The sequence below is a fragment of the Brienomyrus brachyistius genome, unplaced genomic scaffold, assembly GCF_023856365.1.
Source record: "Brienomyrus brachyistius isolate T26 unplaced genomic scaffold, BBRACH_0.4 scaffold68, whole genome shotgun sequence".
Lineage (NCBI taxonomy): Eukaryota > Metazoa > Chordata > Actinopteri > Osteoglossiformes > Mormyridae > Brienomyrus > Brienomyrus brachyistius.
The window spans coordinates 1,099,129-1,366,118 of record NW_026042343.1 but is presented as its reverse complement, the minus strand read 5'-3'; the positions used below and the strand labels follow the sequence as shown (position 1 = coordinate 1,366,118).

Here is a 266,990-nt window from a genome sequence, read left to right as displayed (position 1 = left end):
GCATAATAGAGTCATTCTTGCCTCAGCATAATTACTTACACATGGAGACTTATTTCACCCTGGTAATTTAATCTTCTCTCTAAAAAAAGGGACAGTCACTGGCAAAGATACAGAGGCAGAGATGACAGAGAGAGATGCTAGAATGAGAAATGGGGGGGGGGGGTACAGGACATAACTTACTTTGGTCAAACATTTTTCAGAATCTTGAAATTTCAGGAACCAAGTAAATAAATATACTGGAAAATGGCAAATAAAACAGGGTAAAATTTATACTGGAATAATGATCTAAATTCATCCCAAGGTACTGAACTCCATAATTCAGCATGGATGGTGGGTGGGTGGGGGCTGTCTATGAGGCAGTATTTTAACAGCTTTGGGGAAGCACCCAAAGGAATCTGAGTGTGAGGAGTTCCATAAACGGCAACCCGCAAAGACAGAGCGCAGCGATCTGCGGCCCTGACATATTTTTACATCCTTCAGTAACTCTACCTCAGGGTAAAAAGCCAAGCTTTTGAAAAATGTATATATTGCTGCTCCCTATTCCACCATGTGACCTGACATAAAAACGTCACAAATTTGATTTCACCTGAGCTGTAAAACACATTATTAAATGTAAAAAAATATCTAGCCTGTAGTGGATTGGCGGGGGCGGCATGGTGGTGCAGTGGTTAGCACTGCTGCCTCACACCTCTGGGACCCGGGTTCGAGTCTCCGCCTGGGTCACATGTGTGTGGAGTTTGCATGTTCTCCCCATGTTGTCGTGGGGTTTCCTCCGGGTACTCCGGTTTCCCCCCACAGTCCAAAAACATGCTGAGGCTAATTGGCGTCGCTGAATTGCCCATAGGTGTGCATGTGTGAGTGACTGGTGTGTGAGTGTGCCCTGCGTTGGGCTGGCCCCCCATCCTGGGTTGTTCCCTGCCTTGTGCCCATTGCTTCCGGGATAGGCTCCGGACCCCCCGCGACCCAATAGGATAAGCGGTTTGGAAAATGGATGGATGGATAGTGGATTGGCATCCCATCCAGGGTGTCCCTTCCCTGCTGCCCAGTGCTTCGTTGGATAGGCTGCAGGAAATCCTGTATTGGATAAGAGTTTAGAAGACGGATGGATGGCCGTAGCGAAATAACACCAACACTATGATTACCGCGCGAATCAGATTCAGATTCAGTTGAATCTGTTTAACCTTTAGCGCTCATCTTGTAACTTCATTCACTGTTCTGTACTATAGAGCAGCCTCTCAGCCATTTTGCATAAGGGTGGAGCACAGAGACGTCACATGGTCGTGAACGTCAGTGCGCCAGGCAGTACAGACTGGACAGGGAGGCCCAACCAAAATATTCCAGCTGATAGATCCATGGAGAAACGCAGTCCTGCTGGGAAAGAGCTACTAAACGTGGCAGAAAGGAACGTAACTTATAATCAATGAAGGTACACAAGACATATACCTCTGTAAGCTCAGTTCTGTCTGCACATATTTGCAACAACTCTGGTTGCCGTAATTTTCAAGTTTCTACATTAAATTTCAAATATAAATGCAAAAAAACAATAAACACACGGAGAAGCTCAGTTTGTTATTAAGCTCAACAACACTGTAGGTTCGATTGGGACCCTTGTAGTCCAGATCTGTTCATGATGGATGACAGGGTGCAAATTGACAAGGAGTCTGGTGGCAAGAATAGCACCCTGTCACATGCAACGCCGGTTATTTATTGCAAAAAGGAAAAAGTGTTACAATGCAAAATACTCAGAACTCCACACACAGCACATAAGTGTTGTTTTTCAAAGGCTTGTGAACCACCTGGGTGTCGTTTGGTTTTATCTAAACGTATGCGATAGCTATCTGTTCACATAAATCCATAGTTGTCTTTGTCACTGGTAGTTCAGTCATTGTGTTGGACTAGGCAGAGTAATCCACACAAACACACATTTCCTTTAAACATAACAGAGTGTCTTTCCTCAGCTGGTCTGACAATAAGATCGTAAGGGGCTTGTAAAAATTTTCACTTGCAAGGAAACGTTTCTCGAGGTATGTTCATAATTAGTATCAGTTCCTGAACTGTGGTGTGTGATTGGGTAATTTCTAAATTTAATTACCTTCAGTTCTCCCAACCTAAAAGTAAGAGGAGGGGGTCAAGCATTGGTGTCAAGGCTGAACATGCTCCTCTAATTTGGGAGCGGACACAGCCTGGAGTGACCAGTGCATCACAATACTGGGAACTGTCCAGCTTCCTGACCGCCCCCCAATTCGTTGCTTCTGACCTTCACACATATACACATGTAAACAGAAAACATAATGCTTGGTCTCTCCAGGAGAAGGGAAATCTGGACACAGTTAAGAAGCCAACTCTTTTCACACAACAGAGATGGATGATTATTGCTGAGGAATCATAAGCCACTTGAGGTCAGATTTTCATAAATACTGTAAGTGATACAGCAACATGGACCTGATCAGGTGGGCTCACTCATCACTGAGCAGAAATATCACCCCCGCTTCTATCCTTTGTCCTGCAAACCTCATAAAGTCATAAAGCCTGAGTCACAACCGACATCCCCCCCCTCCACACCACATCTTACGATGGCTGTGTATGTTAAGGCTATGTTGATGTGGATGGGTCGATGACCCAAGCCTTCCTGTACCTTCTGCAAAGCCTGAGACTATAGATCTTGACACACTCCCTTTGCAAGGGTCTGCATGCGCTCTGACGAGGACACATTAAACCTCTTGATATCCTTTATATAAGTACTCATTTAGTCATTAATTATGACTTATTACTTATGAATGTATGTGTGTGTGTAGGCTGTTGGACTAGGGGGTGGGTTTGGGATTTGGGTCTTATCTGTATGTTGCCTACTTGTGTTTTCTTCCTTTAAAAATGAATAAAAGTTTGTTCACAAAACGATTTCTTGATGTTCGCCCTGTGCTGCTGTAGCTGGTGTGTCTCACATTGTGCCGAACTGAAGGCTCCGCCTGGCGAGCACAGGCCCCCAATTCAGGGAGGTGCATTTCAGGCCTTCATTTGAATGAAAACAACCAAAGGTTTAGGGAACTTGCCAGCCTGGCCACCATTGAGAGATGTGATCCTTCTGCAAAATGTCACCTCTGGCCACGTGCAGAAGGAAACCTCGTGGGGGGACATGTGGACGGCCGTCCTTTTAGGCGCTGGTGCTGAAAGTCCTCTTTGTCTCCCAGTCAGAACATCTACGCTTATTTAATGCTGCTTTTGCTGCAGATTGTGACAAATGCACAACAGGGGGGGTGAAATTACAAAGGCCTCTCTGGCAGGGAGTGTGGACAGTCTGCATGTTCATGAGGACACGCGGCACGGTGACAGTGGGTTCAATTTTATGCTGAGTGCTGTAGTGCGCTGCTTTTCTCGGTTAATTTTCCAGCGATGAAACCATCAAAGCCAGTCTTTCGGCCTCCGCAGTATAAGCAGTACCTGTTTACAGCATCTTACAGTGCCCTCCTCCCGCCCCCCACCCTCCCAAAAAAAGCCCGAAAACCTTGCAGGAGACTCAATGTTGCGCAGACGCTTGGAAGGCCACAAGGCTAATATTGCTAATCCACATTGCTAATATTAAGCTGACAGAGGCAGGGGTATACTAATCCGTCCTCCACTCTAGCTGCAGTCAGTTTGCTATCTGATATACCGCAACATCTGGTGAACTTCCTGATGGCGCTTGTGTAAATACACAGGCACGCAAATACACCGTAATGCTAACAACATTAGCGGTGTTTTGGATTCATATGCATTTCTTGCCTATGTTCCGGTATTTTGTTTGTACATAATCTGGTACTTCCTTCATACTCTACTCACAGAAAGGCCTGAACAACCCCATGGGGGAGGGGTAGAGCAGAAGGTTTGGGGGGGGCAGCGAATGAGGGGGGGGGGGGGTTGTGCCCTGGCACCCGAGCTGCCTAGTTAGTCAGGCCATGTTGCCACACACCCTGGTGTTCATGAGCTTTGTTAGTAAGATGTGCCCAGTGGTACAAACAAATAATCTAAAGTTCCATGAGCTACCCTGCCGGCTCTCTCGGTAACGCTAAATTAGACACGGGTTCGAGGTTTTCGATAACAGCTAGGGTGGCACGAAATCGTGCACCGAATGCCAAGTCGCCAGCTGACAGAAGTGCCCGGGAACAGCAGAGTGTTAAAGGAGCAGCTGGAGTAGGCCGAGCGCCCCGGACTTACCGGGATTCATGCCACCACAGGAGTGTGGCAGAAATTTAAAACAAGCAGTTAGAAGCCGAAGCAAGAACAGAGTAATGTTTTACGCTGATGTTGCAGCACCTGGGTTTAAACACATGACAGCTGCAAAGGCCTTCATGAATATGTTCGACATTCAGCCAAGGGGTCACACTGAGAATTACGAACGTAGCTGCTAGAGCACGACGACTTCTCAGTGTCAGCCCATGCTAGTTCTGCACATCGGACCTCGAAGCTCTCCGGGATAAGAGCTGGTTAGACTGGACACAAATACTTAGTAATAACTCAGTTACTACTCAAGTAAAAATCATGGACAGATATGGTTACTACGAGATGGATAGGACATCTCATTAACATGAGATCATTATGTAACTATCATTATGTGACTTAGTTTGTGGTTAATTAATACATAAGTAACGGTATAATAATACATTATTTGTGCCCCGTCAAGTAAAGTGTTATCATTAACTTAATTAGTCCCTCAATGGGAAATTGTGGTACAAATAGGATCAGACAATATACACAACATAAGAGCACAGTATGAAGAGACATAAATATATAACAATGTACTGTATGCAAACAACTAAACTGGAGTCAGGGACCATGTGACCACGATTGTACTGTGCAAACACAGGTGAGGTTACTGTAGGTAGTTCAATGTGAGGAGATGACATGGAGCAGTAACAGTAATGACATCAACAACAAGAACAACAATGACAATAATAATAATTTAATATAAGTAAAGCAGCGGCCTGTACTACCAAGCAGGGCTACTGGCTTATCGGGGTAACTTGTCGGATTTAAGGTAGTCTGGGCAAAATGCAGGTGAACAAATATGAAGTCCAATTAAACTGCGGTACCTTAAATCCGACAAGCTACCCCGATAAGCCAGTAACCCTGCTTCGTAGTACATGCCACAGGTGAAGACTGAATCAGTTTTAGACCCATAATATCAGTGTTAAAGAAAATAACAGCCATACTCAAAATGTCTCAGAGACTGAGAAATTTCGATGAGCCGGCTGCTGTTGGGCAAACCTCCGCAGGAGAATACGCGAGGCAGCGGTCATGCAGCATTCTGCCCGCAGGGCATGCACCTGGTGCAGTGTCGCATGCTTGCTCCAGCCCTGCGTGGCAGAGCACTCCCAAAAACAACCCAGGAGCTGACAGTGCGAATCACTGGGTCTGCCGAACTGCCTGCTCACACTCACACACAGACGCGTGACAATTAGATACACATTTGTTCGTTTACCCGGTGTATGCACGAAGCAGGAATTGGCTAGAAAAATGGTTTGCATCCATTCTGAAATGTTCTTCTTGGCCCAGGAATTAAGAGGAGAACTCAAACATTTTAACAGAATAAAGAAGAGCTTTGCAGGAACAGATTTTTTTCTTCCGGTAAGTAGAACCAAAAGCAGCGCTCTCTACGAGAACCTCGTAACTCCGGAGGACCTGGGTCCTGCTTGTTTTATAGGTTGCCATGACGTCACTGTAATTGGGGAAAAAGGACTCACACCCAAGTGCATTTCACACTGACCCACTTTAGCAAAAAGCCAAAAGGCCTGTTAAGTCCAGACTTATCGGTGTGTCCTCGTCTGATTATAAACAAATCACATGTGAATTAATTTGTACCCCCCCCTTAAATGTTACACATATGAGTGACATAAATGTATGTCCGTGACTTTAAGGTCACTGTGATGCTCTACGCAGGAACAGCCCCTGAGGAGACCCCCAGCTGAGGATCCCTCCTGAAAGTCTTCTAATCCCAGCCCCCCCCTTTCCCATTATCTTCTGCCATTCCGCAGAGAGGAAAACCATGTGTGAAAAATAGCAACTTGGGAGAATAAAAAATATCTTTTTGTTTAGTAAAAGAACAGAGATTACTTAACAGCAAAAAAAAAAAAACACCGGGGCTGATACGAAACAGGCCGCGAGGATATGGAGGAACACAACATTATCTGCGATCCTCTGGAAAGTGAGACGTCAAGGCGGGGGGAGAGGGGGTGTTAATGCATACACACGCAGTGAATGACAGAGATATCTGTGCACTGAAAAGCGTGCAGTGAAAAACCAACTGGAGGGCTGCAGCCTGTTTCTCTGTAAGACAGACCTTTGAAAAAGGGGGGTGGTCATTGAGTTCAGTTGGCCCCCGGTGGGCACTGGAGATCAGAGCAGTGGCTGGCGGTGGACTGTTCCCTTGGCGGCCAATCAGAGTGGCTGAGGCCCGTGCAGAAGGCCTGCTGTAATGCATGGCTGTTAGCGTGTTTTACGTGCCCATATCCCCCTGGCCGTGGCTGTGCTTGGGCCGGCAGCAGAAGCTGTAAAGCGTGGACCTGCTTATACAGGCTTTCTGTGTCTCTGTCCAATCGACCCACTTACCTCTCAGACTGGCTTCCATCCCGGTGATTCGGGGGAGCTGCTAGACCAAAAGCCCCTTATCTGCTCATTACAGAAACTTAGCAGACGCTTAGGGTTATGAAATTGCCGTGCTCAGCTTAGACATTATAAACTGTACTCGTGTTTATGGAAATTCTCAGGAGATATGATGCTCTGCTGCACCTCGTAGAGGTCGTCCTGAAGTGGGGGCTGTGTTTGGAAGCTGCAGCTCTCTCCCTGTGTCTTTATGAGGTTGGTCCCAGAATAATGGGGGTCTGAAAAGGAGGGAAAGTGGTGAATTCTGGCTATTAGTCTCCTCGCTCTCTGTTCTGTCTGGACACAGATATAAATAGACCTGTGGGGGGGGGGGGGGGGGGCGTTAGAGGAGCAATAGGGGGGATGTAGTAATTGGGCCGAGACAAACAGCTGGGGGAGCGCAGCGAGGGTGTGTGGTGATTTTGTCGTCTCTGCAGCTGTGGTCTGTCTGTCAGGGACTTTGGACCTCCGAGGCGACGGAGAGACGCACAGACAATGAGCCGCACCGGCAGCCGGATGGCCGGACGGACGGGCAGCGGTGGGTGAATGTGTGCATCACGACCCGTTACCCCATGCGCCTGGGCGACTCGGGAACCTTGTGCACACACTCAAATACGCACATCCACACGAACTATAAAAACGTGCCCCCCTCCATTTTCCCCAGAATGTGAAACATGAGGAAAAGTAACAGCTGTGTGGATGGAGAGAGCGAGGAAAGAGGGAAAGCAGGGCAGGGAAAGAGAATAACGTGGGAGGGGTGTCCTTGGGGAGCACTGAATCTAAATATACAGGATGTGATGTTGAGCAGCAGTCCGGAGGAACTGGCTGGGGGCCAGGGGTGTTGCTGTATGCCCCCCCCCTCCCCCACCCCAAATGCATGGAGAGGTGGAGGTCCTGCCTCTGTGGAGCGAGCTGGCTTTCGGGTAACGGGCCAGCACACGCAAAAACAAATGAGCGAATGCAAGAATAATCAGCAAACAGAGGAAGGTGCAGGGGAACAGGGTGGGGGCACCATGGAAAGGCAGCCGTGGCACAGTAGGGCGTGGGATGTGTACGCGCACTGTAGGCCGGGGGATGTGTACACGCACTGTAGGCCGGGGGATGTGTACGCGCACTGTAGGCCGGGGTATGTTTATGCGCACGGTAGGCCGTGGGATGTGTACATGCACTGTAGGCCGGGGTATGTGTACGCGCACGGTAGGCTGTGGGATGTGTACGCGCACGGTAGGCCGGGGTATGTGTACACGCACGGTAGGGCGTGGGATGTGTACACACAGAGTAGGGCGTGGGATGTGTACGTGCACGGTAGGGCGTGGGATGTGTACGCGCACTGTAGGCCGGGGTATGTTTATGCGCACGGTAGGCCGTGGGATGTGTACGTGCACTGTAGGCCGGGGTATGTGTACGCGCATGGTAGGCTGTGGGATGTGTACACGCACGGTAGGCCGGGGTATGTGTACACGCACGGTAGGGCGTGGGATGTGTACGCACAGAATAGGGCGTGGGATGTGTATGGGCACAGTAGGGTGTGGGATGTGTACGCGCAGAGTAGGGCATGGGATGTGTACGCGCACGGTAGGGTGTGTGATGTGTACACGCAGAGTAGGGCGTGGGATGTGTACGCGCACGGTAGGGCGTGGGATGTGTACACGCAGAGTAGGGCGTGGGATGTGTACACGCACGGTAGGGCGTGGGATGTGTACGCGCAGAGTAGGGCGTGGGATGTGTACGCGCACGGTAGAGCGTGGCCCCGCGCTCACAAACACATTCAACAGAAGGGGCAGTCATGGCTACAAAATATTTTTCAAAAATTCTTATTTCAGTATATCATTCATTTAAAGAATGTGCTACCGGGAAGAAGGAGAGTCTCTAAAAGGACGGTGCTTGTCCTGAATGAAACCCACGCCTGGAACCCTGTCCTGCCAAATGACATACTGCATTCTCTCGTCTTTTTCTTCCAATTATTGTGTGGCATGCGACATGTTGCACATGTAACAGTTTGAAGAACCGCAGGTTTGACTGCGATTGCATCATGGCTTTTACTGCAGCAGAACATTAAAACCACGCAGCTTAGAGTTGCAGTAGGTTTTAAAGCCACACTGTAAATATATGCTGATGATGTCATCATGTTGCCATGGATATATGCCCATCAATCCATTTCCCATACTGCTTATCCATTTTAGAGTCATGGTGAGGCTGAAGCCTATCCCAGGCAGCATGGGGCACAAGGCAGGGGACGCCCTGGCCGGGATGCAAGTGCATCACAGGAGACACACAGAATCGCCACCCTGCTTGAGAGCTGGGAGGAAAGTGGAGTACCTGGAAATAATCCATGCAAACACGGGGAGAATATGCACGTTAACCCTAACTGTTCACATCCCCATTTATTTGTCGCGACCTGAAAAAAATGTTGGTAATTATGTTGTATCGGTTTTCGGCCCCAGAACTGACATCTTTGTCTTTTGTTTCGCGATTCTGGCAGCAAAGAGCTGTGACACGTTTCCTGGAGACAGCAGTGATACGCTGAGGGCACTAACGCGGTGTCACGTCACTCTGCTGGGCCTGGAGTGAGAGGGAAAATCATTTTACTGGCACCTTAATGAAAGTGCTACGATAATGAGCAAGCTAGCATTCTGAAGCCCCCCCACTCCCCCAACACACACTGGATAAGCTTACACCATCCTGGGAAACACATACAGACACACACAGACACACATGTTCCAACCACACTAACAGTGGGGGAGGGGTATAGTACTGACATCATCTTTACACCCCTGCACCGCCATGTGAGTGACCACAGTCACAGATAAGGGCGATAAAAAGCACCTGTATGTTTCAGTTACAGTTTCTTCAGCTCGACGGCACTCAGTCGTAAATGCTGGTGCGTGTTCGACAGAAGAAATAGCAAAACATAAATACTTAACTTAGTCTTGCTACATTACTATTTACGAAATTGGCGTCATGAAGTAGTACTTGTAAAGAACTTACACACCCATGAACGAAACCTTCATGAACAGTGAATCATCTCTTTCAAGAGCCACATAAATGTTTATACATGATGTAAAGACATGCAAAGTGTTAAAATGTGATGTTGTATGCAATGTTCTGACCATCTGCCCTGGGCTGCAGCATGGTGGTGATCCTGACTGGACGCACTGGGTTCTCCAGGATCACAGTCCTAGTGCAGCAGGCTTTGTGGGCCCTGTGTCGACATCTACACATGGTAGGTGAGCAAACAATCCCCGTTTTTCAATAACTGCTGTCCCATGTAGACACTTGCGACATACCCCCCCCCCCCCACTCCAGTCTGTGAGCTGGGGGGGTGTTATCTCGCCATCTCTCTGCGGTGACTGAGGTCAGGAGGGCCGATGGGCTCCGCTTCGGTGCACACCTGCGCACTCCGGAAACACGCGCTGCCTCGCCGGCTTTGCCCCCGCCTCGCTCTCCCCACCTCGCTCGCCGACGGTGAAGTTTGCTCGCAGTGTGGCGTCTCACGGCCTTTTCATCTCCCTCTGCTTCTCCCTCTCGCCTGGCCGCCGATGCATGTGCCGTACCTCACTTCGTATCACCTTTCCCCCGCCTACAGGTGCAGCCAGTTATCCTTTTCCACTCCTCGAACTCGATTTCAGGAAGGCGTAAGGGAGGCCGGCAGTATGTGCGCACTGTCAGGCTGCACTTTTGTAAATTCTAACGTCTAAGTGACAAGATGGGCTTTCTGTAATTTCTTTAATGCATTTCGTCTAACGCAGTGACTTTCTGACACGCGACACCAAGCAATGACAGCTGAGATCCTGAATGTGCTAAGGGAGGGAGGCCTTTCAGCTGGGGGGGGACTCCCTGAGAATCAGCACGCGCATTTCACAAGTCTCAGGGTACCATCACAACAGGAAACAACAAAATAATCAAAAGAGCCCTTGATTCTCATGAAAATGTACCAGCCACTAACTTGCGGCAGCTTTAAAGAAGCGTGATATTTGACTGAACAGGGTGGGACGCAGGAGGTAAAACTCCCTACACAAGACCCTGTGGATTTCACTGCTTAATGCATATTACACACACAGAATTAGTTTGTTTTTCTTCCTGTCACTCAAACAGGACACAGCCAGCCCAAACCTTAAAGTCCTTTTGGCAGTCCATTAAGTTTGTGTAGGGGGATTGAAAAGAATGTTTTTTTTCACTATTTGAAACAGGTGTCAAAGCAGGTCCTCGCATAACCACACTGTCTTCCACTATATTGTTCAGGGGGAAAAAAAATGTAGTTAGGTCTAGTTCAATGCCGTGAAAGGGTTTCATAACTGTGGGTCTATTGAGGCACCAGAGGAGCAGAAGGCCTGGATTTCAGCATCATTCTCTCAGAAACAGCTGATCGCCAGAGATGTTTTTCAGGAAAATCTGAAGCTTTGCAAAACTGAATTTAAAAATAAGATTTTTTTTTAAATTATAAGCAGTCATCACTATACAGACTGACACAGTTGCCGTCCTCAGATCATTTTGAGCCCCCCTCCTGGATCCTATGATACAGCCCTGTGCCTTATTGGTGACCCCCATGACACTCACGGCCCCCGAAAGAGAGTGAGCCTGCGGGTCTTGGCGGTGGACGCTGAGGGGCGTTTCATCCACCACGTTTCGACGACCTGAAGAGCCTGAACCAAACCAGCTCATTTCCCTGTGTCACTGTTTGCTTTTTCCAGCTGAGCCCATGGAGAGCTTAATCGAGTCCATATGTAAACATATTATCCTCTTATTTTTGGTTTTAGATATTTCACATTGAAGTCAGGGCTCCGCTGAAAGGCGAAAGAGTTTCTGGACCCAATTTATCGACTTATTACTCGCCGGTCGTGGTATGGGGCATTCTTGCAAAATGCCAGACTGCTCCTCCATTGAACTGGATCACAAAGCGCTGTGGGGGGGTGACGGTGACCTGGCTAATATAACACTATGAAATTATATCTCGCCATCATCCTCCAGCAGAGCTTTGTGACACGCCATCTGCCAGCATCTTGAGCTGCTTCGAAAAACGGCTGACACTCCACAATCTGCTGTTCTCCTGCATCTTCTAATTACATCACTCCTCTGCCGTAATAATAATAATTAACAAATATCACAAATCCCAGCGAAACACCAAATGCCAGCTCACATTTTCAAACTCAAACGCAAATATGTATCCATTATAAGCCTATAATTTGTTGCATCGAAAGTGTCAGGGCAGTTTGCAAACCCTACAGATTATTAACAAGGTAATAAAACTGTCACATACATGTAATTGCATGTGTATGCATGCGCAGGCTTGTCTCATATCGAGAATCTCACAGCAGCCTGCTGACCAGAGATGCCAACAATGTGAGTATTGGCTGTTTGGGATGTTGGCATTGTAGGTAGCTATGAGAATTTAGCACGGAATTATGGGATACGTACAGGATATGGTCTTTGCGCAGCTCACTTTTTATTGGCAGCTGCCTGTCATCATTGGGTGTGTGCGAGTGTGTGTTTGTCTGGGTATATATGGGGGGGCAGCAGCAGTCAAAGCTGGAGAAGGGTTAGGTACTTATCGTAAAGACTGCGAGATTGCTACCCACCCCAAACACAAGCACACTTCCTCCAAACTCCCTGCACCGGTTTGCCCTCCCTCTGGGTGATCAGGTGATCAGGGACGACATAGAAATCCATGGATTAGATAATTGATTAACGATTTCACACGATGGCTGACCTTGGTCAATATAGAGGAGAGTAACCATTGCACCAATTAATGTGCATTGTGGTAATGTGGCATATGGTGCAGTTGTGTGGAATGGGATGGGATGAAGGGTAGGCGGCAATCGGAGACCTTCACAGAAAGAGTTCACAGCCATAAAGACAAACACTTTATCTGGACTCCCGGATACTGATTCCCGGCTTGAGAAAGGAGACTTACTCTCAGCCACCACTTGACCCCAAAATGAGAACATATCCAGTCTATTTTAGGACTAGATCGTCGTCCTTCCAGCTATAAAAATAAACAAACACATAAAGACCACAAGTTTAAATTTAGAATGTTTTTTAGGGTTACTCCTCAATGACAGAGTGTGCAGGAGCAACAAAGGGCCAGACAGAAAAATAAGATGATAAAGAACAAGGGAAGAAAAGGAAGGAAAAGAAGAGGGATAATAAGAAAGGAGGGAGAGGGCCGCAAGAAAGAAAACATCGAGTAAGAAACGTTTAAGAGCGGAGGTGAGTGACAATAAAGAAATAAGAAAGTGAGGTTTTTAAGGCGGGAAATTTGAGGGCAAAGACTAAACAGTCCATTTCTCAAAGTAAACAAATAAGTGTCACACGAAATTCTCAGATAGAATGCCAACCAATAGCGGAGCCTCCGCTACAAAAACAAACAACGATCGTAAAAAGGGCAAGAGCGAGAAAAGCATTAGAGCCGCCGGGGCCGAAGGCAGCCCCTCCCACCCCCCCAGCTGCGGGCTGCAGTCTTGGGTTTCGCCGCACAGTCAGAGTGAATTTCTTATGGCAGTCAGTCAGACTTTATCCCTGCATCATCCACACTCTTTCAAAGACCTTACTGAGACTCAATATGCAAAGTTTGTTTCTCCAAGTCCTTGGTCAGATATCTCACTTTTTTTTTTTTTTTGCAGGTTACCTGTCCATGCAACACTCCAAGAACTTCATCATAGTCCCATGAATTATGATCGAGGAGAGGCCCAAGCTCTGGGGAACACACCAAACCCATGGTATTAGCTCACTGCCCCCACCCTCCTCCTTTTTATCTATCGATTTGACTCTACATCAAGGGGCTTATTAATTTTGCATGCAGGACCCAGAGGTATTCAATATGGAGTCCAAACACAACTTCAGGCAACCCTCTAACCACCACATTAGGGTGGAGAGTGTCAGCAAATTCCCCCACGGCCCCTTTTCTTGCATAGATTGACTCTCGAACGCGTCAAAAAGGCAAACTTGAGTATATCGTTTATTTTCCAATCTTGAGCTTTCCAGGGATAAGGTTGGGCTGTTTTCTGTCACCGCATGAGGCAACCGGACATTACCAGACATATTTAATATGTGCATATTTTGGTCGGCGATGCTATTAGGATGTTTTGGAGAAAGAATGGAAATTACCTGAAACTCTTTGTATGAATGTGCACGAGTAAAGAGCCAGACGACGCGGAGAAAAACATTCTGTAAATGACAGATAACAAGGTGATGCTGCTTCTGGTTCCATCAGAGTCCCAGGATCTCCAGCCAATCAGCCTGTCAGTACCATCCCAACCGAGCATCCAGAAAGCGCATGCAGAAAGCTACATATTAGCCAAGGTCAAGGTGGGTGAAAGATGGGGGGTGGGGGGGGGGGTACTGCTTTTAAAGGTTTACCCGCACGTGGGCATTGCATCTAATGCCCTTTGACAGAGCATTCCGGTAGATGCAGATCCGGACCTTGTTATTATATTGAGCTCTGATGGTGAGGATCAGCACAGTGGCCACAGTTACAAACAGCGGACAAACAGCAGATTAAAAAGAGAAACACTGAAAGAGACTTTGACTATGTAGTTTAAAAGTAGGTCAGTGAAAGAGCAGGCTTCCCCCCGCCGCACTTACAGGTGTCACGGTCCACAGCTGTGATCTCAGGAAGGCGTATGTGGCTTTTACATAGAAAATTACCTCATGCCGGGGGCTGCCAGCGGTTCAGCTTCTCGGTAGCAGCAGTGCCCAGTGAGCCTCAGCCCAATAATGCAGCCTGGTTACAGTGTCACGCAATTCCTCTAATTCATCTGTTATGGTGGGCAGGGTATTGCTCCAGCCTGTGCCCCCTTCCCCGAGCTGTTTGTATATCTCCGAGAACTGGAGATGCTTCAGAAGTCATCTGACCCTGGTAGGGGCATCCACACTGTTCTGACAACATGGTACCGTTTCCATAAACTGCACCAGGGACCCTAAAATCCCCCCCCCCCAATAGACAGACCTTTGCATTGAAATGTTCAAGCTGCCTCTCCCCCATATCATTTTGTATGGCATTGCACTTTATACCAACAGAACATAGATGCAGTGACACTGAACATTTTATCTAACAGTCACGATATATTGAGTAGACATACAAACTGTTTTAACATACTACTCTAAATAGAAAAAAACGAATGTTCCAAAAGTTTGATTTTTGAAAATCCTCCCTAAATTGTCTTTTTCCCCCGTAACTCCCTGCCACCAATACCACCACGCTTTCTGGCCTCCTAGGACACTTCAATAGACTTCCTTCCCAGATTTAATGGCTTGTTCATGTCTCGCCCCCCCCCTCCCCCCCCCCGTCAACATGCCTGGCAAAGCTGGCCAGAGACTATTTGCTGAATGTGGCTGCGATTGGTGAATGTGGTTTCAAAGGGATGTGGAAATGTTTGAGGACCACCGCAGTGAGACCGGAGAGGCCCTTTGCCGACGGTGGAAAGTGGGGTTGAGTTCCTGTGTGACACCAGGATGTTTTCCTGTGGTTATTATTTCAGGAGTCCTCCTTTCGCCGAATGGCACCACGTCAAGCTCATAAACATCAGGTCATCAGGGTCAGGCTTCATACGCAAAAGAAAAAAACTCATTGTGAAATCTGGGTTCGCGTCCTGTGTTCGCTTTGCAGTGGTACCGTTTGGGGTGAAGCTGGTTCTGGCAGCCCGGCGGAAAGAGACGGACCCTTGGGAGCACAGAGATAACGGCAAGAAGTACACAGGGACCACATTAATAAAAGCCAAGCTAGGTCCATTAATTTTACATCAGCTATTATATTAAATAGCCCAGTTTCATAAGACATGTTATCCATCCATCCATCCATCCATCCATCCATCCATCCATCCATCCATCCATCCATCCATCCATCCATCCACCATGGCTATATAGGGTGGCAGAGAGAGTATCTCAGGGAGCAAAGCAGGATGGAAAGGATGCCAATCCAACACATGGCACCTACAAACATGCGCAGGACACGAGTAGAAGCTCTGCACACTGAGATTCCAAAGCTTAACCCTGGAGCTGGGAGGCTAAAGAGCTGCACTCTGAGCCAGTGATACAGTTATTTTAACTGAAAGAACTGCAAATGTCTTGGTAAGAAAGCATCCTTATGGGGGGGGGGGGGTCTCACAGGCCTGGAGTGAGTGAGAGGGTCCCTCCAAATGGTGCCACAGCCTGGTGGGGGGGCAAGGGGTGGGACAGTTCAGGTTCTGAAATGGCCAAGTGGCATAAGCAAACAGGTCTATCTGCAGAATAATCGTGTGAACCTATGATTAGTGACATGGAGGCAGAATTCAGTCTCCCTGTTTCCGTGAACTTTTTAGATGGTAAACAATATTTGTGTCTTACTCCTTTTATTTCCGCTCTGACCTATAATTGGAATCAGCTGCCATGTTTCGGTCAGAGAAGAAGGGCAAACAGGTGAGTCAGTAGTAATCAGACACAGTATTAAAAGACAATTCAAAAAACGATGCAACAAATATCACTCGAATCTCGATTTTGAAAATTTGATCTCTGTTTTATCTGAAAAGCTGTAGTGGGGTAATTAATGTTGACTGTGATGTATCTGTGACTTTAAATAAGCAAATACTAGAACCAAAAACAGAAACGCAGTCCGGCAGAATTCAGGGAATGTTAACAAGAGCGTACTGTGCTTTGACCTAACCTAAGAAACACTCAATACTCTTCTTAATGGATTCATATGAGCAACGTAACTTCGCTAATTCTGCACATTTTTTTGGTCACTTGTTTACCATCTTCCCATTCACGAAGCCGTGCACCAATGAGCGAAAGGTTTTATCGTTACCTGGGTTAAGCAAGCGTTACTCAGTCCTAATGACCAGGCCATGTAAGTTCCACGGACACAGATACCTTCAGTGTGACCTGTTGCATGTTCATTGTGTGTTCGGGGCATGTTCAGAAGGTCCTCAACATTGCAGCTGGAGAAAGATTGTTCTACCCTGAATGCTGATTGCAAAGAAAGGCTGAGTTTGGCTCTGGTAATGATTACAGTTATTGGGATTCAAAGTCATTCTTGCTTATTAATGGCAATTTACAGCTTCATTCATGGGATTACAATCCATGACCCCACGCCACAACAGCAGCTAAGTAACTAAGTATGACAGATTCTTTGGAAGTTTGTGTGGAGATTTGCATTAGGAACAGCGGGGGGGCGGGTGGGGGGGTGGTTAAAAAGGGGCTGAGTGCACATTGCGAAGAGCCCTGTTGGACATGCCCAAAGGATCAGAAATTACCCTTCTACACAGAAACATATTTTTTGTTGGTATACGTATTTCAGGACTAGCAAGAAGACAAATAATGTTTAAAATAACTCTAACCAGTGGCAACTGTCTTCATTGTTTCACAGATTTTAAATATTATGGGGCTTTCAGTTCTGTATAACTGAAGCCATGTACAGATAAGCATGGATCTGTGTTTAAAACCCAGGCAAAGCTACGGGATGCAGTCCAGGGCCAAAAAGCACAGACGAACTGAAAAAAGGGAGTTAGCCTCATTGTACAGCATCCCGCCCTGCAGACACATGTGCGGCCAATGGCATGAGCGCTGTGTCCTTCTCCCGTACGTTTGCCTGTTCACTGCGGCAGTGAGGGATGCCGGATGTTCACCAGCAGCTGTCCAGCCTCCCCACTTGCTCCCTCAGTAACACAAGCAAACACTGTTAATAGATTCTGTGGCAATTTCTTCCCCTGACAAAAGACAATGTTTTAAAAGGGGGGTGGGCAGGATAGGCACAGTGGAGGAAAGGTGGCGAGCTGGGTTTCGGATGGCTTGGATACAGTCCCGTATGGGAAGATTTAATAACAAACATGAAAAATAATAGTGAAATCCCTTAGCACATTCTCACGGCCTCACTGTGGCCTATTTGACAGCAAGGTTATAAATACCAGCTTGTGGAACATACCCAACATGAATACAAAGACACACGCATTCACACACACGCACACGCAGCAAAAGGGAGATTGTCTGAGTTCCCTGCTCTACAGGCGCACAGATCCAGCGGGCGCAGACACACACCCAGGGCGCAGACACACACCCAGGGCGCAGACACACACCCAGGGCGCAGATACACACCCAGGGCGCAGACACACACCCAGGGCGCAGACACACACCCAGGGCGCAGATACACACCCAGGGCGCAGACACACACCCAGGGCGCAGATACACACCCAGGGCGCAGACACACACCCAGGGCGCAGATACACACCCAGGGCGCAGACACACACCCAGGGCGCAGACACACACCCAGGGCGCAGACACACACCCAGGGCACACGCACACATCCAGTGCATATCCAGGTACACACACACGGCAGCAGGACAGGAAAATCTGCCGTGTTCCATGTGACCCACACACACATATGAAAACGGTGGCAAACATGTGTCACAAGTCTGCGAACACAGGCACACGCATTTACATGCATGTAACAGTTTTATTACCTTATAAATAGTCTGCAGGGTTTGCAAGCTACACCAACACATTTGATGTGGCTAATTTTAGTGCCAAAATGGAATGATATACATTTGCTATAAGATGTTTTTGTGCAAGCTTGGGAGTCAGAAAGCGAGAGTGTCACGCCAGACGTGTACAAGTTGGCAACCCTAACCCTGGTGCACAAATACACAGTTCATGAGGAGATACACGACCACAGGAGAGCGTTAAGATGGAAGGGATCCCCCCCCCCCCCCGGCCCCTTGAATGTGGCTAGACCTACACATCGGTGGTCCAGCATATGTGTGAGAGGGCAGGATTCCCGTTCGTACTGCGCAGGCCGTGGAAAGCGAGGAGCTCCGCCAGGTCTCACAACCACCCTCAAGGGGAACCGGCCCATTCAATGAACCAGCAGCTTCCAACTTAAACACTATCTCCTGCATGCTAAACGAACAGGGGATTCAAAACAGCGCACACCCGTCTTTGTCCTCTATCACGCTCTCTCTCCCTCACCCGCTCTCAACACACACGACGCAGCACATGGACTGTTTAGGTCCCACCAACGATTAGCCCAGGTATCTGTAACCAGCAAAGAGCACCAGCAGCAGCTAGTTAAGCTAGTTAAGCTAACCTTAGCTCACTCTCAAACCTCCAAAACCAGCAGAGTGAACTAATCCATCATTAACCTGTTTTGTGGATTTTGGGAGCAACATGGGGGGCGGCATGGTGGTGCAGTGGTTAGCACTGTTGCCTCACACCTCTGGGACCCGGGTTCAAGTCTCTGCCTGGGTCACATGTGTGTGGAGTTTGCATGTTCTCCCCACGTCGTCGTGGGGTTTCCTCCAGGTACTCCGGTTTCCCCCCACAGTCCAAAAACCTGCTGAGGCTAATTGGAGTTGCTAAATTGCCCATAGGAGTGCATGCGTGAGTGAATGGTGTGTGAGTGTGCCCTGCGATGGGCTGGCCCCCCATCCTGGGTTGTTCCCTGCCTCGTGCCCGTTGCTTCCGGGATAGACTCCGGACCCCCCGCGACCCAGTAGGATAAGCGGTTTGGAAAATGGATGGATGGGAGCAACATGACAACACCATTACACCAAAGTCAGCAGTTAAGTCTACTATGCAGGCAAAATATTCCACTACATTTAGATACATTCTGTGGCAGGTCCCACATACTGTAGCGTCGTCACATTTTAATAACATACCTGTGTGCCCAGGCAATTGCTAACAGAAAATAAGATTTTTCTTTTTATTTGTTCTGCAGCTAGATACATTGTATAAAATATACAATATACATTAAACAAGCATTGTATTATTAGCTACAGGGCCGCAAATACATACTTATCATGGTAAAGTAGGCCTGACTGGAAGATTAGAATAACAGTGCTTATCTCACTGCAGCTGTGGATTGGTCCAAAAGCTGAAGCGTAGGATGCAAACAGCAGAAAGGGAGAGAGTGATGAGATTACAGGTTAAAGACATAGTGATATTCACAAGGGGTTTACGAGATGGAGGCTGGAGCTGAACAAAGGCAACATCCTGCCTGATTGTGCAAGCCAGGGCACAGCTTTGCTGCCCCACGCCGCTCACATTCTGGCCCACAGGAACCGGCAGCAGGGGCCTTTTCGAGGCTCCAAACCCAGGGGGTGGCTTGTCACTCTGAGAATTACCCAGCACCAGAGTCATCTCTCTCCCCTGGCCAGGCCAAGGCACTTGGAGCTTTTATCCAGGCTGGTTTCTCAATGGTGAGAAGTCACCCGTGCAACACACACACACACACACACACACACACACACACACACACACACAAACGTTTGTATTCATATCTTCATGGGTACCAGTCATTCATTTGGGCATAACCTTAATCCCGACAATGACAACCTTAACCATAAGTAACCAAACAGAATACAAGTCTTTTGGCATTTTTTGTTTTTGTTTTTTTTTGATAAAACTGAGTTTTCCCTTGTGGGGACTGAAAAGGTTGGTCCCCCACAATGTCAAAATAACAGGTTTATCACAAACTGCCGCTTGCTGTATTGTAGATTAAGACAAAGTTGTTGCTCTTTGGACTGAAGCTTTGCTCCTGAAGCCAAATACAGGTCAATGGGTGGAGTATGGAGTGGGTCGAGGGGGGGGGGGGGGGGGGGCGTGCATGGGTGTCCTCGGTCAGGGCAAAATCAGGTGACCAGCCCATTAATCCATACGTGCATGACTACCAAAAATATAACAGTCATCCATTCTTTCGCTTGCTGACACCACATAGCTGCCCGAGGCCTGTACCTCGCTCTGGGTTCCTGATGGTACGTCCAATAAGACTGAAAGGCGGGGCAGGTCGGCTAAGCAAGATTTCATATCAAATATACAAGACCAATGGTTTCCTTGTCATAATTGAATTGTGACAAAAATGTTTTCATTTCTGTTTTCTTGCCCCCCCCACACACACACACACCCCCCACCCCACACACACACCCCCCCCACCCCACACACACACTTCCAGCTCTTGCTATCCACTCCTTCTTTGCATGGAAAGTAACCAGGCAGGAAATAGGAAACCAAGTTGTTTTTCTTTCCTTTCTTTCAAACAATATGCAGGAAAGAGTCTGGTAAGCTGGACACTTTCATGTTTTTAATATTTTCCATCCATCTATCCATCCATCCATCCATCCATCAAGAAAACACCAATCTGCTGCCTTTGCTTTTAAAATATAAAAACATGCTTATTCATAGAGAATTTATGACTAATCGTGTTCATAATGTTACCGCAGTGAAAGTGTACGCTTCAGGATGCTCTCGGAACACACATCGCACCATGGGGGATTGCCGATTCCCTGCTACTCCACTTCTGAAAAGGTCATGATTAAAGGTTTATGAGTAATTGCTGCTTTTGGTATGACTGATTTGTGTCATGAAATAGAGGACAGATTTATTTTTCTCTCTTTCCTTGTTCTGTTTTCCTGCTGCGGCCGTACGCCCAGCGAGCCACCCCAGCTGGGCCACAAGTACCTCCAGATATAGCCGTGCTGTACCTACATAACTGAAACAGGTGGCCACTGGCGCACGGCGCTCTGAGTCCACACACCAAGCTGCTATCTAAAACATCAGGTTCAAGGGCTGCCAGCATTAGAGACAAACCGCACTCACAGCCACCTGCTTGCCCGTGTCACTTCAAAACAGGAAGTGAGGTAATCGAAGCAATAGCTGACATGGGGGAGAGACAGCCATACTTTTCATTTAGACAGCATCCAGTAAAAAGGGTCTATCTATGATCAACTATTCTCAGTCCCATTACAAGCAAGCTGTTTCATCTTATGAGTACTGATGCAGGGAATTACACATTTAGAAAGACAAATGTGAGATAAGGAGTATGCACTGATTACAAATGTGAAATTGCTAACAATTAATCTGCTGGAACTGGTATCCTTGCAAACCACTGGTTAATAAACAGAAGGAGAACACTACATATTTAATTATACTTTAGTAAACCTATGCCTTGGTGTGTGTGTACGTTAAACATTTTACATATGCCTGATATAACTACAAAAGGAGAAAAATTACAGATGCAGATTTTCTGTGATTCCCTTGACTAGGCTATGATTCTAACTTCAGTTTTTTTTCCATGTAATGCCAGCCCATAATACACTCGAGAAATTCTTTGAATCACATGGTGGGGTTGCAATAATGACTTATGGATGACTTGCATCAAAGGCGCCAAACATTCCCCTCAGCGTTGCTTCCTTGAGAACTTTGGCTGAACCGTTGTGAAACCCCAGATTAAATTTGCAAGGCAGGACGAGAGAAACAGATTGATGATAAACAGGAGATGTGAGCATGCACACACAAACACGTGGATAGGGAGGACACTGCGCACTCGAGTCTCCATGACAGTGCTGTTTAACCCGTAACCTGGTCCAAGTGCACCACACAAATATTTAAAGCATATGACATATGGCCATCGGCATGGTGGTGCAGTGGTTGCACTGTTGCCTCACACCTCTGGGACCCAGGTTCGAGTCTCTGCCTGGGTCACATGTGTGTTGAGTTTGCATGTTCTCCCCATGTCATCGTGGGGTTTCCTCCGGGTACTCCGGTTTCCCCCCACAGTCCAAAAACATGCCGAGACTAATTGGAGTTGCTAAATTGCCCGTAGGTGTGCATGTGTGAGTGAATGGTGTGTGAGTGTGCCCTGCGATGGGCTGGCCCCCCATCCTGGGTTGTTCCCTGCCTCGTGCCCATTGCTTCCGGGATAGGCTCCGGCCGCCCCGCGACCCAGTAGGATAAGCGGTTTGGAAAATGGATGGATGGATGGACATATAACCATGTATACACACATACACACCACTGCAGGCTTCACACTGTATTGCTTGCAGTTCATGTAAGATACCTTTTAAATGTTTTCACATTCCTTCTGTCCTCAACTTAAAATAAGCACATCACATTCCCCCCACCAGCCGAATCTTCGCTTGCTTATTCAGAATGAAAACTGAACCATAGTTTACTGTAACACATTACTGAATGTGTGTGTGTGTGTGTTGGGGGGGGGGGGGGGGGGCGACGGACTGTAAAATACAGAGAGACACACCAAAACAATACACATGACTTCAATGTGCAAAAGCAGAGTGTAAATTTAGCATGAGACAGATAGAGGGATTTGATGTGACCACTTTCAACTGGGACACCAGGACTGTGACAGTTTGCACGACGCCCCCCTGGTTCCTAGAAAAATGTATGCCTACGTTTCAATTACAAAAACTCAGACATATGGAGGAAGATAAGCTGTCTGCATCAGTCAGCTGCATATGCAACACAGATGTGGCCCATCCTACTCCTATACTATTAATACAACAGGACAGAAATAAACTGCTACGTCTGCTTACCACTTGATATAAAACATGCTTATATAACTTCCCTTTTATTTGTCGCTAAAACGCATGAATACAGCACTGGACTGGCCCGAGGTCAAACGTGCGAAGGTGAAGCCAGATGCATTGAGTGGCAGGGCTGCCGCTGCCTTTGAGGGCGTCAGGCTAGGGGCCAAGCAAGCTGCAGAGTACCACGAGAACTTACAGCCAGCAGTTATACAGTGGCGTTGCAGAAATGCGGAGCACATCGCCTGCGTTTCCTCGATACATGACACAGGCCTGGGTGACACCTCAGCGTGGCAGGATACCAGGCAGGAGCTGCCATGGGGACGGACAGCAGACATTCAATAAGCTTGCAGGACATGAGAAGAACATAAACTGGGGTTGAGGCCTTTTAACAGCCGCAAACCGAAACACGCTAAACACACCGTAAGTGTCACGGGATACGGTCGGGCAGAGCGAGCAAGGAGCAGGCAGGCAAGCAGGATACGGGAAAACGGGGGCTTATTAGGAGCAATCCGGGGCAGGGAATACAGGACGGCAACAGACATCAGGAAACACCAATGACGGACAACGCTAACAGGTAAGACCAGGACTTAAAACCAGACAAGACTAATCAAAGTAATCAGATACAGCGGGGTACAATCAGGGAAATACACGTGGGAAGGCAGGGGGCGTGGCACACACGAGGAGCGGACGAGCCGGGCATGACAGAGCCCCCCCCCAAAGGCGCGCTTCACCGGGCGCGCCCAGGAGGAGGCGACGAACGGGACGAGGGGACCAAGACCTGAAAAAACAAAACCCAAAACCAAGAACAAGAGACCGGGAATTAAACAGAGAGACAGAACAAGCACAAAGACAGGACCAGGGACAAAACCTGACAGAGGACGGGGAACACGGACCGACAGAGAAAGAGAGGGGACACAGAAGGAACCGGCGGGACACAAGGGCCAGGAGTGAACAGAGGGCACAGAGGAGGACGGGTAGCAAAGACAGGAGGAATACGAGGAGCAGAGACGGGCGGAACGAAGGGACGAGCAGAAAACGAAGGGACAGAGACAGGCGGGACAAAGGCAGGGGCACAGGGAGACAAGGAGGGGGAACAAAGGGGAGCCCGAGGGAGACCCAGCGGGCGACGGGCGGCAGCCGGAGGGGCCGCAGGCGGCCGGGAGGCCGGAGCCGGAGGGGACCTCGGAGGGGCCGAGGAGGCAGGGCGAGGGACCCGCGGAGGGGCCAGGGAGGGAGCAGGAGGGAGCACCGGGGAAGGGGACGAGGGAGCAGGAGGGGCCCACGGCGAAGGCCCGGAGGAGGGGGGAGCTGCAGCAGGCGACGACGTCCGGGGGAGGGCCGGAGGTAGGGGCCCCGCAGGCAACCGAGGACCCGCCGTCGGGGAGCCCGCAGGCGATCGACCAGGCTCTGGAGAGGGGAGCGAGGCAGGGCGACGAGGCCTCGGAGGGGGACCCGCAGGCGACGTCCGACCCGGAGGGCCAGGACCCGCAGGCGCCAACCGAACCAGAGCGCAGGCGAGGGAGGGCGAGCCAGGGAGCAGGGCGGGCGGGACCCCAGCCCTGCGTCTGTGTCCCCTTCCCCTGCGGGACACAGACAGGCCGACCCTAGGTCGGGGTCGATGTCGCCGGGGCGAGGGACAAGGGGTTACAAGTTCTGTCCCCGAGGGGTCCCATTCCAGCTCCTCCACCTCTGAAGAGGGAGGAGCCAAGATGGAGTTGTCCGGGACCACCTCGGGGACTAGGACAGGGACTGGAGCTGCTGCAGGTGGAGGGGGGCGCCTCTGGAGCTGCTGCAGGCGGAGGGGGTGCCTCTGGAGCTGCTGCAGGCGGAGGGGGCGCCTCTGGAGCGGCTGCAGGCGGAGGGGGCGCCGGGACAAGAACACGGTCAGGCTGCGGGGGCGCCGGGACAGGAACACGGTCAGGCTGCGGGGGCGCCGGGACAGGAACACAGTCAGGCTGCGGAGGCATCAGCCCGGAAACTGCAGGACGCTGCAGTGGGGACCTCGGCCCAGGTGCTGCAAGCCGCTGCCGTGGGGGCGCCCGCCCGGGAACTGCAGGACGCTGCAGAGGGGGTACCGGCACGGGCGTTGCAAGCCGCTGTCGTGGGGGCGCCCGCCCGGGAACTGCAGGACGCTGCAGTGGGGGCGCCGGCCCAGGCGCTACAAGCCGCCGTCGTGGGGGCGCTCGCCCTGGAACTGCAGGACACTGCAGTGGGGGCGCCGGCCCAGGCGCTGCAAGCCGCCGTCGTGGGGGCGCTCGCCCTGGAACTGCAAGACACTGCAGTGGGGGCGCCAGCCCAGGCGCTGCAAGCCGCCGTCGTGGGGGCGCTCGCCCTGGAACTGCAGGTGACTGCAGTGGGGGCGCCTCGGAAGCGGCTGTAGCAGGCGGGGACAGGAGCGTCTCGGAAGCGGCTGCGGCGAGATCAGGAACTGGGGCGAGATCAGGAACTGGGGCGAGATCAGGAACTGGGGCGAGATCAGGAACTGGGGCTGCAGGCAATTGCTGTGGGGGCGCTCGCCCGGGAACTGCAGGGGACTGCAGCGGGGGCACCTCAGGAGCGGCTGCAGCAGGGCGGTCAGGGACAGGAGCGCAGTCAGGGACAGGAGCGCAGTCAGGGACAGGAGCGCAGTCAGGGACAGGAGCTGCAGGTGGCTGCAGTGGGGGCGCCTGCCCGGGAGCTGCAGGTGGCTGCAGTGGGGGCGCCTGCCCGGGAGCTGCAGCAGGCGGCTGCAGTGGGGGCGCCTGCCCGGGAGCTGCAGCAGGCGGCTGCAGAGGGGGCGCCTGCCCGGGAGCTGCAGCAGGCGGCTGCAGAGGGGGCGCCTGCCCGGGAGCTGCAGCAGGCGGCTGCAGAGGGGGCGCCTGCCCGGGAGCTGCAGCAGGCGGCTGCAGAGGGGGCGCCTGCCCGGGAGCTGCAGCAGGCGGCTGCAGAGGGGGTGCCTCTGCAGGAACTGGAGCGCGGTCAGGAACAGGAGCTGGCTGCAGTGGGGGCGCCTGCCCGGGAGCTGCAGGTTGCTGCAGTGGGGGCGCCTGCCCGGGAGCTGCAGGTTGCTGCAGTGGGGGCGCCGGCCCGGGAGCTGCAGCAGGCGAAGGGGCCAGCGAAGGCGGCTGCGCAGGCGGCGGCGGCTGCACGGGAGCGGGGTCCGCCGGCAATGGCGGCTGCACGGGAGCGGGGTCCGCCGGCAATGGCGGCTGCACGGGAGCGGGGTCCGCCGGCAATGGCGGCTGCACGGGAGCGGGGTCCGCCGGCAATGGCGGCAACGAAGGCGGCTGCACAGGCAGCGGCGGCCGCACGGGAGCGGGGTCCGCCGGCAGCAACGGAGGGAGGTCCTCCGTACTGGCGATCGCCGGTTTCCTTCTCCTTCGCTGGCGCCTAGCGGTGGCGGGAGGCGGCGCGACGTCCGTAAAAACGGACGGCGGAAGAAAGGCCTCCGGCTCCGGGTAAGGGTAGAGGAAGGGCTCCTCGTCCTCGTCCTCACTGGAGAACCAGTACTTCCACACGGGATCGGGGTCGCGTGTGGTCAGCCTCCGGGCTGGAGGTAGGGCGGGTACTTCCCTCTCGTCCCCTGTCGGGAGCCAAAGCCTGGAGAGCGAGCAGGCGCCGAGACGGATCGTCTCCTGCGGGACTCTCTTCCTCCCTCTCCGCTTCTTTTTGGGGTCCGTCATTCTGTCACGGGATACGGTCGGGCAGAGCGAGCAAGGAGCAGGCAGGCAAGCAGGATACGGGAAAACGGGGGCTTATTAGGAGCAATCCGGGGCAGGGAATACAGGACGGCAACAGACATCAGGAAACACCAATGACGGACAACGCTAACAGGTAAGACCAGGACTTAAAACCAGACAAGACTAATCAAAGTAATCAGATACAGCGGGGTACAATCAGGGAAATACACGTGGGAAGGCAGGGGGCGTGGCACACACGAGGAGCGGACGAGCCGGGCATGACAGTAAGCTCCTAAAACAACGACTTGGGCCAAACCCCAGGCCCTTCTCCTGGCTTCCCCATGCTTTCCTTAAACTGTCCTCCTGTATCCACGCAGCTTATCATTTATATTAGGGCTTCCCAACCCCTGGTCTTGGCCAGTAGTTAAAAACAAACATGCTTAATTTGCCATTTGCACGTAAAAAGTACAGGTGCATTGGAACGCTTCATTTTACCAACCCCATCTTGCTCTCCGAAACTTCACGGTCAGAGCACAGGGGCAGCTAACATGCAGTGCCCCTGGAGCTGGGGGGGTCACCAGCCTTGCTCAAGGGCCCACAGACATGGGCGACTGTTCTGTCTGTGCTGGGGCATGAAGTGGTGACCCTCCAATCACAGGTAGAGGCTACCGAGCCACAGAACACTGAGAGCAGGTTACCATCCTTCCTGTATGTCTGTGGGCATTTTGATGGATGACTGAACGTGTTACTCCTGTGTGCCAACTCAAAAAGCTAGTGTTTCTTAGCAGGCAATTTTACTACTGATTTGCACATGTTGGATATTAAATGAATTACGGTTTGCAGCGAAGCTGGGTGTTTGTTTACATGACTATGGAAAGTCTGTACATGAGCTTAGAACAACCACAATATCGAAAAATTAAGCACTGAGAAATTCCACCAGTGAAACTTTAGCCAAAAAAAAACATTAGAGCTTGAACTAAAATCAATCAATAACCTTGGAATGGACAGTGAGTCGAAAAACATACTCAAAAGCACAGCGGACACACCCAGAGGTGTTGGGGGGGGGGGGCATGGATACCCTGACAGATTAAGCGGGCCCAGCACTTTTTAGGGGCCCTTGGATACATAAAATTATATAGTGTAATGGGGGCGGGGGGCCCTAAGGTGACATTTTGTCAGAGAGCCCAGAATGTGCAGCTACTGCACCAGACACGCCTCAGCCAAACCTTCGGGTTGGGATGACATGGACGCTACACTATCTACTAAAATCCAGAGAGTCATCTAAACACACTGGATTTTTTCAGTAACTCGAACACTGCAGTGACACACCCTTTTAGACAGTTAGCTGCACTGGGCCGTTTAACGGCAGTTTCCCTGATGGCAGTAGAGGGTGGTTCAAGCCCGAAGCCTCCTCTCTCGCTCCAGTCCCCCTTCTCCCCATCTTCACCTTGCAGGGTAACGACCTCTCAGAAAGCCAGCAGAGACGAGCTCTTATCTGCATACACAAGTGTCTCTCCTGTGGATGAACACTGACAATTAACTGTCTCCGAGTGACTGGATGCACTGATAAATCTTTTTTTTTTTTTTTTCCATCTTCATGCCTGCGGACCTGACGAAAGAAATTCAAATCTTCAAGAAGTTCATACCAAGATAACATAATGTCAGTGAGAGGCTTTTTCGGTGTTGTGAAATATTTTCCCTGAAGACGTCAACAAAGTAACATTCAGGCTTTCCTTGTTTCTGTAATAAATATTTGAGCCATATTTTGAATCATTCGCAGAATTCTACGCTTTGAATTGTTCTTGACCGGATTTCTCAGAAGGTTGCTTTTAAGAATAATCATGTGTAGCTATTTATTAATGTAGCTTTTCTAACACAGGCACTCATGCAGGTAAATTAAGATCAAATCTTGGCTATTTTTTCCCACCCTTATTATGTATATGCTTTTATTGAAAGTGAAGGTCTTTTGGGGTAATTTTTGTTAATTCAATAAAATTAATTGAAATTAATGTGAATCCAGTAATAATGATGATGATGATGATGACGACATGGCCTCCTGTTCCATCACCACTCTCGCTTTTACGGTTTCCTTTACATTCCCCCAAAGGGAATGTTTGTTATCCCGTCACATCTGAATGTTACTCATACAACTAACAATAGCAACCTTAATTCACGGGTGTTATTTTGTCAGACTTAAATTTCCTCATATTTTGCATATTAAAGACATGTTCTCTTCTATTCCAATGAATAAACATTGGTTTTGAGGTCTAATTAAATAGGTAACTGAAGGACAAATAATATTAAACTGCTGACATCAGACTTTGAGCTATAATAATATAATTATAATAGCATGCATACCAATTTGGTTTAAATAGGGCCGAGTATTATATAGTACTTGGGCCAACTGACTTTTAACAATGCAAACAAGCATTAATGGAGGAGAGAAGTCTACGGCAGGAAGTAGAAGCAGCGAGTTTTAAGCAAGGCTTTGGATGGCACTAAGAGGCAAAATTTTGACTGTGCATTTGTACAGCCCACGTTGAATCCTACGCAGAAATGGCAACTTCAGGTGGCTTGGTGAAATACGCCAAGGAGAAACGGTTCACATTTGCAGCAGGGCCAGCGAACACAGTCGTCACAGATCAACCCAAAGGACGACAGATGCTGTCAAAGGTGTTTCTATCCAGAATTGAGTTCAGGGGAAGTATTCAGTCCAAGTATTCAGCTTCTGTGTAAAATACGTCATGCATGCACCATACATGTTGGTGATGTCACACATCCTGTAGATTCAGAAACTGGGACACCGCAGGAAAAATTCAAATGCTCATGTACTCCTGGTACATGCTGCAGGCATGAGATGTATACAGCGACACACAATTTCATAAGACACTCCAAAAACACAATTAAACGCAATTTAACGCAATCAAAACTTTGCAAAAATGTATCGCCATCCTGTGGCAGCTTAGCAAACAGCAATAAAAATCCATCAAACCTCACAACTGTTTTTCTTGGTCTCCAAGAGGTCTAGAGCCTATCCCAGGTAGCAAGGGGTAGAAGAGCGGCCTACACCATAGACAGGATGCCAGCCCACAAAGAGACCAACTGAGACAGACCACTAGCCTAACTGGATATCTTTGGACTGCAAGAGGAAATCTGCACAAATAAGAGAAAACATGCAAACTTTATCATCATCATCATCGTCATCATCATCATGGAATTATTATTCCAGAGCAACTTGTACCGAAATCAACAGAATTTTTGCCATGAACCTAACATGACTGATGTGTTTTTTCACATCCATCGAACACATATACTGATGGAAGGGATGCACAACAGCAGGAAGAGGTGGAACTTTTTTTTCTTTTTTTTTTTTACAGGGGATGAACAATGGGACAGAGTTCAAAACCTTTTATATAACAATACAATCAGCTGGAATGAACTGAAAGCCACGTCCTTCTTCCTCGTGATCCAAGATACAGGACAGCAGGTTCTGTTGAGAGTCACAAACCAACATAGAAAGCGTTTATCTCTGAGGTTCTGTCTATCTCTGTATGCAGAGAAGCCCAACAAACAAAAACAAAGAAACAAACATAAACATAAACAAAAACAGCCAAACAACATCTGCAGCACCATAGTCAGGTACTTTATTTGATTTTCCAAACATACGTGAATTATATATATACACATTACATGATGAACTAACATTAAAAGAGAGACCGTAATAACACAAAGGACAGAGGAAACTGAGGCACTGCTAACAGAACATGAGATGTAATAAGAGCAACAACGAAGCTGGGTTCATAACGCCATACGACTAAAGCCCAAGCAAACTACCTGCAGGGTCCACAGAACTTGCTCATATGAGTAATTTATCACTAAACGCTTCCGCGTGGGAGACGTTCAGCCTCATGAAAAGGACTGTTCACCCTGCAACGCCATGGACAACATCGTCTGGGACATGCACACACGCGCTAGACAAAACAAAAAAAAACACATTATTTACTGAGAAGGCAAAATATAGATCAGGAGGTACTGTGTGCCCACAGCGAGCAGTACAGTGCACCTCCAGCCCAGATGATAAAAGAATCACTTTTACTTAAGGCATTCGCATCTTTGATTTCGCTAATTTTGCCCGCATTTGTTACATGCAGTACATTTAAGCGTGTTACAATGGTCTGCTGCACACACGCTGAAGGGGGACTCAAATAACGTGCCCCACTGACTTCAAAGGCCGATAGTAAAAAGCCTGTGAATGAATAACTTATGTTGCTATGGGTAACCAGCTGGCTAGATTCTCTTGGTTATAAGGCAGTTATAGGCACAGAGATGTATCCATGTATACTTACTAAAGAATTTTTAACTCCTATTTATGAATTATTAAGCAAAGACAACATCCAGGTTATTTTATATATCTACTGTGGACATGCATCTACTAGACTTTTATGTTCAGGTTATGTACATTTCTTGCACTGCACATAATACATTTCATGCAGCCTACCGAAAGAGCTTTAGTGAGCAGTTATAGTTTCATAATTTTTTTGCCTATAAAATTGATTACTAGTCTCTCGTATCATTGCTGATCTGCCCTAAAATGTTCCTCAGCAGCAATCTGGGCCTGTCTCGTACTACTAATGGTGTAACGGTATAAGGTTCACAGTGTACGAGAAAAAGTCACACTGAAGCGGACGGCAGAACGACAGTTTGGAAAACGAACAGAATCTGTTTGGTGTGCAGAAGGCCCGGCCTGCTGGGCGGTGGGACACGGTACACCCCCGCCGCACCTTGTCAACATTCGGAAAGAAGACAGACCGTGTGTTGCCATAATAACGATGGGGACCGCGAGATGACGATGGGGACCGCGAGATGACGATGGGGACCGCGAGATGACGATGGGGACCGCGAGATGACGATGGGGACCGCGAGATGTCGATGGGGACCGCGACACAGGCGCTCATCGGACAGCAGCAATAGCAGCATATCTAATTCTCATTTTTGCTTTCACCAGATACTCCGTCGTGCAAGTTGTTGAGGGCAGGGTCGTCCAGGCTCATATACGGCATCTCGCTCCTCACGATCTCGCTCCTCACGCCCTTACACAGTACAGTTTCAACCATATGACCGTTACAAGACTGAGGCCACACAAACGATGAGGCCACAAAAACAAGTAGACCGCTCCGATAAGTCACACATAACAATTAAAAGACACCATTCGAATGTAGCTTATACTCAGACTGAAAGCCTTTGACTGTGTCAGAAAGAAAATCTTTATTTTTAATACATGTAGGAAGGAGGATCAACTTCTTTTTTTTAATTTTTTTACACGTGCAGATCTGTATGTAATCACACGTATAACCAAACACGGAGCATAACGTCAGCTGTGGGGATAACCAACACTGTCAGCAAAAGAAGGAACAGGGAACCGGGGAGGGTCACGTTGTTCTGCGGATATAGGTGAGGTGACGAAAACTGTAGGAAAGAAGCTTTCGCCAGTGGTCAAACAGGCAAAGTGGGTGCTATGTACTGTAACAACTAGCTGATGCGATGTACTGAGGTAATTGTCCAAAAACTGGATAGTAATAAATACAAATAAGACTACAAGGAAAAAAAATCCTGTAAAAAAAAATTGTAGTGAGTGGAGAGGTAGTTTAATTTGGTTCCACATACCCTGTCGAGAACTAGGAGAGAACGTGCAGCTAACTACTTAGACCTATTATGGAGCTCAAGAATAAAAAGCAACGCTAAGAAAGGAAATACGAAGGGAAAAGCGGAAAGTCAGGAATCGGATCGTGCCGCGATGCCGTACCCTCCAGAATCCTCCGCCACAGCCGCCGATACAGACACTTAGAAATGACCGTTTAAACAATCCAGATCGTCACTTCCTGATCGTCAGAAGGCATGCATTAATCAGAATCTCATTCAGTCAGGGAGAAAGCGGCTCTCTCAGCTGACCACAACCTCTCCTCTGTCATCGTATCCCAGCATGCGGCAGATGAGGGTGACCTGTCCAGTTCTATACCATAACTGCCTGGTACTTCAGACCAGGAGGCCAGTTCTTGAAAAAGTCTTGTCATAGTAACTGGCACTTATGGTAAAGGAGCCCTATGAAGCCATCAAAATCAAATCATAAAAACAATAAGAAAAAAACGCTTTCCTACAGAAGGCAGAACTGACCAACAAACATATTTTACTCTAGCTAGTCCTTGTATAAGTAACCCTCTGTACTCATGCCAGGTCTATGGGGACCATCACTCATCTTCTGGCCTGATCATCGGCAAAATACCTCTGAAATCTACACTGCTCAGCACTGCATGCCTACTCCGACACTCCTGCCCAAACTACAATTTATGAGAGGAGTTTTGTTCTCTGGTTCCCTGCATCCTCTCGTCTCTGGTACTTCAGTCACTTGTCAGGGAAGACAAGAGTCTGTTAGGTGTCAGAGTTACTACTGAGAGCAGCAGCTTCAGGCTTCTGTCCTAACCGACCTTCTTAAAAAGATGCTGTAGTCTGTAGTTTGATGTTCCTTGGTGTAAGCATGAGCAATAAGCTAGCTAGATAGCTAGCTTCAACTCCAGGGCTATGATTCCTATATTGAAAACATTCGGTTGGATCTTTGATTGGCATTCGGTTCTGCGGTTTGATCATGCTTATTTCTTTATTTTTTAATGCATGATTTATGGCTTTATTAGTAAGCAGCATCACGTTTAGCATTTTAATCATTCTCAATTGCTAAACTCAAAGTAAGAAAAAATATAAAAACGGCATTTAAAAATACTGTCCTGCATCAATGATAGTATTGGAAATTCACAAGCCAAGTAAAGAATAAATAAACTAAAGCTCAATTATCTGTAAAAGAAATTATTTAAAGTAGCTATATTTGCATATATATTGAGAATATTTAATTATCTTAGTATAAACTATTTAGCCCTGTATACAGCAAAGAACAAATGAAGAGCTATTTACATAATGCGACCACAAGGGGGCACAACATCAGCAAAGAACGCAAAGGAAGACCTGCACCTTAAAACCCAGCGCTAATTTGACGTCCAGTTCAGAGTCTGATGGAGGCGAAGTCATGTAATCAAACTGCCATAAACGCATGTGATGTAAATGAATAAAATATGTTACTGTTTAACGGCGAAAAATTCAATAAAAAAAAACAAAACAAACAATTTTAAAACCAAAGTAATGCCCCAGCATCAGCGTGAACAGTGCACACTGACGCAATAATCCCCGGCTATATCCTTACATAATAACCATGTGTAGACATCAATCTGTAGGGGCTTCGGCATGAAATTACTGGCTTAGTTCTGCACCTCTCGCCAACGGTACAAAAAAATCCATCGAATAAGATAGCTCAAAAAATGGTATGAGCGCACGCTAACAACAACCTAACTTTTTAGTGGATAAATAGTAACAAAATCCATCAGCGAAATTACATTTGGTCTATGGGTTGTATATCACACGCGTTAATCATGACTAGCTACTTAAGACTAAGCATAAGGCATCTAATGCATTATTACAATTGTATAAAGAACTATTAACAGAGAAAATCCTTACTTGCAAGCTCCTTTAAAAATATTTTATCCATCTTCCAATTTGTGTTGTACAGTGGTAAGGCAGGTAGAAATGTGTGATAAGGCATCTGAATCTAAAACCAGTATAGAACCAGTAAAAGCAGTATCTGAGGGTATATGACAAACATCGAGAGCAGCTTGGAGAACGTGGAGCTCCAACAGACTTTTCAGCCGCGCCGGAAAGCATCTGAGCGACGTGTGAACACTACAGTGGGATTCGGCAAGTGGCAACCGTGACGAGTAATGAGAAGCAGGGACACCAATCTAAAGCACGCCCTCCATCAGACCCTGATGTGCTAGCTTAGAAGTGGTCATAGTTATGTCTTTGTCCTCATTTATATAAGAAGGCAGCTTTCACTAGAGGCAGCAGTATCTGCGAGCGTCTTCATGAAGGCGTTTGCGGCATGCGTGCTCGTGGAACTGCGGAACTGCAGAACTGCGGAATGCACTGCAAAAGCCACATGAACATACATTATCTGATAATACGACTGATTATTCATTTCTTTGAATAGAAACTTCTTCTTAAATATAAATACTCTATATCTCCCTTTATTTATAAAACTATCCCACAATCCCCTGCAGCCATTCCTACTGTCGCCTCCTACTCCCACCCCCGACACCCCAAGCAGCAGCCCAAGCGATTCACAATCACGTGACCCGGGTGACCTTAGGAGGCCTCGCTGCCGAACACTTCCAGCACGAGTGGTGTGAGCTGCATGCTGTGCTCGGGCTGGAAGGACAGCGAGCGGTACTGCTTAGAGTGCTCCTCGTTCAGGCTCCGCAGGTCCGCCAGCTTCTGGATCATCTTGGCGTACAGCAGCTGCCCGCCAGGGTGATTGACGCGGATGTAGGCCTGCAAGACCTCTGAGAGGCGGTCCTGCAGCTCCTCCACACGGGCGTGGTCCTGGACACCCGGGCGGTCTGCGAGCAAGGGGAAGGGAAAGTAGCTAAACAAAGAGCTTCCCTGTCGGTTTAGAAAATGGCAGTGGCCCCAGATCCAAGCTCATACCAGGAGATAAGAGGCAGATAGCCATGAGCAGCACATGCTCCTCCTCGTGGAGGTTCAGTTTCTTCAGTCCCACCTGAAATTTCACCAGAGGTTCCAGCAGCTCCAGCGTGTGACCAGCTGAGGCAAAAAGAATCAGACTGATGTTAGAACAAAGCAGCCTGAGGAATTCAGGAGCGTAACTCTCTTGGGACGAGGGCATCGTCGGCGATGCAGCGTATTCTTCTCGTCTATTTCAGTTTATACCTCACTTAAATCTTTATGTAGAATCATGAAAAAAACGCTGACTGAATCTGTAATCTGTCTTCTTTTTAAATCGTCCATTGTTGGGAGTATTAACAATTTTTTAAATTAGGTTAAATCGGCAAAAAAGTAAACCATGTCACCTTTCTTTGTTTTGCCTGCATGGGGGGCGTGTAGTGCCGCCCTCACCTGAAGATCGCTATTTGCATTCTAAATAGCCACATTGCTGCGTATTCAAATTGGATTCGCATGGTAATTTGATGAACAATGCAACCGTGAAACGTGACCCAGACACATCCCCATATCAGCGCCATAAAAGGGGGGGGGGGGGGTGTGGCCAGGTGTGAATGGCTCATTCATACACACGAGAGTTCCTACATATTCAATGGAAGGAGCCCCGAAATAGTGACATGAGTTAGGTTTCTCTTATTTATTTATCCGCTGAATGTTGCAACTACACCATTTAGTCACCTTTATGTAGCCAAGACTTTGGTGATCAGATATCTGGGATCAAAACAAACCACCATTGCTTACTATGTACTTTTATAATGTTACTGCAAGTGTTCCGAACTGCATTTTGCAGTGTCTATACTTTGATGTCAAATTAAACGTTAAAAAATGCAACGTTTGCAAGCCAAATGTGAGAAACCCAAGTATGAGGCAGGTTATTATTACGAACCTAACCATGAGGAACCTTAATAAAAGGAACTTAACCATGAAGGAGGTTAACAGAAGGATCTTACAGGGAGGAACCTAACCATGAAGCAGTTTATCAAGGAGACCATAAGCATGAGGGATACCAAAGGTTTCTGCATTGTCATTCTCACCCTTAGTGACGTCACTGATGCAGTACTTGTAGTCAGGACTGCCACAGCTCCAGGACATGTCCTCCAGGTTGAAGGACTGGTTCGAGCGCAACATGATGACCTCGATAACACTGGACTTCAGCAGTGCGATTTGGTCCTCAGCTGTCAGCTCCCTGTACATTGTGAGGGGGGGGATACCAGAGTTTACAACCATGAAAGGGTCCCTCTGACCAAACAGTGACACACCACACAACTTCAAAAGCTAAATTTAAGACGAGTCATTACAGGCAGCTGTGGAGGTATGAAGTACAGCCACCTTCGTACATGATGTTTCAACTACAAAAAGAAGCTTCAGATCATTGATAAATAACCTCTTAGACTTTAATACCATCCAGAGGTGTTTACATCAGAGACGCTATTGTTTTCCTAGCGATTCATCGGCGGTATGAGAACAAACGGGCTCATGGTTTCCCACTGTTACACAGACAATGGAGAGCGGCCGACTGACTGGCTCACTGATATCAATAACCGACGTACTGAAGAACAGCAGCACGTATGCATAACGGCCCAGTCTCACATATCATATTCTATCAATACATTGTATCATCCATCTGTCTTCCATAACTGTTATTCCAGTAGAGGATAGTGGTGAGTCTGGGGCCTATCCCAGAAAAAAACGGTACAGGAACTTCTAAGGAATGTCGGTCTATTGCAGGGTCACCCTCATGTCCGTTTTAGAGACACCATTTCACTCGACTACATGTTTCTGAATTGTAAGGGGAAGCTGGAGAACCTGGAAGAAATGCATGCAAACACAAGGAGAACATGCAAGCTCCACACATCGAGCTGTTGGTGGAAACTGAACCCCGACTCCACAGGTGTGAGACTACAGTGAGTCACCGTGCCACCCGATGATGTCCGACTCCAACTGAAGGTGCATAACAATGGGGTCCATGCCAACAGAGTCTCACACAAAGCCCAGGGTCGGAGTCATACCTGAAGCCTGGAATCATCTTGGCGAAACCGATGACCTTCTGGATGCTGTAGCTGACCAGGTCGGCCAGGTGAGGCAGCATGGAGAGGGCTCCGGCACCTTCTTCGTTGGACTCGGGGCTGCTGTTATGGTCCTGGTACATCATCATCATGCTGGTGAAGTTCATCGGCTTCATGTCCGTGGACTCTGGGGCAGGGGGAGGAAAGCCTTTCAGCTGATGCCTGGGTGCATCCGGTGTCTGCCACGTCCGAGACGAGAAATCGATTTCCCCCCCTTAACCTCCGTTTCGTTTAACTATGGCGGGTGTGAAGATATTTCAACAGCACATTAGAGCTCTTTAAGTGTTTGGGTATGATAAGCATGACGAATGTTGCCAACTTTATAAAACGGCTTGAGTGTGCTTGAGGATTCGAGTGTGCCTGTCGATAAACACTGAAGGGACACGCGAATGACTGACTGAAGTCGCCATGGCAAAAAGAGCGGAAAAGAAAAACCGCCGAAATCGCTGTAGATTCTTCCAGATCAACGCTTCACGATAATAGAAATCAACCTTATTTATCTGGCTGGCCACGCACTGCTGTACGATTTTTAAAATTGAGGGTTATCGATTGTTTCTGTGCGCAGTTGATAATCGAGATGCTAAATTAATTCTCTCTTTGTACGCTAACATTTTTGAATGCTTGCTAACTACCACTAGACCCAAGTGCTCATCGGCAGTTTGATCATCGACAGCAAAGCTCTATTAGTTAACTGACCTCTTTGTTAAAGAATTTATCCGTTTGCAGGCGTGCACTGCATTGCAAACAGCAGGCATGGCAAATCCTCGATTTAATGGATGAACAGGTGGAAATTTGTATCAGGTGAACAGGAGAGCTTGTCCGAAAAACAAAAATACCCCAATATTTCCCAATATAAGTTTTCATTCGATGATGCTTTGGCAAGGTCAAGTACATCAGTTTGTCCTCTGAAATTCTGAAGAAATCATGAGACTCTTCTGGGTAGCAAACAGACCCAAAGGACACGGGTCACTGGACAATGAAAACTTTACACCCATCCTCTACATATTATAGTCAGGTGAACCAAACAACATAGAAAATGAGAATTAAATGGAGAATTCAGTCACTGTGAGCCATAACTACTGGTCTCTCCCCTTTTCTAACACACTGTAAACTGAATATACACCCTTATGAATTACAGGCGTACTTACAGAGGGCCTCGTACCCCTCTTTCACACCTCCAAAACATTCACCCCATACTTATGCCTCAAAAAACTAGCAAGAAAGTTCACAAAATTGAAGTTAAATGTTTCCAAGGACAGCGGAAGTTACCAGATGACTGCAGACAGTGTCAAACGCATAAGAGTCCAATCCTGAAAACAATGGCTTAGTAAGGCAAACTTATGACAGAAGAGTCCACTAAATCTGAAGAGACACAGTATTAAACAATTTCCAGAGTAAAAAAATGAAAAAGATATAAAGAAATATATTTTCAGGAAGCAAAAGTAAGGACAGCCAGTTACGCAACTAGTTTTCTCAAAAAACAATTAAGTAACTATTTCTGCTGCATAATCAGCCTCAGTTAGCTGCATACTAAAAATATGAGATTTGCGCAAGACTAGCAGACACATCTGAGATATTCAGCACTTTTTTCGCGAAATGTCACAGTATAAGGAACAGCGGAGGCGACTTTCAGCGCCATTTCCCGGTCTCATGATCCGAGAGATCCAAGTGAGGTTGCGGCTCACTCAGGGTGCACTAGGATGACCAAACGTCATGCTTAAAAGATGCAGTGTTTAACGGTACATCTTCCAGCACGGGGCAGAAATGAGTTACTCTGCTCATCCAGTACTTCTGCGAGAGCACGATGTTAACTCTGCGGTCTCCAAGACCCAGGCCTGGAGCCTCACCTGGAGAATGATTGACAGAGTCAGAGGAGGTGTCGGACAGCGACTGGAGGGAGGCGGCACGACTGGCGCTGCGTGTCACGGGGCCCTGGCGCACCGGGGGCTGTGGTGCCATGCCGGAAAACAGAATGGAGACAAACCTCACTATGGTGCTGTCTCGAGGATACAACCGGCAAGCGCTTCATCACATGCCATTAAATGCCTTACAAACACATTGTAACATATACGGAAAGTGAAGAAGATGCAAGAAGTTATTTTAAAGACTGATCGAATTATACGTAGCACAATCTGTATCTAATGGGCCTATTAACTACGTAGAAACATAATAGATATCTGCATCCAGATATACAGACAAACACAAACATGTATGTATACAGGGTGGACAAAACATTTGGCGTGGTCCATGGCCAAGCAGCTGCATGCAGGCCTGACATCACCAAGTGCAGTGCTAAGCAGCAGTGGTGTAAAGCACACTGCCACTTGACTCTGGAGCAGTGGAAACATGTTCTGTGGAGTGACAAATCATCACACACACACACCATTCACTCATACACCATACACTCGCACACCTACGGGCAATTCTGATAACTCCAATTCACTCCAGCATGTTTTGGCCTATGAGAAGAAACCAGAGGACACCTCAAGATGAAATGTGAAGAACATGCCCTCTGCCCACATGAAGCCACGACAGAGACTTGAATTCTGGTCCCGGAGGTGTGTGTCAACAGTGCTCACGTATGCACCAGTGTTCACTCACAATTCTGTACATTTAACCGTATATGTGCTAGAGTCACCAGATAATCTTGGGAAGACACTTTGAGCTAGAACTGGATTAGCCAACTACCAAAACAAAGGTACTTGGATTTCACTTGAGTTCTTGCTGTGTGCTGATTGGTCAGTCTCCTATAATCATGCATGTGTCACTAATGTTATTGCGAAACAGCTGGATGAGTCTCTCAATCAAGGAAACAAACTAGTCAAAGCACAAGAAACACTGAGCTATTTAGCCAAACACAGATTATATGGTCACCCTAACATAACATACAGTGTATGTTCATACATGCTTATAAGACAATAGTGAAATCATGCTGTGTTGTACCTGGCCTATACACACGTTCATTCCTTATGCAGCCACAACACTAACCCGGAAACGTGAGAAGTCTGAGTAGGAGTCGTCATAGGTCTTGTGGTGAGCCTCCACCAGTGTTGCGATGACCTTGCTCTGATCCTCCGTCAACCGTGGCTTCTGCGCTTCCCTCTCTGCCTCCTCTGCCTTTCTCTTCTGAATCAGGTCCTTCTTCCTCTGCACCTCCTCATCTGTGAGGATGACTATGGGAGAAGAGGGGAAATGGTCACATTGGCTTGGAGTAGGAGAACGGCTATATCCGCAGGACCACTTCTGCTTCAGGAACGTTCTGAGAATCACAGAAGGTTGAGGACACTTTTGATGCGGAACTGCAGTTGGTTTCGCACACCGCAAAAGACACAAACACCTGCCAAATACAGGCTGGAGGTATAGCGAGGACCCCAGTAAACCGCCACGGTCCGCAGCCCTTTGAAGAACGTTCTCCACTCTGCATCGCAGTTGTCTGAGAAACTTGGCCAGCTGAGTTTTCTTCACTCTCCTCGCATATTCAGAGAAGGGATCGCTGTTAATGGTGGGCGACACACAAAGCAGGGGGCCAGCAACCTGAAGCCACTGAATGCATCAGTAGACAATAGCCAGGGCTCGCTGGAAAGAACGTGATTCAGACGCTGACATGCTGAACAGAGAAGGGCGCAAACATTGTGCTAGTAAAGTATGAAACATAGACAATATACAAAAATAATCATTGGATAAAATAAGTGTAGTCAACGCAGTAAACAGGTTATGTACTTGCAAAATCACTGATATTTACTAGTTGTTGATTTTTTAAAAGCATTTCTAAAAATTCCTTCCCTTGTGCCCAAAGCTTCTTGGATATGCTCCAGACCCCCGCAATCCTGCATAAGACAAGCGGGTATCGAAAATGGATGAATGGCATTACTCAAAATTCCAATACGACATTTACAAATGCTCATATTTTTGCATTTCTATCATAGTTTTTAGCTGTTCTTTTAACACTTTCACATTTCTGTATAATAGTGATATTTTCATATTGTAAAACTATCAATATATTGTTTAGTATATATTATAGTATATTACACATCTATAGTATTATTCGTTAGGGGTATTATTAATTCATCATCCATCCATCCATTTTCCAAACCGCTTATCCTACTGGGTCGCGGGGGGGCTGGAGTCTATCCCGGAAGCAATGGGCACGAGGCAGGGAACAACCCAGGATGGGGGGCCAGCCCATCGCAGGGCACACTCATACACCAGTCACTCACACACCATTCACTCACACACCATTCACTCACACATACACACCTACCTGTATGGGCAATTTAGCAAGTCCTTAATTCATCATATAATATTTATTATAAAGGATTTAGTGCTTCTCTAATCTTTTCTCTCTGTATCCATTTAAGAAGGATTTAAGTTTATTTATTTAGCAGATGCTTTTGTCCAAAGTGACGTAAAAGAAAGAATCAGAGAGCAGACCTGGTCCGACACTCTCTGGGCTAAAGGAGGACAAGGACTTTGCTCAAGGGCCCAACAATGACATCATTCTGCCGGCCACAGGATCTGAACCGGAAACCCCCTTGATGAAAGGCAGAGCTCGGCTTCCCACATCCTCCTCTTTCAGTCCAGTATGGCTGCCCAGTAATGTGCCCGGCACTCATGTACCCGTGGCGCCAGGCTGTGTCACTCACATTCCTTCATCATGCCAATGTCCACGCAGCGCTTCAGTCGGCAGGCCTGGCAGTGCCGCCGGTTGTCTTTGGTGATTTTACAGCTGCCGCTGAAGGGGCACGTGAAGTTCGCCTTCCGCTTCATGCTGCGCCTGCAGAGGGGCAGAGACAGCCGGATGGGAACGTGAACAGGAAGCAGACGCCGGCTGATGGCATGGCCATCGATAGCATCTTCCGCTCTGTTATCAGCACCAAACCCTAAAGCCACTTCACACATGCCCCAACGTGCCCTCCCTCCTCCCAGTTAACCTGCCACCACAGGAGAAAAGGGACAGAGGAGAAGTTTGACACGGGCTATTACAAAGGCAAGCCAGCGGCGGGCTAAAGTCATAGTTTACTCTAAAACCTATTTTAGAATTGACATAAATTCAATTCTACACATAACACATGACACATAGCATTCAAACCACTGACGGGTGGTGTTAAGATACCGTAACATATTAGGCAAGTGAACAGTCAGCTCTTTGAAATTGATGTGTTGGAAGCATGAAAAAGTGTAAAGATCTGACCAATTTTGACAAGAGCTAAACTGTGACGGCTAGATGACTGGGTCATAGCATCTCCAAAACAGCAGGTTTTGGGGGGGTGCTCCCAGTATGCAATGGTCAATACCTACCAAAAGTGGTCAAAGGAAGGCCAACTGGTGAACCAGCAATGGAGTCATGGGTGCCCAAGACTCACTGGGGCGAAGGATAGCCTGTCTGGTCTGTTCCCACTGGACAGATACTGTAGCACAAAGTGCTGAAGAAGTTAATGGTGGTTCAGCGTATGGGGCTGCGTAGCCGTAGACCAGTCAGTACCTATGCTGACTCCTGCCCACCTCCGAAAGCGCCTACAATGGGCAAATGAGCATCAGAGCTCAAACATAGAGCAATGGAAGAAGGTGACCTGGCCTCACGTCTTCTGCTACATCATATGGTCAGGTGACATGCCATCTGTGGTCTAGTCACCCACGTCCTGCTTACAGAGAAAACAAAGCATTACGTACTTCTGAATCTGTTCCCCAGAGACAAGCATCAGGGCAGGTGATGGAATGGTCCTAACAGGTGACACTGCAGTTGTGACTGGCTGGACCGGCTACTTTGAACAGTTCTTTAAAGCTGATCCTCTGGCTAGGATGTAGGACATCTCTAGGTCCAAGGTCCTTAAGGCTGATCTTGAGGCTCCAATCAGCTGTGAACCACCCAATCTTACTGAGTGGTGAATCAGCTGGGGGTAGGGATGGCCACAGGGATCTATCGCATCCAGGGTGAACATCTTCAGGCTGGTGGTAAGGCTGCCCTCCTGGCATTGTGGGCGATCTTTGCTTCCATTTGGGAGACAAGCATCATCTTGGACGGTATTCTGACTGGAAGCGTCATCCGACTGGAAAATGGGACTTGTAGTCCCTATCTGGAAAGGGAAAGGTGATCACCTGCATTGCAGCAACTACTGGGTTATACCACTGCTTTCAGTGCCAGGTAAGGTCCTTGTTAGGCTCATCCTTAACAGGATCTACCATCGACCATATCTTGGCACTGAGGGTTCTCATCAAGTGCAAGCGCAAATATCGGCAGAGGTTCTTTGCAACCATTGCCGATATTCGTAAAGCGTATGACACAGGTGATCGAGTTGCCCTGTGGGACATCCTGAGACTTTGCGGGACCCCCCCGAAGCTGCTGGACGTCATGGCCGGCCTATACACTGGTACTATCATCAGTAGAGGGAGAACCTCCGTGTTCTTCCCAGCTGATTCTGAGGTTCGCCAGGGGTGTGTTCTCACTCCTACTCTGTTCGCTCTTCTTGCATGGACTCAGTGTTGGGCATGGATGTGGGCTCCAGTGGTTGGGGAGCATCTGTTAGTGAGGAAAGACTTACTGATCTTGACTTCAACGACAATGCCATGATCTTTCCGGAGTCAATGCAGGCTCTGATCGGGGTTCATGAGAGACTGAGTGAGGAGTCTGAGTGCTTGGGATTGCGGATAAAAACCAAGATCAAGGCCTTTGATGACTTCTCATGCAAGCGGACAAAGGTCCAAGCCTTCAGAGTCCTGGTACTCCCTGTTTTGCTGTATGGCTGTAACGTGGACGCTATCCATTGAACTGAGATGAAGACTGGACTCCTTCAGTACTGTGCCTCTTTGGAGAACCCTTGGATACCGCTGGTTTGACTGTGTCGAACAATCATTACCTGCATTGTGAGGGAGCGTCAGTTATGGCACTACGGCCATGCGGCGCGTTTCCCTGAGGGCGATCCGGCTCGCAGGATCTTCACTGCCGAGGACCCAAGTGGCTGGACCAGGCCGAGGGGACACCAATGTAACACCTGGCTGCGGCAGGTGGATGGCCATCTCCAGAGGGTGGCACTGAACTGTGTATCTGCCTGGGGAGGTCACCAGCAGGGATCCTGAGGAGTTCCACCATGTAATGGGTGCGGTAACGCGCTGCATCAGCAAATGCTCCCCAACCTGATCCGGGCTGGTTTTAAAGTTATGGTTGATGTGTATGCGACTATAAAAAGAAGGTCATAGCCATGGCATGGAATCCAAAATACCTCATTTTGCGGCTACATTGCATATGCAAAGCCTACGTATCCCCTTTTGAAATTGCAGGTTTTGTGACTTTAAATCAAGATAAATCATGACAGACATTTTTCCATCTTTTGCATGTGACCTTGCAAACAAAAGGAAATTCAAGAGGAACACAAACTGATAATCTGTAGGATATATAATGTAAATCAGAGAGCCTGTAACACCCGGATTTCATAAGTGTGCACACCCTTTAACCGCTGGGGCTGTAGCAGTATTCAGAAGTAACAATCAAACCATGTCATGTCTGTCCTGTATTTTCATGACTGCATCCAAATGGGGGAACCACAGTCTCCAATGACCAGACAAAACATCTATGGGATATTACAGTCAAAGTCTACCAATCAAGAGATGAATACACAACACGTATGAAGGCACTGGATGTAGTGTGGAACACTGTGAGAACTATCATCAATAAGTGTGGAAACTGAGGCATCACCGGGGCATTGCCAAGATAAGGACAACCCTCCACAGATGATGGTGAGACATGCAGAAAACCTATCTGGGAGACTACCAAGAGGCCCTCACCAACATTAAGGGAGCTGCAGGAACTTCTCTCAGGTACCGGTCACTTCTTGCATGTGACAACAATCTCCAATATTCTGTACATGCCTGTCCTGTGGGGTAGGGTGGCAAAACATCCAGGCTGCATAAATCTTGCAAAAAATATAAATCACTCACATCAAACCAGTTGAGAAAAAGAGACACAAAGCTGAATTTTCTAACCGTATTTCTAAGAGGTACGTTTGGCACAAAAACGACACATCTCATCATCCAAAGAACACCATACCTACTGTGACGTATGGTGGTGGTACCATCATGCTTTGGAGCTCCTTCTCTTCAGCTGGGAAAGGGGCTCTAGTGAAGACGGGTGTGATAATGTCTAGCTCCAAATGTCAAGATATTTCTGGCTTCTGTCAAAAAGCTGAAGATGAAGAGAAATTTCACCTTCTGACAAGATAATGACCCAAAGCATGCATCCAAGTCAACCAAGGAACGGCTTCAGCAAAGAAAGATCAAAAGCATGGATTTGTTCAGTCAGAGCCCAAACCTCAGTCCCGGGGAAGACCTGTGGAATGGCTTAAAGATGCTGTGAACTGAAGATCCCCTGATAGTCTGAAGAAGCCTGAACATTTTTTTTGCAAGGAAGAGTGGGATGAAATTGAGAAGTCAAGGTGTGCAAAGCGGATAGAAACATTCACAAAAAACTACTACTGTTATGCACTCAAAAGGTGCTTCCACGTTAGCTGGGGTGGGGGAGGGAGGGGGTGACATATGCTACCAGGATGTTCTAAATTCAATTATTTGTCCTAGACATGATCTATTAATATTTCTCATCTATTTTGTTGTTTGCCAGAGATATAAAAATGCCTGACATTTCTCATCTTCTTTCGGGTTTTACTTCACATACGCCTGCAAACCTCAGTAAGGAGACAGTAAGACTTTAATCAGACTTTGTACATTCCCTGCGCACAGGTCTGATTCTGCCTCTGCTGCAGATGCCCCAGTTCACCTGAAGAAGCCCTTGCAGCCCTCGCAGGTCATAGCGTTGAAGTGGAAGCCGGTGGCCTTGTCCCCGCAGACGCCGCATATCCGTGGCACGTTTCTGTCTGACTCCTCCGAGCCGGCAGCCGAAGTGCTCACCGTCGTGGCCTCCATCACTGTGGGGAGAAATGAAGCCGGGCTTGGAAGATGGCGTACTGGGTTTTGAGACCTGTTTTCTAGTCCGGCAGGCTGCATCTGTCACTCCTGGTTTCTAACCTTGAACTTGAGTGAAATAGGAGCGGCTAATGCAGGGGTCTCCAACTCCGGTCCTGGAGAGCTGCTGTCCAGCAGGTTTTCTACTCTACCTGGCTTCTGATGAGCCACACCTGTTCTCAGGTAAATACCAAGAACAGGTGCAGCTCATCGGAAACCAGGCAGAATAGAAAACGTAGCGGATAGCAGCTCTCCAGGACTGGAATTGGAGACCCCTGTGCTAATGCAATAAGCTATGGTAAAATGTCTTGATTAACCGTGGGTAAAGTAAATTAATAATGCAGATCCCTCTTAATACAAGTATCAGACAAACAAAAATTGGGATTTGGTAGCAATTAACATAATGTTCAGCGACATGGACTCAGAAGCAGCAAAGTAACTGCTGTGCTGAATTTCCCTGCTGTAAAAGATATCCAGCTGGATAAAGTAATATCGCTATGCTTCAAGTGCCCCCCCCTCTCCCATCCACCTATCCCTTTTCAAACTGCTTATGCAGTGCATGGTGTTGGGAGGCTACAAATGCTCCCCTGGCGAAACAGGGTACAAGGCAGATCAGTCCATAACAAGTCACACTCATGCACACACTCAATTCATCTCTTTTGTCCCCCACCATTAATTACAACTTTAATGACCGCAGAAATCAGGTGGCAAAACCAAACCGATCTGAAGATTGTTAATCGCTAAACAAAAACATCTTAAATTTTGAAACAGCCTTACGTCTTTATAATACCTATTGGCATCGATGTCTCCATCACAGAGAATTTCTCAGCTTTTTATGGTCTTTCCACTCTCAATTGATGCTATCACTCAGCTGGCTAGACTCTTCAACATTGTTCTCCATTGTAACCGAGGCTCTCACAGGAACTTCCTCAAGTTCTTTCACAGAGGATGGCGCACAGCCCATCAGATATGAGGGCTTCAAGCATCCAGCTGGAGGAAGAGCTGCAGTATACCAGCTTCGCCCCAAGCCCAGTGCATCAAACCTCTCCCTTCATACCCCCTACAAGTCCTATCTCACACGCAAGAAACAGCTGCACCTTTGATCAAGGAGCCTTCCGTCTTTCACTGTCCAACATCACCACCCCCCCAATCTTTATCTCCACCCACGTCTGAACTCTCCTCCTCACCGCAGAACCCTGACACCTTCACTGAAGTGGCAAGTGGAAACCAAACTTGGACAAAATCAAGGACCTCACAGTCCCACTGTGGGTGGCCGGTTTTTCCAGAAAAGAAGATACACGACTGTTCAGGGCACCTTTGAACCACACTGTTGTAACCATCAACCATAATTCTCTCTAATATGTAAAATATGTCAAATTTAAGGCAACAGCAATGCAATGCGTACTATATTTGTGCTTCAAAGTGATTACAATACCCCTAAAATGTGGTTAAGCATGCTAAAATTAAATGCAGAAACTGGAATGGGCTGGATCTGCCAAGCATAATCCAGAATCAAACACAGACTGGCTGTTAGGCAAAAGGTTTTATTCAATACACCCAACATAATTTTGAATTAACCCATAGACACACCTTCATTCTTGGGAATGTCGTGCCAGCAGTTAAACAAAAATGCAAATGTTTGTCAGGAAGAAAAGGCCTCATATGCTGGATCAAACAGGTCCTGTGCATACAATAAAAGAAAACTTCCATTATAATACAACAGAACAAATATAGGCATATTGGAATTCCTTAGTTTTACACATCCTATCTTGCTTTCCTTTTAAGACACATACACATATACGTGTAGGTGAGAGTGAAACTTGGGCTTTGAGAGCAGAATCAGTTATTTATTCATGGCCCCAAGGGTTAGGGATCTTGCCCAAGGGCCCTGCAGTGATACAACACTTCTACCAAGCACGAGATTTAAAGCAGCCACCTTCCAGTCACGGGTACGGAGGACTAACCCACTTGAGCCACAATCTGCATCCCGCGGAAGGAAGGCTTACTATCCGAAATCATGTACTGTAGAAGACAAACGTCATGAAGTACACAAGTGCTGCAAACCGTGAGACAATCTGGAAAACATAAAGTCCCCTTGGAATTCTCACAGAGACGAGGATGTGCAAGAAAAAAATCCACATCACATCCATCCCTGTGACCACATTTAAAAAGTACTGAACTTTCCATCTAGGTTTTCACGTAATTCTTTGCTGGAGTATAGGTAGTCAACACATATAAATGCATAAATGGATGAGCCCATATTAGCATCCTCCTTTTCACTCAAATACAACTTGGGCTAAAAAAAAACTGGAAAGTTCAGATAAAAAAATCCTCTTATTTGCCCAAACTGAGTGGTTTCTAGCTGTTTAATGCAAAGGGCAGAGTAGGTCAAAGTTCAGCCTCATCTGCAAAATGTGCCGATACGTACTATTAGCCTGACGAGACAACCTTTCAGTATCGGGGTACTGCGACAGCTCACTCACAGGGCTGACATTAAGCCGACCACATTCGCATAGATGAGGAAGGCTTCCCTCACCTCTGAAGTATCCAAGCCATGTTAATATATCAGCGTGAATTAATTACGAATGCAACTGGTCACCACACCCACCACATGACAATAGCAGGACGCATTTATTAAAATGTAATTATTTATGTTAATTACAGGAACAAAACAAAAAAAAAAAAACGATCAAATGGGAGACGACCAACGATACCAGATTCCTCAGTTAAGTCTGACACGGTGTTTAAAAATTTCAAGCCACACAAAAATGTACGAAACTGAGACAATGCTTCAGTGTTAAGGTGCAGGTATCCTATGGGGTGCAGCAAAGCAAAGAAATGAATAAACACAACAAATTAAGAGTGAGCGAGGGGCTGAGCGAGGTCACCGGTCTGTATTTGGGCGATCTCTCGCATTACCATGGTGATCACTCACTAGCCTCCTGCTACAGATTCCACACTTAATGAAACCCAGCTGGCTCTATGTAGACTAATTGCCTTATTATGGTTTAAACAGGGTCAGCTGGGTGGGTTTAAGGGAAGCACTCCCTTATGAGGTGCGTTGTGGTCACAGTGGTTTGAATGTCAGTCGCTCCTTTGGCACGGCTGGCTTTTGGGGTTTTGATCGCTTTTCACTCATCAGAGTTTAAATTTAAAGGGGACATGGACCCAACTGGTGCTGCATTTTTTGTTGTTGTTGCAATAAACACTTATCCAGTGCCTGTTTCCTACCCTTGTGGCAAAGCTGTAAGTTGGGCACCAACAAACAAGAGGAATGAATCCAGCCTAAAAGAGAGGCAGTGGATTGACTTGTTCCTACCGCTGGCCCTGAGAAAAACTGTTTGGAAGCAGGTTTACCCCAGTGTCTGAAGTATAAAATGACTCATACTCACAGAGAGTGACCCATTTCCACTCATGTTTCCAAGTAAGACCAGGCAAACGCAGGAATTAGGCGCAATAGTGTCACAGTCCTGTATATTCACTCCATAGAGGAAAGGACAGGTCTAGCACTTTGTGGAATTAATGTTTAACCCACAGTAGGTCATAGTGGGGAAGTCAGACAGGGCTGGTCAACCCACTTGGTGACACGGGGGGGAGGGGGGTCCATTAAGGCACCATATTCTGAGGGGGAGCCGGCCCGCCCGATCCACACCCCCAACACAACGTGGATTGGGGAACAAGCACTATCTAAAACGAGGTGAAACTCAGAGATGACGCCAGCAGAGAACAAAGTACTGAACTCGCACTGTTTCTACCGAATAAAAGTACTTTAATACCATTACAACAATCAAAACCTGAATGGAGAATCTCCAATACATTAATGAGTACAAAGTGGACCCGTCTAACAAGCAAGACCATGTTCTCTACGTTTTTATGGAATTTTTGTGTTATGTCAATTCAGTTGTATCTCGATGTACCTCATTCCGAACCAAAAATTAAGTTCAGCTTTCATCATTTTTATACTAGAAGCCGTAATTGCATCTCCCCAGGAAAATCTATCTACAATTATGTACAACGCTCAATTTTCCTTCACAGCTTGTAAACAATTCTCTTTTTAGTAAAATGAAACACAACTGCTGGATTTACTGAAACAAGATTGGAAAAACACAAGGCAGCAAGAAGATAAATGGACTCATAAAACAGTTACTGTAAATAATCCAACTATATCGACTGTGTATTTTATAACTCATATTTCCACTAAACAAAAAGGGAGAATCAAAATATGCTATAAAGTCCTTTTGTTCCTCGAATTGCAGTCACGCAGCAGAGAAGGGGCTTCAACTCGGCAATGTCCTTGACGAGGTTCGCGTCTCCAAACCCGATTAGTTCCAAATCCTAAATTAGCTGATGCCGTCGGGATCTTCTGAGTGCAGAGAGTGTTCCTACCCGGCACTAAATTAGAACTGTTTACTTTCCATGTTTGGCGAACTATTCCTCAAACATGAAATTCAAATTTGGGCCACCGCAGCTTACAGTTTTCCGAAACCACAGCGAAGTGCCGCCGAAGGAGGGCCATTAAAGATGGGGGTCCGAAAACGCTGCAGCTCCGCGGAAGGTACCATCGGGCCGCGATGCCAGCAGGCGGAGCTGAAGACGTGACAATAATCAGTTTGTTCACGACCAGGCTTGTGTTTGCTGATTCTCTCCTTATTATCTTCTGCTTATCTTGGCAAAAAGAAAAAAAAAAATCACCAGTACCGTGCGGCCAAAACTGCGGGAGGACCGGGGTACAGAATAGTGGTCCACTTGTGCAAAAAGATGACGTCACTTCTGCATGAAACGCGGCATTTGGGACAACAATGTCCGCTGTGTTTTGATGCGGATGCTATATTGGTGGCAGATGGGGGAGTCCGAAAACAGGCCATTGAGAAAACTGCTGGGGGCCACGCGTGACACCAGGAAGGAGGCTTTGGGGGGGGGGGGGGGGGGGGGACTGACATAGACATAGAGCGCTACTATGTGGTAAATTTCAAACATTTCAGTGGACCACAATTATTTATTTTATGTATTTTTTATTATTTCATTCGTCAATGATGATAATGATGCAAATAACGATTATCATTAGAATTGTACATAACTGAGATTCTGATATCCCAAAAAAGTTTGTTTGCAGCTCATCAAAGTAATAAAACTAAACCACTGGAGCACTGTGTTCAAGGTTATTTTTCAATAAACATTTTTTCACAAAAGATGCTTGCATAAATGCCGGCCACGAAAGAAACGCCAAAGTGACCACAGTAAGAGGGTAACAGGAGAGTGTCTGACAGGGCTCTGCGTTTGGTACCCGGCGAGGTACTCTGGCCTGCAGGCTTAGTGGCACGTTCGTTCCTGTGAGGCATTACAGCTCCTGTACAAACATGGGTTCAATCATCATCCCGACCCCCCCCCCCCCCCCCCCCAACACCTGTTCCTTCACCCAATAAAAATAAGGAAAAGCTATGGTAGGGTGCACAATAAGGGAGGCTTCTACGATCACGCCTTTAGTGAGAGATCAATGCAGCTGATTAATTAAGCCTGTCCGGCCCCTCACCGCTCCGTGATTTATGCAGCCCTCAGTGGAAAAGGGGCTCTTGGACAGTTTGCAGCCAGTGTGGTCTAAACAGCCACAAATCATACCTGGTCCTCTTCACTAAAATACAGCCACAGAATCCCAAGCAGAATGCATTATTTCAGTATGACTGTATCTATTAAAGTTTTATTCCCCAGGCAGCTGTTGTTTCCTGGGCATCCAGCTGTGAACCAGGCAGGATTCCCTTGGACAACAGCTTCAGATGAATGAAATGCTCGTGCAGTAAAGCAAAATTAAAAATGAGGTGCGGATGAGTCGGGGTCAAAAGAAAGCAAAACAGCACGGCGCCCCACGTGGGGTCAGGCATGGACCAGTTTACTGGGGGGGAGTTCAAACAAAACAAAGCGGTGATTTACACAGAATGCAGGGAAAGGAGGGACAGGCGAAACCATCTGGTATTACAAACCCAGTAGGCCACGCCTCCCGAAAGCTTGTAACCAGCTTAAAGCCTCAAGTGAAAACGTTCCTGCCAGTGGACGTTGGTTTCTGTGTGATTACATAGTACATTAATTTTGAAAACGTAATCGATGCATAAATAAATGTGTTGCATGTTTAATTAATAACAGCTCCAGGGCGCACAATACATCTAACCATATCCGCATAGGAGCTCCATCTTTCCTGACTATACATAAATTAACGTCAACAGGAAACCCTCCTTTGTGTTTGACGATCACCCAGAAAGACCCCAACAAGCATGCTGATATTTTGCGACATTTAAACTACGGCTTGCCATTCTGGAATTTGCACGATTGTTAGTTATTAAACAATGACTTCTCACGGCCTTTCCTTTGTTCCTAATTTCTTTAGTAGTGATGTTTATTTCAGGTGGCAGTATTATACTCCCAAACCTCCAGGGCTCAGCGTATGTGGAGTCTGCATGTTCTCCTTGTGATCATGCAAGTTTCCTCCAGCAGTCTAAAAACTTGAAGTTGGGTAGACTGGTGTATGAGTATGTGCGTATCTTGTACATTCTAGGATAGGCTCCAGGATCACTTACTGATAGATATACACTCACCGGCCACTTTATTAGACACACCTGTCCAACTGCTCATTGACGCAAATTACTGATCAGCCAATCACATGGTGGCAACTCAATGCATTTAGGCATGTTGACATGGTCAAGACGAACCGCTGCAGTTCAAACCAAGCTTCAGAATGGGGAGGAAAGGTGATTTAAGTGACTTTGAACGTGGCATGGTTGGTGGTGCCAGACGGGCTGGTCTGAGTATTGCAGAAACTGCTGATCTTCTGGGATAGTCACGCAGAACGATCTCTAGGGTTTACAGAGAATGGTCCGAAAAAGGGAAAACATCAGGTGAGCAGCAGTACTGTGGGCAAAAATGCCTTGTTGACGCCAGAGGTCAGAGGAGAATGGCCAGAGTGGTTCGAGCTGATAGAAAGGCAACAGTAACTCAAATAACCACTCGTTACAACCAAGGTATGCAGAAGAGCATCTCCAAACGCACAGCACGTCGAACCTTGAGGCAGATGGGCTACAGCAGCAGAAGACCACACCGGGTGCCACTCCTGTCAGCAAAGAACAGGAAACTGAGGCCACAATTCCCACAGGCTCGCCGAAATTGGACAATAGAAGATTGGAAAAATATTGCCTGGTCTGATGAGTCTCGATTTCTGCTGCGACATTCGGATGGTAGGGTCAGAATTTGGCGTCAACAACATGAAAGCATGGATCCATCCTGCCTTGCATCAACGGTTCAGGCTGGTGGTGGTGGTGTAATGGTGTGGGGGACATTGTCTTGGCACACTTTGGGCCCCTTAGTACTAATTGATCATTGTTGCAACGCCACAGCACACCTGAGTATTGTTGCTGACCATGTCCATCTCTTTATGATCACAGTGTACCCATCTTCTGATGGCTACTTCCAGCAGGATAATGCACCATGTCATAAAGCTCGAATTATCTCAGACTGGTTTCTTGAACATGACAATGAGTTCACTGTACTCAAATGGCCTCCACAGTCACCAGATCTCAATCCAATAGAGCACCTTTGGGATGTGGTGGAACGGGAGATTTGCATCATAAATGTGCAGCCGACAAATTTGCAGCAACTGCGTGATGCTATCATGTCAATATGGACCAATATCTCTGAGGAATGTTTCCAGTACCTTGTTGAATCTATGTCACGAAGGATTAAGGCAGTTCTGAAGGCAAAAGGGGGTCCAACCCAGTACTAGCCAGGTGTGCCTAATAAAGTGGCGGTCTGCATTTATATAAAGTCGGCGGCACACAGTGTAGATGGATAAACAAAAAGCCCCATTTATAGGTTTAAGTCATAACCACTGGTGACAGCAGAAGGTATTTTTGTGCCATTTTGTGTTAATATTGCCATTACAGACAGGGGGCGCACTTGAGCATTGCAGTGGCCTGTGAATGTGCCCACTCAGCTTTAGCCTCTCCCTTCCCATACCAAAGCACAGTTCATTTACCTGATATATTTCATTTATGGGTAATTTATGGGTCTTAAGTTTAGCCAGGCAGTTTAATCATAATACCCAGTTATAAGACGCTAAGTTCCCATAAACTGTCTGCTTAAGTAATATGATGTCTGGTTTAATGGTTTTGATATGAAATAATAATAAAAAAAAGAAAAACAACTTAATGAGATGACTTTCACTTCTGAACGTGTGACTTGCAATGTGAGACCATTCTTATCAACATGCGCTTCCAGATTACTATAAGACTGAGGATGAAATTAACTGAAAAATAAAATCTGCCAAGTATTTTACAGATATTTTATTCAACTTAAAGAGAACTGAGAACTCTGGGAATATATACACATATATAACACAATACAGCATGTCTGCGTGTTTGTGTCTATATCTATATTCACTTTCTCTATGTATTACTTCAGAGTGATGCATCATTTTTGAGAAATTCCCCTTTGGTCTACAATTCTGGTGTGAATTAACCAAAAGAAAGGCAGGAAAACAAGCAGCTCAGCGCTTGGCAGTGAACGATGCTCATCTTTTGCCGTCCAGCATGTATCACACCACTTCTGTTTCTTTATTTTTTTATTTCATTTCGCAATTCCAGGCAGGAACGCCGGAAGCACTTTCACTTAAGGTAGAACACGCATGAAGGCCACCCGTCTCATAACGTTCTGGAAGGAGGCCGAGTCAGGGCTAGGCGTCATCCGGCTTAGCTCCTTCCACAAACCGCTGGCCTTCTGCGAGACTGAACACAGAGTTGTCCGGCTGTTATTTTTTTGTGTGGCTTGGGGGTTGATATATTCAAGGGCATTTGCTCAGCTGGACACTTTAGTCCTCCGCCGCTCACAAAGCAACGTGTCTACAGCCATCATCAGCCCGCAACTGGCCAGAACATTCCCCCCATTACCCACCCACCATCTTCCAGGTTTGGCCTATGACCTATTATGTACAAAGAAAGCAATCAGTTCGGTAGGGACCTTGTGAAAGAACTTCACACTCCACCCTTTAAGGCATCTTTGGAAGATACAGAATCACACTCCATTTCCCCAGAAAGCACTCTTAGAATAGTGACCAAAAAGCTGTACGAAAAATTAAAATACGAAACGAAGTACTGGACTGCATGAGCTAGCAGGACACAAAGGCATCGCACAGGGATGGGCCTGGGGCATCTTCTGCTTTTCTGTGGTGACTGATCACGAATTGTGTGCTAGTGAAACTCAGCTGGCTCTGTTCGGACAGACTGACCTGCTAGCACATTACACAGGCTCAGCTGAAGAGAAGCAGGAGAAGTTTCACTCCTTAAAGGAGCCCCTGTCCCCATTTTTTTCCTCGTCAGATTCATCTCTGCTGTGCTTGTGTCAAACCACTGTGCCACAAGTGAATTTTTTTTTAAGGTGATTTAAAAATCTTTACTATGCAGAAAATCAGAAGCACAGCATCAAGGCAAGCCAGCGTGCAGGGAAGAGACCCATTCTGTACTGGCAGCCATGAAAACCTTAGCAACTGCCACCTTCAAAATGCCCTTTCAGTGTCAGTGGCTGGGTTCCGGTTCTGTGACCCTCGTTATCGACAGTCGACGCCCCTTCCCAACGTCACGGCCAGCCGCCCACCAGACACGCATGGAAGGCGGAGAACAAGCGGAAGGTGCTGAAGCTAACAGGTCACGCCCCCAAAACACATGTGACTGCAAAGCAAAAGCTCCTCCCAGTCTGTGCTAGGCTGTGTCGATGCTGCAGAAATATATGTCAAAATGAATCAGACTGCTAAGCACTGGAGGTGATATCCACTTACACACAGTCTATTAATGTGCGAAAACTCTCACAGACACGATTGGAAAAATAAGACTTCTTTTTTTATATAATAATAATATTTAAAAAGTACTTCTCATTCTGGACATTTTCTGCAAGAAAAGGATATGAAAATCCAAGAAATGCTGCCGGATTTACAGCGATGATATTACGGAAAAGAATCTCCATTGCCCTTTAAAGTCCACTTCCTTTTTCATCGTTTACAATCTCTGCCGAAAATCTTACGAAACGGTACGATGTGAGAGTAAAACATTAGGTAATATCCAGATAAAATAATGCTGCTCGCACTCAGAAAGATTAGCACATTATCACATTTCAGACCTTGCTAAGAACGCATGCACTTCCACTGCAATTAAGAATTTCCTCACTTTTATTTCTAAATGAAGCTATCTTCTGTCAATGCTCTGGATAGATGCATTTCATTTCCATCTGGAAGACACAATTATACCCGCTGCCTCGCCAACGTGGGTCAGCAAGCTTCTGAAAGCTTCTCAAAAGGACCCCTGGCCTTGAATCATGAGCTGCTTTCCACGCCGCTTCCACACAAACAAATAACCCGGCACCGTGCTTCTTGAGACGCCGACACCATGATGCCGGACCTTAGAGCTCCTGATCTGCACATGAGCTCCAGCGCAAAGGGCGTGTTCAAATAAGTACCAAATGTATACGCTAGCAGCGAACACATTCTTGGGCTGAGGAAAAACCCGTCGCAGCTTTAAAGAATGTGAGCAACAGGCTGCGGGCTGCGCGTTTAAAACTTTTAAACTGAACGACAGAAGCACCCCTATACTTATAAAAGCACAAAAAAGGGAGCCGTAACCGAAGTTTAAACATATCATTACATACTGCATCACATCATTTTTCAAACTGCCAGAAACCTGCTTTCTCCCACCCAGATTTCCAGAGAAAATGGGGGGGGGGGGGTGAATAAGGGAAAATGCAGACGCTGTGTTTTACTGCATACCTTTGGCCAATTCACTACAAGCACAGACATAAAACAAATCTGCAGCATGCAGACCTCAAATGACCCGCTAAGCACAGTGAAGCACTGTGTCTGGCTCCAGATTTATACTGCGCTGCCTCCAAACACAAGAATAAAAGAAGTTCAGGAGGCAGAGCTGGTAGTGTAGCGTTCTAGCTTCCTCTACCCAGCAAAGAGCAGACATGGATTATCAGTGGACTTGCTATATCCGGGCGGATGACTGTGACACCCAAGCCTGGGGGTGTGCGGGGGGGGGGGGCCTCCTCCATCTCGTTGACAAAGCCCCCACCGCTTCCCTGAACCGACCATGAGCTGCAGCAGCAGACACCCCTAAAGTAGGGCCTCTTCAAAGACACAGTCAGTATAAATATGAGCCTATCTTTCCACAGCCACCGGCCGAAGGACGCAAAGAGAGAGAGAGGCTAACAGCGCTGGTGCCGCAGTGAGTTGACCGAAGGCCAGATATATCTCACTCAAATCTTCTCATCAAGGACACACGTGCATTTAAAAGGCCTCACCTCACGTTTAGCTCCCGCCAAAGCCTCTCACACCCGACGCGACACAGCCTGCATGAGGCAAACAAACCGGACCACATGGAAAACTAACCATCCGATAGTGTCTTCCCCTGAAGATTCCTCAGCTCTTCCCGTTATTCTGGCAATCACACTCTTTCGACAAGCATTACAGACAGCCTGCTCGGCAGAAAGGAAAGCAATGGTGTGCAAATCCAATTTCAGACGCCTCACAGGATACCAGTCTAACCCACGAATCTAAACAACATTACAATCCATATTAAAAGGTATAATTTGTCCCTGGCAGTAACAAAAGAAGTTTGATGAAATCATTGTATTATTTCCTCAGCTAAGTAATCAGATTCTTCCCAAACAACTTCATCGATTATAGAACTATAGCACGATGACCGCGTTGATTGTGAGCATTTAACAGCTTAAATAAAATAACTAGAATTATCCAACAGCATCACTGTTTCATAGCTTGAACATCAGGAGTCACATCCTTCCCACTGTCACCATGACAATACCATACGAAGGCAAGCAAATGAAATCGGGTTATGACACTGGCCTAAAATAGCAATTCTATCTGTCATGATGTTTCAATGATTTAATAGTTAAAGTGCTTTTAGCATAGCTTGTCAATAAATCGCACCACCCCTGTCCATACTTAAATGACAGCCACCCAGTGATGTCTCTGGGCCAGGGGAGGACGATCTTATCTACAACGGGCCGGTGTCTATGCAGGCATTTGGGGTAACCTGTAGGTCAGCTGTCCAAACCCAGGTGTGAAGATGGGGAAGATGGTGACGCAGGAGGTAGCGCTATCGTTCAGCAACTGGAGGGTTGCAGGTTCGAGTCCTGGTTCCTCCTGACCCCATCAAAGTGTCCTTGAGCAAGACGCTGAACCCCAAATTGCTCCCGGTGAGCAGGTTATCACCTTGCATGGCAGCCTCCACTACCGGTGTATAAATGTGTGTATGAATGGGTGAATGTGAGGCATAAAATGTAAAGCGCTACGAGTACTCGTAGGAGTAGAAAAGCGCTATATAAATGCAGTCCATTTACCATTTACCATTTGAAGACTCTTCAGCCAATCAGTTCTCTAATTAGGGAGCTGCGGCGAAAACTCACATACATTCCGGCCCTTTCTGGGTAAGACTGCCCACCCTTGGTCTAGCTGCTTAAAACAGGGTAGATACTGGCTGTTTCAGTGTAATATCATGATATATGAATTGGAAACATTGTAATGGTGTGGAAGCACAGCCAACTAATAGAACATTAAATGCTTTGGATTTAGGGAGACCTACAAATTACCTGAAACAAAAACATCACTGAATAAAGCAATTTGTACGACATGAGGCAATGAAGGGTATTACTGATATTTTTTAAGCAATACATATATGTCTAATAATAATCTACCCATCAATTTCATCAAAAGCTCTGGTGATCCTAAAGTGAGATATTAAAATAACAGCGATATAACACATTGCTGTTTTTAACACATCGGTGTACTGCGTACTGAAGTGTACTTCAACTTGACCTCATAGACTGTGAAAGCCAAAATAAAAATGATGGCAATTTTCTCGAAACATATGTCATAATAGTAAAATATTATATCCAAATAGAAATTTTGCAAATGGGAAAATCACAAATTTGTCGCATTGATTCAGCAGCTGAATAAATGTTTGTAAATGACGCACGGGAAACCTACATCTTCCCAGAAATGTGGGGGGGGGATGATTTTAAAATAAAGCATACACCTAAACCAGTGGACGACCCCCATGTGACGCTGCTCGACCACATCGCAACCAGCGAGCCGCGGTTCACTTACGGCTGAACTGCCGTAAACATGGTTACGGAAATGAGTAGTTGGGACAAAAGCGAAGGACGAGCGCTCACCTGCGGCTCAGTCATGACTCCTGTCCGACCGGACTGGTACTGGCGAGTTTCACCTGTCAGCAAAAAGCGCACGTCAATGAATGAGCGAAGACGGCCGAAGCGAGTGTAGCGGGGACCGAGCCGCGGGTCACGCCTGCTTTATTCCGGGGGGGTGGGGTGGCGATCAGCCGCAACTTCTGCGCTAAACAGGGTTAGTTAACCTGCGGCGTCGCTAGAATACGCCGAAGCCTGTTACCAAACAAGCCAACGTGGTTCATCCCCTGTTCGCGAACTTCTTGGCCACCTGGACTATGCCACTGGAAGCGCGCAGTGGGTCGCGTCCTGACGCTTGGCCGGGTTTCCCCTCCCCGCGAGCCAACCGCCTCTTTTCCGTGTAGGGTTACGGCTTCAACTTTGTCTTCTTTTTTTTGTTTAAATCGAGCCCGTCCGTAGATAAGCGGGCTAGCCTCGCCTCGCCTCACCCCGTCGTATCTGCATTATTTCGGGCCGCCTTGAAAAGAAAGTATGGAAAACGACAGTTTTTAAATAACACGACTAGCTGGACGCAGTTAAGTCGTCCGACTGACCCAGATATCTAGCTAGCTGCAAGGTACGATGGCTTTCTGCTTTCCTTTATCTCTCTCAGTATTATCAGTATTATTATTTTCGCTATTATTTGTACACACGCAAACTACAGATTCATGACCGCTGCCTTACTGTGAGATGGCATGCCAAACAGCGCAACTGAGCAGAGGTGGGTGAAAAGAAAAACACAACTCAGACTCACGTTTATTCGGCCGGAGAGCTTATTTCTTCAGCTTAAACCCCTAAATACATGAACATAATTTTGCAGAACTCTTGACCCGCCCCCTTCGCCTCCCTCCCACTGCGTGGATCCGCTGTGCCCGTTATCATACGCGCCGACAGCCAATCGGAGGAGCACGGGCGACCCACACTGCAATACGATTGGCCGTCGGCGCGTCGCGGACGCGATGCGCTCCAACGAGGCGAATGGCTCGTAGGCACATGCGGGGTGGGGCCAGGATGAGGGGGGCGACTCCCTCCTACGCCAGAATTAGGGGTGTGTCGTGACGTCACACGCAGCGAAGAGGTAAACAACTCTGCCCTCGTGAAGTTTAAATGACAGCATTGATTTAGACCTTAAAGGAAAACTTCAGGGCGCGCTAAACCTCACACACACAAAATGTGCATTTTGCACAAATTTACCTATGCATACAGATATACTGCTTACATACATACATAATTATAATTCCAATAGCTGTTTCAAACCGCATGTCACACTTTTATGTATTTTTAAAAAGCACAGAAATAAATTAGTTACATTACAATTAAATATTTTTTTTCGTCTGCAAATAGTATAGGAGTGTCTGGAATGTTTATCTTGCTCTACAAGTATGTATGGTATGGCTGGGGTTAAAGATAACATGACCCATGAATTCGATCACCATGCATGCTGTAATACAATGAACATTTTGCAGTGTTTTTAAACAGATAGTTACATTTGCAGATCAAAAATAAATAAATTCAGAATGCTCAAACACAGTTTCTCCGCAAGTACTACAGTGCAGTTATTTAATTAAGGGAATGTTGTAGAGGTCAGGATTTAAGCACAGTATAGACTGAATTAGCACACTGAAACTGATGTGATTCATCTGAATGAATCTCATGAAAGGAAAGACAGGTGAAAAAAATACAATGAGTTCCGTTCACCATTGCAAAGTCAAATATCTTATTCCTATATTTGAAACATCTGAATTATTTTTACGGAATGCGAGAATCAAAGTAAATCATGTGGTCTGCTGGACATTGAGTGTAGCAGTGTGTGTGCTGGGGGTGTCCTGTCACAGCAGTTTCTGTGGGGATATTTCTGCTGTGCAAACACTGAGGGGAACAGAGGAACAGGAAAGAGGCCCCCCTGCCGTTTTGTTTTTCTCAAAAGCACCACTCCCCCCCCCCCCCCCCCCCCCCCCCCTTTAACCCACACAGAAGTTTGTAGAAGGTAAAATGCAAAGTTTAAATATCAGTATTACTCACCATCAGCTTAGAAGATAAGTACATATTGCAAAAAATATATGTATATAAATAAATTATTAATAAAAGATATGTGACAATTCATGTATATGTCAAAAAATACATATACAACCATATATATTCAGGGGAAGGAACAAATGAGACAGTTGCATTTATTCGTGTTATCGTTGATCTTCAAGCAGTCATTGCAAATACGTTTAAAAAAGGAGAAGAGACAGTAACTATTCTGTGCTGTAACACAGCCGACTGGACGCATCTCATTAGTAATGAAGGGGTGGCGACAGACGTGAAGAAGGTGACAGAGGCCAGGCAGGTTATTTCTCCCCTGCTTTTAACTCAAGAATGACAGGAAGTCAGTGAAATCATGGGACCAGGTAGATATAAAAATTACATTGTATATGCGTGTGCGTTTGTTTGTTTCTTTGATTGTTTAACATTGACATATATACACACATGACATTAAATGTTAAAGAAATATAAAGCTAAATCTCTTCTACACCCTCCTGGTCCCATGTGTTTCTATCTGCATTATATAGACAAATAAAAAAATTAGTAACAATATTAAAGCAAAAATTAATACACTATAATCAGTAATATTTAACTACCAGTTAAAAATATTTTCCCTTTATTCCATTTTTGTGTAAATTCTTGATAAAAAAAACAATTAATATTATAATATATGTATCTTTAAAATTCAATTTTACAGGAGTCTAGTATTACATGCATTACTGAGTTTTGGAAATTCATTCTGTGGATTCTGTGTAACGTCAGATATATGAAATCGAGGTATTTGCAATAGCATTTTACAAATTACTGAAAAAAGACATTGCCAATAGAGTTAGTCATGCTTAGCTAGATGAATTGTTTCTAGTGACCAGCTGAATGGTAGTACTAACTTTTGCTGATACAGAACTGATTAGTAATAGAGGTTTTCCACCATTAAAGTAAAAAAGAACACAAGAAGATTAATTAAAGTGAATGTGAGGTATTGGGTGAGTGAAGTCATTTTGGTTTGTTCGTCATGTGTTTGTCTGTCAACTCATAGCTGCTACAATAACGAAACATTACTTGAAAAACAGAAAGAGGATGGAGTTTAGATGTGATTCATTCCCTGGATGTTACATAAAGTATTTTGCATATAATTATAAAATAACACCCTGGTTTTACACCCACCATTATCGAAACAATCCTGAAACATTTTTGCCATCATTTACAGCTTTAGGTTTTATTGCCTGACATACACTCAGTCAAAAACAAACATTAATGACTGAATCATTAATCTGATTGAATCAAAACAAAAGTATTCCGCTCATCTTAAACTTACTCATTTTTGTACTTGTTCTCTGTGGAATGTTGAAGATCAGGAGTAATTATAAACATTAGTGTGACTAATGTTTTGTGGCAGTGTATATGTTTTGGTGATGCGAAGGAGAATGCATTGAGCTACAAAAATATATAAAATATATAATGCATAAAAGTGTGTTAATAGTGTGAATTTTCCACCAGCTGGTACCTGCGAGAAGCTCGACTTTTTGGCAGCAACAGTGTTAATCTGCTTCTGTGACATCTCAGTGGGATGCGATTTCATCTTCCCCCTGTCCTCAGCAGCACTGCTATTGGCCAGTCAGACTCGCCTTAGAGAGGTAAACAGGGGGAGGAGGAGATAAAAAAAAAAAAACTTTTTCTTTTGGGGGGGGGGGGGGGGGGGGAGGAAAAGGACATTGCTCAAATGGAATCATCTGTTTATAGCATGAAACACTTTTTTCCTCTTGAAAAAATGTTTGCTTGATGTGTTTTAGTTCAGACAAATTTTAGAACCCTCTGGAAATTCTTTTTGCAGTGTTTTTTGAGCCTGACAGGGAGATACGAGGGGAAGCATCTAACTGTAATGTAAATTTGTTTGTTTTAAATAATTAAATCATTATACACAGGAGGTTTTAATCTCCCTGTATTTCGTTGCTTTGTTGTTGCCATGTACCTTGGCTCTGAGCCTTGTACAGATGTAAGATTATGTACCATGTTTTCTGTTTTAAGGTGGGATGTTGTAGATATAAAGGCCCGGAAGCATTAGTCCGCTATTGCTTAGATCTGACGAATGTTTGATTTGATAATTCTGTACCCCTCATTGCTGTATGGGTCACAGGACTGGGAAAGTGGGAGTATCTGAACTTCAGCCTCACTGATCATGTGTTTTGTTGCTGATAACATTCTGTCCTAATGAATAACTTGTGTTTCAAAAAAATCCTAAAATATAAATATAATTGGAATGGCAATAAATATCCTAATAATATTGCATTCATTTTCTGTATTTTATTTTAGCTTTATCTTTGTATATACTTAGTTTTCTCACCATATCTTCCTTTTGAAATTCATAACTTGATAAAGCTGTTTAAGTTCTGTTCCTCGCAGTAATGACGAACTGTAGAAATTCTCCAAAACACACACACACACACACACACACACACACACACACACACACACACACACACATTTACTGCAGTGTTCACTAAACACAAACAAACAAAAAAAAAAACAATGACAGCTTAAACGTTTGTTAATTTTCTGTGGGTAAAATCCAGCCGGCTCAGCTATCAGAACCACATGACTCGGGGAATTCAAAATGGACCAGAGCTTTATCTGGGCAAAAGCAGAGCAACAAAAGAAACGGTGCCATATGTATGAAATGTCAAACTGCTGTTTCACTGTGTCAAACACAGGAGAAAAGGCTGGATAGTGCAACTTGCAATGCAAGCAAAGCAAAGCAAGCAAGACAAATCACACCAGCAATTACAAACATAGGGGATGATGGGCAGGTAGAACAAATCAGTATAAACGACAGCATTCACCTGAGTCACTCACTTTCACTCTAACACGAGGTGAATTATACTTTTATTTGTTTGATTGTTTGTTTGTTTGAAAACTCATGAACAAAAACCAATATCAATCAAAGTATTGTTATTCTTTCACTGTAAGCTGTTTACATGAGCATCTAAACTTAGGTGATGTACGATAATACCCACAGCCCTAGTCGAACAGCACAGTATGTGCAGCACATCAGTTTATTTATTTATTGCTGTTTTTTTCTATTAGACTGCTGTGTTCTGCATAAAGCCCATTTTAAAAGCTTAGATAAATGCTATTTCATTTCACTGTTTGCCCACGTAAACTTTCAGGGGTAGCTTTTCCTCAAGCCATCGTTTTGATAATAACCTTTGACCTGCATCTGTCCCAGCCACACTGCACTATATTACACACTATTGTCAATTCCACTTTGGCATTTCATTATTTTGCACATCCTTCTCCCCATGGACCTCCTACTTATTGCATATTTATGACATATTTATCATTCCATTTCCTACATTTCATTGTCTTGTCTTTTTTTCTTTGCACTGTCGTTTTACCCTCTATTGTCCTGCTGTCCCCTTCACTGCAACTGTGGCACAAGTTTTTCTGAACATGTAACCAGAAAACTGGAAAAACTCGAAACGCCGATTAAGTCCAACAAATTACCATTCTTCTTTGTTCTCAGCAATTACCGATACCAGTGTTGGTCATTTCCGGTCGAGAAGTTAAGAGTCACAGTCACAGAGGACTCAACTGATTGGTAGAAACAAAATCTTGGTCTGGATTTGTAGCTTCTGGTCCTGAAATGTCCAACACTGACCAATACACACTTTGAATCTTCATCTCGGGTGTGTTAATAGGCACTGTAAAATAATTTGAGCAACAATAAGTCCATCCATCCATTTTCCAAACTGCTTATCCTACTGGGTTGTGGGGGGTCCGGAGCCTATCCTGGAAGCAATGGGCATGAGGCAGGGAACAACCCAGGATGGGGGGCCAGCCCATCGCAGGGCACACTCACACACCAGTCACTCACACACCATTCACTCTCACATGCAGGCTTATGTGCAATTTAGCAAGTCCAATTAGCCTAGTTTTTGGACTGTGGGGGGGAAACTGGAGAACCCGGAGGAAACCCCACCATGACATGGGGAGAACATGCAAACTCCACACACATGTGACCCAGGTGGAGACTCGAACCCGGGTCCCAGAGGTGTGAGGTAACAGTGCTAACCACTGCACCACCATGCCCCCCACAATAAGTCTTAAAGTGAATTTAATGATGGTGACAGTGATTGGGAGAAATGGAATAAATTCAATGTTAAACAATTTCCAGTTCAGTGAGAAACAACATTTTGAATATTTCCACGCTTCTTTACACATTGTAATGCGATGATCCACCAGGAATCCGCAGTGCACCAGCAGGGGGCAATAAGAACCATACAGGCAGATGGTAACCATTGTTTCGTCATGCTTGGCCACAATGAGTGCTAACAGGATGCCGCTGGTGGCTATTAATTGCCCCAACCAGGGGACCAGACTGTTTTCCCTATTTCAGCTTAGGACTGTGCTGGGGAGAAGAAAGTAAGTGAGTTCCTAATGTTATCTTTGTTAGACAGCCTATACTGTAGCACTGTTTCCCAATCTAGACCTCCGAGACCCACAGACCTCCTTTAAAAGGGGTGTTGCCGTCCCTTGAACAGTCCTTACCTGTACGATACAGCGCTGCTTGAAACATGGTCGTTGTTTTCTAAAAATAAATTAAAATAATCTTATGAAACATATAAATTCCAATTTGTAAAGCAGACCTTCCAAATAAGGGACACACAGAAAAAAAGAGATATATTTTCATAATCTATTCAACGAAAGTAATTTATCTCTCAAAAAAACAGAAAATCTGCCTTGTGTATGTGAAGTAGCTGAGTCAGTAGCTTGTGGTACCTCCTATTGCAGCCATTACTTCAAAGATGTCAAAAATGTCTTCTGTAACCATGAACCAGTATCTCACATCTGCTTTTGGGGATTTTTGCACATTCCTACTTGCAGAACTCAGCCAGTTGAAAGAGGTTGGAGGGACATCTATCTGTATCCCCCGCTAGATGAGTGCAAATCTTCTTTCTCTTAAGCCATTCCTTGTTTTGCTGGAATGCTTTGGAACGTCTTGTTGCACAATCCACTTCCGTCCCAGATTCAGCTGCCTGACTGATGGCAGAAGATTCTGGTCAAGAATTTGTTGACAAGCCTGGGAATTCATGGTTCCCTGGATAATATGGAGTCATCTAGGTCCAAAGGCAGAGAAGCAGGCCCAGACCTTCGCGTTTCCACCACCGTGCTTCACTGTAGGAAGGAGGTTCTTTTCTTGATATGCAGTGTTGACTTTTCTCCAAAAAATGGCACCTGTGATTGTGGCCAAATAATTCAATTTTGGACTCATCACTCCAGAGAATGAACTCCCAGAAGGCCTCTGATTGGTCAGAGTGCTCTCTGGCAAAGTTTAAATGGGCAACTTTGGATTTTCTTGAGAGCAGAGTCTTCGTTCTAGCAACTCCCCCATGAATGCCATGTCTATTCATTTTTCACCTAATTATACATTTCACCTAATGTACATTTATCCCAAATGCTGGCAGAGAGGTCTGCAACTCTCTGGAGGTGATGTGTGGGTTGGCCTTTACCTGAATTATCATTTTTCTGGTGCTTCTTGATGAAGCTTTTGATGGCCGTCCACTTCTGGGCAGAGTTGCAGTGATGCTGAGTCCCCTCCATTTGTAAATGATTTGTCCTGCAGTGGATGGATGGAGCTGGAATCTTTGGAGATGGTCTTGTAGCTTTCCCCGGACTGATGGGCTGTCACCACCTTCTTCCTGATGTCCTGGCATGTCTCCTTTCATCTCGGCATTGTTGATCTGTGTGCTTTACGCCTTGGCACGAGAGTGGTTTGGTTGTTTTTCTCTGTCTTTTAATCAGCACTGCTCAAAACGATGTTTCATGTGATTGGTCTGCTTAATTGGTTCCTTCAGCACCCACATGCGTTTCACCTGAGTCTATTACCTATTTCCTACTTGACTTAATCAACGCAGCTTCACTTACTTTTGCAAATGCTCTGATTCCATATTTCACGTAGTCTGTTGGCTACTAATACAGTTCCCTCAAAATAGGTATATGGAATTGATGAATATAAACCTGACATTTCATATATAAAAACTGGCGATGATTAAACAAGAAAATCACGGTAAAGCAAAACTACTCAAGAGGTTCACAAAATTTCAAGCAGCACTATAGACCCTTGCTTACTGACCCTGGGTTGTGGTCCAATCCCAGTAACTGCCAGGCTAGCTGCAGGATTTACCAAAGTGAACTTGTTTGCACATTGTATGTCCAGGGCTGCCACACACCAGCATTCCTGGATTAGGGAAGCAATATCACCAAGACCAATCCTCCTGGAGATTTCCAGAGGGCTTCCTACTCCCTTTCTGTGTACATGGGATATGAGGACTGTCTGTGCTAACATGGTATATATCGCTGACCCAGTTATGGAGTGGCCTGTCACATTTCGTTCCCAAACTCCTGGTACCTATACTATTGGCCCATTCTCCAACAGGTCCCCATTATTCCTGTCAAAGTGACGATGCAGCTCGTGCTTCATAGTCTGTGGGGATTTCACTTCTCTCGGGACTCTGGTGTGCTTACACAATAGTTCAGGGTTGCAGAGATTCTGGGGCCTATCCCAGGCAGCATCAAACACAAAGCAAGTAAACAGCCCAAATGGGATGCCAGGTCATCAAAAGGCACACCCACTATGGGCAATTTAGAAACAATTCACCCATGTGTTCTTGGACTGCAGAAGGGAATTTGAGTATCTGGAAGAAACCTCTGAAATATGGGAAGGACATACCGCATACATACCAAGTACGGGTGGGAGTCTAATCCCCAATCCTGGATGTCTGAAACTACAGTGCTACCCTCAATTGATAAAATATAGTTCAAGTTTTTATAAAGCAGATTTTTATCTCATGCACAAACATGCCATCATTCATGGAGCTTGGAAACTGTGATATCTAACCTCAGTGAAAACAAGCCTGTACTTTTCTTCTGGACTGAAATAGTACATTCAGGAGAAAGACCTCAGGTTAATGTTACAAACCTAAAAAAAAAACAACATTATTAATGTTAATTAAAAGAGATCACTCCCACAGTATGCCATACTAATGGCTGTAGTTATTATAACAACAAAGATATTCCTGAATGGGCTCAGAGAATTTCATTGTGGAGAAATTGTGTCCTAGAGGCACTGAAGATGTGTAATCATCATCCAATGATGTACTGCCGCAATACCTGAAATATGAATCTGAGAAAAAATATCTGGTAAAAGCACTCCATAAATTTAGGTGGACTGGTGTTTTTAGCATACTTTTTAAGGGGCAGGAGCTCAAGGGGCATCCCCTCAGTTAAACACGGAGAGGATCCCCTTGGTTATTATTATACATATTGATTTTCTTTTGGGGTGGGGGGGTTCTCCTCGGCAAGCCAAAACAAAATTCAACTGTGTTCACCTACCACATTACTTTCTGGGTTAAATTGTCACTCTATCTATAATCCTGTGCTGGTAAAGTGGTTGGAAAAAATATGTATGTATCCCCCACGACGCTGTTCAGGATGAACCTGGAAAATGGATGAACTTTATAACACACAGGGCGGATGAAGTTTATAAGCTAGGTGGCGCTAGTGATCACAGTGTTTTGAGTATACATGAAACAGCATGAAGAGAGCCAGACATAAGGTGCATGTAGCGTGCCGTTCTGTTTGCTGTTGCCAAGTTTTAGTAAATACAGTTTACTTCGAACCCGGACTGTTTATGTTGTGACATCGAATACACTACCAAATTATTTATATCTTATTATTCACTGGCTGTTAGTGTGAGTCCTTGGTGGTACCTGCGGCTGTAGTTTCTAAGTGAACATACTTTACTGCCCATATATTTCATTTTGTGGAAGGCATCTGTAATTTTAGGGGGAAGTGGTTACATAAATTTACACTCTAAGCAGTTCAAATCTCGAAAAGCGTCGGGGGAAATCAAGATCTTCCATGCTTCCCTAACGCATTCTGTCTCAGTGCTAGAGAAATAAGTCATAGTTTTATTCGTTAATCGCACCAAGAGGGGTCATTAAAATCCTCTGGAAACATCCAGCTGTGGTATAATGTCCTCTGTTAAGCGAACAGACTGTAGTTTGCAAGAGAAGAAGCGCTCTCCTATGAAGGAGCTTCGATTCCGCAGCGCACGGCTCTTTTCTGCCGCTTTGGCTCAGCACTGTAATGGCGTTCCTCCGTTTCCAATCGAGCAGCACAAAAAATAAACATGTCGCGGTCATACGATCATATTGTACACTGTAATCTCAATGATTCGTAATCGACAGCTGGACAGGAAGTTTAAAAGTATTGTACTAATTATATGACACGAACTGATATGATACTGGTTACATAACAGTAGGGACTTTGAACTGCGTTAAATGTAAGAGGTAAGAATTCGTGACATTGCAAGTTTAATTACATGCCTCTTACATTCCTTAATGATTTAAAAAACTAAGTTAAGATGAGTTCTTCTGTCGAGTTTATGCACAGCCAATATGTACTCGATCACTTATTTGTAGGAAGCGAATATCGGAAACGGAAATCCTTCAGTCCTAAGCAGAAATCATTTTCGTTTTTTTTAAATGTATATATATATATATATATATATATATATATATATATATATATATATATATATATAAAACAACGTTACATATAATAACATATCAATACATGTATATGCAATATTTGCAAATATGCAAACACACAACGTACAATTATATCAGATAAGTTTTCAAACATGCGGTTGTGCGTGGTCCCATGGTGTAATGGTTAGCACTCTGGACTTTGAATCCAGCGATCCGAGTTCAAATCTCGGTGGGACCTCATACGTTTTCTTTTCTCTTTATAAATACATTTTTCAGAATTTCTAAAATAAACTTTGCACCGCTGGATCTCTACAACAGCCAAATTCACTCATAAATAACCGAATAAGCGCAGTATTACGCAAACAGCAATGCAATATATGGGTTTATTATAGATGCAATATGAAATAATGAAAAGCATTTGACTGATGGGATTTTTGTAATTTGCTACTATGTTTATAGGGTATTCTTTCATTATATTAATCTTTCAGCATAATTTTGCTAGTTTAATTTAATTCTGTCCTTTTAACAAAATTTTTAATTTTTTTTAATAGATAGCCCTAGTATATCATTTAATGATGCGCTGTGTGTGTCCTTAGATAAACGGTCATCCTTCAAGGGTGGAACCTGCCTTTTGGCTTGAGATAAGCTCCAAGCTCACCACGAACCTATATTATATTTACGTGTGTCTATTTTTGTCCTCTTTCTTCAAAGGTAACTATCCTTGCCAAAACGTAGTGTCATACTAAGAGTATAGAATATAATCACTGACTAAGAACAGCCGAAAGCTTTATTTAGTTGCTTGTGGAGCAATCAGTAATTGCACGATGCCTCTTGGGCAGAGTGTGGCAGAGTGAGCCTGCAGCGGGCGCTGCTGACGAATGCAGCATGCTTTCATTTAGCCATGGAGGATACGCCTAACTGACCAGTTAGCTTCTGCTCAATATACTCTGGAGCTTTGCAGCCTGGAGTCCTGTCAGTGATTCTGTCTCTATTGAATTTTTTCCCAGTATACTTAAAAGAAGAGCCCACCCAAGTCTTTAAAGTTGGAGACAAGCAAAGGCGCAAGTGAAAGGCACTGCCAGGATTTTACATGCCTATGACACTTAAAAATACTGTGACACTGCCAGTTCCGTCACAGAAAATAACGCCTGAAAAGACCTTCCCATACAGCCCCATGTTTTTCTTATGTTATGCAACGTTAGAAGAATACAGCAGAGACATTTGCATGCTAGTACTTCTAGCGGCGCTCGTCAGGAGGCGGACTCTTGCCTGTGCCAGGTGGCACAAGCGGAAAGGCAGCAGGAGGACAGCATATCACAGAATGTGCAAAACAGGCAGCTTAGGAACTGCAGGTAACCTAATTGCAGGTCTTTGGATCGCTAGAGAAAAGCAGGACTGCCTGCGAAACAGCACTGGACGCGAAGCGAGGAGGACTCAGCTACTCACTCAGCTGCCATAAACGAGTGACAGTTGTTGGTAATGAACGCACTGGTATAAATCTGCTTTTCGAAAGGGAGGTAACACAATTATACTTGTATGGTGAATATTATACTCACATGATATTTCATTCAGAGCTAACAGAAGGAATGACATATTCAGAGACTATAAGCATTTTTGTGTTTTATTTCACAACAGACAATGAAAGCATCCAAGCCCTGCAAACCCCATTAATATTAAACCCATTTGACTTATTGCATTCATCATTTCTATGAATCGTTTTCATTAGTATCCAGAGTGAAAGTTTAAGAACAACATATGTGTGTGTGTGGTTGTATATATATATATATATATATATATATATATATATATATATATATATATATATATATATATATATATATATATATATATATATATAAACAGTCACTTCAGTAATGCGAGTTGGTTCCATATTTGTTTTTAGTTATTGATAATTTCTAAAAAGCATGCTATAGCATCCTTCACTTCCTGATATATATTACAAAACACTGGCACATATAAGAATGTTCAATATTTTAAAATGTTTTAAAATCTAGACAACCAACACATGAACCACCTCAAGTCTACATAAAATGGACTAACTAACTAACAAAATAAATAAATCCATGGAAATGCAACAATGGATTACTAGAAAACCAATAATTCAACTTTATTAATGTTATTTATTTTAGTTTTTCTTTTAAACGTGCCACTTGGGCCAAATCAAAAATCTGATGACCAAGCTTAAAAAGCTAAATGCAAGAAATTTCTGTCCATCCATCTAGGCACTTATTCAATTTGGGGATTCAGGCCTAGAGCCTATCCCAGGCAGCGCAGGGCACCGGGCAGCGCCAGTCCACACTATGGGCAATATAGATACACCAGTTAGTCTGCATGTATGTCTTTGGACTTTTGCAGGAAACAGAAGTACCCAGAGGACAGCCACGTAATATGGGGAGAACATGCAAACTCCAAATAATTTTGTTTATCCTGCATTGTGAAAATTTCCCTGAAGGTCTAGTCCACGGCATGAGGCCCAAACATCTGCAGCTAATTAAGAGGAACCATAACACCTGGAGTCCACTGGTCCCCTTTCCCTAGATGTAGGGTTCCTCATAGGTGGTCAAGGGGAGCCAGCATCTGGCTAAACTTAAGGAAGTGCCAGACACATATAAACACAACAGGCTACCGCAGGCTAGGCCGACCCCCACGTCTCCCAGTTTGCGTTATAAAGTACGGGCCACATTGCGAGCAGAATGGAGGAAAATGTTGGAATTCCACAGCCTGGCAATAATTTCATTACAAATTCTTTTCTTCTATTCACATTACAGTCCTTATTGTACAGTCTCCATGATCTGCATTTTTCTTGACTACACCGTAGAGAAAGGGCAGGGTAAGAATCCGGTATTGAAGGAGTTGCCTGTTATAATTCAGTCACAACAACCACACTTGTGTTATTAAAACTTGTTCCATTCAAAGCACCACTTTTGGTCAGCTCAGGCTGTATGAAATCAGCCACAATTCCATACTTCATTTTCTTCCACCTGTACTGTCGTTTCCCCTTCAGAGTCATCAGCATCTTCAAAACAATTCGCATATTATTAAACCCAGACAAACATACAGCCCTAAAATAACAATGGTATCTTATTTGTCACTGCTTATCTCTTTATGCATTTATTATGCTTTCACATGTATCATGTTATCCCATCTGAACTGCTTCACGTGCAAACAGCAATGTCATCATTTTTCACGGCCCACTTGGGTTTGTTGAAAGATCTCTGTGAGAACCGTGTTTATGGAGACAGGCATAAGATTCTGGCATTTTCCATCGCGTGGATCCATACTGTGTAAGCAGTGTCCCGGGGGACTCTGGCCACACCTTCTGACTCTCCAGCTCTCAGTGTACCCACTTCCCCTTGAGGGCGATTATCTGCGATGCAGCCCCAACAGCACTTTGTTAATGAAGTTTACGATGGCAGCAGCCGGCTGCTCATCCTCCAGCTCCGCGAACAAGTGGCAGACGTTTTCCGACCCGCCGCCCGGCTTCTTGGCCACAAACCCAAACATCCTAGACGGAAGGCAGAGGATTGAGGTTACAGAAGATGGGGCAACAATCGACAGAGAAAAGGGAGGCGTAGGGACAGATACTGTTAGAAGAATGAATGTGAGAAGGACGAGAGAACATCCACTGTAACCAGACTCCAGGGTCTTTAGACTAAAGACCAGATATTGAACTACTGAGTCAGGAGTACATAGTAGGCTGAAGCATGGATGGGTGGAACAGGTTATACAACTACATGAGAAGCAGCAATTCAAAGATGTTTAGCTAAGAAGGATTTGGCCTTTGTGACCACTCTTATCAGTAAATTGAGAAAATTAATTATTAATTTGGGGTCCCTGAGAGGCAAGGGCAATCAAATATACATCTCAAACATGAATCTTAGTTAAAAAGTGACTTATACAGTCACCCCATATACACATGAAGGACGTCACACACAGAGAACACCTACTTAGCATTTGCTCTGTCAGTGCTGGTCCACCTGAAAGAGAGGATGTGGGGAAGATCTGAGGACAACTGTGCTGTTTTACTGCATGCTGACAATAGGATAGCATACTGCAGCCACACCTAAATATCTACTAGTCCTGAGCTAGTAGATATCTTAGCAATGAACCTGCAATATCCTTAAAAATTAGGCTTCTAAACATCTTTGCAATACCATTAAGGATCTCAGAAGGCCATTTGTAGTATTGAATTTTTTTTAAGAACTTTCCAGGATCCTAGGATCTCTAGCAGGGTGGTCCTAGTGAATTTTGGAGATCATCACATGGAAATGCAGCCAAACAGGCCTACCTCCTGTCCTGTGGGTCAACGCTGCTGAAGGTCACGCTGTTGACATGGTAGTGTCTCCTGAAAAACAACCTGCAGAGAGGAGGAGAACAAATATTAGTTCTGGCATTTAACTGTTCAGCATAATTTGCCTTGGTCTCCTTTCAGTTTTTTTGCAGAAACTCAAGATGGTGCAAGTTTAATATGTTATTAAGTTCCAGACCTTCTACAACAAAGATCCCTGTGTGACTAGCTGGGAGTGATGTTTCCGAGCAGCCAAAGGCCCACTGTGACATACATACCTGCGTTCCCTGTCGGTGAGCGTGATTCCCTGAGCAGACACCTTAAAATGCACCATAATGGCAGAAGGACGAGGGTCTTGAGACAAGGTGAAGCCGGCAGCTTTGGTGACTGCCTGGGGTCCTGTCAGTGATTCTGTCTCTACTGAATTTAGGTACAGCACACTGCAGGCTGCAGGGAGACAGGCAGCAGGGAGACAGGCAGCATAAACGCTACTGTCGCACTGGTGAATTTTGCCATAAACACAGAGCTATAAAATCGTGTGCCCCACTGTTAATGCTACACATACTAAGGTCATGGATCCTCATCTTCCGCCTTTCCGCCACGCAACATGTTTTCATGCAGCAAATTCATGAATTGACAGAGACTGCATTTCTTTTCAAAGCAGGCATGAATTTTCTTTCTGAATTTTGCTACAATGATGTCAGCAGTAGATAAGGCCCCTCACCGGCACCCTGCTTGAGCAGCTCTGCCGCTGTGCAGACGATGTTGGCAGCATGCAAGTCCTGGATGTCAGTAATTGGGTCTGCAATTTAAAAAAGAAAAGAAAATTAAATCCATCAGAAATATACAGTGCCCCTAAACTGCACACCAATGTCCCTGATGTTTACAGCCATCCGTCCGTCCATCCATCCATCCATCTTCCACAACTACTTATTTAGCACAGGGTTATAATGAACTTGGAGCCCATCCCAGGAACACAGGACATGAGAGAGGATGCCAGCCCATCATTAGTTATACCCTCATACACACAATTGTAATTTTGGGGAATTTAAAGACACCATATTATTATTATTATTCGGCTTCAGGCCGCCCTGCAACACTGACCAAGATAGGATGGATACATTATAATTAAAACATCAAGCTAAATTTGAAATGAATACAAGGGAATGAATCCCACGCTCTCAAATGATCAGCCTGGCAGCACCCGGCACTGGCTTTTTGTGGGTCTGCTACTCACCGGACTCAGGGATGCGAAGTACGCAAGGGAGGGAGATGGGCATGATGGAGTGCTGGTACACCAGCGAGGAGAGGCTCCCTGGGAAAGACAAACACACACGGCAGAGCTGAGGAATGTCCCGAGAAACCCAGCGCTGCCACTCAGTGGAACGTCACGGACACCTTTCATGTGTGCGGGCATTGCTGGTGAAGCAGATTAGATCTTTGTTGTTTGCATCCCCAAAACAATGTGTTACATGTTGGCTTGTAGGGTTCCACAAAATTCTACTTCTAAGATGCAAGAGGCCTGTTCTCTTTCCTCACCAAAATGGGGCTCATTCGGACAGCCCCTGATCTTCACACCTCGCAAGCTCTTCTCGATGAGGAAGTGTCTCACAAGCTGCTCCTGAAGGTCACCTGGGGGGGGGGAGGAGGGGCATAAAGATGGAGGTGCACTGGTGCACCATACATGCACATATACTACATATGTGTGTCACCTCTTACTGAAGTCATACATTAAGTGAATTGGCAGGTTGCACGTATGTGTGTGTGAGCCCTGCAATGGACTGTCATCTTATCCGGGGTGCATCAAGGCCTTGTGGCCAATGATGCCTAGGGTGTGCTTCATGTCTCCCCCTTAGCGACCCTGTAGTAGTTGGAGGATGGAAGGGTATAGGATCTGGAGTGGGTGGGGGGGGGGCAATATTTATTTTCAACTCATTAACTCTCCCCAATAAATAGACCTTTGTACTTATTAAATTTGACATACAATATGAAACTCTCTCCTACGCCACTGGATGGATGGAGGCCAGAAGGAGAGTCCCTGAAGAATGCTGAAGGAATGTGACTGCGGCGAGAAATTTTAAATGCCGAACACAGCAACAAGAAATTTCTTGTAGGTATAATGTACTAGTTAAATGAAGTCTGATTCTGAATCTCAGTCTGTTCAGTTACCTTTGCCGCTAAGACTGCCGGCATTTGGAGGAAGGGTAGCAACCTTTAGTGCCAAGCCGTAAGCTCCTTGGAAGGAGTTACTATCACGGATCAGGAAAGCCCCGGGCTCCATCCCCTTCAAAGCGGCGATTGCTGCGGAAAGTGGGTCTGTGAGACACCTACTGGTAGCCACATGTATCGCAACACTCATCCGTGAATTGTTAAGACTTTGTCTTGCGAAAATATTCACAAGTCAGTAGGCATCAACAAGAAAATGTGTAGGAACAGTGTTAACATAAGTGCAACACGTGTCCTCTACTGCAGATTGTACAGAGCAGCAAAAATTTCCAGGTACGGTAAATTGCACTGTATGAGAAGGTGAGAAAAGTATAATGATTTTCAAATAAGGGTCGTGGAGATTATTTTACCTTGGTCCCTTGAGATGTCAGGCTTGTACCAAAACTCTGAGCTGTCCTGGACAAACTTGGCACTGACCCGCTTCTGTGTCATCCCGCTCAACGTAAGGGACCCTTCATTTGATTTTGTGGAAGGTGGCAATTTTTCTTCATTGGTAGAGAATGATGTGTGATAAAGGTTGGGGCAAACCACGGGCTGGGTGCTTGGAAGTGCCATGGCTGTCCTCACAGAGGAAACCCTTTCATGTTGTGACTCTGGAGAAAATGCACCAGAGTCTTCAGGAAGCTGAGGCCGACTTGAGGGGATGGTAACAGCAGTGTACCCAGTGTAGGGAACCACTGGGATGCTCAGTGGGTAATACTTAGTTGCCATCGGAAAAGATGGGGTAGAGCAGCCATCCGCTGAACGGGGTATGTGATAGATGTCCTCAACATCTGTGTCAAGAATGGGTTGTAGATTGCCAGAAATTTCAGGCCCACGGATTGATGCATGGTGTTTGGAGGAGGACGTGAGCTGTGGTGGAGTTTGAAGGGAAGCAGAGGAAAGTCTTTGCATGGCATTAAGGTCTGAAGGCCCTCTTGTGCATCTGTCTGTCTCATGGCCTGTGTCACTCATAGTCTTTTCTGGTCCCAGACCCGTGCAAGTGGTTCCTGGGCAGAGGAGAGAGCTGGGGCCAGATTGGATATCTATTTGCTGAGGGCTGGTTACTTTAACTTCTACTGAGGGTTCCACAAGACTCTCTTCTACCACGAAGGATTTTGCATGCGCAATGACTGTGCAAGCATCACGGTGGCTCAATGATTCAACAGGATCTATTAATGCTGTTTGTGAAGTGTGTGATTCTGGGATTTCTGGGGCGTGGTTCACTAGATCTTGGATCTGATGTCGAATTTCTTGGAGCTGAATGCACGAGGTCTGGTATTCTGGGTCTTTACACTCCTTGCTTTGGTAGGATGCCAAGCCTGGAATGAAGTTATCCTCAGATATAACGAGATGTGCGTATTCTGTGCTAGGGCTGAGAAAGACAGAAAAAAAACAGTTAACTCGATTTATCCATTTTCCATAACCACATGTAGAATGTATGGGCTTCACGAGCCTAGAGCAAAATACAGGGTGATTTGGGCAAAAGACGCCGTGGCTGAGATGCTCGCCCGTCACAGGCCACGTGTATATAAACAAAAGCTAAAAGCACCACAAGGACAACTTAAGTAAACTGAATAATCCCCAGAGGAGACCCATATGGGGAGAACCTCACACATACTGACAGACCTAGAACCAAAGCCACAACCCTGAAGGCTTGAGGCCATAGGAATCCACAATGAACGGCCTCAAAGGTTATTTGTTTATTTATATTTACTCTTTCTTCTCTTGAGAAGTTTCAGATACATAGGACATTTCTATAATGTATGCAGTTATAAGTAAAGAAGCTAAAAAAAAAGAAAATGGAAAGAACTGAGAATAATATCCCAGGATCGCTACCTCTGAGCATGTGGACAGCTGCTGTGATCTGGGCTGTGTGGTCTGGAGACCAGGAAAGTTGCAGAGGGGGCAACTTGTACATCTTTGGGGGTGAGGTGACCTGGCCTATATCTAGCACCTCCTGGTGCATACACTGCAAGAGAGTAGGTAGAGTGAACTGGAATGCATTGTCTGGCTCAGAAGTCAAGTTGAGAATCATTGCCCACAGAAAGAACTTACCAGGCCTGTCAGGAAGAGGGAGAGGTGAGGAATGCTTTTCGGGGAGTGCCCATCGTGGGGAGAGGGTACTGGGTAGGCCTGTGTATTGATTGGAGATAATGGAGTTTTCAGAATATGTGGGCAGAGGGGATGTGGAGTCGGACTGATAACCAGAGGTGTAACCTTGGCTTTCAGATGAGGAAGGCTGGTAAGGGGAGCTAGGGCAGAGTTTCTGGGGAGTTTGGTAGCCACTGCTGCTGCTGTCCAGGTAGGATTGGGACCTACTGTTTGACTGAGAGCAGGAGGATTCTGGGTAAGCAGGGCGACGAAGAAGCAGGGATGCGGTTGCCGTTTGATGCCAAAACGCTTCCTCCCTTTCCATCTGCGTCTCTACATCTTTTTCCTCCTCAGGTGGTAGTGTGGTTTCCTCACTCTGTTGCTGACCTGCTCCTTGATATAGTTCTGCCTCCCTGTTCCAATAGATATTTGTATCTCCTTGTTGCTCCAAATGTGACACTTCCCTTGGTTCATTCCCCCGATGTATTTCCGCCTCTCCGCGCCAAAACACTACTTCTCTTTGACTGAGCTGCTTGTTGGGAATGGAGCCAAAACCTTGGGCAGATTTGTCCCACTGGCTGCAGCATCTAGTGAGCACTGGTCCACCAGTTAGAAATGGTTGGAGGTAATGATTGGGGACGTGGCACTGATGGGAGCAAAGCTGGTTCCCCTGGGAATGATGATGGTATGCCGTGTGTTCCTCCACTCCACAGAGCAGCCTGCTGGTCGCAGGGAGGGTGTGAGCATGAGGGGATGTAGGGGCATCACACAATCCGTAAGGATACAAGTGTGGAAGGGAGCATTCAGAGTGACAGCGATGTGGGTGCCATGGGAGAGACAGGTGGGAGGGGCCATTATGGCGTTGATAAGGGGTAGGCGGACTCTGGGAGGCTTTGGAGTAAGGTGAAATAGGGGGGAGAGGGCGAAAGACACTGCTGTCACATCGATCCAGACAACATACTTTTGGCAGGCAAACTGGGGCCTTGCACACTGGTTTTTTGTAGCTCTGGGACCAGCAGCTAACTCTTACAGCCTCTGTACACTCTTGGGGAGCAGTCTTGGTGTCATCCAGGATGGCCGTCTCCTTGTCCTCTTTCTCCTTTGTTCCGTTTTCATTTCTGCCCTCTGGGCTACCTACCAGGAACGCTTGTTCCTCCCTGCCCATCTGAGCAGGAGGCCATGGAGGATCTTGGAGGCATCCAGTAGGCACTTTCTGCAAATGCTGGCTAGGCCTCTGCTCGCCTCGGGCTACAGGGCTCCCGTTAACGGAAAACACGGTACTAAAACCGGGCCCACGACGCTTCCTCACTTGGGCGTATAGGCTGCCATCAATGGGCCCACGAGTGTGGGAAATATCTGAGAAATAGACAGTGAAGATGTGTTTTAAACATGCGGGCACATGTTCAGACTTATTGTCAGAAACCTTGTCAAACATATATACCTTATGTTTGGGTGCATAACACACAAGAAATAAAGGAAATGTTTTAAATAAAAATAAATTCTTTACAAAGATTGTTAAAGCTCATGGGAGTGTTACACAAAAATGTTCTGAGGGCAGAAGGAAACATGATTGGTTCAGAGAGATAACCAATCAGATTGAAGAGGAGATGGGCCTAATCAATCAGATGTCTTGGTCCTGTCTCTTCTAGTTGCTTGGGCCCACCTCCTCTACAATCTGATTGGTTATCTCTCTGAACCAATCATCTTACCTTCTCCCCTCAGCACATTTTTTTCTAGGTAAAATTTTATCGAACATTGTTAAAACAACCTTCAAGGCTGTCCTGATGTTGGAGATTGAAGTTCTTGTAGGAGTCCCAGCGTACCAGAGGGCCAGCAGAATATTCAACTGTGATTTTAGGGTCATTCTTCTGGTATTCCTGTTCTAAGATTTGAACATACAGAATGAACATTTTTGCAGTACAATTGAGAGAAAACGTGGAAATAAACCATCTAAAACAATACTGTAGGCAGACATGAAAACCATTGTATAAAATGAAGAATACCTTTGAATTTCTCTGGTCCAGAAGAGAAGATAAACTCTACTTTAGCATTCGAGGGAAACTGATTATCTGTAAAACGGATGAAGTTATGAATTCTGGTCAGAAAAGAACAGAAAATGGGGATTTCAGATCCCACAAATCAAGCACCTATTCGCACTTGTGTTTGGTGCCATTCTTCCTTTCCAAGTTAGTCTATGAGCTTAACTGTCATTCTGTTGCCAGATTCCTCTCTTCCGCCCGTCTCTACAATCTCCCTCCCGCTCCATCCCCTCCAAAGTACCAGTACAGACTTCATCCAGCTCATCTTTGCCGAACCACAGTTGAGACCCATGGATGGTGCCGGTGTGGAACTGCAGTCGAAAAATCGCGTCCGTCCGTCCATCCTGTGAGCGCCAGTGATAGCACTTCACCTGCAGACGGAGACAATGGAAGTAGGTTAGATTCCTGTGTAGGGGGAAGGGCATAAAGTCCACAGTTCAGCTTTACGTACCATAATGTCTCCTTCTAGCTGAAGGGCAGGTTCCATAGTCACACACAGACTCTGGGCAGTGGAACTCTGTGGATTACTAAACAGACCACGCAGGTATACAGGACGCACTCAGAGCATTAAGAATAGCAACAAATCTATGGCTATCCAAATATACATATTATTCCTACCATACTCACTAGACTCCTGAGGTATAGACCAACTTCATGGACTCATAGATCTTCAGGAAGGGGAAATAGCCTGCATGACCAGTGACCGAAAATCCATGTGAACTGGCATGACGCTGGAATATTCTAACAATTCTCACTGATCCATTGTGATCGTAGGTACAATGAAAATGACTCTATGAAGGTCAAGATTAAAAAGTCGGCCTTTCACCAGTATTATACTAAACACAAACTGATAAGCTCAACCATGTACATTTTTGAATGTTAAAGTGCTCTTTGTCTGTTTGGCAAGATTTGTAAAAGGGGAAACGTAGCTGAAATACACATTTTACACTTGATAGAATAACAAAGGACATTCTCCCACCTCTGCCTGCCTGAAAGTTGGTCAGATTGGGAATGAGAACTTGGTGGAGGAAGAGGGGGCTGCTGTTTAACTTGATGGTCCCAGAGAGGAGTCCACCAAAGTAGTAGACATACCTAATGGGAATGAGAGTCTTTAGTCATCCATACAGTATAACATGAAACTAGAGATTAAATGTTTTAGTAAAAACAATAGAGAAGATGAAGGAGAGAAGATTCCCATGAAGGAGAGAGGATGCAATGCAAAGGTCCTTTGGAGCAAGAAGGATGGAAGTTATTACCTGTTTTGGGACGGGTGGAGAAATGATGACAACTTGTCCTCACAGAACTTCTTCATGGCTATTGTGCTGAGGAGGTGGTCAGCCCTGTGCACAGAGATGGGGGCAGATGAGGCGTTCAGCCAGCAAAACATCCACACACTGCTGGGAACTAGTGACCAGGAAGTATCCAAAGTAATGCAATATCGTTTTAGGATACCTAGCTGAGACGCTGTACTGCATGTAGGCTGCAACAATGACCCCTGTTTTGCCTTTGTCCCCCTGAGAAAAAGAAAACAATTAGGAATTGACAAGATATCCCAATGTGCCGTGAGGACTTGGAGTGTCCCCACCTCATCATTTATTTCCATCAGCACTTCTCTTATTTAATGGAAAACAGTTTAAATATTGTACATATTAGCTATTGTTACTAGTAATTGTCAGGTTCAGATTCCCAACCTTGCAGTACAAAACAACCACGTGCTGAGGGTCGGAGGTCAGCCAGGTCTCCACGGCTCTGCAGATAGCGGTGATTTTGTCGAGCTGGGGGGCATGTCGGTCAGGCCAAGCAAAGTCATGGACCTGAAGACAGGCAAAACCCAGACAATTAGGGCAGGCTGGAAATGGAGGGTTAGGAAACACGATAAAAGGACAAAGAGGCACAAAATCACATGACATACACAGTATACAGAATTTTAGGTAATATAAGAATTTCACAAAACAATCGAGAGAACATGATATAAGTAGAAATTGAAACATACGAGTAGATTATGACATCAGTGTTATGACAGACAACCAGATTGTCCTTTTCCATTGAGTCAGTACCTTTGGGTTAAGCTGGGCGATATCATGACGCCTTTCGGACAGATTAAAGATCTGAGTTAAAGAAAAAGTAAAAGCCTGTCAGAATTTTCACAAATTACTGTACGTGTCAAAGTACCGAACATAAACATGCTTTTCTCATCATGACAAATGCTTTATATTGCTGTATTATGCTTTAGCTACAAGAAATGACCATACTGTTAAAACGCTATGGACAGCAGTGGGTTAATGTTGAGGTACTTATGGTAACATTAACAGTACAAAAAAGAGGTAAAAGATGGGGGGGGTATGTCTCTTCCAGACAGACCAGAAAGTTGTCCTGGTGCTTTGACTTGAGCATCGCAGACACTTCCTTGAGGTTGGCCTGGTATTGCTGCTCCTCCATTGCAGGCGGGAAGAAGACGGAGATGATCTTCTCAGTGATGTAGGTCAGGTCGAAGTTATAGCATCTCTCCATCACTCTGTCCATCACCTGAAGCGCACTGTGGCTGCAGCACCAGAGGAGGAAACGAAAGATGATTTAGTATGCAAATGATCAGGAAAATGCAGAGACATTGTGGAAGAGAGGAAAAAGCTAAACAAACGTGTTACGGATAATAACAATGAGGCTACAATGAAACAAATGATTAAATAGGGTAGTGAGTGATGGAGAGAGAAACACTAGCTAGTGTGTGTAAGAAGGTTCGTGATACCGGGTGTGAAGACTCCTCTCTTCAGTGTAGGACACAGCCTTAAAAAAATCCTTAAACCAGAGAGAGAGAGAGAAGGATAGTTCAAACAAGTCAATCTATCCACCTTTAAGTTGCTTATCCTGAACAAAGTTGATCAGACACCACAAAACCACAGCCTTAAATCACCACGACAACAATATTAAGAGCTTGCAGAAGGTAAAATAATGCTTTTAATCATTACAATCATTTTTCACTAAACCTTCCTTACCATTGAAATGTTTGCATTATCAGTTGATAGATACAGGTAATATTAGTAAGCATATAGAGACAGTTCACATCATGACCATCAACCCTGGACCGCTGTAGGATAACTTGCACCTACAATTTCAATCAATATCTTACAATTTTGAATCTTGGCTTGGCAACAATGAACAAGATCGTAACAAGTTTATTATTGAGAGGAGTGTGAACAGCACCGAATAACAATGTTGTATGAGAATATGTGGAAGAGACTGAAGTATTTGTTTAAGAGGTAACATTTATAGCATTATTTGCATACATATACTGTACATCAAATGAATAATTAATCATACCTGGTCCGGACAGACAGATGGGACGCAAGGAGCTGTCTCCTAAAGCAGAAGAAAATATTTCTCCGTTTAAGAATACTTTCTTTAAAGCAAAAATAATACACGTGTACATAATAATACTAATGGCATAACACATACACACCAATCACAAATAACAAACCCATACCGACGCAAACAACTGAACAGAGCAAGTTGGATTCAACAATGTTTGTGTTGATCCTACTAAATTACTAAAAATAGCTTAGAGAATATGAAAATAAAGAGAAAATAAAGGAAGCGATACATTTAATGGAAGTGACTAGAGGAAACTGAATGGAAATTCTTAGGCTTGCATTCAGATAAAACAGCCCATTCTTTCAGATACTGTAGCAATCCAATTCTGTACTCTAAAGTGGAGATCACACACACTGTTAAAACGTACCTTGTCATATATAAACATAAGCCCTACCTGAACCCCAGGCACAACTCTGACCCTAATGGCAATCCTGAACCTAACCCCAAACCTAACCCTAACTGTAATCTTAATCCTGACCATATCCCTATCCCTGATTCTAAATAAAATTCCATCCCTGAGAGGCAACTGTATTCCCACTGAGCCACCATGTAACCCTCAATCACCTGCGCAATTATTTTAAAAACCAATGGTTAAGTTGATGGTTACTGCAAATTTATTGAAGGCAGCCTAGTTCCAGTAAGCTCCACTCAGTGTCCCTCACTAATATCATGTTACGTTCATTTTTATATTTTTTGTATTCACTTATCTGCTACAGGGTCAGAGACTGAAGCGTATCACAGGAATCACATGATATGAGGCACCGACACTCCAGATTTCCCAATCCGGTTCTCGGGGACCCACAGACAGTCCATGTTTTCCCTCCCTCCCAGCTCCCTTAACCTTAGATATCAGGCTGGATACAATTTTCTGACAAAAAAACAGTTGTACTAAACACAACTGTGGAATTCCCATGACCACACTAATGAGGAAATGCATGGAGCATGCAGCCTCCTGACGAAGGGGCTACACCTGTGGCCAAAAGTCATTTAATCAAATTTCAGCCAACTGGGAAAATGATGCTGCGCTTTTAATTCAGGAACATAGCGTTTAATTTCCCTGGAGCTGCTGCACATCTATTCAAAACCAAAAAACGACCATTTTCCTGGTCGTTTGCTGCTGTCTCTCTGTCCAGAGATTTCTTTAGGAGGACTTGTTGTTTCTGTGGTTTGAAGTCCAACCTTCATTTCAAGTCATTTCACAGCATGCTGTATCTAAAATAGTACCGACAAAATATCAAGATTCTGTTCTGTTCTGCACGGAGGAGCGCAGGTTAGAATCTAAGCCTTAAATTCCCTACATCCAAACAAAAAATACATTGCACCTCTGAATGGGAAGCCATGACGTTACTGAGTGCTGCCAAGGGGAACTCAATGAGTGACCAATAATACCCCCCTCCCCCAATACCCTGCCCATAACACAATTCTCACTGCAGATGCCAAGGCCCCCGAGTCAGCTTCTCCGATTACTGACGCCTGCCTTTCAGGAAGGACACCCCCATTCTGGGTGCCTGTCAGACTAGGTCAGTGAACGATAGAGGTCTGTGTTAGATTCACACGCAGAGACCTTCACTGAAAGATAATCTAGTATTTATTTCTATCATATATCAATGAAATCCCATACAGCATTATTTAAAGAGTTCATATATACAAGGAATATTCTATCCATAGTAATTTTAATCACTACTTTGGGGAATCTCTAAACCTTTGTTAAAGCAATGCTTCAGTTATGTGTCCTGCCAGGATGGACAAGAACCAAAATGGCAGGAGCCCGACATTTAATTTAATGATACTTTATTCTCTCTTTGTCCACCCAATCTTCCTCTCAATGAGGCATACAAGTGGGTCAGAGTAAGTTTGAAGTTGACACTGAGGAGTGTCTTGGAGCTGGAGGTTAGAGGTGTTACCCAGGGGCCTATAGACATGTGACTATCCTGCCAAGGACAGACTCGAACTAGTGACCTTCAGATCACAGACACAGTGGTTTAGTCCACTGAGCCACACCCCCCCCTCCCCCCCGAAAAAAGACATGCAGCATCCATTAATTTTCAGGGACTGTTTCAGGCCAAGGCATTTAATATAGAAAGAGTCAGGGTGTCCTATGGACTGGTGAAATGTGATTTGTTAAGTGGATTGCTGCTGAGCGACAAATTTATTGAGAGGGTGAGAATACAATGAGGAGCAGGAAGGTTGTCGTAAATCAAATTATGTGGGTCTTCGTTGCATCCTACGGCTCTTATATCTTACTGAGAGCAAGTCCATGTCACATAGAATGCTTTGCACTCAGTCACTGCATGTGTTATGTCAGTGGAAAGCAGTGAAGTGATCAATGAGCAGGATGAGGATCAATGAGGATGTTGTTTAACACTCGTGAGAAAATGCTTTTCTGTCAGAGCATCTGAAGGAGATGGATCCAATATAGGGCTGTATACCAATTACTGGAACAATTAGGACAACAATCCAATAGGTCTTGACTAATTATGTGCAGTTACCATTATTTGTAATGTTTGATGTAGCTTTTGTGGCTGTAACCAGCCAATAAGTCTTAATGTTGATAAAACGGAAATTCTGGTGGGGCACTAAAACATTTCTATCCACTCGGTCTAAGATAACAATTAATGTTAATGGAGTCTTAGTAGAACCATAAAGTATGGTTAGTAACCTGGGCATAACTTTCAACCAGTTTCTCACATTTCAGTCACATGTTAGCTCTCTGCTACAGGCTGCATTTTTCCAACGCCGCAATATCTCTCCCCTCCGTCCATCCCTCAGTGCTGCGGATGCTAGGACACTAATCCATGCATTCATCACTACCCACCTTGACTATTGTAATGCATTGCTATTGTAATACTCTGCTATAATGTGACTGCTGTTACTGTATGTAACACTCTGCTATAATGTGACTGCTGTTACCATATGTGACACTCTGCTATAACGTGTCTGCTGTTACCGTATGTAACACTCTGCTATAATGTGACTGCTGTTACCGTATGTAACACTCTGGTATAATGTGACTGCTGTTACCGTATGTAACACTGGTATAATGTGACTGCTGTTACTGTATGTAACACTCTGATATAATGTGACTGCTGTTACCATATGTAACACTCTGCTATAATGTGACTGCTGTTACCGTATGTAACACTCTGCTATAATGTAACTGATGTTACTGTATGTAACACTCCTGTTGTTGTTTTGTTATTATTGTTTCATATAAAAAAAAATAGATAAAATTCCTCCCTCTCAGATACTACATTATGCAGAGACTAGTTTGCCATTAATATCAGACATTCCTTCCTAGTTCAAGCTTTAGGACTGAAGTGAGATTAAGTATGGTATATGGAGTCTATATGACTATAACGCCTATTTGTGAAATCTAAAAAGCTATAGCTCCATTCTTATGCTGCTTTTATCATACTTATTTACTACTTTACTATTTTTAATGCAGAGTAACATGCTTATTTGTCCGCAGGTATTGCAAGCAAAGGCCAAAAGTGAAATATGCTGCTCACCTTTGTAACCAAACCGCAGACACCCTAGTATGTGCTACAGGCAGCCTTCAGAACAATGGCAGCTTTGGTATTTTGGGGCAGCCACCTGCAGACTCTGCATCATCATTACTTTAACGCCACACAAAGCACTTTGCATACTGTCTGAAAAGCTCAGTCTTGATTCCCTCTAATACAGACTGGTATAATGCAGAGCTCTAGATACAGTCCTCTGATGTGCCTATACTCCATGCCTGCCGCCAGATTCTCTGTTACAGTGGTTATGGTTGGAATCTCAGTAGCTTTTACCTTCTGTGAAAGGTGAGCTTTGCAGGTTAGTTCTTCCTAGGCAGTGTCTGGGTGGTTCAGTGCGCCCTCCACTTGGCAATTGAGCTAGCGTTGCTCTTAAATAATATTTTGTAACCATTTCCTTCTCTCTACATTTATATAACTTCATCGGAGCCTTTCCTTCAGGTGCACTGCCTGAATAATCCCTGCATACACTGCGATAGGACGCAGTTTCTTAATCGGTGCATGGACACATGCCAATAGTGAGGCGAATACATATCTTTGTTAGGATAATTTCTCTTAAAATGATGCATTATCTGCCATTTGCAGAAGTACATTTCAATACTTCCATTTTGCTCTTCTTTTTGAGTATATAAAATATCGAGATAAAGGCAAAGGTTGGGGTTGTGCCATCAGTCTGGTGCTGCAGGGATCGATGGAGACATAGCGGTTCTGCGGAGGTTTGAAACAGCAACCTTCTGCTCACACCCACTGAGTCACACACTGCCCCCCTTTAAGCTACCAGAGTCAGAACCGAGGCACAGGTGGTGCATTAAGATTTAGCCTTTGTCTGCAGACAAACAAGAAATGTCGGCTTTAAATATTTTCTTTTTGAGCCTAAATATGAGATAAACGCGTCAGTATCCTGAAATGCAGAAATACTTCTAAAAGTTTACAAAACGTATCTCAACTGATTAGTACATACTGATCTAAGCTGAAAAGCAGAAATGTCTCAGTGGGGGGGGGGGGGGGGGGCTCATAGGGGTGATGATACCATAAATACTTTAATGAATCAATTCAATGAATCAAAAGTCTTTAAAAGTTTTTAAAGCAAAATTAGATAAATGTTATAACATAATTAAGTGTCTGAGGAGCGGTGAGTAGACATGCACGTTTCTGTTCTGTTCTAACCCTAACCCTAACCCCCCCCCCCCCCCCCCACTCTGTCCTCATTTAGTAAACAAACATACACACACACACTCACACACAGAGCTGTACTCATATCTTTGTGGGGACCGCCCATTCATTAGTATGGGCAAAACTATAATCCCACCAATGATGACCTTAACCCCTATCCAGCTCTATCCTTAACCACAAGCTACCAAACAAAACACAAGTCCTTTGCCATTTTTAGTTGTAGTCACAGATTTTTATAAAATTGAATTTCCCCTTGTGGTAACTGAAAAGATGGTTTACACAATGTCAAAATAAGAGGTTTTTATGACATTGTGGGGACATTTGGTATACCTGGACCAAGCACATAAACACACACACACGCCGCTGAACTGGTGAAGCCAGGAATCCTGGACACAGTTAAATGTACATCCTCACGTTTCACATTCCTTCCAGGACGGGTCTGGAGCAGGTGGGCCATGTAAAGTGTGTCCCAATACGTTATTTATATCCACTGGAAGCCTTTCCCCCCCCCCCATGTTTTGGGGAGTGCCTGTGAAATGAGGTTTGCAGAAAGGTGACACTTTTCATATCCCGTCCTTTATAGATGGCTGACATACTTACGAGGCATTGTCGGGCCCGGGGGAGAGGGGGGGGGGGCATTCATTCACCAGACAAGCAGTATCACGAGGAATGAATGCAGATTTAAGGTGGCTGCTATAATAAGTCACAATCACTTTGATGTTTCACCTTCTCCACACTGTTCTACTCAGAATGAGCAACATCACCGACCAAAAGCTCAAAGATTGTAACATTAATCAACTGTTTCTGGGGATCTGGGGATGCGTGAACTACTTATTTTTTGACTTTCTGCGGTGCCCTTTTATCATACCCTAGAAAGAATAAGGCCCAGACAGCTTAATTGGTTCATGACTTTTCCTTAAGCATTGTGGATTAGTAGTCCGTTTTTGATGTAAAAAGAAAAAAAAAGTTTTAGACTTTTCTGCAATGTATGCATCACATCTATGTCGGACAGGAGGACATGACAGGCGTCAAACTGGCTTTGACAGATGAAGAACCTTTTGCCCGGACACGGACTGGGGGAAGGCACTCCTTGACCTCCAAAGTCTAGAAATGCATTCCTCTTTCCTGGAAAATAACAGTGTGGACTGCTATTGAGAGACGCAGAAAGGTGTTGATGATTTACAAAAAAAGAATTTACACAGAAAATTTTTTTGAGCGGGTCTTTATAATCACTTGTGGTAATATGGCTTATTTACATACGACTTTTATACACTAGTCTTAAAACAATGCCTTTAGAAATCATTTTCCTCTTGCTCTAAGAAAAACAAGTTCTCAACAGTATCAGTCTATAGCAATATCACAGTGATTACCGACGACCAGTGTGGCAAAACAGAGCAGGGAACCAGAGAAGCAGGTAAAATCCAGCCCAAAAGCTTTAAGGAACCAAACTTACACAACATCAGTGTTTTCAGACCCTAATCAGACTCATCTTTGTAAAAAGGTCAGTCCAGGCACTGCAAACTACTCTCAGCAGAATTCATATCACTACCATAAAATCAACCAGACCGCATTAAAGTAACACGGCTCTCAAACCGGCAGACATCTACAGTATAATGCTAACTGAAGAGCAGATGCAACACACCTACCATGTGTGCCAGCGGTAACCGGATATCACGAAAAGCGGGGATTTTTAACTTGAAGCTTACAGGTTTCAGTCCACGAGGAGAGGCCTTGCAGTGCCTTCAAAGAAGACCTGTAACCTTATGTCAGCTATTTTAATGTTTTTTTATGAATTAGCTAACAGCTATACTACATCAGGTGGTGTATGTATGTATGGATGGATGTACGTTCTGACTAAGCCCTCTGTTATATAGCACCTTACCTTGGTCACCCTCGTTTTTTCGTTGCCATCAAAGTGACCCATCTTTGCCGGCTCCCCTCCGTACACAGTGCCAGTGCCGCCCCGGCAGCACCATTTACTAAGCACACACCCCATGGATCTTGGGACGCCTGTCTGTCCTCTCCAGTTTTGCGTTAGTCTCCCTGCCGTCAGGCCCTTGGCACGGTTTATGACTCTTCGGTGAGGCAGCTGTTTTTGTCGGTTGACACAGAGCCACTCCCCCTTTCCCAGGACTCCATTTCAGCCTGGCAGTTACCCACAGGAAGGCAATAGATTCTCTACAAACTTGGCAGACTTCAGTCAGATCCTAACACAACACCTGCATTTGAATCATTAAATCATGACTGGTTGTCCTTCTTTATTTTCTGAATTCAAACAAAATTTGTGCAGTTCGAATGTTTCATGTCCGACTCACCGCGAACAACATACAGTGATTTTAAGGCATGCGGCATGATTTGGGTTGATGACTGAATCACATGTAGCTCACAGTTTCCCTTGAAACTTTCTGTAGCAACTATCCATTGTACAACTTCAAGAGAAACAATTACAGGTACCATACAGAAATAGAACATTTTACAGTCATTTTAAAATTGTGTTTTTATGCAAGACTACCGTAACAATATTTATGTGTGAAAGTACAAATAAACTGTACAAAGTCAAAGTCTTCTTTGAAGCCCCCACTGTTTTGAATACATGTGATTCAGGATGTCCTCTTCTGGCCAACTGCAAATTCCAGCCGGGAATCAAAAATAACACCCTTGAGCCGGGGGGGTGCAGTGAGGGGAGACTGAAAGACAAGAATGACACTGACACCCTGCTTTGGAGAGAACTATCTCAGCCCCATGCTTCCAGGACAGTGCTGATTCTCCACATTCTCCCAGGGTTCCCCCACATTACGAGACAAGGTCATGTGATTCCTTCTCCATGTCAGGTACAGGGTGGATGGTCCTCAAGAAGCTGCTTTGTACATTCATTAATTAACAATCACACGTATGTTCATTTGTCGGCATGTTGTGTTAGTACTTTAAGGAGATACAAAATAAACTAAAAAATGAGTAATACTTATTTGTTTTGGGTATTTTACATATTGCGTGGTCAAATAGGAATTGAATGTAAATGAAACTTAAAAATTCATCAAGATGGCTTATCGCCAAAAGTAATATTTCTGCTTATTCATTTGTCTCCATGAAAATGCATTAAAATATCAGGTTATTCACAAAATCGCTTCTTACATGTTTAGTCTAGTTGTTAAGTGGTTTGGCGGCAGTACGGTAAGCAAGATAAGTCAAAAAACAAAAACACAACACAGAAAGCGTCAAAGCAATATCTCATGCACTCAAGAACTGTGTCTGGTCAAAGCTAAGAATGAAAATTCACATTAAAGGTGATTAAAAAGCATGATTTTAGCTCAACACTGACCTCTTATTAAACATTCACTTTGAATCATTTTCTAAATGTTGGTACATTAAGACTGTGATGGGCTGGCCCCCCATCCTGGGTTGTTCCCTGCCTCGTGCCCATTGCTTCCGGGATAGGCTCCGGACCCGCCGCGACCCAGTAGGATAAGCAGTTTGGAAAATGGATGGATGGATGGATACATTAAGAAAATAGGTTAATGTTGAAAGGAATGCGGAGCTACATTCTGGCAAGGTGCGATTTGGATATAAGGAGTTGAGTTCTGTCTATATTTAAACCATTACTTTTAATGATTCTACAGGCTGTGATCTAGAAGCACAAACAGAAGTAAGCAGAAACAAAGCTGTATTATCCATATTAGGTGTATAACCTTGATTTAAAATGATTCAGTTAGTAGCTTATGCAAGCAAAGCATCGTCGCATTTCTATTATGCATTTTGTGTAAAGGTGGGGATCTGACAGACCACCTGCATCACTGCAGTTCTGCTAATACATTTGACGACGCTTTTCAATCGAATTTTGCCTTTATGACGGAAAGCAAGGGTATAGAGAGGGTGCATCTAAAGACTAAAACAAATTATACCGCTTAAAAATTTCAGTGTTTACATACCAATGAGACCTTAAAAAAAAGCTACTCACTAGGCTCAGATTTGGGGAACCCTCTGAAATGGTTAGAAAATTAACCCCGAGCGCCTGAAATTTCTGTTCCACAGGAGCACTGTCATGATCTAAGCCGGACGGAACGGCGATCGTGCGGGCAGGCGTGCAAAGAGCAGGCAGACAGGTCGGAATCGGGGTAAACTCGGGGTTTAATTAGTGTAACGGGAGCAGGGAACATCAATCCACAGAGGATCCACAATAAACTACAATGACGGACAAGGGGAACAGGTCAGAAGAGGACTTAAATACACAAAGACTAATCAAAGGAAGCGGACACAGCAGGAAATGATCAGGGTAGTACACGTGGGTAATCAGGGGGCGTGGCACACACAAGGAGTGGACGAGCCGGGCATGACAAGCACATTATTCAGTTATAGATTTTCCCTTTTGAACTAATTTGGCTTTCTTTCCTGGAACCAACGTCTTCAATGGCCTGTAAGCAGGGCTGTCCTGCAGTCGTGCATGACCTTAAGTTACTTTCTCCCCTGACTTTGATGACCCATTTCTAATGCTTTGTAAATTTACACCTTAACATCACATCAGAAAATATGGATGAATGCGTTTATATAAAGCTGCACTTATGACTACATGCGTGAAACACACCCCATTGGTCAGGAATTCTATGAGCTGAGGAACGTGCAGAGGAGGTAACTGCTGTCAGTAAAGAATTGCTTAATTCACGGACATTTACCTTTTCTCACATAAATTTGGATCCTGGTTGAGTTCCATAAATTATCTCTCATTTCTGTTTAATACGCACACCAAGAAAATATATTTACAAAGATCTGTAAATATATTTGTATAATTGTATTCACAAAAACATGGGCGTTATTAATAGCGTGAGACCAGAGGGTATCTCAATCTACGAAATGTATAAATACTCACATGTACATATGCATCGAGTCAAATGTCGACCTGCGCTTGAGCGCCATCAACACAAGCAGCTGTCGGCGCTGCTGCCTGATGCCGGCGCGTCACAGGCCTCCGTTCCAGCCTCTGCACGGCAGGATCAGTCTGTTAGCCTTCAGCATTCCTTAGCTAAAAACTGAAAGGCTTAAATGTGTTCATTGGATCGCATGAATGTCAAAAAGAAAACAACCAATGATAAAACCAAGGAAGCACAGAATTATTGCAGCACTGTCGTAAGTGTGTTAATTAACCCATTTAATCCCAAAGTCTTACATTGACACTAGCGCCAGGTCGTTGCTCATATGCCATCAAGACCACATCTGCTTTCATTCACAGGAAGCCTTTTGGACATACAATACAAGCAACAACCACTCTCTAGGAGATAAAAATGACACAAAAATGTGGTCACCTGTGTAACATATGGGATTAAACGGGTCAATTAAAAGTTCATGTGGTACAGTGAATATAAAAAATGTACACACCATTAAAATGCCAAAATGTAATATACAGTGTGTGTATATATATATATACATATAATAAGCTGGTTGCTTAAGTGTCACACCCTTAAGCTAGTACTTTGTTGAAGCACCTTTTGCTTTAATTACAGCATGCAGTGTTTCTGGGTGGGGGTCTATCAAGATGCCACATCTTGACTTAGCAAGCAATATTCGCCCACTCTTCCTTGTGAAAGTGCTCCAAATCTGTCAGATTGCGAGGGCATCTCTTGTGCACTGCCCTCTTCAGGTCGCCCCGCAGATTTTCAACTGGATTTAGGTCTGGGCTCTGGGCCGGGCCCAGTTTTGAAATAATTTACCGTGGTCTAATTTTTTTTTTTTTTTTACATGAAGAACCCGACATTGTAACGGGGTGTGTATTCGCTTTATACCCACAGGACACGGCGCCAACGGAATGTCTCCATCTGGCGTCTTCACTCTGTACGACAGTGGGCCAGACACATCAACAGCTGTAGCAGGAACCCACTTTCTGTTGTCCTTAATGAGTCTTTGGAACAAATGGAGAGTGATTAAACATACTAAATATAGCATGGGTGTGCGATTTCAAATAGCCCCACAGAAAAGAATAATATTATTTATAAGTACTGAGAATTTCCCCCAAATAGGTTTAACAGATTAAGCACCCAAACAGACTGATCCAGGTGCTCAGTCCTCTCTGAGCACTTTGCTGGAGGTCTTGCTGATTTCATTGTGAATCATTCACACCTGTTTCTCATCTACCCTCATTATTAATGTGTATATACAGTAGGTGGCCGGTTGTGTTGTCGGTTGTTGTTGGTGTAAATGCTGCATCTGTTAGTGATGTACTTGCTTTCCCTGCGGTTCCTTCTCGCTGTTTGCCCTACCTAACCCTGTGGTTATATAAGCTTTGCTCCTTCAATTCCTCTGAATAACTTCTCTCTGTTTTCCCCCACATGGTTCCTATGTTCCTTGTATATTCGGTTTGTGATAGTTTCCTTCTAGCTGGAGAGCTGCTTCCTTGATCGTGTCACACTCTCCTGGTCTCTTTTTGACGGCAGTAGTTACCTTGTGTCTGCAATTTCTTATCCGTGGTTTACCGAGATCCAAACAATAATTGTGATATCTGTAACAATATGTCCAAAAACTCCATGTTTTTGTTCCTTTGTTCTTTGAGGGGTATAAAAGGTGTGATTTTCCTTGCTCCGTCTTCCCTCGATACCTGATATTTTTGTCCATTGCTCTATCATTTGAGAATTAGGCTGAAATGTCATAGTCCGTTTGCGAGAGAGTACAGCACTGGACTGGGATTAAATATGAGTGCTGGAATTTGGACAGGTTCCCCATGGTAAATTTTGCCAACCGGGGAGGGGGATCCCCCATGATAAATGTACCGGCCCACATGGACATTGCCCCATACCATATTTAATGCTGGTAATGTTTTATTGTGTGTAATTTATCAATTGCCACATGTAAAAATCATGTTATATTTGGGGTCCACAGATGGTTCATTATTATCTGTGGTTTTGGCTATCTGCGGTAGGTGTTGGAATATATCCCCCACGGATATAGAGAAAATACTGCATTTAGCTAAAAAATACATTTTTAAAAATCTATACACGACGTTGATACAATATCGATACATATAACCTTCTCTCCATAGGCAATTCGTGTCTTAAATGAGGAGTGTTTAGAATCTGCACTCAATGCTCTCAAAAGCCCACTCAACACACATGCACATACATAAATGCTTCTTTGAATGACTTCCACTAACCGCTACTTTTGCACCCCCCATATATTTCTGATTATTACTTAATGTCTAATGTTTGTAATATGTTATGTGTAATTGCTCCAAGGGCTGACCAGCTCTGCTTTCACAAAGAGTATGTTTTGTTTCACTTAGGAGAAAAACAAAAACATCTATTAAATAAATATTATGTACAACAGTGGAGTTGAAAAGTATTTTTAAATGGTATTTAACGGCTGGTCAAAAGTAAGAGATAGTGCAAGTGCCCATTTTGAAAGTGAGTGTATATTTCCAGCCACTATGGGGCAGCAAATACACAGAAAATCACATTGACCGCACTCGTTGGATAGGTACATGCACTCAAGAGTTTTGTTTTCATGCAAATAAGGAACCAGCTTTATGTTTTTCTCAGTGATTCTGACTCAAATCTAGCTCGTGTAACGCTTTGAAGATTAAAATAGCCCATAATTTCCTAAATCAGAAGATATTTCGCCACCACAAGGGTATTGATAGCTTCTCACAGAACCTAGGTCAGCCTGGTTTTCATTTTTTTTTTTTACAGCAGTGAATTGTTTTCATCTCATTCCATTTAAACTATTGTAACTCACTATATTTCAAACTCACTTCTATCTTGTGCGTTTTTTTGTGTTGGCAGGAATATATGTGTGGGGATAGAGGGTGAGTAGGTATGAAATGTTAAATGTACTGTGTTAAGGAACTGCCCTGCAAATTTCATTAGTACTGATGTACTGTACAACACATTGGTTAACACTTTGTGTTTCTGAAATGTGCTTTCTAAATAAATGGACATGACTATCAATATATGAACAATGAAACAGCAATGTTTGCTTTCGTATTTGTACAATGCTCTGTATCTCAAACGCATTAAGTAGATTAGGCTACAACTCATTATAGTTTCTCAGTCTCCGATAGCTGTGAATCTGTAAATGGCAACTCAACAAACCACAAAAGTGAATACAATAAGAATGTCTTTTATAAGAATTTCTCTCGTATATCCCCCGATATAGTTAGCACATCCAAAGTCAGCAAGGACAGCACTGAGAAGTGAATCGAACTTCCAGTCACAGAACTCCATGACAACAGCATTATCTGCCGTTACCTTCTTCGTTGACCCTTGAAGCTACCTTTGATAGAGCGCTTATATCTTCCATTATATTACCAAAACTGTACCATGTGACGTGCTGCGCTAACTCAGTCAACCTTGCTGTGCATTTGATGAGCTCAGGCTGTTCATTTTTAAAAGGCTGCCACAGGATTGGTTGGAATTTGCATTCGTTTCTGTGATGCTGATGTGAGTCATCAAGCAATGTTTCTTATCGACAGTTTATTGAAGTCTCGTATTACCGTTTAAATTTTATACGATAAATCCATATATCATTTATATCGCCCAGCACTACCCGAATTGCATAATGTACAACACAATGTCCAATATATTGAAAATGTCATGCCCATCTACATATTTTAATTCTAGATTAATAATTTTAATGATAGCTGTCTAATATGCGGTACCGTGAGAAGAATTACAAACAATGATTGAGCCTAGAATTAGTAGTTTGATAAACACATGGTTTCCCAATCCCCCAAAAACATGGTTCTGTGGTTCCCATAATATATATACCCTGATCCTATTTCTTGTTGCTATGAAAAGTTTGCGTTATGCTTTCAGGGGATTAATCTGACCCAGAAATTGCTGACTAACTTTCTTCTTGCTAGTAATAAACCTACTTCAGTATACTGGATGCAACAGCTTTTGCGTAACGATGTAGAGTGACCAGATAATCCATGTCAGGGAGGACATTTTGAGCAAGGACAGGTTTTGTAAACTAGCATTTCAATTAAAAGTACTTGGATTTCACTTAAGCATTGAGTTCTTGCTGTGTGCTGATTGGTCAGTCTCCTATAATCACGCATGTGTCAGTAATGTTAATGTGAAACAGCTGGATGAGTCTCGCAATCAAGGAAACATCCCAGGCAAAGCACAAGAAAAACTGAACTAACTAGCCAAACACAGGAGTCTTTCAGTTTTAAAGTAGTTTGTAAAACTCCTACGAGTGTCCTACGAGACATGTATACTATACCTGGTCATCCTTTACGTTAACAATGAAGTTGAGGGAAAAAACTTTTCAGACTGTTGTTTTTGAGGTAATGGAAAACAGTCACGAAGGATAATGTTACATACAGTGCAGAAGTAAAAGGCTTGTTCCAAGGAAAGCGATTTAATACCTGAATTTGGTTTAAACTGGTGAATCCCGGTGTTCCGCTTTGCTCGCTGCAGCCATTTCAGCAGCGACGTTACTCACTGCGCTTTTGCCCACTCAGTCTTTCCCATGACCGTCTAAATATCACTGTTTCTTGTTCGTCATTGTTTTTGGCAGGACACCCTACGTGTATCTCCAAGAAGGGAAAACTTTTTAAACGAAGCCAATTCTCCGTTGTAGCCCTTACTGCATATTTTAGGGAAATTACCGTAACCAGTATCTTATTAAACTGCGTATTTTAAAATATTTATTACAACAGTATAACACTAGTAATGGTTCATAATGGCTGAAAACATCTGCTACACACGTACCACACCGCTCCCCCAGCCTGCGTTGTACAGTGCATATAAAGACGCGGCAATTTCATTTGAAGTATATTATGCATTTTGTACGTCGCTTTGGAGAAAAGCATCTGCAAAGTAAATAAATAAAGGAGGTATATTATTTAAGCCCTGTACTTTTATGTAATTATATTGTTTGCATATTGTAATTATGTGCATTGTAAGGGTAAGCGCGTTCTCGACTAGCCCGTCATATCCCAGCAGTTTGCATATAGTGCGAATAGGAGAACAATAGCGATATTTATTTATGTATGTATGTAATGGGTGTGTTTTTTGTGTTTTTGTGTAATTCTGAGTGGTGGGACGTGTCACCCGTAGTTATAACGGGATCACTCCTTAACATGCAAAGTCATCCCCGAAGATTTTAGTGTCATTATGATCTGTCAGTATAGTTTCACACAGTTTCATTACGTAGTATTATTTATTTTTGTATTACTTATTCTTTATTATTGATTTTTTGATTTGTACAGTATATGTGTGTTTAAATGTATGGTAAGTAACATTACTGGATCTAACTTGAGTTAGTGGGTGATCAACACCATGCTAAAAGCACAATGGGACCATGGAAAACATGCGTTGACTTTCCTTGGCCGTACTCCAGGTTCACTTATGAGAGGAAGTTTCCAGATTCCTGCTTTTATTCTGTTACCAGTCATGGGCTGGTCAGGTTTCTTAGGCTCTCCACCAACCCCACACATCTGCTGAGGGGAGAGGTCATTTTCCGCCATGGTAGAAGCCCCACACCTCTGATTGTGAAACAGAAAAGTTAAGAGAGTTTGCTTGGTGTACAGGGAGCTCCACAGTTTTTACTGCTGGCCAGTGAGGAGTTCAGACACTACATTTGGCTTGTGAAGCTCAAGGATGTTTTATCATGGTGTATGTGGTGACCTGAAGTCTTAATTTTGTGGAACATAATTGTTGAACACGTGCATAAATATATTGTTCTCATTTTAAGTTAAATAATTTAGTTTGTTGACAAGTTCCTGGTGAGTTCCTAATTTCATTCAATGAATTTTTATATAATACTTTTTACAATGCAGTTGCCCAAAGCGAGAGTGTGTGGCAATATGTTATTAATGCAAATATACTAAATGGGAGCGAAGGGAAGAATTTAAGGAGACAATAGAAAAAAACAAAAACTCCCAAATAAGGAGAAAAAGCCCTCAAGAGGTGCAAGGTCAACTGGCTGCCCAACCCTCCTGGGCATGATGCTAAAATTATACAATACCAGAAATATTACAAGGTTGCTTACATAAAAGTATGGTAGACGTTGTGGCCATCAGGAAGCCAATTCTCCATGCAAGTTTGTTAGGCAGCAGGTCAGACTACAGCCATGATGTCACCCTTACATGGAACTGAACCTACATTGCAGTGCGGACAGTGCAACCCCAGACACCATCCACACTCCTTAAATGGCATGTCCACTGCAGCCTAAACTGGATTTCATCTAGCAAATCTATTGGTTTATTTATAAATATTATGCTGTTTTGTTGTTTTTAATTGTGTTGCTTATACTCCTAATGTATTTCAGTGTATATTAGGAATAATATGCTCGGATAACGAGAAAAATAGGTATATGTATCTCTATTTATTAATACAATTCAGCTGTGACTTGTACAGTGGCTTTCGGTCACAGTGTAAATAATCCATGTAATGCAGTGCACGCAGTGATTCTAGAGCCTATCCCAGGAAACATAGGACACAATGCAGAGGACATCCTGGACAGAATGTCATTTCCTCACAGGGCAAGCGTTCTGTGCATCTAATTCACCTAGAGTACTTAATTTTGGGCTGTAGGAGAACATACAAAATCCAGAAAAGGAATTAAAAAGAAAGTGGGCACCAGCCTTTGGCGGTTCAGTGGGTAGCCCTGTGGGAGCCCCCCAGTACATCGCCTGCAGGATGTTGTTGCCCAGTGCCCATTGCTTCCAGGTTGTGTTCTGGACCCCCCGTGACCCTGAATAAGGCAAGCGGTTACAGAAAATAGATAGATGGATGGACTTCATTTTAATGACTCTTAAGGATACACAGGAGTCAATATGCTGGTGAAGACTTGCTTTATTTGAACAACCGAATTACAGCGAGAGCATGGCAATAGGTGTGGAATGAAGAAGCTGGCAGAAGCTTGTGATTATTTTGTATTCCTTCATTTCTGCTCATAGACGAGCTGTTTTCCAGTCTGCCTGGATCACTTTTCTCTGGATTTCAGCTCCTCAAGAGCATCTTGCAGCCTAAACATCACATGCACGTAGACACAAGGATTTGATTAATGTTTGCATGACTGAAAATGTGCTGCTACAGCAAGGCTGCTTATTACAGCTCGCTCATTTTCCCTATCATTAAGCTTCACTCACTCCTGCTGCACTCAGCCGCGACTCACTTGAGATCCCCTCCATCCAGCAGTCTCTTGTAGGTGGCAATCTCAGCCTCCAGCTTCATCTTGATATTGAGCAGAACCTCATACTCTTGTCCCTGCTGCTGGATGTTGTTACGCAGCTGCATGAGCTCTGCCTCCAGCTGCAGGATGATGTTGTTGTACTTCTCCACCTCCATGTTGGAGCGCAGGTCTGTGTTTCGTAGGGTTTCTTCTAGTGTTGCTTTCTGAGATGGAGACGAGAGAGCGGGGAAGAGTATGGAAGGTGAGAATAATGAGGGAAGTCGCGAAGACGTTCATCCATCCATGTTTTCAGTGACTTCCATGGGGCTTCATTTGTTGGGTCAACTCTGAAAGACTCTTACCAAGTTCCTTTGTGACTCAAGCTCAATCTCCAGTGTCTGCACCTGCCTGCGAAGGTCGCTCAGCTCTGTGCGTGCACCCTGGAGGGCCTCCGTGTTCTGTGACACTTGGGCTTGAACGTCTGAGATCTTGGAAGGACAAAGACACAGAAATAGAAGAAGCAGTAGTGACCACGGAGAAAGGTGATAAGAAAGAAGATCCTTTCCATGGATATTGGCTGCAAAAGTGAATGAGGTACTCTAAATGTTGGCATCCAGTCTAGGAGATAGGTAGAGGGTAGGTGGTCACCTGGTTTTCATGCCAAGCCTTGAGTTCTTCTGCATTCTTCACTGCCATCTTCTCATAGTTTGCCCTCATCTCCTCCATGACTCGTGACAGATCTTGTCCTTTTGGAGCATCGACATCCACCTGCACCCCCGACTGGGCAATCTGGTTACGCAGTTCCGTAACTTCCTGTTATAGGCCAAGAGAAGGACAGAAACAAGTGATAATATCAAAATTAAAAAAATACTCTGTGGGTAGCATTATGGCCTCACATATCCAGTGTTTTGTGTGTGTGTGTCCTTCTGTCCAGTGAAGTCAAATGATATGTAGTTTAAGTGGACTGGTGACTTGACCTATAATGTAAGTCCCATGTTTGTTAATTAGGGTTACCAAAACCCTTCATCGTATAAGTGGCTATGGAAGATGATTGGGTTACAGCCTACATTGTCATGGTTCTTCTTGAGGAAGATCAGCTCCTCCTTCACTGCCTCAATCTCACTCTCCAGGTTCATGCGGCCGATGCTGGTATCGTCAATGACCTTCCTGAGCCCGGCGATGTCAGCCTCCACCGATTGACGAATGGTCAGTTCTGCCTCATACCTGCAGTTCACACGGCCAGGCTGTAGGTCCACCCGCTCAACACGGCTCTATGCTGCTGCACCTCAGCATGCTCATTACATGCAGCTTTACTCACTTCACCCTGAAGTCATCCGCAGCTAGACGGGCGTTATCGATCTGCAGCACCAGCCGGGCATTGTCCACCGTCATGTCAAACACCTATTTAAAAAAAAATACAGTTTAATATGGGAACCCTAGAGAAATGAAGGGTGGATTTGGTGCATATAAGTCATCCCGTAATCCAAAGCAATGGCCTTGAAGAAGCACTTTTTTGTACAGGCTAAACCGTTTTTCCAGACAAAAGATTAATTGTTCCCGCTCTTCTGCCAGCCCAAACTGTATAATTTGCATTGAGTCGTCCTGACAAAAAGCTATAGATGCAGAATACAGTAAATGTTCTGGGGCACAGTGAAACCAGAGGAATGTGATTAGATTTGCCATTTTGGGTGATGAGTCCAAAAATGACTCAATAACACAGCATACAGTATCTGTCCTCAGTGCTCTGGCTTTCTTTGAAAGGTTGCATATGTTCTCAAGCTGTGAGTGAGGTCAGTCAGGAATGGAGACTTGTTGGACGCAAAAAGGAACAATATTTATGACCATTTCCATGGTTACCGTTCCCCCCCACACCAACACACTCAGTTTGGCTAAAAAATTGAGTGACTCATTCCAAAGTAGTCACAAGGGAATTTTCAACTCAGTTTTTGGACTGCCACACCCCTTATTTGCTTTAAATGGATATATCCTTTTTTGTCTATTGGCTATTTTTCATCACTAATTTTCTTCAAATAAGAAAATTCATAGTTTCTTTTTAATGACCAAGGAAAAATAAGCTCTTTGCTGTTAGACAAATCATAAGGATTCATTGATTTTTCTTTGGGTTGTGACTTTTTTTTCCTAAATTTTGCAAATGCACATTTTCATTGTAACAGATACTGAACCCACAAGAATAAAATATTATTTATAATAAAAATAATCGAATTGAAGCACTGACTTTACACCAAAAGCTGAATTGATTCTATAAACATCTTATGCATAAACGAATGAAAACAAAACATATAATTAAATGTTTTACTGTAGCTGAAAAAAACATTAAACGCAAGTATGAGTAGAATGATGGTTTGTCTGTGACCAACACATGCCCAACAATTCTTTTTTTATTACGCTGTTTGTTTTTGCCCAGACATGAAGTACTTACTCTAGATTAATCCAAAAACCAGTGTGTAATGGATCTGCACCATATCTGCCTGAAACCACGATTTGAAACACATGCTTCCTTTTCCTGCCCTTGGCTGTTGTTCTTACTAATATCTGCTTCCTCTCCGTGCCAAACACTGCAAGCCCTGCATGTAAGTTACCTCTCATGAAGTCAGCATCTCAGTCAAGTGTTTTCTTAAGGTTTGTTAAGTGCCTTTTATTGGGTCTCAAGCTGTTTTCCTTTGTTTTGGTATAGCTTTTCAAACTGCTCCCCATTATTCACCGTTTAATTCCCTTTACATCCTCTACCCGTTGTCTTGTATTTTCCCATCAGAACCATCTCTCCGTCACCTTGGCTGAATATCTTTCAGCAGGTACTGGATATAAACCTTCCCCAACCCCTCGGCTGAATTCTGTCACTTGCCTTTTTGCGCAGCTCATCCAGGATGGGGCTGTAGCGGCTGTAGTCGCGGGTGTCGGGCCCCCGCTTTTCCAGGAACTCCCGGATTTGCAGCTCCAGCTTGCTGTTAGCCTGCTCCAGGCTGCGCACCGTCTCCAGGTAGGTAGCCAGGCGGTCATTGAGGTTCTGCATGGCCCCCTTCTCGTTCCCCAGGATCATGCTAGTGCCGCCTGCACTCCCTCCGGCACCGATCCCCGAGGCCCCTCCGCTCATCTGGAAGGATAAGCTGGACCCAGGTGGCATGGCACTGCGCACCCCTGAGTAGGAGGCTGAGGAGATCTTTGCCCCCATGCCGCCGGCGCCGCCGTAGATGCTGGCAGCACGGAAGCTCGCTGGTTGCGTCGTGCGGGTGATGGAAATTCGCGACGATGGAAGGGCACCAGAGTGCATGGAGAAAGTAGTTGGGAAGCTCATGTTTCTGGAAGAAAAGCTTATCAGATCGTGCAAATAGTTGAGACGTTTACTTCAGGACTGCAGTGAGGGGGTCACACAGAGGCACACAATGTTCTTATACTCCCTCCTGGCCTCCGAGTCCCCGCCCACCAGCCCTCTCCCCTTTCCTGCTCTCCTCCTCCATTCCAGCCGCTCTGCTCGCTACCACACGATCCCTCAGAGTTTTGAGTTCACATATGAGATAGTTGAGCAGAGACAGATGGTAGTTTGCAGCCTTTTCATGTTGCCTCCCAAACACTGTGTACCATTTAAGAATGTGACCGAACCAAGAACTGCAGTAAATAAGAGAAACGCAAAACAGAACCACAGAGAGACAAAATAAAACTGCTAAAAAAACACAGCTATCAACTTACCAAAATGAGAACGATGGAAAAAGAATGAGAGAAACGATGGAATGCAAAATTATATATTAAACTATGCTGTCTATACTGGCATATGTGAATAACAATGTCCAGGGAACTGAAAAGGCTCAGCTCTGTAACCAGTGATGAAGAGTCATTCTGGACAAATGAGTAATTCCTGCAAGTGAATGATCCACAAAGACATTACCGAATGGCACTTACTGTTAAAAAGGCACAATGTTTCGGTTCAATCCAAGTCAAATCACTGAACTGAGATGAAACCTATACCATTTTACTCTGATTATAATACGGACCTATCATTGTTGCAAGAATGCCTTTAACCAGGGTCTCATCATTCCATTTTTTTTTCAGTTGCATTTTTTTCCCCATTTGGTAACAAGATTCCACCATCTGAACAAAGATGTCTTCAGATAGCATGAAAAAACCTGCAGATTCAGAACATTTGCTCCCACTGTGATCCCGGAACTTCTTTCCTGAGCTAATTCTTTGACGGGGTGGGAAGTGCTCCTGAGTTAATAAATTATAAACATACCTTTTGTTAAGACTGTGAAGTTGGTGGGGTGGAAATTAAAGAGATGACTGACCAAGGAAATGGAAATAGTTTGTTGAAAAGGTACATATGTAAGAGGTATATTTAACAGGGATATAAGAGGTATATACAGGTATAAGAGGTATATTTAACAGGGATATGAGAGGTATATACGTGTATAAGAGATATATTTAACAGGGATATAAGAGATATATACAGGTATAAGAGATATATTTAACAGGGATATAAGAGGTATATACAGGTATAAGAGATATATTTAACAGGGATATAAGAGGTATATACAGGTATAAGGTACATTATACAGGGATAGAAGAGGTATATTTAACAGATATAAGAGGTATATACAGGTATATGAGGTATATTTAACAGAGATATAAGAGGTATATCAGGTATATTTAACTGGGACATTGTGACAATGTTCATGCCCCCTGGGACTCCCTAAATACGTATGCTACTTGGTCCTTAAATAAATGTATTATTATCCATCCATTTTCCAAGCCGCTTATCCTACTGGGTCACGGGGGGTCCGGAGCCTATCCCGGAAGCAATGGGCACGAGGCAGGGAACAACCCAGGATGGGGGGCCAGCCCATCGCAGGGCACACTCATACACCATTCACTCACACATGCACACCTATGGGCAATTTAGCAACTCCAATTAGCCTCAGCATGTTTTTGGACTGTGGGGGGAAACCGGAGTACCCGGAGGAAACCCCACGACGACATGGGGAGAACATGCAAACTCCACACGCATGTGACCCAGGCGGAGACTCGAACCCGGGTCCCAGAGGTGTGAGGCAACAGTGCTAACCACTGCACCACCATGCCGCCCCCATGTATTATTATTACTATTATTATTATTATTTCCATTAATATATGTGGGCTAAAATGTGCACAGGGAGCAGGTGAAAGACAAACCTAAGCACATTTTCTTGACGGACTGTTAACGTGGGTGTGTCGGATGGTCAAATCGCTTCAGTTTGTGAAAAGCAAAGTTAACAGCAGAAAAAAATAATCAAGCCTGTAGATGCAAGACACTTTGAACAAGAAATCAGAGTGAGTTACATATTTGTAAAAACTATATAATGTAACTGCAAAGCATTGGATAAATGATTATCAGTTTTCAAAACCGACCTTTGCTTCTTAATCCTGGCAATCTAATGTAAATAATACTTGGAGGCCATTACGGTCAAATGCATCTGGCCCCCATAACAGAACAACTGGCCCCAGTTTGGCCCCCCAGTTGAAATGGTGTAAAATTTCCACTGATATTTAATTGTGGCCCATTTTCTCTTTTGTTGTAGAAAACCTGGGCTCTGGTCTGTCTGTTTCTGGGTGCTTACTGCTGCCCCACCTCGCGTTCCGTTCTCCGTAAGCTGATACTGCTATCTGCATTCCTGTGGGAGCCTTAAAGTGTTTTCGAGCACTTCATGTGTGTTTAATGCTGTTCCCAAGCCAGGTGGAAATTGTGCAGAGAGTGTGAAAGGATTATGTGTCAATGGGTCACGGGACGAAGACCGTGGCAGTGTTTCTGGGCACGAGACTGTTTTCTCGGCTCCTGCTGCTGCTTCAAGACATCTGTGAGCTAAGGGAAAAACGAAACGCAACTCTAAGCAGACCTCTCTGATTTCAAAAGAGCTCTGGTAACAATGGCACCGCTGGTGTGAGTTATCACGGCCTGCTTTCCTTGCTTCAGGCCACTGTGTAAGCCAAATGATGTCATGATTAGCGTCTGTTAAATATAGCGTGTAGTATGCTGACTGGAGTGCTGTCATCTGCATGCCATGTTGCTGACAGCTACTTCGGAGTAGTGATCTACTTATTATTACATTCATGTATTTAGCAGGTGATTATTGTCGAAAGTGAGGTACAAATGAGGCAGGTACAAGTATCTCCAAGCCAACTTAAGCTTCTAATAAGTGACCGGTGGAAAGTGCGAGATCATATTGGAACAAAACCTGTATAAAACGCCTTTACAAGAGAAAGTTTAGAAAACCTGTTGAAATAAATAACATCAAGATGTACAGAAGCAAAAATAGCCTGGCTGTGAATTATTGGATACTCTGCAGCTTGTAAGGTTGGCGAGCTGCTCTTCAGCAGATTACCTCAAAGTGTCCATGGTGGTACACAGTGTTCAGCAAAGTTACTCGTCCAAACATACAATTACTGGCTAATTACATAACAATGTGAAACAATTGCCTGTTGATTTTCCTGAAGATGTCTCCTGCAAGATGAACAGGAAATGTCGAAACTTATTATTTTCCCTGTAAACCACAATTTAGAATTTTTTTCATTGACAAGTTTCATCCATTTTGCAGAAGATTCCTGGACCAAAACTAATAATAAAGGTATAATGGCACATTTCACAGATGAGTGGCCAAAACACTGAAGGGATAAGTGAATGTAGGGAATCCTGATCCTGGCGTGCCGGTCTCCACCAGCTTTTCCATCCTACCTGATGAGTTCCTATCTGCCTGAGATCAGCTGTGGTTAATCGGAGACCAGGTAGGATGGAAAACCTGCTGGGTACCAGCATTAAAGGATCAGGGTTGCCCACCCCTGGGGTAATAGAACTAGATGAACAAGAACTGAGGCCATCATCAGCCCTAATTACACTTTTGGTCTGAGCAGCATTTCTTATACTGTATCGCTTGGCTTCATAGGAATTACAGTTTATGTCCAACATAGCCAGTCATCTCACTATGTCTCTGGTCATTTCAGAACCCATAGTTACAACAGCACAGATTCAACTTATATATTTAATTTGTTTTCCTAGAACAACTGAGTGAATATTCAAGAGTAATTCAAACTGTCTGCATTTATATTCTATGATTTACTCAGGTCATACTCGAGCAATAAGTATTTTACAGTACCAGACTTTACTGACATGCATTATTAGAGAAAAGTTATTGTTTGGTGTTGTTTTCACATGCAGCCGTGGATTAAGAGACCTCTCTTTGTTTTTTAACAAATCTGCATTTTTTAATTTTAAGGCTAGACTGAGCAGCAGGTCGCTTCCAGGTTCAAAATTTCTAAAAGTACACAAGAATAAGGTGAAGCAAGAGACACTGAGAACAACCAGAAACCAGCCAGGTAGAGGGTGGAAGTGACCTTCTAATGCCAGAGATGACTGTTAACTTATCTGACAGTTTCTCGTGGATCAGAGGATGACATCAAGTGACCTTCAAATGGAGCGGGAAACATTAAGTGCAGGTGTGAGGTGCACTGCTGGGGTAGTTTACATCAGGCTCCTAGAAGCAGGACTGAAGTCCCATAAAGCAAGGAAGAAGCCCTTCATTAATGAGAAACAGAGAAGAATCAGGCTGCAGTTTGCAAAAACAAATACGTTATTCACAGACGCACAACCATAAATTGAGAAATGAGTGAAATTTTAAATCGTGCTGTGGTTCCTTAATTTTTTCCACAGCTGCATATATCCAGTGTGTTTATTCCAAACTTTTAAAACTAAAAAGTACTATGTTATTTATTATGGTGCAAGTTCTATCTTTAGGTCTATGTTTTCCATTTAAACATTAAGCTTCATTATCTGAGCATTGCTTGGTGTGGTTGCCATTGCAGTCAATTTCCTGGTTTCCATCCCAGACAGTTAAAACTGAGTCAGTGGAGTTTATGTGCTGTCCCAGTGCTTAGGTGAGGCTGGTGCCAGTAATTCAAAACAGATCAAATGTTTTGTGGAAAACATCCATCTCCAGGAAGTACTGTTTTGAACAGAAAGCCGATTGACTCTCAGATTCCCGCGTTGTTGCATATTATGGCCAATTATATGTTGGTTACCTAGGCGCATAACTTCTGTTTTGCACAAATCATTAAGAAAATAACACATTTCGAGCTTCCTTATTTTCTTTATCGACTTAAAGGATAAAATGTAGGGAGATGAAATGAGGACCTTAGCAACAGGAAGCGCAAATCACTTCTCTCGCTCATTTTCTTGCACCCTGGTCCTTAGCACCCGCAACTCAATCCCTGTGCATGCAAATCTGCATAGTCAGACTCCACTCCAACTCCATTATCAAACCGGTTGACGACATCATCGTCATAGGCCTAATCACCAAAAACGATGAAGTAACCTATAGGGAGGTACAAAGGCAGAATTATGTCAGGACAGCAGCCCCTCCCTGAATGTCAATAGGATTAAGGAGCTGGTCTTCAGGAAGCAAATCGTATGTTGGCGAAAAGAGGGTTTTCAGCTTTAACTTCATTGTTGTCACCTTCACCACTGACCTTAAGTGAACACAGAACGCTGTAGCTGCTCTCAAGGTCCGTCATCACCTTCGTTTCCTCAGGTGCCTGAGGAAGGCCCCGGACGTCACCTGAAATCCTCACAAACATCTGCTGGTATGCCGCGGTATCCATTCTCAGGGGCTGTATGACGTCCTGTTATGACAGCTGCCAAGCACAGGATTACAGAGCGTCACAGAGAGTAATGAAAGCAGGATTGACAATCAACAGTTCTCACCAGCCCGGACGTTTATGCCACACGAAAAGCAGATCACATCTTGAAAGACTTGAATTATTATGCACAAATACTTATTTCCATCCTTCACTCTGTCAAACAGTTCAAGACCATAAACATATATGTTGATAGAGCTGGTCATGGGGGCTCTGCCACCCAAGGTGGGATTCTGCTGAGTGCCCCCCCCCCCCCCCCCAAAGCAGCACTGGGTATCTGGCCGCTAACTAGCAAACTCATGTCTGTTTCACAAAAAAACTACATATTAAAAGTAGTGTCACTTAATTTCACAAATTGCACCCAGAGGTATTCTGATCATTTGCAATTGCCTGTGCTGCCTACAGGGTGCGCCAGCCCTGTGCTGTGATGTTGTACATACAGTACTGTTGACTTGTACTTGGTGTCTGATGTATACTGTGTTCTTGGTACTATCTATTGTTCTGTGTACATCTGTTATGAATCCGTGATTTAAAACACAAGTAAGAATTTCAGTGTAATAGGAACATGCGACCATAAAACATCGAATCCTTCAATCCTAAAACTAACAATGTTTTCCCAGTTCAATTGAGGTGCCTAGATACACTGAGGTATCCTGTGAGACAAAAGTCTTTGGGCAGTAACATTCTTTGGGGTCTACTAACAATGTCTTAGAGGCCTGGAGAGGAAAGGGAAGTGTGATTGGAAAAGCTGAGGTGAAGGAAGGAAACCGGCCTACTGAGAACTTCACACCACGTCGCTAAAGCCAGAAACCGGTCTCGGTTTACGAGGTGTCAGTGTTTCTGGGATTCTGGCCCAGCACCCATACTCCATAACAACAGCTCAAAAAGGTGAAGCTATCAGCTTTTGAAAGAAAAAATAAGTTTCTGCCTTGCATTCAGATTAAACAGTAAATAAACCATTAGAGACCCTAGTAGTGAGGAAGCGATATTTAAACACACTCACCGCCCGTCTGGCACATTACTGGCTAAATCGCACCATGCATCTCGCTGTTGGTGTTTCCCTGCTAATAAGATCAAGCAGTACATCCGGGCTTTCATATCCGCCAAAAATGTGAAATGCCGTTTTCCTTCCTTTTGTTATTAAGATCATTCAACAGCTGCATCCTTTGTTTCTGAAATTACTGTTTGAGACAACTGTCAGTGGGCCACCCCATATGCCTTAATACTAAGAGTTGTTGCCATTTTAAGGGAATATCAATGGTGTGGGATAACCTGCTTTATGTGTTATGTCTTTCGATGAAAAGCAAAATTAAGCCATTTCCTAAATTCTAAATATTAAGGTAAAAAATATTTAAAACACATCATCCAGTTCCACTTTCAGATAATGTCTATGTCGTTGTACTTCCCGTTCATCAGAAAATCACAGTGTTTCTCAACCCGGTCCTCGGGATCCCCCAGACAGTCCACGTTTTTGCTCCCTCCCAGCTCCCTGCCAGTCGGTCCACGTTTTTGTTTCCTCCCAGCTCCCTGCCAGAAGGCCCACGTTTTTGTTTCCTCCCAGCTCCCTGCCAGTCGGCCCACGTTTTTGCTCCCTCCCAGCTCCCTGCCAGAAGGCTCACGTTTTTGCTCCCTCCCAGCTCCCTGCCAGACGGCCCACGTTTTTGCTCCCTCCCAGCTCCCTGCCAGAAGGCCCACGTTTTTGCTCCCTCCCAGCTCCCTGCCAGAAGGCCCACGTTTTTGCTCCCTCCCAGCTCCCTGCCAGTTGGCCCACGTTTTTGCTCCCTCCCAGCTCCCTGCCAGAAGGCCCACGTTTTTGCTCCCTCCCAGCTCCCTGCCAGAAGGCCCACGTTTTTGCTCCCTCCCAGCTCCCTGCCAGAAGGCCCACGTTTTTGCTCCCTCCCAGCTCCCTGCCAGTCGGCCCACGTTTTTGCTCCCTCCCAGCTCTCTGCCAGTTGGCCCACGTTTTTGCTCCCTCCCAGCTCTCTGCCAGTTGGCCCACGTTTGGACTGTTTAGGGCTCCCTGAGGACGGGGTGGAGAAACACTGAGGTAATGGGAAGTATAATTATACAGGACTGGGGGTAACGCCTAACCAGCAGAGGGCACTATGCTCATTTTCTTCATGAAAGAATAAAAGTACCTTTGTAGCAGCTTAATATCTATACTAGAAGAATTCTGGGCTGAATTTAAAAGTAATATTGAATTAAGCCCCAAATACTGAAAATTTGGCATGAGGATGGATTAAAACATTATCAAACTACTGATGCAGTTGTAATGGAGTTAGGGTAACCATCTAATCCATGTTGGGGGGGACACCATGAGGTAGGACGGGGTTTGTAAGCTACCAAAGACCTGGGTTTCACTTATGCACTGAGTTCTTGCTGTGTGCCAATAAATTTAGTTGAGCTTGGGAGCCTTTCAGGTTTAAAGTAGTTTGTAAAACTACTCATAGTGTCCCCCTGTCCCCATCCCAATAATGCTCAGTAATCTTATGACCTTATGTCAGCGAATTCACCATTAAACACATCTTTTCACATTTGTTTGGGCACTGAGACTAACCATCTTTTTAGATTTTCGTTGAAACAGTCTGTTTAGGCCATGCTGATTAACATACAGCTTGCAATATTACATCACCTTCTACTATAATATATGGCTTATAGCTGAACAGCCGGCAGTTTCCAAGCAGTAAGTCTCCTGTGAGAATCTACTACCTTCCTCTGCAGTGATGTTACATCAGACTTCCAGTGATTGCTGCAGAGAAGGGCGCATACAGGAAATCACACTGCTGCCCCGGTTAGCCACCTCTACCATTTACACTTTAAGGTTTCTATCCACAGGGGTGGCATGGTGTTGCAGTGGTTAGCACTGTTGCCTCACACCTCTGGGACCACATGTGCGCGGAGTTTGCATGTTCTCCCCATGTCGTCGTGGGGTTTCCTCCGGCTACTCCGGTTTCTCCCCACAGTCCAAAAACATGCTGAGGCTAATTGGACTTGCTAAATTGCCCATAGGTGTGCATGCGTGAGTGACTGGTGTGTGAGTGTGCCCTGCAATGGGCTGGCCCCCCATCCTGGGTTGTTCCCTGCCTCGTGCCCATTGCTTCCGGGATAGACTCCGGACCCCCCGCGACCCAGTAGGATAAGCGGTTTGGAAAATGGATGGATGGATGGTTTCTACCCCCCTCTCTGGATAGTGTCACTGTGTGTTCTGTAGTAGCGTCACCAGAGGGCGCCAATGCTCTTAGACACAGTTCAGAGTCAAGGTGGCTGCTAGGCTTAAGGAACTTTTGAGGACATAATTCTGTCATAATTCTCAGTCTGGACTCCTTGACAGTGTTGGTTGAGAGAAAGGTTAGGGTCCAAACTGCACTCTGCTCCAGTGAGGAAAGAGCTGCCACAACTAATCCAAGGAAGCCCAACTGAGGGTAACTTTGCAATGCGTCCAGCCTCTGAGACACTAGCCTGACTCTCTTCGACATCTTGCAGCCTTTCATATTGTTTCTGCCTCATTTGTACCACCTGCACTTTATTATACACTTTTTAAAATTTTTGTTGGAGGAGAAACTATTGTAGTCCGAGTTAAGAGTTAAGAGTAGCTACTGATCTTACACAGGCAGTTCCCAGATTAAGGATGTCTGACTTACGGGCAACTCGTACATATGAACAGATTTGCATAAAGCCTAACATGTTTAAAATCAGGTTAAACGATTATACGACACACACTACTTTGTGACACTTGTGAGAACCCTGCACCGCTTCAGACGTTTGTTGACTTCAGCTACAGTACTGCACCACATCTAGTTACCTTTAATAATCATCATTATTATGTAATGTGTTATCATTTTTTTTGGCTTACCTCAAATTCCACTTAAAGACAGACTTAGAGAAGGGATGGACGTCTTTTGTAACATGGGGACGGCCTGTAGGTGAAGCAATAACTCACTTTAAATGGTGACATAAGCTTTATTTATAGCTGTTTGATGCCATTCCAACCCGACTCTCTGTCATAACTGCTCACACGACATCACCAATGTACTTTATACTTTCCTTCAATTAAGCACATTTTCTTTTCCAGCATCTGTGGAACAGCACTGCACAAAGTCCTGCCGCCCGACACCCCTGCCCATCCTAAAGAGGTGCGCATTACCATATTCCAACCCTAAAGGGGTCTCTGACAATGGCTCCATTCTCTGCTGCAGCACACGCCCTGCTTCCTAGCTGGTGACATATGCTCGCTATTGTAACATAGTTTCACTGTGTGTTTTGGGAAGTCGGGGTTGGGGGGGGTGGGGGTGTGACTTAGTGGGTTGGGCCTCCGTGCCGGTGATTGTATGGTCTGAATTCCGTGGTTGTATGAGTAGTCACATTGCCGTTGGACCCTTGAGGGAGGTCCTTAGCCCAGCGAAATGCTCCGGGGGGCTCACACTGCCCTCTGTCCCTGTGTGGGTGTCTGTCTCAAAGGAGAGCATGATGGGACGTGCGGAAAGAAGCACGCCAGTGGGTAAGGGGCACAAATAACTTACAAGCCGAGTCACTTCTCAAGTACAAATCAGGAAAAAACATGCACAAATATATAAAGCTTTATGACTGGTTAATGATGAGCTAACGTGGGTACTTAGTTTCTGGTTAATTAATACATTAAGTAAGAGTGTACTACTGCATTAATTGCACCCCCTCATGTACAGTGTTACACAAGATTCTGCTAAATCCAGCCTGTCTGGGAATGTCTGGTCCATCAACAGAAAACACATGCAATTTAAACATTTCTTTTATTTCCCTCTTGGTTAATTTACATACTGTCCAGAAAACACGTAATTTTCTCATTGTTGGAATTCCTATCGGAAATGCAGTGCCAACTGGCATGCTTTCTTCTGCAATTAAATTACACATATCTGTTTTTTTCTACACCAAACCTTGCATGCATGCTTTTTTATATACCATGGGTGTATTTCAAATCTTTTTCACACTGGTTGCTCCCCGCTTTCCCCTTGTCATGCAGATTAACGTAGCAATTTGAACTATGTTTGTCTTCAGGAAACTTTGCCAAGCTCTTTGTTCTTGGTGGCTTTTTATTGTTGTCAATAACCAGTAGGACCAGAAAATTCTGAAACTGTCAGACTGTAAACAACCATTCCGAAGGCTAAGTGTCCTCTGCTAGTGTTACCTGAACCAAAGAGGTGTAATACATATAAATTACACACTTGCAAAGGACGGTTCAGTAATTCCTTTTTATATCCACTTGTTTAATGCAGACTCATGATGAATATAATGCAGGGATGACCGACCATAACATGTTTATACACTTTTATTAGACACCAATTCACCTGCTTTTGGACTGAGAGGAAACTACGGTGCACAGAGGGAATCTTTGCAAAATGCAGACAAACACACACACATACACTGGAGGTAAGAATTAGACCCACAAGGTGTGAGACCACAGTGCTACTTACTGAGGCACTGTGCAGTGAACAAAGAGTCTGTTGTATAAATGCGTGCAGATGCTAGTGGCACATTCAAACAGATGCGATCCAGACGAGTGATATTCAAACTAAGACCCGTGAATTTGGCTCAGATCACTGCGTTTCACTCACTGTACACTTGTTTGATTTGTCAACGCATTAGTCACTGTCAGTTTTGTTAGTTTTTGATGACAGAAGTTTGAACAACGACACCTGTAAGACCATACAACGTATTTACTTATTTACTTATTTAAACTTATTTACTGTCAATTTAAGTGAGGTCCTACAAGATTACCATTAAATCCTGGAGTTTTTTAGTGCTGACACCCCATAGCTCCAGGAATCTTTACAAGTGAAAACAGGCTGGTCTGCCCTGAGGTCTCCTGCTGGTATTTTGGACTCCTAATGTTGAATTAAAGTGCAGCTTTCTTTAAAATTACTGAGAGAGCTGCACATACACACACATTGGCAAATAACATTTGCACCGTTCACCACAAACCTCTGCTTTTTCCGCCTGTAAATCATGAAACAAACTCCTTCCACCCAACCCATTCCAATCACTGAGGTGTCCCTGTGGGCTGTGGGGTTGTTGTATTTGTAGACTGTGGTTAATTTATCAACTAGTCACATGCTGTTTCTGATCTTCAATACGCCGATTATAGTTGCATTTTGCCTTATGGAATGGATTATAGTTGCAATTTGCCTGGCTTCTCTGTGAGCTTATGTGTCTCCAGATTTGAAGTCTGCGTCTCGACTTTGAGTGGTCTCCAGACATCACTATTAAACCGTGGGTTTTGGTTTGGGAAGGTTTCAATGCCGTTTGAAGTGTGATACTAGCAGTGCGTATGTTTATATAGGATAGCGCAAGTGGCTCTATCTACAAGTATGTCGCAATCTGTGCTGTCAAAATAGTGATGAAGTTGCGAAGCGGCTGTTTCAGTCCCTATTTGCACAATCGTGGTATTTGGATTAGTTTTGCAGATTGAGCGTTTTTAGATGGGCGTGAGAAAGAAAGATACATGATTGGAGAGACCGAGGCGGGGAGGTGTTGCTTTCTTTATATAAACTTGATACTGTGTGTTGTTTCCCCTGTTTGGAATTTCCACATTTCTGTAGAAATTAGGCAGTACTGACTAGGGCCTTGCATGGTTAAATTACCCTGCAATTACAATGTCACTGTTGGGGTGTTCAGAAACCTGTTCAGACATCTGGAAAACTTTCTGCTATCTGAGGGAACATCATTCCTCACCGTCAGTCATTCCTTCTTCTTGTCTACTTTTAGCAGGCATCTAGATATTTGGTCTCTGTTGCTATTAAAATATGCCTGGTTCTTATGTAGGATATATTATACAGATATATTATATCCTACATTCAGAAGTTGGTTGGAATGGCCACTATTTTATTTGAAGGGCCTTTTGTCGACGAACATGTAAAGCGCAATTCTGAATGCTTTGTTCTTCTGACCTTGTGTCTTAGAGAATAGATAGTTTATTGACATTTTGTACGTTTTCACTAGTTTTTTTTTCCATATGAGAATTACAGTTCTTGTTACAGTTGTTGATGAATGGAATCTGGGTAAGCAAAATCACACAACACTTCATTGGTGCCTAATTCATCAAATATTAAACGTACTGCTAATGTATCTGGAAGCTACAAACTACACTTGAAGAAAAATCGTTTTTCAGGCATGACATACAACATGGTGAATAAAAGGTGGTGAATAAAAACATGGCGTGCATGTGTCTTGTAAATGCCGAACATAGAATTCGTAATATTCTTGGGTTTGTTTTTAAACATTCAGCGCTATCTGAGTCACACAGCATGTGGTGAAAGATCTATGGAAATATTCTTTGTGACACGGCAGTCTTGATGAGGACACAGAACACACAAGCATTGTCATTCGGCCACACGTTCATTTTTTGCACATACATAAATCACTTCGTTTTTTCTTTTCGGTTACTGAGATTTACACGTTTCGATTAACAGCCTGCTGCTACTCTACATCATTTGATGGCTCCTGCTCTTTGCAAATAGAGGCACATGCTTTAACACACGAAGGTATTTTTTCAGAGGAGGAGGAGGTTCATTAGATGATAGGTTGAACACTCTTGACAAAAAAAGAACATGGTCACCCCTCCCCTCAGCTTTAGCAGACCCACCTGAGGGCAAAAGTTGATGTATGCTTTGAATGGGAGCATTCCATTAAGACAAGCACTCGTTTCTGCCACATCAATGCCCTGTAAAAAGAAAAATATGAAATATGATATACAACTACATATTTGTAATGTTTAATGTAGATCATTTCATAATTTTTTGTTTTGCTTAAAATAAAGTCCCTTATTTTTTTATTAATTCACGATGTAGGTCATCACTTTCTGCTTCCACCATGGCCTTCTGCAACAGTTTTTAGAATCAAGAAGCTCACTGTCTGATAATGAGTCTTGGAATCGACTCCATCAATTCATAAAAAGAGCAAAAGAAACCATGGGCAAAATCCTTTGGCTTCTTTGCTTAAATCTCCAGATTTTAGAACTGAAGGTGAAATGAAGAACTAATCAGTGATTATGAAGATCCCATTTTAAAGCCATCGCATGTATTAGTTTCACTTACATTTACTTCCTAATTCTACCCTTCGCACGTTTAATGTTTTTGCGTTGTCCTCTCTGTAACCTTCTACGCTGATTGCAGATTTTTATTTATTGGTTTTTTTTTTTTTTTAAGTTGGTTTGCGCCGGTAGCCAAGCCGTTCATTTTTTGCTACGCTTCAGTCGCCACTCACAAATCATTCATGACAAATAGGTATTTACTGTCACAGCTGGGTGGGGCATTCTCACCACCTTTCAGAGCAGCTGGGGTGTGTGAGGTCTCACGGCTGACCTGCGGCGCATGATCTGCCGAGACTCACTCGGTTTCTGGGTTAACCGGTCGGCCTCCGAGGTTTGTTTGGCAATATGCTGAGCTGACCTTCTGTTAGAGCCTCCGGGGCAGCCTTAAGTCCTTCGGGATAACCTTAACCCTAACCCTAACCCTAACCCCTTGCTTTGTCTCATTTAATTGGCAGGCAGCACTTAAAACCAGAGCTGTCATGATGGCTGCAGATATGGACCTGTAATTGTACAGTTGTCTCACTTGTTATGGTAAAATGATTCTTGCACTGATCCATCTTCCTACGAAACGTTTCCCTCAGGTTGCCTGTTCTTCACTATTATATTTATGTGTTTAGAAGATGCTTTTGTCCAAAGTGATGTGCAAGTGAGGCGGATGGTACATCACCATCATACCGCTGCCAAGAGGCCAACTAGGAGTAAGTGCAGCTAGACTGAGCTTCCAATGAATGACCAATAACAATTAGCACTGGGTCAAGAGCTACACAGTATGTTAGAGAAAGACTTTGCAAGAAACTAAGACAGCTGTTCAAATAAAATAAAAGAGCGCAAAAGTGCAAAGCTGAGAAACACAAAGGGAATCCTCTAGAATTAGATTTATTTTCACGTAGCAGACAGATCTCCAGGTGGCGTCGGCTTGCTGACTAAAGATACCTGCTTGGTGAGACAAGAAGGAGGATGTGTCTGCAGATCAGAATATTAATGAGTTTTCACCTTCACCAACCAATCAGGTAGTTCTTCTCTCGTGAACATTAACAGGTTCTCCCTAATCACCCTGTAAGATGAAAACACCCAGACATACGCTAACCTTGCAGTTAAGTCTCGTTTTACAATCGACGCACAATCGACACAATATACATGTACACGAGTCTTCTTCAACAAAAGTCACAAAACACTAAGCGAAAGTTTGTTAAACAACAAGTAAACGATACTATTCATTGTTCACGCGAAAACAAAAATAAAGTGCCGACGTGCCAGTGGTCTCTGCAAGTTGACATCACTTGTGAGCAGCATGACACATAGGGATGTGTATAGGGATGTGCATAGGGATGTGTATAGGCATGTGCATATCATTTAATTTTTAAAGTAACGTGTGCTGGAGCCTTGCAAATGCTGTGTGATGATACTGACTGGCTGCCATATATTGAAAATTGGTCCGTTTTCGTTTACTTGGTACTGTACTGTAACTTGAGTCACATGGGTTGCAGCACTAAACCCAGACAAACCGTAGATTTTTGAGAGACCACCCAGACGCCCGGAATCTGGGGAAACTGACACCACTGGTAAGTATTTGCACCTGTATACGGTATTATGGTAAAGTGATGTTTTAGAAGGAAATTGTTAATTGGCATTTAATCTTCAAAAAACAAACAAATTCTGTACAACATCATCAGTGTTTTGACGGAGCTCGACATTAAGCATACATATACCAACTTTTTTGAATAAATATTATGAAAATATCAAGTAATTGTCTTCATATACATAGAATGCTGCGTTTTGTTATGTCTAGTAGATCTCCAGCCCATTTTTGAGTTGTTTTTTATCGCTTTATTTATAGACTTATAATAAAAAAATTATAAAATATTGTTTTCCCAGAAGGGTAGTAAATGGATCTTTGCAGAAACTAACATAGCCTTTGTTTTCCATCTAATGTGAATAATGTTTTATAGATTATTATGAATTTTCATGGAAAACAATAACAATATATGCCTCATTGCACACAGGATTACTCTGGAATATTTTAGCGTGTAATTTTGCAACTTGGACAACCGGATCGAGTAAGTTCTCTTGATTGCAAAGAAATGTGACTCATTACTATGCATTATACTTTTCCAAAATACGAGCCTGAGATTAACGGGTGCAAAAATCAAGACATTTTGCATTTGTCCTGTTCTACGGCGTAACAAACAAATGAAAATTAAACTGGTGAGATAAATATTGAGTCATTTTAATGAGTGGCCTTGATTGGTCTTGAAATAAAACGTTGCATCCTCTATGTTTGAGACAAGTCTATTCCGAGACAAGACCAAGACCGCAAAGACGTGGTCTCGACCCAGACCGGTCTCAAGTACTTCAACACTGCTTGAAGGTAGTGGGGGCCGCATGTGGGTCAAACGGGAGGACAGTGAATTGCCAGTGCCCATCAAGGGTACTGAAGGCAGTCTTTTCCCAGGCCCATGATGTTAAAGCCACCTGCCAGCAGTGAGGTCGAGGGTGGATATAAACCATGCCTGCCCAACCCTCTGTATTAGTTCTTGAGGTCTAGGTGTTGGGTAGTCAATGAACAGAAAACCAGAAATTCAACTTATGAAAGTCATTGCAGAAGTGGAGGGAGCCGTCCAGCTTGGGGATCATTATGATTGGGATCTCCCCCAGCTGTAGCATCTGCTACACATCCCCATCGATGGCCTGACGTTGAACCTCTAGGACCTGATAGGGCCACTGCATGATGACCCTGGGTTGGGTGCGAATGTTGTGAGTGGTGACATGCGTCTGCACTGACACAGCAGAGAACACATCCTGGTATTTGTCCAGGAGCTCCAACATCTCCTGGCACTGGTGGGAAGCGAGGTAGTTCCCAATAGCAACTGTTCTCTGGGCTGGTTGTTCCACATCCAACACACCTCTTCAGCCAGTTAACATGGTAGATTTTTCTACCCTTGCCTCTGCCCCAGCTGGCTGACCTTGTTAGGCAGTTAGATAAGTTTAAACAGGCAATCATTTGGTGGTCTGGAATGGATAAAATGTATTTACATTGTAAATACAATTCGATTTGGATCTCGACCAAATTGTATCTTGACCAGTCTTCTGAAACGAATGAAGCTTGTGTCCCAAGGTAGCACTGCATAACAGACTTCTTTTGACCACACAAGCCCATTAAATGAGCTATTAAGGGTTTCCCACATTGTTGCTACTCTGTATTTCCCCATTAGATCAATAAAGGTCACATATTCTTATGTTTTCTTTTCCACTCAAGAAGCACAGAGTATCATGGGTGACTAGAAAACATGAAGCATTGCAATATTCTCACTCTTACTGAAAGATTTCTGAGGTGCTGCCACACCCACATTGTTTGGTGTCATGATGGTTTCTGCCAAGTAAACATGAATGTTTCGTGTTTACATACAAAAGAACTGGTGAATGTAAACCTTTGTGTTATGTCACTCAACCAAGGGATGGAACAGAAAAATATGGCTTTTTATATGGTCAAACTAGCCCAAATGTTTACTTTGACGTGCATTTATTTGCTTTCAGTGTTTATTTGAACGAAATTGTTTTGCAACTTGAAATTCATTCCCAGAACGCATGATGCTGGAGAAAGTAAACAAACCTGGTAACTCCTACCCTGTCTTCTGTCATGAGGGATGAGTTCTTCAGAAACAGCTGTGTGTTTGGCCAACAGGCAAGTTTAAGCAAGCCAATGGCTTTGGGCTCTGAAAGAAAAAGAAATCAGAAATCTTCAATATTAGTAATGGAGGTCTTGCATGGGGGTTAGGGTTAATCTACAGTGATTCACTGATGCCTCACACCTGTAGGGTTTGGGTTTGAATCTCCCTCTGCTCTGTTTGCAGGGGGTTTCAGTCAGCGGCACCTTCAGTGGGTTTCCTGCTGCAGTAAGCTAAGTGTTTTCTCTAATGCCTCTTCTCCACTGGCATGCAGGAGCCGAGCCACACGGCGGGAAAGACGAGTCACAGCGCGGGAAAGGCGAGTCACAGCGCGGTTCCAGCTCACTTCCGTTGTCCACTGCAGAAGGGTCGGCTCGGTAAAGACGTTGCTGGGATTGGAAGCGACAGTGACGTAAAACCGAAGAGACACTTATTGACTATTCACATTGTGTGCATCATGATTTACTATAACCTACTTTCTGCTAGCAAGTCTTGGACAATCGCTGTGTTACGTCAGCATCAAATGCTGGCAGAATTAGCATTCACTTGCATAAGTTTGCATTACGAATCCATCCCGTTAAACTGTTCTAAGCTGTTTTAAGTAGGTGTTTGGAAATATTCAAGTTCTGAGTTATCGGGAATACGTCAATACACCACAATAATATGCCATACTACTATTACTGATAAATATATAGAATATGTTCTTTTTCCTTCAGATAATCCATGCATATCGACACAGATCACCAGTATCTCCATGCATTTCCACCAATTAGATGGTGGTGATGCAGCCACCTCTGTTTGATCACGACGTTCGATCTGCGCCGTACCTCAGCCGTAGCCATGCTAGTAAGCAGGGGAATATCAGCACGGCTATGGCTGAGGTACGGCGCAGATCGATTACAATGTAAAACCGTCAGCTTGCGGTACGGCTTAGATACAGTTTGGTTTTTGACGGCAGTGGAAAAGCACCATGAATTGCCTGTGGTGTTTAATCGTGTGTGAGTTAGTGCTCCATGGTTGACTGATGTTCCATCCAGACTGTTCAACAGCCATGTGACCCGTGCTGCCTGGGATAGGTGACCCTGAAAAGAAGTGGCTGGAAGGTGAAAGCCTTCGCCTGAAGGCCACTGTGGCACTGCAGGGCAAGTACAGACATTAGGTCAGAGAATAATTTAATTTCCTGAAAGTGGCTATGCCCATGCAAAAGCATTCTGTTACTCATCTGCTCATTGAATAGCAGTAATATTAGATTCTTGCTTTTGTTTGGAAGATGATCTGTGGCACTTCCCAAATACTGTTTAGACGAGGACTTGGGCATAATGTCAACACCCATACAATCCTTCTAAGGATTAGCAGCTGGGTTGCTGTTGGAAGGGGTGTTGCTCTGGCCAAAACCAGTAGCCAACAGGTCAGCCAATCCTGCGGTCTGTGCGGATCCCCCTACGAAAAGAGTCGAAATCGCAACCCCACCTCCTACTACAAAATAGAAGCAAGGTTTCGCATCTTAACTTTCTTCACATTTTCATTGTTCCGTTTTGCCGGGTCTTTTGTCTGCACTGTTTACGTTTAGTCTAATAATCACTGTTTTGAATGAGCATTACATCTTCTTGGATAAGTTCCTTCTAAGGAGTCAGCTGTAGCGTTTTAAAGTGTGATTTATGACCATGGATGAGCTGAGAGTGTAAAAAACATGCCAAGCTACTGAATATTACAAAAGAGCTGAATGTCCCAAAACCAGTAGCTCTCTCACATAGGTCTGGTGATTCGGATCTGACACGGGGGACAAGTTTTTACCAGTCAAAGGCCTCTGGCCTAAAAGCATAATAGTGCTACCATCAAGGGCGTTGCGAGAGATTCTGGGGGCCCCTGACGAAATGTCAGCAGTTAGTGAAAAATAACCATGTAGTAAATTTACACCATTGAGTAGAGCCTAACCCTGACCCAATTTCTGAACGTCTTAGCATAACAATAGTCATAAATTTTCCAGTTTTTTCACTAAATGCCAGCAATTCTGAGAAAAATGACCCTTTTAGGTATTTTTAACCATTTCACACAGCTCAGCATCATGCAATGCATTAAATCACAATAAAGCATAATACATCTTAGATATGCAATCATATCTTGTATTGACTGTTAGTACAGGTCAATGCACAGATGGGGTTTTTGAGTTAACCCGTGTCCAAGTAGCATTTACTGGTGATAAATGCTGTCTTTTTAATAATAGCTACATGTGTATTACAATAATTAAATATAAATATAACATAGAAGTACAGCACGTACTCTGGACACAGAACCTTGTAGAGCTGCAGTTAAAGGTTCCTTTACTTACCATTTTTTTGTCTTACAAACCCATTTCCCAAAACGTTGGGAAGCTATGTAAATAAAAACAGAATGCAGCGATTTACAGATTACATAAACCCATATTTAATTGAAAGTAGAAAAAAGACAACGTATCATGTTGAAACTGAGAAATGTTATTGTTTTATGACAAATATATGACCAACGTTTCAAGGAAGTTGGGATGGGGGGCATGTTTACCTGTGTGCTGCATCGCCATTTCTTTTAAAAACACTTTGCAAACGTCTGGGAACCGAGGAGACCAGTTTCTGGAGCTGTGAAAGTGAAATGTTGAGCTATTCTTGCCTGATATACAGTCATGGCCAGAAACAGTGGCACCTCTGCATTTATGTCAGGAAACCCTTGAAGTCTGAGAGACCTGGAGCAGCTGCCAGAGGAAGTGTGGTACAAAATTCTAGTAGATGTAAAAGACTCATTGATTGTTACAGACAGCGATTTAAATCGGTTATTTCTTCCAATGGGGCTGCTACCAAGTATTAAGTTCAGGGTGCCAATAATTTTCTCTAGGCCATTTTTGACATTTTGTGTGGAATGTCTCAGATTGATATCTTTCCTTTGCTTTTTGTGTTCTTCCAGTGCCAACAAGAGAAATAAATATGACAATACCAAATAATTGCAACAATATTCTGGGAGAAGTGGTGCATTTTCTGACATAAATGCAGGGGTGCCAATATTTCTGGTCTTGACTATAGGACTTCAGCTGCTCATAGTGTTGTGTGTTGTAGTCAAGACCGCCTAAATGGAGACCAAGACACTGCCGAGCCCGGAGGGTATCAAGACCAAGACACTGCCGAGACTTGAGGGTACCAAGATCAAGACCAAGACCAAGACACACTAAGGCGAGACCAAGACCAAGGCTGAAAACAGACTAGAGCTAGAATCGACATCACATGACTCAGATCAACTGTAGAGGAAAAAGGCATTGCTGTAAAGTGTCATTACTCGTTAAATCAAATTCATGTTATCTTTTCAATTGTATTGTCCATATGTCTCTCATTTAAAGTCTCCCAGATTTATCATAGTTACGAGGCCTGATGGAAAATAATATTCTCAGCAATCCTCTCCTATAACCATTTTATCAGACCTTGTCAAGGGAAAGAGATGGGATGTACCAGAAAGATGTTCATATTAAGTCTCTTATACCAGGGACAGAGGCCTCGGGTAAGCTATGAATATGGCTATGTAATGATCCCTTGCTTTGAATTGAAGAGAATGAGCCTCCAGATTGACTTGCACCTCCAAGACCGTGCTTTCTAATGAATGTAAAATCCCTAATTTATTTGAATTATAACTATGCTATAGACTATGTTGTATCCATTAATAGATAAACTGGAATTGTCCCACTGTAATCTTTACACTTCGATATCAACATCAGTAAAATTACTTACCATATGGCATAGAACGAATGCTTGCTCAACACAATGCCCAATGCACAATGCACAATGACAGATGCTATATAAAATCAATGATGATTTATTATGTCAAATAACACCACTGTAATAATTAAACAATACACCCACACAGCAGTCTCCGTCAAGGTGGTTCGACAAAATCCGCATACAGCATAATGTTTCTTTTTTTGGGATGTTTTGCAAATTTACTCTGTGCTTTGTAAAGCCAAAGTTAATTACTGCCGACCTCGCGGACATTTTCGGACATTTTTTGCCGACTTCGCTATGATGCGATGTGTATGATGTGTGTGGACTGTGAAGCGCTGGCAGTGTCCGTTGAGAAAATGTATACAATGTAACTTTTTTAACATAGATGCATCTGACTGGTTGCATTTGAATTGAGGCACGTAATAAATAATGATACTGTTCTGTGAGGATGCGCTGTTTTCTCTTTTTTCCCCATCCCATTGAGACAGCTATGTCTGAGACCAAGACAAGACATTGACCAAATAGAGTCGAGACCCAGACAAGACCAAGACCACAAAAAAAATTGGTCTCCAGACCGGTCTTGAGAACTACAGCACTAGCTGCTCAACAGTTCAGGGTCTTCTTTGTCGTATTTTTCTATTTATCATGTGCCAAATGTTTTCAATGGGTGACAGGTCTGCATGGCAGACAGGTCTGTCTAGCAGCCGGACTCTTCTACTATGGAGCCATACTGTTATAATATGCATTGTCTTGGTGAAATATACAAGACCTTCTCTGAATCCAATCCAAGTTAAAATCATTTGCACCACAATAGATAGGACTGGCACAGAGTAGCTAGAATTAAGGCTGGAAATCTGAAAATATTTTTCTATTGCCTGATTTTCTGCCCAGCTGCCCTTTTTATCTAAAACCTAATAAATTCATTTGGAGTCAACTAATCATTGTTAAGGATTAAAGTTACAGTTAGTGTGTCAGACATGACACACATTTACATTTTACTTATTTAGCAAAAACCTCTTAACCTTGCAGCAAATCGGCTTCATGCAGACCTTGGCTTCCAAATGAACTTTAAGCTAAGGGTGAGTTTTGGAATCAGTTTGGCAAGTCGTATCATGCGAGTTTAAAGGTCAGATGACAAGATGATAGACCACTACAGGAGGGTGGGGTTGACAAACGTTGACTTTGTAAAGCTGGGAGCCTTTCAGCACCTATGCAGAAACTTGGAATGAAAAGGATGAAGTATGCAGACGAGCCTGTGAGTTTAGTACCTGCCCTACAAAGGGATTAAATACATTGAATATTCTTGACTTAAAGTAACTTCAGTCATGAATGAAGCATTAATGTGGTTCAATATGACACAGCCTCCTAATGATTAACAGACAGAAATATTGTATTTAAGAAGGTAATTACTTTACAATAAATCGCAGAGGGGTATATTCATTGTAGGTCCTATGTGTGTCTTTTGTTCTTCCATGAGGCACTACCCATTTGCTGGAATGTTTAGCAAAGAAGAACATTACCCTGCAAAGCACTGAGGCTTTCAGGTTCAAATAAAACTGTGCGGACCTTTAATGGGGAAAAAGCCCTAAGAGATGTCACAGTGAAACGGCAGGTATGCGAGTGCATTCTTTAGGAATTAGGGTCAATCAAATCCATGAATGTGTAAGGACCAGGGCTTCTAAATATGTCACTATGCTTGGGTGGTAGGCTTGAAGTTATCAAGTTACAGTGGGATTATGTATGTCATTCTCCACACCCAGATCTATCAAGCTTCTCAGGAAAGAATAGCACAGAACAGCTAATCTGCGTGGTATGACATTCAAAAAAAGACCTTAGTCTGCTGGCAAATTGCCTTGTCAAATAACAAGATCAGGGAACAAAATGCACCATGAAATTAACCTAAATTTAGTAAAAACACTGCAAACTACTGTCATGGAAACAATTTAGTTATGTTTGCCCCTTTCATACTGTAATTACAAAACTCACAGCGTGGAAAAATGGAAAGTAGTTATGTTTTGAGTTTCAAGATTTATTTTGGGGTCCCCAAGAAGGGAGAAGATGGTGCTACGGTTCGACTCTATAAAATCAACCTGGGAAAGGTCACTGCACTGGTGCTAATTTCACCAGCCTAGGTTTGTGTTGTGATTCATGTTGATGAGGGGCATGAGTAATGAAAATTTGCATGCAGGGATGGAAAAAATGGGGGCGTGGGGGGGTGTCTGTCAGCAGAGCTTTACCCAGAACAGATAAAAATGGGAGATTCAGGACCGCCCCCTCATTTTCACATATGCTGGTGTGCTGCTTTTGTAATTAAGACAGCAAGGCCTTTCATAACATGGCATTCCTGGTACTTGTGTAGCTAGTAATGATCTGTTCCCCTCTGCTCACTGACCATTACAGAAGTTCTTGCATAGTGTCCATGGTATTTGTCTCAGTAGCAGATGGCTCGATGGGCTGATCACCAGGTGTGACTGAGCTTCATTCTGCTACAGCACTCGAACCTTCACTTTTTACCCCATCGGCTAGTAAGCTCTGCCCAAACCTGCCTGGCTTGTGGGGACTCAACCAGACCCTGATGCATCAGCTGCTGAAGATTGTATCTCTGCATCGGGAAGAAAAAAAATCGTTTTCTAAGTTCACTTTTTCAAACGAGAGCAGTGCTGAAGTAACAAATTTTCACAACGCACTGCATCTCCAAGATACATCCCAGCACTGGAAATTACAGTTAACATTTGCTGCACTGCCACTTCCATGCAATAATTTCATAGTGTTATGTTATATTTAAAATATAGGCAGTATTTTCTCTCTGTCTCACTTCCCATTAAATAATTGATAATTTGATAAATAATTGATAAAATAAATAAATAAAAGATTAAATAAATGTAATAAATAATTGATAAAACAATTTTGTTTTTTTTTCTAAATTATGCGACACTTCACTGACTACTAAACAATGCATGCAGCCCCGTTCATGCTACGCTCTGGCCAAAAGATCTAGATCAAAAATACGTGGATCACAACTGAGTGAAAAAAAAATAATTAAAGAGGCTGTTTAGCACTACCAACACCCATTTATCAATCCTTAACTGAAAAACAGTGGAAATGCTCGTCATGGTGGAGCCACCTTCCTGGCTCTCTTGTGAGTCATTTGATTCATCTCTCTTTACACATGCTACCTTCCTTCCACTTTTATTCAGAATGTTTGACTGTTTTAAGATGGGTTTTCATTTATTAGAGCTGTCACAATTACTCAATAAACTCCATTACCCGATTACAAAAAAGTATTGATCAAAAATTTCCGTCTCGATTACTCGGCAATATGGCGGAAAGGAGACCGCAGGTAGTGGATGGAGGTAAAATACTGTAAAGAGTGAAAACCATCAGTTTTGTGGATGCACTTCACATTAAACGTGAATGAAAACGCAGTCGCCCGTCAGGATTGAACATAAATATCACCACAGCATGACTGCAATGCAAATACATCTTAAAGAAGACTCATCCAGTAATGCAGGTTAACCATAGATATGTGAAGTTTAGGTCTGTTGTTGTCATCACTTGCGCTTAAATTATTATTTTGCTTAATTTACTTTCTACGATTCCTCTACGTCAAAAAATGAGCAATTTGCTAAAACAAACGTTTAGCCCAGTGATTTAGCCACATCATCTTACATACTATGGTAAATATTAACCATATTAACATATTGTGTGTCTTGACTAGGGCTGAATGATATTTGATGCTTTCATGACACAGATCCAAAGCAGTGCTGACAATCACTTGGTTTTGCTCAAAATGGTCTCTATGAAATACAAAATATTTCTATACAGTGGAAAACTGTCTTTCTGTGAGCAGTTCATCTTGGCTCCTCTCCTCTTCATTTTTAGTTGCCCATTGAAGGCACCACATGGTCTACGGGTCAAAAGCAGGAGGAGAATGATTATGATTCTCAAAGCGCACATGCAGAGCTCATGCAAAACTGGTCAACTTTAGACGGAATCTTTAAACATATGCTAAATAATTTTGAAAAGGATCACCAGAATTGCAAAGCTTGCTAAATTTTGTTTCCCGTGACTGACCAAAAATGTTTTAGCGCGAAGTATTGATGGTGTGAACCTAACAGACTAGTGCGGTCCTCGCGATGTGACCATTGCATGCGCATCAAATGCCATGCACGCTGTTCGTGCTGTCGCTGCACACTGCTGCACACTGCTGCACACACTGTTGCACACGTTCGCCCAATGTGGGCGTGGCTTTTTGGCAAAGTCTACAGCAGGGTTATTCAAATCACGGTCCTCGAGGTCCAAGCACTGCTGGTTTTCCAGCTTTCCTTTACCCGTGAGGTGGGTGTGAAGCCTCTGACCAATCAGAATCAGTAATTATTACACTAACTACCTGGGAGAACTGAAAACAAGGCTTGGATTTGGAATGGAAGGTCCAGATTTGAAGAGCCCTGGTCTACAGTTCCCTTCCACTGTTGAGAAACATGGAACTTAAATGTCTTAAATTGACCATATGAGTGACTCTGCAACAGCTGCTAGGATTCTGCCTTCCGACAAATGCAATATAACTATTGTATTACAGATGGTCCTCTACTTATGATTGAGATACGTTCCGAACGGCCGTTCATAACTTGAAATGTTTGTAAGTCATTATTCAGCATCATTTTAAGGGTATACGCGAATACAAAGAACTAGGATGCTCAGAGTACGTACGCTACACTAGCGCGTGGTCGGAGTAGTGACCACAAGTCGTAATAGGTCAAATTGGCAAGCAGAAAAAAAATTGATGTTACGGACAGGAAACGGGAGCCCAATGAACACAATTTGGACTTACAGTCCTCTTCGTTCGTATGTCTGAAAGTCTGTACATTGAAAGTTCGTAAGTGGAGGAGCATCTGTATATTATATTGTGAATGATTACTCAATTATGTTAGATTAAATCAGTGGATTACTCGATTATTGATATAATCGATAGTGAAAGCCCTTAATATTTATATGGGCAACAAGAAAGTCAAATGCTGATCCGGTTCCCGGTTTCCCATATAGTGCTTTTCACTGGATCCCACAGGAACCTCCTCTCCAAAATCTTTTTTTCCCACTGACAATCTAAAATGTTTTGAACATTTTAAAAAAATCATTGTAGATTTAAGTCATTTAAGTCTTTTTTTCAGGCATTCTCATGACAAACAGGTCGTGCACAGGACTTGTCAGTGTCCCAAGCACAGATGAAGTAGCACTGAAAAGCATTCTTTACAGGCCATAGTAACTGACCTGAAAAGAAAAAACTCAGCCCCAAGTTAGGGACCTGTAACAGCGTCCTGCTGGTTCCAAAACCATTCTAGCCTCAATAAAAGGAAAGACCTGTAAAAGATTTATGGGCACGACAGCAATGCAGTGCTTACAGAGAGGTGAACCCTGCGTGACGACACTGCTGCTCGCTCAGAGTCAGAGTCCGTGAATAAACACGCAGCACCTCACAATTCTGCCAAACAAAAAACCGAAATCAGAAATTTCAAGCAAGGGAGAAACTCCTATAAAAGCTTCCATAGTGGTGAAACATTCCTGCTAATTCAGATGATTGTATTCTTAATATTATGCACCATTTGCAAGCACATATGATTAAAATGCACAAAGAACCATTGCATAAGAGTATTCAAAAAAGGAATTTTCAGAAAGGCACCATCCTTGCCCTTACAATCGCCCAAGGCGAGTCCGACACCTGACAGCTCTGGACTGGCTCAGGTTACTGTGCACCTGCAGGGCAAGTAAGAGGAGGAGGTAAATTTGGTGGGTGGAACAAGTAGATAGGCGCAAACATGTTCTGGAAAGGCCACGCCCCCTTTAGAGCAGGAGATTTAAAGCGGTGCATCTGAGCTGATACCCACACAGAGGGACTCGTCTTCTCTTTGTGAGACAGCTGACTGGGCACTCCTCCTGCTCTCATCTCTCCAGTTTGCTACATCGCTCAAACTTTCTTTTTTTACTGCCACCCTTAGAAAGAAACAGCATCATAATGATCCAGACAGGCTTCAAGAGCGGAATGAGCGCAGTTGGAGGGTTCAGCTCAGGCGGAACGGTCCGGCAGAGCTTCTCCAGTTACTCTGCACATGCTGCGCCTGGGGGCTCCGCCCGTATGAGCACCAGTGTCAGGCGCTCTGCAGTCGGCGGCGGCGGCAGCGGTGGGGCATTCGGCGCAAGAAACAACTTCGGAGGCGGTAGCTTCGGAGGCGGTAGCTTCGGAGGCGGTATGGATGCCGGCTTCTATGGAGGCGGCTTTGGTAGCAGTGCTGCCATGGGTGGTGGTGCTGGTTTTGTAGGCACCCCCATCACAGCTGTCACTGTGAACCAAAGCCTCCTCGCCCCCCTCAACCTTGAGATCGACCCCAACATCCAAGTCGTCCGCACTCAGGAGAAGGAGCAGATCAAAACCCTCAACAACCGCTTTGCCTCTTTCATCGATAAGGTTTGTCCTTTTCTCTGCTTCTCTAAATATACTCTATCGACTGTATAAAAACTGTAGATTGAAAGACACTTGAATCACCAGAGTTTTGGTCCTTAGAGCAAGTAATTTTAAACCCCATCACTGATGTGGCTGTTGTTGTCCCTTCTTTGTACAGTTTGGAAGTTGTTGAGCACTTGAGTGACCATCAAATTGAAATAAATAAAATGAATGAATGAAATACTATGTTGTGCCATATGAAGGGTGTACATTTGGCTATAGATGGTAGGGATATATCCCTACCAATATTCTATAAGTACCGTGGTCCTGATCGTTGCTGAAACCAAACCTACATTCTTGTGCCATGCTGGCAGGGGACTTTCCTCTACTATCGGAATGTCCCTCTTCCCCCTTTACAACTTTGCAACACAGCTTGACATACACATCCCCACTTTTCATTAAGAAAGTTATCATTAAATATCACTCATCCCTCCATTCCTATTGGCCCTCACCACTGTTCTGTTGCACACCCCATGGAATGCTAATCCTCTCGCTCTCAAACAGGTACGCTTCCTGGAGCAGCAGAACAAGATGCTGGAGACCAAGTGGAGCCTGTTGCAAGAGCAGACAACCACCCGCTCCAATATCGATGGAATGTACGAGGCCTACATCGCCAACCTGCGCAGGCAGCTTGATGGCCTGGGCAACGAGAAGGTCAAACTGGAGAGCGAACTGAAAAACATGCAGGGACTGGTAGAGGACTTCAAGAGAAAGTGAGCTTTATTTTAACTGGTGTAAATGTCCACCATCACTGTACCTGGGTTGTAGGAGACCGTGTCTGTAATATTTCTGTATGTTCTTCTTTGCTTCCAGGTATGAAGATGAAGTCAACAAGCGTGCCACGGCTGAAAATGAATTTGTTTTGCTGAAGAAAGTGAGTGTGTAAAATGTCTGCAAAAACCATTGCTATAAACCCAAAAATAACATACCATGCTCACTAAAAAATGTCTTCTCTCCTGTTGAACAGGATGTTGATGCTGCCTACTTGGGTAAGGTGGAACTTGAGGCTAAGGTTGATGCTCTTCAGGATGAAATCAATTTCTTGAGGTCTATCTATGAAGCGGTGAGGCCCATCTACGATCTTCCAGATTGTGGCACAAATATTGAGGACAAACTTTGATTATGCTGGATGAATACCAAAATTCAAGGGTTTAAATAGTGATATGTTTCTTTTGACAAACATTTTTGTTCCCACCATCAGGAGCTTATGGAACTCCAGGGCCAGATCAAGGACACCTCAGTGGTTGTAGAGATGGACAACAGCCGTAATTTGGACATGGATGCCATCGTGGCTGAAGTGCGTGCCCAGTATGAGGAGATTGCCAACCGCAGCAGGGCTGAGGCAGAGACATGGTACAAGCAGAAGGTGGGTTTGATTAAGAACCAAAATTCTTTATATTCCTTTCATCTCTGGTAAGGTCTGATGAATGGCACTGCCGCAAAGGAATGGTTTTGAATTTTTGTGCTGAACATCCCTCTGCCCAATATATTACTAGTTTGAAGAGATGCAGACTTCAGCTGGGCAGTACGGTGAAGACCTGCGTAGCACCAAAACTGAGATCGCTGAGCTGAACCGTGCAATCAGCCGTCTGCAGAATGAGATTGAGGCTATTAAGTCACAGGTGAGGTGATGTTCTCACATTCTGGTTATTTGAGATCTTATACTGCCTGGGTTTACCAGGTTTTGCTTAGCAACAAGTAATATATTGAAGAATACATTGAGGTTTCATCTCCATTCCTAGCGCGCCTCACTAGAGGCTCAGATCGCCGAGGCAGAGGAACGTGGAGAGCTGGCAGTCAAGGATGCCAGACTGCGCCTTAAGGACCTGGAGGAGGCCCTGCAGAGAGCCAAGCAGGACATGGCACGTCAGGTTCGCGAGTACCAGGAGCTCATGAATGTCAAGCTGGCCCTGGACATTGAGATCGCCACCTACAGGAAGCTGCTGGAAGGAGAGGAGACCAGGTGAGTAAATACACTTAGAAACAAGAACCCTGAAAGAATTAGTGTGGGTTCCTTTTGCTCAAATACCCAGCACAGAAATGAATTACTATACAAAAAAAACTCCAACAAGAATTTTGGACACCTCAGACCTGGTTCGAGATGGATCTTTATGAAGATTTGTGATGCTATATGGCAAAAGCTGAGAGTCTCAAGGAAGCCATGAGGCTAATTTTTGACTGTGGTTATTAAGATCAAATAATGATTTGGAACCTTTCCACAGGATTTCAACTGGTGGTGGATCTGCAAGAATCCACGTGCAATCCTCTGGGGGCAGTGGTGAGTAGGACACATTCACACATTTTAGCCAGCTTCCCTCTCATTCCCCTGTCTGTAAAATGCAGCTTTGGTAAACCTTAGGTACTAGACCAGCAACTCCAAACAAGTTGAGTTCATAGAAATGTTGCAGCAAACTGTACAGAAAATAAAGATGAACGTTTCATAGGTTGAAGGATATCATTGTGATGATATTCCTTATGTGTTCTCCTCTGTGTTCTTATGGTCGATGACAACAGCAAGCTCAAGTGGGTTCAGCTCTGGTGGTGGATTTGGCTACGGCGGCGGCCTGTCCATGGGCTTTGGGGGCTCAGCAGGAGGAGGGGCCTCGTCCATCAGCAGATCTTCGGTGGTCACCACAAGCAGCGCCCGCAGAGCCTTCTAAGAAGAGCCTCTTCCATCTCCACCTCTTCTGATCACAACGGCTGCCTACAGATACTTAAATGGTCAAACCCAAGCTGCTGTTCTTTCTATGAGTACCTCTAGTTTTCCAGGTTCTCAAAATTTCCCACTCAGTTTCTGGAAGAAAACCCCCACTGCCCTGTAAGGTTTTCTTCACTTAAGACACATGGTGAGAGAATCAGCTGATGTGCACAGTAAGCAGCACCAGAGCTCTAAAATTGGCGGACTAACATTTTCAAAGATAACAGGAGAATAACAGCTGGAGAGAATCACAAACGCTGTTCTCCATGATGGTCCAAAATGCGTACTGCTCTGACTCAGCAGATCTCTCTCATCTCACACTCATTCTCTTGAATTGAGTTGAAGTCCAGCTACTGCAGGATGCCCAGATTTTAACTTCCAGTCTGTCAAACAAATATCCCACAGGCACATGGTGACAGTGAAAACAAGCAGATGTTGAAACAGACATACCAAACACAAAGGAGGTATTTCATTTCCCTCTGTTGCACATAGAATTGATATTGTGGTATCCTACCGCGTTTAAAGAAGAGCAGTCATATCATTCTCACCTTAGTTGATCTGTTAGGTGAATTCTCTGCTCTGCAATGAAAATAAACCTTGGATTTTCAGTCCTTTCCGGTCCTGGATAAGGCATTTCTCACAGAGGTCATGAGATCATTTTCTCAGTTTGGTTTTGTGTTGTTTCAGTGTAAAATCCTGTCGTGACCAGATTTATTGACTACAGCTGAAACCGTAACACCAAATATGTTAATAAATCTGAGATCTGGATTCATTGTATGTGGTTTCTTGTCTATTCTCCACATCCCTTTTCAGGATTCAGTTCACATTAGAAGTGACATGAAAATAGTTACAAATACTCGACTAATTTGATGTAGTGAATGGGATTCAGTGGGAGCTAGAGTTTTATTTAACGGGCGGCCAAAGGGTGAGTAAGGGTTTCTCAGGGGGGTCCATATAAATATGATAAATGAAGGAAAAAATATTTTTCTTGTACACACTCATAATAAACAATGAACAAATGAATAACAATGAATAAACACAACATTCACAAAATCAAACACCAATCATAAAGACCAAGCCTAATCTAATCCAGGACCAAACATGAACACAAACTGGATTAACCCCCGACTAAACCTAGACTAAACCATGACCAAACAAGAAGTAAAATAGCACCAGTGACCAAACAAGAGCAGTGTACATGTATATTTAAAGCTCAGAACACATACAGGACTAAAAACTAATTCTCAAAAAATAAACAAATAAAACTGCATCTAAATTGTAAACAGCAAGATTTATGAATACCACCAAAACTGACCTGCATTCATAATTAAATTCATGAATTTAGGCAGCTAATTAAACCCTCACATTATAGTATAATGTTGATTCAAAGCTTTAATATATACATATTAGTTTGTCCTGCTTACATACAGTAGAATACTATTGACTGGTTCTCCACACATACACTTACCATACAGATTTCAAACAAGGGCTAGCTTTGGTAAAATAATAAAACAACACTATGATTAAGCACTAATACATACATACGTGCAAAGACGCTGTCTAAAAGACGATCTATATCAGTTCGAGCAGGGCTCGTGGCTAATTTAGACGAGACGTGGAGCAGACAGTGCGCAACGCTTTCATGCTGCTATTTTTTATGCTAAGTGTGTGAGCACCTCTCATAAAGAAGGCAATATAGTGTAATATGTTATAAATATCTGCTTAACTCCCGTTGTTATCGATGCCGCGCGTGTGTTTTGGATCATGTAGGAACGCGTGCCACTGCCAGAGCTTTTAGCCAATGACATGTCAGTAAGCAGCAGGCACAGGGTACTGCTGCGTCGGGATGCCTTCAGGGACACTCGGAAATTACAGTTTTCCGCTCAGTTACCGCTACAGTTGCCCGATCTCCTCATTGGTATATTTTAATGTTTACCATTTCCAGCGGGGTGGCACTGGGGGTGGCAAGGGCTCTGCTGGGGGTGGCAATTGCCGCCCCTTTGGCTCAACCCCTGATGGGATCCACACAAACAGGAGTAGCGGGTGAAATAGGGCTAAAAAATCAAATTCCATTTTGAAAACACAGAAAATTGTGATTGTTGAATGATAGAAACAAATGACAAATTTCATGGTTTAATTGAACACGATCGTTCACATAATGTCATTCAGTAGTGCAATGTACCACCTACTGGTGCATGCAGGAATTTACAGAAAAACAAGCTTTGAATTACGAAATGTATTACTGCGAAATTTGGTTTTGCGGATTCAAGGGTTTGTCACATACAAGGTATGCAATCTGCCAATAATCTGCAGGGAAATGCAAGGTGGTGAACGTTGCCATAATAAAAATAATGAAAACAAGAATACATAAATAAAATTGTGAAATAAATAAATAAGGAACAATAACGTAATACTGAAAGGAAAAGGGAGAAACAACAGAGATAAAACCAGAGATGTGCAACATAGTTCCATTAAAGTGCATGATGTGTAAATTAGGCGAACCCTGACAATAACGTGAACTTTTCAAAAATAGCATTATTTACTAAATTAAGAATTACCTCCAAAGTTCAAATATCCACACAAAATGTAAGTGTCAGAGTTCGCCGGGTAAGCGGGCGAGCGCACGGGCTGACAAGCGGGCAGAAAGCAGGCAAGGAGGCAAAAGTCGGGGGAAAACGAGGATTTAATCAGGAAACCAGGGTACTGGAGACCAGAAAACATCAGACATTGACTAACACCAATGACGGACGAAAACCAAGCCAATACATGGACTGAAAGAAGACATTGCGAAATAACGAGGTATAGCTGGGTAAGATTGGGGAAGCACTCGTGGATAATCAGGGGGCGTGGCACACAAGAGGATCGGACGAGCCGGGCGTGACAGTAAGAATAATTAATACCACTTAATTTCATAGTAGCCTATATTTTATATTATTTTGGAATTCCCCTAAATACTTAATTCACTTTCGTGTAGTACATTTTAAGTAGGTAACACTCTATACCTGGTCTCTGAAATGTGATCGCCTATTAGCTATTACATGCCTTGTTTTGGTTCAGTCTAGCGCTGATCTCTCGGTAACCCTTTAACTAAGGGTGCTCTTTGTAAGGCTACATAACACTAACATAAGCCCTTTGTGACAGCTTACATATCTGTAGAATAAAAGCATTTATTGAGGTTCGTTCAAACTTTGTCATTAATTCTGACACTGCGGTGTCAAGTTGACATACCACCTGTGTGACATAAAAGGTTGTAAGACTGACTCCACACTTCAGTAATTGACAGTGACATAGAGTGACATTATTTGTCATGTAAAGCCAGCTGTAAAACAGAAGGTGAATAGTTATTAAAGGGGTGTTACTCAAACCCACAATGAACAGCAGCACAGCCTCCGACCTCCAGAGGCAGGTGGTTACTATCTTGTCTTTGTGTGTCTGTGGTTCTGTGTGTTTAGCACTTACATGTTCTTTCTGTGTCTGTGGTGGGTTTGTATCTCATCCCCGATTCTCTGTGTGCAGAGCTTACATGTTCTTCCTGTGTCAGTGGTGGATCTCCTCCAGGGTCTCTTGCTTCCTCCCACGGACGCGATTATAAACAATCGGCAATGATAAATAATTCAAGCTTGACTGTATTAGTCGCTGTGTTCCAGGCAACAACACAGAAGTTCTCCTGGACTGTCACCCATGTGATGCACCGACATGCATCAAAAGGAAGTCCTGTGTAGGGCTGCTGCAATGAGTTGACGTAGTCGATGACGCTGATGCTGAAAATGGGTCGACATCAGTATTTTAAAGCAACGCATCATTTTTTTAATTTTTACCTTTATGATTTCTAAAATCATATTCAATTCATTACAGCAAATGTTTTATCACTGTGGTTTTACACTGTGCATAGCGTACCACAGTGAGCTAACACTATGCATGAGCACCTGCACTGAAAACACAGAGGCACTATTCTGGATGATGGACCGCCAGAGTAGGTTTAATCATGTTTATTGAATTACCATTAGTATAGAGACCTTTTTAAAATCTTTTGTCCTTGTAGCTGCTAAATAGACTCATTAAGAAAGCGATAAATTTGTTTGCCTGCTACATTAGGATCTTCATTGAATAAGTGTTTGTGAAAATGTTTAGGCTAAAATCTGTGCTTATTCTCTGTTGATTGAGGGTGCCAGTGTGTGTTCGTGCATGTTGGACTTGTAGGGTCCAGGAGTTGTTATTGTAGACTAAAACTGAAATGAAAATGGACGCTCAGTTAAATAATTTGTAAACTGAAAAACACGTCGGACATTAAGTAAAGTATGTAATATAAAGTATCATGTAATATATTACATTACCTTTCTGTTTTCCACTATTATTCTACTTGTACCACATTGTCCTCAGCTATGAGATCAGTGGGTCTGTGTAATAGACGAGTCAATGTTCAAAGTGGCCAAAGACCCCTGGGAGAGGGTCCCATTAAAACATGATAAACTAATAGGCATAAAACTTTTTATTCTCTTAGCGGCTCCTCGTCATTTACTGGGGGTCCTGGATTCCCCCCCAGATCACCCATTCCATCCATCTATTCTCCATCACACATCCGGTTCCAGATCGCGGGGGCAGAAGTCTGAGCAGGAATACCCAGACCTCTGTTTCCACAGTCATCTCATCTTTAGGATCAGGCAAGAAATGTAATCTCTCCAGTGTGTACTGGGTCTGCCCCAGGGACTCCTCCGAACACGGCATGCCCAAAGCACCTCCCAGGAAGGCACCCAGAAGGCTTCTTAGCCAGATGCTCAAACTACTTTAGTTGGCTCCTTTCAATGCAGAGAATCAGCAGCTTTACACTGAGCCCCTCCTGAATGTCCGAGCACCACACCCTATCTCAAAGGCTGAGCTCAGACACCCTGAGAAGAAAGCTTCAAGCCAAAAGGTTGTGAGGTGAGGTTGGGAACATATATAGACCAGTAAATCAAAAGCCTCACCTTCTGATTCAGGTCTTTCTTCATCATAACATACCTGTACATCACCCACGTGACTGCTGACACTGCTCCAATCCACTTGTCAATCTCCTGCTCCATTCTTCCCTCACTTGCAAACAACACCACAAGGTACTTAACCTCCTCCACTTGAGGCAGTAACTCATCCCCAATCAGAGGAGGCAATCCACCATTTTCCAGGTGAGGACATTAGCCTTCTACTTAATGGTGCTGATCCTCATCCCAGCCACTTCAAATTTGACTGCAAACCATCCCAGTGCACACTGGACGTTACTGTTCGATGAAGCCAACAGGACCTGAGATTGCCGAACTGCACATAGATATTCCGACTTGCCAGACTTATGGGGACTTGACCAAACCCCACTGCTTGAATTGCAGCAGATAGTATCTCTGTACCTGAAGAAAAAAATGAAGAAGAACAGGAATAAATGCTTGTCAAGGTGGCCCCAGCTCTCTGGTCCTGTCACCAAGCTCTTTGATTAATCTCTCTTTACACATTCTGCATATGGATCAGGTTGGCTTATCTTCTGCACCTCATTGTGTAGCTTTTAACAAGTGCTTTTCTCATGCCAGCACTCTTGCTCTGGCGCTCCAGGTCTACAGTATCAGCCGGCGCTTTGTGTTTCCATATTTGCCTCATTATGGTCTCCTTGGTTTCCTCTCCCTATTGAGTTAATTGGTTAACTACCCTGTTTGTTGTGTTCCTACCTCATTTATGGTTTAGAGCTCCTCCTGTCATTACCCTCATGTCTTTCACTTGTGTTATTGCCTATTTAATCAGTGTCTTCGGTTGCACTCACTGCTGAGCATGTCTGTAGCACCTGCTTCCTCCTGGTACTGCCTGTTCAGCCATTCATTTTAGAGCTCTTGTTATCTGTTCTAGTTCCGTCCCAGCAGAGCCCAGCTCTTGCCTCTCAGCATCACCAAGTGATGTTGGCTGAGGAATCCAGGATAGCCAATACAATCTCCTGGTTGGCTGGGAGAGCACTGGGCTGGGCTACTGCTGTCTAAGGGCATGATGGGGAGCTGGTCTCCAGCTACGATCGAGTTCTCTTGCAGTTTAGGGCTGTTTTTGATCACCATGTCAGTGGTGGGGAGGCGATTAAATGGCTGCTGTGGTTGACCCAGGGCCAGGGTTTGGCCACTATGTCCAAGATTTCCTCACTCTAGCAGTGGGGAGCAGCTGGAGTGAATCAGCCCTGTGCACCATGTTCAGGAACAGGCTGAGCTCTGAGCTGATAACTGAGCTGGCCTGCTGTGTGGCTGCCATTACTATGTTTCATTACTGCGGTATGGCCACCCACCAGGTAACAGAATGTCCCGCCAACCTAGCCATTGCCGTTAATGAGGGCGCAGTCCCTACTGCCACCTGAGCACATGAGCACTCTTCCACCATTGTGGCAGTGCTGTCTGTTCCTGCAGATAGTGACTGAATTCACTCCCTCATACCCATGCAGGACTTGGGAGCTGCAGCCAACGTCCTCAGCCTAGAGGTCAACCAATAGCTCAAGCTGATGACCCATCCCATGGCGACGTCCCTCCTGGTCAAGGCTCTGGACAGTATTCCACTTAGCATCACCCAGACAACCTCCCCACCATTGGCTCGACTCCTAAACCCCACTGAACCCCTTTCTTCTCAGCTCCCAGCACCCCACAGTTCTTGGCCTCCCCTGGCTCACCACCCACAATTCATACATTGACTTTGAATTTGGTGATCAGTGATCATTGTTGACACACAACAGCACACAACAACGAAATGTGTCCTCAGCATTAACCAATATGTGACTTCGTGACATATCAGGGGGCAGCTAATTCAGCGCCTGGGGAGCAGTGCTTGGGGGCGGTACCTTGCTCAGGGCAACTCAACGGTACCTTGCTGGTAGGGGATTCAAACCAGCAGTATTTCAATTACAAGTGCGCTTCCCTAACCATTAAGCCACAGCTGATTGACTAGTCAGGCTGCATTACTGTCTCATGGTTCACATCTTGTGATGTCTCATAACCCCTCACATATACACTCCACTATAGCGGAGAGCCAAACATAGCTGCCCATACCAGAGATTCTTCAGATTCATGGCAACCTCCAGTCAGTGTTCCCCAAGGTCAAGGGCATGCAGCTTCTGTCATCCGAATTCTTTTTTGTGGCAAAGAACAACGGCAATCTTAGGCCGTGTATTGACTACCAGGGTCTCGATAATGTCACCGTTTGCTACCCTAACCTATTACATCTAATCCCAGCTGCCACTGAGCAGTTGTGCGATGTGCAGGTCTTCACAAAGTCAGACCTGTGGAGGACATACAACTTGGTGCACATTCAGGAGGGTAGTGAATAGAAGACCATGTTCAGCACGACCAGGGGCATTGTGAATACGTCAGGATGCCTTTTGGACTTGTCAACGTACTCTCCGACTTCCAGGCCAATGCACTTTTCCAGGTCAATGATATCCTTCAGGACATGATTAGTAGATCTGTGGCGGTGTACACTGATGTGCTTATGTATTCCAGGTCCCTTGTCGAGCACATCTGGCACGCACAGAGTGTTCTCTCCTGCCTGTTTTATGACAAGGCTGAAAAATGCTCCTTCCATCAACCCTCATTGTCATTCTTAGGATACACCATCAAACCAAAGGGTGTGCGGATGGAGGAGTCAAAGATGGCAGCTGTTAGATCCTGGCATGGTCGATAAAGGACCTCCAACACATCTCTGGATTTTTGCTGCAGATTCATCAGAGAGTTTAAGCTCTGTCATGGCCCCTCACCTCCAGGTCATACCAACCCAGGTTAAAAAATGTCAAGATGCTATTTTCCATCAGTTTGAGCTAACTATGACCCTGAACCAATTCTCCCCTCATTAGTAGTTTTAACCCCGGTTTACAATGAGATTGGGGTCCTCTCAGGAGGCTCCTCCTCCTACACAGTCAGCATGACTGAGTAAAATACCCCTAGCAGGCTGAATGTGCTCACAGCTCCCTGGTCTACTCCAGTATTGGGTTAAACCCTTTTAACTGGACAAATGCAAAATGCGTTGCATCCATTAAGACTCGTAACTTTGGATGGGTACGCACAGACATGAATCTCATGTCTTTGGAATCAAGAGAACTTATCCAATCCAGTTATCCAATTTGCAAATGCACTAAATTATCTCAGAGTAATTCTGTGCACAATGAGGCATATATTTTGAACATTGAATACTACTAACTATCTTCAAAACAGCAAATACAAACAAAAGAAATGTATGTCACTCCTAAAAGTATTTGTTTTGAGATTATATTAGGATTTGGTGTGCATTTTTGTTTGTTTTTGTGTGTTTGTTTCCATATGTCTTTACTTCAGTGGATCATAAACTAAACAATGCTTTTCTATTTCAAATTCATTCCAATGTTATGAAGTAGTAAGTAAACAATATATAAAAGTATGCATTCCAATCTATCAGACGACTTCAATAAGTTATCAAATTGATTCACAAAGATATTTATCTCTGCCTGGCACTAAGCATATATACCTTCACAATACTAAAGCCATAAAAAGGTCCTCAGTGAAACCCCTGCATTCCCACATTATAGAGATTCTAATATCAACATTTATTGATTATATTTGTAGTGCCTGCAAATTTTCACATTAGATGAGACTAAAAACTGAGAAATTTCAATAGGCGCAAGTAGGTTTTCCTCATAAAATGGACTTCAAGACTGTTTCAGCATGTACACATCAAATTATGACATATCTGTGTATCCCTGAATGTCCTAAAAACAAAAACATAAAGCGAATGTGGCCACCTCATGTACATACAATGTAGTAAACCTAAAATCAAAGGGATAGAAAAACGCTCAAAAATGATAAAGGTTCAAAGGGTTAACCCCCCTTCCAGTGTATGTTGGGAAAACAGTACAACTCAGGGCCCAGTCGCTGATGCCTGATTCCACCGGTCGGGGGAGGTACAAGTTGCACCAAGAGCCAGGCCAGTTAATGGAGGTGTGACATGCTAGTGTTTATCTCAAATTACAACTTCCCAGACAGAAGTTTGTGGGCGCATTTCATGCTGTCCATCATACCAACTTGTGAGTTAAGAGCTGCACACAGTATAAAATCTCACTAATCGTCTATGTCTCCCTCCTCAAGCCTGTAGTCACGGTTTTGCTCCAGTGCTGTGGGTTTCCAGTGTACTTCCCAGTGCTCTGCATTTACCTTCTGTGTTTTCTCCTTGCTTGTGTCCCACCAGCAGTGGGGTTTTGCAGTTTTAAACTCCATTTTCAATTGTCTGTAAGATATTCACAAGAGCAACAAGAAACACATGTGCAGCTCTATTCTCTATTCTGTTGACACTTTATTCTTACAAACTTTAAAAAAAAAAAAGATATCAAAGTTTTGAGTCAGCGTAATTTTGGTTGTATTAAGCTGGATTTTCGGCAACAAGAATATCAAGTGCACTTCCAGTTACCAGGTTCATATGTACCGCTTTCTATACTGGATCTCACTGGAACCACCTCTCCATAATCTTTCTCTCCCACTGACACTTCATGCTTTATGACATTTAAAAAAAAAGATTTCAAAGTAATTTTTCAGACATTCTCATGACAAACATGTCTTGGAATTGTCAGTTTCGCAAGCACAGACTAAGTTGCACTGAAAAGAATTCTTCACAGGCCATAGTAATTGCTGTGAAAAAATCTGATACTTCGGAGCTCCACCCTGTGTTTGTTCTGCTGAGGGACTGCACCGGCCATAAAAAAAGAAGAGCTGTCAGAGGTCTCCAGGCACAACGGCAATGTGATGCTGACAAACAGGTGTGGCTGGGTCCAGATGCCATGGCGCAAGAGTAAAGCCCGCAGGATGGAGAGGCTCCACCTTCAAGGAATGCCTCAAGATCCATCTGTCCCATGAGTTTCACTACTAGACTGATGCCTCTTACCCTGAATGTTCGTATGTTGAACCTCTGGTCCTTGAATAGTGTTATTGTGCTGCTCCTGCTTTAATACCACTTACAGTTGTACCCAGCCATTCAATGACAGCTCGGCCCACCTGCGCTTATGCATAGTTCACTCCTCGACAGCATGTACCTTTGCAGCATGCCATTTGCACATCGCTTTGGTCAAAAGCACCTACTAAATGTGCAAAATGTAAATGTTAACCTAAAAAGCTGCCTTAGTGATGTCCATTTCTGGTCGTTGAGATCATTGCATAGTTAGCATTATGTACAAATTGTAAGCACTTGTATTTAAAATGCACGTAGTATTTTTTCATGAGAAAATGAGTAAAAAGACAGGAATTTTCAGAAAAGCATGATCCTTGCCCCTACACCTTAGCCCCAGGCAAGGCCACCAACTGACAGCCCCAGATTTGATTGGTTTACTTTGCACCTGCAGGAGGTAAATTTGGTGGGTGGGCCCGGTACATAGAAGCAATCACATTCTGGAAAGGCCACGCCCCCTTTAGAGCAGCAGATTTAAAGCAGCAAATCTGAGCCGATAACCACACAGAGGGACTCGTCTTCTCTTTCTGAGCCAGCTGACTGGGCACTCCTCCTGCTCTCATCTCTCCAGTTTGCTACATCGCTTAGAATATATCAAGGCCACAATGATCAAGACAGGCTTCAGCAGCGGACTGAGCACAAATGGAGGGTTCAGCTCAGGCGGAATGGTCCGGAGAAACTTCTCCAGCTACTCTGCACAGGCTGCGCCTGGGGGCTCCGCCCGTATGAGCACCAGTGTCAGGCGCTCTGCAGTCGGCGGCGGCGGCAGCGGCGGGGCATTCGGCGCAAGAAACAACTTTGGAGGCAGTAGCTTCGGAGGCAGTAGCTTTGGAGGCAGTAACTTCGGAGGCGGTATGGATGCCGGCTTCTATGGAGGCAGCTTTGGTAGCAGTGCTGCCATGGGTGGTGGTGCTGGTTTTGTAGGCGCCCCCATCACAGCCGTCACTGTGAACCAAAGCCTCCTCGCCCCCCTCAACCTTGAGATCGACCCCAACATCCAAGTCGTCCGCACTCAGGAGAAGGAGCAGATCAAAACCCTCAACAACCGCTTTGCCTCTTTCATCGATAAGGTTTGTGCTTTTCTGCATTTCTCACAAGATGCTGGATTCCAGCATCTAGTAAATATACTCTAATGACTGTAGATATAATGGTACTTGCATTTTTTTGACAACTAAAAACATACGTAGATTTCAGACTTGTTTAGACTAAGTCTGTCAAATCCTCTGACTAATGTGTTGCTAAGAGTGGGGTCCCAAGTTATGTACTTGTTGCCCCCAAAGGTGCAGTAACCTCCACCATCCCTCTGACCAATCATACTTTTAGAGCCATACTCTACCATTGGGCGAATAACTACTTCTGAGCAAAAAAGTTATATTGCGTGATATCACACCGCATATCTGTTCTAACACGACTGAAATATTACTCAAGTCCAATACAACACGGAATCATATTTGTATTTGCACAATTTTTGGTTGAAAAGGAAAGCACTACACAAACTACAATGGGGCGTGGTCTTAACAAGAAACACTACTTGCAGGCAAAACAGCCATTCAAGTGAACGATACTGATGCGTGATTCGTGAACGAATCATTCTTTTTACGCGGCTCTATTCAGTGAATCGTTCGGACTGGCTTTTCAAATCGAATCTGAAAGAATCAAACTTTTTGTACATCCACGGATTGCACTGGTCAAAGTCTCAGATTCTAAAAAACTGAAAAATATTTCACTTATCATAAAAAACACACAACAACCTTTTTAAATTCACTGACATTTGCTTTTCGTCGACTGTCTGTAGCCACATCGCCTCCAGTGTCCCCACATACCATAATCCGTTGTATTTCTGTTGTGCGCATGCTCGGACGCAAGCAGGCCGTGGCTCATTCCTCACTCTCGGCACGTTTAGTTGAAACGGGTACTAGGCAATTCATCAAGGCTCAGAGTCAGGAGATGTTTAGGATATAATTTAATAATGAATTATTATTATTCCTTTAAATGCATATAATTATTAGTCACTGATATCACTGTTTTTATTATTCAATTAATTTTGTTTAGCCTAAGTGACTAAGTTTTGGAGTCACATTCCCCTAACCCTAGCCCTATTGGACTTGTATTTTAGCACGCGATTTTAGTGAGCGCGAGGTTTTTCAATAATGCATTAACTGTATAAGACTGAATGCCTAAAGTGCGTAACACTCTAATTAACGTATCAATCAAGAGAAGTGGGTTATACACGCAATACGTTTGGCAACAAGGATAACCTAGAAGATTTACTTTTTAATTTACCATGTGAACCTAACTGAAACCCACAGAAATCCGTTTGTTTTGGAAATGAAAGCATGGTGGGCTACGCTACCGCGCCGTCATTCTCATGAACGCGAGAAGTTATGGAGAAGATGCAGTGTTTAGGTTTTTTTTTTTTTTTTTTTGCAGCGCAGACATTAACATAACATTTTTTCGGTTTATAAAAATGTTGTCTTCTGTTGCTCTGATTTAATGATTTCTAAACCATCATCTCCAAATAAGTAGCGAAAACTCTCACTTTTGCAGTTATAAGATCAAGTTTTAAAAAATCGATTGAATGTTGAGGTACCTTTTAATTTTATTGCAGCCAATCCGCAAAAACAGTCAGTTTGTGTAACAATATGTATATTTTTGCTCTACAATAATACTTTTACAATACTTTTTTAATGGACCAGTCTTTTAAACTAACTATTGTTGACAAGACAGATATCACTTAAATCTAATGTAATGGAAATATATTTTAATATACTAATATATTTTTATATACTATTGTTGCGATATGATTATTGTATAATTATCTAATTTTTCTGATGCGTTTTGGATTGCAGCATTAATTTATTAGATGTATATTAAATGTAAAAGGTTTTTTGTTACAGTAGGCTTTCAAATAAATGCGATTAGAGGCGCTTGACATTATACAGCCCTCCAGAGCGCGTAGGGAAATAAAGTAGTGATTTAGGATGGAAAATGACCCTTAATCGTTACCCACGCCTCTTTAATAGAATCAGTACAGTAACATGCATTTTGTACAGTCATTGCATTTTATTTTATACTTGTATACAGCTGTTTAAAAGATGTGATTTTACAGTGTCACACAACTATGCATCTGTATTTCACAGAGGTGTCTATCACAGCTCATTGTAGAAGGTGGATTTATTTATTCAGGAAAATTGAGGTGAATTACATATAAATGAAATACTATGTTGTGCCATATCACCAAGAGACCCTTTACTGCCAGTGCAATGTTCCTCATCTTAGGTTATTTAATTATGAAATGGGACAGACTTGCTTAGGGTGGTTTGCCATTTTTAAAATTTAACATAGCTTAATATATAAATCGCCACAGGTACGCTTCCTGGAGCAGCAGAACAAGATGCTGGAGACCAAGTGGAGCATGATGCAGGAGCAGACCACCACCGAGTCCAACATTGACGCTATGTATCAGGCCTACATCGCCAACCTGCGCAGGCAGCTTGATGGCCTGGGCAACGAGAAGATCAAGGTGGAGAGTGAGCTGAAAAACATGCAGGGAATCGTAGAGGACTTCAAGAGAAAGTGAGCTTTGATTTAACTGGTGTAAATGTCCACCATCACTGTACCTGGGCTGTAGGAGACTGTCTCTCTTATATTTCTGTATGTTCTTCTTTGCTTCCAGGTATGAAGATGAAGTCAACAAGCGTGCCATGGCTGAAAATGAATTTGTCTTGCTGAAGAAAGTGAGTGTGTAAAATCTCTGCAAAAACCATTGCTATAAACCCAAAAATAACATACCATGCTTACTAAAAAATGTCTTCTCTCCTGTTGGACAGGATGTTGATGCTACCTACTTGGGCAAGGTGGAACTTGAAGCTAAGGTTGATGCTCTTCAGGATGAAATCAATTTCTTGAGGTCTATCTATGAAGCGGTGAGGCCCATCTACGATCTTCCAGATTGTGGTACAAATATTTAGGACAAACTTTGGTTCTGCTAGACGAATACCAATGTTAATAAGAAGGGTTTATATAGTGATATGTTTCTTTTGAACAAACATTTTTGTTCCTACCATCAGGAGTTGATGGAGCTCCAGAGCCAGGTCAAGGACACCTCAGTGGTTGTAGAGATGGACAACAGCCGTAATTTGGACATGGATGCCATCGTGGCTGAAGTGCGTGCCCAGTATGAGGAGATTGCCAACCGCAGCAGGGCTGAGGCAGAGACATGGTACAAGCAGAAGGTGGGTTTGATTAAGAACCAAAATTCTTTATATTCCTTTCATCTCTGGTAAGGTCTGATGAATGACACTGCCACAAAGGAATGGTTTTGAATTTTTATTCTGAACATCCCTCTGCCCAATATATTACTAGTTTGAAGAGATGCAGACTTCAGCTGGGCAGTACGGTGAAGACCTGCGTAGCACCAAAACTGAGATCGCAGAACTGAACCGTGCAATCAGCCGTCTGCAGAATGAGATTGAGGCTGTCAAGTCACAGGTGAGGTGATGTTCTCACATTCTGGTTATTTGAGATCTTGTACTGCCTGGGTTTACCAGGTTTTGCTTAGCGACAAGTAATATATTGAAGAATACATTGAGGTTTCATCTCCATTCCTAGCGCGCCTCACTGGAGGCTCAGATCGCCGAGGCAGAGGAACGTGGAGAGCTGGCAGTCAAGGATGCCAAACTGCGCCTTAAGGACCTGGAGGAGGCCCTGCAGAGAGCCAAGCAGGACATGGCACGTCAGGTTCGCGAGTACCAGGAGCTCATGAATGTCAAGCTGGCCCTGGACATTGAGATTGCCACCTACAGGAAGCTGCTGGAAGGAGAGGAGACCAGGTGAGTAAATACACTTAGAAACAAGAACCCTGAAAGAATTAGTGTGGGTTACTATACTCATTTAACTCTGTCCACCACTCCGGAGTCTGATAAGACTGGGAGAGTATTTTGTGGATTTTGTTAGCTTTAACCACCATGTAAAGTCTCATAGCATCAGAAACACCAACAAGAATTTTGGGCACCTCAGTCCTGGGTGGAGATGGCTCTTCTTCATGAAGATTTGTGATGCTGTGTGTCAAAAGCTGAGAGTCTCAAGGAAGCCATGAGGACAATTTCCAACTGTGGTCACTCAGATCAAATGATGATTTGGAACCTTTCCACAGGATGTCATCTGGTGGTGGAGCTGCAACAATCCACGTGCAATCCTCTGGGGGCAGTGGTGAGTAGGACACATTCAAACATTTTAGCCAGCTTCCCTCTCATTCCCCTGTCTGTAAAATGCAGCTCTGGTACATTTTAGGTACTAGACCAGCAACTCCAAACAAGTTGAGTTCATAGAAATGCTGCAGCAAGCTGTACTGAAAATAAAGATGAACGTTTCATAGGTTGAAGGATATCATTGTGATGATATTCCTTATGTGTTCTCCTCTGTGTTCTTATGGTCGATGACAACAGCAAGCTCAAGTGGGTTCAGCTCTGGTGGTGGATTTGGCTACGGCGGCGGCCTGTCCATGGGCTTTGGGGGCTCAGCAGGAGGAGGGGCCTCGTCCATCAGCAGATCTTCGGTGGTCACCACAAGCAGCGCCCGCAGAGCCTTCTAAGAAGAGCCTCTTCCATCTCCACCTCTTCTGATCACAACGATACTTACAGATACTTAAATGGTCAAACCCAAGCTGCTGTTCTTTCTATGAGTACCTCTAGTTTTCCAGGTTCTCAAAATTTCCCACTCAGTTTCTGGAAGAAAACCCCCACTGCCCTGTAAGGTTTTCTTCACTTAAGACACATGGTGAGAGAATCAGCTGATGTGCACAGTAAGCAGCACCAGAGCTCCAAAATTGGCGGACTAACATTTTCAAAGATAACAGGAGAATAACAGCTGGAGAGAATCACAAACGCTGTTCTCCATGATGGTCCAAAATGCGTACTGCTCTGACTCAGCAGATCTCTCTCATCTCACACTCATTCTCTTGAATTGAGTTGAAGTCCAGCTACTGCAGGATGCCCAGATTTTAACTTCCAGTCTGTCAAACAAATATCCCACAGGCACATGGTGACAGTGAAAACAAGCAGATGTTGAAACAGACATACCAAACACAAAGGAGGTATTTCATTTCCCTCTGTTGCACATAGAATAGAATTGATATTGTGGTATCCTACCGCGTTTAAAGAAGAGCAGTCATATCATTCTCACCTTAGTTGATCTGTTAGGTGAATTCTCTGCTCTGCAATGAAAATAAACCTTGGATTTTCAGTCCTTTCCGGTCCTGGATAAGGCATTTCTCACAGAGGTCATGAGATCATTTTCTCAGTTTGGTTTTGTGTTGTTTCAGTGTAAAACCCTGTCGTGACCAGATTTATTGACTACAACTGAAATCGTAACACCAAATATGTTAATAAATCTGAGATCTGGATTCATTGTATGTGGTTTCTTGTCTGTTCTCCACATCCCTTGTCAGCATTCAGTTCACATTAGATGGTAGCTGTGACATGGGAATAGTTACGGACACTTGGTTAATTCGGTGTAGTGACTGGGTCCTACACAAAGGGACGCAGTGGGTGAGATGGGGCTAAAAAATCACATGACATTTTGATGACAGAGAAATTCGTGATTCAGGTGGCAAAAGCAGAGTGAGGAGAGAATGAAATCTATCATTTGTGTCAGTCACGTAATGTTATGCAGCAGTGCAATGCCACCACCTGCTGGATGAGGTGCGGTATTTACTGAAGGACAAACTTCAACTTACAGGAGTTATGACTATGAAATGAGGCCAACTGACAATATCGTGAACTTCTCTGGAATACCCTCACTGAGTAAATCATTAAAAAATTCCTCTAAATATCTGCAGAGTTCACATATTCACCCAACCTGTGAAGACAATCATGTAACATTATTCAGTTTCATAGGACCATATTCTTTACATCATTATATTCTTAAACCTATCAAACTTCAAAGCAGGCCGAAATCCATGCCAGAACTGCAAGGGTTTAAAAACCGTTTTTGTCTGAGTGCTGTCAGGCTGTTGACCTCTGACTCTTCTTTATTAACTCTGTGCCACATGACATAAGACCTCACTGCTAGTTAACTATTGCATCTCTCAGTACTTGTGCACGTTAAAATTACAGTTTTGCACACACACAACACCAACTGTCTATTGGTGTTGTCAGAGGTTTCTCGGTACTATTTTACTACTTCCTGCTTGGTAGCCATGGTGCGCACTATGTACATCTAACTTTGTTTTGTGCATTTTATTGATTCCCATTTAGTTGTTGTTTTATTACTCACGGTTGAACCTTATACCCCCATCTATACCAGGCTTCCAGAGAAACTACAGTTTCATTCCCATTAGCTTGTGTTTTGCAGAATGACTGACAATCTATCTATATGCTTTGCTTACTGTCATTGCTTTAAACGCTTAATTCACTCTCTATTTCCTATTTGGAAAATGTAGCCAGTGGTGACCCACGGCAAAGGAAACTTAGGACAAAGGTAGCCAGCTAACTGATACTTATTCATGTTAACCAGAATCAGAATCGTGTTTATTGGCCAAGTACGTGAACGAACACATGTAAGGAATTTGATTCCGGTCAATGGTGTCTCTCAAGCACAACAGTATAAAGTCACAATGAAGAATATACTGAGCAATATAATATACGGTAATGTATAATCTACAATATGAATATGAAATATGGATATACATTTACAAATATAAAGGTAAATGTAAAACAAATGTATATACGTGTTATTTGTACATATAATATGTTTATACTGTTTATGAATATAAATATAAACACACCAGTTTCAACACTGCAACGCTCTACATTGCAGTAGGTAAAGTTCACTGGCAAGAGAAATCACTGGCATGCACATGTAACTTCTTCAGACCTCAAGACACAGTATCGTACCGCACAAATAGTCACACAGCAATGTATAACATAAAATGGCAAAATGGCAATAGAATGACAGCAAAATGACAACGAACTTATCACAGATTTCATGGACTATATTTTTTGCAGGTTTTCTCAACTGCTTTGTCACATCTCATGCAACATACTTGCAATTTTTCTTTAATCGCTTTGCCACATTTCGTTAAACATGCTTAACATTATCAGGACTATAGGGGCGTTTCTGAAAACAGTTCATACATACAGCACAACACTATGGTTTAGCTGTAAAAGCCTGTAACTTACCAAAACCAATTAACTCATGTCTCAAAAGCAAATGCTGTAATTCCACCAATGAACCGGGGCCACCACAATGAACAGTACAATAAGCATCGTTTTAACCATGAGCGTCAAAACGGCTCGATATATTGTCAGTATGTCAATATAATTCTGAATGATAGCAGTTCCCACTGTCTCATTCTCACTGACTGATGATTTTTCTTAAACAAACCGATACTTATTCATATCAAAGACACCAGTTCAACATTGCAGGGCTCTACATTATAGTATGTAAAGTTCACTGGCAAGAGAAAGCACTGGCATGCACATGTAACTTCTTCAGATCTCAAGACACAGTATCGTACCACACAAAAGGTCACACAGCAATGTACACACAAAACAACAAAATGGCAATACAATAACAAGTAAATCATATATTGAAACACAACAATGTCGTATCACTGGCATTTATGGAAGAGATTTTGTGATCATTTTCATGGTTTGATTCACCGTTTTGCATGTGGTGATCAACAAGACTAAAGCAACTGAAAATTGTGCCAAATGATGGCAATCGTGCAAAATCATTTTGAAAAACGTGTGAAACTGAGAGGTGATGCTCTGCTGTGCAGAAGGGACGTCTTGGTGCGGGGATCACACGTGCTGTTTCGCAAGTGTTAGCTGTGACTTGAGAAATGCCCAAAAGCAATTGATAAAAAACTGTAACGGGTGTTTTTTTGGTAGATATTTACACAAGCAAAACAAAAAATGTGCAGTTTCAGTTACCGGTTTCCCTTTTACTACTTTCTGGATGCCACATTAGATCTTACTTTCACTCTACCGCTGACTCTTTACTCTGTAGAATGTTTTAAGTCAGGTCAACTTCTTCAGACATTCTCATGAGAAACAGGTCGGGCGCAGGAACTGTCAGTGTCCCAAGCACAGACTAAGTATCACTAAAAGGAATCCTTCACAGGCTACAGTAATTGATCTGAAAAAATCTGATACTTCGGAGCTCCACCCTGTGTTTGTTCTGCTGAGGGACTGCACCGGCCATAAAAGAAGAAGAGCCGTCAGAGGTCTCCAGGCACAACGGCGATGTGATGCTGACAAACAGGTGTGGCTGGGTCCAGATGCCATGGCGCAAGAGCAAAGCCCGCAGGATGAGAAGGCTTCAGGGTTACCAGAGCTTGCGGATAAAAACGCAGCACTGTTACTTACAAAGCAGAACCACCGAGTTCTGCGGAAGGTCTGCAGCACAAACATTTCAAGCAAGGCAGAAATCTGCCATTCAGTAAAGGAATCTAAAAAGGCTGCATTAGTGGTATTCTGTTTCTGGCAATGTAGGTGATCGTATTACTATGTACCAACTGTAAACACATATTTAAAATGCACATAGTACTATTACATAAGAGAAAATAAATAATAATTAAAAAAAACTGTAATTTTCAGAAAAGCATGATCCTTGCCCCTGCATCTTACCCCTGGGCAAGGTCAACACCTGACAGCCCTGGATTGGCTCAGGTTACTGTACACCTGCAGGACAAGTAAGAGCAGGAGGTGGACCGGGCTAGTAGATAGGCGCAAACATGTACTGGAAAGGCCACGCCCCCTTTAGAGCAGGAGATTTAAAGCGGTGCATCTGAGCTGATACCCACACAGAGGGACTCGTCTTCTCTTTGTGAGACAGCTGACTGGGCACTCCTCCTGCTCTCATCTCTCCAGTTTGCTACATCGCTCAAACTTTCTTTTTTTACTGCCACCCTTAGAAAGAAACAGCATCATGATGATCCAGACAGGCTTCAAGAGCGGAATGAGTGCAGTTGGAGGGCTCGGCTCAGGCGGAACGGTCCGGCAAAATTTCTCCAGTTACTCTGCACATGCTGCGCCTGGGGGCTCCGCCCGTATGAGCACCAGTGTCAGGCGCTCTGCAGTCGGCGGCGGCGGCAGCGGCGGGGCATTCGGCGCAAGAAACAGCTTTGGAGGCAGTAGCTTCGGAGGCGGTAGCTTCGGAGGCGGTATGGATGCCGGCTTCTATGGAGGCGGCTTTGGTAGCAGTGCTGCCTTTGGTGGTGGTGCTGGTTTTGTAGGCGCCCCCATCACAGCCGTCACTGTGAACCAAAGCCTCCTCGCCCCCCTCAACCTTGAGATCGACCCCAACATCCAAGTCGTCCGCACTCAGGAGAAGGAGCAGATCAAAACCCTCAACAACCGCTTTGCCTCTTTCATCAATAAGGTTTGTAGTTTTCTCTGCTTCTCAAAAGATTCTGGACTCTAGCATCTAGTAAATATACTCTAATGACTGTAGAAAATGCTATTTAGATGTGTTCTAGTAAAGTACAGTTCAGACTTGTTTAGACTAAGCCTTGTCAAATCCTCTGACTGAGGCGTTGCTGAGAGTGGGAACTTTTCATGTCCTTGAGTGACCTCAAAAGTGCAGTAACCTCTACCAACGTTTTCCTTTGATGAATCGCATTCACTAAGGGCCATATTCTACCATCAGGAGTATAAAGGCTTTTTGTGCGTAAAAAGTTCTATGCTTTCGAGATGTGCGTATTCTCCCCTCTGCAGCGTGGTCATAACCACAGCTGAAGCTGGATTTTTAGATTAGCAGGATTACTTGTCAGATTTAAGGTAGACTGGGCTACATGTAAGTGAACAAAGTCCATTTAATCTAGGGTTCCTGAAATCCCATGGGTTATCTAGCTCACCAACACATCTTCCTTTGTGATTCAGGCTTCAGGTCCTGTTCGCTTTTACTCCCGAATAACGGTAGATGTTTGAATGATTTAATCATTCAAATACCTTTTCTTAATAAGAATAACTCAAAACATCTTACAACAACTTAGGGTTTAACTGGCATGGCAAAGGTTTTTCAGTTAAGCAAGTGAACTGTTAATCTGAGTATTACCATCAAAGAGTTAATAATTCAGTTTACTTAAAATTGACTTCAGTTGAATTTCCTTGAAAAAGTGCATTCAAAACATTGTCTTACATTTTTAAGTAATCACAGCACATTTTTTTTCAATGCAGTCACATGAACTGAAAGCATTTGTTATAAATAGATAATGCAATCAACCACCTACCTTATATGCTACAGCACAGCCTGCATTGTACATATTAATCCAAATCAATTGCTAGCACTAAAAATCCACAAATCCACACCATTAAGTGCAGAATGGTTACCAGTTAGGCAAGTGTCCTGGTCGGGTAGTTACACTGGGGAATGCATGTGTAGGAAAATACAGAACAAATTGTTCTAAACGGAACTGATACAGAAAGATTAGTGTTTCAGGACCCCACCCCGGAAACATGCAGTGCATTCAGTGCCTGTCAGTACATCAAAACAAGCGCAGAATATTCTTGGTCATCTCTGTCTATTCTTTTCTTCTCTCACTCCGTCTGTCCCTCTCTCACAGGAACACAAGTACATGCACAGCAGTCTAGGGTTGCAAGGACACACTACTTCCTTTTAACCTATTTTTGACTCATTTTAATTGAATCGGTTATTTTTTTAAATGAACAGATGGATGTCCCTGGAATCTGCCCTAATAGTAATACAACCACATTTCCAAAAATGTTTGGACACTGTGGAGAATGTAAATTAAAACAGGATGCAGTGATTTGCAAATCATATAACCCCATATTTAATTAAAATTAGAACAAAGTCAACATCATAGACTTTTATTGTTTTATAACAAATATATGCTCAGTTTGAATTTGAAGCAAAACGTTCCGACAAAGTTGGGACAGGGGCAGCAAAAGACTGGATAAGTTGTGTGATGCTAAAACAAAAGACCTGGTTGAATATCTCCTAACTAATTAGGTTAATTGGCAACAGGTCAGTAAGATGATAGGGTATAAAAAGTCTCTGTGCAGTGAAGATGGGGGGATGTTCACCACCCTGTGAAAGACTGTGTGGGCAAATAGTGCAACGATGTAACAATAATATTCTTCAACATAATAGTGTAAAGTATTTGGGAATTTCATCATCTACGGGAAATAACATCATTAAAAGGCTCAGAGAATCCAGAGAAATCTCTGTACACAAGGGACAAGCCTGAAAGCCAATATCGGATAGCCGTGATGTTCAGGTCCTCTGGTGGCACTGCATTAAAAACAGACACGATTCTACAGTGGGAATCACTGCATGGGCTCAGGAACACTTCCGAAAACTATTGTCTATGCACACAGTTCTTCACTGCATCCTTAAATGCAGGATGAAACTCTACCATGCAAAGAAGAAACCATATCTAAACATGGTCCAGAAATGCTACCAACTTCTCGGGGGCTGGACTCATTTAAGACTGAGGCAAAATGAAAAACTGTCCTGTGGTCAGACAAATCAAAATTTCAGATGCTTGAGAATCAAATCATGGACACTGCGTCCCCTGGGCTAAAGACGAGAGGGACCATCCAGCTTGTTATCAGCAGACAGTTTAAAAGCCAGCATCCATGATGGTATGGGGGGGGCATTAGTGCCTATGGCTTGGGAACCTGCACATCTGAGAAGGCACCATTAATGCTGAATGATTACATACCCCATGGAATGCTAATACTCTCACTCCTAAATAGGTACGCTTCCTGGAGCAGCAGAACAAGATGCTGGAGACCAAGTGGAGCATGATGCAGGAGCAGACCACCACCCAGTCCAACATTGACGCTATGTATCAGGCCTACATCGCCAACCTGCGCAGGCAGCTTGATGGCCTGGGCAACGAGAAGATCAAGGTGGAGAGTGAGCTGAAAAACATGCAGGGAATCGTAGAGGACTTCAAGAGAAAGTGAGCTGGTGTAGCTAGATTTAACTGGTGTAAATGTCCACCATCACTGTACCTGGGCTGTAGGAGACCGTCTCTCTTATATTTCTGTATGTTCTTCTTTGCTTCCAGGTATGAAGATGAAGTCAACAAGCGTGCCATGGCTGAAAATGAATTTGTCTTGCTGAAGAAAGTGAGTGTGTAAAATGTCTGCAAAAACCATTGCTATAAACCCAAAAATAACACACCATGCTCACTAAAAAAAAATGTCTTCTCTCCTGTTGGTCAGGATGTTGATGCTGCCTACTTGCGCAAAGTAGAACTTGAAGCTAAGGTTGATGCTCTTCAGGATGAAATCAATTTCTTGAGGAATGTCTATGAAGCGGTGAGGCCCATCTACGATCTTCTAGATTGTGGCACAAATATTTAGGGAAAACTTTGGTTCTGCTGGATAAATACCAATGTTAATAAGAAGGGTTTATATAGTGATATGTTTCCTTTGAACAAATATTAGGAGTTGATGGAACTTCAGAGCCAGATCAAGGACACCTCCGTGATCGTAGAGATGGATAACAGCCGTAATTTGGACATGGATGCCATCGTGGCTGAAGTGCATGCCTAGTATGAGGAGATTGCCAACCGCAGCAGGGCTGAGGCAGAGATATGGTACAAGCAGAAGGTGGGTTTGATTAAGAACCAAAATCTTTTATTTTCCTTTACTGTCATCTCTGGTAAGGTCTGATGAATGACACTGCTACAAAGGAATGGTTTTGAATTTTTATGCTGAACATCCCTCTGCCCAATATATTACTAGTTTGAAGAGATGCAGACTTCAGCTGGGCAGTACGGTGAAGACCTGCGTAGCACCAAAACTGAGATCGCTGAGCTGAACCGTGCAATCAGCCGTCTGCAGAATGAGATTGAGGCTGTCAAGTCACAGGTGAGGTGATGTTCTCACATTCTGATTATCTGAGATCTTATACTGCCTGGGTTTACCAAGATTTTCTTAGCAACAAATAATGTACTGAAGGACTTTTGATTTAGGGAAAACTCATGCTAAGCATTTAAAGAACACATTGAGTTTTGTTGCCATCTCCATTCCTAGCGCGCCTCACTGGAGGCTCAGATCGCCGAGGCAGAGGAACGTGGAGAGCTGGCAGTCAAGGATGCCAGACTGCGCCTTAAGGACCTGGAGGAGGCCCTGCAGAGAGCCAAGCAGAACATGGCACGTCAGGTTCGCGAGTATCAAGACCTCATGAATGTCAAGCTGGCCCTGGACATTGAGATTGCCACCTACAGGAAGCTGCTGGAAGGAGAGGAGACCAGGTGAGTAAATACACTTAGAAACAAGAACCCTGAAAGAATTAGTGTGGGTTACTATACTCATTTAACTGTGTCCACCACTCTGGAGTCTGACAAGACTGGGAGAGTATTTTGTGGATTTTGTTAGCTTTACCCACCATGTAAAGTCGCATAGCATCAGAAACATCAAAAATAATTTTGGGCACCTCAGTCCTGGGTGGAGATGACTCTTCTTCATGAAGATTTGTGATGCTGTGTGTCAAAAGTTGAGAGTTTCAAGGAAGCCATGAGGATAATTTTCGACTGTGGTTATTGAAATCAAATGATGATTTGGAACCTTTCCACAGAATTTCTTCTGGTAGTGGAGCCACAACAATCCACGTGCAATCCTCTGGGGGCAGTGGTGAGTAGGACACATTCACACATTTTAGCCAGCTTCCCTCTCATTCCCCTGTCTGTAAAATGCAGCTTTGGTAAACCCTAGGTACTAGACCAGCAACTCCAAACAAGTTGAGTTCATAGAAATGCAGCAGCAAGCTGTACTGAAAATAAAGATGAACGTTTCATAGGATGAAGGATATCATTGTGATGATATTCCTTATGTGTTCTCCTATGTGTTCTTATGGTCGATGACAACAGCAAGCTCAAGTGGGTTCAGCTCTGCTGGTGGATTTGGCTACGGCGGCGGCCTGTCCATGGGCGTGGGGGGCTCAGCAGGAGGAGGGGGCTCGTCCATCAGCAGATCTTTGATGGTCACCACAGGCAGCGCCCGCAGAGCCTTCTAAAAAGAGCCTCTTCCATCTCCAACTCTTCTGATCACAACGGCTGCCTACAGATACTTAAAAGGTCAAACCATCAAACCTACTGTACTACTATCATTTGTGTGAGCGCCTCTAATTAAATTTACCTTAATTAGTTTGTAAAATTTCCCATTCAGTTTCTGGATGAACGCCCCCGCACCCTGTAGGGTTATCTTCACATACCGCATACGGTCCCAGAATCAGCTGACATGAATCTGCAGATCGATGTTTTCAAATGCCACAAAGGAAGCACATCTGGTGAGAATCATAAAGACTGCAACCCACGATTCTCCATTATACGTACTGCTCTAAACAACTTCTCTGATTCTCACACTCAGATTTTCTTGCATTCAGTTGAAGCCCAGGTACGGCAAGATGTTCAGATGTTAACTTTGTGTCTACGAAGCACGTATCCCGTGGCCGATATGGTGAAATTTAAAACAAGAACACAGAGATGCAGCAGGTCCAGGACACAAAGAAAGTATTTCTCTTCCGTCTGTCGCACATAGAACATCGAAGTCTTTTGTCATTTCAATGCATACAAACAAAAGCAGTCACATTATCCTCATCGCAGTTGATCTGTAAGGCGATCCATCTGCCCTTCAAAGAATACAAAGACCCTGCATTTTCCATCTTTTACACCATTCTCGTGAAATAGAGTTTGAAGGTAGGACATCATGTTCTTTTTCGTTTTATGTTGTTTCCATATAACATGCTATCGTGATCAGATGCATTAACTACAACTGATACCGTAACACCAAACATGAAAAAATCTGGGGTATATTGTCATTGCTTGTGGTTTCTTACCCCCCCCCCACCAGGACCCCTACTTTAGAAGGCAGCAGGAAAAAGTTGCAATTATTACGGAGACATAGTTGGCTAATATGAAGAAAATGTCGCCGTCACATTAAATGTGCCCAAAGAGCCCTGAAAAAAAACTGATGAGAACTTCACGTCTTTCAACAAATTCACAGGCTAACAAGCCGTTAACGTCGCTCGGTAGTGTGAAGGTGCCACCTACTGGTGCGTGTGGGTATTACCAGAAAGACTGGCTTTTAATTACGTAATAAATTTAAGCCAAATTCATAATTCAATTGTCCACGTGCCATTATTACTATACAATTATACAAGTGTGACCGCAACACCTTACTGAGCCAATTAGTAGAATTTCCGAGAAAATTTCCCCATAATTCCCCTATTCACTAAATATATTTATAATGTATTTGTATAATTTGTCTAATTTCACAGTAGCGTGTATTTTACACTTTAAATACTTTGCTTTAAATGCTTAATTCACTTTAGTGTCGTACGCTTTGTGTAGGTAACGCTGTACCTGTGGCCAGTGGTAAACCACAACAAAGAAACCACAACGTTAGCCAGCGATATAAACGATAGCACAAAATAAACCTTTATTAACAAAGCATTTCATTTCAGCACGTTTGTGGCCTTATGGAAAGTTTAATACATCGCTGCTTCCATATTCTGGGTATATATACAGTATTGTGCAACGGTCTGTCAAGGAAAACTGTATTTAAAATATCTTCCCGCTGGTGAAAAACCTAGTCCCCGTCTTCTGAAGTGTTTTAGCCTCGCCGTTTTGAAAACCTTTCCCAAAGTCATCTCAGTATTTGCAGTAACCGTCCAACATACCAATGTATTTTTTTATTCAACCACTAGCATGCCACGTAAGTTATTTAAGTTAATAAATTAAGTAACCTGGTGGTATTAATGTAATGGATAGATTGGATGGCTGGGCTGCCAAGTTTAGGAGCTGAAGCAGTAATCCAGCAAGATAGGAGTAGCTTATTGGAGAACACATGATATTCTTGTAACATTTTATTGACTGTTACAGTTCATTGCCATATATTCTAATGCTCGTTTGCACTATATATATATATATATATATATATATATATATATATATATATATATATATATATATATATATATATATATATATATATATATACAGACAGACAGACAGACAGACAAACGTTCAGTATTTTCTTTGCTGCCAATTGGATGCCCCTTATTTAAACATTTTAAGTAAGAGCTGGATCCAGTGTCGTGAAAGCTGACAGAGGAGAGCATTCAGTCCCTCGGTGTGCGCCTGTGCTCTCTTCCCTGCCTTCCATGCCTATTGGTAACTGATCCTCCACATGCAGAGGTGGGTTAGAATTCCAGCTCCCAATAAAGCTGAAATAACAGCTGCAGCAATCAGTCCCTGATTCGGGGAAGAAAGTGGAATAATGTAGGAGGTTATTTTACAGGAACTCAGACCAAGACTTGAGTACCACCCTGGATGCTCCTGAGAAGTGTCTCACTGCACCTCTGAGAAAAACTGTACCTCTTCCTGTGGCAGAACTATCTAAATCTGCCCGGATAAGGGGAAGGTTTAGGAATACATCATAACACAATGAAACAGTGATGTTATACTGTTGGAGAATAGAGATATTCACAGCTGTTGTGACAGTACATTTGTACACACTTAAAGGACACTTACTTGCAGTGCCTTACTTGCAGTGCCTTACTTGCAGTGCCTTACTTGCAGTGCCCAGGTGTCCTCCCTCCCCATTGTAACACATTACAACAATGGGAGTATCAAACAAAAGAATGGATGTGCTCACTGCTAACGGCAGTGGTCAGAACATTGCTGGTCATGGTATCTATGGTCCGGTGGAAGCTCCTGAACCTGTAGCTTTACCAATATTCTTTCCCCAGACTGAACCAACTTGTAATCAATTGAGCTACAGTATATTTGCTTAACTCCATTATCTGAATCTCCACCTGTGTTAGTCATCGCTACAGGAAATTCAATATTCATTCATGCATTCAAAACCAATATTTTGGTAGATTTAGAAAAGCGTACTGGATATAGCTGATACCTTACTATCACCAAGCCAAGGAGCAGTTATTGTGCAGATCATCTCAAGCAAAGGCTCATTGTAGACGGAGATATAAGACATGAGCTCATAACCGGTGACTAAAAGCCTCAGAGGTGGAACAAAATCTGCAGAAAAGGGAATGAGGACTGGAAGGAGCTGAATGACACAAAACGTTATGGATGCCTTTCAAATCTTAGTGAAAACTATGTTTACCGATCAGTTTCATCTGTTCAATATACTTACCATTCGCTGTAAATGTAGGGGAGGAGACTGATCGAAGTGGGATTTTAATGCTTGCAACAAGTGAGACATAGATTGAGTATGTAAGAGAGAAAGGGCGAGAAATGATTTAATGGCCTGCAAATAGGGCGTGAGAGTAAGTGCCAAATGTGATGATTGGAGTGAGTCTGTGCTGCAGGCAATTCGAGCTCAGCAGTGTCTCATGTGAATCCAGGATGGTCAGGTGACTCAGAGATTCAGGTGAGTTTTTATTCAACTGTGAGAAGCATCGGAGTCAGCATGGACCAGCATCCTTGTGGACATATTTCAAGATAATGACGCTGAGGCCATTCTCCAAAGATCTGAGGCTGCTTTGAAGGCAAACGGGGATGTAACACGATGGCACAATGGTGTCCATAACACGCTACACTACACGTGTATTTTGCCAGTGCTTTAGTGGATGGCAGTGTGCTGAGTGGTATTAAGAAATGTAAAAAAAACACAGCAACATAAAGCATTAACACCATACCTGAACAGATGACTTCCAGCTGGTCTTTCTTGTAACAATCAATCTTGTTACGCAAACACCCCCGGAGCCGCAGCTCATTGCCAGGGCACTGCAGGGGCCCCACCAGTGATTGCTGTGCTGGCAACCCAAACTGGTTCATCCATACTTTGCTCACGCCAGACACGGTACCACAGCCCAGCTCCCTGCAGGTCAGATTGGCCACAGTCCACATGTCAGTGGTGGCATCTCCTCCATGGCAAACAGGGCCCCAGCCGCCCTGCACGAACATCTCCAGGCGGCCTGCACACGTCAGGCCCTCGAATCGGGGGACGAGGCGCGCAGGAGCCATTTCTGTTAAGTTGGCAAAGGGATGTTCATGTGTTCAGACTGAGAATCTCGCGCGTGGTCACTGGGAGCCAAGCACAAGGCTGTCACTAACAGTGCATCTACCCTACTAACTGTCAATATGCTATCTTCTGGTTTGGTCCGTCTCAGATCTCTGTCACGGACCTGAATATACTTCATCTATCACCAATTTATTATGCTGCCCTTATTAAGTTTCACCAGGGCAATTTCCTGTTGCATATCTATGTCTTATAACCTATCAACATATTACTTGGCACTATGTGTGTGTTCATCGGTGTCCTCTGTTCTTGCTGCTGTATGCACTCGAATTACCCCTGGGATCAATAAATTCCATCTTAATATTAGTATATAATAGTATTAGAGTAGTGATACTTTAATGATCCCTGCGGGGAAATTCTCGTTTCGCCTCCCCGTCTTGCTCTCCATGAGACACACAGACAGGTGAGATCAAGCTTAGGTTTACAGCGCTGGGTCAGTCAGGGTGCAGCTGGGTGCAGGCCCTGGGATTCAAACCAGTGACCTCGCAATCATGCGCACAAGTCCTAACTGGTTTTACTTTCTGTTTTCCTCTCAGACTAACTTCTCATCGGTGTCAGCGTAATGGATCAATGTGTTGGCACAACCCAGTGCAGTTAATGTTAAGAGTTACTGTATATTTGGGAACTATAAAGTATTAAAGCAGGAACAAGTGCACGCTGCTTGTGAGGAGTAAATGCCATTAACTGACAGCAGGGACGGATTACAGACCTAGCCCAAAACAATACAAAGCTTATCAACAATGTATTTTCATTTGTCTATTTTAGAGGGCCTACATTCTTTTATCCTCTGCCTACAAGGGCCCCTGACCCTATAGGGAGGGCGTTTGGCTGCCAAGGGCCCTTGAATTGTGGTGGTTGTGGTGGTGGTGCTGGTGGTGGTGGGGGGGGGGGGGGGCCTCGCGAACGTTTTGCCCAGGGGCCCACACAACCCATAATCCGTCCCTGACTGACAGTAATTCTGCTTAGTAAAATGTATAACAATGTACAACCCCGCTGGTGTTCGCTGTGAGGGACCCAACTGGCCTCAGTGGTACTTCGCTGGCTGTGTCTGTAACGGTACGGGAATATAGTCTGAAGGTGGTACTGTACACCTCGTAGGGAGCATCACAGATGCACAGATCCTTCAGTGAAAAGGACAGCAAGAGAACATTTAATTTGTGTGAGAGAGCAAACAGAATTTTGACTTATGGAGAAGAAGCAGTGAAATATACTATTGGGAACAATGTGTTTTTGTGTTCCTCTGTTGTTGTTTAGTTATATATTTTTATACGGCCAATTATCTGCCACCAAACCACTTTTCCTAGGAGGGTCATGGCCATTTTGTCTTATAATTTATCTATTTATTATGATTATTTATTTATTTGTCTGCAAGGCCAGCATCTTGTTTTAGTGAGTCTCAGTTCTATTTTAAAAAAGAGAGAAGACGAATTGCAATTCTTGGGAGGAACAGACTATGCAGAGTGCATTGAGAAACCTAATTGTGGAAAGTAATTAGGATGAAACGTGCAATGTAGAAATTTCCTTCCTTGTAGCACTGATTGCAAATGAATGGACATGCATAAGAAGGCGGTTTGGGCCACTGGCCACTTAGAAAAGAGGGTAATGGTGGAAACACTCACAGATGGTCAGGTTCACCGGTGAGCTGGTCGGAGACGCCTCCCACGTCCTGCTGACGTTGTACCAGCAAAGAAAGTCGCCTTCGTGCTGCGCTACAGCAGTGATGGGGTACAGACTGGTGCCGATGGAAGTGACTCTGTAAGAGAACAGGGCGAAGACAGGCTGCTTGGCCTTTCCCAAGTTAAGGGTGAGGGGAACTGGAGCCGTCTTCGGTAGGGTGCAGGCAATGACCACAACCGAGAAGAGCCCGATGTTTGTGCCATTGACAGGCTGGCTGAACGTCAGTGAAGGGGCAGCGAGGGCCCCAGTGGATGCAGAGGAGACACTCTCCCTGATGCTGGACATACTGGATGTCATCGCTCTAAATTTGTTTTACTGATTGAGGCATAAAAAATATATCAGATCCGTTTTTGGCCGATATTCACGAAAGCCTTGTTTTTATATTTTGATGGCATAATAAGATAAGATAAGATAAGAAAAAACTTTATTTATCCCGAGGGAAATTCTTTTGTCCTTTACATGCTCAGTGCAACAATAGGAGTAAAGGTAAGGTGAAGAAAATAATAGTGCAAAATAGCTATGAGTGATACTGTATTGTAACTATATAAATACACATAAATACTCATACTCTGTAAAAAGTTAAAAAAGAAAAAACTATAACTAAGCTATAACAAACATAATAAAATAACAGATTATTAGTGCATGTGTAATGAAAAGTGACTAAGTGTTTGTGCCTTGAATAATTGCAATAGCAGCATGTGATGATGGATAAAACAAACATTCGATAACAAACAGAGGAGTAATATTGCCCGATCCAAATGAGTCTTAATGACAGATTCTGAAAAAGTCATCTACAGAATGAGGAAGAGTTATACAGTCTTATTGCCACCGGTACAAAGGATTTCCTGTGGCGTTCGGTTCTGCATTTGGAGGCAATTAGTCACACCACTCAACAAAGCTGTCCACCACACTCCTGTATTCATCCTCCTGTCCGTCCCTGACACAGGCCACAATGGCATCAGAGGAGTCATCAGAGAATTTCTGCAGGTGACACGACTGAGACCTGTACCTGAAGTCAGACGTGTAGAGGGTAAAGAGTAATCATGTTTTGATATCAAGAAAGGGATGATGATTTCTGCCTCAAGTTTAATCAAATGACGTAATAAAATGTTCCAGGTATGTGATCTTCCTCAGTGTAAAACTGTTAAATCAGGGACAACAGAAGACAGAAAAAACTCAAAATAGCCATCAGGATTTCATGATCTACTCTAATGAGTGTAAAAACACAGTCAGACACCAGTTGGCACTTAGAGCAGGACTGGGTTGTTTCTCCTTGCCGTTTTGAATTGACAATGAGGTTCTGTCCAATATAGACATTCTTACCACTGATATAATCAACACACTTACCTGCAGCTGAGATTATCCCAAAATACTGGACACACCACAGAGCACCACAAACCAAGAAAAGAAAGGAAGTCCATTATTCTTCAGCTGCTGGATTACTATTGGCTAAACATAACATTCATTTGCAAGCTCGGGAATCTCTGCATTGTGGGTAAAATATTGTGGGGCTGACCTGTAATGCGGAGAACGGCTGCAGGACGCATGACTGAAGTACTTGAAGGACAAACTTGCTGGTCAGGCGAACGTCTGACTAGGAGGAAGAGAACTCTGACATGGGGAGGAGTCGTCCTTATTTCCTTCGTTATGGAGGTTGGTTGGGTACCATCCAGTTCTTTCCTTCTACTTCCTCATTCTGACAATCATATACAATTCTGAAGTGTGAAATGGATGATGCACTTTACACAGTATGAATTCCATCCATGTATCCATTTTCCAAACCGCTTATCCTTCTGGGTAGCTCGGAGCCTATCCCGGAAGCAATGGGTACAAGGAAGGGAACAACCCAGGACGGGGGGCCAGCCCATCGCAGGGCACACTCACACACCATTCACTCACACATGCACACCTACGGGCAATTTTAGCAAGTCCAATTAGCCTCGGCATGTTTTTGGACTGTGGGGGGAAACCGGAGTACCTGGAGGAAACCCCACAACGACATGGGGAGAACATGCAAACTCCACACACATGTGACCCAGGCGGAGACTCGAACCCGGGTCCCAGAGGTGTGAGGCAACAGTGCTAACCACTGCACCACCATGCCGCCCCACCGTATGAATTATTTCATGAAAATGTCCGGATTTCAAAACACAGAAACATGAGAAGTATAATAGAGTACCTATCATTTACATAGGAATTAAATGGCTTGCTTGTCTATTGATTTATTTCAAAGGTGTATCAGGTAGGCAAGCAAATAACAATGCCGATGTGTAACAAAGAAGGTCCATGTTTGCATTTACGCATGTAAATATCCAGCTGAACGAACAGGAGGTACAATTTTAAGCTGTAAAGCCTTCAGACTTTTCAACCTTGACCTTCTGCACAAGCCGACCTCAGGAAGAAATGTAAAATAGTTCAACTTTGATTGTTCAAATCAGCCAGAGTCCCCATGCGTGATGTAAGATGAGTTCTCAGCGTTTGCGATCAGATAAGATTCAATTCAACAAGTAACTGGAAGTTCACACTTATGTCATCTGTTTAAAAGCTTGATTTGGGTGAAATGTAACTAATGTAGGTTTTGAGTCACTGCAAAAGCTTAATCAAAGATTGCTGCTGTCTCCTGACACAAACCAGGGATTCCCCTCTGCGTCACCAGAGGTCCACTCCCCCCCCCCGTGATAATCAGATCCATGGTTCCGGTTTATTGCTCTCACTAGTGTCACGGGTCGAGGGCAACGATCGCGAGCAGAGAGCGGCGATCGTGCGGAAGGAGCAAGCAGACAAGCGGGATACGGGAAAACGGGGGTTTAATCGGGGAACGGGGAGCAGGAGACATGGAACGCCAACTAACATCAATGACAGACAAAGCAAACTGGGGAGACCAGGACTTAAATACACGGAACAAGGCAGCAGGAAACAAGACACGACTGGGCAGGATCAGGAAATCACACGTGGGTAATTAGGGGGCGTGGCACACAGGAGGAGCGGACGAGCCGGGCATGACAGAACCCCCCCCCAAAGGCGCGCTACACCGGGCGCGCCAAGGAAGGGGGCGACGGACGGGACGAGGCAGAACAGGACCTGGAAAACAAGAACAGAATTAACGCACGACGGGGAACAGGACCGAAGCACAAAACAAGGCAAGAGACAGAACATAGGACAGGAGCCGACAAAGGGCCGGGAAAGCGGAGAGACAGACCAGAAAGGGAGACACAGAGGGAACAGGCGGGACAAAAGGACCGGGAGTGAACGGAGGGAAGCCAGAGGGAGAAGGAGGAACACAAGGAGCAGAGACGGGAGGAACAAAGGAACGAGGAACGGAGAAAGGAGGAAAGACGGCAGGAGTAACAAACAAAGGAGGGACCAGGGCAGGAGAGAAGGGAGAGAAGGCGGGGGAACAAAGGGAGCCCGTGGGAGCCCCAGCGGGCGACGGGCGGCAGCCGGAGGGGCCGCAGGCGGCCGGGAGGCCGGAGCCGGAGGGGACCTCGGAGGGGCAGAGGAGACAGGGCGAGGGACCCGCGGAGGGGCCAGGGAGGGAGCAGGACGGAGCACCGGGGAAGGGGACGAGGGAGCTGGAAGGGGCCAGGGCGAAGCCAAGGCGAGGGGGGGAGCCGCCGCAGGCGGCGACGTCCTCCGACGGGCCGCAGGTAGGGGCCCCGCAGGCGACCGAGGAGCCGCCGTCGGGGAGCCCCCCGGCGACCGACCAGGCACCGGAGGGGGGAGCGAGGCAGGGCGACGAGGCACCGGAGAGGGACCCGCAGGCGACAGCCGACCCGGAGGGCCAGGACCTGCAGGCGCCAACCGAGCCCCAGCGCAGGCGAGGCAGGGCGAGCCAGGGGGCAGGGCGGGCGGGACCCCAGCCCTGCGTCTGTGTCCCCTCCCTTTACGGGACCCAGACATGACCCCAGGTCGGGGTCGAGTTCGCCGGGGCGAGGGAGAAACTGTCACAGGGGGAGAAGGGACAGGAGCGCGGTCAGGAGCTGCAGGTGGCTGCAGTGGGGGCGCCTGCCCGGGAGCTGCAGGTTGCTGCAGTGGGGGCGCCTGGACAGGAACAGGAGCGCGGTCAGGAACAGGAGCGCGGTCAGGAACAGGAGCTGGCTGCAGTGGGGGCGCCTGCCCGGGAGCTGCAGCAGGCGGCTGCAGAGGGGGTGCCTCTGCAGGAACTGGAGCGCGGTCAGGAACTGGAACGCGGTCAGGAACAGGAGCTGGCTGCAGTGGGGGCGCCTCTGCAGGAACTGGAGCGCGGTCAGGAACAGGAGGTGGCTGCAGTGGGGGCGCCGGCCCGGGAGCTGCAGGTGGCTGCAGTGGGGGCGCCGGCCCGGGAGCTGCAGGTTGCTGCAGTGGGGGCGCCTGCCCGGGAGCTGCAGCAGGCAGCGAAGGCGGCTGCGCAGGCGGCGGCTGCGCAGGCGGCGGCAGCGGCGAAGGCGGCTGCGCAGGCGGCTGCACGGGAGCGGGGTCCGCCGGCAATGGCGGCTGCACGGGAGCGGGGTCCGCCGGCAATGGCGGCTGCACGGGAGCGGGGTCCGCCGGCAATGGCGGCTGCACGGGAGCGGGGTCCGCCGTCAGAGTCGGCTGCTCCGACGGGGAAACAGAGGCCCTCTGTAGCTGGAGAAGCTGTTTGAGGTCCCCTGCCAGCCGGTCGAGGTCCTCCCGCTCGGAGGCGGGAGTAAACGTGTCGAAGCCCCTTCTCAGACGGACAGTGAGCGCTTCTACCTCGTCGCTCACTGGAGGTGCCACCTCCGCTAACGCCCTCCAGAACAGCCCCTGGAGGGCGAAGAATTGATTGGCGAGGGCTGCCGTCTTCCCTGGGAGAGGCGAGGGATACGCCTCCGGGGTGGCTGCCGCGGGAGGTGGAACTGAGACGTCCGGCGCGGGTAGGGCAGAAGTAGCCCTTATCAGAGCGCGGGGTACCCGGGGAATAACGTCCCTCATCGCTCTGACACCTCGGCTAGCCAGCCGCTCGGGCCGGTAATCACACCGCTCGAGGGGCGGCAGCAGTTCCGTGGGGAGGGGCTCCAGGTCTGGGAAGACGAAGGACTCGTCCTCTTCATCCTCACTTGGAGCCCAGAGCCTGGCCACGGAGCAGGGACCCAGACCGTACAGTCCCAGGTCGGGACCCAGGACGAGCTCCTCTTCCTCCTGACGGAGCCCGGGGCTGGAGAGCGAGCAGGCGCCCAGATAAAGAGGCGGCGCTTCCGGGATTCGCCTTCCCCTGCGTCTCCTTTTCTTTGTTGGGTCTGTCATTCTGTCACGGGTCGAGGGCAACGATCGCGAGCGGAGAACGGCGATCGTGCGGAAGGAGCAAGCAGACAAGCGGGATACGGGAAAATGGGGGTTTAATCGGGGAACGGGGAGCAGGAGACATGGAACGCCAACTAACATCAATGACAGACAAAGCAAACTGGGGAGACCAGGACTTAAATACACGGAACAAGGCAGCAGGAAACAAGACACGACTGGGCAGGATCAGGAAATCACACGTGGGTAATTAGGGGGCGTGGCACACAGGAGGAGCGGACGAGCCGGGCATGACAGAACCCCCCCCCAAAGGCGCGCTACACCGGGCGCGCCAAGGAAGGGGGCGACGGACGGGACGAGGCAGAACAGGACCTGGAAAACAAGAACAGAATTAACGCACGACGGGGAACAGGACCGAAGCACAAAACAAGGCAAGAGACAGAACATAGGACAGGAGCCGACAAAGGGCCGGGAAAGCGGAGAGACAGACCAGAAAGGGAGACACAGAGGGAACAGGCGGGACAAAAGGACCGGGAGTGAACGGAGGGAAGCCAGAGGGAGAAGGAGGAACACAAGGAGCAGAGACGGGAGGAACAAAGGAACGAGGAACGGAGAAAGGAGGAAAGACGGCAGGAGTAACAAACAAAGGAGGGACCAGGGCAGGAGAGAAGGGAGAGAAGGCGGGGGAACAAAGGGAGCCCGTGGGAGCCCCAGCGGGCGACGGGCGGCAGCCGGAGGGGCCGCAGGCGGCCGGGAGGCCGGAGCCGGAGGGGACCTCGGAGGGGCAGAGGAGACAGGGCGAGGGACCCGCGGAGGGGCCAGGGAGGGAGCAGGACGGAGCACCGGGGAAGGGGACGAGGGAGCTGGAAGGGGCCAGGGCGAAGCCAAGGCGAGGGGGGGAGCCGCCGCAGGCGGCGACGTCCTCCGACGGGCCGCAGGTAGGGGCCCCGCAGGCGACCGAGGAGCCGCCGTCGGGGAGCCCCCCGGCGACCGACCAGGCACCGGAGGGGGGAGCGAGGCAGGGCGACGAGGCACCGGAGAGGGACCCGCAGGCGACAGCCGACCCGGAGGGCCAGGACCTGCAGGCGCCAACCGAGCCCCAGCGCAGGCGAGGCAGGGCGAGCCAGGGGGCAGGGCGGGCGGGACCCCAGCCCTGCGTCTGTGTCCCCTCCCTTTACGGGACCCAGACATGACCCCAGGTCGGGGTCGAGTTCGCCGGGGCGAGGGAGAAACTGTCACAGGGGGAGAAGGGACAGGAGCGCGGTCAGGAGCTGCAGGTGGCTGCAGTGGGGGCGCCTGCCCGGGAGCTGCAGGTTGCTGCAGTGGGGGCGCCTGGACAGGAACAGGAGCGCGGTCAGGAACAGGAGCGCGGTCAGGAACAGGAGCTGGCTGCAGTGGGGGCGCCTGCCCGGGAGCTGCAGCAGGCGGCTGCAGAGGGGGTGCCTCTGCAGGAACTGGAGCGCGGTCAGGAACTGGAACGCGGTCAGGAACAGGAGCTGGCTGCAGTGGGGGCGCCTCTGCAGGAACTGGAGCGCGGTCAGGAACAGGAGGTGGCTGCAGTGGGGGCGCCGGCCCGGGAGCTGCAGGTGGCTGCAGTGGGGGCGCCGGCCCGGGAGCTGCAGGTTGCTGCAGTGGGGGCGCCTGCCCGGGAGCTGCAGCAGGCAGCGAAGGCGGCTGCGCAGGCGGCGGCTGCGCAGGCGGCGGCAGCGGCGAAGGCGGCTGCGCAGGCGGCTGCACGGGAGCGGGGTCCGCCGGCAATGGCGGCTGCACGGGAGCGGGGTCCGCCGGCAATGGCGGCTGCACGGGAGCGGGGTCCGCCGGCAATGGCGGCTGCACGGGAGCGGGGTCCGCCGTCAGAGTCGGCTGCTCCGACGGGGAAACAGAGGCCCTCTGTAGCTGGAGAAGCTGTTTGAGGTCCCCTGCCAGCCGGTCGAGGTCCTCCCGCTCGGAGGCGGGAGTAAACGTGTCGAAGCCCCTTCTCAGACGGACAGTGAGCGCTTCTACCTCGTCGCTCACTGGAGGTGCCACCTCCGCTAACGCCCTCCAGAACAGCCCCTGGAGGGCGAAGAATTGATTGGCGAGGGCTGCCGTCTTCCCTGGGAGAGGCGAGGGATACGCCTCCGGGGTGGCTGCCGCGGGAGGTGGAACTGAGACGTCCGGCGCGGGTAGGGCAGAAGTAGCCCTTATCAGAGCGCGGGGTACCCGGGGAATAACGTCCCTCATCGCTCTGACACCTCGGCTAGCCAGCCGCTCGGGCCGGTAATCACACCGCTCGAGGGGCGGCAGCAGTTCCGTGGGGAGGGGCTCCAGGTCTGGGAAGACGAAGGACTCGTCCTCTTCATCCTCACTTGGAGCCCAGAGCCTGGCCACGGAGCAGGGACCCAGACCGTACAGTCCCAGGTCGGGACCCAGGACGAGCTCCTCTTCCTCCTGACGGAGCCCGGGGCTGGAGAGCGAGCAGGCGCCCAGATAAAGAGGCGGCGCTTCCGGGATTCGCCTTCCCCTGCGTCTCCTTTTCTTTGTTGGGTCTGTCATTCTGTCACGGGTCGAGGGCAACGATCGCGAGCGGAGAACGGCGATCGTGCGGAAGGAGCAAGCAGACAAGCGGGATACGGGAAAATGGGGGTTTAATCGGGGAACGGGGAGCAGGAGACATGGAACGCCAACTAACATCAATGACAGACAAAGCAAACTGGGGAGACCAGGACTTAAATACACGGAACAAGGCAGCAGGAAACAAGACACGACTGGGCAGGATCAGGAAATCACACGTGGGTAATTAGGGGGCGTGGCACACAGGAGGAGCGGACGAGCCGGGCATGACAGAACCCCCCCCCAAAGGCGCGCTACACCGGGCGCGCCAAGGAAGGGGGCGACGGACGGGACGAGGCAGAACAGGACCTGGAAAACAAGAACAGAATTAACGCACGACGGGGAACAGGACCGAAGCACAAAACAAGGCAAGAGACAGAACATAGGACAGGAGCCGACAAAGGGCCGGGAAAGCGGAGAGACAGACCAGAAAGGGAGACACAGAGGGAACAGGCGGGACAAAAGGACCGGGAGTGAACGGAGGGAAGCCAGAGGGAGAAGGAGGAACACAAGGAGCAGAGACGGGAGGAACAAAGGAACGAGGAACGGAGAAAGGAGGAAAGACGGCAGGAGTAACAAACAAAGGAGGGACCAGGGCAGGAGAGAAGGGAGAGAAGGCGGGGGAACAAAGGGAGCCCGTGGGAGCCCCAGCGGGCGACGGGCGGCAGCCGGAGGGGCCGCAGGCGGCCGGGAGGCCGGAGCCGGAGGGGACCTCGGAGGGGCAGAGGAGACAGGGCGAGGGACCCGCGGAGGGGCCAGGGAGGGAGCAGGACGGAGCACCGGGGAAGGGGACGAGGGAGCTGGAAGGGGCCAGGGCGAAGCCAAGGCGAGGGGGGGAGCCGCCGCAGGCGGCGACGTCCTCCGACGGGCCGCAGGTAGGGGCCCCGCAGGCGACCGAGGAGCCGCCGTCGGGGAGCCCCCCGGCGACCGACCAGGCACCGGAGGGGGGAGCGAGGCAGGGCGACGAGGCACCGGAGAGGGACCCGCAGGCGACAGCCGACCCGGAGGGCCAGGACCTGCAGGCGCCAACCGAGCCCCAGCGCAGGCGAGGCAGGGCGAGCCAGGGGGCAGGGCGGGCGGGACCCCAGCCCTGCGTCTGTGTCCCCTCCCTTTACGGGACCCAGACATGACCCCAGGTCGGGGTCGAGTTCGCCGGGGCGAGGGAGAAACTGTCACAGGGGGAGAAGGGACAGGAGCGCGGTCAGGAGCTGCAGGTGGCTGCAGTGGGGGCGCCTGCCCGGGAGCTGCAGGTTGCTGCAGTGGGGGCGCCTGGACAGGAACAGGAGCGCGGTCAGGAACAGGAGCGCGGTCAGGAACAGGAGCTGGCTGCAGTGGGGGCGCCTGCCCGGGAGCTGCAGCAGGCGGCTGCAGAGGGGGTGCCTCTGCAGGAACTGGAGCGCGGTCAGGAACTGGAACGCGGTCAGGAACAGGAGCTGGCTGCAGTGGGGGCGCCTCTGCAGGAACTGGAGCGCGGTCAGGAACAGGAGGTGGCTGCAGTGGGGGCGCCGGCCCGGGAGCTGCAGGTGGCTGCAGTGGGGGCGCCGGCCCGGGAGCTGCAGGTTGCTGCAGTGGGGGCGCCTGCCCGGGAGCTGCAGCAGGCAGCGAAGGCGGCTGCGCAGGCGGCGGCTGCGCAGGCGGCGGCAGCGGCGAAGGCGGCTGCGCAGGCGGCTGCACGGGAGCGGGGTCCGCCGGCAATGGCGGCTGCACGGGAGCGGGGTCCGCCGGCAATGGCGGCTGCACGGGAGCGGGGTCCGCCGGCAATGGCGGCTGCACGGGAGCGGGGTCCGCCGTCAGAGTCGGCTGCTCCGACGGGGAAACAGAGGCCCTCTGTAGCTGGAGAAGCTGTTTGAGGTCCCCTGCCAGCCGGTCGAGGTCCTCCCGCTCGGAGGCGGGAGTAAACGTGTCGAAGCCCCTTCTCAGACGGACAGTGAGCGCTTCTACCTCGTCGCTCACTGGAGGTGCCACCTCCGCTAACGCCCTCCAGAACAGCCCCTGGAGGGCGAAGAATTGATTGGCGAGGGCTGCCGTCTTCCCTGGGAGAGGCGAGGGATACGCCTCCGGGGTGGCTGCCGCGGGAGGTGGAACTGAGACGTCCGGCGCGGGTAGGGCAGAAGTAGCCCTTATCAGAGCGCGGGGTACCCGGGGAATAACGTCCCTCATCGCTCTGACACCTCGGCTAGCCAGCCGCTCGGGCCGGTAATCACACCGCTCGAGGGGCGGCAGCAGTTCCGTGGGGAGGGGCTCCAGGTCTGGGAAGACGAAGGACTCGTCCTCTTCATCCTCACTTGGAGCCCAGAGCCTGGCCACGGAGCAGGGACCCAGACCGTACAGTCCCAGGTCGGGACCCAGGACGAGCTCCTCTTCCTCCTGACGGAGCCCGGGGCTGGAGAGCGAGCAGGCGCCCAGATAAAGAGGCGGCGCTTCCGGGATTCGCCTTCCCCTGCGTCTCCTTTTCTTTGTTGGGTCTGTCATTCTGTCACGGGTCGAGGGCAACGATCGCGAGCGGAGAACGGCGATCGTGCGGAAGGAGCAAGCAGACAAGCGGGATACGGGAAAATGGGGGTTTAATCGGGGAACGGGGAGCAGGAGACATGGAACGCCAACTAACATCAATGACAGACAAAGCAAACTGGGGAGACCAGGACTTAAATACACGGAACAAGGCAGCAGGAAACAAGACACGACTGGGCAGGATCAGGAAATCACACGTGGGTAATTAGGGGGCGTGGCACACAGGAGGAGCGGACGAGCCGGGCATGACAACTAGTCCCTTGTTTTTGTGGTGTTACTAATATATACATACATATATATACATATATATATATATATATATATACATATATATACATATACCTAAATATAACTGTTTTGTCCCTCAGTTCAGGGCTGGCAGTGCCTGAGAACCTCAATCAATGCCTCCCCACCCTGATGGTCCTAGTGCTCTTTTTTTACCAAGGGGGACCCTCCCCCAGCTCACAAAAAGTACCGGTCGGCCAAATTTAGGGGGTGTTTGATGTCTAACCTGTCAGTAAACAACTGTGTGGTGCAACACTAAGGTTTTTAATACAAAGGTCTTGTCCTGCAGAAAGGTGTGAAAGTTGATCAGTCACACACACATAAAAAAAAACATTTATCAATTGTATTCAAGGTAGTTCACATTTTCACAGAGAAATTAATATGAAATTTAATTCCTTCATTATCGAGGCTGCAACATTTTCCAACAAATATAATTTCCTTTCATTTGAAATTTGCATTGACATTAAAGCATGCAACTTTGCACTGTTGTCTTGTAAAAGACTTTTCGAAACATATACAGGCTGAACATCCGGTAGCTAAGTAATCAGCTGTGGTCGGAAATTTTAATTCTGATGTTTTATGCGGTTTCAGCCACACGTCCGTGGGCCCCAACACTACTGAAAATACCTTGACTTATCTCTGCGGATGATCTGCAACACAGATGCACAGAAGAGTTACTCTATGTAACCTGAAGATCCCGGGAACCTTAGTATTGTGCTGTAATTAACAACTGCATGTCATTTATGCAGAAGGTACATAGGGAAAGAGGACAAAGACAAGCCAGCTTAAGGCAGAGATAATTCCTGACAACAAACACTACATGCAGAATACATAACATACAGCCATGAACTATAGGACAACATAAAGACTAACAAGGACAAGTGAATATATGAGTGTATATACATATTATCTGTAAATAAACAAAATACATTTTTATAGAATAAAACTATGCTACATTACAAGTTTCATTTACAGCTTATACACTTCAGTTTCATGTAAAACTAAAGATTCATGTAAACTACAGTGAGTTTAAATCAGCGATAGTGCAAAATATGTAACTGATGGTGTAAATTATATAGTAGCCAGTTTTATTAGTTTTTAAATGTATTTTTCTATGTTTTTCTTTTTTAATTAGATCTGTATGTTTCTTGTTTTTTGGCTGCGGCCTTGGTTGATATATATGGCGCTGTATACGACCTCTTCATCTTTTTCCTACAAAAAAAAAGAATATTTTAAAGAATAATGAAACATGAACTATTAATGACACAATGATGTCACTATAATAAGTAACTGAAGAGTGCAAATGTGGTAATTTATTCTAGAATTAAAAGGTAATTCTAAAAAAAACCATGCTCTGCTAGGGGATGATCACTCTCTAAAGGGCGATATCTTTATATATATCAACATATTGTGGAGAATATATCATCAGCCTCATGCCTAACATGCAACAAGCCAGGGCACACGTGCAGTTCTTCCACACAGCAGACATAAAACATGGCTGCACCAAACTCAACACAGAAACACATCATTTGCATTTAAATGCACAAGACATTATTTCCATCCTGAGATGAGGGTCTCGCATAATAATCCCCTTCGTAGGCGAGCAGCTGCACTAATAACGACGTGTTAATGACTCATCTTTTCTCACTATTTCATTTAATTTCCCTTCTGCTTTTCCTGCTGCAGATCATTGTTTATCTAAGATCATACGTAACATGAACATATATGAACATATACAACAAAGGAAGCAACAAAATCAACTTCAAGATAAAACAAAAAATCAACTCCATGAAAACAAGACTGTGCATTAGTGCCTCCATGATGAGAGGAAATTTAAGATGTAAGATCTGCTTATTGTTTATTGATAGCCAGCCCTGGACTGTGCTCACAGAAAGCCGTTGGGAGAAGAATGGATTGACGCACAGGTTTAGTCTATATTCTTGAGCAGCTCAGTAAAAGACGCACTTTATCGACAAATTATATTCTTAAACTTCCTCCTGCATTGAAAATCTGTGCTCAGTCACAAGTTGTGTTTATGTCTAGGAAAGAAAGTTACACTGATTCTCACTGAATATAGAAAAACAACAGAGAAAAAAAAAACGTTTTTGCTATAAAAGAAGCTGTTATGCTGCTGGATTTAGCTTGACCAACCCAGAAATTTTTAGCCGACTGATAAACACCAAACACACTGGCTATACTCTACTGCCACTGTCTCACAAAGCTCTGCAACACCACAGTACTGTGCAAAAGTCTTAGGCAGGCAAAGAAAATGATGTTTAGATTATTGATATTTAGATTATCCTCGTGTTGGTGTAAAACTATGATTTTATGCCTGTGTGTCAGCTTAGCCATTTCAGACTCTCTGCTAAATCATCCTAGTATTTGCAGCTACCGTCCAGTGCAGCCATGTATTTTTTGACTTGGCCACTAGCACACCTCATACAGCTAGTCAATCTCTCACTGACTTTTTAAACCAATATATTTAATTATTTAATTGAGCTGTTGGTGAAATTTAACAAAATCATGGAACGGATGAGGTTCCCCTGAGGAGAAGTTTGGGAACTGAAGTGGTGTTCATCTAGCCATCCAACTAGATATCAGTAACTTTTGAGAAAATGGAAGAAATTATTACTAGTTTACTTTTAATTACTCTTACTCTTAATTTGCACATGTTCTAATGTTAAATTGTGTTTTTTGTTCTAAGCCAAAGTACACTTGCTACCCAGATAAACAGCTTTAAACATTTCTTTGGACTGCCTAAGACTTTTGCACAGTACTATATATGCTAAATTTTTTGCCCTGTTTGACACCTAGGTATAAATACATTTATAATCAATTATTTTGGCCTTACTGCCACATTGGTATGATTATGAAGGGGCATTATTGCCATCATTATAAATTACGTGAAATACCTGAACTGTTCCTTCCTTTTCATCCAGGTCATTTTGCTGAAGGTCAGTCTCTTGGTTCTTGTCACCATCTAATATCAAACAGGATAGTTATTTTTTATATTCACAACCTACATTTTAAGTTTGTTGTTTTTATAAGCTTTGCACTATGTGCTTGGCAAATAGAATGTGCATAAAAATTCAAAATGTATTAATTTTTTTTTACAGTAGTAGAACAGCTCTGTGGGGAAAAATGGTTTCCAGTAGCTCAATAAGTAAGATGTTTTTTTGTCCAGGTAAAGGCAGTGATCACAAAAACACCAAATGATAGTCGGTCTGATGTAAATGTCCGCATGTGTAGCTAAAATTCTTGCCTTTTCTTCGACAGAGAGTATAAAGATAAAAACCAGCGGAGGAGAGCAGGCCGACCACCAAAGCAGAGATTAGAGCGGTCACTGCAGCCGTGGACAGGCCTCCGGGGTCAGAGCACATCGCTGGGTGATGCGGCACTGTGGTGAGCGGAGGCGCTGAATTTTCTGTGAATTCTCAATAAAAAAGGGAAAAGGTTTCTGCATTAGCCTGCTGATAACATAACTGTGTCTGTCTCGTGAATTTTACAAGATCACATCATTTCACATCATCACATAGCATACATTTACCTGCAAGTGTCAGATTGTACGAAGAACCTATAATCATATGAATTAAAAAAAAATATTGCGCACAGTAGAAAAGTCCCAGGTCTGCATCAGTAATGTTGCAAATCTTCAGGCTGGACAAATTACTGATTTGATTATGTTCAATCGAAAAACGTTTGTCATAGCCATGGAAGTATTTGTCAATGTTATTTTCCTTAGTCAGTATAATGAAAGGAACCTCTCCCCAGCGCTGTCCAAGCCACACAACTGTGCTATTCCACATTTTTAGGTCGCAGTCCAGTACGACTGTTTCCCCAACACTGACTTCCCTGACAGCTGAGTGGACCAATTTGTCTTGACCTGAAGAAACAGAAGGCAAAGGTAAATACATACCAAGCAACCAATAAAATACCCTTGCAGATGCATTTCAAAGGTCCTGAATCAAATATGCAAATAAACAGAGCTGTAAAATACGTACTTACAACACAACGCAAAGAGCACAATGAATCTCTCCATGATGACAACTGCTGTCATTCAGTGTTTCATGCTGGAAATTTATTGAGGTGGAAATTACCTTATAAGGGCAATAAGAAAGCTCTTGATGACATGTGCACTCAATTCTGCCCAGGCATGAAACTCTATTGACATTTAGGTGGCTGTGATCACAGGCCGCTTAACCAACACAGCAGCGGTTCTACATTTAGCACATGTGCAATGTGGTTTCACTATGCTTCACACCTTGCGTTCATGAGCAGGTTTAGCTTTGTGGTGCCACAAAGTTTAACCAGTTCTTGGTTTGCAGACAGCCTTCGATATGTTTGCAGACTGGAACACACATTTTCACCTGCTTCTTTCCACTACGTAGCTATTACCTGATATTTAGCATTACAGTTCAAGTTTCCCATTTGGCACCAACAATGTTTGATTTATGAAATCATTCAAATGAAACTGTCCTTTATTATTTGCCATTTCTGCAAGTATGAGTACAAATACCTTGGAATGCTACTCTTCACCTACCAAACACCACTCTCCATGAGGCACACAGACACATATACATATGAGTGACCTGTTTACATAAAGCGGCATACTATCATTCATCCCAAATGTCAATAAGTAAAATATAAATTATTTATTTAGGATATTTTTAAAGAATGTATTTAAGATTTGATTTACTGACGGCAAGCTAAATTTAATCACAAGTGTGCAAAAGCAGGTCATTTGGGATCACCTGCTTTGCCCCAACACAGTAACCAACAGCCAAAGTCATGTGGCTTCATTACAATTATAGGGGCAAGATTGACATCTATTGGTAGATTTTAGTATGGCATGTAAGTGAAATGCGTTAACTTTTTCCAACTTTTTTGTTAGTTTCCAGCATTACTGAGAAGTAAATGACAAACGGGAGGAGAAGCTAGACGCAAGAAGCAAGAAGATACAAAAGATACGAAAGCAGTAGGTGGCACTTTGAAACACTGACATATATTCATCTCCTTCAGCCGTGAACTATATTCGAATGCTTCACCTTTGAGCTCCTACCCCTCCGATCACAGAGAGGCAACAGAGCCTTTCAGTCAAGCAGACCAGGGGCAAATGCACCAGTGGCTACGCCGCCTGCTAACCGCTTGCACGGCTGTTGTTTCCTACCCCAAGTATGCCGTGACTGTACCGCAAAGCTACTGCTACAACAATGGCAGTAATATGCTGTCTTAAAGGACGGGAGCTTTATCTGTTTGTGTATATTCAAAGAGAGACAAGATATTTCTCAGTTTGAAGTTTCATGCGTACATGCAAAATTAAAAATGTTATTTGTGAACCTATATAGTGCATATTTATTAATGGTTCATGGTTGAGATTAGTTGAGAATGATTTTAACAGTTATAAAACAATTTTTAAAAAACTTCATGTCTGTTACTCCAGATTATAAATGCGAACAGAATGTAGGTGCCTCTTTCTACAGTTTTCTGCACCACCTATTTATGCAGAGTAATGTCTGTTGAATTGACTGGGGTCCCCCCCCCCGGACACCCTTCATTCCCCCTCTGCCTGCGTTGATATTCAGCGAGGCAGGTTGGAAGCTGGAGCCGGATGAATGGCGCAGTGTTCCGGACATGAATGTGGCGTACCCTGGCGGACCCTTGAATGGGGGGCAGTGCTTAGAGGCAAACTAGATGGGGCTGAAAAAAAAATAAGACTTCTTTTTTTCTCTCTCAAGTTGCTTCTTTATAATCACTGTGGGCCACCACCAACTGTCCGTTTATTTCGGCATCCACTCCGTCAGCATGCATTTATTTAACAGGGACGTACCGCCCTCCTCTTCGATATTTTGAGGGAGGGAAAGGAGAGTTTCAGAGTCATGAATCTAATACGCATGGTGGTGTGTCTGGTGTCACGTAGATTGTGTATAATCCGTATCCACAGAAATCAACTCAAAGGAGCCCATCCGTACAAATCACGCTTCCAATAAAGAAAAAGAACAACAAGCCACTGACTGCAATTTGACACAGGGGTGATTCTACCAAATCAGTGCCAGTACAAATTTTCAAAGCTAAATTTCATTTTTTTTCGTCTTTTTCATCACTGAATCTAATAGCGCACATATTTAACTATTCAAAATGTGCGTTGGTCAGTCTCAGGCAACTTAAAAAATTTTCTAAGGTTATTAAGCGAAAGATAGTTGCATTTTTCTGTTAACAAAAACGCATGCAACAGTTCAGATGTCATTTGAAAATCATATCAGCTAGTTCTTTTGTGTGGAATATGCCCCGTAAACGTGGTAACCCCGAAAGTAACGGCCAGAGTAAGAAAAACACAACATTCGTGTTTGCATCTAATTATTAATTTCGGAGCACGTACAGGGCTCTGCAGACACTGAATGAGGGACAGGGGCAGAGGCATCCCCCCCCCCCCAAGTATTTTAATATCGCAAACTGAGGTATAATTATTTTGACTTTATTCAGTTTGTCCGACACTAACCGCTCCAGGAACTTAATTTTGTTGCGGCATTTCACACATCAGTCCTGCGGAAGGAGGCGATCCCAGGAATCACCTCCTTAGCATTTACAAGGTTGAACACGCCCGTGCTAAAGATCTCGTGCATTTCTTCCTCGATATTTGAGCTTGAATTGGTCCTATCACCAGATTTCCCACTTTAGGCATACGTATTTCAGGGATGCAGATTAGGGACAAATGGGAGAAGGGAGTGCTGGCTAGGCCTGGGCGGCATTATGGCAACATCATATGTTTTTTGTTCATAAATACAATGGCTGTGTCCGAGTTCAGGGGCTGCATCCTTCGAAGGACGCGATCTGCGAAGGTGTAGCTTTTATTAATTTTTTAATAATCTTTATTTAATTCAATCATAATATACAAACAATCAAGGCATAATAGAAACAATTTCTATATCAAACATAAATACGTGTTGAATCAGCTTCAACAAGATAAAAAAAAACATAAAATGAATGTATAGAAAATAAAATGAACATTAAGAGGGTCTTATTACAAAAGAGTGTATATTTCAATTAGAGAAAGACGTTTTTGATATCCATATAATATAAAGATTTACAAAGTTTGAAATCATTCTTCCTTCCATTAATATGGGGTTTAACTCTCAGGAATTTGTATCTGTGGATGAAATGTTTTCCGAGCGAAATCAGAATGTTCACCATATTTTTGTCCTTCAAAAAAACTCCAAGTTTTGTAGACGTCCAGGTGTAGCTAGACAGTGTCGTCAATGGCACCATTTGCCCTACTGATAACTTCTTATTTGCGTCACCAGCTGTTCCCGCCCTTACGCGTGAGTCACGAACCGTCGCTCCTATCGCCTAGCCAGGACACGCCCACTTTACTCCTGCGCAATGAATCTTGGGATATGTCGGAATACGAAGGATCCATCGGGTGTGGAGAAGATACGGTATGGGCATTTAATATCACGATTATCGTGACCAAAATTATCACAGTTATCAGTATTATTTTGGTGTTGTTAAAATGGGGTGAAAATGTCTGATACATAAACCGAAATCATTTCACCAGGGTTTATATTGAAAACCACAAATAAAATTAGCATCACTGTGCACTTTAAACATGAAGATAACAATAATGTAGCCAATAAAATACAGCAGTAAGCAACGATTAAAAAAAAAAAAACTTAATTAGCATCAAAATACAACTGACTGGTTTGTTCCCGCCTTTACACTTATGTCTTTAAACTGGCTGTTCTAATGTCTCTCCTCTAAAACATAACATAGCCCAAAATTACGACTTGGTTCTCTAAATCTCGGATTTTTTCCCCTCAGTGTGGCCCTAATACTCCATCATAGGAAAAGCCATACCGATAAAGGAAATAAACTGGTTTAAACCATATTTAAGAATATGCAAAAACAAACCTACCGTAATTCATTCTTAACAGCACATAGACAAACATTTCCGGCCCCATTACACTACTGATAACGTGCAGCGTTTTTACATGCTATTACATTACTGACCAGCTATTAAGTTAAAGACAATACGATATTACACTTTCCCCCATTCCAAGGTCCCCACATCATGCATCGAGCTAAAAGTTAACTTACATTGTATTCGCTATAAAGTAGAGAGTGGTCTTCACGAAAATGACGTGAAAGGCTAGAGATGTCGCTCCTCTTTGCAAGATATTTTCTTTCTGCGTGTTCTGCAGATAGCATGATCATGGTCGGCAAATTTACCGGTAAATTTCGGTAAAAACGGTAACTGTTTCATCCCTAGTTATACTGACCTTTATGATACTTAGCTAGAGATTTATAATTCCGTCAGCATGGTGAGGTAAGTTTGATGACAGATTATAAAATATGCTGGCTTCTTAGCAAAGAAGCTTATAAATTGTTTATCCATGAGACCTGGGACAAACTGTCTACACTGCATGAAGGAAGGACAGTCCTCAATGCAGCTTAGCACAAGGTATTATATTAGAACACAAAACAAAAGTGAAATTGAGGGTTCAAAACTGGTCAGTTACTTGCCGATAAATGAGGGCTGGATTTATACACAAGGGAACCATTCCAGAGGTTTGCTGATTTCGGTAATTCCATGTCTTAGGCCATGTCTCCAGCTTCATACCCTCTTGCCCTGACCGACATGCCACCAGATCAGGTGAGGCGACCTGCATGGTAGGGGGCTTGAAGAGTCCATTGAGGCTCCCCCAGAACGTCGTAGCCAAAATGGTCTTTAAAACATCGCAGCATAGGGAACTCACCCATAGGGGGGCTCATTATCAAACTTCATCATGAAAAAATGTATATGCACAAAAAAATCGGACTTATCAAACCCAGTATACACACATTTCCCCTCGGAAATGTCAGAACTATCCTGTGAATATGTGTATGATGCACGAGCCTGAGATCCTGCCCAGTTGCTGCACACAAATGACCATAGATGGTAAATTCAAAGTATATGTGTGGTCGTATGATATGCAAACCACCCCTTTCTGGTTGTTATAAATAATATTGTTTTGGGTATTTATTGGGCTATAACTTAAGCAAGTATGGCTGTTACTCCATTTTATTTAATATATTGACATTTCAAGAATTCTGTTGTATAGTGTATAAAATATGAACTTGAAAAATTGTATTTCCGGTTATTAGGCTAGATGTGATGTAGAAAGGACCCTTTAACAAATGTAAATATGCAAATGTTGCATTGTTGTGTGATTACAAGCTGGAGGAACTGCTGAGGAGTTTGATAGCACTGGGGAGTAAGCAGGACTTGTAAGAAGTTGTTATTTCTGTGGTGCGCTATCTGTCGTCTGCCTGAAGGAAGCGGCAGAAGCAGATCTCACACAGGATGTGAGAGGGCCTCCGTAATCCTTTTGGCACTTTTAGTGGTACGTTGGATGGAGAAACGTTCAGTTGACAGAAGGGCAGCATCAGAGATGTTTGAGGCTCTTGTGACAATTCACTGCAGGCTTTTCTTAGTGACAGAATCTGTTCCTGTAGATCAAACTGTAATAGAACATGTCAGGATGAAGGTGTAAAATTATACAAGGAGCTGACTGTCACGCCCGGCTCGTACGATCCTCGTGTGTGCCACGCCCCCCTGATTATCCACGTGTGCTTCCCTGATCGTACCCAGCTGTGTCTAGTTATTTTGCTCCGTCTTGTGTATTTCAGTCCGCGTCTTGCCCTGGTTCCTTGTCTGTCATTGATGTTAGTCTGCGTGAGATTTCCTGCTCCCCGTGTTCCCAATAAATCCCCGTTTGCCCGACTTTGCCTGCCTCCTGCCTGCTTACCTGCTCGTTCGCCTTACCCATGTTCAACGGAACGTGACACTGACAACAGACTCTTAACTTATTTAATTGCCTGAGGAGATCGACCCTCTGGTTTGCCTTCTTGATGAGGTTTAACACCATGTCCCTCCTGTTTCTATGTTCCTGTAGGCCTTCCTCTTTTAAGGCCAGCATGGTTGCATGGATGCCTCACACCTCCAGGGGGGTGACAGCATCGGCCCGCTAGTGGCACCCACTGGGAAACACACAGGCAAGCCGGGCCAGTCCCATGAATCATTGAAAGGGGAGTACTTCCTGCAGAAGCTATCGTCTTTGTCAGGCCGGTGACACCCGACAGAAAGTTATGGCAGCAGGTTGCCAAATTCCCGAGGAAGCAGGCCCTGCTGACTCCCTGCCACAGCATGTCTATGCAATTTCCAACCCAGATCTGGTAAACTCCTCCCCATTTGCTACAATCAGTGGTTCTCATTGGTTAATGTTGTGCCAATTAAACACTGTTTTTCTAACTTGACGGCTGCTAACTGCTCTCAGGTAATTTGGCTTCTATTGAGGACCTAAACCTTGTTGTTGTTTTTAACCAGGTATGTGTCAAGTGTACATCAACTTTGTGTAGATGTGTAATAAAGAGATAGTGATACTTGATGCTTATAATTTCCCTATTCTATGACTATTATTATTATTATTATTATTATTATTATTAGGGGGCGGCATGGTGGTGCAGTGGTTAGCACTGTCGCCTCACACCTCTGGGACCCGGGTTCGAGTCTCTGCCTGGGTCACATGTGTGCGGAGTTTGCATGTTCTCCCCGTGTCGTCGTGGGGTTTCCTCCGGGTACTCCGGTTTCCCCCCACAGTCCAAAAACATGCTGAGGCTAATTGGAGTTGCTGAATTGCCCGTAGGTGTGCATGTGTGAGTGAATGGTGTGTGAGTGTGCCCTGCGGTGGGCTGGCCCCCCATCCTGGGTTGTTCCCTGCCTCGTGCCCATTGATTCCGGGATAGGCTCCGGACCCCCCGCGACCCAATAGGATAAGCGGTTTGGAAAATGGATGGATGGATGGATGGATTATTATTATTATTCGACCTTTACTGACATTCACACAATGCGGGGGCACGTGTAAATGAAAAAACAGTTGCAGCTTCACCATATGACACTTATGGGGACGGGAGGAGGAGGGAGGGAATATACATGGATTGGACGTACATCATACATAAATTACACATACATTATATACATTATATATACATTATACGTACGTGGTTTGATATACATCATTTATACATGAATTATCCAGTAAGTGCTTAAAGTAATTAAAATTTATTATTATCATTATTACAATTCTCATTCTGGAAGGTGCCATCATTGTGCAGTAAATGTGTGCCAAGGTTGCTTAGGCTTATGACATAATACACGCATACAGATCTTTGCTGGTTCAACCTACATTACACACCGTAGCTTCAGCTAGCCTAGTAGTACAAGTGTATGGTTTTCAGCAAAGTACGAGCGTAGATGTATCGTTTTAGGTCAATACCACGCTTTGTGACCTCTGGTCTGTGAAAGGTGCTTTATAAATACATTTTAATTACTTAATGCAGCTCTGCATCTAGGCTTCTCGACTCAGCCTCTCTGTTAGAACAGAGCGGTAATGGTGTTTTGGTGTGGGTGGCATACACCTTTATCGGTTATGAATCTAACGTTGGCATATTTTGAATCGGCTTGTTGTGACCAACATGACATATAGTGGATTTTTGTGCTAGCTGCCAATCAGCCTATCACAGTGTGATCTTATGTCCCTCCAGCGGATGCAGCAAGGGGCGTGGTTTACTGGAACTGGATTGGAAATTGCATACACCCTGACACAGCATATCCATGGCATCCCAGCTACCCACAATTCCATTTCCTGTTATTTATATACACACCGTGGCCACAGTGTGATTATATGCAGCCAACACATAGGCCTACTTATATATAAACTATTTTATATATGTGTGTGTATATGTATATGTACATATACAACATTTTCCCATCACGTTGTTAAATAAAAATTACATTTTTCTGGTAATATGTTCGTTTTCTAATTATTGAGCATAATTATTCCAGACCACCCGTATTTCTATTTAAGCTTAGTAAAACTAGCAGTAAAATGCACTGAGCCCAGGCTTTGCCAAGTACCAATCGGGTTGCCCCTTTAAGCGCACGCTCGGCGAAGGGGGTGGGCCCCTCACTCGCCGGGCCCTTTTCGCTCCATATGACCCATCCCCTTTTAAGTGCCGTGAGGTAGTTCGTCCTCAGAAACGCCGTTTGCCGGTTCCTTGAGCTCATCGCTGCGTTAGAGAAGTGTGTCATAAAGCCATGTGTGTCCCACAGCGTTAGGACAGCCTCAGCCCGGTCTTAAATTTTGGAAATCTGAGTTTTTCCTAAGAATGGGATTTTTTTCGTCATCCTTAAAATTCCGGGATCGTTTTTGCGGATGGAAAACAAATTTGTCCGGAGCTGAAACTGCTTGTTGCTAACAAATTGCATTAGTTGGCGTTCAGATCATCCGTACAGCCACCACCTAGGTCAGAAGGACTTCTTTTGGAGCGATATTGATTTAAAAATATTAACAAGAGTCAGTGTTTACATTCTTTGAGGTAAGAAAATTATCTGCATTTTCGTGAAAGCTTTCCGATTGCATCTTTTGTGTAGAGAAGAACTTTTATGGTTGATTTGATTAGGTTTTGGATTTTATTCTGTCCCGCACGCGTTAGCGATGCTAGTACGTCCATGTAGCAGTCCACCTTTCATTTGCTATGCGTTCACGACGTTCAACTTGGAACTCACTTTTCGAGATGAAACTTAATTTGAGCACTTTATTCGGAATGCGACACAGTCCGGTAGCCTTGTGTTTCGTTTTCTGGTATCGCGTCTCATTCACCTGTTCACGAAGTAATTAAGCAGGGAAACACTGAGCTTAGTGCTTGTTGTTTAAATGACATTCTTTAAGTACGGTGTTCTTTTCAGCTTATCTACAAGTTGTAACAAATTAGATTGCTTAAAATAACTGAAACGGGCTATACTGTTAAAGTAACGGAGCAGCTTGTTGAACTTTGCAAGGAGACTGTACATTATTTATATATTGAAGCCAAGCAGTAGCAGTCTGAATCCCGTGTTCCAAGGCGTTTTAGATGAAGGTAGCGCTTTTGTTGCTGCCCGGTTCAGCATTCACTGATCGGCGGCAGGCGCGGGTCAGCGCTCTGCTCCGGTCGCGGAGGCTTGGCGGCAGCTGCGGTTCATCTCCAGCAGGGGGCGATGTACCGGGCGCTGTTGAAACGCACTTGGTGTAGGACAGGACAGCGCATTCAGAAGAGAACAGCATCGTCCAGAATCACCGACAGGCTGACTGCTGTCTTTTGGATTTAAATATTTATTGTGTCTCCCTCAAAGACACCAGCTTTGATTTGCGGCTAGCAGGAGACACCTGGTAGTTTTGTATTCAAACTCATGTATATTTATTTAAATGAAGGTAGCCATGTCGAACTTGGACCAAATGATGCTATTTGAAATTGTACACCATACGGTAGCAGAAAGGGGAGGAATATTTTAGCACAGTTCCTTCTGGAATTATGGGGTGTAGCTACTTTGCTGTTGCTGGAAGTTTGGCTAGAGCTGAAAGATTAAGTATAGGTTTGTGGTTAAAACCAGCTCTCCACTGGGACTTTGCTATGGATGTTACCAGCGAATGTTTCAGGGGAAAGAGATCTGACCTTGGGTTTGGCTTCGTACTCCTCGTGGGTTTGCCTCTTCTGCTATAATTGTATAAACAATTGTTAATGTAATTCTTGGCTTTAATATGCTTACATGTCATGGACAAACTTTGTGAGTGAAGCTGTTCACTCAAAATCATGCAACTTACTGTGTGTGTGAAGGACCTGCCTCAAAGAGCTGGTAGATTTTAAGAAATGTTTTGAAGAAAGACTTGTAAAAGTCCCCCCCCCCCCCCCCATGTAAACGCTTCTCTTTGGTGTTGGGGGTTTAACTCCTCTTTTGTCCTCTTTCCTGGCTGTCTTGAAGAGGCACTCGATGGCTGCATGAGGTGTTTCGGTATGAGCTCACAGTTATATAAGTCAGTGTGATCAGTGATGTCTGCTTCAGGTGGAATCTGTGCCAATGAGGGACAGGCCAGGAGAAACGGAATGAACCCTGTGTGAAAAGGGCCCAGGAATTTGAAATGTGACACGCTCGCCTCCACCACGGAAGTTCCTCTCTAACCGATGTCCCCTGTGGTGAAAACAGACCGTCTGACAGGCTGCCCACCGGAGACTCGCTGTGCTGAGGCAGTGAGCTGCCCATGTGACTAGCAGGACGGTAGAATAACCAGGGTTCATTTACCGCCCCACTGTGGGAAGCGTCTCCTCCCACTTACTCCTTATATGGGGATTTTTTTTGTTTGTTCTTTTGTCAGGTTAAAACTTCACCAATAAAATGGCCTAGATTGTAAATGGTTATCAGGGATCAAAGTGTCCCATCAGTGCAGAGTTTGTGTACAGTTCAGTGAGGTAGCGTGTACACCGGATAATGTAGGTTATTTACTTGCCGTGCAGCTTTGGTGCCGGGTCGGCCTTTCTCATGCTGATTGGCTCGTTCCTCCTAAACGCACTTCAGTAACAGGCAGTTATTCCAGGGGTTTAATGCGTAGCGTTGCAGCTTTATCAGGAAAGGCTGATGCCGAGTTTGGTTGCCATAACTCCTTAAATATTTTGCTGCAGCTCCTGCTACATCAGGTAGTGCTATCTGACATGGGTTGTTTTGGTTGCTCTGCGCAGTGGTCCGTACATCAGGCTTCGGTGCGTTTCACCACGAAATCGAAAGCACGGGGGATTCCTCTTGTAATGCTTATGATTTCTCCTTCAGGCGAGATCATTCGATAAAATGCAGCCGTTTGTCGCCAGCCTTGTGCTGGCAGAATTTTACCTTGTTTCTGTAAATAGTTTGAAGCTTTACTCTCTGGTAGCTTTAGCTCAAGGCCGAGACCCACGTGGCTTGTCAGTGGTTCACTTGCCAGTTCGGCCGTGTTACACAAGGTCTTTCAAGTAGCCACTCGGTACGCTGACGTTTCGCTCCCATGTAATATGCTTGTTTGATGCCCTTTGTGGTACGTGATTACGTCCCAAGGTCACTGTTTGTAAACTGGGGACACCAGATTGCGTCTCCTGGGCAATCTCAAACCCTCCAGGCTAACCCTAGATCAGTCACACCACATGACCCAGGCCAGACTCTTGCTAGATCCCAAAGCCTCTGAGGGCTGCAGTGTGGACTTGCGGCTATTTTCACACAGAGCAGGGTGAGCCAGCTCATGTGGGGTTTGTGGTTTTGGCTTCTTTCCTTTTGCAGCTGCATTGTCCTTAACTGTCCCGTCCAGGGGAGGGCTGGCTGCCATCTGGGGCAGGCATTATACAGGAGATCTGAGTACAGCGCAGAGTACTGGGCGTGCCCCTCATCACACACCTGTGACGCCTCAACAAAAGCCAGCCCTAACTCTGGCCCATTTGGACTTTTTTGCTTCTGACGGGATACTTGAAAGTTCAAGCAGAAGGGGTTTAGCTCCTGTGGTTAGGTCTTCTGGCTGCTGTTCCCCCCCCCCCCCCCCCCCCCCCCAATGTCCCGTGGCTAAACTGCCAACTGCTTCCTTCCTGGTGGGGGATATTTGTTTTGTGTGGGTTGGCACTCCTGTTGCCTTCCCTTGGGCTGTGTAGCCCACACATCATTGTCAGTGGGTCTCTTGAGGGGGGGTGGGGGGGGGCATTCCTTGGGACTGGATATCTCCTGAGCAGCTGTGTGGTGTCCTTTACGGAGGAGCTGAAGTACCTAATCTACTTTGCTGTCTAATTGCAGTATAGCGAAGGAGAGGAATTTTAAGCTTTCGTACAGGAAGGTTCTTAAGGTTCTCATGTGGCATTTGGTTTAACACTCTGGCCACTGTAACCCTTAGCTCATACCAGGTCGGAACAAATCTTTCCTTCTGGGCCATTTCAAGGGCAGGCGAGCTGTGCATTCAGAGAAGTGTTTCCGTGCACCGCTGTACTGAGCTTGTCTCGCTATTCTCCTTTGACCTCTGTCTTTAACAAGGTGTTTTTGGCAACAGAATTGCCCCTGACTGGATGTTTTGCGTTGATTGCAGCCTTCTTTATAGTCTCTAGACACTGTAGCGTGTGACAATCCCAGGGCAGTTGCTGTTTCTGAGGTGCTGGAACCGCCATGTCTGGTAGCAACAATCGCTTTGCGTTTAAATGCCTTAGAACAGGCCCCTTCTGATGCTGTGCCACACAGTAATTGTACCACTTGATCCTGTCTGCATGCTGTGCGTGTTGCAGCCATACGATTGGCCATTTGCGTTAATCAGGTGACCTCATAAACTAGCCACTGAGTGTGGGTCATAGATTCACATTCAAGCAGTGCCTCTATGGTTGACCATTGGTAAAGGTCTTTTAATGCTGTTTTATTCAGCTGGAATCACTGGTAATCACTGATCCCAGTGCCCTTTGGCTGGTTTGTTCAGTGCTGCCTCACTGAACATAAAATGTCCAGGGTGGTGGGGGGCGGGGTTGCTGAGTCGGCCTGTTTTGTTTTGTTTTTTTCTTCCCAAAGCAGTCAGCACCTGGGGAGGGGGTAAAAAAATGAAAGGTGTGTGTGTGTGTGTGTGTGTGTGTGCTGGGGGGGCACACACCTTTTGTTTTTCCAGTCAGGAACGTGTCCCCCCGCCCCCGGAATTCTTGTTAGCACTGGTGGTTGCTGACTTTTATTTGCCTCCCCCTCCTCTGTCTGCTTCATTAATTTCCCCCATTAACTGAAACGGAAAGTGAAGCCTGCTTCGTTCGCTCGGACCCTGAATGCTGTGGCAGGTGTCTGAAGCCTTGATGGGCTTTGTGTGCTGCTGGGTCACTGTGCAAGTGACTTCCCTGCTCGTACCCCTGGGAATGAAAGCGTCTGTTCACTCTGCTGGGATTGGGGGGGGGGCAGTTTGTGGCGGGTGGGGGGCAGGGTTCTGCCTCGGACTGAAAGCAGGCCAGTGGGCGCTGAAGCTGAATGATGTCTATTGGCCCACTGGCCAGGTCCTCTCTGTGAAGTACCTGCCCTAATCTAAAATTTAGTTTTTTTTTTATTAAAAAAAGTCTCAGTCAAGAAGGGGAAATTACAGAAAAGATGAATGGGGGCAGAAGGTATTTGGTGTCCCTGTGGAACGGCCGGGCTGACAGATCTCTGAAAAGCAGCACTGAGGTTTCCAGGCAAAGCTCCGTGTTTTTTGAGGCTGAGGCTCACGTTGCTCCGTGTGGAGCAGCTTGAATACCCTCACGGGGGAAAAGGCGGCCCGTGAGAGCATTTCTGTCCGCCTGGGGTGGCTCTTCTCCTCGGGGGAGGGGGGGGGAGCTATTCTGGCCTGCTTTTGTTCCCTTTGTTGCAGAGGAGGTTGAAAAAGCCAGTGAGTACTGGTGGGTTAGTGGGGGGAGGGGAAGGTGGTGTTTACAAAGCCACCCCCCCCCCAATCACAATGGAAGAGCATTTGTGGATGGGTGAGGGCACAGAGGTGACATAAGAGGTCCCAGTAAGAGCAAACTTGAACTCCAATCTTTTAATATTTCCTAATTGGCCTGACCCTGTACTTTGGACGTGTGTGATCGCACACTTCCAGGGGTTGCTCTCTCCTGCATGGCATGTGTTTCGAGGACACGCTTCTGAGTTTTAAGTGTTGCAGGTGTTGGGGTGGGGTGACCCATACAGAGGCGGGGGGAGGGAGGGCGGTCACCAAATGACCCTGGTGTTGCCTGTGCGGCACTCTGGAGCCGAATGGGTCGTCGCAGGGCCCAGCTGAACTGGCTTTGGCTGAGATTCGGGATGCCTGTGGGCCCCAGGCACCGCTGCCCTGGTGGTTTCGCGGTCTGAAGAGGACGCCGCTGAGGTCCAGTGCAGATTCCGGCCGCATTTGCTGCGACCCCAGAGCACGGTCACTCCTGCCCGTTGCTACGGTGACGCCAAGGAATCCGGAGACTGAGATGGTTCTCCCCTTACAGCTCCCTGCTCAAAACTGGTGCCAGGCCAGGGCAGTCACCCTGAAAGCGCTCTTTGGAAAAGAGGGGGTAGGGGTGGGGGTTGGAGGGGGGATTTCATCCTGGGAAAGTACGTTGCCATGGTGATGGAGCGATTGTTGGTCTAGACTGATGAAAGTTGCTTGGGCCAGACAAAAAAAATTCAAGCTATTTGTGAAAGTTTTTTTAAATCTGCCTACCTGGAAGTCATCTTTCTGGTGGGTTTCACTGGCCGTGAGATGATGATCCGCTGGGTGCTCATGAAAACAACCAGTATCTGCTATACATCTGTGTGGGGGCACATGTCAGATTAGGTGCTGTAAAGAGTGATCCGTGATTTTTCGTAAGTGCCGGGGTGCTCTGCACGTGTAGGAAGGCGGAACACGGTGACTTTCAGAGCGTCGTTGTGGGATTAAGATGTTAAGATGCGTTTGTGGGGGGTTTATTAGTTCAACTACCGTAGCTTGTGTTTCTCAGACTTTGTAAAAAGTTCTCCCTGAGTCTTATGTACTTTTTTTTTTGTTTTTCTCAAAACAAAATAGCCTCCAGCTCTTCTCTTTTCGGTGCTCCGCTGCATGGGCCGCTGTCCACAAGCCCCGGTGGTGGGTCCTCCCAGAACCCTCTGTGGTTTCTGTTTTTCACTCATTAAAGTGCATCAGGAGCTTAGTGCTGGCTGTCGCCAAGGCCTGTTGACTCTGGAGTGCGCTGGTGCCCCCGCTCCCCCCCCCTCCTCGTCCAATGTAGGTGTCTCCTAGCAACTTGCTGCCACTTGTTGCTAAGCTCTCCCAGGACGTCTGTGCGCAAGCTCCCACGGATTCGACTTCCAGGCCGTGAGGGGCTCAGACTTGGAGCACCACCGCCGCATCCCCCGGCACACACACACACACACACACACACACACACACAGAGGGCCTTTCCTGGGCACGTGTTAGCACGGCACACCACGCTGCTGATAAACCATACCTCTGTATGTCCCTGTGTGCTGAACAGCTTCATAAATAACTCTTTATTAATGAGGACCTGCCGTGTTTTTCTGAGCAGCCCCCACGCACACACTGCAATGACTCTCGTCATCGGGGAGGATCGCTCTTTTGAAAGGAGCAGTTTTTCTTTGCTTGGGAACCAGAAGTTTTCCTGGAAACGGGAGGCCGGTTAGCCTTTGTTTGTTCTTCTGTCGTCATGCAGAGATTCATCTTCCTTTTAGCTGTTCACTTTGATTTTTTTTATTATTTCTTTCTTTAATTGGCTTTGCCAACGTTAAGGATTGCATTTTTGTCTGCACACTCATTTGGACCCACACCTCTGTCATGTCGAAGCCTATCCTTTCCATGCTGTTTACCTCGCCACAGCCCAGTGATGCCAGTGACTCACCACATAGCTGTTAGATTTCCATCCACCGAACAGTGTGTCCACTGGGTCCTGGGGGAGAGATACAGCCCAGAATCCTTTGGGGCTTCATCCTTGCTGTTCCTTCTCTACAACTTTTTCACATTCCTACCTTGTTTTTTTTTTTTTGTTTCTATTCTGCTTCTTGTCCTTTATGTGGGTTGCAATCTCCCCATTTTGCGCCTTCTTGAAACGCTCGATAGTCCCATAACCTGTCGGAATGGCCGGCATTAGTGCATCGCGTATCAGACAAGGGGCTTTTTGTAGCACTGCCAGGGTGAACGTTGAAGCTACTTTTTTTTTTTCCGGCTGGTCGGGCCGTATGCCAGTGTGCTTTTAGGTACCGCAGAGACCACATTGCACGAAACTAGTCGGCAGTAACCTCTGCCTGTGCTTGATCGAGCATCATGATCAGTCAGTTGGTCTTAAGACTGCATGAGGTACACGGAAGTCTCGGAGAAGTAGCTGTGCCGCTCAAGCCACTGGACACTCACAGGAAATATGCGAGTAAATAACTCCGGATATTCCCACAGAAATGACAAAATATTTTGCTGCTCTTCCCTTGAGGTTCATGAAGATCATCTGCAGTGACTAGACATTCCGTTGTTGTATATAGACAACTTAAGCGTGGTGAATAAAGTCATCTGGACGGGCACAGAATTTTGGGGTCCCCTTGCTAGGTTTGGGGAATGGAGGTGCGCAGGTAGGTATGAGACGGTATATGTGAAGCTGGCATGTGGGACACGGTACCCGGGACTACAGGAAGAGTCCAACTATTGTCCTAACGAACCAGCGTCCCTTTAGTGAGCCGCCCGTCATGTGACCAGATGTCCGTGGTGTTGCTGTGGATAAATGTCAGTGGGCACCAGTTGCACCTGGGCTGGGGCAGTTTAAATGAAAGCTTGGGGGTGGGGGAGTTCAAATGAGGGTGAGCACGGGACCCTTCTGGACTTTGAATGCTGAGTACGGCCTAGCGGCCCCCTTGGATATTTGGCATGGGGGGGTTGGTGGGTGTCACGACAGGGGCTTCAGTTTGCTGAAGATGGGACCCCCACGGGTGTACGTTCAGACAGCACTGTATAGACCAGTGCTTGACCCAGCGCCGGTTTACACTTGGCGATACAGCCATAAACATTGTTTAAAACCACGGCCAAAGGTCGGAAACATTCTCTAAACTTCCCCAGGAGTCTCTGTGTGGGGGGGGGGGCTTGGCAAGTGGCAGTTTTATTTTTCTATCTCTGAATTCCTGGGCTGCCTGGTGTCACTGAGAAGATGGATATGTTTGTATCTGTCCTTGTGTCAGAACTAGGAAGTTGAGCCGTGCGTGTTGCCGGTATCCGTCTGGCTGACGCAGCAGTTTTGTCTCGTTAAACACCTGAAGCCCAAATTTCCTTCCCTCCTCCGCTCACAATATTGTCCAGTCAGTTTTTTAAAAAGTATCCTAATGCTTTTTAGGACACCGGGTGCCTCCTTTGGGCAGGGGGGGCAGGTATGATGAAATAAGCACCAGAAAATGGGCATCTGGCTGTGGGAGGGGCTACAACAAGGCGTGGGCTTCAGGGTCCCATGTATCTTTTCTGCTGGGGGGGTGGTTTAAAAAGAAAGTCTTCTCTGCCACCTTCAGACATTCCTTGTACCCGGTATGTGTTGGTTGTATTTAGTTAAATATTTTTTATTGCTTGCATACCTACCCAGCTCACCTCTATTAACAGTAAAATAAGGCTGATGGTCTGAAACGAATTCTGCATGATCAGTACGTCTCTGAGTCATTCAGCATCAGACAGATTAACTGCTGAACCTGCCTGCTGCTATCCCCCCCCCTGGCTTGTTATGTGCATTACAGAAAATGCATGGGTCTGTTGCATAACCCCGGGTGGTTTCCCATGTCTATTATAGATCGTAGATCGAGCGGTAGTCTGACCTTTCTGGCGAGTTTTCGTTTCAGGTCTCGCCCCTGCAGGCATGTTTACTGCTTTGAGAAATGACATTGAGAAGCTCTGTGTGGTGATGGTGCCCTGACCATGATCGGGTGAGGGGATGCCAGCATAGCGACAGTGACACCCCCCGCGGGTCCCCCTCTATACCTGGTCGTCATCCTCGGATCGAACCGCTGCTCCCAATTTCCTGTTTTAATGGCTGGTTTGTTTTCCTCTCTGCTTGGGGGGATTAACATCTCTGCTCGTGGGACCTAAAGCACACCGGGGGGATCATTTGATCATTGCTAGGAAGAATGACTGCAGCCCGGTAATTTAACAGCCTTCCGTCGTGTGTTGATCCGGCCCACTTCACTTGAAAGTCACAAAACTAATCAGTCACTGTACTTTTAATCATCATATTTAAACTACCAGTGTAGCGCTGATTGCTGCAGAGTGCACTGCCGACATGGTTTACTGTGCCTTGGGGGGTGGGGGGCGACTTGTCTGGTCCTGCCCATTGACATCGGTCACTGGAGACTTTAGCAAAGTGCCTGACAGACGTGTGGCGTTTTGGGGATGGGGGCTGGGTGAGGGGGCTGTGTCAAAAAAAAACAAGACCTAGCAACCCACCAGTAATGAAAGTGGACAAATGAGCAGGCGCTTGATCGTGGGGCCTGTTGGGGCCTGTGGAAAAAGCCATAAAACATACAGCTGTATAAAAGTAAAAACTCAGCCTCACCAGCGGGACGTAATGCAGTGGAAATGCATGCGCTACACTTTCAGGCTAATCTAATGCGATTACATGCCTGGGTGTTAAGATTTGTTGGCTTTTTACAATCTTAAGTTGAACCTTTATATTGATGTTTATTAATATCATGTTCACAAGTATCCATTTGGGTATTTTTAACATCGTCCGACTGAACAGTCTTTAGTAATGCGCTTAGACTTTTCTTAAACTTTTGCCTAATTTTGGTCTCGATTTTGAATTTGCATGCGTTTATTTGATCTATTGATCACTTGTGATTAAACGGTGTCCCCAGTTTTATGGTCGTGATGCTCTTTCCCAAACCTCTGTAATAAAGGTCTCATTAATTATCTAGAGAATGAGACTGTCTCGGGACTCAGACTGTCATGACCTACCACCCCCCCGGCCGGTTTGACATGAGACCTACCCCCGTGCCTGCAGAAGTCCCTCCAGGTGAACGCACTGCTTCTTCTCGGGAAAGGACGCGGCAGAATCCCGCTTCGCCATGTAGTTGGCAAGGCCGGCCCCCTTGGACAGGATACTCCTGGTTATTTTTGGAAGTCTTTAATCTGCACTCTGCACTCTTTGGGGCAAAGGGGGGGCGGGTGTTGTTTTGAAGGATAATTATATAGCACACTAGCCCATGAAACATCTTTAGTTCTACAAGAACAACGGCTTATGAGGGGGGATAAGTTGTACGTCTGTGTATATATAATATAAATATATACACTACAAGCATTTGTTGGTCTGGCTGCTGGGTGGAACAGATTGCTTTGTGATTATATTAGTTTTTTGTGTCTCCTGATCTTGTTGGGTCACATGCATTGAGCTGGTAAAATGGGGATTTGCAGTGCTGACTGTTTGCAGTGCTGACTGTTTGCAGTGCTGACTGTTTGCAGTGCTGACTGTTTGCAGTGCTGACTGTTTGCAGTGCTGACTGTTTGCAGTGCTGACTGTTTGCAGTGCTGACTGTTTGCAGTGCTGACTGTTTGCAGTGCTGACTGTTTGCAGTGTGTTGTACTTCACAGCAATGTTAGGTTGCTTCTGGCCTGAAGTTGGCTAAACCTGATACCCCTTTGATCTTCTCAAGGTCACTGCATGCTCCCGATGTCCCTCGGTCCTGACTTCTGGTTCCCTCCAGTCGCTTCATAAGTGCACAACCTTGCCCTGATATTACAGGTTCCGTTGACTGGGCTCCTGTGTAAAGTACCGGTGGCATTTGGGAGATCAGGCCTGTTGTGCAGTTCCTGCGATTAGATTTGAAGGATATGCAGCCCACTTCTCAAGCAGAGATTACTAATGTGTTTTTCCTCAGACTCGTCGCTGGCAGCTTGCGCCTGATGCTCTCTCCCCTACAGCTCAGTCTGGTTCCTGTAGCTGTGACTGCCTTTGTGATCTCCTGCCTGTTAGCTTGTCAGCTCGGTGTACTGCTCTGTGCCAGCTTTCTGTGTGTCAGTGTACCTCACCCTTTGTCACATATGCTGTTTTTGAAGACGAGACGGAGGCACAGAGGCAGTTTGGTTCATGCGCCTCACATTTTAGATGCTTTTCTGTTATTACCCGGTATTTTTCAGATGCCTCCAGGCACATACCTGGCCATTCTGCACATTCTTTTGTGGCCTGTTGTTTTATTATTATTTCTTTACTGCAGTCTTTTACCTGGACAGGTCTTTATAGTTCCCAGACTTGTTTGCAGGTGGCCCCATCCTAATAAAGGGAAGGACTCGGGGATCATGTCAGTAAATTTGCCCCGGATGAATATGGGGAAAAAAATATAAGTGAATGAACCAGTAAAGATATGCTGCTTCCCCATTAGCTTCACGGATTGGAAAATAAGAGTGTGCCCTAGAGGCTTTTGTTAAACATTAGACAGGAGCACACGCCCTGTTAATGTGGCGGCAGCAAGCGCAAACATGGTGAGACACAGACACACACACACACACAGACTGCAAATGAACTGGGGCGCAAGTAGTGTTCCTGTCTTGCCTTGCGAACTGTAAAGCCTTTCGATAACATTCTTACGAATTTTTGGAAAATTGTGCTGGCTCTGTGAGATCTCATGATTGAAGTGAGATTTGGGTGGGGAGACTGTTTGTTTGTTACTCATGCAAAGCATAAACCCATAACACACCAATTTTATTGTCAATGGGTAATTAGTCCACAAACTTTCTGTGTCCTTTCCGTTGCCTGTCTGGTGCCGTGATCTTCCCCTCCATCCTGATCTTTATGTCTTAACAGTCAGATCTGATTGTCAGTGAGGCTCACGCAGCAAGAGCCGAAAAAATGCTACCTGTAATGCTAATCCTGTGTGGGCCGGGAACGCCGATCCCGGAGATGTGGGCCGGTCGCCGTACAAGACCAAACTCATCCAGGAATTGGAGAACCGGAGGGGGTGACACCCGGAGCCCGGCGTGTTGGGTTTCATAAGCGTTCACATGATACTCGGTGGGGGTGGCTGTTCACCTGGACGGCTGTGTTCTTAATGGTGTCTCTTTCACACTCTGCACTCCTCCCCCAATCAAGAACGCAATTTAATTTTAATCATGTTGTGTGCAGTTTCTGCAGGGCTCTGCTCTCTGTGACATGACCGCAGCATGATCGGGCACCAAGAATGTGTCCGAGGGAATCCGCTGGCGAGGCCGCGCCTGCAGAAATGTTAATTGGGGCATCGGAACGTTAAGTTACTGGGTTTTACGCCCCGTCTGTCTGTCTCATCCCACAGCTGCTCTATTCTCTAATTTCTGTTTTGGGGGCAGGTTCATCACCGGCTGCCACCTGCATTTTCATGTCCTTGCAGGGAACTTTTAATTAAACTGCGAGTCGTTCCCTCAAGGGTCTTATTAGCCACGGCGGCACAAAAGATTTTATCTGCAATAAAACTACTTTGTTGCCTGGGAGAGTTGGGGGGGGGGGAGTGGCTTGCACACACCTGTAATACCCCCCCCCCTCCCCCCCCCCCCCCCCACACACACACACACACACACACACACACACACACACACACACCTTGTTAATTCTGTGACATTTTTAATGCCAGACTGAGCGCTGCATGCGGACTGTACGTCTCCCGTTCTATTAGCAACACTCTGAAGGTCGATTACGGTCCTACTAACAGCTGAGATGCTCGACTCCCATGTTCAGCTGCTAAAGAGCCAAGAATGCATCACTGTTAACCCCCCCCATTGTCGCTGGTTTGGCCAAGTGCCAGGTTTGCCGAAAAATACTAGGCTATTAAATTATTATTAATTTTTAATTAGCTTTTTGATGTTTCTGTTTTATCCACTGGAGCTGCATATATCTCCAGAACCTGCTGTGGTGTAGTTAATGGAGGATGAAGAACACTGCACCCGAGTCCATGCTGACCTGGGAGTAAGGTGAACTGTGGTAGCCTCACTGTCCTACACAGATATGGTGTGTTCAGCCACATGCCTAGGAAGGTGCTGATCACTATTCTGCAGGTGGAACATGGGAAACCAGGTCAATTCGTGACCTTCAGTGACCCACGATGGCAGACGCAGTGTTTTGGCACCTTGTGTTTTGTTTGTATGTTTGCCTACAATTCTAAACATGAGGAAAAAACTATTTCATCAGGGTTTCTTACTCAATGGAAGCATTTCTGAGCAGCAGGAGTAAAAACCCCACAAATTTGCATCTGAATATTATGATAAGCTAAGCAGAAATCATAACGTTTATCATATGTGTTTGTGTACATTAAGTATATCGTAGAGTATGAATCCTGTCTGTCTTTTGTAGTGTTTATTACAGAGTTTTATGATCATGCTAACGTTGCGCCTAGGCTGAAATGGCAGTTATGTGCAGCCGATCATTCCAGGAAACATTAAATGACAAAACTTACCACTCAAGCATTTATTTCTAATCGCCCAGCGACTGGCTGTTTCCCAACATCCAATTCCTCCTGTGATACAGGCCCAAACATATACAGTTGGCTGCCTAAACCCTCCATGTTTCACCTCATCTGAAGTGATCGATTTTGCTTCTCTGTGAGCCATCGCAGTGCCTCACTGTGAACCAGCCAATCAGAGCAGAGCTAACGAATCCTCCACATAAGGGAAATTCTACGGCCAAATTATAGGGTTGGAAATAACCCTGTAAAACAACTTCTGGCCATTTTTTGACCAAATCAAGTTCACGTAACTTCTCTGTGTACAACCGAGAGCAATGCATTCTGTGCCATCTTCAGGTGTATTTATTGTGAGCAGTTCACCACAAGAAATCCCTGGCCAGTAAAGTCTGATTCTGATTCTTTCAGATGGGTATTTCGGCACAGTGGGGGTTAAACTTTGGTTGTGGGGATCCAGGTATTTCATTAGCCACCACCAGTAGGCTTTTAAGAAGATGGTATTTAATCAAAATGGAAATTATACAAAGTATCACCTATGAGTAAGTAATCCAGTTAATGTCCTGGGTTTAAAACTGACTAGGGAACATCAGTAAACCTACAGAAACAAGAGCTTTATCCCTTTTGTTTAAGCTGTTAGCCGCGTCCTGGTCGTCTTTGTCGTATGTAATAGCCTTGCGGGTTGGTAGTGGCTGACTAAGGCACAAACAGCTCAACAGCTTTTGAAAAATAATACAGTATATCGATAAAAATGCAAGCATATTGGAGCAATGAATTTTTACAACTGTATTCTTGGCAGAGAGATGATGATGATTTAAAATGCTATTTCTACAGAAGCCTCCCTCCTTTTTGGTGGGCTTACCACATTAAGGCCCCTGTGTTCGAGCCCTCCATCCATCCTCCCTGACTTTATTTTCTTCCTGACCATAGTTGTATAAACAAACCCCCCCCCATCCGGCTTTGACTCCCCCATCCCCCTTGCCGTGTTGCCAGCCTGTTCTCTGCACTCTGCTGAATCCCAGTGTTTTGATTATGTGGTGGAACCGGGATCCAGGGATATGTTGACCTGCTCTTTCCCAGGTCTGGGTGAGTGACTGCTCTGGTGGTAGAGGTGCAGGTTGTTTTATGGCTGGTGGGGTGGGGGGGGGGTTGTAATTAGACACGGCTGAGTGCACTGCCTCCCCCCCCCCCCCCCATTCCCACCCAAGAGCTGAGAGACAGCCCTGCGTGGGAGCAAGAGTCTAACATTCATCACCTGACTTTTGCAAACATTTTCATCTGTTTATGGCATGATGTAGCTATGATTTTATAGGCCTGTCTACAGCACGACGTGATTAGAACAACTGTCTTGTTTTTTGCATGCGAAGGCCTGGGCTATCGCATGCAATTGCAATGTAGTTTCCACTTACCTTCTACACAATAAGTATTTGGGAAATGGCTGGAAATTAGATTTGTGTTTGTGTGTGTGTGTGAGAGAGAGTGAGGAAACCATCATCTGAGAGAGGAAAAGCGATGCCCTTTCTGCGAACTGTAAGCTAGGCTTCCACCTCTTAAGGCAGGTAAGAATATCATGAATCCAGTATCAAGCACGTCCTTGAAAGGCCTGAGCACAACCTTGCCGGTGAACCTTTGACCTGACGCCCGTCTTGCATGTCTTTCACTTCCTTTGTATGAGTCATTAACAGATAAGCAGAAGGCGTCATACTTCAGGAGGTCATCAATCAAAACTCTGACAGTGTGCACGTGACTCTTTGGCTGCGTCCTGCATCATGATGCCTGTCGACGGCACGCCAAAATCCAGCATGTCAGCAGTGACAACTGCAGTCAGGTTATCTTTGCCAGTGCTGATCCTGGGGCTCGTGGCGATTGTTGAGGTTTTGCTGTGATTTCCTAGACGCCGATGCAATTTATTTCAGCAGAAGAAGAAAATCAAATAGTGTGTTGGGTTGCGTGTGTGTGTGTGTGTGTGTGTGTGTGTGACCAAATATACCAAGATGTATGGCTGTATATATGTCTGTCAAGTAACTGAGTGAATCTGGTTTTTGGCCAGATTGCCTGAAATGCATGAAATGACACAGAATCAGTCTTGATCTATTTATGCTTGGATGTGTATCACTTGACTCCTCACATTAAAGAACCATCCATGTAGTTGAGGGGATACTGGTTTGTTATTCTGAAACTGCTCTGTAAAATGGGTGAAAACTGAGAAGGAAAGTCATGCTGGAAGCAGGTAATGTAAGTGTGTGGCTCCCGCGGGGCCGTGATGCGTGAGCAGGGCGGGCCGTGTTTGCCTGTGTGTTTACCCAGCTGCTTGGGAAGCTTCCCTCCGCCACTGTGGTTCTAGCGGCCCTGGTCGCCTTGGTCATGTGGGGATCCCTCTGCCCCACCTGGCTGAGAGGGAGTGTCAGCTGACCGCGTGTGATAATTCTCACCATGTACATAGTCTGCTTTCCTATTCCCCCAGTAAATAAGTCCGCCGTGCATTTAATTTTGCAGGTTAAAACCAATAACCTCAAATTTTTTAAACAAATATTTGTGTGTGTTTACATGTGTATTTCTGATTCAGTATGAACAAGCATGCCTTTCCATTCTGGATATATATCATCTATCTATCGATCATGTCGTGCTGTAGACAGGCTTATAAAATCATAGCTAAGACCTGCTTTCTGCTGCCTGAGACGAGCCCCAGCCCCCTGTGACGCCCTCCAGGGTAGGTGGATTAAACTCTACTACTCTCCATTTCCTGTTCCCAGCATTGGACCCCCCCCCCCAAATTATGGAAAATGCAAACAGCATAATTTCTGGGCTTTTTTCTTCTTTGAGATGGGTGTCTCCCGCCAGACACCAGGACCTGGCCGAGTGGGTGACAGAACATGATGCTTGTGGACAAACTGCGTTCCATGGTTGCTGTTGACTGACTAGAGACTGGGAGCCAGTTGTGGGATTACAGGCAAATGAAGCGTGCTGACAGGAAGCGGCGTTGGGGGGGTGGGGGGAGAACAAAGGCTGGGAGTGGGGGCGTTCCCACCTCCTTGTTTGCCACACCTGACCTGTCAATCGCATGGGGGTGGAGAACCCCCAGTTGGCCTTTCTTTTCGTTGGTCTCGGTGATAAACGAGCATCGAACGCTGGCTGTCATTTGGTTATTCAGTAGTTTTATACTTGTCTGTTCCAGGGGAAATAGCTGTGCGGTTTGGGACATGTCTTGCTGTCTTTCTCACCAGTCTCCCACCACGTGATGCCTACTTGCTGAAACAAGGCTTATTTCCTGACGGGGGGGTTGAAACATGTCCAAAAGGGACAAAGTACTGTTAATAGAATACCAGACCGCCTTTGTCATACATGCTCCCAGTCCAGACTCCAGTGCCAAAGAAAAGTCTAAGCGCTGTATATTATGGTATGGTGCGGCAGTGTGGGCAGTTTAAGCATATCGGACATCTTCACGAAAGCATGCGACTGGCCAGTCCCTTAGTCTCCACTTACATTTGTCACCAAGATACCATCTGTTCCTGCCTTGAGCGTCTGCAATTATTACTGCCTCCAGTGCACCAGATTAGTACATAAACATTGGCTTTGAGGCAAAACAAACTTAATCCCAGAGTTTTTAAACTAGAGTAACTTTCCATACACACTGCTACGGTTTCCTACTTTTAGAGTATTCTTACTTCTATACTGTATGTATGTATGTATGTATGTATGTATGTATGTATGTGCACTATTGCTCAAAGGTTTGGAGTCATTGAGAAATTTCCTTCTTTTTGAAAGAAAATCTTTTTTATTAAAATAACATTAAAATAATCAGGTCAGTCTAGACATTGTTTATGTTGTAAATGATTGTTAATAGCTGGTGAAGACTGATTTTCAACAGAATATCTATATAGACCAGGGCCCATTTTCAGGATCCATCACTCCTATGGTCCAGTGGCACATTGTGTTGGCCAATCCTAAGTTATGTTAAAAAGCATATCTGTTATTATACAAAACCTTTGTGCAGTTACGTTATTACAGCTGAAAACGGACGTGTTGTTTAAGAAAGCAATACAACTGGCCTTCTTTGGCCACTTGGGTATCTAGATCATCAGAATTTTGTTTGTTTGACTTTGGTCTGAAAGGGTTAGACAGTCTTCATAAACTCATCAGTCTATTATTGTGTTTGGTGAATGAAGGCTGTTCCATGTGCACAGTTAGCAATAACCTGAATGTGTGAACTTCCTTCACAGAGCAGCGCAAACTTGCTCTAACCAGCATCCAAAGAAGTGGTAGCGTTAGGGAAGATGACATCAGTCTCTAGTTTGAGAAAGTCCACACAGGTCCACAGCTGATACTGGCCAGTAAAAGGTTAGAATTCCCAACAGAACACAACCATTGGCTGGAAGATGATATGGACCGATTTTAATCTAAAATTTGGGCTATTTGGATCATAGAAAAGACAATTTGTTGGGATTCGGAACAAATGGAAAGGCGCTGGAGTGCTTGATGCCATCTGTCAGCACGGTGAAGGAAATGTGGTGTTTTGGGGGTAATTTTATACTGTAAAATGGGAGATTTTATACAGGGTAAAAGGAATCTTAAACGAGGAAGACTAAGACTCCGACTTTCTGTGACACCTTGCCATACCCTGTGGACGGCGCTTGATTTGACCCAATCTCATCCCACGATGGGAAACCCAAAAGCACCGCTCCAAATTATGCCAGACCTATTTAGAAGGAGTCAGTGCCCTTCAAGCCAATCCAATTTGTGGGAGATGGGATGAAATTTCCGCAGATGACCTCAGCAAATTGACAGCTAGAATGCCAAAGGCCGGCATGGCTGTGATTGCTGCAGATGGAGGATTCTTTGATGAAAGCCAAGTTGGAAGCAAAAAAATTGTTTCAAGCAGAAATCATCATTATTTCTAACCTTGTCAGTGTCTCGACTGTATTTTCTATTCAATTTGTATATTTGATAAATAAATGTGTGTGTTCATGGAAAGAAATTTTAATTATCAAATTATTTGAAGGAAAAGCGGTATGTTTTAGGCAGTATTGTATTCATTACAATATTGTATTGTATTCATTATTAGTAGTACGGCAAATCGCGATGTATTGATGTGTTCTCAGACCTCCTACCTAAAAACAAACTGTGGAAAAAAAGTACCTTACAACAGATGAACAGAATGGCTTCATAATGCATATTTATACAAGCACATGCTAATTCTGCTAGCATTTAATGCTAACAAGACGGTGATTCTCACAGACTTCCTAGCGGAAATGAACACTCAGTGAATCCCGATGTACACTGTGAACATTAAATATTATTATTATTATAATATAATAATACTAATAAATAATAATACATTTTAATTGAAGCGCCTTTCAAAGTACCCAAGGACACTATACAGTAAAAGCAAAACATAAATATGAAAGTAAAGTCTTTTAGGTTTTACGCCTTTGCCTGACTCAGCGAAAAACCAGCCCGAGCAGGAAGCTCACTGTGACTGGTCTCTCTCGGGTACGGCTCGGTTTCTGTATGCCAATGGGAAAGTGCCACAAGAAGGGGACGCCTTGCCCCCCTACCCCCCAAGTTATAGATGTGTCAGGTGGTTTTCGTTTTGAGCTTTAACCCGTCCCTGAGCATTTTTGTGTTGACTCTTCTCTGGCAGGACGCATCCAATATCAATCTTCTGCATTGTGATTTTCGTCCGTTGACTGTGGTAGACATGCCGTGAACTCGAGCCAAGTCAGGCCAGAATGTGACTGTGTGCAGGATGCCACAATGTTCGCCGTCACCCCGGGTCTCTCCTGAAAGCATCAACCAAAAAAAAAACTAGTGAGGTCACTCGGATCGCTAACCCGCTTCCCTTTCGGGAAAGGTGACTTTCTTTCAGAACTCAGGAAAAGGGATGGCAGTCATAAGAAGCAGTGTAATCAGATCAGTTTAATTCAGTTTTCCCTTATTTATTTATTTCTCTTGAGTGATATGCTGTTTTAATGCGGGGGTTGGGACTCCGCTGAGAACCTTGAGTAAGAGAATTTCCTTTCCCTCAAGGTGAGCTGCTGCCTGGTGTTCCTGCTCGCCATCTCCCGTCTAGTGGCTGTCACTGTTTATTTCATCCGTCCAGTTTTCCCGTAACTGCTCATCTACGGTGAGGTCATGGTGAGCTTGGGTACCATCCTGGCGAACACCGGGAACAAGGACTCGCTGGACAGGGTGTCGGCGCATCACAGGAGATGCGTTCACACCTATTAATGAGCTGGTGGGTGATTATAGGGACTGAGGGGGGCCTTTGGAGCTCTGTGCATGCAGCTTGCATGCGGCCGTTGTGCTTCTGTTGGTTTTTTCCCTCTCTTAGTTGCTTGTGGTATGAGATTGTGTGTGACCTGTGTGTGACTGGAATCCCATCTAGGGCGTGTTGTGTCTGTGCTGTCTGCAGTCGACTCACTCTGACCCTATACTGCAGTGTGTCCCAGTCCAGTGCTTGGGAAGTCTTGGTTTTTACCGGAAGCTGGGAGGGAGCAAAAATGTGGACCGGTAGGGGGCTCGGAGGGCACACAAACATGGACCTACTGTGGGTCCCAGGGGACTGAATTAGGAATCGCCGCTATATTGGAGGTGGGGTGATGGAGAACTAACTGTGTGTTTAATTGATACACTTTGCATTGAAACGTGCACTAATGGTGCACTAACCTCCTGTCAATAATACACAAATGGCAACATTCTTTCAGGGCTATAGTGGTTCCTCTTCTACTGTTTCTACTGTTTTGAAGAGTGTTGTGTCTGTTTTTGATCTAAGCAAATTCTAGTGAAAGAATCAAATATGTGTCAGCATGCTGTGAATCATATATGTTATGTATCCTATTGATAAGTTGAAGTCAAATGTGCAGAACTAGTGACAGGGTGGATTCTTATAGTTAGCTGTTTCTGTGGCCCTTTGGAAAGTGAGTCAAATCCAGTCTCAACTGTAGGTCAACAGACTGACACAGCTGTTTAAAACTTTAGTGTTGGGGGCAGTGGGGGGGGGGGGGTACTGGAATTCGTGAGTGATTTTTTAAAAATGGAAAGTATTCCGGAAATGGCAAGGAAGAGACAAAAATCTGTAACAACATGGAATTACAATCTGCAAACATCAGTATTCCTGTAACATTTTATTAAGAAATTTGATTATACGCAATGGGGGTGGGCTTTCAGCATTTTTTTTATTGATTTAAATTTTTTTTCCCTCTTCCTGTTTTTTCACTGAGCCAAACTTGCTGTCCATAGTTTGGGGCTCGCAGTGCAGGGTCAGCTAACGTGCAGCGCGCCTGGGGCAGGGGGGTAAGGGTCTTGCTCACGAGCCTACAGACACGTGACTGTGTTCTGCCGAGGCCGGGATTGAATCGGCATTCTTCCGATCTCGGGCGTGGAGACTCGGCCTGCTGGGCCTCTCGCCACCCCACATGTGCGGCGTTGCCGTCTGTTAGTGGTACCGTTGATGCCCACTTCAGCTCCAGCCTGTCCAGGTAAATGCTGATGATGAATTGCAGTGGCCATTTTGTCTGCATACAAAGAGCATCGCAGCTGATCCTTCATCCGGGGCACTCTCAATCACGGTGTCCTTTTGTCCTCCTCTGGAGGGCTGCCTCTGCTGTCCAATGGGATCTGCCCCCCATTCCGTAAAATTAACGAAGGCGACGTAACGAGTCATCTTGCGTTTGACAGATGTGATGGACCCTAAATCATCCCACCCCTCCTCCACAGCTTCTGTTGACTGGGTTGTCAGGAAAGGAGTTTTAACACTAGATTTACCGAGTTTTTATTTTCTGGTGAGAGTCCCTAGGTGTTTGTCACCCCTGCTGTGATTTTCGCAGGTTTTCAGCTCCATTCTACTCCTGCTTTTGTTATGCAATCACACCCATTACCTGGCCTGGCACAGAGGCCTGGCACATTTGCATTTTTTTTACTCAGAGTACCTCAAATCCAAGGCAGGCCAAACCTCTGTGTGTGACATGGAAACCTTCACAAAAGTCTGCCATATCTATACCAAATATCCCACACACTGACTGACCTGCAAATATGAAAGACACAAATTCACAAAATATGTGGAAACACAAGTTTTTATTGTTTTTATGTTTTATTTATAAAAAAATGGAGTTTTTCAAACTTTGCAGCGTTTGCATATCCAGTGACCATCGTCCCTGCATTTGGCGCAGGTGAATTTGTAGCATTTCGCACAGGTAAACCTGCTGCGATTTCTGTTACATTTGTCTTGTACCTGGCACTGAGTTGTCCATGCAGAAATTGGCACAGCAGCAGCAAACGCTGCAGCAGCCTTCCTCTCTGTCTCCATTGCCTTTTCTTGCATATATCGGCAACGGAGTTCCTTCGCTAGAAGACTCAGAAAGAATCTTCTTTTGCCTTTCCACCCTGTACACGCCTGGTACAGAACGTAGGCATTCACCGCCACCAGGTCCAGCAGGTTATAAAATACAGCTACTGGCCACCTGCGTGTTGCTGCTCGTACGGAATACATCCGCGCCATTTGGTCCAACACATCTACACCACACTGTAAAAGAAGAGAGAGAGAGAGTCATGAGTGTATGTGCTTTTTCTACCCGATATATATATGCCTGTATAGTACATATCACAAAGCATTGTAGCACTGGTGTAAAATTATACACACATTCACATACCTTCATGTGGTTATAGTCTGTTATCGTGTTGGGTTTCCTCTTTCTGCCGTCACCGATCACCACGTCTTGGTGCAAGGTACTCATAACACACACAGTCTTGTTTTTCTTAGGTGCATAAATTGTCAAGGAGACACTGCCACTTCTAAGCACTGACGTGGAGAATTCCTCTCGCTGTGTAGTGTCCTTTGCAAGTGGAGGAAGTTCACGCCGGACTTTATTCACCGTGCCCAGTAACGTTGTTTTGCGCTGAAGCAGTCTGTGTGACAGTGCCAGTGAGGTGAAGAAATTGTCTGTTGTGACATTTCTCCCGTCATCCAAAAATGGCTCCATCAGATTCATGACCACGTTCTCTGCTAGCCTCTCCCCCTTCTGACGACTGGGGTCCTTTCCCAAGTAAGGGGATGCATTACAGACATATTTGGTCTCCAAATCCGTGGCTATCCAGAACTTGATCCCAAATTTGTCCGGCTTGGATGCGATATACTGCGTGAATGGACACCGAACCTTGGTAGGGAACAGCTGTTCATCTATGGTCATGTGTTCCCCTGGAGTGAAACTCTCAGTACAGTTCTTGGTGAAGCGGGTCCAGATGTCAGAGATCGCAGCAAATTTGTCTGTTTTCAACCGTTCTGCCCGTGTGTCCTTGTCATCAAATCGAAGGTGTTGCATAATTGAAATGAATCTACCTCGGGACATTGTCTCTTTGATTACTGGCACTAGAAAGCTTTCCGACCAGCAATCCACAATGGCACCAACAGGACACATGATTGCTCTCACAAACAGAATAGAAATGAATGCCATCAGTTCATGAACTGCCAGCTTCCAGTCCGGCTCTGTTCTGCGGGCGTGATGGACCGTACACTCTCTGATGGTCTGCAGCATTCCCACGTCTAGCAGGCAGAGGAAGCTTTGGAGCACGCTTGTAATTTTACGCTGTCGGAAGATAAACGAATAGAGAATGGTAAATTTACATGAACCTCACTCTAAATAAGTTTATATGAACAATATATGGGTTTATATAAATATCATATGTACTATGGCAATGACAAACCTTAGCAGACTCAGTGGGTCCAGCTCGCGCAGTGAAGCACGAGTGATTTGCTGATGCACTGGCTGTTCCACTTCCAATGGCCTCCTCTACCCACACAGTGCCGTCTTTTGCCATCTGGCTCAGACAGGGCTTCCTGGTACCCACGGTGCATCTTCCTTGGGGGCATGTTGGGTTCTTGATCCGTATCCTTCTCGGATTCTTCTGATGAGGTATCAGTGCCCTGATGGGCAAACGAAACTTCTCCTCCGTCAGAGTCTGCTTCGTCCATTTCCTGAAGCAGGGCCAAAGCCTGTTGCGCGGAGAGGTTCTTCCTACGTGGCAGTGATGCGGAGGCCATACTGATGTGCGTTGTCAGAAATGCGAAGAAGAAATGATTCTCCCGCATCGGTCGGTCTGCTTTTATTCACAGCCGTGTTGTAATTATGCAATGCCACTCCCCTACATACACAGTCACAATGGACAGCATCACACCTTTTGGCCACCTCTACAGCAGTCATATGTTGTGAAAAGCCGGCCCAATTGCATTACAGTATCTGCCATAGTGCGAAATGCCCTCTAATTGCCTTTTGCTGCATGAATCGGCAACAGAGTTCCTTGCCTATAAGCGCAATCAGAGGGCAACTGGCACACAAATGCATCCACTAAGTGGAAGGAGAGATTCAGAAGGTCTTTCCTTCCAATCGCTGTCAGACTCTACAACAAAGTCCCCAAGTCCTTGCAGCAGACCCCACACACATAGACTAAAAAACACACACATCCAATACACCATGGTAGTTTCTATGTGCAATATGTTTCATATGCAATATTAGTTCTTGTCAATCCCTGTCACTCCATTACATGCCTGTCCATATAGATATATCCACAGTGTTGTACATATATACATACATCCATTCTGTACATAATATACATCTCTGACATTTCGACATGCTTCACTAAGAACTGTGATGAGAGTTTCACTCCAAGAGAACACATGACCACAGACGAACAGCTGTTCCCAACCAAGGTTCATTGTACACGCAGTATATCGCGTCCAAGCCGGACAAATTTGGGATTAAGTTCTGGATGGCCATGGATTTGGAGGCCAAATACATCTGCAAAGTGTCCCCTAACTTGGGAAAGGACCCCAGTCGTTTGAGTTTGAAAAACTCATTTTTTTTTATAAATAAAACAGACTTATGTTTCCATATATTTTGTGAATGTATGTCTTTCATATTTGCAGGTCAGTCAGTGTGTGGGATATTTGGTATAGATATGGCAGACTTTTGTGAAGGTTTCCATGTCACACACAGAGGTTTGGCCTGCCTTGGATTTGAGCTACTCTGAGCAAAAAAATGCAAATGTGCCAGGCCTCACAGGTAATGGGTGTGTTTGCACAACAAAAGCAGGAGGACAATGGCCCAAGAAACTCTCAGCAGGGATGCTAGTAGGTGTTAGGCCCAGGGAATTTACGCAAATTTGCGTAGATTTGGCAGTTCTAGTGTTAAGGGGGGTGGGAAGGAACCAAATGCTTTACAAACAAAAGGCTCCCTTTGAGACGTGTGTTATTTCACTTATTCTAATCATTGTGTGAAACATAATTATGTCCTTAAAGCCAGTGATCTGTGTACACGTTTGTCAGTTAACTCTGTCACCCACGGCCCCTCTGATGAGACTGTGCAGCAATTCAGACTGCTGTGACTCGCTCTGGCCCCCGTCCAGATGGTGGTGAGGAGGATGATTACTGGGACGGTGAATAGACCGGGGGGCGGATGTGGATTCGGAAAGGATGGCTGAACGAACCAGACAACGGCCAGAATAAAAGTGGCAGGGGAGGGGGGTTGCAAATTAAGCTGCTCACTGAAAGGCTTTTAGCTTGTGCAGAGAGGGGATGGAACAGGTGTATAAGATGGATGAGTGGAGTGATGGAGAAGCGTTAAGATTGTTAAATGGTTACAAATGGACTGATGACTCCCCCCATGCCCTGGAGCTATAATTGACCCTTAGTAATGTGCATGTGGTGTTAGCGCCCGTCCACAGCGCAGTCGGCCCTGGGTTTAGTGTAAACGACTGTTTTATGGTCTCCTGTGGAACGACAACCCCGGTGGAATTAAACTGTGGCATTTCTCTGTCATTCCTTCTTATATTTCTCTGAATCTGTCCTGCTGTTTATCTATCCCAGTTTAATCTTTTTAAATCAACCCTCCCCCCCAATTCGTGGAATAAATAATTCAACGTCATATTTTAAGCTCCACAGATCACTCACGCCCCCCCTGAGTTCAGATTGAACATTGACACTTCTTGGTTCACTAAGCTGTCTCAATCAATTGGCCTCATTGATTCTTCATCTGGGTTGAATGGGGCGGGGAGTGGGGGAAGGTTATATGTACTGGAGGCAGATTAGAAAAATGCTATTAGCTTTTCCCTTTGGGTTGTATTGCATATTTCCCAGTGAGAGGCCTTTGTATCTCTGAAAGCGGTACAGCCATAATCTTGGATCTTCTTCAGCTCGGCTCATGTGGACATTTGTGGTGACCTCTGTAGGTAGACCTTCCATTCCCAATTGGAACCCCAGACAAGGGGGGGGTCCCCAGGCGTCATTCCAGCCGTCGTCCTCCCTGCATCGAGATGGGAGCGCCGTCCTCGCTGTCCAGGCGCTGGTGCGGTTGCCTTCTCTCTGTCTGACCATAATGATGGTCATGTGGAGGATGGATGATGGGGACTCAAGCCCTCGTCCCCTCGTGGACATGCTGATGCAGCAGAGTGCTTTTATAACTGTGCATCTTCAGTTAGATGTGGCCTTTTGCTGTGACAGATAGCATTCAGTGCCCTTATATTGCAACACAGATTTTGTAAGTGAAATCGGAGATCATTTCCACATATTCTTTGGGAATGTACAATTCTAAACGTAAAATAATCTCTTGCAAAGGTGTGTGTGTGTTTGATTTCATTACTTAATGCTGTTGGTTTTTATTAATAATTTGGTGTAATTTCAGATTTAAGCTTGGTGCCTAAGCAGCATTGAGAAGTGACCTCGTAAACACGAGGCCCAACCACCTTGGCAGTGTTTTGCATTACACTGGGGGCTGAATTAATCTGGAAAAAAAAAAGATCTGTTGAAAGATACAGGTTGTTTTACAAAATCAGGGAGTTAAGCTGTGTGTGTGTGTGTGTGTGTGTGTGTGTGTGTGTGTGTGTGTGTGTGTGTGTGTGTGTGTGTGTGTGTGTGTGTGTGTGTGTGTGTGTGTGTGTGTGTGTGTGTGTGTGTGTGTGTGTGTTCTGAGTCACGTCTGCTCTTCAGTGAACTCCGCTGAAGGAAAAGATAATTACACGTGGGAGTATCCCGGAATCCAAGGTTGGCGTGACCTTGCAGAGACGTTAATAGATGGGATAAAATGATTCCCCTCCCCCTCAACCGGGGTGTGACGGCTTGGATGCTGTTGCTACGTGCCCTCTTGATCTTCGGGGAATGGGGTGTTTGCGGAGGCTTCAGCTCTCAGCTCTACCCCCCGGACGCTGTGTCTCTGCTCTGGGTCCTGAAGATCGCAGCCTGAGTGCTGCCCTCTCGGCCGACACCCTGCAATGACCTTGCTTGACTTTGACAGTACTGAGACCTTTCGCACTTTTGTCCCAGTAAATAAGGAGGTGACCAGTGTGCCGTCATGAATGGGGGAGGCGTGTTTCCGCACGTGGATGCATTTGTGGGTTTCTGTAAGTGTTTGCAATCTGGATTAAGATTCCTTCTGGCTTGGTGGGGTTTACATAGGCACTCAGTGGGAACCAGACTGCTTTTAAAAAAAGTACATTAAGATTAATTAAAATAAAGATTAAGGTGAACTTCGTTTATTCCAGGGGGATGTTCTTGTGCATGTAGCAAGGAGAACGTAGTGCACAGACAGACAGGCAAGATAGTACACATACTGCAAACAAGTAAACATGGTGTAAACTAATTTAAAAAAATACACAAATAGAGCATGTTGAAAAACTGAATATTGTAATAATACCGAAATGCGTACCTGAAGATAAGTAATAAATTAGCAGGTAGTATACACCATATGCAGCAGGCTTTCGATGGAAGGGTGAGACTGAGGTTTTTTTGAGTCAATGGAGTAGGTAGGTGCTCTCATGGGGGTGGGGGGCAATAGGGGGCTTCCCTGTTATCTGGTGAAATGATGGTACCTTCAAATAGGAAGCTTGGGGGGAACTGGGCATTCTGTGTGCTCATGTGGATAAGCAGAGAGGGTTAAACTGTCAGGACGTTGCTGTCTTGTGGTTGGTTCTGCCGACTGTTAATGGAGATGCATTCAGCAGGGTGCTTCTCAGACTGGGGTTTTTTCCAGGACCAGTCTGTGTTGTGTTTGTTAATCCAGGACTTTTGCTTTGCTGAGGAATCTCTCCCAGCTTGTGCTGCATGCTCTGACCTGCTATGGGTCCGTCCCGCATGTGATGTGAATACGGGCAGTGTCCCCCCCCCCCCCACATCATATTCCTCTATAGTGCATTTCGGAGGACACTTCAGATGCATTTCAGGTTGTGCCACTCTGCCCCCGCCCCCATTAAAAAAAACTGGGCCATGTGAAAAGTGAGAGATACATCAGATTAGTGTAAAGACACTCTGTCATATCATAAGATTGGGGGGGGGGCATTGACAGGTCTCTTTCTTGTTGTGGCAGGACAGTTATAATCAGCCCTAATGTCTCTTTGTCAAACTGACCTAGATTCTGTCTTACACTTGGAACCATTGCTGGTCTGGCAGTGGGGAAGTTGGCACTTGGGATTCACGTTGCATCTGTCTCTTAAATGTACAATAGACTTTATTAATCTTGTTTACAAAAAATAATGGAGTGTCTGAAGATTGAAGGTTACCACTATACTGAAGCTATAGTCTATATATAAACAGAGACAGATGAGGTGATTCAGGCTGGAGTCTCCATGAATATATCTATACCTCCTGCTCTTTTTTTCTGGTAAAGGCTATCGTATAACTAACCTCTGCTAACAAAGACCATCTTTGTGTATAAGTCCTGCTGCAGACTCCAGAGCCCCTTACTAAGGCTTCGAATAATTTATTTATTTTCTCTGTTTCCTTTAGAACTGTGAGTGGACAGAGAGCATCTTGTGTGTGGCGAGTAGCAGGCGATGAGCAGACATGACGTATGTGTAACCATAACCCATCTCAAGCGGCTCACACGTACAAGGCTGGAGATTTATGGGGAAGTCGATCTAGGTGCCTGCATTGTAGCTGATTGCGTATCACAAGGTAAGGTTTATAGCAGGTATGAACAAGCCGACCTTCTGAAGGAGTACATCTAGTGGACCTTTTGTCGAATTAAGCTCTTCATTAATGGAAATGGATGGAACTGACAGGCTTCTTGTTCCCTGAGGCGGTGCCTAGCATTCAACTTTATTATTTATTTATTCATTTTTATCAAAAACAAGATTAATGAAAACCAAACATGAAATCCTTTGATTCTGCACCACATTTTATTGCTTTATACTTTCTATTTAATTTGTATAATATAAGTGCTGTATCATGGAAGTCCAGTGTCAGTTGGAATGTAGGGCAAATGAAAGTTAGGGGTTGAGGAGGCATCTTGTACGGCTGAACAAAAAGCTCTGAGGTAATAACATGGCATGAAGATCAATACCTGTCCATGAATACATGCCGTGAACCAGTGTGGCTTCTGCTACTCATCTCATCCATCTGGTAGATTTTTAGGGTGACTGGACCCTTCGGCAGTGGTACTGCTCTGAGATGGGGCCGGTGAGGCATACAGGATGATCCAGGTGTTCTCCTGCTTTGCTGTTGACTTGGTGAGGGGAAGAAGCTCTGTCACGCCTTCTGATACTTCAGATCCCTTTTTCCTTGTTCTTCTGACCACCAATCTGTGACTATTGATGTCTCACGTAAAACTTTCACCTGGAACCGAGGCCTGTTGTTGTTCAGCCCCTCACCACTTAAAACACTAAGTTGATTCTTAAGGGCTGCCTTTCTTTGCTGGTACAGTTTCTAAAACAGCAAAGCAGGGTATGACTATAACTGCTGTCTAGCAACGGGCTTTAAGCCCTTGCAATGAGACGGTTCTGTGGGACTTACTTTACAGCTCTTGTGCAGATCTACAACTGCAAAAATATTAGTTGAAAGCTTTCTTTTTGATTCCCTATCAAATGTTAAATATATGTCTATAGTTTTTAGGCATTTAAATGTTCTTGGGTTTGTTTTCATTTTATAGTTTCCATTTTCAGTCTCTTAACTATTTTTTGGAAACATTAGATCTAATTAGTAGAGATGCAATATAGTATTTAACATAACGGTATCGGTTAATGTTCAGTAAAAATCACAACATCGTGATTCTTCCAATGTGTCGGTCTTGGTCGATTTTATTGCTAGCTGATATGTTGATATTCAAAGTTAGTGGCACCAAAGCTAAAGATGTAGGCCTAACTGCTTAAATATTGGAGATGACTGCATTAGACAATCAGCCATTTTTCATCATAGAGGATGAGAAATGTTGTTGGCTGACTCGCCACTTAAAAGCTTGACGTGGTCTCTGATGATATGGCTTTGCTGATGTCTCACTGTCAGCATCCCGTGATTCAAAAGAAATAGATTCACCAACATCAGTTTCACTGTAGATTATTGGTTTATTGGTTTATTGGTTATTGGAAATATGACATCAGTGATGTACATAAATATCTTAAAGATAAGAATTAGAGTGGATCCAGGTATTTTTTTTATTTTTTTTTTACCCGATCAGTATTGGCTGCCGTAGACCATCTCTATTTAATTTCCGATATCCACCTAATAGACGTCAGTTATGCAGAATGTAAGATTCCTGGAACTGGAAACTCAAAGTAGCCCAACAGCTACCGGCAATGTTTGCAAAGTCATCGGTGCGAGAGGAGGTAGGAACAGGCCGTCGTTTAAAACGACGAATCTAATTAGGCTCTTGCAGGGACGTCATAAGGAAGAATGCTACAATATCACAAGGTATGTGTATTTAAATATTTGTTAAAAGATCCGATTCTAATTGGCAGTGAATATTGAATGGATCAGATCAAGGTCCCAAAAAAGTGGATCGGGACACTTTTTCAACATCGGCCGCGATTTCCGCATGGGTGCACCACCCTGAGGAGGCAGCCAGGTTTGTTTGTGTTGAATTTGTGGTTCCCTGCAGTAGATTTGTGGCATGAAACTTGAAGAATCAGATTTGGGAAAATTGGGAATCTGGCCCAGATCCTTCATACCAGAGACTGTCAAAACAACATGAATGGGCTGCCTTTTCCAACCCCTCTAAGCAACACGAGAAGTGATGAATCGGAATAAACTGTGTGGAGCTTTTAACGGGTGTTTTGAAAGCGTACAGTTAAACATGTAACTGAAGCTGCCTTATTAAGTGTCAGAAAGTGTCTGTTTATTCACACAGACAAATATTGTGAGAAGTGTGTAATTTCTCTTCTCTACACTAGTTCTAAAAACAGACTGGAAACTTGGTTCCCACCATCAAACTTCATCCCCACCATTAGAGTGTGTGTGGCGATTTAGCTATTAGTGGTTATTTTTCAATTAAAATTAAATCTAGTAATTTTGACTCTTGTATCTCTCTTGTATCTGAGGGTCTCTTTCCTGCTGTTTCTGCAGTTATGTTATGGAAGGAGCATTGCAAAGTCATGGGCATCCCCACCAAATACTGGGGATGTCTGCAGTTTCTTCAGGAGGCCTGGCTAATGAGCCCCCCCCCCCCCCCCCCCCCCCCAGCAGACCGCAGCCGTCCCCTGGCTCAGCCAGTTAACCAAACCGCAGTTCTGTTCTGTTGTGAGCTCTCGTGCTATCTGCCGTGCTGCTTTTTCTGACAGGCAGAGGATTGTTGTGCATGGCCTCCCCTCGTAGATGATCGGGTTGCGTTGCGGTGGCACCTACAGGCTTTCGCTTTTGCTTTGCGGAGACTGCTGCCATTGTTCATTCAGTTTGTGGTCTCGGATTTAATGACACACAAGGGAGTCTTGTGGAAGTTCGCATCACGCTACTGTGTAGCTCCATGAGTCTAGTGGTGAGAGTAGCAGTGGAAGGGTTAATATTTTCTGTATTTGTACTAATTGGAACAATAACCACCAGGATGTTTTCTATCTTTCACCTTTAATCTGAATTTATTCTAGTACAATACAGTACAGAAGCCAAAACTAGCAAGTAGCAAAAATAACATTTTGTTTTCTTGGAAAAAAAATTGAGTTTGATCTAATGTGAGTTTTTGAAGCTTTGGGGGGGGGGGGGGATGTTTTGGTTTTTTGGCTTTTTTTTCTTTCATGCTGAGAATAAATGGAATGATTTTCATCATGGAAGTCATGCATTCTCACACCATACCTGGCACTTTCCTCCACCTGATGTTGAAGGTACTCCTTTTCAGGGATCGTTGGTTAGAACTTGAACATCCAGACTATGGTCTAGTACGGATTTTGGTGATCAGCTCATCCCATAGGCCAGTTGCAGGGCTATACATACTGCTGCCAGATGCTAGCTGCCTCTTGTGACTGAGTGTCAGTCTGTTTGGAATAATTTGGCTCTGGAACATTTTCTCAGCATGGTCATGCGTGCTCTAGGAACTTCCTTCCCACAGAAGACACCAGCAGTGCACACACAGGCTAGATTATGCCCCGGATGTAGCTTGGGTCTCTCTCTGGTCAGATTGTCTTCTTGAGTATCAGTCACTGTTTTCAAGAATGGATCAGGTCAAAATAGAAGGTTTTGTTTCCTGGGAAGATTGCAGCCTATTGGCTGCCCTTTCTGCTTTACATGGTAGCAGATTTATGCCTGGAGATCATGCTGTACTTTAAAAACTACTTTGAGGATGTTTGCAAAGCCCTCTTAGGTATAGTGGAGAGGGCCAGATGGTCTGTGTTGGAATATGTAGGAGTACAGAGCAGCAGTTGGCATCCTGATTTCTGGATTTTGCTGTCGGATTCAAAAGGACCACATCATGAAACCTTGTCCCCAATATTTGCTCAGCGCATCAACGGGCATCTTGTTTGGGAGCTGAGTTACCACTAAAATTGTCATATTTGATGGCAAATTGTTTGGGTACCACATCTCAAACGTAGCTTTGGGGTTGGTGTTGGTGGTCGGAGTTCTTCACCACAGCTGCTTTCTTATTTGTGTTTATTAGAAGGCCCACCTTTCCTCCCATCTGCTGCCATAACCCTGACTGCCATGCCTGACCTCTGTTCATTCTGTTTGCCACACACAACACTGGCAATGCCAATGCATGCGAATTTGAATAGAAGGTAAATAAAGGCAACCTGTAAACAGCTGGTCCTTGCTGTCTCAACTTGAACTATAGTGCTGTTTGTTTTCGGGACTGGGTGTGGTTTCTGATTTGATGACACACCCATCCTATTGAGCAGATTTGTTTTTTGGGGACTTGAGTAGACCTGTCAAGGTGGGGTAATCATTTGAGAATTTGTATAGGGTGTAGTTGCAATATCCTACCATGAGTAGATTTCGGAAAACCAATTATTGCTCTGACGGATTCCTCACATGTTCTTGGGGGGGAAAACGTTAAATGTTCCAAATAAATGTAGGAAAAAATGCGGGTTAAGGGTAAGATGCCAGCAACAGTCGAGGTAAAAATAAAGCTCATGTCTGAAATTGGGTGATTTCTTCCAGATTGGTTTCGCTAAACGTGAAAGTGGCACCTTCCAGTAAAAGCGGGCACTCGATGGAGTGACTTGAATGGTTGTTGGCCGACTCTCATAGCCGTGCTGGATGCAGGATGGAGATGTGTTGAAAAACGGAAGGAATCAAGAATTTTCCCTTTTATAGGACGCTTGCATCTGTTTAAATAGCTTGGCTGGCTGAGTATTCAGTGGAAACTTACTTGATGTTGGAGGTTAAGAAAAGACCTGCTGTCATTGAAACCTCTTGTGATTCTCAAGTGGAGTTTCTGGCTAATTCCGATCACTGAACCACTGGCTGTCATTAGCAGTCATTAAATGCTATTTCTAGCCTATTCATGCTCATTTTGCTAAGCAGATGCCACCAGCAGGCTCTGCTCTGTCCTTCAGGCAGATGATCTCCCATATTTGTCTGCAGCTTAAGATCACTGGCTTTATGGTTTCCTTGGAACCAATCTTCTTCCAGTTGGTGCTGGTCTTGATGTGGCAAAACGACACTCTTTGCTTCCTAAGACAGCAGTACAAAATTCCATAGTAAGTGCCTGTTTTTCTAAAATGGAGCAATTTGACGGCTCTTTGGCCGTCTTCACACAGCGGCGGTTATTTATAGTGTAGCACTGTCTGTCATCTGAACTTTCTCCAATTGCCTGACAGAACAAGGGACTGGATCCAGCTGCATGTAACTTGACAGAACTACTGAAACTCTCATTAAAATAAATTTTAAAAAGTCAACAGAATTCTCTATAAGGGAGAATCCATGATAATCTCAAAGTTTAGGGTTATCCTGTCTTTTGTAGGGGAGAAATATGTGTGTTTTCACAGTTACAGCCTTTGTTCGGCCTACATTGTAAATCAAACTGCGTCAGCTGGCTGAGGAATGAGGCCCAGTCCAGCGTGCAAGGGGCTCGCCAAGCATATGTGAAATGTCTGCCTTCTCGACAAACTGACCGGCGATTTTCTCTTGTGGAAAAATGAAACAAAGTTTGTACTTGTGTTTATTCAATAGTACCTGAATGTTAAATCTGTCAGTAGATTAGTGGGATCCCCCCCCTCCATATTTTCACAAATGTGAGTGATTTTGTGTAGGGAAGAATTAGCAGGGCGCACGGCTTTGCCGACGATGAGCAGTAACAGCCGCTGCAGCAGAGGAAGCTCTTAAAATGCCCTTTCTCATTGGAAATGATTGGTTGCTGTTCTGCCACAAGCCATTGTCCTTGATAAAGGTCTCCCCTTCAGCCTCCACACCCCCCGACATGTAAAATGCAGATGGGGGCACCGACCTCAGTTCCATGCAGAGGAATGGCTGTGTTGCGAGTTCATGCAGTAATTGGAGAGCTGGCCTTCACCTTTTGCAGTTAATTGAACGAGTTCCGAAAGGAGAACGTCCGCGCTCTCTGATTGGTCTGTGTCATTTTTCCTCTCTCGTCCACCTGCCCTCTGTCTCACTCCCATCTTTTTCCTCTCTGTGGTTGCTGATTAGCCACATTCTTTCTGGGAGTTGGAGCACAGGAGCCCACGCTTGCCAGTTTAAGGCTTTGGCTCATTTTGGATCACCCCTGGGTGCCTGGGTCCTTTTGTGGTCTGAGGATGCCGCTCTCCTCACACCTCCCTATGCGTGTCTGTGTAGGCGAGAGACTTCAGTCTCGCATGACGATTTAAGTAACGATGAGTAATTCAGAGTTAATCTGAAGGTGAGCCCCTTTCGTCTCTTGCTGCTGTTACATTGCTCCATCCTGCAGATCTGGTGGCTGCATCTTTGTCATTGGGTGTGTTGTGATCTCTTGGGGGGGGGGGGGGCACCTGAGAAAGGATAGGCACATACTGCAGCTGTTCTCCAGGAATGATAATCTCCCTCCCTTACTGCCACAGGCACCGGGAGAATAGAAGCACTCATGCGCACGATATGTGAGAAAATGGGTGGGACGCGTAAACCTATTAGCACATCCGTCCTATATGAGCTTTTATGTTATCACTGTAAACCTATCAGGGGCGGAGCAGCATCAAGCGGAAAGCCGTCCATTCAGACATCCTGTGGAATAATTCGATTGCAGCTTCGGGAAAGGAAATTGGCAGAGCGGTAGTTCTCGTATGTGGGGTATTGGGTTAGTTTGCTAGTCTGTGCGTTAAAAGTCCAGATAAAAAGCTTTAAATATTAGCAGTTTAAAACTGGTGGGAGTGAAGGGAGTCTGTGGTCACTTTGGGAAGCACAACTACCGTTCCTCATAAATCACTGGATGTGGCAACCGCATAATTTTTTTTTTTGTTGCTAGTTATGGTTGACCCCCCCTCCCCTCCCCCTGCCCCCACCTCCCAAAAAAGAAACAGTAAGAGAAAATGCCAGAAGAAGCCCAAACAGAGGTTGGGTCTTTGGGATCTTCAGGGACATGGAATGCTTCCCATTGCTGTCACTGGTCTGCCGCATCTGGGCAGATCCTTCAAGCTGCTGCTGTCAAAGAAAACCGCAAAGTAGATGGGGAGAGAAAAGAGGATCCGCTGTCAGTCTGCTTCAGCACTCGGTTATGTGGAGGGAGAGAATGTTTGTTTTTTTGTCTCTCTCTCTTTTTTTTTTTTTTTTTTTTATTAAATGAGAATATGGAATTTCTCCCCTGCCAAATTTCCCTTTTCTATCTCCAGATCTTTTAAAAACATTTTGTTCAAAAATACGGGCAATTCTGTGGATTGCTCAAAATTTCTAAATTGGGGGAGATGTCTACATGTGCTTGAAATGTACCCAAATGCCAAACCAGCTGCATAAATTGCTCCCATCTGTTCAGGGGCAAGAGAGGCATCAGGTGTTAGAGAAGCGTTGGCAAAGTAAGGCAGTAATTATTGGTCTGAGATCCTCCCCCAGGGTCATGAGTAAATTTGTACTCGTATACCATGCTGCTATACCGTATTCTCAGTGTTACTCAAGCAGCAGCCTTCCAAAGAGATCGTCCCAGAGCTTTTTCAACAACCTCCCTGCTGTGAGCAGGAGAGCAACTGAACAAAGGAGCTTCCTAAACGAACTGGGAAAAGCCCATCAACTTCAGCTTCACTGTAAACTGCAGTGCTAGTTTACAGTTCACAAGTGCAAAATTGTCTATTCTGAATGCCATTACAATCTGCTGAACATGTTCGGTACTAATTAAAATACTCCCTCAACATATTTTCCCTCTTGCAGGTTGCCCCTCTTTGGATGTTTTGATTGCCCCGCTCACCTGCACAGCCAGGTGAAATGCCTCTTTGACTCCACAGTGGAAACAGATGGTGAGGATATGCAGGTGCTACCCTAACATGCCTTTGGTTTTGTCTTCTGACTTTACCGGAAAACAGTGCCGATCGCTCCATTGAGCCACACACCTGGCAGCTGGGCAGACAGCTCTCTGAAGCCCTGGGGTTTGTGGGCAAACCTGTTCTGTTGTTAAGACAGAACTTGTGCCTGATGATTACCTGGTGTGTGTCTCTCTCTCTCTCTCTCTCTCTCTCTCTCTGCTTTAGACCGTTTGCTATGCCACCTGGGATGGTCCTGTTCTCCATCCTTGCTGCTTCAGTGCTGCAGTCTCTTCTCCGGGCTGAGGGAAACGCGCAGGCCGCCGAGGACTACCCCTCCTTCACCTATGGCAGTGCCGTTTTTGAACACCTGGCCCTGCACCCCGACCCGGCGGTGGGCTGGGTGTATGTGGGCGGCAAGGACCGCCTCTATCAGCTGAGCAAGGCACTGGAGCTGGAAGCGGAGGTGGAGACAGGCCCCGTGACGGACAGCAGGGAATGCCTCCCGCCCATCCTGGAGAGCAGCTGTCCCCAGGCCCGGCGTACCAGCAACCACAACAAGCTCCTGCTGGTGAACCCTTACAGCCAAGAGCTGATCAGCTGTGGCAGCGTCTTCCAGGGCATCTGCCAGAAGAGGAGCCTCGACTCCATCAAGGAAGTGTTGTTCTCCACTGAGAGGCCCGTGGACACCCAGTACGTGGCGGCCAATGACCCCAACGTCACTACCGTGGGACTGGTGGTGCAACTGCGGAGCAGCCAGCCGGTGCTGTTCGTGGGCCGGGGCTACACCAGCAGCCACCCGCCCATCTCCACCCGCAACCTGGCCCCTGCGCCCGTGTTCTCCTACGAGGAGACGGCCAAGCTGGCGGTGGCCGGCCGGCTCTCCGAGTACGACCACCACTTTGTGACCGCCTTCTCTCGCCATTCCCACGTCTACTTCTTGTTCTACCGGCGTGACCTCAAGTCCCAGGCGCGGGAATACAGGACGTACGTGTCGCGTGTCTGCCTTGACGACACCTCCTACTACTCCTACGTGGAGTTGCCCCTGGTGTGTGACTCATCCGTAGGCAAGAGGTACAATCTGCTCCAGGCAGCGCGAGTGGGGCTCCCTGGGAAGCGGGGAGGTGGAGCCGGCGACAAGGGAGTGCTGCTGGGCGTGTTCGCCACTCGCGTGGCGTCCTCCAACCTGCCGAGCGAGGATTCCGCGCTGTGCGTCTTCGACCTGGAGAAGCTGGACCGGCAGATCAATTCCACCCGTGACCTGTGCTACACCCGAGACGGGGGAGGGGGGGCAGCTTACATCGAGTACGAGGTCAAATCCAACTGTGCCACCCTGCCCGCGGTGAGCCAACACTCCCTCTGACCGACACTTACCCAGCACAGCTGCTTATTCTGCAGACAGCAAAGCTAATATGTAATGTCATGTTAAATAGTACATTCATATTTTTCATATTTCATAGTTCATATTTTGTACGCTTCGTGTAAAGCTGGCATAGGCATGGTCACATTGTCCTACATCAGTGGTTCTCAAACTTGGTCCTCGGGCCCCACTGCCCTGCTTGTTTTCCAACTATCCCTACCCTGCACACTGTTGATTACCTGGATCAGGTGTGTTCAGTGAATCAGAAGCTGAAAGACAGCTGGGACTTGTGTGTGGGGCAGGGATAGCTGGAAAACAAGCAGGGCAGTGGGGCCTGTTTTGCCAACCCAGTGGCTACACAGCTATTACACAATTTTTCCTGTCTAAAGCCGTTCCGGTCTGGTCAGTAACTTGGAATGAGCTGAAGGTGTGGGGGAAGGACTTGGCCTCAGTATCTTTGTCTCTCGTGTGGAATGCGAGGGGGTCCGCGCTCGTGACGGGGTCTGCCGTCGGTGCGGGTAGCCCACCCACTTTCCAGACTGTGAGCACATTTAATAGGATTGCCGGGATTATCTGTGCTTATGAAACAGGCCTAACAGTGTTCTGCTAAGAGCAGAAGCATCCCTGAAGGCGCTGGTGGGATCTGGGCACCGCAGACGTGTCCCTGGACTCTCCCAGGTCATGGATTTTACTCCACTGTGGCTCTGCCTTAGGGACAGGCGAGTGACGACTGGCTTCGTCCCGCGGGGCAGAGATGTGTCCTTTCACAGGCCGTACACATGCATGTGGTCTTTTGCTTTTGGCTGAGCCCAGTCACCATGAAAGGAGCTGAAAATGGCGACCTGCTGTTTTAACTGCACCACTGTAGTTTGTGCTTCTTAAATCTGACATTTAATTATGGAGACAGTTTTACTTTGAAGGATATTAAATGCGAAGAGAATATGTTTTTGATCTCTGATAATAAGCGCATAAAATCTGATTCTTGACGGGGTTCCAGGTAGGATTTTAATGAAATCTGGTCCACCTTCCGCCCGAAATCAAAGGACCTGTCTTTTCTGTTTACACAGTTTCGGTTTTAAGAACCTTGGCCAACCCCAAGCAGGTAGGAGTGTATAGGTGTGAGTCAGCCCTGGGTGAGGGCGGTGTTTCCCAATCAGAGACACCATGCCAGCCAAACTCGCCGTGGCTGCCTGCGCCTGCTACGGTGTCTGGTAGCAGCAGCGCATGACCAGGTTTTATGGTTCACCTGCATCCGAATGACTCGGAGTTGCTTGTCATGGCAGCTGTCATTTTTGAGGTCGATTATTACCCCCCGTACCCCTGTCCGACAGAATACCCTGGATGCCTACCCATGCGGCTCAGACCACACCCCCAGCCCAATGGCCAGCGGGGTGCCCGTGGTGGAGTCGTCGATCCTGGACAGCCCGTCCGCCCGTCTCACGGCTGTGGCTGTGAGCATGAGGGCGGGGCACACCATCGCCTTCTTGGGAGACTCCAAGGGGAAGCTGAGGAAGGTAGCTAATTTCTTGTTGTTACTTCGTTACTTCATGTTTACATGCACGCACATTGCGCTCTGTGTGCAAACCCTCGTAACCAGCACCCTGCTTTTGCACTTGTGGAAACACTTTCAGTGCTGCTGTTTGCTGCACGGTAATCTGGGGGGGGTTTGTGCCACTATTAACTGTATAAAACCCCCCAGCTATGACTTTGGGTCTGTGCTCTGGGGATTAGGTGCCGCTGCCTGATTTGATCCTTGATGACTTTCAGGCTGTGACTCCTCATGACTCATCATGGCCCCGTTTGTGAATCTCACACGCTCTGTCTCACTCTTACTAAACCCATTTCTCCTCAAGCCCAACTTTTACCAAGGGGTAGTAAGTTATAGCTTTGAAGAGAATATTGATACTGCTCACTAAAGTACTTTGTCAGGAATCTCAGGATTTAATGCAGTTTACTTTCTTCTCTCCATTTTTGCAGGTGCATTTAATTTTGTCTGCAGGTGCAGCTTTAGGATAGATTTCAGCTGTCAGGGAAGTAAAAAATGAATAAATAAATAAATCCCACATGGCCCCAAACAGTGCTGAGACGCTTTGGCCGTCACCTGCGGTGTTGGTTCTGTCCGGGACCGTCGATCGGAAACGTTTCGGTCCTACGTGATCCAGGTTGGCACATCTTGTAGTCCGGAGCCATGATCCTGAGGCCGGTGCCAGTGCATGCAAGTCGGATAGGAATGGATGGAGACATGGCGCGTGGCTGCATGCAGGCGGGCGGTTGGAGCCTCACCTCCGTGGGGCGGTTGAACAGAATTTCTCATACGGCGTTCCTCCCTTTATTCCAACGCCAAGAAGCAAAGGTCACAAATGGAAGCCTGTTGCATAGACCTGCCCCATGCATATTTTCGGACCACGTAGGGTACACTCCTTTGTTCCTGCTACAGCAGCATTCCTCTGCAATCCGCTGCGATTACTGCAGCTTTTGCATTGGCCCTTAAAGCTCTCTGGCACGGAGGCTGCCGACTGCCGTCGCTGTTTTTCTTGTCAATCTTTTTTTATTTTGTCTCTCTTTGTCTGTTTTTCTTACCTTTTACTAATTTAGGCTCCTTGTTCTATTTCCCCTTCGCTTCACCGGCTAGGCTGGTGTTCCTTTGTATTGCAAAGCGGCTGTTTTGTGAAGAGCCGACCGCTGAAATCGCGTTGCCTGATTGCGCGCGTGTTGACGGCGAGATGTTCAGAAAGATCCCCTCGCAGAGAGGAGAGGCGTGACCTCGCCCGTGAGAGGAACTACGGCTGAGCAGGAAGTGATGTCGACGACGAGAGTTGAAATGCCGATCCCGATCAATGTGCCTATTGACTGTCCTAATATGGCCCCCCCTGTACAATGGTGATGGGGTGGAGAGCTGTGGTTGAAAGACTGTTACGTTCGCCTCATTGTAATTACAATTGCTTAAACCCCAGCCTGTTTCTCGGGTGAATGTTTACAAACAAGGGGTCCGTTTGTCATCCGGATGACTGCATCGCTGGTTCGCTAACCCAAGCCAAAAACGAGCAGATGACGAAGAGGAGGCGCTCGTTCCAGACACACAGTAGAACTGAAGCTGTGGCGGCACAAGCGGGCGCCGTGACCCGGGTGGCGCTGTTGTGGGCGCTGTCCCCATCTACACACCGCCCCCTTCTTGCAACCCCGCGGAATGACGGCTATTGTGTTCCATGACTGTGGCCTGATTTAACTTGCAGCCCTGATTCCGGATTGTCGGCAACACGATCTGTTAAACGCGTTTAAGGACTGTCCTTTTTATAGACTCCCACTGAAAATATGATATAAACAGTGTGGGTGTTTCAGTGCCGGTGCCTGACGCCTTCGGGACTGTGGCCTCACTTCCGTCCTGTGCACGCAGTGTGCACGCAGTGTGCATGCAGTGCAGTGTGCATGCAGTGCGGGCAGAGAGCGAATGCTGAATCAGGAAAAGGGAAGAGCGTGAACGTGCGTCGTTTGTCTCTAAAATTCCCTGAGTGTGTTCTATGTGTGTTGGGATGGTCTGTCTCATGTATTGTGTCTCATACCCTCTGTTCTGTGGGATGTACTCCAGACTGACCTTAGATCAGCAGTTCTGGAATGGAATACATGCTTCTGAATGGACGTCATAGTATTGCTTTATGGCTTCCTACCCAGCCTACTTCATGGTTTGCAGGTTTTCATACTCGTGTTACATTAGTCTTACATTTTCCTCTGCCTTATCTCCATATCTTAACCGCGCTACATTGTCCTTTTCTTGGCAGGCCTCGTTTGTATCGTGGTGTGTGGGGTGTAGGTAGTGCCTTCCAAACTAAATGTTTGCCTTGCGAAGTTTAGGTGTCATGATCAGAGGGTGGGGGCAGCTCTAGGCCTGGCACTTTCTCCAAGGAAGAAAATAAACGACCCTGGGTTGAATTTCAGTTGTAAACAGTTTCTATAGCTGCCAGCGCCCCTTTTGGATCACTGCTGTTTACGGATTCATGTCATTGCACTTCGTTTTAGAGCACTTTGGAAGATGGCTGGACTTCAGGATAATGACATTAAATGGTGTTACTTGAGACTCTAATCTTTTGAAATAGTTCACATTTCAAGCCTGACAAAACATTTTCACGACTGGAAGTTTCACGCTGAAGTCATGCATACCTCCTCCTGGCAAGCACTTTATTTTGAGGAACTAGGTTTGTAAGGGAGTGGGTATAATGTCCAGGACTTGATCAGTGGGACTTGCTTTCCAGACACTGGCCTTACTAGTCATGAATGCAGGAGAATCATTCTCTGCAGAAACTCTGATGCTGTCCTTGTTGGCCTCCTTCAGGTTTACCTTGGCCCCAATGGAGAGGTAGAGGAGTATGATGATGTTTCCATCCAGCCCAACGCAGCTATCAGCAGTGACCTGTTCCTGGACCAGACAGAGGAGCACTTGTTTGTCATGACCAGCTCTCGGGTGAGTGGCCCTCGATCTCAGCCAGGAATCCTAGGGAGCCGCCATTTGTATCGTGGATTTATAATGATCCTTCCAACCCTAGCTGGAGAAGAGGCCCGTAGCAGAGTGTTACAGACACCTGGACTGCAACTCCTGCCTGGCTGCCCACGACCCTTACTGTGGCTGGTGCGTGCTGGAAGGAAGGTGAGGTCTGCCTCCGCAGCTACATGCTGATAGGATGTTTCTTTGGTTCTTGACCACAGAGGCCCACCCTAGCCGTACGGCTTTCTTTGCGGCCATTTTGTCTATGTACGCCTGTGGCAATCTGGCTGTGTGTTTGAGAGGAAACAGAGAACCACCTAACCGCACCGGCAAAAGGGCAAAATTAAAACCAATCTGGGTAAGCCTGGCGTTTTAAAAAATAAAAGAAAACACACACAAACTGCACACAAGCTGGATGGGATGGTGCCACCCATCTCCAGAGGTGAATAATTGCTGGTTGCAGTGGAAGTCATTAACGGTCTCCTTAGAACAAAGAAATCATTTAACGATGAAGGCTGCAGACGCATGAACATCGCCATCAGTAAGAGCAATTATTGTGGGGGGGCTCGTTCATTTCATTGTAGTGAAATGAGTGGAATATCTCCTGATAGAAGACAATTTAGTTTACTGTTTGTACTATGACTATAACTAAATATCCCTTCATCCGTTGCTATCATTTGAGTACCATCAGCACTTAAAGTACTAGCCTTTTACGTATCATTTTCCAACCGGCTACTCTGCTATTTTTTTTGGTACTTAGACCTTTATGTTCTCCAGTGTTCTATGGTAACACATGATCCTTTAATGACCATTTACAATCTAAATTTCTTCATAAATGAGGTAGGAAAACGCATTATGTTTCTGAGGGTCCTTGTGTAGGACCTTCACTGGGCTTTTGCTCACATTGACCCATTAAGCCGCACGGCCCCCATTTATGTGACTCCGCCCCCCACCTCCACCGATGATAGGTGCGGCCGCCGCTCTGAGTGTCCTCGGGCGGACAGGCCGGGCCAATGGCTGTGGAGCTTCGACATGGAGCAGCACTGCCTTGCCATCCAGGGTCTGACTCCGTCCAACATCAGCCGAGAGGAGAAGAGGAAAGTATGTAGCTTTAATGGTGCCCTGGGCTTTCTCACTGCGCTTGGATCATTTTACATCGCTGCCTTTCTACCGGAAAACACGAGAGGGGGAATCGCACAGTTAGACTGACGGGCAACTTCAATTTAACAGCCTCTTCTCTTTTAAATCAGATTTCAAACGAGTCTGGCCAAGTGGAATCTTTCTTTGCATTGTTTAGTCTCAGTGAGGCATAGATATTTACTGGAATGGCCTGTTTTCATTGGCTGGTGGGCAAAGTGATATTAATCATTAATCATACATACTTGGACATGGTGGAACTGCAGCAAACATCAGCCTGGAAGTAGCTCTTCTCAGAACTGAACTTCACCCTAAACCCTGTCTATCATCAATGACCATCAACGTTAAGTCATAACTTACCCAGAGTTCATTTCTTGATGCCCCCCCACAGATTTTCCTCAAAGTACCGGGGCTGCCGGACTTGGGAGGCCAGGAATCGTATTCCTGCTACTTCCAGGAAAACGAGAGTCCGGCTAGTGTCACTAGGAGTGGAGTCACCTGCTTCTCCCCGGACACCAGCACTGTGCCCCCTGGGCACCAGGGACAAGGTGACAACTCGGCTTAAAATCTGCTTTTCATCTTTCAGCCGCTTGGGTATCTTCCAGATTGGGTGTATATAGAGAATTGAGCAGATGTTCAAAATTCATCCATTTCATGGGATGCCTTTTTTTCTGTGAATTTCTGTGTACTTAATGTGTTTTGAAAATGTAACGAAAGTTCACTGGGTCTCTTGAGTACGGCGTGATGATTTTTTTGGTTCCTGATACTAATAACTGATGAGGATCCTTGGCTGTAGCTCACTGGGCGTCTTGTGTTAAAAACAACAAAGACAGATTTGTTCTTTGACTGTTCTTCAGTTCAGTTCTAGAGGCGTTTTGGTCTGTTTAAGACCAAAGGAAAATTTACCAGTGAAGGTGTAAAAATGAATTTCTGAAAAAGGCCTGGACTTCAGACAGCCGCGATATCCCTGCTTTGGTCTTGTCTTTGACAAAGTTGGCAGTAGTGATGAACGCCGTCTTGCTTCGCAGATTTTGTCACAGTCGCCCTGTCGCTGCGCTATCGCAATGTCACCGTCGCCACGACAGAGTTCGTCTTCTATGACTGCAGCACCGTGAAGCACCTCTCCGGGACCATGCCGTGAGTCTCCGCCTGTGGACCCATTTTTCTGCTGACAAATTTCTGTTTCCCAGGAAAGTTAGGGACCTGTGCATTGCCAAGGCCTGCCCCCATCCCTCTGCTGCATTTTACTGAACTGTGTTTGTTTTGATCAGCCTAATAAGAAGATAGGTAGGCAAACAAAATTTAGTTCAATGGCCCAATTTGGGAGCCCCTGTCTTCAGAGTATTTTAACTGCACGCTGCTCCCCGCAGAGTGTCGAGTGAATGTTTTTCTTGCCGCCAAGTTGTCAGCTTCACACTTTAAGGAGCCTTATTTGAGTTAACACCACAACTAACAGAGTCTATCTGCTACTGGAATTACAATAAGAAGCCCAGTGTCATTCTGATGTCACATGTCGCACACCAATCCCAAAACAAACGCATAAAATTTCCTGTGTGACCAAATGCCCATCTGTCTGACGTTGGGAGACAGCGACACTGAACTGTTGCTGCATCTGCCCGTAATAAACAAACCTAAAGTGGTAAAATGAGTTTGTTTATTCAGAGTTTGTGTTGTAGTTTTTCGTTCTTAGAAAAATCATAGCTAAAGTGAGACGTCCTTCCTGTACTTTGTCACATCCTCAGTGCGTTTATGTGTTGCTTTGTCTCGCAGAAATAACAGCGGCGAATTCCCTTCTTTCCACGCTAGTTGTCAGCTCTGTTGAATGTCTGTTCCTCTTCGAGGGCTGTCATGTTCACTCACTTTTGCTTCAAGAACTTTGCCTGGTTTTTATCATGCTGAACACTCAGTCTACCATATTGTTACTTGCGTTATACTGAACCGTCGAATATTTATGGCTAATGACACGAGTTGTAGCGTACTAGGTGTAACTGAAATTGGCGATTTTAAGCAATGTGTTAATATCTGAATCCCGAACGGTCAATTAGCTCGCCTTACCCGTCACTCAATCACAGATGCCGCGGGTGCGTGACCAGCCGCTGGGGCTGTAACTGGTGCGTCCACCAGCACTTATGTACACACAAGACAGTGTGCGAGGAAGGACTCATCATTTACAATGAGCAGGTGAGTTCGCCAGATCCATACAGCTTCCTGCTGCCACCCAACACGCATGCCGTCTTCCAAGGCTGAGGCAGTGCTGGCCGATCTCACCGAAAATTTGTATCGTGGTATTTTTTTTTTTTTTAAGATTCTGGTGATTTCAGTTGAGTGTGCTATTCACCTTTACTGCAGTAGCAAGTGTTTACATCAATAAAAATACGCTTAAGAATGTTTTTAAAATGTAAAATTATTTACATTTACCGTGATGGTATAACTGACGTTTCGTTACATGATGTATAATCATGTTTTATTGATTATAACCATGTACATCAATAACTCAATAAGAATTGTCTCACTGACATGTTTTATTAGGTTAATAGTGAATATTTAGCTAAATAGGTACGTTATTGATTTATTACCATACATTTACATTGGCAGCAATGTAACTGGCATGACTTTAAGTATATTACACATAATCCAAATTGTCAGGCTGAAGCTATAATGACGAGCAGTTTTATATGGATAATTATTGTGTTATAACGTTATAACCGTAAGAAAGAAGGGGGTACGCACAGCTAGCAGGAGTCCCCTCTCAATACACACCGCACTGCCGTCTGTAGCAGTTTTATATGGATAATTATTGTGTTATAACGTTATAACCGTAAGTAAGAAGGGGGTACGCACAGCTAACAGGAGTCCCCTCTCAATACACACCGCACTGCCTTCTAAAGAAGTTCTGTATCAGCAAACATTGTATAATTACTGCCCATTGAAGTGCTACAGCTGGGCTTTCAGCAATGCCACAATGGCGGTATATGATAAAATCATACTGTACGAATAGAAAACTGCCATGTCGGCTAAACTTCACAGGTAAGTCACTAATGCGCCCAAAGCCCACCTGGCCCACCTTCTTTATGTCCGCTTTGCAGCACCACCATCACCTAACCGGTACCTAATACCCCATGTGTGCTGACATCTCGCAGCCCGTTTACAGCAGAACCCTCAGCAACTTCTGTTCCAGTTTTAGCTTTTTTTGTAATTTTTATTTTTCATTTCCACTTTTTTGCTTTCATTCTGCCTCCCCATCCTCCTCCTCCTCCTCCACCTCCTATGCTTTCTTTTTCCCTATCGGTGTTTTACTTCGACCGGCAGTCCAAGCCACCGACAGCAGCGCCCCCTACAGTCGCGTTGCAGTCCGCTACACCCAAAGCCACTCTGTCTCCTACAACCATGGCAGCCGCGACGTTGCTCGGCACCACTTCAGCCGCAGCCACAACGATGGCCGCGACTGCAACTACGACGACCGCCACCACTGCTACTGCTGGTACTACAACCACCACAACCACTGAAGTCACCACTATGGCGGTCCCCACAGCGGAGCCCGAGCTGACGACGACAACGACGACGGTGGTGCCACCGACCACCACTCTGCCCGCAACTCCTCCTCCTCCGACTACACCTCCACCCAGTCCTCTGCAGCCCATAGCTGTGACGGAGCCTCCCCCCATACACCTGGAAGAGGGAACGACATTAAAGGGGGATCCAATTGTGGAAAATGTCCATTTTATGGTGACTCCCGCTGGTCCAGAGGAGGGCTCGGAGACTGGCATGCCCCCGTTCTCGCCTGATGACCAATCACCCACCTCCCGGGGCTCCACCCCCTCCCCTCTGGCCCTTCCGGTGTACCCCATCACGGAAGCGGTGACTGCCTTCCCCACAAATGATCCCACGCCTCCGACTGACGCGTTACCTGTGGCTGAACCCCCCACTGAAACTCCACCCCCTTCGGAAGCTTCTAGCACCGCTCCTAACTCCTCCCCCTTCCCCCTGGGCCCGCCAGCTCGCCCCAAAGATGTCCTTCCTCCATCCTTGACCGAAGTCCCACCCCCTCTAGCCACCACTTCCCCACCACCCACCTCAACCCCCGCGGTCACGGTCCCCCCGGCGCCCACTACGACCCCCGCAGATCAGGGAGGGAGTTTCCCCGAGGAGGAGCTGGCAGCGAGGATGGCTGCAGAGAACGACACTGCCTCATCCGCGGCGGCTGTGCTGCTCTCGGGCGACGGGGAGATGGATCACGGCTCCCCGGCCTACCTCCGTCTGCTGGACCCGGACTCGGAGCCAGATTACCAGTACGAGCCGTTCCTGCCGGTGAGTCAGAGGGACCGGACGAGGGCGGCGTGTCCAGCTCCCCACAGGAAGAGCAGCAGTTAGCCAGTGCTCCCTCCCTGTACTTCCAGTTTTGTTGATGTCATTATTATTATTATTACTATCATTATTTATTTCTGTTTTGATTTTAATAAGTTTCTGATGTTTTTAAAAGGAGCCGGCTGGGGTTCATGAACTCGTAATTCCCCCCCATCCCCCGTTCTGTTTTGAACCTTAATTCTGCCACATCCGCCATTTTAACTGCTGTAACACGTCTGCCTCTGAAGTCACCTGTTCTGCTGAAGCATTGAGGGGGATCATGCGATTGGGGAACGGGGTTGTAAAGTGGACTGTGTGTGCTGTGAGCACAGGAGGACGAGGGGACCTTCTGGGCCTGGGGGGTGTCGGCGTGCCCCTGCGTGGAGGCAGTCGTAGGTTCTCCTCTGCTGCCTGTCAATGTGGAGGGAAAGATCACCCTGCAGGGGCGCAACCTTCAGCTCTTCAAGGTAGAGGCTTCGCTTTTTCTTGACCATGTGGTCCTGTGAAATCAAGCCACCAGTGTTTGTTTTACCTAAAAACAGTATTACTCTAAGAATGTCTCTCCTGTGCTATACTGGGGGTATATTGGGGCGGGGCCACAGGGCACAGGCCCCAACTAAATGCTGATTGGTCCCAAGAGTGCCCCCTCCCCTGTCACTCACCAATTCGAAACATATGCTAATGATAAGGTTGGCCCCTCTGTATAAATCATCTCTTACACCTCCCACCTGAGACATTCTAGCATTGCCCCGGGTGCTGTTGAGAGGTGTCTAATCTCAAATGATCCATGTAGTAATGTGTGTTAAGGGTTCACGTGCATGTGTGTGTGTGTGTGTGTGTGTGTGTGTGTTTGTCTCTTTGTGACACACCCCCCAGGACACGGAGCTGAAATACGAGTGCGTGCTGGTGATTGAGGGAAGGACGGCTGTGGTCGACTCCCACGTGGAAGTTAACGAGATGGACTCTTCTCTCTATGACATCAACTGCCAGTCGAACCGGGTCCGAATCTTACTAGCGCTGTGTTGAATAATTGACCATTTTAATGTTATATTTATTGACCATTAAAGTCCTTATATGACCTGTTAGTTGGAGGTGTTTAGGGTTAATATGTATTTGCCAATACCCCGGAAACGTAATTGTAAACGTAGTTGTAATTCAACATTTCACCCTCTTACGTTTCAGTATTCGTATTCTGCCCCCATCGAGGAGTACAATGCTATGGTATACGTCAAACGCAAGGACTCCTTTCATGTAGACAGCTCCAAGAGTCTTTATGGTAAGCAGGCATACAAGTAACGGCATATCAAGGAATTTGGGCCCCCCTAACAAAATGTCATCTTGGGCCCCCATGGTACATGCCGCTGAATTTTAGGGGGGGCTGGGAAGTCCCCCTGGCGACGACCCTGCATACAAGTGTGAGATGGTTTTTAACGGCTGTCCCTCTGTGGCTCACAAGCACCAGCTGTCTTTAAACAAGCAGCACCCTAAGGACAGGGAAATTAGCTGAGTAATTAGTTCAGCCAAGCGGCTAATACTTGGGTCGGCCGACGAACCTCCGTCGAACATATGGCCCGTTGACTCTCTCTCCTCCCCTTTACCCGCAGTCACGTTGTATAACTGCTCGGCGGGCCGTTTGGACTGCAGCCGCTGCCACACTGCACCCCACAAGTACGGCTGCGCATGGTGCGGGGGCACGCGCCCCGGCTGCCTCTACAAGGACTCCTGCGCTGATCGCATCGAGCACACCTGCCCGGCCCCCGTCATCCACTTTGTGAGTCCCAGTACAGCCTGTTGAATGGAGGCAGCTAGCGAAGAAATGGGTAATGACCAGGGTTGGCCCAAGGCGCAAGCGAGCTGAGCGGCTGTTTAGGGCCCAGTGGCCACCAGGGGGCCCCTACACCTGAGCAGCCTGTCGGGTTGAGAAGGAAGATGAAGCCGACTAGGTTAATGAGATTTTGCTTGAGGCCCAGAAGAGGGTTGGGCCGGCTTTGGTAATAACAGAGGGTGGAGTGATGTGGGTTTAGTCATCTCTAGGGGTGGGGATACCCTTGGGTTGCTGTGGGGTCTGGGTAGACTAACCAGGTAATGAAGGGCAGTGGTGACCTAATGGTTAGGGAAGCATGCTTGTGATTTGAGAGGTTGCTGGTTTGAATCCCCGACCCGCAAGGCACCACTGAGGTACCCTGATCAAAGTACCGCCCCCAAGCACTACTTCCCGGGAGCTGAATTAGCTGCCCCCTGCTATGTCACATTCTCACATAAGAGTTGAACGCAGAGGACATTTGTTTTTGTTGTGTGCTGTGGTGTGTCAACAATGACAATCACTTTCACTCCTGCTCGCTCATGTGGCAGATCGAACCGACGTCAGGCCTTGTGGAAGGGGGCGCTGTGGTCACCATCTCCGGGTCCAACCTGGGGCAGAAAGCTGAAGATATCCAGCACTCGGTCACCGTGGCTGGCTTCCCCTGCACTGTCATCTCCAGCCGCTATGAGATCTCATCTCGGTAAGCTACCTGTCGGGGTTGGGATGCATGTCTGGCACTGGTCATTTTGTTGATAAAAACGAAGCCAAAAAATGCTCCTTTTTTTTTCTGTGATGAAATTGGAACGAAAACTAAATAAAAAGGTGCCTTTAACGACAAAAAGTTGAAAGTTGACGAAAAAAAACAAACAAATGTTACAAACAGACAACTGGACAGTGAGCGATGTGAAGGTCTTTGCAGATGTGTATTACACATGACACAGTCCGCCAACAGAGTATGAATACAGTGGTGCGATTTTAAAAACTTGTATGCACGCTTGTAATTGGGTAACACCGGTTGGTTTGTTCCCCCCACACACAAGAACACAATGGTTCTGTTCCCCCCGGTTTTGATCCCCTATGATCCAGGGTTGCCGACTCTCACCCATCTGGTGTAAGGCTCACGCTTTCTGACTCTCATGCTCACGCAAGAAATCTTACCTTGAATCTACATTATTCCATTATAAGCCTAAAATCTGCTGCATCAAAATCGTTGTAGTTTGCAATCCCTGTATACTATTTACTAGTTAATAAAAACACTTCTGTACATGTGAATGCATGTGCAGACTTGTCATGAATGAAAAATTTCACACCAGCCAGGTGACCAAAGCATCCTCTTCCTTTCTGTTTTGGCCGATTAGTTGAATATAACCCTGTTTGTTTGTCCTGCTCCCATGTCCTTCGTCCCTTATTGCGCAACAGTCTGATGCTTCATAACTTTTCTGAGAGTTTTTTGGCCGTTTTTTTATAATATGAATGAAGATGTTAATATGCAAGTACTTTGTATCAGACAAAATTTTGGTTTTATGTACATTTTATTTAATGATAAAATTCACGTTAAGCATTGCAATGTTCTGCATTCCAGTTCTTAGACTGCATATTCAAACCTAAAGGCGTGCTATACTGACAGCTTCACAGCTGTGTGCGTGTGTGTACATGCATGTGTTAGACTACAGCTAAACCTCTTAGTTTCATTTGACTGTATGTACTATAGATTTAGTCGACTAAATACCCTCAAACTCCACCAGAACAAAAAAAAATCAGGCGATTAAAATATGACTGAAACTAAGTTGCATTTTTGTCAAACAACTAAGACTAAAACTAAATCAATATATGCTGTCAAAATTAACACTGGTGTCAGGGGCTGCCTTGACCCCCTCAAATCTAATAGTGTGTCTTGTTTTCCTGTAGAATTGTGTGCAAGACATTGCCCAGTGGTGGGGAGAAGGGTGGTCAGGTGTCCGTGAAAGTGAATGGAGGGCAGTATGGCCTCTCCATCCAGAAGTTCAGCTACCAGGTAATGAGGGAGAGTGAGGGGCTGGCTCAGCCTTGGGACTGGCCAACGTGTCCTGACTCGCTATACCAACCGTACTCTGCTCTCAGGACCCGAAGGTGATGCAGGTGTATCCCCAGAGGGGCCCCAAAGCAGGCGGTACCTCCCTAACCATAACAGGAAGGCACCTGTGCACGGGGCGTGCCAATGAGGTCAGCGTGACGGTCGGTGGCGTGCCGTGCATCGTGTGAGTACCGGGAACGAAGACGGGCTGGGATGGATGGGCTTGAAAATGATGACAGCAAAGCAGACCTGTTTATTCGGATTGACACCCTGCCCCCAGCTCGTCTGAGATCCGGGAGGACAGCATCGAATGTGTGACCGGCAGCACCAACACCACCGGGCTGCACAGAGTGACAGTGCACTACCATGGTGGTGATCGCCACCTGCAGGGAGAGATGTACAACTACACCCCGGATCCCAACATCACACAAGCGGCACCTTCAAAGAGCTTTCAGAGGTGGGCCTCCCTGCTTCTCTGGTTGGCCATATTTTATTTATATTAAACAGGGGGTTTCAACCTTTCTTACACCAGGGGGCCCCCAATGAAAGCAAACCAGAGCTAGACAACCCTTTAGTACTAACACATGTGCACATGTAAGAAAGTAAATAAGTGTAGCAGGCATACAGAAACAAGTGGAGGTGATTGGGAGAGTGTGGCCAGTTCGGTGTGGTTTAATGAAGCAGAGAAGTATCCTAGCAAGTAACAGGAAAGTGGCAATTTTTCCTTCCTACTGTATTCAGTTCAGTTTCATTTTTATAGTGCATTTTCACAACATTACATTGTCTCAAAGCGCTTTACATTTTCCCTGCCCAAAACCCCCAGTAAGCAAAGCCTGAGGTGACAGTGGCAAGGAAAAACTCCCTAGAAGGAAGAAACCTTGGGAGGAACCAAACCTCCTCCAGGGGCCAGCAGAGGGAATCAAATGAAGAAGATAACAAAACACTAATTTATACAGTCCAAATTTTAAAGATTTGAGTCTCAGTGTGACAGGAAGGTGATGGCAGACAGGTGCTGGTGCTGCTTCACACAACAGGATGAATAGGGGTACAGCAGTAGGGCAGGCAGGAAAGACGTCATAGGCAGGCGGTAGGGCAGGCAGGAATGGCTTCACAGGTAGTATGAGCTTCACAGGTAGTAGGAGCTTCACAGGTAGTAGGACAGGCAGGAATAACGACACAGGTAATAGGAGCTTCACAGGCAGTAGGACAGGCAGGAATGGCTTCACAGGTAGTAGGAGCTTCACAGGCAGTAGGACAGGCAGGAATGGCTTCACAGGTAGTAGGAGCTTCACAGGCAGTAAGACAGGCAGGAATGGCTTCACAGGTAGTAGGAGCTTCACAGGCAGGAATGGCTTCACAGGTAGTAGGAGCTTCACAGGCAGTAGGACAGGCAGGAATGGCTTCACAGGTAGTAGGAGCTTCACAGGCAGTAGGACAGGCAGAAATAACGACAGGAAATAGGAGCTTCACAGGCAGTAGGACAGGCAGGAATAACGACACAGGTAATAGGAGCTTCACAGGCAGTAGGACAGGCAGGAATGGCTTCACAGGTAATAGGAGCTTCACAGGCAGTAGGACAGGCAGGAATAACGACACAGGTAATAGGAACTTCACAGGCAGTAGGACAGGCAGGAATGGCTTCACAGGTAATAGGAGCTTCACAGGCAGTAGGACAGGCAGGAATAACGACACAGGTAGTAGGAGCTTCACAGGCAGTAGGACAGGCAGGAATGGCTTCACAGGTAGTAGGAGCTTCACAGGCAGTAGGACAGGCAGGAATGGCTTCACAGGTAGTAGGAGCTTCACAGGCAGTAGGACAGGCAGGAATAACGACACAGGTAATAGGAGCTTCACAGGCAGGAAGGACATCACAAGTAGTAGGACCTTCACAGGCTCCTACTTTTTTTTGGGGTCTCAAGAGGGGTGGAGGACATGAAGTGTGTTAGCCAAAGCAGGCGAGACTAGAAGCAGTGCAAACTGTTTCAAACTTTCTTACCGTACTATTTCATATCTTAGCTTCCTTGAACAAGTTGTGTGTTTCTTTGGCTTGTTCAGTGGTGGACGGACGATTCGCGTGTCTGGGCACAACTTGGATGTGGTGCAGGAGCCCCAGATTCGAGTAACTCTATCTCCACTGGAACCACTTGACTCGAAGAGGAGGAGGAGGAGGAGGAGAAGGAGCATAGCACACGTGGCTGGGAAGTGGGACAGGCCGCTGCAGAGGCTCAGTCGGATCGTACCCGAGGCAGAGTGTGATCCTCTAAAGGGCGTGTGCTCGGATAGACACGTGAGTCCAGTCGGTACCCTGGGTGAGGGTCTACAGACGCTTAGTGGGGGACTGAGCGCCACACACTTGTGTGTGTTTAAACACGGTCTGTACCGTGTTATTACCAATGTTCTCATACATTGTTCTGCTAAAAGCAAGTGTCGCCAATTGTGCCACTGAATTCTGAAGTGTTTGGTCACATGTTACTTGAATGTTGCCCACTGCCCCCCTCTCTGCCCTCTCCCCCGTACGCACCTGCGCTGCCCATGTCCTGCAGTTCGTGGAGCCGTGCCAGGTGAACAGCAGCTCCCTGATCCTGTGTAGCACACCTCTGGTGGAGGGCTGGACGGCGGGGGCCCGCATCAAGGTGGAGTTTCTGCTGGACAATCTGCGCTTCGACTTTGACGCCGTCAGCCCCAGCGCCTTCAGCTACGAGCACAACCCCATCCTGCACCAGCTGAACTCGAACGAGCACGGCCTGCCGTACCGCTACAAGCCAGGCAGCATCATCTCTGTGGAGGTCAGCGGCACGGGGCCCTGGCCCTCCTTACCTCACTTAGCAGTTAGCGCCCAAGGCTAAAACACAGAATCACTTCAGTCTTTCGATTACTTGGTCATATTTGTTTATCTCTGGTACTTGTTTGCTGTTCTCATTCCCATGGGCCCCCCTCTTCCGGGGAGTGAACACACACAGACGTACACACACACACACACACACACACACACACAGACGTACACCTTTTTATTAAGGGCTAAGGAGCCACTATCATGTCAGCACTCTCGGACCTCTCTGCCGATTAGAATGTATTTTATGAGACTCGTGAAGCATTGTTGTTGTTCCCTGTATTTGTACATTTACCAATGGTGAATATTTACCCATTTTTGTATATTTGTGTGTAATTTTCCCTTGTTCCTATCGCTACAGGAATAGCCATCGTCTAAGCCGAGCTCGTCTAATGAGTCATAGACTTGGCATTAAACTCTCGCATACCTTCCTTCCTCCAGGGGGAGAACCTCGACCTCGCCATCTTCAAGGAGGAGGTCGTGGCCATGATTGGGGAGGGGGTGTGTTCTGTGAAGACCCTGACCCGGACCCACCTCTACTGTGAGCCCCCATCCCAGCAGCCGCTGCCGGCTCCCGGAAAGAAGCGGGAGGGGATGGACTCCCTCCCAGAATTCACAGTAAGTCCCCCCCCCCCCCCCACCCAAGCGCTGACCAGGAGTAATGCTTACGGTGTGCTGGTTTAGGCTGACGTGAGCTGCATTTTAACAGTAAACAGCATATGGAAAGTAAACGTGTTCAGTATGGTACTCTGCGCCATACAGGTCCAAATGGGGAATCTGAACTTCTCCCTGGGTAAAGTGCAGTATGACACTCTGAGCCAGTCCACGTTTCCCCCGGAGGCGCAGGTCGGAGTTGGCGTAGGAGCCTCCATCGTGGCCCTCATCGTGCTCATCATCGTCCTCATATACAGGTGAAAAGTGCTGCCCAGTAGTTTGGATGAAGTCCCCGTTTGGACACATGGAGTAACGTAGAGAGTGAATATGTCAGTGACGGCTGTTCAGGACTTGGGGGTTATGGATGTTCTGGGTGCTGGCAGGAGGAAGAGCAAGCAGGCCTTGCGGGACTATAAGAAGGTCCAGATACAGCTGGAGAACCTGGAGACTAGTGTGAGAGATCGCTGCAAGAAGGAGTTCACAGGTACATCGACGGCCTCCTGGAATAAGCATATTTAATTTCTCTCTGCATATTATTGTGAAACTGTATTTTTCATTGACTGGGGTGTCCGGCGACATACCATTTCAAAGATGAATGTTGACCTTGTGTTTCCCCCGAAATTGTGTAGACCTGATGACCGAGATGATGGACATGTCCAGCGACCTGGTAGGGTCCGGCATCCCCTTCTTAGACTATCGCATGTATGCTGAGCGCATCTTCTTCCCTGGCCACCGGGAGTCGCCATTGCGCCGTGACCTGGACGTGCAGGAGTGTCGGCGTCAGACCGTGGAACAGGGTCTGGTGCAGCTGTCTAACCTACTCAACAGCAAGCTCTTCCTCACCAAGGTAAAAACTACTCTTCCTCACAAATGAGATCAATCTTTGTACTTATCTCTGATTTTGGCAGTTTTTTTTATTATTATTAAACCAGAGCCCATATCTGCTAATAAAGATAAATGTTTAAGACATCTATCAGAGGCTCTTGAAGCACCACACTGTAACACTATGCACTACTGCTGTAGTTCATTCACACTCTGGAGAGCCAGCGGACCTTCTCTCCACGAGACAGGGCCTACGTGGCCTCTCTGCTCACCGTCGCCCTCCATGGTAAGCTGGAGTACTTCACCGACATCCTCAAGACCCTGCTCAATGACCTGGTAGAGCAGTATGTGGCCAAGAATCCCAAACTCATGCTTCGGAGGTAAGAAGAACTCCTCCAAGAGGAAGCCTTTTGCAGATAGTGGCATGACCTACATGTCATTCTGAAGAAGGAGGCCTCTGCTGGCGTCTGACTGCTGCGTACCTGATGTTCGAAGGTGGCTTTTCATTGTCTGTCCGCTTATCTTTGTTGAGGACTGAGACAGTGGTGGAGAAGCTGCTCACCAACTGGATGTCCATCTGCCTGTATGCCTTCCTACGGGTAAGTCTGAACTCCCAACGTCTGGAGCGTCAGGATCATCAAATGCTACCCCTGTCACATGGCAGTCTGTCCCTTCAATCCTTTGGACAGGACTCGGCGGGGGAGCCGCTGTATATGCTCTTCCGGGCTATAAAGCACCAAGTGGACAAGGGTCCGGTGGACACGGTGACGGGCAAAGCCAAGTACACCCTGAATGACAACCGGCTGCTGCGGGAGGACATAGAGTACCACACCCTGGTAAAACTGATGTGGCTCTTCCAGACCCCCCGGGCGTGTGGGGGGAGGCCTCGTGTATAATCTGTTTTTTTCATCTTTACCTGAGTCTGTTCCTGTGCCTGCTTTCCAGACGGTGAACGTGCTGATGCAAGGGGGCAGCACCACCGAATGTCAGCCAGTCGCTGCCAAGGTGCTGGACTGTGATACCATCACGCAGGTGAAGGAGAAGATTCTGGACCAGGTGTACAAAGGCACCTCCTTCTCCCACCGACCACACGCAGACTCCCTGGACCTGGGTAAACCCTGGGAGGGCACGGGGGGGGGGGGGGGGGTGAAACTCAATGAAACCATGCTTGTTCATCAGCAACATCTTTCAGTTCTTCAGTCCTGTTGATTAGTGCCATCTTTTCACGGCCTTCAGAGTGGCGATCCGGCGTAGCTGGTCACCTTATCCTCTCGGATGAAGACCTGACATCCGTCTGCCAGGGAAACTGGAAGCGACTGAACACCCTGCAGCACTACAAGGTGGGTCTGAACAGGGCCTTCAGGTGTGTCTTCATCTCTGGCTATTTCATGCCAGAGGAGGGACACACCTCCTATCTTCTTGACCCCAAATGACTATAATATGAAGAACAGCTAATATTCGGGTGCCGAGATGCATGCATGTAGATTTAGCGAATATTTCCGTCCAGATATATGGGTGAGGTTCAGTGGATGTTCTCTGTGGGCCCCAGGTTCCTGATGGTGCCACAGTAGCGCTGGTCCCCCGCCACAGCAAGCAGATCCACCATGACAACCATGACTACATGGCTGGAGAGAGTGAGTAATTTCCGTAGGAGGTGCAGTAGAACTTCAAATCCGCCGAGTCACCGATGTGCTTTTGACTAGTGTCTGTGAAACACCTCTGATAGCTGAAAGCAGAACATGAAAATGGTCATTTTATTAGCGAAAACGTGTCTTATCAACTGATGTCAAGTTCGACGTGAGTGACCAACCCCCCCCTTTTTTTTCGCACAGAAACCCCCATGCTGGAGGATGCGGACGAAGGTGGGGTTAGGCCATGGCACTTGGTGAAGGCCAGTGAGGAGCCAGATTTGCCGAAACACAGGCGTGGAAGTTTGAGGGAGAGGGAGAGGGCCAAAGCCATCCCAGAGATCTACCTGACACGCCTGCTTTCCATGAAGGTGCAGCAGAGTCAGCCGCTGCTCACCATAAAATCGCCGCTGCTCACCATAAAATCGCCGCTGCTCACCATAAAATCGCCGCTGCTCACCATAAAATCGCCGCTGCTCACCATAAAATCGCCGCTGCTCACTATAAAATAATGATCCTCGATCTACCAAACCCCAGGAGGTCCACATTCTTCCTACCTATTAACGCCGTCTCTTGATCTTTCAGGGCACGCTGCAGAAGTTTGTGGATGACCTGTTCCAGGTGATCCTCAGCACCAGCCGACCGGTCCCGCTGGCCGTCAAGTACTTCTTTGACCTCCTGGATGACCGAGCTGTGCACCACGGCATATCGGACTCTGAGACAATCCACATTTGGAAAAATAACAGGTGGGAACTAAGGGCTGCTTTGCAGGATGTAAGGATAGTGGACTCACAGGTGGCGTGATGACAAATAAACAGCAGGACAGAAGGTAGATCTGCACACACTTTATTGGCCTTTTTATTTTTGCCCACCCAGTTGACGTTGGACTCTGACATTTTTTTCCTTCTATCCATGTGCACTTCTGTTATACGGCGATATGCGTTAGTGTTTGATTTTTGGGCGTCGGTGTAACCAAATTAATATATGTGCTATATTAAAATGGTGCAGCTGTTAGCACTGTTGCCTCACACCTCTGGGACCCGGGTTCGAGTCTCCGCCTGGGTCACATGTGTGCAGAGTTTGCATGTTCTCCCCATGTCGTCGTGGGGTTTCCTCCGGGTACTCCGGTTTCCCCCCCACAGTCCAAAAATATGCTGAGGCTAATTGGAGTTGCTAAATTGCCCGTAGGTGTGCATGTGTGAGTGGATGGTGTGTGAGTGTGCCCTGCGGTGGGCTGGCCCCCCATCCTGGGTTGTGCCCGTAGCTTCTGGGATAGGCTCCGGATAAGTGATTTGGAAAATGGATGGATGGCTATATAAAAATAAATTGAACTAAATAACCACATAATTTTGACTTTTTCACATGTTTAAATCCTCCCTTCACATAAAAGAGCAGGATCTGGGTCATTAGTTTCCCAGAAGCTCCCTTGATTTCGCCCTTTCTGGCTCCTCACAGTTTGCCTTTGAGGTTCTGGATCAACATCATCAAGAATCCCCAGTTCATCTTTGACGTCCAGGCCTCGGACAACGTGGATGCAGTCCTGTCCGTCATCGCCCAGACCTTCATGGACTCCTGCACCATTGCCGAACACAAGCTGGGCAGGGTGAGGGATTATCAAGGGGGTGTCGGGGGGGGGGGGGGGGGCTGTGTTTTCTGCTGTCTCCAGCTTCGTATCCTGAATTTCCGTTGTCTTGTCTTGGCTTGTAGGATTCTCCTATAAACAAGTTGCTGTATGCCAGAGACATCCCACGGTACAAGCAGATGGTGGAGAGGTAAGGGTGACCAGGGCACCTGATCAAGCCCCTCCCTCCGCCTCACTCCCTATGATGTCACTGCAGCTGGAAAAGCTGTGATATGATTGGTTGGCAGGGACTGGCTCTTCGTTTGCTGGAGATCATGTATGTAGGAACAGGAATGTAACGGGCATTGGGTCACAGCCAGATGCAGGAGTGACGTGTCACACGTGCCTGTTGTCTGTACAGGTACTATGCAGATATCAGGCAGACCATTTCCGCCAGTGACCAGGAGATGAACTCTGCACTGGCAGAGCTGTCCAGGGTATGTTCTTTCACTTACACTTAAAATGTTTTCACTTGCAGTAAACCGCCTGATAAATTCTTCTTTTTATCACAATCGGCTTCTCAGTAACACATTCAGTCTAGAATTGCAGAACTGCATTTAGCCCATAGCTACATTATCACATAATTTTCAACTGGTTTTTAGAGAAGCTTTCAATAAGTAAAACTTTTTCTTGGTCCAAAAAGGCTCCAGGATACTTTGAATTATGGGAAACTGCAGTAAATGGCTTTTAATAATAAATAAAAAATGGTGAATAGTTTTGCTGTTTGCTCTGGCCTTCAGAACTACTCAGGTGAACTGAATTACCTTGTGGCCCTGCATGAATTATACAAGTACATCAACAAGTACTATGACCAGGTGGGTCTCGTCTGACAGTGCCATGACACATCACTGCGATTATTTGGTCACGCCGTAGTTCTGCTCCGTGCTCTTGGTGATGCCTTGCCCCCCCGTCCTGCTGTTCCTCAGATCATCACCGCCTTGGAGGAGGACAGCACCGCCCAGAAGATGCAGTTGGGCTACAGGTTGCAGCAGGTAGCAGCCGCAGTGGAGAACAAGGTGACGGACTTGTGACGGCAACGCCAGAGGGGCAACACATCGGGGAGTTCAAAAGGACCTGAGGGGGCAGGAAGAACCGGAGGGTGCCCCCCCCCCCTTATCAGAGATGGTTGAGACCTCTATGGAGACGAGGGCTGGATCCATTTCGCTGTCCGTCTCCGTTCTCCGTGGTGTCAGCAGGACGAATTGATGTTTAGTTTCTTTACGAATTGATGTTGAACTTTACAAGCTTAGCGAGATGAACGTTAAGGGCTGGAGGAGGTGCTTTCAGAGGGTCAGGCGTTTCTGCTCTTTCACTTTCACTGAAGGGGAGTCCTGGCACAGGTTGGAATCAGATGGAAAAAGGACAGTACAGGGGCCTGGGTGTTTTGCCGAATGTTTGTTTTTTCCCCATTAAGCAAACTACATGTTACGTGAATCAGAGCCACGTGCCATTGGGAGTCTGATGGACAGTGTGGGAAGTGGCACTACCTTCAGAGCCTGTCCATGATTCTCGCCCGTTTGGCTGGGTGTACATGTGGCCTGTATCTACTGAGGTCAGTTTGTTTACTAAGAAAGGTACTATTGCATGTGAATATCCATCTCCGTTCCCATCTCTGGATAATGTATGTGGCAGGTGCTTATGAATTTTGGTCACTAGACACTCCCTGACACCATAAAAAAATCTTAACATCCTTTATAAATTGTTTAAAATGGTAGAATAATGAGGGTTCCAAGTTTTTAAAAGCGGTACTCAATTTTTCCTTAGTTTTCAGCCTATCAGAAAAAGAAGCTACTGTTTTTAAAAGCAGTGTCTTCCGTATAATGTAGCCCAGCAAAATGGTCCTTTGGGAATTTTCCTTGGCTCATGTATTTATTCTGTTTTAACCTAAAGGGTTTAGCTTTTTTCCATTTTTTTAAACTTACACTACTGATATCTGTCCTGACAGTTGTATATTTTCCTTGTGCATTATTTATACATTTTACGATCAGCATCGTTAACCTTGTGTTGGGGCCCATGGATAATGATCAGTGTGTTAGTTGACAGATAAGTCCAACCAAAATGTTTTATTCATAAGTATGGAGAATAAACACTGGTTTGGGTTGTTATTGTTATGAAAATCGTTACAATTCATATTTAAAGTTATCTTGTATAGTCGACAGAAACTTTGACTGCTGAAAATTAAGATTGTGCACTTTCACTGTCTATTTTTTTTCCCCTCTTCAGTTTTGTCTCAGTTTTTGTTTTTTTTTTCGATGAAACTTGTTTCCCATCAGAAATGAGGCATGTGGTTTATTAAAAACTGGTTTTCTCTTCCAGTTGGGGAGCTTTCAGCGATTTAAACACAAAGGACATCCTCTTAGAACTTACTCCCGCATGTACATGCTGATATCAGTTCATCCTTTACATTTTCCCTCCTGCTGTTGGGTAAGAGTCACTGAAGGAAAGGTAAATTTAGGGAACAATTTGAAAAGCACCTAGGGTACAGTCTCTGATATTTCCTGCGGTTTTTGGTGAACAACTATATGCCAGTGGAAGTTTGTGTACCGGTTTTTATAGTAGCTTTTTTTTCACCGCTGTGCCGCTTTACTTGGTGGTGGAGCTGACTGGTGTTTTGAATGCAATGTAGACAATAAAATAAAATTATAATTCAGTTTGACCGGAATTTGATGTAGCTTTTCAAGCGCGTTAAGCAGGCGCTGTGGTGCAATTCACTTTGTCACCGCTAGAGAGCGACAAAGAACATTGACAAGGCTCGGTGCATTCAATGCGCTGCTGCGCAAACTCGCTATTTATTAATAGGTTATTAAAGACTGTATGTATGATCGTTTCTTTGCACACTTTGGTTGGGCTTGTCCAAGGAATATATAAAAAATGGATTTCTAAACAATATAAACCCGGTTTATTCTCATCAGTTAAGAGGGGTAATTAAGAGTTTCAGTGCTGTAACAAGGGCAGGCTTACGCCTTGATCGATCATTTCCGTGTCTCCACGTTCTGCCCTTTGATGGCGCTCTAATCCCCGGGGACCAGTAGACTTCAAAATGAAGGTGACATTCAAGATGAGTGATTTTAAATATCCCATCCGTCTACGTGTAGATGATAGTGGTCGCTGCTTTTAATGCAATGATTCGCCCCTGTCAGTTCTGTCCTTGTGTAGTGACCAAAAGAGAAGCAGCTGTCTGGTTACAAACATCTGCGGACCTTCACGGGTACTAATGATCGCCTCCGGGGGAGGTGAATGCGTATTTGCCTTGAAGTGACGGTGTGAGAAACGTCGGGGGTGTTTTTGAACATGTTAATTATTCTGATTTGTCTTGGTGGGGGAGGATGAAGGCAATGGAAGGTTAGAAAATAAAGAATGACTGAATAATATAACAAACCACAAAATGTTGTTCTGATATTTCAAATGTACATGTTCTGTTTTCAGTGTCCTTCGGGGTCTTTACCTTAGTCCTGGGACACCAGAGTGTATAGGCTACTTTTGTGTAATTGTTTTCTAAATTAATATTTGGAAACATGGCACGGTATTTAATTCTATTTAAGAATTTGGAAAGAGTCGTTATAGTGAAGCTAGTTTATACCGTCCTTTGATATGTACAAAGGAATTCTATAAATTAAGGACGTGCGGTTTGGTGTTTAATGTTCGGGATCAGCTTTTGCTGTTTTTTAATAAACATGTTTTTAAAGTAGGTATTCTCGGCTCCCGATGACCAATTTGAAAGCTTAGCATTCGAGTGCCTTCTGCAGCCCTTATGTGTTCTTATGTAGGATACCGCTTACTTTGAAACCCGTTTATAACACCTTAATTGAAGTATCTGCCCCTTTGAATTTGTATTAAACCAGCCCGATTGGCAATATCCGGTGAGAACTAAAGTCAAACATACACAATGGTGTCCTGGGACGGGGGTCCACGACCCCTGAGGTATTATGTGTCTGTAAAAAAAAGAATGACAGATGGATGGCAGAAATAAGGTCAAAATAAAGTAACCTTACTCCTAGGGTATACTAATGTAGTTTGTGTAGAGCCGGCTCTGCGGGATCACTAAAGATGTTAAAATTGTTAAGAAGAGTTGTTCTCTCTATGATTGTAAATGAAATAAGGAAAGCGTCTAGATACTTAATCTGTTTAATACGAGATTTCCACAAGTGGTAATGTAATAAAATTGTTCATTTTTATGGTGTCTGTCTGTTTTTAATCACTTCTGTCTGCGAAGGATATGGCTGATTTATGAAACTCTGATTTCCCCATTAACGCGCCACCCCTTAGCACATACGATGATTTCGCTGCCCGCTTAGTCCAAATGCTCTCCCAGTCGTCATGGTATTTTTCCAAGAAAGGATAACATGTAGGCATAAAGTCTGAATTTAGGCTTCAATCGCTAAGGAAGACAACTGAAACAGAACACTGGACCACTTGAACAAAGAAGGATGACTACACTTAAAAATGAATGCCAGTAGAGGATGTCCGATGGAAGTAAAAGACGCATTACAAGAAAAAAAATGTTTTTGGAATCTAGTTTCCACTTTGACTAAGGATTAATCCGTACCATTTATGTGAATGGCTACTACTTCGGCATCAATGTGCACATGGTGATGTACAGAGAATAAATGGGCTCAGTAAATACCCCCAGTTCAACATGTGACATGGGAACTAAAGTTTCAGTATCGATGTTCCCGACGGGTGCAATTTCGTGTGGAACCCGGAAGCTGGGGCGAGCCTGACATCGCGTCTGAAGCTAGAGAGAAGCGTAAATTGAGCCGTTGATGTTTTGTGCGATGGACTGAGGTGCTGAAAATTAGCTATTCTTCCATTCGCTCCCTTGCGATTCTTTTTAAGCCTGTGGGATTGACGGCCTCGCCACGTCCAGCTCGCTGGCGTACGCAACACTCACTTCGTGACAAGCTAAACAGAAAGAGCAGCTGGCTGGCTATCGGGCCAGCTAGCCGCATCGTCGGGTCCATCACATTACAAAGCATCGCTGCTATTAAGCTGCGCAACACGCAGAGGTTTGTGATGAGTGTCTGGAAAAGCGTATTAAAATTCTGGGGATTTTAGAATTGCATGCAATTCGCATAAAAGGTCATTTATTGCTATTGAAAGGATTTTAAAGCTTTGTTCTTTAATAACTGGAATCGGTTACTAGTATCATTAATAAGGTACTCATCGCTTGTCTTGTGATTTATAAAGGTATGTGTGTGTGTATGTATGTGTTTATATATATATATATATATATATATATATATGTATATATATCTATATGTATATAAAATGTATGTATGTGTAGATATACGTATATAAAATAAACCGATTAAATACGTCACCGAGGAACTTCGGTTTTAAACGTGACTTAAAATTAATCTTAAGTTATTACAGTTAAATTACCCGGAAAGTGGAGTATTATGTTTGAAGCTCCCTAACTACTCAGCGATGTTATGTTTAGATCCACCGTGGGTGGGGGTGGGGTTGGGGGGGCGGGGGCGCTGAGAACGGTGTCATTCATAAGCACGTGCTTGCAGTGTATTCCGTTGCTGCTAATATAATGGTTTACCTCAAATTTTGAAGGCTCCTTTTGATTGTAATTCTCTATAGTCATACGACATGCATCAATATGATACTAATAATAGAACGAAAAACACTATGGTAATTACAGAAAATTTAGAACATATACCACATTATAGGAATTTGGGATAATAGGATTATGATACATCTTGTCTATATAAATCCATTTAGGAAAAATAAAAAATGAGAAGAAGGTTAGATTAGAATAACACCATTTGAGTATCAGTGATAATGAATGGGTTGGTGTTGCCGTAGAGACTATGGAACCATCGGAGCAGGCTGTTCCAGACTCAGGTTCCCAGGAGGTGAATCCTGTTTACCTTCAGCAGCTAAGGGAACTAGACATTCCAGAGGAAGCTGCAAAGCAGGTATCTTACCCCCACCATCTCCAGCTCATGTCCTCTTTGATGTGTCCTGACGTTGAACCCGTTTCCTTTATATTGCATGTTGTGCCCCATAAACCTGCCCATAGATTTTGTTGTTTCTCTGTACAATAAAACCTAGTTCACAGTTTTGGTCATCATCAGAAACAGTGACATAGTGTTGAATGGTATCTGAATCATCTCTGACGTGTCTTTTTTTAAACAAAAAAAAGAACTTTTGTCTAGAACTTCTGAACTTCTCGTATTGTTCTGCCCCAGGCACTTCTACACACCCGGAACGTTTCTGCTGAGGAGGCAGCCATGTACTACTTCAACAAACTGGAAAATGAGGTTCTGCCTTTAAGACCCAGTTTTACTCGTGTTACCAATACACACTGTCTGGACCTCATCTTCTTGAAATAATTGTCTCTCTTAAATTTGCTGTTTACAGGAGGAAGGTGACGAGGATTTGATGTTTAAGATGGTGTTCATTGTGAACATGGACCTGTCTTTGGGGGTGGGGAAGGTTTGTGCCACCTCACTGTCTTTATCTTTTTCGTTCACTGATTTTTAAACGAACGTGGAACCTTTTGTGAAAAAGTGTTGGAATGGCTGCTAAGTTATTTAATCACAGGCAAAAATATTGGCAGATAAGCAGTTGAGCAGGTTATTTCAGTCCATCTTACCTGTCATTTCTTCTCATTATTGCCATATCTGACTCACCACTGGAAAGCAGGTGGAGAGGTGGCTCTGCGGCTAGGAATCTGTGCTAACGACTGGAAGGTTGCTGGTTCAGATCTCCTGAATGCCCAGAATTATTCTACTCCATTGGGCCCTTAAGCAAGGCCCTTAACCCTCTGGGGTCGAGAGCATCGTCGGCGATGCAGCGTATTCTTCGCGTCTATTTCAGTTCATATCTCTCTGAAATCTTTATGTAGAATCATGAAAAAAATACGCCGACTGAATCCATAATCTGTCTTCTTTTCAAAACGTCCATTGTTGAGAGTATTAACGTTTTTAAAATTAGGTTAAATCGGCGAAAAACTAAACCATGTCACCTTTCTTTGTTTTGCCTGCATGGGGGGGCGTGTAGCGCCGTCCTCACCTGAAGATCGCTATTCGCATTCTAAATAGCCACATTACCGCGTATTCAAATCGCATTCGCATGGTAATTTGATGAACAACACAATGGTGAAACGTGACCCAGACACATCCCCATATCAGCGCCATAAAAGGGGGGGGGGTGTGGCCAGGTGTGAATGACTCATACATACACATGAAAGTTGCTACATATTCAATGGAGGGAGACCAGAAATAGTGTCATCTTCATGTGATCAGATATTTGGGATCAAAACAAACTGCCACCATTGCTTACTATGTACTTTTATAATGTTTCTGCAAGTGTTCCGAACTGCATTTTGCTATGTCTATACTTTGATGTCAAATTACAAACTTCACATAAATCATATTTACAATATACATTAAAATTAAGATAAGTGTAATGCCAAAACAAGTATACAAGAAATAAGTTATTTGCCATAAATTAAGTGTATGGTATTTAAAGAAATGTGCGATCATGCCCCAATCAGTGAAAGTGTGTTCCCTACCCCTAGACCCCAGAGGGTTAACCTGCAAAATGCTTCATCCTGGGTATGACGTTAATCTACACCCAGCCCTATAAGGAGGTCCTCCAACTTACAGGGAAAACCTGGCGGTTGTTGGCAGGATCGGCACTCCAGCCACCGGAAAAAAAACTCACACTGGTCCATTCGGACTGGTGTAATGCTGAGGTATCACCCACTGCGCGGCAGTACTCAGGTTCTCATCCCTGAGGTGGTTTGTCGTGTGGTTGGTGCAGCAACGCGCTGTAATCAGTGCGTGCTCCTTACCTACCTGCTGGAAAGCTGTGCTATCTGGTAGCATCTCCGTGGGATTTCTGGCTGTCTATCAGCAGTTTTTGAATCCCAAGCATAGAGAACATGCAGAAACTGATACACAGCAGATATTTTAGTTTTGGAGTTTATGCAACGCACCTCCCTGTTATTGGGGAACGTTGCCTGTTTCATGTTTCGCGCCAATTGAGTCCCTCCCTCCGATTTATGCTGCGCAGGTGGCTGTGCAGGTCGGGCACGCAGCGGTGGGCCTGTACCAGGCACTACAGGAGAAGAACAGCTGGAGAGAAATGGCCTGGAAGTGGGACCATGCTGGGTGAGGCGCTGAAAAGACTGGGTGAAGCTGTTTTGGGCTCCTGAGGCCAAATGATGCAAAGCAGACTTGGCCTAAGAACAGGGATAATGGAGGGATTATGCAGCTACAGAAGGGTCTCACTTATTTCCTGTATGCAGGGCGAGGAAGGTCGTGGTGCAGGGCACCAACATGGCACACCTGCTAGAGCTTCAGGCTTTGGCCATGAGCCTTAACCTACCGACTTACTTGGTCCAGGATGCCACCCGCACCCAGGTAGGGAATCACCCCATTCTTTGCTTTCTATAATGATCGTCATAATTATTTTCATGGGCAGGTTCCATTACTGTTCTCTGGTTTATGTGCTACATATTTTTAGCCCTGTTGGATGTAATAACAAAAATTGTAAAATGGGTCTTCCAATTATTCTGCTAACACATTGCGTAGTACAGAAACTGTATATTGTCCGTATGAAATAAGGAACGTTATTGTCCATATCACATGCTTAATATGCAGAGGACACTTCATAACAACTACAGTGTGTTGGTGGGTAGGTGGAACCTGGCTCCTGCACTGTTCTGGCCATCATGGGAGAGGAGGAAATGGTCAACAACGTGATCGGGAGCCTGAAGCCGCTGTGAAGACCCAGTTGGGATTCGCTTGGCCATGCAGCAGCGGCGCACAAACAGCAGGGGGCAGCAGCTGGCCGAAACAGAGGAGTCTCCGCATGCTATGGTGTAAAATACATAAAACATGAGCAAGCCACACTTACACACACAGCCATTTTTATTCTACTCCCTTTCTGTATGACTGGCTGGGGGTTGCAGGAGAGGAATGCTGCTTAAGACAGGGGAATGACTGGTTCTGCAGCATGTTCTAGTTGGCTGGAAGTGAATAATAGCTTGAATTTCAGAAAAATTAGGTGAAATGATCATTTAAATATAACTTAGTAGCTAGTAAAAGTAGTCCTTTATGAAGACAGCTCAATCTGATTACGAACCACGACATCTATCATTCTCTCCTTATACTGAAAATATTTCTTGGTGAAGGAGCTGAAAAACCAAGTTAATTTAAGCATATTTATTGTTGAAGCAGTTGTGCAATCCAGTTTGTTGTACTGACATCATTTTGGAACCTGGAGTTTTATCTTTTGTCATACTGGCAGGGTTCTGTTGGTAAAGATTTGGGAGTTTCTCACTGAAGACCTGTGCCGACAGACCATGTATACTGTAGACTGACTTATCCATTTCAATGTTTTATACATTCTGTTGTCTTTAATCTTCTGCGGTCTTTGTGGAATCACATTGTTTTTAAAGAGGAAAATGTTATTTTGTTTATAATGCCCACACTTACGATTGTGTTGCATTCAGAAGTTTTTTTCTTTCTTTCTTTTTTTAAAATGTCTTAATTTGTGTATTTTTGTGCTTGCCAGAGAAACACTTAAGGGCCTCTCACCCTCTCCATACCAAGATGATGTATATTTGTGCATAAAAATAGATCTTTTTTTCTTTTGGCGGGGGGGTTCATGGTATCTAGAGCACACATTGTAGGAGCTGTGTGCAGGATCATTGCATTAGCAGTCTGGTAGTGGTTGGGATCATAAATCACCATGTGCTCCTTGTGAGTAATCACACTAAATACGTTTGTCCTATGTGTTGTGGCTGTACGTTACTGTTGGAAGCATTTGCATTTTTAATATAATGCACTGTAGAATCATATTACTTTTTCTAAGGGATGTGTGTTTACTATATAAGTATCGTTTTGACATTTGTAGCATGGATGAACTTAATTCTTGAATATGAATGACAGAAAAATTTATATTCTCGATATTTAAATGGAAATTTAAGACGATATCTAACAAAAATTCAAAAATTCTTTCATTAATAAATGTTAGGCTCTGTGCCCTATCTATACCCTGAACACATGGCCGATCATGTTTTGAGTTGTGTGATTTTACTCCTGAAGGTGAACGGCTCAAAAATATGGCGGGTATTATTACAACTCGTTTTAAATTGACAATTTTACGTAGCTCGAATTCCGCCATGCTGTTGAAAAAAATGTTACATAAGTGAGGGGGTTATATGCATGCGGTGCATTTTTGTTAAGTTAAAACGTAAATAAATCACTAAATACGCGTTAAATATAGAATGTAGGAATCTGCAGCCTTTGGAATACACAGCAGGTTTACGCGACGTCTCTCAAGCGCAAAAACCGGCCGGTTTGCCTGCTTGCCTTTACGTACCATGTGACCTGACTGTCGGTATGTAGCCTGTTCGTCGCGAGTACAATAGCGCCATTGTGGGCCCGCAGCCTCGGTTTGACACGGTTGCTAGGCAACCTAAAAGGCGTTCCATAGACCAGATATTTCGTCACGTGTTCTGCTCAGGCCGCCGAACAAAGGTTATCCTGTTGTTACACCACAGCCTTCGCCTAGAATATTCCTTTATGGGAAAAAGAACGTTTCCGGCTGTTTGATTGAAATTATAGTCCGTGTGTCTGTCAGTTCCTCGAGATGCTATCCTGGTTCCCTGCCTCGTTTTAACGCCTAGTAGTACCACTTTATATCATTTAAGTTCCCACTAGAGACACGTTTTCATCATTCCTGAGGTGTAATTCCAATGTAGTGAAATTACACGGAAGCTCTATTTTTATTTATATATATATAAACTGTGCCACTTACATCATGAGCATGGGATCTTGTCTACCCTCCCCCCACTGCTGCAAATTAAAACAGGCCGTATTTCTTTCGCTCGCTGACAAATAAATATCTAAATATTGTCAAGATAGGAAATATTTTTTATTATTTAACCTCCACGTTGAGAAAAATGTCTAGAATTGCCAAATATTTCGATCATCAAATAATTAAAGTAAATCTCGGCGTTACCCTTGTTTAATGTGCAGAAATACAATCCGGGTTTGGGTGCTTTTTAATTTACTGTAATCGATTATACTTAAATCTACGAATATTACGAGTACGTTTTATATCGCTCAGTAGTTTACCAGCTTAGTAACAGTAATGACTGATACACTGAGGGCTTAACTACAGAAGTAGACAATCCACGAAAAGTGACCAGCAACTCATTATTTGCTCAAGTATCAATTACGAAAATGTTAAAAGGGAATATGGTCGACGCCCTTGACAAACTGCGTGTATTTTTAATAAACACGTTTACAGAAAAATACAGTATCCAACATTAAGTGTATTAAAATATTATATATAACACTGCGGGTATTCTAATAATTTACTATGAATTTAATTGTATATATATTTTTTCCTGTTGGCATTTGGTTTTAAGCAGGCCGTTACAACAAATGACGTCAAAAACGCTTCCTAGCCAATCACAGTGGGACTCACGGCCCGACAGACCAGCCAATCGCGTTCGAGCCTGGCTTCTCCGGCCACCTCAAACAAATCCGTCAGTCGCTGGGAGCCAGCCGCCGTCGTGGGCATTTCGGAAATCCCGGGATTAAAAGAAGCTGTCTCGTTCGCCCTTTAAAATTTATCATGTTCTTTAGCGAACAACTCGCCTCAAGATAATCATCATTATGGTGAAAAAGAGTGAATCCTGGTCGAGTGATACTAAGCGTAATGAACAAGATTAAAAGAAAAGCACTCTCCTTTTTAATTATTTTAATGTCAAAGGATATTCTTTAGGTATACACAGTAACATCGGTTTAGTTTGTCAGTGGTTCGTTTTATCATTTAAATCCCTTAGTATTCCTCTCTCCATTGCCAGTGCCAGGGATATCTGTAGGAGGGAGCCACTGGTAATTCAACACAGCCCGAAAGGGACGGCCGGTTTCCTGTCCAATCCCTTGCCAGATCCCACTAGACCGATATCTCATCTTCCATTCACAGCACTGATTAGGTGGGGCTGGCCCTACCTCTATGTCGTAGTCCCTGGTATGGGGCCGCGGAGACCCCGTGTTGCTATGGACAGCTAAACGGTGCCACTATGAACAATGTTTCCATTTTTCGTTATTTCAGGAAACATCAATGAATTATAGTCCCCTAACAGACAATACGATTCCACGGCATGTGTGTTAGTAACGTAGTAAGTTCTCCAATACTGTAAAGGGCGGTCCATGTTTGTTTTTCATAAATCCACGACAGGGCATTTCTCGCCTTCCTTCTTCAGACTGCCTCACCGCTTTGCCTTGACAGCGCTCACTCCAGCGACGTTCTGCCACCCCTCTGCAGGAAGGTGACCCGCCCTCTTCGAAACGAGAAGTAAAGGGGAAGGAATAAAACGCCAGCACTCCGATTGTCCAATCGCTCGGCCGAGTTCCGGTGTTCTTGTCTAGATTGACACCTCTTTCTTCCAGTAGCAACAGTGACACGGGACCCGACTAATGAGCCCCTGCTCGTCAGTCTCGGAAACCCCGCGAGTGTGGTTGTGTGTCAGTTTCGGTGGGACCCGCGATCGATGCCGGTTAGGAGGGGGATGGGCTCTGCTGCGAATATTGAGGACCTGAGATAGAATCAGAGCCTTGTATCACATAGAGCGGTACATCATCCTTTATAAACACCGACTGTAAATAATATAAAACATCATAATACACGGGTTCTGTCAGCAGGGATTCAATGTGAACACTCTGGAGGGGTGCTGTGTCCAAAGCAGGAAAGAAAATAAAACTTTCACCCTTTGCGTGAGGGACATTTTAGAAGGCTGGGAGGTACCCTGGAAAGAGAGCGCCCTTATCGCGTACGATTTTCAGGAAACACCGAGGTCGTTAAGGGAGGCCTGGATGTGTGATTCGCCTTGATGTTGGAATATTTACAGACGTGAAATCGCAAAAGGAGGAAGCTCGACTTGAACTAGGGTGGTATGTCTTACTAGGTGAGTTACAGCCTTTATAATATGAACACGATGTGCATTTTATGGATTTTGTACACATCTTGTTTGCCTGCTAGACATAATCGAAATCAATGCACAACTAACTGTTGGCATTTAACTTAACTTAGTCTCGTTGTCTAGTTAACTATTTAACCTTTTTTTTTAACTGTTGAAGTTTTTAATGGGAATTACACATCAGCAGATTGGATAATATTTATTTGACCAAGTCCTCGTGCAGGGCACTGCAATCCTGATCATGTAAACAATGAGCATTTTTACTGTTTTTATCTTTTACTCTCAGTGTGCATAATGGTTCACTCGTTTCTGCCCGCAGCAACACAACCACTGACTGGAGTGTGTGTAAACAAATTAATTTCAGTGTCTTCAATAATTCCACAAATACACTAAGACGTATTGCCTAGTTGTGCCCCGTCCATGCAAGTAGCTGGCTAACTTGTTAAAGATGGGAAATAGAAGTTTATGATTCCCACAGTGCTATGTTAAATATGTTTGAAAACTGGGAAATTAAAGCGTACTAACGGATTGAGTGGATCTGATATGTAGCAAGTTTGGATACATGACATTGGGCAAGTACGAAGCTGGCCAGCTAGCTGGTTACCAGTCTCAGCGTTTGGTAGTAGCCTGCCAGCTACCTAGTGCTTCTCCTTGAGAGCCATATTGATTTCTTCATTATTCGAAACAGAGCTTTTGGTAGTTTACAATAATATTTGAAAATTCACATGCCGCTTGCCAACTTTTCAGAAAACGAGCAAGTCTGAGACTTCTTTTCGATGATTTCGTTTATTATATCATTAATCTCTCAGTTTAATTTTGACGTGTTCTCTAACATCCAGGTACCCAGGAGTTTATTACTTGAGGGATTCATTTAAAGTGGGTTTTCCCGCCCCCTTAAAGCTTGTCCGGCGTCACGTCTCTCTGGCGCATAAGTAACAAATAAGTGCCCGTTCGTGAGACCTGCTCAGTTTTGTCATAATATTCTTGCTGTCGCTTCGTTGCTGACGGGCAGCCAGGCCTCCTAAACTTTCTCTTTTCGAGCGGGCCTGGCTCGCTAAACTCTCAAAGCGGTGACTTGCTTTTCTCATTCTCGTCCACCTCCCTCCCCCCAACCAGCCTCCCTCCCTCCGAAGCGGCGAGGAGAAATGGGTGGTATTTGCGAGGGGAGATCGCGTTTCCTTTTTTAGCCTCCATTTTTATTTAAACGTCGAGTGAGCCGAAATGAGAGGGAGGGAGCGATTTGGCAAAGTTAACGTCGGTCCGGTGTAACGGCGGAGATTTTTTTTAACTACCCGTCTGTAGCTGGATCGAGGGTTCATTCCTCCTGGTTAGTTGATTGAGCTAGAATTGTAAATAATTTAAGTAACTCGGTCACATTATGGTTAAGGACGCGTCACCAGGATGGGGCCTTGTTATTCAGTGCACTGCAAGTTCTGTCCAGTGTTTTTAATCGGACGGTTTTGTTTTTCTTATGGGCAAGTTTTGTTATTTCGGCGTGTTTTGAGGATTGAGTAGATGCACAACAACTGTTTCAAACAGTCCCCTCACCAAACTTAGAGAGAAAACACTTGGTGACAAGACATGTTCAAAAAACATGAGTGGAAAATGCCGCATACTTGAAACACTTTTGGTGTAATACTTGCAAATGCAAGTATCGAACAGTAGTTTTGAACAGTTGTCTTTTATTAGCATGGAGCTAATTCCACAACTTGAGGGATATCTTGACCGTGGCCTGTTATTAGCATAATGCTAATGCGGCGATTACATAGGTAATGGTGGTATATTTCATTCTACGAGCACCCCCACCGTTTTAGCCTCTGTGTATGACAATAGGTGTCCGCAGTACTGCCTGTCTGATATATCCGTCCGCAGCTGCCCCGCAGCGCCCCATTTGCGAAGCTACGTTCGCCGCTTGTGGCCCTGGAGGAGGAGGAGGTGAACGATCCCTACATTTTCTTACTTTCGTGAGCCGGGGAGAGTCACCGGCTTACTTCTGTTTAGTCTGCAGGCCTAAACTAGTAACCGGATGTGCGTTGAGTGCTCCGCAATCAGCTCCAACGTCATGCCCGGACTGAGAGTGCAGTTAACGTTATCGGAGAGGGAAATCGTCTGCCCCACCATTTGCCTTTTGCTGGCCCAACCCCCACTAAAATTTCATGTGAAACGCATTGATTTCAGAACGTTTTTGGTGGAATACAATAAAAATAGAAACCTAGCAACGTCTCGGCTTAAATGTGTACTAGACATAAAGGGGAATTTTATATGGCAGTTCGAGCGGTATAGACCTGCTAAATATATTTTTATACGTCCTTTAGGTCAGCTGCCCGTGAGAAGATCCTGTGTCTGCTTTGATTCTGACGAAGGGCACAAAAATGCAATCATCTGGAAGATTTACCCCCAGTTTATTTTATGATTAGTTTAAAATGGGTTGTAAAATATTTTTTATATACCGTGGAAATTTTGTTAAATATTGACATGCATATTTTGAGAAGTTTCCTTAGGAGAAAATCCTTGTCTTGCACATTATGTGGTCTGTATGTTGCAAATTATGTTATCCGTTCCACAAAAAGAAATGTATAATCCATACAATTTCCCCCAATCCTTACATTTTTGTTTTAACAAATTGGAATAATTTGTTTTGTAGTCTTGGTCATACAGTACAGTATCAAGCTAGCAACAGGTGGAGACCATTCTCTGTAATACCAAATGTATCTTGGCTTTATGGTACAGGACATTTTATGATCCAAGTTGCCAATGTGGGGGAGGAGATGGTGGTTACGATGTCGGAAAGCTCCAGCGGTGTGCTATGTTCATGCCCTCTACTTTTGCCTGTGCTGTTGTGGTTTCAGCTGAGCAGCTTTTGATTGGCTTGGAGATACATTCTCAGGATATATGTTCATGTCTTTTAATAGCTCCTGTAGTTTAGCTCTCTTAACTATTGGAAATATGCCCTCCTCTCTCTCCCCTGTCCCTCACATATTTTATCTAGAATACATCGTGCCAAATGGCGTTTCAGATTTCTTTGATCAAATGCTCTCTGCAATAAGGTAAAGGGAAATTTTTTACCATATTCCACTTAAAACGTGGCAAAGAACCTGTGAAATTATTTTTATGGCAACTGCTCAGTTTTGCCCTTTTTAAATCTCCTGACAGTTAAAATGTATCCCAGTCTTGCATTCTTTATGGTTACTGTACCTTTTCCTAACACCAAAGATTCATGGGAGGTTGGATGAAGAAACTGGAAAACAGTGGGTGGGGCTATTGCAATGTAAATATTACAGTTTAGGAAAGATTAAAAATCAGTTGTGTAAACAGGGCTGCATATGTCATGTGTTGACAATGTGATCAGAACTTATTTTGTCATTTTGGGGTGGAATTCCCCTTTTAAGATCAGATGGCAGCATTTTCCCCAGCTTATTTTCTATTTTTTATCATTAACTTCTCACTTGAGTGGCTTTGGCTTTGTCCTTAAAGAATAAAAGCTCAAGTTGCTGTTCAGCCTGTCCAGGAGCCTGCGTAGATGTGTGTGTGTCAAGCTTATCATATATGTTTTAATCAAAATTTACTACTAGTGCAAATTACGTATTGTTTGCTTGTGGCAGTTTGTTCTGGTGTGTCAACTTCAGACTCATAATTCCTACTTTCAAATCTTAACTGTCTTTTGTAAATTTGCCCTTTCGAACATCTGAAAAGAATTTAATGGGTCACACAGATTACTTGTCTTAGTTTTCCATGCAGATGGTGTCCTGAACGCAGTAGAGTGAGAACGAGAATAGATTGTGCAAGGTTTGCTTTTTGAAGAGATCTTATTTGAAATTTGCAGGGATCATGCTAAAGGAATTCAAAATCAAACATCAAGTTTCTTTTCATTTGTTTTCTTGCCAGACTGGGGAGACTGAAAAATAAACTGAAGTTTATGTTACAGACAATCGTCTTGGATTTCTCCATTATCCTTTTTTTTCCCCTTACAGTTTTATGTTTTGGTATGATGGATGTGAAATGTCTGTGGAGTTTCCCCCCAAAAGTGGGCCCCTCTGGCTTTCGCAGTTGGGAGATCTGAAGAAACAGATTTGCGTTTGTCGTGCGATTGCAGAGCGTAACTTGATGGCAGTGAATGTACATGTGCCGGGTTTGCGGACGTGACTTTTCAGAAGCCTGCTTTCCTTTGTTAATTTGGCATTTATTTTTTAAACCCGGCATTCATGACTGTCAGAGGGAGACGTTTCTGAGCCTAACACATGGTAATATCTGGGCTTTTATATGAATAATTTTCCAACTTTCTCTGCACTCCAGAGATGTTTGCGAAGTACATAGTGTGTAGAACAGGATGTTGGCTTGTTTCCAGGGGAAAAAGACAGGATTCCAGCACAGTACAGACGGGGCTGAGAAGGAGGGGGGGGGGGGGTTGGAGGACTGGGAGAATGCCGTGACAGCGAGTGGAAAAAACAGCCCCATCCCTCCTCCCTCCCCCACCTAAAACATGGCTGTTCAGATCACAGCCATTTAACTTTAAAAACAGTGCCCGCGTTGAACTGGCCGGTTGACGGGTTCACTAGGAGTCTCTGGATATATGCCAACCTTTAAAAATGTAATTATTCCTGTTAATGAATCTGGTTACTTCTTTTTTTTTCTGGTAAATAAAAAAAAAAAACAGGATGTTGGTTTCAGGATGCAGTCAACAGGGCTGGTTTATGAAGCCCTGTCAGGATTATACGTTGTTTAGGGGGTAAGGAGGAGCCCTGGGGGGAGAGCACCTCCTGTCCATGTTATTTTTGTAACATGCACTCTGCCCTAACCATAGCTACATCACGCAGTCGTCAGTGGCGACGGCTCAGACCTTTTATCTGCTTGATAATGAGTGTGTGTGTCTGTGTCGCGAGCGTGTGTGTTTGTGTGTGTGTGTGTGTGTGTGTGGGGCTTTCTTAGCCAGCAGCTGTTGTGTGTTGCTAGCTTCTCTTGCACAATGGGGCTAAACAAGTCAGTGTGATGCCCCGCCTCTTTGCTGCTCAGTGATTGGCTGAGGCAGTCTGGAGCTTCTCCAGTGAGGCAAGGTGTTTCCACAGGATGGCCTCTGCTCTGGGGATTTCTGTTGCAGGGGTCTTGTGTGTACCTTTGTTGCGTAGCGCAGTGATTCTTGGGAGAGTATTGGGGGTGGGAGGCCTGCGGATGGGACGAGTGTGCTGTAAGTCGTGTTTTTCAGAGTGACGCTCTACTCACTGTCTCGGAAACAAAATTGTCAAGAATGTTCTCGTTTTTGACATGACCGGCGAAACAGCGTTACCCTTTCTCATCGGCAGGGCACGTTCAAGATAGCAGCAGCCTGAAATATTTTTCCGTCACCTTGAGGTTTTATCTTAAATGCACTTTTCTTTTCTTTAGTACAGAGGCAGCCAATTTGTTAGCTTGAACTGTCTGTCCTGTTTTCGTGTCAGATTGAGACATGATTCAGTGATATTAGGCTGTAAATGCATTTCCTTATATCTGAGCAGTAGCATAATAGTTTTCCTGATCCTCCTACAGGCAGTTGCCTGTTTCTTTGAAGTAAATTTAACCAGACTCTAGGCTATCTGAGCTGCCTAATTTTGTTTGGCTGTTCATGGTCTGGATGACCAGATGAAAAATTTGATTATTGCTATTTTATTGCTGATTATTAGTCAGTTGTAGAAGCCCGTGCTTTAAAATCCAATCTCCCTTCTGAAAGTTTTGTGCATGAAGCTGAGGCCGTCTCGCCTTCCCAGCCGTGTGCTTCTCAGCTATCGCTCGCACAGCAGCTGGTCTTTCCTGCTCTTTCTGCTTTGCCTTTCTCATTAAAAGAATGTCGCATTTAACACGCGCAGCCGTTACTCGACGTGTAGCGTCTTACCAGCCAGCACAAAAAAGAACAAACCACTGGTATGCCTTCGCTCACCCTCGCTTGCTCTCCCTCTCCCTCTCCCTCTCTCCCTTTTTTCCCCCCACTTTTTTTTGGCTCAGCTTTCCAGACGGAGCGCCACTTGAAGCCAGTTTCTCATTGGGGGGGGGGGGGGGGGGCAGGGGCGGCCTTGGAAATGCGCTGAACCACTGCTTACACAACTGCTTCAGGTCGAGCCAGATCCATAGAGCAGCTGACCTTCGCTCCATTTAGCAACACCTGAAGTATTACGGGGGTGTCCCAGTCAAAGCGAGGACACCACCCTGGCTTAATACCTCAATAACTATTGATCGTTTTTTTCTTCTTCCTCCAAAAAAAGGCGATTTTTATTTACCTTCGTGAGAATGTTGAGGGCTTACATGCCGATCAGGGAGGAGATGAGATCTCCAGCCTTTCAAGCAGCTGCAGCCGATTGATGGATGTTTTTTTTTTTTTTTCCCCCTTCCCTCCCACTGCAGTGAGCCTCCTACACGCTCCCCCCCCCCTCCACCCCCCGGGAGGCACCACTCGCACCGAAATAAGGAGGAGCACTTTTCCCGTGTTTCCCTCACACATGCAGTGGATAGCTGTTCCTGCCTGTGCTTCAAGAACGCGGCATAATGACCGAAATAATCACTGGCTAATGTTTCTGACTGAGAGCAACGTATCTCACCGGGGCTTTGCTAAAATGGCGTTTACACCGTCGTGTTTCATTAACTTCCCCCTCCAAAGCGTGTGATGATGGTAGAATCCGCTCTGTTAGAGACGAGCCGCTTGCTAGTTTGGGGCTGTGGAGGTGCATGTTTCTTGGTTGCAATCCGTTGCCCTGCAGGATACCTTTGGGTCTTGCCCTTGCCCCCTCACCTGTGTCTGTGCAGGCGTCTGGTCCTGTACGCTGCAGCCTTTGGGCTCCCCTGTCTGCCCTGCCTGCTCTGATCTGGTGCTTCCGGAGGCTGCCGACTCCCTTATTAGGTTTGCGTCTATTCTTTGAGATCTCTGTCTCTCGTTCTCTCTCCCCCTCTATTCTATGTTTCTGGCAGTCCATCGAGGTCCGCGTGACAACAGGAATGGAGCAGCACGTAGCTCTCGTGCGCCAATTCCCCCCCCCCGCCCCCAGAGCAGAAAACACTGCTGTTGTGCGCCGCCCTTGCGATGAATATGCTCTACTTACATTTCAGCTGGTTATGTAGTTATATAGTCACATAATGAAAATTCTTGTTTTTCATAAAATTCATTTATATGCACTGTATGCGCATATATTTATTAACACACATATGTAGATCATTGGAGCAGATTGCTCGAGATCAGGTTCTCATTAATATCTGTTTGTTGAAGGTACCCTGGCTCTCAGTGGAATTTTCCTTTATTGCTGTCTGCCGCCAGCCCTTTGATTAGCAGAGAGACACTGGGCGTGATTGCTGACCTGCTTCTCTTGGTTCGGCCCTTGGGCTGAGCCTTCATGGCGAATGCGTTTGATTGGACACTGTGTGATGATGCATGATATGCATGTACACAGGTGTTTGAATGCTGAAGCTTTTTCCGATTTATGTCCCCGTATCTGAAATGAAGGCAGATAAGGGTATAGCTTAAAAACACATGTAATGGTTTATTTTCACCGATGGTGCGGCAGCCATCTTTGCAGTTGAGCA

The 266,990-nt window shown here is 45.3% G+C and overlaps 7 protein-coding genes, 3 long non-coding RNA genes and 1 other non-coding gene across 26 annotated transcripts; 6 read left to right on the top strand and 5 right to left on the bottom strand.

Moving 5' to 3' along the window:
* Positions 1–30,182: 30,182 nt before the first annotated feature.
* Positions 30,183–60,284, bottom strand: LOC125725514 (vitamin D3 receptor A-like). 6 transcript variants are annotated; one of them, XM_049002473.1, is made up of 11 exons: positions 60,179–60,280; positions 59,696–59,902; positions 59,413–59,465; positions 46,007–46,154; positions 41,886–42,016; positions 40,231–40,415; positions 39,090–39,189; positions 37,186–37,369; positions 36,211–36,362; positions 35,144–35,260; positions 30,183–35,055 (listed from the first exon to the last, which is right to left on the bottom strand). In XM_049002473.1, exons 4-11 carry the CDS (start codon positions 46,150–46,152, stop codon positions 34,802–34,804), a joined length of 1,269 nt encoding a protein of 422 aa, XP_048858430.1. In that variant the 5' UTR covers positions 46,153–46,154; positions 59,413–59,465; positions 59,696–59,902; positions 60,179–60,280; the 3' UTR covers positions 30,183–34,801. The 6 variants fall into 6 exon arrangements, with proteins under 6 accessions (XP_048858430.1, XP_048858429.1, XP_048858431.1 ...); XM_049002472.1 differs by lacking the exon at positions 59,696–59,902 and having other exon boundaries at positions 60,179–60,284; XM_049002474.1 differs by lacking the exons at positions 59,696–59,902; positions 60,179–60,280 and adding an exon at positions 60,109–60,153.
* Positions 60,285–70,167: 9,883 nt separating this feature from the next.
* Positions 70,168–70,239, top strand: trnaq-uug (transfer RNA glutamine (anticodon UUG)). Its single transcript has one exon. It is a non-coding gene; the product is annotated as a tRNA-Gln (tRNA).
* A 1,421-nt stretch (positions 70,240–71,660) lies between these two features.
* Positions 71,661–98,385, bottom strand: LOC125725475 (tensin-2-like). Of its 3 annotated transcripts, none has more exons than XM_049002407.1 (28): positions 98,058–98,385; positions 94,484–94,595; positions 93,570–93,729; positions 90,591–91,395; positions 83,967–84,005; positions 83,395–83,444; positions 83,010–83,190; positions 82,706–82,756; positions 82,340–82,462; positions 82,101–82,162; positions 81,905–81,988; positions 81,628–81,740; positions 81,276–81,336; positions 81,100–81,175; positions 80,890–81,019; positions 80,613–80,678; positions 80,378–80,491; positions 78,574–79,965; positions 78,355–78,487; positions 76,887–77,890; positions 76,480–76,611; positions 75,850–75,942; positions 75,548–75,625; positions 75,035–75,112; positions 74,589–74,757; positions 74,311–74,379; positions 73,970–73,999; positions 71,661–73,527 (listed from the first exon to the last, which is right to left on the bottom strand). In XM_049002407.1, the coding sequence occupies exons 4-28, from the start codon at positions 90,702–90,704 to the stop codon at positions 73,386–73,388; spliced, it is 4,584 nt and encodes a 1,527-aa protein (XP_048858364.1). In that variant the 5' UTR covers positions 90,705–91,395; positions 93,570–93,729; positions 94,484–94,595; positions 98,058–98,385; the 3' UTR covers positions 71,661–73,385. The 3 variants fall into 3 exon arrangements, with proteins under 3 accessions (XP_048858364.1, XP_048858362.1, XP_048858363.1); XM_049002405.1 differs by having other exon boundaries at positions 93,570–93,680; XM_049002406.1 differs by having other exon boundaries at positions 90,591–94,595.
* A 2,088-nt stretch (positions 98,386–100,473) lies between these two features.
* LOC125725479 (keratin, type I cytoskeletal 18-like) lies at positions 100,474–104,212 on the bottom strand. Of its 2 annotated transcripts, XM_049002413.1 has the most exons (7): positions 103,674–104,212; positions 102,129–102,211; positions 101,878–102,034; positions 101,459–101,623; positions 101,173–101,298; positions 100,814–101,034; positions 100,474–100,664 (listed from the first exon to the last, which is right to left on the bottom strand). In XM_049002413.1, exons 1-7 carry the CDS (start codon positions 104,121–104,123, stop codon positions 100,622–100,624), a joined length of 1,245 nt encoding a protein of 414 aa, XP_048858370.1. In that variant the 5' UTR covers positions 104,124–104,212; the 3' UTR covers positions 100,474–100,621. The 2 variants fall into 2 exon arrangements, with proteins under 2 accessions (XP_048858370.1, XP_048858371.1); XM_049002414.1 differs by lacking the exon at positions 100,474–100,664 and having other exon boundaries at positions 100,810–101,034.
* A 799-nt stretch (positions 104,213–105,011) lies between these two features.
* On the top strand, positions 105,012–105,381 carry LOC125725481 (uncharacterized). The gene is made up of 3 exons (XR_007387501.1): positions 105,012–105,152; positions 105,196–105,315; positions 105,359–105,381. It is a non-coding gene; the product is annotated as an uncharacterized LOC125725481 (long non-coding RNA).
* A 52-nt stretch (positions 105,382–105,433) lies between these two features.
* LOC125725482 (uncharacterized) lies at positions 105,434–113,706 on the bottom strand. The gene is made up of 4 exons (XR_007387502.1): positions 113,628–113,706; positions 113,337–113,400; positions 109,316–109,480; positions 105,434–109,161 (listed from the first exon to the last, which is right to left on the bottom strand). It is a non-coding gene; the product is annotated as an uncharacterized LOC125725482 (long non-coding RNA).
* Positions 113,707–130,809: 17,103 nt separating this feature from the next.
* LOC125725477 (keratin, type II cytoskeletal 8-like) lies at positions 130,810–150,492 on the top strand. 4 transcript variants are annotated; one of them, XM_049002411.1, is made up of 9 exons: positions 130,810–131,407; positions 147,457–147,665; positions 147,766–147,826; positions 147,920–148,015; positions 148,160–148,324; positions 148,455–148,580; positions 148,701–148,921; positions 149,245–149,300; positions 149,537–150,492. In XM_049002411.1, exons 1-9 carry the CDS (start codon positions 130,958–130,960, stop codon positions 149,680–149,682), a joined length of 1,530 nt encoding a protein of 509 aa, XP_048858368.1. In that variant the 5' UTR covers positions 130,810–130,957; the 3' UTR covers positions 149,683–150,492. The 4 variants fall into 4 exon arrangements, with proteins under 4 accessions (XP_048858368.1, XP_048858367.1, XP_048858366.1 ...); XM_049002410.1 differs by lacking the exons at positions 147,457–147,665; positions 147,766–147,826; positions 147,920–148,015; ... (2 more) ...; positions 148,701–148,921; positions 149,245–149,300 and adding exons at positions 131,948–132,156; positions 132,257–132,317; positions 132,411–132,506; ... (2 more) ...; positions 133,186–133,406; positions 133,666–133,721 and having other exon boundaries at positions 130,812–131,407; XM_049002409.1 differs by lacking the exons at positions 147,457–147,665; positions 147,766–147,826; positions 147,920–148,015; ... (3 more) ...; positions 149,245–149,300; positions 149,537–150,492 and adding exons at positions 131,948–132,156; positions 132,257–132,317; positions 132,411–132,506; ... (3 more) ...; positions 133,666–133,721; positions 133,958–134,909 and having other exon boundaries at positions 130,812–131,407.
* A 3,530-nt stretch (positions 150,493–154,022) lies between these two features.
* LOC125725478 (intermediate filament protein ON3-like) lies at positions 154,023–159,226 on the top strand. The gene is given in 9 exon segments (XM_049002412.1): positions 154,023–154,475; positions 156,815–157,023; positions 157,132–157,192; positions 157,289–157,384; positions 157,514–157,678; positions 157,814–157,939; positions 158,105–158,325; positions 158,649–158,704; positions 158,941–159,226. Coding segments are annotated over 9 exon segments (1,533 nt in total). The 3' UTR covers positions 159,087–159,226.
* A 19,462-nt stretch (positions 159,227–178,688) lies between these two features.
* Positions 178,689–179,489, bottom strand: LOC125725502 (uncharacterized). 2 transcript variants are annotated; one of them, XR_007387506.1, is made up of 3 exons: positions 179,426–179,489; positions 178,968–179,303; positions 178,689–178,853 (listed from the first exon to the last, which is right to left on the bottom strand). It is a non-coding gene; the product is annotated as an uncharacterized LOC125725502 (long non-coding RNA). The 2 variants fall into 2 exon arrangements; XR_007387507.1 differs by having other exon boundaries at positions 179,422–179,462.
* Positions 179,490–187,478: 7,989 nt separating this feature from the next.
* plxnb1b (plexin b1b) lies at positions 187,479–250,668 on the top strand. 4 transcript variants are annotated; one of them, XM_049002415.1, is made up of 39 exons: positions 187,479–187,831; positions 215,935–216,102; positions 223,675–223,760; positions 223,992–225,105; positions 226,455–226,637; positions 229,451–229,579; positions 229,662–229,762; positions 230,569–230,701; positions 231,129–231,285; positions 231,766–231,874; positions 232,810–232,918; positions 234,047–235,045; positions 235,414–235,548; positions 235,958–236,080; positions 236,264–236,357; positions 236,686–236,852; positions 237,434–237,585; positions 238,794–238,899; positions 238,986–239,122; positions 239,219–239,395; positions 240,994–241,225; positions 241,482–241,724; positions 242,210–242,386; positions 242,531–242,679; positions 242,806–242,906; positions 243,052–243,269; positions 243,446–243,624; positions 243,777–243,843; positions 243,934–244,080; positions 244,190–244,355; positions 244,481–244,584; positions 244,794–244,878; positions 245,077–245,243; positions 245,458–245,618; positions 246,328–246,475; positions 246,580–246,644; positions 246,855–246,930; positions 247,234–247,308; positions 247,420–250,668. In XM_049002415.1, exons 4-39 carry the CDS (start codon positions 224,002–224,004, stop codon positions 247,522–247,524), a joined length of 6,780 nt encoding a protein of 2,259 aa, XP_048858372.1. In that variant the 5' UTR covers positions 187,479–187,831; positions 215,935–216,102; positions 223,675–223,760; positions 223,992–224,001; the 3' UTR covers positions 247,525–250,668. The 4 variants fall into 4 exon arrangements, with proteins under 4 accessions (XP_048858372.1, XP_048858375.1, XP_048858374.1 ...); XM_049002417.1 differs by lacking the exon at positions 187,479–187,831 and adding an exon at positions 207,316–207,402; XM_049002418.1 differs by lacking the exon at positions 215,935–216,102.
* A 496-nt stretch (positions 250,669–251,164) lies between these two features.
* On the top strand, positions 251,165–256,518 carry si:dkey-19e4.5 (UBA_like_SF and PTH2 domain-containing protein). Its single transcript, XM_049002449.1, has 7 exons — positions 251,165–251,499; positions 252,310–252,420; positions 252,694–252,765; positions 252,866–252,940; positions 254,525–254,622; positions 254,760–254,874; positions 255,153–256,518. The coding sequence occupies exons 2-7, from the start codon at positions 252,313–252,315 to the stop codon at positions 255,237–255,239; spliced, it is 555 nt and encodes a 184-aa protein (XP_048858406.1). The 5' UTR covers positions 251,165–251,499; positions 252,310–252,312; the 3' UTR covers positions 255,240–256,518.
* Positions 256,519–266,990: the final 10,472 nt, after the last annotated feature.

Excerpts from the sequence above, each read along its gene's own strand:
- LOC125725514 (XM_049002472.1), bottom strand. The coding sequence starts at position 46,152 with ATGGAGGCCACGACGGTGAGCACTTCGGCTGCCGGCTCGGAGGAGTCA. Across the intron at positions 40,416-41,885 it reads CATTGGCATGATGAAGGAAT|TCATCCTCACAGATGAGGAG; the intron begins GTGAGTGACACA and ends CTTCTCCCATAG. Across the intron at positions 35,261-36,210 it reads CATCAGTGACGTCACTAAGG|CTGGTCACACGCTGGAGCTG; the intron begins GTGAGAATGACA and ends TTTTTGCCTCAG.
- LOC125725475 (XM_049002406.1), bottom strand. The coding sequence starts at position 90,704 with ATGGGGTGTGTGCTTAGTAAATGGTGCTGCCGGGGCGGCACTGGCACT. Across the intron at positions 82,757-83,009 it reads AGCACCAGGACAACTTTCTG|ATCTTTAATCTGTCCGAAAG; the intron begins GTCTGTCTGGAA and ends TCTTTAACTCAG. Across the intron at positions 81,337-81,627 it reads CAACTTTCAGGCAGGCAGAG|GCTATTTCCCCTTCCTGAAG; the intron begins GTGGGAGAATGT and ends CTGGTCATGCAG.
- LOC125725479 (XM_049002413.1), bottom strand. The coding sequence starts at position 104,123 with ATGAGCTTCCCAACTACTTTCTCCATGCACTCTGGTGCCCTTCCATCG. Across the intron at positions 102,035-102,128 it reads GCGGATGACTTCAGGGTGAA|GTATGAGGCAGAACTGACCA; the intron begins GTGAGTAAAGCT and ends TGTGAACTGCAG. Across the intron at positions 101,624-101,877 it reads TCAAGAAGAACCATGACAAT|GAAGTTACGGAACTGCGTAA; the intron begins GTAGGCTGTAAC and ends GGCCTATAACAG.
- LOC125725477 (XM_049002408.1), top strand. The coding sequence starts at position 144,695 with ATGATCAAGACAGGCTTCAGCAGCGGACTGAGCACAAATGGAGGGTTC. Across the intron at positions 147,827-147,919 it reads AATTTGTCTTGCTGAAGAAA|GATGTTGATGCTACCTACTT; the intron begins GTGAGTGTGTAA and ends CCTGTTGGACAG. Across the intron at positions 148,325-148,454 it reads AGACATGGTACAAGCAGAAG|TTTGAAGAGATGCAGACTTC; the intron begins GTGGGTTTGATT and ends ATATATTACTAG.
- plxnb1b (XM_049002418.1), top strand. The coding sequence starts at position 224,002 with ATGCCACCTGGGATGGTCCTGTTCTCCATCCTTGCTGCTTCAGTGCTG. Across the intron at positions 237,586-238,793 it reads CGCTATGAGATCTCATCTCG|AATTGTGTGCAAGACATTGC; the intron begins GTAAGCTACCTG and ends GTTTTCCTGTAG. Across the intron at positions 245,619-246,327 it reads CACATTTGGAAAAATAACAG|TTTGCCTTTGAGGTTCTGGA; the intron begins GTGGGAACTAAG and ends GGCTCCTCACAG.
- si:dkey-19e4.5 (XM_049002449.1), top strand. The coding sequence starts at position 252,313 with ATGGAACCATCGGAGCAGGCTGTTCCAGACTCAGGTTCCCAGGAGGTG. Across the intron at positions 252,421-252,693 it reads CAGAGGAAGCTGCAAAGCAG|GCACTTCTACACACCCGGAA; the intron begins GTATCTTACCCC and ends GTTCTGCCCCAG. Across the intron at positions 254,623-254,759 it reads TGGAAGTGGGACCATGCTGG|GGCGAGGAAGGTCGTGGTGC; the intron begins GTGAGGCGCTGA and ends TCCTGTATGCAG.